Source organism: Homo sapiens, chromosome 3, assembly GCF_000001405.40.
Source record: "Homo sapiens chromosome 3, GRCh38.p14 Primary Assembly".
Lineage (NCBI taxonomy): Eukaryota > Metazoa > Chordata > Mammalia > Primates > Hominidae > Homo > Homo sapiens.
Window position 1 is genome coordinate 88,038,869 of NC_000003.12, and position 221,085 is coordinate 88,259,953.

Consider the following 221,085-nt stretch of genomic DNA (forward strand, 5'->3'; position numbering starts at 1 on the left):
CTCGTGGTGGAAGCATTCCTTTCTTTGGAACTAAGACTTCTAGACCAGCAGAAGATAAGGCTGAGGAATCAGGAAGCAAAAATTTTGCTAGTGGGTCATTAGGGGTACCAGTGAATGGTGCTTCTCCCATTTTCAGCCCTTGATTCTGGGACTCATGAATCCTGGCCATGGGAGAAACAGCACCATGTATTGAATGCTGATCCAAAGCATACAAAGCCTTCTGAAGAGCCTTGTCCTAGCCTTGAAAGATAATGCCACCTAGCTGGTTCTGGAACTCTGTCTTTAGAAGGTCATTTCACCACTCTGTTAAGACAGCTTCTTGCAGATGATGAAAAATATGGTAATACTAGGGAATGCATGAGCATGCGCCAATTGCCGTACTTTATTTGCTGTAAGTTGAGTTCTTTGATGAAAACAAATGCTGTATAGAATACTATTATGGTGTATAAGACATGCTGTAAGTTCACAGATGATAGATTGGGTAGAAACAGTGTGTGCAGGGAAGGCAAATCCATATCAAGAGTGTCTATTCTGGTAAGAACAAGATGTTGCCCCTTCTATGATGGAAGAGGTCCAATGTAACCTGCCACTAGACAGCTGGGTGACCACCCCAGGCAATTGTGCCTGTTAGTGTTAGTCTCTGCCACTGGCAGACTGCGAACTCAGTGGTGGCTATAGCCACGTTGGCCTTGGTTGGTGGGATTTTATGCTACTGAACCCATACATAACCTCCATCCTGCTGAAACAGGAGAGTTCCCTGAACCCCTCATGGGACGTGCGACCAAGGTGTGGTTCATTTGTTCGGCCACCATGCACTCAAACCCCTTATGGGAGGAGGAGCATGCAGGTGAGCAGGTGCAGAGGCCAGGGCAAGTGTTTTTGGGATCCAGCCTCACAGCAGTGTTTAGGGGTGTTACAGTGGTCTTTTAGCCCTGCCATTGGGGACAGTTTAAGTGTTAAACAGCTCAGTAAAAAGGCAGTGTGACAGCCTTTTTGGGTTCCCACACCCAATACATCCCAAATTCTTGTCTTGCATCCAGAAAGAATCAGATCACTTGGACTTGAAGGATGGTAAATGTGGGGATTTTATTGAGTGATGGAGGTGGGGAACTGGAGAGGGAATGGAGTGGGAAGATGATCTTCCCTTGGAGTTTGGCCGTCCCCTGGCCAATCCCCTCTCCAACTGCCCCCAGCCGAACTCCTCTTGATGTTCAGATGCTTTCTCTCTTCTCTACTTCTCTGCCACACCACTCTGCTGCTTTCTGCTCATGGATCCTGGGGTTTGGGGTTTATATGGACAGAGGATAGGGGGCTGTGGTGGGCCAAAGGCAATGTCTGGGGCAAAAACAGGAATGCCTGTTCTTATTTAGGGCCACAGGTCTAGGCTTGAGGGTGGGGCCCTTGCCAGGGACCCTGCCCTCCTCCCACCTGCCTGTATCACTGCCACCATGGCCGCTTTTTTCATGAGCCCACTGGACAATGACAGGGATGGTTGGGGAGAGGCTGATTAGTATCCACAGAACAGGCCATCCTGTCTACTTAACTCCTAAAATCCTCCTCTGCTGAGGTCGCATGTTGGTGAACATTCCCATGGGATACAAATATCTCCACGTTTTTTGCCTATTTAAAGTGGTCTATCCACATATCCTTTCCTCAGATTTCCTTGTCACCAATTTTCGAATCATGTTCCTTCCAAGTCCCTCACCATTTAGCCAAATCACAGGCCGTAGCCCATGAATCAGCATATAATTGCATGTCTGGCCATTCAAAGTGAAAAACCAGGTGCACTGCTCAACATTCTGCACATTAAGATTTCCCTTCATCTTGGTCCTTCATAGCCTCCAGGAAAGGGCTGTATTGCTGCAGCTGTTCACTTTGGGCTAGTGCCTGCATATTATGCGAAACTATCTGTAAACCATACCTGAATCTTATCTTCCTCCACCAAGTGAATGTAGAGAACTTCCAGTGAGGCCATAGGTGCAGGCTGGGAGAGAGAAGGTAATGTAGCAGGTAGGGAGACCGTGAGCATTTTGACCACTTATTCATGTAAGATACTTATACCTGATTTAAATATTTATCACTTCTATTGGATGATGGAGTGCTACTGTTCACACCTAACTTTATGGCTAAGTAGATCAGATATCACTCCATTCATGATGGGCCACTCAGCTCATACGGTAACTTAGTGGTTGCCCATGGCTAAACAGTCAGCCTCTGCTAAGACTTAATAGCAAGCCAAGAGCTATTTCTCAAAAACAGAGTAGTTACCTGCAAAGGATAGCAGTGCTTTGCTCTAAATCCTAAGGGCCTACACTGTGACTCACCTCTAGGGGCCTGCCAAGGGCTCCAAATGGCTTCCCTATCTGCTGCAGACACTTCCAACACCACTGGATTGCAGGATCATATGGCCCTGGCAAAGAAGTTGCAAGGCAGCCTGGATCTGTGGCAGAACCTCCTTTTGTTCTGAGTCTCAGACAAAACTGGCTGTTTTTCCGATCATTCACTAGATGGGCTGGAGTAACATATCGAAATAAGGAATGTATTGCTTTCAAAATCCAAAGAGGCCCACGAAGCACTGTGGCTTTTTTTTTTTTTTTTTTTGTAGGAGGGGCCATAAGCAACAACTTATCCTCCATCTTAGAAGGAATATCTTGGCATATTCCACACCAATAGACCCTGAGGAATGTCATTGAGGTGGAAGATCACTATTTTTCCCCTATTTTGTTTGTCTTTTGTTTTCTTGACTTTATGGGCCTTCAATTTGTGTCCGATTTATTTCTCTGACATACAAATGTCTTACCAATACATCTAGGGTGGTGGCTACTTCTTGGCCACTAGGTCCAATTAACATACTATCATGGACCAGTGTGATCCCTTATAAAAGGGCAAGACAATAAAATGTCTGTGAACAAAATTATGACATATGGCTGGAGAGCTGAGAGACCCGAGAGGTAGGATCATGAAGATATATTTCTGGCTTTGGCAGCTAAAAGCAAACTGCTTCAAATGGTCTTTATTGACAGGTATGAAGGAAAAAGCACTTTTCAGATCAAGTACCAGGGGATGTGTTCATTTGCTCAAGAAATTAAACCACATCTGGTATAGCAGTTGCAATTGGAGTAACCACCTGGTGAGGCTTACAATAATCCACTGTCATTTTGAAAGGTCCATCTGTCCTCTGCACAGGCCAAATAGATAAGTTGAATGGTGATGTGGTGGGAATCACCACCTCTACGTCTTTCAAGTCCTTGAATGGGGGCACTGATCTCTGCAATCCCTTTAGGAATGTGCTCTGGCTTTTGTTTTATTGTATCCCTAGGTAGACGTAATTCTACTTGGCCTTTGCCACCGGAATAGCCCACACTCCACAGGTCAGGGCACCAATGTGGGGATTCTGTCAGCTGTTGAGTATATTTATGCCAATGATGCTTTCTGGAACTGAAGGAACAACCATGGGCTAGGCTTAGGGACTCACTGGACTCACTGTGAGATGGACCTCAACTAAAACTCCATTGATTACCTGAACTCCATAGGCCTGATTCTAAGCTGCAACATTAAATGCAGAATCTCTGCTTAGTGGGCTCATATTAATAAATTTGGCCTTACCCAACTTTATATTTCTTCCACTGTTATCCCACACCTTTAGTAACTATTCCCACATATGTTGCCCCTGGATTTCTTCTTGTGTAAATTAAAAACTCAAGTAATTCTTTTGGAGTGTAGCACTCCAACTTATGGACCACACTTTGTACCTCACCTCTAGGAACTTCTAGGGTCTTAAGTCTATTTAAGGGTCAAGAAGCAAGGAAAGGTGGTGGGAGTGAATCCTGAGAAGACTCATGGTTGTCTTGCATGGCAATTGCAACTGCTTTAGTGGAGGCCACTGCAATTTCCTCAGCTAATGCAGTGAATCTCCTCAGATGGGAATGGAGAGGCAGCTCTCAGTCAAGGTGGAGTGGCTTCTCCTACTGGGGTTCACGAGGGACCCCATTGACATTTAGGGGTTCAATGGCACTGAGGTTCATCAGGGCCTTCCCACACGGGCCCATGCCAACTTTCAGGATACCATTCCTTCCCAATCAATATCCTCACTTTAACAGTTCATACTTAACAAGGCTGGGAGTTCAACTTGCATTGTAATTCAGCAAGTCACAGAATGAGAATCTGGATTTGATTCTCAGCAATCTCAGCCCTGCAGCTACCAGAGCTAAGGGTCTTTTTCAGGGCACACATAGAAGCTTTTAGGTCATTTATGCAGCACTTGAGTTGGAAACTCAAATGCCTGAGCTCGTCGTTTTCTTTTCTTTTCTTTCTCCACTATGTTCAGTGACATTAGAAGCAACCAGCCCATCTCATTATACTCATTAGTTTGCCAAAAATATTTCAAAGTATCTTATACATAGTTAAACAGATTCTTGCTTCTTGTAAGTAGTTGAGTATCCAATGGTGATATTTTGTGTTTCTCCATTGTTACATCATGCCATGAACTATTAGTGCTCTTTTTACTACTGAAAATAAAATCATTAGTGTTTATAAATTTAATCAGCTTAGAGATCCAATTCCAGATATCCCAGAACTAATTCCTAAAACTCATCCTTAAAATTCTGTTCTTCTGGAATCACTCTTAGTGCCAAAATTTGTATTAGTTACCATCCTATATAAACAAATAGAACCAATAGGATGTATATATTCACAGAGAAAAAGATCTATTTATCTGGGTGAGAGAGAGATTTATTATAAAGAATTACCTCACACGATTATACAGAATGACAAGTCCCGAGAGGTGCAGTCAGCAAGCTGGAGACACAGAAGAGTTGGTGGTATCATTTCAGTGAGTCTGAAGGCCTGAAAACCAGGCAAACCAATCACGTGGCTTCATTCCAATTACTGATAGGCTCAAGACCCAGGAAGAGCCAATGTTTCAGCTTGATTTTGAAGGCAGAAAGAAACCAATGTCCCAGCACAAGGCAGTCAGGCGGTAGAAGACTGTCCCTTACTTTTGGAAGGGTCAGCCTTTTTATTCTATTCAAGTCTTCATCTGATTGGATGGGCCCCCCACACCCCACATTAGGGAGGGCAATCTGCTTTACTCAGTCTTCTGATTCAAGTGTTAATCTCATCCAAAACACGCTCATAGACATACTCCTAAATAATGTTTGACCAATATCCAGACACCCATGGCAAGCTGACACATAAAATTAACCATCAGAGATAGTAAAGAAGTTTGCTGCACTTAGGAGCTGGGCAGATAATTTCCTCCTTTCTTTCATTGACAGTAGTCTAAACATCACAAATTCCTCTTTGGAATAATGTTTTCTAGGCCTTTCTATGTTATAACACAAGCCATACTAGTGATAATAAGCAGTTCATTTTATTATAATGTTGTTTATAGGTTTTATATTCTACTCTTAAACCATTAAACAGTGCTACCTTGTGTTTAGCATATGTAAGAATTATAGTAAGAAACTGTATAATCATTTACCCTGATGATTATTTAGAGACAACATCTCCCCCTCTTCATTTTTGTTCACTTTCACTTGCCATTTTTCTGAATCTGCTCTGAATTCAGAAGTGGTTTTTTTCAGAAAGTGTTTTTCTTTGAAGCATTTTGAGCTTTGGATTTTCTCTGTTCTCTTGCTTCTCAATCAATTTAATACAATCTACTTTTCATCATTCATAAATCAACCTGTCCCTTGTCCGGAAATTCCTCAAGATATCTTATCTGCTCATAGTTTCCTTTCTTTCCTTTTAAGGCTACTATGAATTTCTTCTCAGTTATTAAGGTATTTGGTACACAGAAAAAGTTGTAATGAGGAGGTGTGTGGAAAATATGTTTCTAATAGGAAAGAGACAGACTAAACAAGCAGTCAGAAATAGAGGAAACAGAGATGATGCAGAAATAGAAGAAAGCTTTAACAAATTATAATAGTTGGCTGGGCACAGTGGCTCATGCCTGTAATCCCAGCACTTTGGGAGGCTGAAGTGGGCAGATCATGAGGTCAGGAGTTGTAGACCAGCCTGGCCAACATGGTGAAACCCCATCTCTACTAAAAATACAAAAGTTAGCCAGGTGTGGTGGTAGGCGCCTGTAATCCCAGCTACTTGGGAGGCTGAGGCAAGAGAATCACTTAAAACCCAAGGCGGAGTTTGCAGTGAGCCGAGATCATGCCACTGCACTCCAGCCTGGGTGGAAGGGTGAAACTCTGTCTCAAAAAAAAAAAATTATAATAGTCACAGAGAGATAACAGAATATATTGTAATCATAGACCTCAAATGGGATCCTATTAAAAGTAAATGTTCTGAAAAGAATAAAGGTGTCTTAGAAATTCAAAGCAGGATAAAGTTAGTGTAGGAGAGTATATTATCAAAGCAATAATACAATATAACATAATATATATTACATTTATTTTTCTGAAGGTCTCTCTTCTCCGGCCTCTTTTCTCTTTCTCCAATCTGAACTTATATTTCTTCAGGTCTAATACAGCAGTCATCCTGTGATATCTCTTTGCTTTGCTCTTTCTGAGGTGGTTAATATTTATATTATAAATGTAATATAAAATAATATAAAATCACATTTTATATTTAAAATCAATATTGAGAAAAGCACTATACTTCTTAATAAAACTCTAGATACCAAAACACCAAATAGTGCACTGTGATTTATATTTATGGAGCAATGCCTTCATATTATTAAAGAAAATTATTTTCAGTCTACTTAGCCAAACTTTTAATTAATCACGAGGGAATAATGAAGTTATTTTCAGTCACACAAGATATTGAGAAATATCCCTTCAACACCATCTGCCTCAGGAAGCTTTTGGAGGATATGCTTATGCCAAGCAATGGATTAAGCAAAGCATAGGATCCGGGATACAGAAAAGGAAGGATCTAGCCAGTAAAGCAGTAAAGCAAAAGACATCCCAGGATAACCACTGTATTGGACCTAGAGAAAGATAAGTTCAGATTTAAGCAGAAGGAAAGAAGGCTGGGACAGGGGGCCTCAGGAAAAACAAAAACAAAAACAAAAAACAAAAATGAATTTATAGTTTATTTGACATATATTAGCATTTGGAAAGATTATTTATAGGTATTTGCCATATCTGTTGGTGTATTTGGAAAAAAATAGAATGCAAAGCAAAGACAAAAGATAAAATTATTAGCTTTAAGAAAAATTATATAAGAAGGGAAAGAATCACAGTCAACTACTTGGTTTGACGGTGAACAATCATTTACATGGCCAAAAAAACTGAAATACTGTCTATTGATTTTAACTACATAAAAATCCCATAGTGAGGAAAATGTGGGATGATAATAGAAAAAGAACAAAATCTTCATTTTAAGCATCATGTGTAAAACTGACTATTCAAAAATGGTAGTATAAAATTATTATTTAAAACTATGAAAGTAAGTCCAGGTGCAGTGGCCCATGCCTGTAATCCCAGCACTTTTGGAGACAGAGGCAGAAGGACAGCTTGAAGCCAGGAGTTTGAGACAAGCCCGGGCAACAAACCAAGACCTCCCGCCCCAATACCCTGCCTATATCTACACGAAATTTTAAAAATTAGCTGAGCATGGTGGCATCCAACTGTAGCCCCAGCTACTTCAGAGGCTGAGACGGGAGGATCCCTTGAGCCCAGGAGCTCAAGGCTACAGTGAGCTATCATTGCGCCACTGTATTCCAGCTTGGGTGACAGAGCACAAGGACCCATCTCTAAAAAGAAGGAAATAAAAAGTGAAAGTAAGTATCAGAAGAAATAGGAAAATGAGTTTAAAATAGGTGAATGGTGAGGCAGGGATTACTGATTATAAGTCATTTAGCATTATCTGATTTTTTAAACTGTGTGCATGTATTGTTTTAGCAAAAAGATCAAATCTAAAAAGAATACAGATGCAAATAAAATGATACCAAAATATAATGAATATAATTTTAAAACATATTTGTAAATGTTAGTTCTTTCCTAAATGTGGCATTGATATGGTTTGGCTCTGCGTTCCCACCCAAATCTCATGTCAAATTATAATCCCCACATGTCAAAGGAGGGATTTGTAATCCCCACATGTTGAGGGAGGGAGGTGCTTGGATCATGGGAGTGGTTTTCCCCATGCTGTTCTCGTGACAATGAGTGAGTTCTCACAAGATCTGATGGTTTGACAGTTCCTCCTTCATATGCTCTCTCTTGCCTGCTGCCATGTAAGATGTACCTGCTTCCTCTTCTGCCATAATTGTACGTTTCTTGAGGCCTCCCCAGCCATGCCGAACTCTGAGTCGATTAAACCTCTTTTCTTTATAAATTACCCAGTCTCGGGCAGTTCTTTATAGCAGTGTAAAAACAGACTAAAACAAGCTAATGCTAATACATTGATACTTTATATAGCCTTAAGGAAACAAATAAATTGATCACATATATATACATATATATGTGTAGCATTAGCTTCATGGTTAATAGCAGTTAACAGACACAAAAGTCAAGGTGACAGACATTACTATTCACCTCATGAGTTTAAGGTTAATTGACTAACAATAGTGGCAAAAAATTTTATTGTAAAATCTATTTCTATAGACATGTAGAATCCAGAGACATGAGCATGTATGTCTTGATGAAGATACTAGATGCAGCATTCTGGCAGTATTTGAAGACTGAATTATAAAAATCTGCTTCATTTCATGGATGTACCTAAAACTTCAGGCCAAAGGTGCAGCATTTAGAATCTGCAAGGGAGAGGAGGAGACATTAGGAGAGAAAGAAGAAAGTAATATAGGAAAGAAAGATTAAGAACAGATGGCCATTACTATAAGGAAAGAAGGCACCTTGACTGTGTTATATTACTACTACTACACTGAGTAGTAAAGGAACTAGTATTTTTTCATTAAGCAAGGAGATGCTAGGTGATCCCTAGGCAGGAAACAACACTCAAAGGACTGTAAATTCTGAATTAGCAAACTTCTTGGAGAGGAAGATGACAAATGATTACCAGGCACGAAGTTCCAATCCTTATCTAATACCGGTTTTCTGAAAAAGGAAATTAAGGTGGCATATAGAAATTGTCATAAGTTGTAAAGAATTACCTGATGATATGTATGCCACTGATCTTATTCCCATTAACTAGCAGATTTTGAAACCTGTCTACGGGGTTTTAGTAGTGATTAAATTTATGTTTGTTATAGGCATTATTAAAGCACAGTGGAGTAATTGATACAATTACTGTAAACATCTAGAAGGCATAAGCTATTTTTAGAGTAAAAATGCAGGGATAATAAAGTCACAACTTTGAAACTGACCCCCCTCCCCAATTACCTGCTTGGTAATGAATGACTTGGAAAACACAATGATGACTTAACTTTATAAATGTGCGACTTAATTTTATAAAATAATTCAAAAAAGATATTAAAAATATTTGCTAGGCCGGGCGCAGTGGCTCACGCCTGTAATCCCAGCACTTTGGGAGGCCAAGGTGGGCGGATCATGAGGTCAGATCGAGACCATCCTGGCCAACATGGTGAAACCCCGTCTCTACTAAAAATACAAAAATTAGCTGGACATGGTGGTGCGTGCCTGTAATCCCAGCTACTCAGGAGGCTGAGGCAAGAGAATTGCTTGAACCCGGGAGGAGGAGGTTGCAGTGAGCCGAGGTCACACCACTGCACTCCAGCCTGGCAACAGTGAGACTCCGTCTCAAAAAAATAATAATAATTAGAAAAAAAATAAAAATTTGCTCATCAATTAAAATTCTTAAATGAAAATTAAAGAATTAAAATGATTTAATATTTTCACTAATAAGGTAGATGAATTATGTCATATTGCTATTCTTTACAGTTTGGATATAACTATTGTGTGAACAGGTTTCAATAAAAGTCTACCTTATATTTTGTGTGTGACAAAAATAATATATAATTGGTTTAAATAAGTCAACCATACAAGAATGTATAAAAAGGCAGATAAATATTCTCCCCCTTGCCCCATTCAATGTCACAACTTGTCTGTGATTTTAACATTAGGCGTGTGTCTGCTCATCCGGTACAAATATATTGCACTTATATAGCATTATTCTGTTTTTTTCAAAAGTGAGAAAATACACTGTAATTTTTTAAACTAGCAATTACTGTAGACATCTCTTCTGATCCATACTTTTAGGTCACTTAAACAGCTCATAACATAGATGTGTTATAATGTTTTGACCATTGCCCTACTGAGGGACATTCAGAATATTTGTAGTTGTTTACTACTATATTAAAATGAACCTCCTTTTACATATATCTTTATATATTGCTATTTCATTTCTGTAGGATATATTCATAAAAGTAGAATTTGCACTTTGGGAGACCGAGGTGGGCAGATCATGAGGTCAGGAGATGGAGACTATCCTGGCTAACACAGTGAGACCTCATCTCTACTAAAAATACAAAAAATTAGCCGGGCGTGGTGGCACAGCCTGTAGTCCCAGCTACTCAGGAGGCATAGGCAGAAGTTGCAGTGAGCCGAGATCGCGCCACTGCACTCCAGCCTGTGCGACAGAGACTTCGTCTCAAAAAAAAAAAATCTTTTTGCTAGATGAAAAATACATAAAATCGTCATTATTATCATCATTATTAGTATTGAATAGGTACTACATAAGCACGGTAAACAGAAAAACATTCAAAAAGGAAAAAGGGATATAAAAACAAAGTCTATTACACACTGATTCCTGTTATGTTTAAAAAGTTTGGAGAGGCAGGGCGCGGTGGCTCACGCCTGTAATCCCAGCACTTTGGGAGGCCGAGGCGGGCGGATCACGAGGTCAGGAGATCGAGACCATCCTGGCTAACACGGTGAAACCCCGTCTCTACTAAAAATACAAAAAATTAGCCGGGCGTGGTGGCGGGCGCCTGTAGTCCCAGCTACTTGGGAGGCTGAGGCAGGAGAATGGCGTGAACCCGGGAGGCAGAACTTGCAGTGAGCCGAGATCGCGCCATTGCACTCCAGCCTGGGCGAGAGAGCGAGACTTCGTCTCAAAAAAAAGTTTGGAGAATATATCATCTAATATACATACTAACCCAGAAGACTGAATTATGATAATCATTAATGTGTGAATAGATACACTAGTGACTATCTTGATATCAAATATTCAATGAAGTTCCTGTCTTTTCAGTAAAATGTCTGTGGCAGGTTCTTACTTTACAGGCATTTAAATTGGTCAGCTCCATCACCTAATAGATTCTGAAATTGATATTTTATGGATTATATAGACTACCAGACTTTCAAAGGATAGGCAGACCTTTTAAAAAATCTGCAAATTTTGAACTTTTATTGCTCTTCCTATACAAAACGAGAATCCAGATGAACCAGTGATTAACTATTTACTGGCAACAAGTCTGATGAATACTTAAAGGAGTTGCCTAGAAAAAACAAAGACCTCCCCCTAATCACACCCAACCCCCAGGGTCACTATAAGATAACAATGACTCTTAACTAGAATGCATGCTCACTGAGGGCTGGGATATTTTTTTTTTTTTTTTTTTTTTTTTTGAGACGGAGTCTCGCTCTGTCGCCCAGGCTGGAGTGCAGTGGCGGGATCTCGGCTCACTGCAAGCTCCGCCTCCCGGGTTCACGCCATTCTCCTGCCTCAGCCTCCCAAGTAGCTAGGACTACAGGCGCCCGCCACTACGCCCGGCTATTTTTTGTAGTTTTAGTAGAGACGGGGTTTCACCGTTTTAGCCGGGATGGTCTCGATCTCCTGACCTCGTGATCCGCCCGCCTCGGCCTCCCAAAGTGCTGGGATCACAGGCGTGAGACACCGCCCCCGGCCGGGATTTTTATTTTTTCTGCTGTATCCCCCAGTGGCTAGTGTCAGAGATAGAGATTCAATAAATACTAGTTGATTGCATAGTATTCAAATTTGGCCAAGAACTTGAGGACATGGGCTTTCAAATTATCTGATTCCAACATTTAAGCCAGGAAGAGCTAAGAAGCATTCACTCTAAATAGTATACATAAAAACAATTGAAAGCAAGTAACATATGGGAAGGGTAATTCCTTAGAAGTGATGTTATACATATGATGCAAATCACACATCACATCAAAGTCTTGTTCTACTTCCTAGTTTTAGCTTTTTAGCTTTCACAGTGCTAGGTTGGCTCGTCTGATCCCAGAAGTATCCTTGCATCATGACATATCACAGGTACATAATTCAACTCAATTCACACATAAATGGGAAAAAAAAAAAGAGAAACTTACGAGACTCAGAGGCACATTCAATAGGTTTACATTTAATAAAGGCTGTGGCGAGACACTTCAGGAAAACTGAAGACAGAACTCTCTTGGTTTGGCAATATTAAACTGGAAGCAGGGCTGGGTGCAGTGGCTCCCACTTGCAATCCCAGCACTTTGGGAGGCCGAGGTGGGCGGATCATCTGAGGTCAGGAGTTCGAGACCAGCCTGGCCTACATGGTGAAACCCGTCTCTACTAAAAATACAAAAATTAGCTGGGCATTGTGGCACACGCCTGTAATCAATCCCAGCTACTTGGGAGGCTGCGGCAGGAGAATCACTTGAACCCGGGAGGCGGAGGTTGCGGTGAGCTGAGATCGTGCCATTGCACTCCAGCCTGGGGGACAAGAGCGAGACTTCGTCTCATAAATAAATAAATAAATAAATAAACTGGAAGCAGAAGTATTGACTTAAGGCCCTTTCTGCCATTTTGATTCTAGAAAAAATAAAAACTGCTTGATGATTAATTAATTTTTTGCCAAACAGAAGGGATTAGTAGCAGGATTATTTTCCCTCAAAATTATGTAAAATTGAAATATTTTTGATTTGTATGCATTTTTTGTTACAAGTGGTAATGAGAATATAGCAGAGAAACTTATAAATTAGGTCCTTTAATAACTAATACTTCCAAAAGTAAAAAAAACTAAAATATTTCCAATTAGAAGCAATGATTAAACTTAAATACTATCTATCTATACAACTTGGGAGCAAAAGGGATATCTGTAGCTATGATGTGAATCTGATTTGACAGATTATATACTTTTACGTTGAGTATAATGACTAGTATTATAAAAGGGAGCTATAACTAGTAGAAAAATAACTCAGTAAGATTCTGCTGTTTTGTAATCAGGAAATATATTTGTCATTGACTCACAAAACAAAATGTGCTTTCAAAATCTTTTGAAACAATTTTTCTGAAATTTATTTCTAAAAGTCAGAGACAAAACTTTAGAAGTGACACATTTATACTAAGCATACATGCGTGAGCAAAAAAAATAAGCACAGAATACAAAAATGAAATAGTAAAATTTTAATACAGTATTCTGAATACAAGTAGAATACCACTAGATAAGAATTGTATTTACCTAAGAAATCTATGATAGTGTGGGTGGAGATAAACCAGTTTAGGATAGCCACTTCACTATTCACATTTTAATCAGTGCTGACCAGAAGCTAAAGCAATTTCTTTTAGGCTAAGATTGGCAAAAAATCATAGACCCAATTTTCCTTGTTATGAATCAAATGAACATGTTTTAAGGTGATTTGTCCTCATTTAACGGTAGCTGGGGTAAGTCAAACCACAGAGAGCCCTTACAAAGACTAAGCACCAAATGATGAACTGTTTGTGGCTTTTGTTTTGGGCCATCTTAAGTTTTGTGTTTTCCATTAACATTCATGTGCAAATTCTTACAGGCAAAAGTTTTAACGTGGAAGTTTCAGCTTGGAGATCTTGCCAACTGTACTTACAACAGTTTTAAAGCAATTGATACTTTCAGAACAATCTCAAGCTTAATTGGTTACCATTATAAGATGCAGAACTTTTTAATGTTTTCTGGTCCCTGAAAATTCAATAGGGCCAAATGCATTAACTGGAAATAGCATTTTTTTAAAGTCTTAATCAAAGATGATAATGGATAAAACAACTATATAGGCTCTCATACACAATCTTTCTTAATTTTCACCTTGTAAGAAATGATTACAATGTCCTTCAGGCTTGTTATACACCCCCACAGAATCAAGAAGAAAGCCAACAAAGAATTGAACATTTCAACAAGCTAGGAAATATTTACTGTAAGCATATTGTGAAATTCTGGAAGACATACTATCAATACTTTGAGAAAACACTATTAACATGTGTTGAAGAAGGCAGTTTATAAATGAAACATTACAAATCTTATGTTTATGCATACAACTTATAAAATAGAAAAAAGCTGCTATTTTTCCAATAGTATAGCATCACACTAACACTATATAGTTAAGATTGAAAACTTCTGTACACACGTTCACTACACCTCCAAAGCAGCATATGCCTCTTAGACATCCTCATTTGTTATCTAACATATGCCAATCATGGTTTCAGGGATTTGTATCAGTTCGAGCAGGCTAAAACAATCATTCTGCTGTATTTATTTAACTTTAGACACAGTTAACTAGCTTCAGGGAACAAAAGTTCCATAATCAATGAAGAAACATTAATACCAAATCCCCACAACAGGATGGAAAACATTTCTAAGGAGAGGATATAATCCTAACAGAATGGACTATGCCCCTAGTTACAGTGAATGTGGGAATTAATTAGGAGTCTGAAAAAATACATTAAGATATATAAAATTTAAGTGATTATCAAATCAGTAGTAACTACTAAAACTTAAATATGAATTATTGATGTTTTTCTAATGCAACATCATCCAGTTTACTGCTTAGGACCACTCTCAAAGCTGATCTGCCATTACATTTTGCTATTAGTGCAAATTAATACCCAAATAATAGGGAGCAGTTTGAATCACATGGAATTTCAAAAAACAGAATGATTGTGTATCTTTTCGTATTCTGAAAATAGTGCTATAAAACTCAATTATTCCTAGCTTCTAAAATCTACCATCTTAGATAGTTCAAATTAAACATGGTTGCCTGCAAATTCTTTTCTAGAGGAAGTAAACGCAAAACACATATGGTTATGTTTTGCTGCTGGTCTCCTCATACATGTGCTTCATCAACGAGAGCACTACTCTAGGCATGCATTTATCATACTACTTTAACATAACTGAACATGAGGAAAACAGTTCACATTTTGATAAGTGATTTATTTTGGCGGCAGGCTTATTTTTTAATGAAAACAAATCTCTGAAGTCAAATGGCCAGTTTGACAACCTGAATTAGAAACTTAAGTCTGTAAAAAAATCTTAAGACATGGAAAGCTGTTACTGAAAAATACACAATCTAACTTTTTTTCACTTTGGCTTTTTCTTTTATAAATGAAGATTTGTGGTAAAAGTCAAAGATAACTCCAAGTCACACAGGGCATCATTTGTCACTGCTTTGTAATAGAAATATATAAGTATTTTTAACTTGAATTTCAAAGAATTTAAGATTTTTTATTAAAGCTCTAGTCCAAGTTTCCAGCTGTTAAATTTTTAAAAAATATAATTTGGGTCTCTGATAGAACTTAGCTGGGCTAAGCTACTTGGATAACCTTACAGGATAGTGAGGTTCAAACAGAGATCATTTCCTGAACATGGCTGATCTTTAAGAGAACAATTTCCTCACCCAAAGTTATGCAGGATACTGCCAGATCTCCAATACAAAAAACCTGCCAGAATTTCTAGACAATTGTTTACCATCCATGTTAAAAACCTTGTACCACCAGAGGCAAAGCAGATAAAGTAAACTTGTTTCTAGTCTAGACTATTCACCTAAATAAACTCATAAAGTTGTAGAGAAAAATTAATGAATAGAAAGTAATTTTATCTGATCTGTCAGCCAAAAAAAAATTACTAATTCTCTATAATAAAGAGAAAACTCAACCATAAAATGTCTGTTTAAGTAAAAATGCCAATCTTGAAATCTTTTAACACCAAGACATAGAAAAAAGTTTAGAAATTCAAGATGATGCTTAAAATGAAAGCTATGGTTCGAAATTAGTATTCATAGTAAGAGACTAAAATCCTGTCACTGCAAAATTCCCCTTGGCTTTTGGCATTGACGTTGAAAGATTTTAGTCTTTTGGTCACTTGAAGCTGCTACAAAATACAACAATAAGCCTTTAAAATGGGGGCGGGGGAAGTATGGAATTGAAAGATAGTTAAGGTGACTACATCATATACAAGTAAAACATAGTTTGAAATAAACAGTCATTTCTGCTAGGGATCTGAAGATATAAGAACAGTTTTCCACTATCTCCCTTCCTTTTTGAAGAGGATCCTCTAAAGAAAATAATTCCTTTAAGTTACTGTTAAGTGGTGTTGCCTGGCAGCAGCTTCAATAGGCTAGTCTTCAATCCAAGTAATTAAGTAATCTCACAAGGAATAATCATACATGGCAACAGGGTAAAAAAGCAGGGCAGTTCTTCCATGCACAAACATTTCAGGAGAAAAACCATTAATTTTAAAGATAACCATCAGGTTTCAGGTATCCTAGCACACTCTAAACCTAGGTTTTGCTTTATACCATTGGTGACTAAAATTAACAATAAGTTTTGCAGTGAGGTGGTTTTTTTTTTGCCTGCAACTATATACACATTGCAAAACTATTCTGCGTCACATGATTTTAAATGAAATAAATACAAAAATGAACCACACAATCAACACATAACTTTAATACTCCACATTTATCTTGATCACAATGGTGGTAACCTCCTAGTCAACAATCTTGTGAGTTGAGGAGTTGATTCTCATTCTCATATCCATCAGGAAGATATGCCCTCCGTAGCTGGTCTGACTTAGGTATGGAGCCTCCATTCTTCACATGGCGAGATAGGAAAGCACGGACTGCTGGGTGATCAGCCTTCTCAAGTGGGATGTTGGCTTCCAGGCACATTTTCACAAAGTCCTGGATAACACTGACTTTCTCTGTTTGCGCAGTACTGTTGCACTGAAGAGATGCAGTTAGGGGCCTCTGCTTCTTTCTCACATTCTGCTCTTCAAATTCTGCCTTCCTCTTGGTATGAGTCTTTGACTTGAGGTGGTCACTAATGGCAGACTTGCGAACATGATTCAGAACCACATTGCAAGAAGTGCAGAAGAGTTTTCCTCCATCTTCATGCAGCTCACCTCCAAACTCAGTGACTCGATCCAGGGGAGTCACATACAAAGCAGTCTTAGAACGGTTTCGAGCAGGTGGTGCTGTTACTACAAATCGCTCCATTCTGACTCTAAATAAATATGGTTCTTTCAAGACAAAAGAAACAAAGATGAGTATTATAACAACAGTTCATTCTGGAAGTAATGAACAATAAAAGGCAGTATATAAACACTTCAAATACTTCAAAAAACTTAATTCAAATTAGTAGACTGTGTGTCTATTAATCTTAACTTACCTGAAATATATAAGGGAAGGCAAAACTAGAACAAGTTACTAACCAGTCGCAATCAGGTCCATTCCTTGATTTTTACGAAATTCAAGTAAATTAGACTATAAAGAAAGAACTCAAACTATCCCAGATGTCACCATTATTTAGGGAAACCTAATCACAGTTCAACATTTAGGATATAAATTACATTCAGGATATAAATTGTATTAATCTCATCTAACTTAGATATGCATTCAAGTTCAAAAGAGCTTCTTTCCTGTCACAATTCTGGGACAACTGATTTTAGGAACACAACTGTGGATAAAGTTTTTTCAAACAGGTGGGCCTATAAACTGCCATAATTCTATATGAAGATGAATATAGTTTCCAAAATTGTTCTGAGGAAAAACCACAAAAAAAAACCAGACCAAATACAACTAAAAGCAACAATGACATTAAATTGTAAAGCCAAAATATACAGTTCAAAGTTATTTTGTAATGCATGTATACCTCCGTTTTCCAAAAGGTGTTAAGATATGCAAAGTCTTACTTCTCTAATACTTGTTTCCTTTTCCCATTAAAATTAATAATTACATTTGTTAATACTTACTTCACTTAACTAGTAAGAACAAAATCAAGAACATAGAGTCTAGTATACAGCAGAACCTCAATTAAAATTTGATGGAAAAAGTACGTATCTTCAATATTTGTCCAAATATTTATATTTATTTAATCTAGAAGCAGCTTAATTAATTTCTCAATTTATCCTAATAACACACTTTTATGAGCACTGCACTAAATACCAAATGACAGCCTTATGGGCATTGAAACCTTTACATAATGAACATATTTTGGTAGGTGACAAATCATCAAGTCTTAATTGTTCCCTGGGGCCATACCTTTGGGCTCTTACAATAACCAAGACTTAAGAAGTTAAAGTGAATTTGATAAAATTCAAGATGGAATTCTGTCTGCATAAATATGTTAGAGAAATAATTCTAAGTGTGCTCTGAAGAATTATGTCTCATAAGTGTAATCAGAAACGATGGAGTATTCCATGAATACATACTAGAGAATAGCTGGGTAACATGAACTCTCTTTCAAAAGGACTTTAAATTGCCAACGTATCAGACAGTCATGGATCCAGAAGATTAAACATTCCACAGAAATTCTGAAAAGTACGATAAAGTCTAGGTTTTAATAAATTTTATTTTTTCCACTTTTTTTTTTTTTTTAAGTGCACAGCTCTCATTTGCCAAATATTGTGTTAGGCTACAGGTTTGCAACGGCAGAGAAGACAGTTATGATTCCTATCTAGTACTTACCATTACACGTTTATACTTTAAGTAAATGGTATGTGTTTTACACTCCCTCACAAATCAGTACCAATTATGATTAATGGTTCTAACCTAGTTGTGGTAAATATACCAAATATAACCTAGTTGTGGTAAATATGAGGTAACTATACCAAATATGGTTAATGGTTCTAACCTAGTTGTGGTAGATATTAAATATTTGTGCCCCGTAATGCGTTAAGTCTTACTTTCTATGTAAAAAGTCTTGTATCTTTAAATATTTGGATTTCAAAAACAATAAGCATGTAATTCTTTATAGCATAAAATGCTCAATCATTTGTGCTAATGTGAAAGGCCTATACTTTCCAATGTTTTCGTAATTTCAAGAAGTCTGTTTGTGTTACTGCAGAGGCAAATTTCCACCCAGTAGAGGATGCTCGAGTTTACATACCCGAAGAACAAAAGTGTTTTCAATAGAAGAAAACATTTTCAACAAATGAAGAAATTAAAAAGTGCAGGAATTAGCCAACAAAAGAGAAAAAGCATATCGTTTGCTAGATCAAAAGAAAACTCATCATAAGTTTTCAAGTTTAAATGTTTACCGGATTAGTTTCCAGTTTTTTTCGTCTTGATACTTAGCAGGGAATGGTCTCCAGAGCGAAACCAGAGACGCATCAAATCCTGGCACTTTCCGTTTGTTCAACCCCGGAGATGCCTTCAAATCAGTTTTTCAACAAGTGGTGGTGGGGAAATAGTTTCTGGGCTTGCACCCGATTTTCCCTGTGGTGCCAGGAAGTCATGCCTTTACTGTAAAACACGAAAAACAAATGGAAGGAAAAAATGGGGGACGGAAGGAGGGTGACTGAAAAGATGAACAAGAACGTCAACAACTGCCACCACGCAGGTGTTTCTAAAATCACTTTATAGGTAACTACAAACCCGATCCCAACGTTTACCCTAACACTTCCCCTCCCAGGTCCTCCTCGGTGGTCCGCCCGCTTGGCACCTCCTCCAGCTCCCCAGGCCCGGGGGTTCGGGCGGGGGCGGGGGAGAGGCGGGGCCCGGGACGTTCCCGGCGTCTGGGCTCTCTCCTCCGGCGCCAAGCCCAGCACGCCGGCGCCCAGCCGTCCCGACCCCGCTAGCTGGGCAAGGCCGAGTCCCAGGTGCCAGCTGTGGGCCCGGGAACTCGACAGCCGACTTGGCGGCAGTCTCAAGGGAGGCGGCGGCAGGCGCCTGGCGGAGGCGGCCGCTGTCAAGCTTCCCGTCTCCTCCCTCTTCCTCCCTCCGACAACTGTGCCCCAGCCCCGCCCCCGGTTCCAGCTTCTGGACGGAAGGCCCCGGGCCCAGAGCCCGCACCAACGGTCGGGCCCACCCTCGGCCTCCCTAGCTCCTTGGTACCGTAGGATCGAGGCCGCCGTTAGGGAAAGTGGACGAGGCCCGGCCGGAAAGGAAAAGAAAAGGAAGAAAGAGGAGCAAGGGAATAAGGGAGGAGGAGGATCCGTCGCTGCCGCCGTCGCCGCCGTTGCCCGATCGAGCCCCGCGGCGGCCGCCGTGTCCCCCGCCGCGCCCCGTCCGCCTGCACCGCCTATGGCAGAGCCCGTAGGCGGTCCCCAGCAACCGCCGAGCAGCATTGACCAACAGACGGCCGGTTTATCAAACAGACTGTCGATTTCACCAATAGTAGTGGAAAGGCGGGCATGAACATGATTGGCAGCTTGCGTCTTCCAATAAAAACTGGGGGCGTGGGTGGGCGGAGCCGGAAGTAGAGCCCAGCCGAGAGGCCCCTGTCCGGCTAGGGAGGAGGGAAGGGGGAGGGAACTAGAGAGGAGGAGGAGGTTAGCCTAGGCATCTACGGCGGCGGCGGCGGCGCAGGGGCTGGTACGCGCTGGGCGGCGAGAGCCTCATGGCGGAGGAAGAGAGCGACCAAGAGGCCGAACGCCTCGGAGAAGAGCTTGTGGCCATTGTGGAGTCCCCGCTGGGCCCTGTGGGGCTTAGAGCTGCGGGCGACGGCAGAGGCGGCGCTGGCAGCGGCAACTGCGGCGGCGGCGTCGGAATCAGCAGTCGGGATTACTGCCGACGCTTCTGTCAGGTGAGGCGTCCGTTGGCCGCCCCGACTTGTCACCCGGGTCCTGGGCCTCTCTGCGTCTCCTGGTCTTCTCGTCCATGAATCTGGTCTATGTCCAGTGCCCGCTCCTCCCCAACAAGGAGGGTGAGGCTGAAGCTCCCTCCTCCACTTATCCGGCTTGGGGTGGGGGGCGGGGAGCAAGGCGAGGGTGACCCACGGGCTTAGGGTTGCTGAGAAAGTGAGTTTGTCGGGGATGGAGGGGCTGGAAAGAAGGAAGGTCGGCTGTCCGGAAAGCTCTGTCCTGACATGCCTTCCCTACCCCAAACAGACCTTCCTGCCCGAGAGTCCCGCCTTTCTTATGTTTCCTACCCTGGTCTTTCTCACCTCATTTGGCACCTCTGGTAACATTTTCTGCCTTCCCCTCTCCGCCGATTGCCCCCCGTGTTCTCCCCTTTTTTTCCGGGATGGGAGACATGCCATCTTTCCTGTCACTGCCACTGTTCCCCCTCTTCTAGGGTCTCCTGTCATCCCCTCACAAGATCCCGCTGGGCCGGTTCTCCAGTTGGCGTAGACGCTGACCCACGGTGATTTAGTTACTTTTTTCGGACAGAGAGTGCGTTAAGGCAATGTGATTGTCTTTTTTTTTAACCTCCTTCGGTTGACACACGCACTCTTTTCTAATTAACTGCTCATAATGAAAGTAATTTTCCTTAAACTCTTGCTCCGGTTAACATCACCAACCCCCCTCATCCTTCAATATATAATGTATTTTATTTAGCCTGTAAAATACAGTGTCTGAACGGTGACATTAAATTATTTACTCAGTCGACCGTCACAGGGGTTTGATGTTGTTCAAAGTGTTTGTAATCAAATATAACAAATATACCCCTACTTTTTTAGGGGTAAAGTTTGTGTACTCTGCATTCTCATCTACCTGCATTTGTAATTTAAACGGTTTGTTCCCATTCACAACAATCTTTTTTTGCAAGCTATTTTGGGGAAAAAAATTAACTGCTCCTTTTCCATCCCATCCCTTTTAAAATGCGTCCATTAATTTGGGTGTATAGGGTTCAGATTCTGGCTCCACCATCTCCTGGCAGAAATTATTACCTTGGACAAGTTACTCTGTGTCTCAGTTTCCCCTTCTGTCAAAGAGGAGTAATAGTTAAATAAATATGTGAAGGGTTTGAATCAGGTAGCTATTAATTTCGTTCTGATAACAAGTAGGAAATAAAGTTAATGAGAAATGGACATCATGTTTGCTGACATTTCTTTCAATGCTTGTAAGGGATTTTTTCAATGCTTGTAAGGAATTTCTTTCAATGCTTGTAAGGGAAAGCTTGTAAGAATTCCCTTACAAGCATTGAAAGAAAAAGGATGGAGTTGACATTTTTCAGGTAAGTTTTTAATGCTTTAATTTAAATTGCCTTTTGATTTAATGTTTTCCCCCAGTGTCATAAAGAAGTTGGTTTGAAGAGTATGTCAGTTTCTTTGGCATTGCTATTTAATGACTTTCTTGAAAATGTATTTTTATTTTGATAATTGGCATTCACTTTTATTTTGATAATTGGCATTCACTGAATTTAGAGGTTCAGTGTCTTGTTTTCAGAGCACTTGTTTTGTAACTATACCTTTTACATCTAGAAACCACGCTATTGGTAGATTTTGTATCTATAGGAATTGTAAACTTCTGAAAATTAGGATACAATTTATATTTTTAATATATTCAGGGGCTGAAAATCTATTTAATTTGTTTGTTTTGCTTTTTATATCAACAACCAGCTACTAAAATTTTAGAACAAATGACAAATTTAGCCTGCAAAACACAGTGTCTTAATAGTGACAGTACAATATTTTAACAACAAATGAAGTTGACTACTTTATGACTTCGCTACCTCCTGTATATCCAAGGAAATAAAACAGGAAGAACTTAATGAACGTTTATTTTCTATTGCTAAATTATGTTAGACTGACATACTTTCATGTTACCAACTTTTACCTGAAACATAGTTTATTACCTGAAACTTTACATATTTTATAATACTCTAGGTTACTGAGAGATCTGCTCTGAGGTTTTGTCCTGGTTTTACTTTGCAGGTGAGCTTTGTGAAGTCCTTTTTTATATTAAAGCTTTTAGATGGAATAAAATATTCCTTTATTAAGTTGAATTTTATCTACTGAGAAATAAAATTCTACCATAGTAATTGCTTCATTCGTCAGTAAGGGAAGCAGGGGGATTATTTAATCTAATTCCTAGTCGAAGATTTCTTTTTAAAAATTTGGTTTTCTGACACTGAGGCTAATATTAAGTATAATAATTTGTTTTTATTAGTGAATGACTTAATCGTGAGTAATGCAATGGATATTGTGCAGTTGGGGTATGTGACAGTTAACTAAGTACATGAATTATACAGACAGGCTAGTGGTGTTTCAAAGAAAGGCTCTGGTTTATCTTCCTCTTTTTAGAGGGAAATATGAATCAAAATTTCTTGGCAGTTAGTTGTGTGGGCAAAGGGAGAGAGGAAGGAACACTTCTTTTCCAGAGGGGTTTTTGTGTCTTTTACCATAAGGAAAAGTAAAACAGAAGATACAGTGTTAATAATATTGGACTGGCCCTATCACATCCTCCCTTGGCTCTTGTTAGCTGACTCAATAAATGCTTAAATAAAACTGGCTCTTAACTGATACTTAATTTGCTTTGAGGATGAAAGGTAGGGGAAAGTAACTTTTATGGAAGGCCTACTAACTCTTAAGCTTCAGACAGCAAGTAGCATAGTTGAAATTGAGGCATGAACAAGTTAAGGTGTCTTAGTTTCCATTATGTAGACATGCTGGGATTTGAACTCAGTCTTCAGTTTCTGCTGAAAAGCAGTAAGTAAATCCTCAATTATAGAGGGGAGTTTTTTGTTGTTGTTGCAAGTGATGTGAAAGGAAAAAGAAGTTACTGGAAATAACTTGGTATTATGGATGAAAAGTTTAGAAAGTACTCTTTCATTATGACACAGTAGTAAGAAATACTTCAAGAAGCAGACTGTTATTGTCTGACTTGTTAAGTGCTGTAAACACTTTTCTAATTCCTGAAAGTTTTAATAATTCAATTTGTCACCAAATACACTGAATTTTTTGTCATAAATTGATTGTAAACTAAGGAAGTTAAGATACTTTCTTCTTAGTTCAGTGCCAGAATGAATATAATGAGTAATAAAAAAGGATTTCTGGAACCACTTTGATATGTTGATTGAAATATAATTTAAAATTATTTCATACTACAGTGGGGTTAATAGTCATGCCACGAGGATGTCATGAATATAAAAAGAGAGAAGAATATAATGTACTTAGTATTGTACGTAGCACACAGATAGACTTAAATAGGTAGATGCTATTAATATTTCTCTCGTAAAATCCTCTGAGGATTTATGAGGGACATTAGAGATAATCTGTAGGTAGCTTATAATTTGTGTTTCGCAGTAAACTTGAGAGAAAATTTAGAAATGTTACAATTCTTAAATTCTGTTATTTAATTAGAAAAGCGGAATGCTCCTGGTGAAACACAATGATTTGTAAAACAACTGTGGCGGGGTTCTCAGAGATTTTGTTTCCCTTAGGAGACATTTGGCAATGTCAGGAGATAGTTTTGATTGTCATGATTGAGGTTTGCTGCTGACATCTAGTGCATGGAGGCTAGAGATGCTACTGAACATCCTGCAGTGCACAGGATGGCTCTAACAACAAAGAATTATCTGGTCCGGAATATCAGTAATGCCGAGGTTGAGAAACTTGGCTGTACCCTTACTTTGGGACTCTTAGTGGGTACCTTTTATGCGTAATGCCGATATAAATGGCAGTAAAGTTTTTAATGATCCTCAAATAGTTTTTAAGTAACGACTGTGGGCCAGGCACTGTAATAGGTGCCTTAAGAGATGGTATTCACAGAAAAGAGAGTTTGTCCCATGGTATTATAAAATACATTCTAATGTCTCTTAATTTAGAGAAATTAAAATTTGTCTCAGGAAGAAACAATCCTTATTTCTTGGTCTTGATATAGGATTTACATAATACTTATTATAGCTCTATGAATAGTTTTCTAGGGTATAATACATTTTTACTAATTCTTGCTATTAATTGGGATTATTTTTAATTTATCTTTAATTTTTATTAATGTACTTAGTTTTAAGAAGTCATATAAGGCCTAAGTATCAGGAATTGCATTTTGGTGCTAATGGAGACCTGACTTAAGTGGTTCAAACAAGGTGGGCATTTATTATGTAAAAAAATCTTGAATAGATAGTGTAGGGATGGTACAGTGGCCATACTATCATTTGCTCTTTCTTACTAGTCATCCTTGTCTTAGCATCCCGAGTTTGTGTCATGATCCAGGGTAGTTGCTTGAGTCCCAACTATCACGTCTGACTTCCCAGTGGCAGGAGCTGGTTGTCTCTGTGGTGTAAACCAAAACAACTTGTCCTAAATCCTACTTAATGACCCACTTTCATCTTGTGAGTTATCCCCATCTGAAAAGAATGTTAGGAAATTTTTCTAGATTTTTGTTTCTTTGATCAACACATGCCTATGATTCTGTCAGTATGGAAGAAAACAAGAATGGATATTATTGAATAACGAGCTTCTTCTTTTTTTTTTTTTTGCCACAGCTTATAACAAAAAATAGCAGTCATGCCCTGTCCTCTTCCTTTCCTACTTCTTATTCTCCAGAGGCTATCACTGGCAACTCTTTCAGTTTTGATATTTACCTCTATATTTATAAGTAATTTTTTCCCTAGTTGTTTTAGATGGAATCAGTTGGCCTAGTACAGGAAGGAGATAGGGACTATCTTACTGTCTCACTATTGATCTCACTATTGAGCATGTTCACTATGTACACTTTGATTATACCCCGTTTTTGTTTATCCCTTTCCTTCCTGCTACCCTCTTTGTGTCCAAATGTTCAGTGTCTTCAGAGAATTAGGAGTTAGTTGCCATTGTTTTGTTAGGGGAGGGATCTGGGGGAGATTTTGAACTGATCTTTTTGTTTCTGACTCTGTTTTCACATCTTTTGGAGGTATGTGGTACCTCAAATTCCTGAGATGTTCTGGGGTTCTGGGGTTGATTCAAGCACACATGAGCTTGTTCCCAAACTCCCTCTACTGATGGCTTGGCTTTCAGTTTCTTGGGTCTGTTAAGCCAGTTACCACCCATCCATCTAATTTCCAACTACCCATCTGTAGATATCTCTCCTTTTTCATTGCTTTGTCCAGTGGGTTTAGCTCTTTTAAAACACAAATATTTTTACTGTTATTTTAGTGGAGTTTTCAAGTAGGATCAGACGTAAATGTGGTTCAATCTGTCACATTTAACTAGAAGTCTCAAATTAGTTTTCTAGCTCAGTAAATAATAATATGAAAGATGAAAAGGAAAGTATTGAGGATAATTTGCAGTCACTTATTTACTTTTGAAAGAGTATCCTATTTTCTGATCTATTCTGTGGTGAATATCCAGAGCTAGAAATAATTTAATTGCACTGATAATTTTTTAATTGCATTGATAATAATTTTTAATTGCATCGATAATTGCATTGATAAATTTAATTGCATTGATGCAAAATTATTTTTATTTCTCAATTGCAAATGAAAATTTTAGCTTTTTAAAAAGTTTTCAAATTTTGGCACATTTGGGATATTTCAAGTCTTCATAAAAGGTGAATTCCCTGGAAAGACATCAACTCGTTTATTATAATTAGGAAAAAACAAAACAAATGAACCTTAGATGTTGACGGCTGTATTTGGGGAGCTAAATCCTTTTTTTTTTGTTATTGTTGCTCCTTAATGCCTTTATAGGTTGACTTTCAGAGTTGAGTTGAACTGATTGTTCATAATGACGTTGTTTGTAATAGTAAATCATTGAAAACTACCTAAATGACTATTATTAGGGGAGTTAGTACATATAATGTAATCCTATGTCCCTTTTCCCTAAACAATCATGTATTTAAAGAATATTTATTCATACGAGAAACTGTTTATAGTGTAACTACTGAAAAGACACAGGACACAGGTGATTTCACCTTTGTAAATAAAAAGACTGAAATATACCAAAGTGTTGTTAACTTTGTGGTGGTATGCTTATGGCTGAATTTTATTTTTTACATTTTTTTTTTAGTTTTTTAAAAATTAAACCTACTTTATAATCAAAGAAAAAATAAAGTATATAAAATAAATTTCATTTTCTTTTCCTACCTCACAGATTGTTTATTATTATTATTTTTTTGAGACAGGGTCTGGCTGGCTGTGTCGCTCAGGCTGGAGTGCAGTGTTTGCCATCTAGGCTCACTGCAACCTCCCTGTCCGGGGCTAAAGCGCTTCTCAGCACCCATCAGCCCCCACCCCCAGTAGCTGGGACTTCAGGTGTGCACCACCATGCCCGGCTAAATTTTTGTAGTTTTAGTAGAGACGAGGTTTTACCATGATCTGCAGGCTGGTCTTAACTCCTGAGGTCAAGCGAGTCACCCACTGTGGCCTCCCATGATGCTAGGATTACAGGCATGAGCTACCGCGCCTAGCCCTAGATTGGTTATTTTGTACAAATAGATACAAGATTATTTTGAGTATGATGAAATTTTAATTCTTTGTTTCCCCAAAGCATGTGAGATGCTTTTTTAAAAAAATGAATTGGTTAAATAAACTTATGAAAATCATTTTAGAATGACCAATGAGGTTCTAAACTTCAGTGACTTTTTTATACACAGTCTTTCATTAGATACATGACTATTATTGCTTTCCAAATAACCACTCACTACATTGCTTCAGAAAATCTATCCGTGCCAGGGTGTGGTGGCTCACACCTGTAATTCCAGCACTTTGGGAGTCCAAGGCAGGCAAATTGCTTGAGCTCAGGAGTTCGATACCAGCCTGGGCAACATGGTGAAACCCTATCTCTACAAAAAAACAAAAATTTAGCTGGGTGTGGTGGCACACACCTGTAGTCCCAGCTACTTGGGAGGCTGAGGTGGGAGGATGGCTTAAGCCCAGGAGGCGGAGTTTGCAGTCAGCTGAGATCTCCAGCCTGGCTGACAGAGCGAGACTGTGTAAAACAAACAAACAAACAAACAAAAAAAACAAAAAAACCTCAATTTTAATTTTGTAGATAAAATGGCAGGAGGAAATATATTTAAATGGAGTCATTGCTTTTAAGTTTTTTAGTTATATCATCTTTTCACAGTTCTGCCAAACACAAGTAAGGCACCATTTGTACTGTTGTTACTGGCACTGAATTTTCTTGCTTTCCTGCCAAAATGTGCTAAACTACACCTTAAAAATTACAAACAAAAACAAAAACAAGAACTTTACGAAACCTGTAGTAAAATATGTGTCTGGTAAGATATGTGAAGAAATAAAATAAGATCAATTAAATCTGGCCCATTGAATGACACATTAATTGTATATTAATATGTAATGTTAAAGATATTAGGAGATGGTGGGACATTATGGCAAACTAAATTTGGGAGGAGGTTGAATTGTATAATTTATGAAATCCTAAAGTCTAGTACATTAACACTCTCTACTGTCAACTTTTCAAAGCAGTGGTGAATACAAAAACTGAAAGACTCCATCTAAACAGTAAAAAAGTCACTAATGTGAAGGTTGAAGCTTGTCAATTATATAAGGCACTGGGGATACAGTGGTAAGCAAACAGACATTGCCCAATTTTGTGTGCAGTTATAACTTTGGTAAGTGCTATGAAGAAAAGATACGCAATACTATAAATGGGAACTAATAGCTTGACTATGTATATTTGGATACCTGGGCAAGTTCTGCTCTACTGAGATCCTTTCGTTTGGTTTGATATGTTGAATTTAAGGTGCTTTTGCCTCATCCAAGGAGAGATCTTAGAGATAGCTGGACTTAACAGAAGCCAGAGCTCAAAAGGGAGGTCCGGTTATCATAGCCGTGTGGATGGTATTCGAAGTCATATGTGTGAATGAGCTCACATAGGGAGAGAAAGTAGACTAGGAAAAGGAGGACCTTAAAACTAAAGCTTGAGGAGCCTCAAAATTAAATGTCTCAGTAGGAAAGGATGAGTCTTCAAATAAAGTTTGAGAAGGATTAAAGAGGTTTCAGAAACCCAGAGAACTGTGGTGTCACAAAAGGCAAGGAAAGAGAATGTTTTAGGATGGGGTGAATGGTAACTGGCATTGCAAACTGTTGAGATCCAATCGTTGAATTAACATGGAGTCTTGGGTGACTCTAAACAGAGCTGTTTTGGTGTAGTGATGGGATCAGTAGTCAGGTTGGAGTAGTTCCAAGAGTGGGAGGTGAAGGAATAGACAGTAAGTACAAATAACCTATAAAGGAGAAGGAAAGATATGGTGGTAACTGGAGGCATTGTGGATTGAAGGTAAAATTTTCTTTTCTTTCTTTTTTTTTTTTTAGTAAATTGGTGTGAACTGTGTACACTTAAAATCTGGTGAGAATGATCCATTTGAAAGGAAGATACAAATCTACAAAAGAAGGGATTATCTATATTATAAGACCCCTGAAGGGGAGTAAGGACAACACTCAAAGCACAAGTGGAGGGGTGTTGCTTTATATAGGAGTTTTGTGGTAGGAGTAAAGTTCATCTATTAAGAGTACATGGAGGTGGTTGGTAGCTGATTAGAGAGGTATGTTGAATTGACCCACAGAACCATTTGAATTTGATCATTGTGAATGCAGAGTGACCATTAGTATGTACCTTTGTTCATCAGTGCTTATTTGTCTCGGTGAAGGTGTGAAAAATGAGTTACATTCATTCAGGATTAGGTGTAGACTATGATAAATCAGTTAATTAACTTTGAGACAGAAAGGGACAGGTTCATTTTCGGGCTCCACTTGTGGCAAAACATAGCACAGAGAAGTGAAGGGAGAAGAAAAGTGGTTGTATCAGTACATATTAATAGACAGGTGCACAAAATTGTTCTGTGTACTGTGAAAATAAGTGTGCATATATAATGTCATAACAAAACATGTACAGGTTGTTAATATGTATTTCTACAACTAGAGTTTATTGACATCAACCAGTATGTTTTGGTTACTCTAAAGTTGAAATATTATAAATACTCTTCCCAGTGATTTGATGTGTGTATGTTAATGTTTTTAATATCTGGAAGCTATTATTGGAATGCTTTATATATGTATATGCTGTATATATGTATATAACTCATTTTGAATGCTTTCCATGAATCAGGGATTGTGATAAGTTGTTTACCTGTTTTAGCTCATTTAATCCACTACCCTACAAGCTATGTGCCATTATTCTCATTTTTATAGGTCAGGAAACTAAGACCAGAAGAGATGGCTTGACCAAGTCCTGTACCTAGTATGTGATAATCAGACTGTAACCTAGCCAGTTTGACAGCCAAAAGCCAGCCCGTGCACTTAGCCTCTGCAGTGCAATACAATACATTGTATTGTATCTAGGAATAAGCATTTGGTATCTATTGTACCATCTATGCATATATATTTGATATATACTGTAGCTTACTAAAGCAGTTTTGATTGAGTGGAAGCAGTGGAATGGACACTGTTAAAAAGACTCAAGGCAGCAGAAACTAAAGATGTTCATAAATGTGAAACAGAAGAAAAAAATCAAATTCAATCTAGCAGAAGTTCCCCATCAGAAGTGATTCTCAGGCCAGGCGCCGTGGCTTACACCTGTAATCCCAGTACTTTGGGAGGCCGAGGCAGGTAGATTACCTGAGTCCAGGAGCTCAAGACCAGCCTGGCCAACATGGTGAAACCCCATCTCTACTAAAAATACAAAAATTAGTCGGGCATGGTGGTGCATGCCTGTATTCCCAGTTACTTGGGAGGCTGAGGCAGGAGAATCACTTGAACTCTGGAGGCGGAGGTTGCAGTGAGTCTAGATGGCGCCGCTGCACTTCAGCCTGGGTGACAAAGTGAGACTCTGTTTCAAAAAAAAAGAAAGTGATTCTCAACTCTTAGTCCACCCCCCAACCCACTTGAATGGGATATGCTTAGATGAGATAGTAACAATGGCTCAGTTATAACTTTTCTTCATAGCACTTATCGAAGTTATAACTACACAAAACAGGACAATGTTTGCTTACCACACTATATCCCCAGTGCCTTATATAATTGGCAAGCTTCAACATTCACATCAGGACTTTTCTGCTACTTAGATGGAGAGTCTTTCAGTTATTTTTGTATTCACCACTGCTTTGGAAAGTTGACATTATAGAGTGTTAATGTACTGGACTTCAGTATCTCGTGTAATATATTACACAAATTATAGCAGTTCTCAAAATACCAAAGTTATGGTGACTGCAAACCAGTAGAAGTTATTTTATGTTTATTATCTTGTGTTTTGAAAGCAGGAGAGTATGGGATGTGTTTTAAATGTTTATCCTAAATGATTAAAGTTTGTCAGTCTCTCCATATTTAGATTTAACCTTGAATATCTGGAAATCCTACCAGTCCCAAATACAATGGATGTGTTTTTTTGGCCTTTATCTGTCGTACTGTCATTTGACAAATCTCTCAAATTATAGAATTTATTTTTAAAGTCTAAAATTTACATATATTCCATGCTCATGAGAGTATGAAGATCTCTTTTTCAGCTGATGGGAGTACAGATCACCACGACTTTTCTGGACTACAATTTACCAAGATATTAGAAACCTTAAAATAATTTGTACCTTTTGACTTAGTCATTTTTCTTATAGCATTCACTTCTGAGGAATTATAAATTTGGACACAATACTATTCTTCATAACATTAATTATAATTAATGTAATGAATGAAAATAGGAAACCAACCAGAACTTCTAAAATAGGTGAATATCTTTTCATCTCCCATAAATTAAAATTTTATGCAGCCATAAAAAATGATCTTTTCAGTGTCCACGTAATGATTGAGGTAAAGTTTTATTTGCATTTTCTTGGTGAGCAGATCCAAATTTCTTTTTTTTTTTAATCAGATTCTTTTAAGAATTTCAAAACTTGCCAAACAAATACAACCCAACAATAATTCAGACATACCAAAAAAAGTTATGAACCTTTGCTATACGCCACTGTGGCAAAGGCAACACTGCCTGTTTTTTTTTTTTTTTTTTTTTTTTTTGCAGATCATATTGGTGTTTGCCCATTTAATTTTATATACTCTGTGATTGCTTTCATGATACAACAGCAGGGCTGAATAATTGGGTTGGAGAAAGTATGGCCCATAAGCTACTTTTTGGCCCCTTAAGAAAAAAAGTATGTCAGTTCCTGTCCTAGATTCTCGTTTATCCTTTGCAAAAACTCTGTGAAATAAGTACTGTTTTTATCGTCATTTTATGAATGATGCAGCTGAGACTCAGAGAGATTAAGCAACTACCTTAAGACACACAGCTAGAAAAGGGATCAAGATGTTAATAGTGGTTATCTGTGGGCAGTGCAATGATGGATACTTTTTTTCTCATATATTATCCAAATTTAATATAGTGAGTGTACATAACATAAAACATAATCAAGCTGAGGGAAAGATATAAAACGTAGGTAGAGAGTTGTGAGAATGTTAAAACTCATTCATCGGTTCTCAATTTATTACTTTGATTTCCTGCATATCATCCTGTCATCCTGTGTTTATAAACTTAGAGTAGATATTCAATTTTTGCTTTCCTTCCTGGCATCTAAAACTATATTATGCAGTTCCCCAATTCTTGATTTTATTTAAAAAGTAAGAAATTATTATCTCGTTTCTTAAAAACTTCTGTATTGGGCCAGTAGTGGTGGCTCGCGGCTGTAATCCCAGCACTTTGGGAGGCCAAGGTGGGCGGATCACCTGAGGTCAGGAGTTTGAGACCAGCCTGGCCAACATGGTGAAACCCTGTCCCTACTAAAGACACAAAAATTGGCCGGGTGCAGTGGCTCACTCCTGTAATCCCAGCACTTTGGGAGGCTGAGGCGGGCGGATCACAAAGTTAGGAGATCGAGACCGTCCTGGCTAACACGGTGAAACCCCATCTCTACTAAAAATACAAAAAAATTTGGCTGGGCGCGGTAGCGGGCGCCTGTAGTCCCAGCTACTTGGCAGGAGAATGGCGTGAACCTGGGAGGCGGAGCTTGCAGTGAGCTGAGATCGCGCCACTGCACTCCAGCCTGGGTGACAGAGCGAGACTCCATCTCAAAAACAAACAAACAAAAATTAGCCGGGCGTGGTGGCGGGTGCCTTTAATCTCAGCTATTCAGGAGGATGAGGCAAGAGAATCACTTGAACCCGGGAGGCAGAGGTTGCAGTGAGCTGAGATCGTACCATTGCACTCCAGCCTGGGCGACAAGAGTGAGACTCCGTCTCAAAAAAAAAATCAAAAACACTTCCGTATCAAACTTCACTTTTGAAGCCATTTTGTACTGTACTTTTAAGACTTTTTATCTTCTCTCTTATATTTTGAAGTTAACTTCAACAACTATTAAATGCTCATAACTTGTAAGTGCTCATAAAATGCTGTATTTTTCTTGTCAAACAGTACATACTTTTTCTTACTATCAATCAGTTGAATATCCTTAGATATCTTAGGCATAAATCTACATATATAAAGTACAATAATTGAGTATTGTAGAGGGTATTCCTTTAAGAAAATAATAGGTACTGTGTGAAAAGCTTCATTTTAGTGATTATAGGGAATTTAAAGGAAAAACCATCCTTGCTCTAAAGGAACTGAATTATCTAGTAAGGGAGAAAAGGCATATCTAACTATTATTTCTGTCTATTATGACCCTGATCCAAACTATAGGTATCTTTCTCCTGGATTATTTTATTTCCCTGTTGCCACCTTTCCTCACTTTCAGTTTATTTTTTACACAGCAGTCAATGTGATCCTTTTAAAGGTATGAGTGAGGCCTCTTCCAAACCTTCCATACTTCTGTATCTCAGAGTCAAAGCCAAAATCCTTATAGTGTACTGCAGGGCTCCATAATCCTGCCCCATCTAGCTCTGTGACTTTTTCTTTTATTACTATACACTCACCAACACTAGTGTCTTTGCCACTCCTTGTACATATCTGCTTCTTGGCTTTTGTTTTGTCTGCCAGAAACATGTTTCATTTGGATATTATATAGTTTGCTGTGGGATCCTCCACAGATAGACTCTTATTAGAGAGATAGAGGCCTTCCCTGAACACCCCATGTAAAGCAGCATCCCATCTCTAGTATTCTTTTTCCCCCTTACCTGTGTTTTATTAATATTATATTTAAAGGTACTTAACACCATCTAATATATATTCATTTACCTCTTATCCCTCCACAAAAAAATGAAAGCATCAGTGAACTTGGTACACAGTAGGCACTCTAAGGTTTGAATAAATTAATGAATAAATATAAATAAACCCTAAAATAGGGAAAGTGTGATTAGTGCCACTATTTGAATTCCTATGCACGTTCACATGGAGAGACCATTTCTGATAGAGATAATTTGGAAAATTTTAATGGATGAAATAGGATTTGACTTGACTCTTAAAAAAATTGTTAGTTTTAAAATGTAGGCATGAAGAAAGGAAATAGTATGGGGTAGGTGGACATTTTAAGTAGAGGAGATAACTTGTGAAAAGATGGATGGCATGGCACATTTATGAATGGCAGTAGTTAATTGATTAGAAATATGGTTCCTAATGTGTGGATCTCCAGACCAACAGTATGAGCATCACCTGCAAACTATTAGCAGTACAAATTATTGGCTCCACCCAGACGTACAGAATCCGGAACTGTGGGACTAGGGTCCAGCAATCTGATTGTCACATTTTCCCAATGAGTCTAATGCATGCTAAAGTTTGAGAGCCACTGGACTAGAACATAAACTCAAAAAAGAATTGGTAGATAATAAGATTGGAAAAATAGATTGAGGCTTGGCTTAGGGGTTTGAATTCTGTGGGATAATACAGCATTAAAGGCAAAGTCATGCCATTATTAATCTTAAAATACTGTTTTAAGATACCACAGGAGGTAAAGAATGAAAGTCTACATAAAAAAAGTAAGCTATCGAAGTATCCCAGAAAAGGAATTGAGGGCCTGGCTGAATAAGTGGCTGGAACAATTTCAAGGAATATTATGTATACTAAAGTACTTAGCATTTTGCTAAAAGTGGAGACAAGGCACCAAAGAATTCTATGAAATTATACTGGGTTTCTAATCTAAATATCTGAGAGTATAGTGATGGTATTAACAATAAATGGTGGGAGGAATAATTAAGGTATCTAAATGAACAGTATAGTTTTGGTTCTATTGGGTTTGAAGAGTTAGTGCATTCTTCTTAAAAAAAGGAAGAGTAAAAATTGTTAATCAGTAGCTACAATGTACATTTTTATTAATCTTGAGTATATTTATCCCTATTTAATAAGAGAGCAGTGGATTTTCTAGTACCTTATGGTAAATATAAAACTCATAATTTATTTTCTCCTTTTAGTAATGTCTCAGTACTTAAGAGTATACGGCTTTTTAAGAGAGGCAGTTTCTGTGTTTGAGAAAGCTAATTAACCTGTGATAGTGTTTTAGTTTAAAATTTCCTTTCCAGTTTTAATTTGAGGTTTTAATTTGAGCTTTGGTACAGGGGATCAAATGTCCACAAAAATAAGAATCTACCAGATTTGATCATTTGTCTCCCATTTTTGAGTTCACAAAGAAAAATTAAAGTCTAGAGTCTAAAGACATTAAGATCCCAAATTCTTCCCCTTCTAGAGTATTACTTAATCAGAGCCAGTGGGTTTCTCATGTGCCCCTATGATTTAGAGATGGGTATTTTTCAGGAGCTGCAGCTTGGGTTTTCTTCCTCTGATTGGGAGTGGCTTCTTTTAGCCCTCTAAAGGAGAATTCTTTAACTTCCAGGCTCTTTTTATATCTTACTTTTTTTTTTTTTTTGAGACTGAGTCTTGCTTTATCGCCCAGGCTGGAGTGCAGTGGCTTGATCTCAGCTCACTGCAATCTCTGCCTCCTGGGTTGAAGCAGCTCTCCTGCCTCAGCCTCCCAAGTAGCTGGGATTACAGGCATCTGCCTCCATGCCTGGCTAATTTTTATATTTTTAGTAGAGACAGGATTTCACCATGTTGGCCAGGCTGGCCTTGAACTCCTGACCTCAAGTGATCCGCCTGCCTCGGCCTTCCAAAGTGCTGGATTATAAGCGTGAGCCACTGCGCCCGGCCTGTGTCTTACTTTCTTAAGAGTCTTGAAGATCAGTAGGGCAAACGTTTATTACTGCACCCAACCCAATACCCATTAAATTTAGAAATATACTAATATTTCTGTCAACTATACTATGTACTAAATTCAGGGAATTACTTTTGCCAGTAAAAATTAGTGATATCAGAAGGACGATGGATGCACAGAAAACAGGATACCAAGTGAATTTTGGTTTAAACCTCACCAGGCTCACCAGTGTGCCAGTTAGTTGTGCCAACTGCCAGTGTCCATAACTTGTGCTTATATTTTACTAGGAAAACTCATCAAGTGTTTAATTGTGCTACTGTCTGTTTGCCATATTTTGTGGAGGGTGCTCTTACCCTGACCATTTCCTCCTTCCTGAAAGTAGTATCCTAATTTCTGTCTTTTTGCAAAGTTTACAAATTTCCATGGACGGTAGCCCCAGGTACCTCATCTTAATTGATGTTTCCTACTTTATATTTCCATCATATTAAAAGCTTTTAATTTCTGTTTCTTCTGTGTTTTCCTGGCACTCCTTGTGCTGAACTAAGTGTGGAATCTGTTGAGTGGCACCACTTCTACTAGCTGTTATAAAGAGCATATCACTTACTTGTAGTTTGTAACGCTTCAAGCATAGTCATTTCCTTGCAGCCTCCACAACCTGTGTTCTGCTCTTGCATCTGTATTTCTCTAGACCCAAACATGTGCCAAGGCATTTTTAGTCTTGTGCTACCTGGGCTGTTGCCATGCCCCTTGAAAGTTCTAGGCCTATCATAAAAACACTCTTTTTGTGCCCTCATATTTGTATTATTTGGATAATAACCATGGAACAGGTACCTAAAGTGGAACTACTTTTGTTGTTTCTGAAGTCTGTGCTTTTAGGAGCCCAGTAAAGACAATATCTCTTCTGCTGCTTGCTCTTTTAGACCTTTTCTTTGCTCTGCTTTTAATTATTCCAGGCCTTGCATAATTTGTTCTACTTTATTGGCAGAATAAACATTCCTTTTTGTCACATTTCTTTCAGCAATAGTAGGATATGTCATTTCAGATAAGCAGCTGGTTTTTGTGTTTGTTTACATTTGAGCCTGTTATTAAATTTGCCTCGCCTATCTTCCTTTTTTTTTCTCTTGGTTTTTTTGTTCCTTCAGTTATCTCTTGTAGTGTCTTCCGTAATGTTAGAGAAGGAAAGTCAAGGAGTTCCAAGTGCATCAAAAAGCATTCAATATCAAGCAAATTTTGCTCACTCTTGTATCTGACTTAAGAAAAAAATCTTACCAGCACAACATCAAACCCAAGACTGACCTCTTAACTTTGTTTCTCTTCAGCATAGCTCTTCCCATTTACTTCCCTGAGACCTAACTTTGACTTTCTGGAGCACTTTTCTTTATGGCACAATGCCATACTGTATGTTGTCGTTTGTGGTAACTATTCATCTGAAATGCACCTGAAATGCTTCAGATATTTTAAGGTAATCTCCCTGCTTTTTAATTTATCAAATCTGTACAGATTTTATATTACTTGTATAGTAGTCTCAGTCTTCAAGGTGTGGTTTTTCAGTTGCTTTTATTATAGACTTTCTGCCTTTTAAAAAGCAAGCTTTTGCCATATTGCCATAGTTGGATCTCCGGTCTGGTTCACTCTTGACATTTCCATCCCATAGTTACCTTCTGTCCCTCAGTTAGGTACTTTTGTAACCAGTCACCCTTCCTTTATTATGAGTAACATCTATAATTTTTTTTCCCCATTTTCATCTTTAAGTACAGTTACTTCTGATATATATCTCCTTTTTCTTTTTTGATATCTGTCTAGTCTAGCCTCTAAGAGTGAACTTTTATTCCTAAGGAAGTCCCTCTTTTCTTTTATCTTAATCAGTATGCCCTCCTTTTATTTTTCTTTAATTTTTCCACTGTTAATTGTGAGTGCATCATCTGTTTTGTTTTGTTTTGTTTTGTTTTAAACAAATTTAGTTCTTGAAACCGAGCATACCTCATCCTAGAGTTGGTGTTTGTTCATCTGTTATTTTAATTTGATCTTCATGTACTTCTTGTGCGTATATTTTGGGGTTCCCTTGTCCATGCACCAATTTTAATATTTATGACGGAAGCATTTAATATATTACTCTCAGCTCTGATTTTGGAATCAAATGAAAAATTGGCAGGGATCTAAATTCATCTAAAGCCTTTAAAATGACCTGCTATTCATAAGAGGAAAGTTGGATCTTTAGGCAGATACCTAAGCTGCCACATGGAGGACTCTGACCTGCCTCAAAGGTGGTGCAAGTAGCTAACTCAAGAGGGATATGAGAACCAGACCAATACATTAACCTTGGCCAGGAGCTGAGAGACTCTTATTAGTATTGTTGATTTTACTTCCCTGGAGTAAAAGAATTTTAGGGAAGGAGGAAAATCATCCTCTCACTGGTATTTTTTGAGATAGAGTAAGTTCTTATTTTATAAACAGGAATGTAGAGGAAAAGAGAAAATGTTTGCCCCAAACTTACCATGTCCAGAATTTGGGAAGAAGATAAAAATATAAGAATCAGAATAGGGGAGGAGGATTGTGAATGAATTTTTGTTGTTTAGCCTTCTCAACTCATCTCTGTTTCACTCACCAATATAGGCAGTGTGCTTTCCATTTCTTTGCCCTGGCTTATGTTGGTAGTTACAAAAAAGAGAAAAAGTTGCAGACTTAAATTGTTTTTTTTTTTTTTTTTGAGACGGAGTCTCGCTCTGTTGCCCAGGCTGGAGTACAGTGGCGCGATCTCGGCTCACTGCAAGCTCCGCCGCCGGGTTCACTCCACTCTCCTGCCTCAGCCTCCCGAGGAGGTGGGACTACAGACGCCTGCCACCACGCCCGGCTAATTTTTTGTGATTTTTTTAGTAGAGACGGGGTTTCCCTGTGTATGGGGAATCATTGTTCTTCATTTAATTTATGAAATATACCCATGAAAAACTTGCATTTGTGGGAATGTCAGAAAAATTATACTGCTTCTGAGATAGGGAAACCTTTTCAAAATAACACATAGGAAAGATAAATGAAACATGCTGTAATACTTACTATTTTTATGTAAACTGACAGAATGCAATTTAACAGAATATTTTAAAAACTGAAGAAGTCACAACTGATTTTAAATATTAATGTCAAATATCTTGGTTCAAAGAGTTATTTACTGTGTGTTTAATGGAAATCATTTCTCAAAACCAAGGTTGTTTTTTAGTGTAGAAGTAATTCTGTATACTCTGTGTTGTAGCTTCACTGTATTTCATGAGTCACCAAAGCCCCTTGTTTTGTATATATGTTGAATTTTAGGTGACTATTATGAATGTAAATAAAACTACTTCATAGGTTGAATTCCTTTGTGAAATGTTGTGAAATTTCTTTGTATTTAATATAAAACATGCTTAATATGCTAATTCTGGAATCCCTATATTAGCAAGTATAATACTCTTTACATTTCAAACTATTGTGAATATCGGACTGATTTCTTTGTTAAACTAGTTAGTAGGGTTTTGATATATATTCTTTCCTCTTGGATGGAATTAATTCCTATAACATTATTTAATTTCATTCCTTCTTGTGCATGTTCATTATCTTCTATTAAATCAACTGGTATGAATGAAGGGGGTAGACCCTCTGCTTTGCATAGAAAAATAAAACTACTTCATTTTATTTTTGGAACTTCTAACAAGGTGAATGATTTTCAAATTGGTAACTAAATGTGGTTAAACGTATTAAAGCCCAAAACAGGTAGGGAAAGCTGGTAGGGTATTTTTAAATAAGTTTAAATCTCATCCCAGGATACTGGGGTAGGGGGTGGGACAGGAAGCACTTTAAGATTTGAAGATACAAATAACTGAAGAGATGCTGTTAGTTTAGATAGGGGCAAATATTCTGTTTTCCAAAAAGGTAGGTTATGGGAACAGATGGCCACTAAAAGTAGTATAATGTTGAGCAAAATTATTGAATGGTTAGAAAAGGAGCTCTTCATCTCTAGCCATCACTATGGGTTCATTAAATCAGGTCATTCCAAATTTTTGTTTCTACTTTAAAAAAATGGATTACTGGTAATGGATATGAGAGATATGACAGACTCATCATATATGGATTTCAGCATGGTTTTGTATACAGAATTTCTCATGGTATTCTTAGGGAGATGGGGGATGGATTAGTATTATTAACTGACTTAACACTGTTGACTAAAGAATACTGATTAATGGTTCTAAGGATAGCTAAGGAACTGAACTTGGTTCTATTATAAATTCTCTGTGAATTTTTTTTTGTATACAACTTTGATGATAAAAAACTAACTTTTCAGATTTATAGGTGACACAAACTGGGAGGAAAAGCTAATGTATTGGCTAAAAAGTCAGTGTTGAAGGTTTGGGCTGAAACTAAGAATGGGAAAAGTGAGAGGATTAACGTACAGTTATACCGTAAAAAATCAACTATAAAAAGTTATTGGATCTATATGAAAAAGAGCATTTTTGCTGACTCAACCTAAAGTAACTTCAGGCTACATTAATATTATCATCGAGTCAAAAACAGGGAGATGATAGTCCAACTAATTCTGACTAGAGTTGACTGAAGTCTTATGTTCCATATTGGGAGCTGTGTTTTGTTGAAGAGGAACATCCACATTTTGGAGCACAAACAGATATGCTAATGAGAACTGAAAATTTTGTAGACTATGGAGAAATAGTTAAAATGGATGAAAGGATAGCAGATATTTAATCTAGGAAGAGACTATAATAAAGATGTATGTGATAGCTGCCTTATAATATTTGATGGGACATTGCATGTTTTGTTTATATAATTTTAAAACTTCAAACTGGAACTGATAGATGGATGTCACATCTATCTATTTTTGTTTCATAATGAAGAATTTTCTAATAAAGTTATCTGTAAAGTTAAGTAAATTGTCATTTGAGATTGTGAATTACCCATCAGTAACAGTATTCATGTTGGTTAACTCTCTGGGAGTGATACTGTAATGGGTATTTTTGCTCTGGTTGGTAGGTTGGACTAGATAATCTTCAAGATTCCTTTTAACAGTATGATTGTATGGAATATTAATATTTAGAGATGCTTACTCCATTTTCCATTTTGAAAAGATTCTGTCTTATTACATTTACAGAACCTATCAAATACATTAATGTTGTATAAATATCAACTTTTAAGGAGTAGTGAGTTGAACAGTATGCTTTACTAAGCCCCCAGAAATACCAGGTTTTAGGTTGCTTGCTACTGTAGATTATGTTCTTTGCAGATTTCACACAAGTTTTAACTTAGAATGTATTTCTAAACCATTTTGGTGTTTTTTTTTAAAACATGACTTTTAGATTTCCATTACATGATTATACTGATAGAAAAGGTCAAATTGACAAGTGACTCTTTTTTTTTCCAAACAATTTATCTTTTTCATTCTCCAGGGAGAATTGTAAAAACAGTGAATCTTCAGGTATCTGTTCAGGCATGTAGCATTTTATTTATATTGCTGTATGTAGGATATGCATTGTTTGTCAGATGAGCATCGAACTAAATAGCTGAAACTCAGCAGTCGTTTTCAGATTTTATTTAGGAGTGAACTGTTTGCTTGCTAAAAGTGAGTAAAATTTGTTGTAATTAATCATACTTGGAAACATAATGAACCAGTTCATACTGATGTAATGAAATTGTCACTAAAGCAAGCTTAATTTTGTTGTTTTCTTTTCTTAAAACAAGGTGCACTAGTAATGGTGCACTTTATATCTGTACTGTCTTTATATCTGATAGCTCTTGTTTGTTACATGCCAGGAATTATCCTATATTTTAATATATGTCTTATTTAAATTTTCAATAGGCCTGTGATTAAAGTGATATTAAATTCATTTTATAGGTAATTTAGAATAGAAGTTTAATGATTTTGCTAAGGTTACCAGCTAATAAGTGACAGAGCTGGAATTCAAACCTAGGTCTGTCTGCTTCCAAAGCCTATACTCTTTCCATTCTGCTGCCAATTTACCTGCTTTATTTTTCCATCTGACTCTTAACCATAATACCTACAGGCAAGGGCAAATCTTGAGGTGCAAATAGGTAATAAAGTAGAAAAAGTAAATGTAGAAATCTGCTTATGTTATCAAATAACATCCAGAAAATCTATAACAACATTGAAATTTGAGGGAAAAGGTTGGAACAGACAGATTTGTTTTTAAATTTTTTAAAACTGAACTAATTTTAGACTTACAGAATGCAGTACAGCTATCAAGAACAGGAAAGTAACATTGGTACAATAGTCACAAAATTGTAGACCTTTTCAAATTTTTCCATTGATGTTCTTTTCCCATTCCAGGATGTTATCCGTGATCTCACGTTGTATTTAGTTGTTTCTCCTTAGTCTCTTCCAGCCTGTAACAGTTCCTCAGCCTTTCCTTGTCTTTGCTTGCCATTTTTGAAGAGCACTGATCAGTTATTAATATTTTGTAGAATATCCCTCAGTTTGGGTTTGTCTGATGTTTGTTTTCTCGTGATGGGAATCAATCTATGCATTTTTGGCAGAAGTGCCACAAAAATGGCATTGTGTCTTTCTCAATGTATTGTTATGAAGAGATTCATGATGATAATGTATTTTATTATATAGTTCACAGGTGATATTTACCTTGATGGCTTTAAGTTTATGTGGGGGTTTTCCACTGTAATGTTACTGTCTTTATATCTGTACTGTCTTTATATCTGTTGATAAATGTCTTGGGGGAGATACCTTGAGACTGCAAATCCTGCTTCTCCTCAAATTTTCACTCACTATTAGCATCGATGCATGGATGTTGTCTGCAACATTTGTCATTGTGGTGTCTGCCTAATGGTGCTTCTCTGTTTGTCTTTTTCCTTCTTTCACTGTAAGAAACAGCTGTCTCATTGCTAACATTTATTTAATTATTTGTATCAGTATGGACTTACATATATTTAATTTATTGTATGGATTAAAGTCCAATGCTATCATTATTTTGTTGTTCAAGTTGTGCCAGCTTTAGCCTTTAGGAGCTCCTTCAGGTTGGCTTCCATATTCTCATATCCTGTTGTTTTTCACAGCATTTCTCTACTTTCTGGCACCACAACAAGTTCCAGGCTCATCTTGTGTTTTCCCTGTTCCACCTCTGGAATCAGCTGCTTTGTTCCTTTTATTGGAGAATGGTATTTAGAGGCCAAGATTTGGGCACTAAGTGTGTTTACTGTTGCTGTAGAGTCATTGCTTCTAGGATCTCTCAATGGATAGCTAGGAAATACTTTTATATATACAACTACGTTACAAATGAATAACATAAGCATACTGAAGGGGGTAAGACTAACCTAATGTGTTTTAAAACATTTTAGGTATTTAGAAAATTAGCAAACTTATCAATGCACAGATTGTATTAGTCTGCGTTCAACAAATTCATACAGGAGTGTATCACAGCCATTCTTTGACGCCCCTAAAATGGAGGGTAATTGTGACACGTCTTCTGGTTTGTTAATCAATTTTTTTTTTTTTTTTGAGATGGAGTCTCGCTTTGTTGCCAGGCTGGAGTGCAGTGGTGCAATCTTGGCTCACTGCAACCTCTGCCTCCCGGGTTCAAGTGATTCTCCTGCCTCAGCCTCCCAAGTAGCTAGGACTACAGGCGCGTGCCACCACGCCCAGCTAATTTTTATATTTTTAGTAGTGACAGGGTTTCACCATGTTGGCTAGGATGGTCTCGATCTCTTGACCTTGTGATCTGCCCGCCTTGGCCTCCCAAAGTGTTGGGATTACAGGCGTGAGCCACCACACCTGGCCTGTGAATCAGTTTTTAAAAGTGGCTGGATTCGCTGTAAACAAATGATGAACTTAATATTAGTGAACAGCTTGAATGACACCTATGAACTGTGAGGTGTTTGAGGTAATGAAAGTTGATGACAATGGGAGTCTTCAAGGAGGAAAGAATAATACGGACGTGAATAGCCAACTAATAGAAATAAAGACATGCTTGATGCTGTGTTATTGATCTAGTCTGTTAATAGGGGTTTAGATATGAAGATCATTGTTTGCTCAGTGACAAACTAATGTTTGGTAGTTTTCTTTGTTACATTACAAAAAAGGAGAGCTCAATTAAGAAACAGATACTCATATTTTAGTTGATCACTTTATATGTTTAAATAGTTGTGTATTACTTAGGCTGCCATAGGAAAATGCTTGGTGGCTTAAACAACAGAAATTTATTTTCTCACAGTTCTGGAGGCTGGAAGTCCCAGATCAGGATGCCAGCGTGGTCATGTTCTGGTGAGGGCTCTTTTCATGGCTTGCAGATGACCTGTGTGCTCACATGGCCATTCTTTGGTGCATGTGCATAGAGAAAGAGAGAGGTCTTTCTGCCTCCTTCTCCTTTTCCTCCCTCCCCCTCCTCACTCCTCCTCACTCCTCCTCCCTCTTCCTCCCTCTTCTTCCTCACTCTTCCTCCTCCTCACCACCAATCCTACTGGAATAGGACTTCACCTTTATGACCTCATTTAAACTTAATTACTTCCTCAAAGCCCTGTCTTCAAATACAGTCCCATCGGGGGGTTAGGGCTTCAACAAATGAACTTTAGGAAGACAAAATTCAGTCCTTAACAATTTAGATGATATATTTTAGTGTTCCTAAATGATTTAATGTAATTTTAACTTAATAGTTTTATGTTGTTTACATTTTGACAGTTTTGACTGATGAGTCTTTTCTCATTCTCACATTAATTTACCTTGGTTAATTAAGATATGACATTTTATAGTATATACTATATCCCATTTAGAGCAGAGTATATGCTCTTGAAAGTGCTGCTGGATTATTAGCATAGTCTAACATCTTTCTTTGGCATCAGCTTTGTCCTCTTCAATTCCCTTTATATCATAGCGTGCTTCTGGCCTTGGCTATTGCTTCTGTCATCAGTGTTCCTATAATTTCTGTAAATATTCACTACAGTAATGTTTGTTATGCTCTTCAAAATGAGAAAAGGGTTTCCACGATCCATAAAAGATTGCTAGCCTTAATCTTCTGCTTCTTAGACCATTTTCTTTAAAAGTTTAGAACTGTAGTAAGAGTGGGTTTTTAAGATCCAGGAAAACACTATTCTTATTTGTTTTAGCAGCTTCAGCGTTATCCTGGCCACCATTATGTTAATGGCAACCTACTAGAATACCAAAAAAGAAAAAAAGTGAAAGATGTGGTGCTTACTGCCTTGTGGCCTTGTAGAACACACAGATTAGCTGAGTGCGTATGACAGCACTCACAGCATAGGAGAAAAATTTCATTTTAATAGGACAATGTAATGTACTTATTTTATATATATATATATATATATATATAGAAAATATTTCAAAGAGAAATAGTGTTGAAATAGTGTTATAATGAATTACAGTGCCTGACACGACATTAAACAATGTAAAACGGTATCTAAATTTCAGTTGATTTTGTTTATGTCCCTTTCAGGGTATTGTAGCAAACCTAATGGAGGTGTTGCCCACAAGGACTTTTATTGTGTTAGGTTTGGCCTCAGCTAGACTAGGCAAATACATTGGTAGCCAAACCTGGATGAATGAAGGAAGCTATAATGAGAACAGAACCTGAGAAAGTAGAAAGCTTCTCTTCTAAGGAGATAAACCCAACCCATAAATAGGGAGCAGATAAGGTTGCAAGTAAACATGGACTGGGAACAAGAAAAATGTGAGGCTGTCAGGTACCTATTTTTTATGTGGCACCGGAGTAGGGGTTTGGTAACCAGAGAAAGGCAATAAAGCTGGTCAAAGACTTCAGGGAAGAGAAAATTTAGAGCCAGGGAACCAGTGTTTTTTCTAACATTCCTCTTTTTTAGTCTGTAGTGATGACCGCATAGTTAGTAGTAGTTTTTACTTTCCAGCTAGTGAGAACTGCAAGAGCCAGACGAGATACAAGTTCAGAGACAATCTCCTTTAGCTTTTCTTTTTTATCTGTATGTGTTCCCAGAAACATTGGAAAGATGTGTGAGTACCTGGTACTGCCATTTGGAATTGTCAAGAACTGTGAAGAGTGAGATTTTATCCAAGTTTGCCTGCCACAGTTTTACAGGTGCTGGCAATTACACGAAACTCTTGAGTCAGAGATAATGGACTTTATTAATCATGGCACAGCAAGCAGCGTGAGTTTCGTGTTTATGATGATGCCCCTTGCTACCTCAAGTCTCATACAGTTGACATGGTAGCCCAAGTGGATGCTACACTTAGTAGGTTTTCATCACAGTTGAGGAACCTCAAGTTTAAGGAACGCTAATCTTTTATAATGGTCTACAAGCACATCTGCCTGACCTCTGCCCTAGAGGGAGAAAATATCTTCATTATACTGGCTATAAACAGGTTCTCTGCTCTGGAGGGAGACAGCATCTCTGTTTTTCAAGGCTGCTTCCTATAAATATCTTTGAAAAGATAAAGTCAGCTAGGACTTTTTGAAAAATTGTAGAAATGTGAGAGACCCATGGAAAATTGTCTCCCAGTAGGAAGTGATTAGTGTGAAAAGTCTTTTGGGCTCTGAGTGTTCTTGGCTTTTCTATTCTAGTTTTCTTAGCTTATGTATCAGGAGTCAGCAAACTTTTTTCTGTAAAAGGACAGACATTAAATATTTAAGGCTTTGTAAGCCATATTCTTTCTGTCACAACTACTGAACTCAGTTGTTGTAGCAGGAAAGCAGCCACAGACAATACATAAATGGATGAACCTGGTTGTGTTCCAATAAAACCTTATTTATAGATATTGAAATTTGAATTTCATGTAATTTTCACATATCACAAAGTGATTTTTTTTCCAACCACTTAAAAATGTAAAATCACTTTTACCTCGTGGATGTACAAAAACAAGTGGCAGGACAAATCAGGCAGGCAGGCAGTAGTTTTAGATGATGGATTTTGTTAATATAATATATTGTTTTAATACAGCATTCTTGCAACATAGCAATTGATGTTTCTAAAATGTTTTCTCATAAATTACCCCAATTTGGCTTCAGAGAGCATTGTCATCTCCATTTTATGGTAAGGAAACTAATGCATTGAGAAGGAAGATGACCTGTTGACCTACCCAGATTCATAAAACTAGTTAAGTGACAGAGCCAAGACTGACTGTATTCTGGACTCTTTTCCCCATAGTATGTACAGGTTAAATATTCATAATCAGTATCATGTCATATATCTTTTGTTGTCAGAATATTCATTTATTGCCAGAATGCTTAGAGTCTTATAAATAATAATGATAATAATAATGCATGATCGTTTCTAATTTTCTTTATTACTATATTCTACTCTCCAGCTATTTTAATATTGAATAATTGTTATTTTCACAAAAGCTGGATATAGGAGGTAAAGGGCATTAGTTAACAAAATTTGGTAAAACATTGGTAGTTGAATAGTACAGACATTCATACACTATATTTTCCATCTTTTCAAAGATAATAATTGATTTTATTTTCAGATATATATCGTCAAAATAAACAGTATAGAAGATCCCTCCCTCCAGTCACCTGTGTTCATGCCGATCTAATATTTTAATTTATCCAGTAACTTTTATGCAAATTTTTAAACTCGAGATGTTGAGAACTTTTTCTATAGTAATGTCTGGATTGCTTCTCTGTCAGGTGGTTGAAGATTATGCTGGAAGATGGCAGGTCCCTTTGCCACAGCTTCAGGTTCTTCAGACTGCCCTTTGTTGTTTTACAACAGCCAGTGCATCATTCCCAGATGAATGTGAGCATGTACAATATGTTTTGAGTAGCCTTGCTGTGTAAGTACTTTTTACTTCTTATAAATGCATTATTTTTCTTGATGTGTTTGAGAATTTGTTTTTGATAATTTCTTCTGAAGAAGAAACCTTTCCTAAAGTATTCCCTCAAAAAGAAATGTTTATTTTTTTCACTGAAGTATTCAGGTTTAATTTTGAACATGTAACCATAATTTTACTTTAAGTTTTAATAGTTAAATGGAATTTTGATATACAGATTCTTCTAGTTACTACAAGCACTTTACTTTCCTTTTTAATTCTCCAGATTGCCTTGGGAAGCTCTAATGGTAAGTCCCAGAATACAGCAGTTTAGGCTATGATAGTTACCAGAGAGACCTTAAATCAGGTCAGAAAGAGGTTAGGAAAATCCTGTTTGTTTGTTTTGTTGTTTTGTTCTTTTTGAGAAGGAGTCTCGCTCTGTCGCCCAGGCTGGAGTGCAGTGGTGCCATCTCGGCTCACTGCAAGCTCCCCCTCCCGGGTTCACGCCATTCTCCTGCCTCAGCCTCCCAAGTAGCTGGGACTACAGGCGCCCGCCACCACGCCTGGCTAATTTTTTGTATTTTTAGTAGAGATGGGGTTTCACCATGTTAGCCAGGATGGTCTTGATCTCCTGACCTCGTGATCTGCCTACCTTGGCCTCCCAAAGTGCTGGGATTACAGGCTTGAGCCACCGTGCCCAGCCCATTGTTTTGTTTTTTTGAGACAGAGTCTCTCTGTCACCCAGGCCGGAGTGCAGTGGTGTGATCTTGGTTCACCGCAACCTCTACCTCCCAGGTTCAAGTGATTCTCATGCCTCAGCCCCAGAGTACTTGGGACCACAGGTGTGCACCACCATGCCTGGATAATTTTTGTATTTTTAGTAGAGACAGGGTTTCACCGTGTTGGCCAGGCTGGTCTTGAACTCCTGACAGGTGATCTGCCCACCTTGGCCTTCCAAAGTGCTGGGATTACAGGCGTGAGCTACCACACCTGGCTGAAAATCCTGGTTTTTAAAAAATGCTTATAGAGAACTTCAAATTAAAGATTAAAAACTGAACATTTGTGATTATGCCTTCTGCCCTCCTAAGAACCCACTAAAATTATAGTAAAGAAGTAAAAGAGAGAAGAGAATGAAAATAAATAGAGAAAGATTATCAGTGAATGAACGATTTCTACAGTTTTCTGGGGGACAGAAAGCAGATAGAGGAATGGTCATTGCAACACAGCGGAGCAAGTCACAGCTTCATCTGTTATTTATTTATACCTCAAATTGTACTCACACCACAACAGTGGCTTATAAAAACACTTATTACAAATTGCAATAGAAAATATCAGAGTATGTCTCATAGGATAAGTATTATTATGTGAAACATTTATTTAGGGGAGAATGCAGATAAATTAATTACAATTTTTTAATGTAGTTCAATCACCAGGCCTTACGGACAGGTTGGGGTGGGGAAACAGCATTAGAGGTTGAGTATCCCTAATCTGATAATCCAAAATCTGACATCTGAAATGCTCCAAAATTCGAAACTCTTTGAGTGCTAACGTGATACTCAAAGGAAACGCTCATTGGAACGTTACAGATTTCAGATTTCTGGATTAGGGATGCTCAATCAGTAAGTATAAATACAAATACTACAAAATCCAAAACCTGAAACATTTCTAATTCTGAGCATTTCAGATAAGGGACACTCAACCTATACTACTTTTTTATTTCCTCTATATAAATTAAATAACCTTGGAGCAATGACCTTTGCATTCTGGCATTTACAGATTTCTCAGTGAGACTACTAGCTAATTACTTAATTACGCTAAAGAAAAATTCATCAGTCAAGAAACTCCAGACTCATGCTCATAGGGCTCCCAATTATTTACATATGGCCTGGTTTTTACATATTAATGAATATCTAAGAATCATCAGATATTTAAAAATGCCTTCAATATGAAAAAATGCAATGAAAAAGTGAAAAATAATTTTGAAAGAAAGTGTTAATGTTGAAAATAAAAATGAAATATAAAATCTATAATTAGCATTTTTAGAGAGAATTGAGAAGTTACGTACAACATTAAAAACATCAGTATCACGCTGTGTGAAAGGAATAATGAGATATGAAAAATGAATTTGAAATTAAGAAAATATGATGGTTAAAATTTAAAGTTCTGTAGGAAGGTTGGAAGATGTAAAGCTGAAGAAGAAATCCAGAATGTAAAACAAAACCAAAGAGAAATTTAAATGTGTGTGTGTACACTGTGCGTCTTTAAAAATTGATTTGTATATATTTGAAATTGTAGGAGGGAAAGAGAGTTTAGAATATATTATTTAGATTTGTAAGAGTGAGGCAGTTTAAAAAAAAACCTTTATTTATGTATGTATGTATGTATGGATGGATGGATGGATGGATGGATGGATGGATGGAGTCTGGCTCTGTCGCCTAGGTTGGAGTACAGTGGCATGATCTCGGCTCACTGCAACCTACATCTCCTGGGTTCAAGCAATTCTCCTGCCTCAGCCTCCCGAGTAGCTGGGATGACAGGCACCCGCCACCATGCCTGGCTAATTTTTGTATTTTTAGTAGAGATGGGATTTCACCATGTTGGCCAGGCTGGTTTTGAACTCCTGACCTCAGATGATCTACCCACCTCAGGCTCCCAAAGTGCTGGGATTACAGGCATGAGCTACCACGCCTGACCTAAAAAAAACTGTATTAAAAAAATTATATTTATTTTGTGATGCCGGAAGGAATATGTGAATTTATTTGTATTTGAACTTTTTGATTATACCTGGCAAGTCTTACTCAAGCTTACGTATTAAAAAAAAAAAAAAAAAAGCCCGGGTGCGGTGGCTCACGCCTGTAATCCCAGCACTTTGGGAGGCCGAGGCGGGTGGATCACAAGGTCAAGAGATCGAGACCATCCTAGCCAACATGGTGAAACCCTGTCTCTACTAAAAATACAAAAAATTAGCCAGGCGTGGTGGCAAGCGCCTGTAATCCCAGCTACTTGGGAGGCTGAGGCAGGAGAATCACTTGAACCCAGGAGGCGGAGGTTGCAGTGAGCCAAGATCATGCCATTGCACTCTAGCCTGGGCAAAAAGAGCAAAACTCTGTTTAAAAAAAAAAAAATGTTTTATTAGATAACTAAGCCATAGAAAAGCAAGAACTGGGACTAGTTTCAGGATTTTCTGAATCTAGAGAATAAAATAAACAGTTGCTAGATGAGCTAATGTCATCTAGAAACTGTTTCTTTCCATCTTTCCTCTTTGGGCTTTATTCTTTCAGGGCTGTTGACAGTTCTAGGATTAAGCTCAGTTTATTAACCAAGGAGGAAGAAACCCCTTCTGCCTACTACAGATCCCAAAAATATCTTGAGAAGAACTCTGGTCAGACCTGAGTTATGTTCCTACTGCTTAGATTAATCACTGTGTTGAGAATGTCATAAGATTTTGGGCTAGTCCATGGCTAGGGAAAAGGAGAATAAGTCATGCGCTGCATAAAGATGTTTCATATGAGATGGTGGTACCATGAGATTATAATGGAGCTGAAAAATTCCTATTGCCTAGTGAAGTCATAGCTGCCATAATGTAGTGCAACACATTATTCATGCTTGTGGTGATGCTGGTGTAAACAAACCTACGGCTCTGCCAGTTAGATAAAAGTATAGCATATAGAATTATACATATAATACATAATACTTGACAGTGATAATTATATTATTGATTTATGTACATGCTCTACTTTTTATTGTTATTTTAGAGTGTACCTCTTCTACCTATTAAAAAAAGGTTAACTGTAAAACAGCCACAGGCAGGTTCTTCTGAAGGCATTCCAGAAAAAGACATTGTTATCATATAAGGTAACAGCTTCATGCATGTTATTGCCCCTGAAGAACTTCCATTGTGACAAGATTTGGAGGTGAAAGAAAATTATATTGATGACCCTGATTCTATGTAGAACTAGGCTGATCAGTATGTGACTTAGTTTTTAACAACAGCAAGAAAAATGTAAAATACAAAAATGAAAAAATTTTTAAAAATGGAAAAAATTTAAAGAATAAGGATATAAAGAGAAAATATTTTTATACAGCTGTACAAATGTGTTTGTGTTTTGAGCTAAATGTTACAAAATAGTCAAAAAGTTAAAAGTAAAAAGTTTATAAAGGTTATAATAAGGCTAATTTATTATTAAAGAAAAAAATTTTTATAAGTGCGGTATAGCCTACATATACAGTGTTTATATTTCTACATGAGTGTGTAGTCATGTCATAGGTCTTTACATTCATTCACCATTCACTCACTGACACACCTATAACAACATCATTCTTGCAAGCTCCATTCATGGTAAGTGCCCTGTACACATAAACAGCTTTTATCTTTTACACCAGGGGTGTCCAATCTTATGGCTTCCCTGGCCACATTGGAAGAATAGGGATTGTCTTGGCCCATACATAAAATACAGTAACACTGACGACATCTGATAAGCTAAGAAAAAAAAATTGCAAAAAGATTACGTAATGTTTTAAGAAAGTTTACGAATTTGTGTTGGGCCTCATTCAAAGCCATCTTGGGCTGCATGCAGGCTGCGAGTTGGACAAGCTTGTTTTATGCTATATTTTTACTTACTTTTGTCTGTTTAGATACACAAATACTATTGTTACAGTTGCCTATGGTATTCAGTACAGTAGCATGCTATACAGGTTTGTAGCCCAGGTGTGTAGTAGACTATACCATTTAGCTTTGTGTATGTACATTAAGTGATGTTCACACAAGGACAAAATCACCTAATGATGCATTTCTCAGAACATATCCCTGTCGTTAAGCAACATAATGACTGTACTATGTTAGCTGCCCCATCAGAACCACAGAAGTGTTGGAGAGAGGAGCAATTTCCTTAAAGAACTGGCTACGTAGACAAAAATAATAAAAAATAATAAATAATCACACTACAAGGAAAATGTTTACATTATTTTGCAGATTACCAAAACTGTTTCAGTTATTCTCTACTGATTTTTGAGGAAAATATGTATTAAAATAAATTATTCGTAAGGAAGAAGTATTGCTGTTTCAGTGCCTATTGGAATTTTTTCCCTCTTTCATCTATATAATCTTTGTTAACTTTAGTGTTATGTGAAAATTCTTATACAACTTTCAAAAGTTCTTTGGTTTAAAATGTCATTTATTGACTTCTCTTGCATTGCCTGCTAGCTGATATGGTTTCACTGTGTCCCCACCCAAATCTCATCTTGAATTGTAGCTTCCATAATCTCCACGTGTCATGGAAGGGACCCAATGGGAGGTAATTGAATCATGGGGTCGGGTTTTTCCTGTGCTGTTCTCATGATAGTGAATAAGTCTCATGAGATCTGATGGTTTTATAAAGGGCAGTTCCCCTGCACATGCTCTCTTGCCTGCCGCCATGTAAGACATGCCTTTGTTCCTCCTTCGCCTTCTGCTGTGATTGTGAGGCCTCCTCAGCCATGTAGAACTGTGAGTCCATTAAACCTCTTTTTCTTCATAAATGACCCAGTCTCGGGTATTTCTTCATAGCAGTATGAAAATGGACTAAAACACTAGCTTTTCTACTACTGCCCATGTAAAAAATAATGTGTTAAGCAGAAGCAAATCTTATCTAAGATGTTCAATGTAAGGCAAAAGAAATATGTTATCTTGATGACTTACTAAATAGTAAGATTTCTTAGAAGGAAAACTTTTTGCATTATTTGTATTTACTTTACAGAGAAGTTAATTATATTTTCCATACCAGAAGAAAAATGGGGAAATAGCAACATGTTGGTCCTACTAAAAGAGTAGTAAATCTACAATAGTATGTTATTTTATTTAAATATTTAATCAAAAAATTTTTCTAACAATTACTGCATAATTATTTGGTCATTTATTCTGTAAAGCTCTGCTTGCTTCTAGGGATAAAATAGAATATAAGATAGATAAATTCTTGTTCTCCAAGATGTTACAGAGCTAAGAGATATTATATTAAACAAGCAGTTATACTTTTATATAATTGTAGTTAGGAGAGAATTACAGAATGCAATGAGAGGGCATAACAGGGACTTGACCTGTCTTGGAGGTCAGCAAAAATGTGCTGGGTGAGCTAACTTGCTGTACTCTGAAGGAATGACAGGAATAACTTAGATGAAGGAGCAGAAGAGCCTCTTAGGGATGGCAAACAGAATGTTTAAGGCACCTGGATATTAACAGATTTCAATATATTTATTATCTGTTTTTACAGTTCTTTTGATTTACATCATGACTTTAAATTTTTTATTTGCTTGACATATGAAGTTTATTAAATAATGTTATAAAATAATTTAAGGAGATTATGTCTTTTATATATGTATAACATTTACAAATAAAATATGTTATATGGAAAAATTGTAAGTTACTATATTCTCTGGCAGTATTGTCTGGTATATATGTCCACCTTAATAAAAGCCTTTATCTACTTTGTAATTATACATATGTATTGATCTGCCTTCTATCAGCTGGGACACTTGAAAATTAGAGTTTTGCTAGTGTTGTCTACAGGGAAGGAAAGTGGATTCTGCTTTTATTTATACTTGAGTGTTATTTCAGATGTTACAGAAATAAAAAGTCATGTAGTGAATTGTCTTAAATCAGCTAATTATAATTCTGTCTAACTTTACCTGGGTTGACTATCCTTATAAGATGTATTTTCTGAAGAAACAGAGATTTTGCTTTGTGCATATGGACCTCAAATTCATTCTTTGTAGATAAGAAAACTGAAGCCTGAAAAGTTGGGGGACTTTTGCAAATTGAGTTAATTAAGTTCTTACTGGTTTTTTCCTTTTGCCTTGTTTTAGATTGGTTAAATACTGATTCCTAAGTTAAGTTTCACAGGTGAAACAAAGCCAAACACCCTGAAACTAAGTGGACTTTCAGGCAGAAAATATAGACTTTATAAGTTTTACATAAAAGAAAAGCAAATTGTAATGCTGCCTTCACAGCCTCCTTTTACCCAACAGAAAGTAAATGTTCATAGATTTCAGCATTCCAGGTAGAGGTGAGTTATGGGACAGCAGGTATTTGCCTGACGGCCACTAGGTCCACAAGAATCACTGGAGGAGGAACTAGTTCAGCTAGTTGTATTTGGTGTGTGCACTGGCAAAGACTAAATGGTGTATTGGCAAGCTGTCTAAGAGAAAAGACCAAAGGGTCTTGTCTTCATGGAGCTAAGTGGGTATAATCAGTCTCTTATTTTGAGTGGCTAGATATTCTTGGACTAGACTACACATGTAATGTTAGATCACTGATCCTTTCTGATTATGTTGCTAAATTGTACTGTATTTCATACAGCATTTATGCCTAGCCTAACTTCAGTCTCTACTCTATAATCAAGTTTTACTTGATTGCATTTATAATTTAAGTCTAGGCTTTCAACTAATTTAGGAAATGACTTGGAAATAAAGGAAGAAAGGCTAATTATAAAGGTACATTTGTTTTTTGCGGGGGCTGGGCCCCACAAAAGGTGTTTGTATTGTAGGTCCCAATGAGTATTGCCCATCTCCACAGCATCTAGTACTCTTACTCCTGACTCTTTATATTGACGAACAATTATTCAACACCTTAACCAATTTTGTATCTATTGTCTTTACTAATCATTTGTGACATGTGAACTTAGTCATTTGAGAGAAAAATCTAGGTCGTCTAGCGTTCTATTTCTTTGTCTTCTCTGAGGAAGAGATAATATTCTTTTTTTTTTTTGAGGCAGTTGGTGGTCTTAATTCTTTTCTCTTACTAAACTTCATGAGATGGTTTTGTTCTTCCCTATTACACTAGAGTATTTTGTTTATAGGATTTGTTGTAGCTAAAGTCAATATTAAAAAACTCTTAGTGCATTTGTTTGTATTGGCCATCGTTAGAAACTTAGTATTGCATTTGGTCTTAGTTGTGACTAGCATCTTTTCCCCGGTAATTTTGGTCTTTATTGCTCCTTTTATTGATTTTGGAGTAAAGTGGTTGGGACTATAGTTGTTTTATGAGCAAAGAGATAGATTACTAATTGGTATATTTCTGTTGGTAGGGATGGAAAGTGATCAGGGGAAAAGAAATACCCTGTTCCCACCTACATTAGTATTTATATCAGAATCTAGAGGGCTGTAGATGTGTAGTTTTGGAAAATGGTATTTATTGTTTTTCTATTCTAAAGGAAGGAAAGCTTGATAGTTCTCTTGGTCAGTGTGGATATACAAAAATTAGAGCAAAACAGCAGTTGACTACAAGCTACTATTAGGAAGATCTTTATTCTTTAAAAGTTATTCTTTAAAAGATGTATATAGTCATTATGAATGGTGTAAGTACATTTGAATTTTTTTATTTTGAATGGCTTAATCTTGTGCTAAGTCAGATCATTAAAAAACTACAGAGCTGAACTTTTTTTTCTTTTTAACTTCCTTCCCACTAATATTTTTGATTTATAGAACTAGACTACAATATTATACTGGCAGCTTTTACTGTGGAATGAAGAAAAAAGAAAAAAAATTACATGAAATGCTTCTGTAATGATAAAATTGACAAAATTTTGCTCACTGCTTCTTACAAAGAAAACTTATGAGAAATTATCCCAGGATTAAGGCACTGGAAGAATTTCTTCCAAGTTTGCTGTATAAGAAGCAATGAACAGAATTATAGAATTCAAAATATTTAAGCAAATCATATATTTTTAGTAATTTATTGGTTGAAGCTTATTAGCTATAGTTTTCTTAAGCTTTGGTATCTTGAAAAGGTTTTCCCTTTATAAGAAAAAATTTGCTCCTTGTTTTGTAGGGAATAATTTTCAATGAATTCACTTTTGTTTCCTTTTTTATTTTTTCCCCCTATGAATAGGACTATCAGTTATGTTAAAGAGAACCAATACCATCTTTTCTCCTGTGGAGCACAGTGATAAGCATATTTTATCAAGGATATGTTTAGGATAGAAAGGGGTGGGGAGAAAGGAAGAGACAGGAATGTGAATGTATTATGTACTAAGAGAAGTGACAGGGATCACCCCCTTTTAGCCCTTTGCTGTTTTTTCCTCTTTGGTTTCTGTATCCTCAAGGTACGCATGCAACATCAGTCTCTCTTCATAAAATGCTGTCATAATTTGTAGACAGTTCACATTAGCTTCTTTTGCAAGAACCAGGTCTGCTTCATCTGTCTTTCCATTTCATTAAAAACATAAATTGCCACAGGAATCTGTTGCCCCAATGATCTTTTCTGGTTCTAGTCTTATCTCGAAGCCCCAAGCAATATCATCACTCTGTTCTCTTTTTTGGACTTGATACTGTCAGCACAGTTTGAGAAATTGGATTTCTTTGCTACTTTTTGACTTCTCCCCAGGCTTGTTATTTTAACCCTCCTTCATCATCTTAAACTTTTTTGTAAACTAAGAAATGAGCTAAAGGCAATCCAAGTTTTTCTCAGATTCCCAAGTATTGTGCTCCTCAGAAAAGCCTTTCCACTTCAGCAGATACTCCACTTGCCACTTAACCACATGCCTGTCTAGCACCTTCTCCACAGTCTACTCCTCTTCATTCTCTGATGAAATGTTAGCTGTGTGCTTGGTTTTCTTTCCCGTGTTGCACTGTTCTACCTGAAGGACTAAGGCCACTGCATCCCAGATACCCCCAGTTTGTTCTTTCCCTCTGGGCTATCAGTAGTGGCCTCCCCTCCTGGGTCTAGGGCTTGGCAGACTGACCTTCATTTTCTTTTTGATTAAGATCTGTTTCAGTCAAGATTCAATTAGGTAAATGTCAACCATCCTAGATAATTAAGTAGAAGGAACTTATTCATAGAATCACTTTTAAAGGTGTTAGATGATCTGAGAGAATAGACAGGAGATGGTGAACCTGAACATTGGCAATTGTGGCAAGTTGCTGTTAGCTCTAGAAATGGAGGGACAAAGGAAGAAGAAAGTATTACTAGAGCCCACAGACAAGAGATGGTTGATGAGAGGAAGCAGCACCGATTTGTGTGAGAGGGTACCTCTGAAGAGATATAACTACTGCTATAGAGGATCTTGAAGCAGAGGGGTAAGGGGAGAAAGACCCTCATTTCTCCTTCCTCCTGACTTCTGACTTCTGCCATTGACTCCCTTTAGCCAAAACTAACCAGAACCCAAAGACCTTTGTTTTGGAAGACATTTCCACTGATTATTGAATTTTAGATTGGCAATTTTTTTCTTCCCATACTTTAAAGAAGTCCATCCAGTGTCTTCTGGCCACATTTTCTTCTGATGAAAAATCTGCTTTTTATCTGGTTCCATGTATATAATGTACCCTTTTAGCGGCTTGCTTTTAAGATTTCATCTTTATCACTTTTAATTTTTGAGTAGGTAATACATGTTCATGGTTCAAAATTCGAAAAGTGTGGCGTATACAATGAGATACCCTTGCCATTTACATTTACCTGTCCCCTAGTTTCCTAGTTTCTGTATCTGTAGCCATCCAGTGTACTTATTTTCATGAGTTTTCCTTTCAGATATATAATGCATATATAAGAAAAAAACCTCATATTATCATTTTAGACAAATGCTAGTATACTATACACACTGTTTTGTATCTCTGTTTTTCACTTAGATACCTTTCCCCATCAGCATAGAAAGAACACTGGTCATCACATTGGCTGTAGAGTATTTCACTCTTATGTGTATATCAAAATGTAATTAACCAGCCCCTTACTAATGGATAGTTCTTGTTTCAATCTTTTGCTGTTATCAACAACCCTTTAATGAATTACCATGTATGACCGGAATATGTACAAGGGTATTTGTATATCTTAGATGTATCCTAGGAGTAGATTAATTGCTAGATCAAAGAGTGTAATTTATCACTTATCACACATTTATACAAGGAATGTAATTTTTCATTTTGGTAGATGCTGCCAAATTTCCTCTGTAAAGGTTGAACCAATTTACATTCTTGCCAGCAAGGTAAGAGAGAACCAGTTTTCTCACACCTTTGTCAACAGTTTTTTTTTTTTTAAATAATGGGAGACTTTAACACCCACTGTCAATATTAGACAGATCAATGAGACAGAAGGTTAACAAGGATATCTGGGACTTGAACTCAGCTCTGCACCAAGCAGACCTAACAGACATCTACTGAACTCTCCACCCCAAATCGACAGAATATACATTCTTCTCAACACCACATCACACTTATTCCAAAATTGACCACATAATTGGAAGTAAAACACTCCTCAGCAAATGTAAAAGAACAGAAATCACAAGATACTGTCTCTCAGACCACAGTGCAATCAAATTAGAACTCAGGATTAAGAAACTCACTCAAAACCGCTCAACTACATGGGAACTGAACAACCGGCTCCTGAATGACTACTGGGTACATAACAAAATGAATGCAGAAATAAAGATGTTCTTTGAAACCAATGAGAACAAAGACACAACATAACAGAATATCTGCGACACATTTAAAGCAGTGTGTAGAGGGAAATTTATAGCACTAAATGCCCACAAGAGAAAGCAGGAAAGATCTAAAATTGACACCCTAATATCACAATTAAAAGTACTAGAGAAGCAAGAGCAAACAAATTCAAAAGCTAGCAGAAGACAAGAAATAACTAAGATCAGAGCAGAACTGAAGGAGATAGAGACATAAAAAACCCTTCAAAAACAATCAATCCAGGAGCTGGGTTTTTGAAACGATCAACAAAATTGACAGACTGCTAGCAAGACTAATAAAGAAGAAAAGAGAGAAGAATCAAATAGATGCAATAAAAAATGATAAAGGGGATATCACCACCGATCCCACAAAAATACAAACTGCCATCAGAGAATACTATAAACACCTCTACACAAATAAACTAGAAAATCTAGAAGAAATGGATAAATTCCTGCACACATACACCCTCCAAAGACTAAACCAGGAAGAAGTTGAATCTCTGAATACACCAATAACAGGCTCTGAAATTGAGGCAATAATTAATAGCTTACCAACCAAAAAGGGTCCAGGACCAGATGGATTCACAGCCAAATTCTACCAGAGGTACAAAGAGGAGCTGGTATCATTCGTTCTCAAACTATTCCAATCAATAGAAAAAGAGGGAATCCTCCCTAACTCTTTTTATGAGGCCAGCATCATCCTGATACTAAAGCCTGGCAGAGACACAACAAAAAATGAGAATTTTAGACCAATACCCTTGATGAACATTGATGCAAAAATCCTCAGTAAAATACTGGCAAACTGAATCCAGCAGCACAGCAAAAAGCTTATCCACCATGATCAAGTGGGCTTCATCCCTGGGATGCAAGGCTGGTTCAACATACGAAAATCAATAAACGTAATCCAGCATATAAACAGAACCAAAGACAAAAACCACATGATTATCTCAATAGATGCAGAAAAGGCCTTTGACAAAATTCAACAACACTTCATGCTAAATAAAAACTCTCAATAAATTAGGTATTGATGGGACCTATCTCAAAATAATAAGAGCTATCTATGACAAACCCACAGCCAGTATCATACTGAATGGGCAAAAACTGGAAGTATTCCCTTTGAAAGCTGGCACAAGCAGGGATGCCCTCTGTCACTACTTCTATTCATCATAATGTTGGAAGTTCTGGCCGGGGCAATCAGGCGAGAGAAAGAAATAAAGGGTATTCAGTTAGGAAAAGAGGAAGTCAAATTGTCCCTGTTTGCAGATGACATGATTGTATATTTAGAAAACCCCATTGTCTCAGCCCAAAATCTCCTTAAGCTGATAGGCAACTTCAGCAAAGTCTCAGGATACAAAATCAATGTGCAAAAATCACAAGCATTCCTCTACACCAATAACAGACAGAGAGCCAAATCATGAGTGAACTCCCATTCACAATTGCTACAAAGAGAATAAAATACCTAGGAATCCAACTTACAAGGGATGTGAAGGACCTCTTCAAGGAGAACTGCAAATCACTGCTCAACAAAAGAGGTCACAAACAAATGGAAGAATATTCCATGCTCATGGATAGGAAGAATCAATATTGTGAAAACGGCCATACTGCCCAAGGTAATTTATAGATTCAATGCCATTCCCATCAAGCTACCAATGCCTTTCTTCACAGAATTGGAAAAAACTACTTTAAAGCTCATACGGAACCAAAAAAGAGCCCGCATTGCCAAGACAATCCTAAGCCAAAGAACAAAGCTGGAGGCATCACACTACCTACTTCAAACTATACTACAAGGCTACAGTAACCAAAACAGCATGGTACTGGTACCAAAACAGAGATACAGACCAATGGAACAGGACAGAGCCCTCAGAAATAATACCACACATCTACAACCATCTGATTTTGACAATCCTGACAAAAACAAGAAATGGAGAAAGGATTCCCTATTTAATAAATGGTGCCAGGAAAACTGGCTAGCCATATGTAGAAAGCTGAAAATGGGTCCCTTCCTTACACCTTATACAAAAATTAATTCAAGATGGATTAAAGACTTAAATGTTAGACCTAAAACCATAAAAACCCTAGAAGAAAACGTAGGCAATACCATTGAGGACATAGGCATGGGCAAGGACTTCATGACTAAAACACCAAAGGCAATGGCAACAAAAGCCAAAATTGACAAATAGGATCTAATTTAACTAAAGAGCTTCTGCACAGCAAAAGAAACTACCATCACAGTGAACAGGCAACCTGCAGAATGGGAGAAAATTTTTACAATCTACCCATCTGACAAAGGGCTAATATCCAGAATCTACAAAGAACTTAAACAAATTTACAAGAAAAAATCAAACAACCCCATCAGAAAGTGGGTGCCGGATATGAACAGACACTTCTCAAAAGAAGACATTTATGCAGCCAACAGACATGAAAAAATGCTCATCATCACTGGCTATCAGAGAAATGCAAATCAAAACCACAATGAGATACCATCTCACACCAGTTAGAATGACAATCATTAAAAAGTCAGGAAACAACAGGTGCTGGAGAGGATGTGGAGAAATAGGAACACTTTTACACTGTTGGTGGGACTGTAAACTAGTTCAACCATTGTGGAAGTCAGTGTGGCAATTCCTCAGGGATGTAGAACTAGAAATACCATTTGACCCAGCCATCCCATTACTGGGTATATACCCAGAGGATTATAAATCATGCTGCGCACATGTATGTTTATTGCAGCACTATTCACAATAGCAGAGACTTTGAACCAACTCAAATGTCCATCAATGATAGACTGGATTAAGAAAATGTGGCACATATACACCATGGAATACGATGCAGCCATAAAAAGGATGAGTTCATGTCCTTTGTAGGGACATGGATGAAGCTGGAAACCATCATTCTCAGCAAACTATCACAAGGAAAGAAAACCAAACACCGCCATGTTCTCACTCATAGGTGGGAATTGAACAATGAGAACACTTGGACACAGGAAGGGGAACATCACACAGCGGGGCCTGTCATGGGGTGGGGAAAGCGGGGAGGGATAGCATCAGGAGATATACCTAATGTAAATGACAAGTTAATGTGTGCAGCACACCAACATGGCACCTGTATACATATGTAACAAACCTGCACGTTGTGCACATGTACCCTAAAACTTAAAGTATAATAAAAGAAAACTTTATTATGACAATTTTCAAGTATACTTGAAAGTAAAAGTAGTAGAAGCAACTATCACCTAGCTTCAACAGTTATCAGTATATTGTCAATCTTGTTTCAGCTGTATTTCCCCACTCCTTACCCATTGCTAGTTATCTTTTTTTATGTAAAGCTTTATTAAAAAGTATAAAATCCATATAATTCACCCATTGTCAGTTTATAATTCAGTGATTTTTTGGTAAGTTTTATAGAGTTGTGCAACCATTACCACAATCCAGTTTTTCATTTTCATTACCCCAGAAAGCTCCCTCATGCTCATTTGCATTCAGTCCCCAGTGCCTACCCAGCTCAAGGCAACTACTGCTCTGCTTTCTATCTCTATAGAGTTGCTATTTCTAGACATTTCATATAAATGATATCATAGAATATGTAGTATTTTGGATACTTTCACTTAGAGCAAGTGAAAATATTTAAAAATAGTCTTGCGAAATAGTCATGTAAAATATTCTTTTAAATGACTATTTTTCACTTAGAATAATGTTCTTGAGGTTTACCTATGTTAGCATTTATCAGTAGCTCATTTCTTTTTGTGCTTCATAGATTTCAGTATATGGATATATTATATTTTATTTATGCATTCAGCAATTGATGGCTATTCAGATTACTTCCAGTTTTGGGCTATAAACATTTCTGTATGTGTCTTATGTGGCCACATCTTTTCATTTCTCCTAGGTAGATACCTAGGCATAGAATTGTTAGATGTATGATTAGTTTATGTTTAGCGTTTTGTAAAACTGCTAACCAAAGTGACTGTACGATTAAAATTCTAACCAATTTCTTATGGGGGTAGCAGTTTCTTTACATCTTCACTAATACTTTTTATCTTTTTCATAATAGCCATTTTAATGGTTATACAGTAGTATGTCATTTTGTTTTTAATTTGCATTTCCTCAGTCCTGTCGTTGGTAAGCATCTTTTTGTATGCTTTGCTATTTTATATTTTCTTTGGCAAAATCTATCAAATTTTTTTGCCCATTTTTAAATTGTATTATTTGTCATCTTACTGAGTTCTAAGAATTCTTTATGTATTCTGGATATACACTCTTTATCAGATATGTGATTTGTGATTTATCCCATGCTATATCTTGTCTTTTCATTTTCTCATTGGTGTCTTTTGAAGTTTATTGCTGGTTTAAAGAAATTTGGTTGTAATGTGTTTTGTGTAGTTTTCTTCGTGTTTCTTGATTTTAAGCTTCTTGGATCTGTGGGCTTACAATTTTTGTCAGCTTTTGGAAATGTCCTCAAAAAACTTTTTAGAAACCACTATTGTGTTTTCTTCAGGGATGCTACCTGAAGGGGAACAACAGCTGTCTTGCAGCTCATTAATAGCTCTAGTCGTTTTTTGTCTTTCTCTTTTATTTTAAATAGTTTTCTATTGCTGTACCTTTATTTTCCCATTATACTGTTATCTTCTATAATGTCAAATTTGCTGTTAATCCCATACAGTGTATTTTTCATTTCAGACATTTTATTTTTTATGTGCAAAAGCGTGATGAAGGTCTTTTTGTGTCTTCCATTTCTTTACTTAACATGGTTAATCTTTTCTCTATCACTGGGATTCACAAACTATGGCCCATGGGCCAAATCCTAAAATAGTATCTGGCAATTCAGCCTCTCCTGTAAATCCAATAGAATAGTGCAAGAATTTGAAGCCAGTGGTGCACAGAAGGTCATGATACCAACAACAAAACCCATATTCAGTTTAACTTCTAACCGGTTTTACTCATATGCTCCACAATAAAGCCCTAGCAGAAGAAAAGACATGCCTCTTTCTAGGCATAAATGCTGTTTACCTCAACCTCTACTGTCTTTTTTTTTTTTTTTTTTTTTAATAATTTCAACTTGTAGTTTAGATTCTGAGAGTATGTATGCCAGTTTGTTGCATGGATATATTGCTGAGGTTTGGGATATGAATGGTCCCATAACCCAGGTGGTAAGCATACTAACCACTAGATAGTTTTTAAATCCTACCCTCTGCCCCACTAGTAGTCTCCAGTGTCTGTTGTGCCATCTTTATGTCCATGAGTATGAAATGTTTAGCTCCCCCTTATAAGTGAGCACATGTGTTATTTGGTTTTCTGTTCATGCGTTAATTCACTTAGGATAATGGCCTTATATAATGAAGCCCAGCTTTCAAAAACCAGAAATTACAGACACATTTTTTTTTAAAAAAGAGACCCCCTATTAAGAGATAAAGCAATCAGTAGAACTAGATCCCGATATAAAGGCTATAGTGGAAAAGACAGATAATACGTTTGAGCAGATTGGAAATTTCGGCACAGAAACGTTAAGAAAGATTCAAATGGAAATTCTGGAAATAGACACATTAACAGATGAAGAATGGCTAAGACCTTCAGATTCTTTAGTAGACTTAATGCAGCTAAAGAAAGAATGAATGAACCTTGAATGTAGATTCATAGAAATACCCAAACTAAAAGGCAAGGAGAAACAGAACAGAGTGTCTAAGAATTTAGGAAAATCTAAAACTGTATAACATGTCTACTAGAATTTCAGAAGAAGATAAAATGAGGCAGAATAAATATTGACAAAATAATGGCCATGAATTTTCTTAAAATAATGTAAAGGATCCAGCTACAGAAACTAGAACACAAGTAGGTGAAAGTAACAAGAGAAAAAAAGACATGATCCAAAGAAGAATGAAGATAATGTGTAGCGGACATCTCTTCAGAAATTGCAAGTTAAAACACAATGAAGTGACAACTTTAAAGTGATGAAAGAAAGAGATGTATTAACTTTTTTTTTTTTTTTTTTTTTTGAGATGGAGTCTTGCTCTGTCTCCCAGGGTAGAGTGCATTGGCGCCATCTTGGCTCACTGCAACCTCTGCCTCTCGGGGTCAAGCGATTCTTCTGCCTCAGTCTCCCAAGTAGCTGGGATTACAGGTGCCCGCCCCTATGCCTGGCTGATTTTTTTATTTTTAGACGGGGTTTTGTCATGTTGGCCCGGCTGGTCTCGAACTCCTTACCTCAGGCGATCCACCTGCCTCGGCCTCTGCTGGGATTACAGGCCATGAGCCACCACACCTGGTCAAACTTTCAGTTCGAGAAAATATATTTCTAAAGTAAAAGAGAGAGATGTATGTAATCAAAAACTGAGGTAATTCATTTCTGGCAGGCCTGAACTACAGAAAAATGTTAAAGGGAGTTCCATAAGCAGCACCAGATGCTGGACAGAAATTTGGATGTATCTAAGGAAATAGAGTGGAAAATGGTAAATAAAAACTGAAGATAAATATCAAATTAAATTTTTCTTATTTTTAAACACTGTAAAACATAACTGATCATCTAAAGCAGGGGTTGACAAAACAGTTTTTAAAAGGGCTAGATATTTTAGACTCATGGACCGTAGTGTCTCTGTAACTACTCAGCTTTGCTCTTGTAGCAAGAAAGCAGCCATAAACACTACATAAATTAATGGATAGCGTTGTGTTTCAACACAATTTTTATACAAACTGGCAGGCAGCCTATGGGCCATATATTCCAGATGCCAGGAATAAAGCAAAAATTGTAGTGAAATATTATTGGTTTGTAGCATGTTTAAAACCAAATGAATGACAAAAATAGTACATAGGTTATTATACCTAAAGCACCATAATATTATTTGAGATTAGGCGGGATTTTTAAAGATATGTATATTTGTAAACTCTAGAGTAACCGCTAAAAACAGGTGAATGTGTTAAGCCAAAGTGGACACTAAATGGAATCTTAAAATTGCTCAGTCCCAAAGAAGGAGGAAGAAGAGGTCAAACAGAACAATGAATAGACAGAACAAACAAAACTATTAAGATGATAGGGTTTAATCTAAGCATATTAAAAATTACATAAAATTCATCCAGGCACAGTGGCTTACGCCTGTAATCCCAGCACTTTGGAAGGCCAAGGTGGGCAGATTACTTCAGGCCGGAAGTTTGAGACCAGCCTGGCCAACATAGTGAAACCCTGTCTCTACTAAAAATACCAAAAATTAGTCAGGTGTGGTGGCGCGCGCCTGTAATCCCAGCTACTCGGGAGACTGAGGCAGAAGAATCACTTGAACCCAGGAGGTGGAGGTAGCAGTGAGCTGAGTTGCACCACTGCACTCCAGCCTGAGCAAGAGAGCAAGACTCCATCTCAGAAAACAAACATAAATTACATAAAATTCAAATGGTCTATGCCTATTAAAGACAGGAATTCGGTTGATAGAAAAGCAAGGTCCAACTAACAAATAACATATCCATGCCCTTTTTTAGATAAACAGATACATACATTTTTCCACCCTGCTTTTTTTTACTTAGTATTATATCTTGGAGATCATTCCACAGTGATACAGACTATTCCAAATTCATTTTTTACAATTTATGGTATTCTGTGAATTCTATGAATTTTGTTGTGTTGATGTAGCATAGTCAGTCAATTTGTCCTCTACTGGTATGCATTTGGGTTGTTTCCATTCTTTTCCTGTTATAAATAGTGCTATGATTAATATCCTTTTGGATACCTCTTTTTGAATTTTTGCCAGATTTTGGGGGTAGGTTCCTAGAATCTGGGTCAAAGGATGAACACATTGTAATGTTGCTAAATATGCCCAGTGTTCCTTCCATAGAGCTTGTACCATTTTGTATAACCTACCCACAAAATCTGGCCTTGTATATCTCTGACCTCATCACAATTTATTCTGTCAATCTTCTGATTTTTTTTGACTAAACTAATAAATGAGAAATGGCATCTTGGTATATTTTTAATTTGTATTTTTCTTCTTGTGACTGAAGTTTGAATATCTTTTTTTCATATCCTTTGGTATGCTTTATCCCCCCAAAACTCATATTGCAATTTAATTGGAATTGTAACAGTATTAAGAGGTGGGACCTTTGAGAGGTGATTAGGCCATGAGGGCCTGCCCTCACAGGTGGGATTAATGCTGTTATAAAAGGGTGAATTTGGCCTCTTTTTGCTGCTTGGCCCTTTTACCTTCTGCCATGTAATGATCTAGCCTTCTTCCTCTCCAGAGGATGTGGCATTCACCGTGCCATCTTCTCAGAAGAGAAGGGCCTCACCAGACACCAAACCTGTTGGCGCTCTGATGAGCTGCCAGAACTGGGAGCCAAATAAGTTTCTCTTCATTATAAATTACTCAGTCTCAGGTACTCTGTTACAGCTGTACAATGGACTAAGATGTTCTTGAAGCCCATCTGTGTTTGATTTTTCCTGAGCTGTCTGATGATATGTCAATCCTACTTTCTATAAATTAGTTGGACTTTTTCTTTTCATTATTGTTATAGGGATGTTAAGCCCTTCCTGTGCTGTAAGTTGAAAATGTATATTTTTTTCATTTATCTTTTTGTTTTTTTGGAAGACAGAGTCTCACTCTGTCACCCAGGCTGGATTGCAGTGGTGTGATCTCGGCTCACTGCAGCCTCTCCCTCCTGGGTTCAAGCAGTTCTCCTGCCTCAGCCTCAGGAGTAGCTGAGATTACACATGTGTGCAGCCACCCCCAGCTAATTGTTTGTATTTTTTGTAGAGACAAGGTTTCGTTCGCCATGTTGGCCAGGCTGGTCTCAAACTCCTGACCTCAATTGATCCACCCACCTCGGCCTCCCAGAGTGCTGGGATTACAGGTGTGAGCCACTGGCCTCGGCCCTTTTTTTCATTTATCTTTTGCTTTGCATGTGGTGTTAATTTGTTTAATGCTTTTTTAAGCTGTGTAGATTTTTAAAATGTAATTAAAATATGTTAATGTTCCCCTATTGCTTCTGAGTTTCTTATCATAGTTAAACATTTCTCAGTAACCAAGTTATATGAGGATTTTTTTTTCTGATATTTGTCCTGTATAATTTTTAACATTTGGCTGTCCAGTATGAAGAAGTGAATTTTTCCCTGATTTGAGATGCTGTTTTTATCGTATACTAAATTTTCACATACTATTGTGGTCTCTTTTTGGATTTTCTATTGTTTCATTAGCCTATTTGTCTGTTCGTGTGCCAACACAATGTTGATTTAATTATAGAGGCTTTACAAAATTGGCTGGTCCCTTTTCATTTCTCTTGTTTCATGTTTGCCAGATACACAATTTTGTAATGAAATTGTCTACCCCCAGAAAAACTTGAAGATACTTTTACTGTATGTAAATGTGTAAATTAGTTAAGGGGAATTTAGCTCTTAACTTATTGAGGTATACACTTTATATACTTTATCTTCCTCCAGTAAAATGGCATTGGAACACTAACGCTGAATGAATGCTCATGTTATTGATGTCATGTGTTTTTGCTGTATTTTTAAAGCCTAGATGAGATTATTTTTATTAGTACTTCAAATTGTCAAAATTCGTTAGCCTATATATTTACTGATTTGCATCTTAGACCTTTCTTTCCAATTTAATTTCCCATGTTTTTGTAAACAATCTATATCTTTCTCTGTTTATCCACTGCTCTTTATTGGTATTTTATAGTTTATTATGATTAGCTAGATGTATAATTGTTTTATTTATCTCTATTGGCATTTTCTGGGCTCTCCTGAATTTATGGATTTGGATTTTTCGTCAGTTGCGAAAAATTCTCGTCCAGTTAATGTCTTTGCCACATTTCTTATTTCCCTTTTAGAACTATGATTAAACATGTATACTCCACCTCTGTGTTCCTTAACTCTTGCTTCTTGTGTTTTCCATTTCTTTGTCTTTCTGTAGGTACTCTGGATAATTTTTCAGATTTTTTCAGTGTACCAATTTTTTCTTCAGGTGTATCTAATCATCCATAAGATCTGCCTGTTGACTTTTAATTTCAGTGATTTTATTATTTCTGGAAGCATTTTGACTACTGATAATTTTATCTTGTTCTTTATATTTTCAATGTCATCATTTCTTAAACTATATAATACCCATATTTTATATTCTGTATGATTTTAATAAAGTCTCTGTGACTAACGTTCTTTTGGCCTTGTTCATAGTGCTGTGTTTCCTTGTATGTTGTGGTTTTTATTGTTCTTATCATTTTTTTTTGTTTATATTGTGTTTGTATTTTCTAGAATAAATTTATTTGTGGTAATTGAAGCCTGGATTGAAAGAATTTGCATTTGTTTTTGTCAGGTGCCTGGAGATATTACTAGCTTGGGACCAATATTAGTTAAATTCTTGGCTTGAGAATTTTTTGACCATGTAGGTATATGAATTCAGGTCACGACCTACATGAGAAGATTTTCAAAGTAGTTTTTTTTTTTTCCTATTTCTACTTAGCTCCAAGTTCACACTGGCAGTTTTCCTTCCAGTCTAGAAATGTGGGGAAGAATATACTGGTGTAGCTATTTGAATTTTTAGTCAAGGCAAGCTATTTTATCTAGCATTTTAATTGTTTTCAGAGGGAGAATCATTAAAGGTACCTAGTGACTCATACTATGGAAAATACAGTGTACAGTTTTCTTTAGTTTTGTCTGTACAATAGTCTCCCCTCATCTGTGGATTCACTTTCTGCGGTTTGTTACCCATAGTCAACCATGGTCCAAAAATGTTAAATAGAATATTCCAGAAATAATACATTTTAAAATTGCAAGCTATTCTGAGTAGCATGATGAAATCTCACACCATCCCAACTAGGATGTGCATTATCCCTTTGTTCAGTGTATCTACACTGTATACGCTACCTGCCCATTAGTCATTTCGTAGCCCTCTAGGTTATCAGATCAACTATCATGAGTATCACAGTGCTTGTGTTCAGGTAACCCTTATTTTACTTAATAATGGCCCCAAAGCCAAGAGTAGTGATGCCAGTAATTCATATATGCCAAAGAAAAGCTGTAAAGTGCTTCAGTTGAAAAGGTTAAAGTTCTCAACTTCAGAAAAAAAAAAAATTGTATGCTGAGGTTGCTAAAATCTCACAGTGAGAACAAATTTCCTATCTCTGAAATTGTGAGGGACAAAGAAATTCATGCTAGTTTTACTGTCACACCTCAAACCGCAAAATTTAAAGCCACATGGTGCATGTTAAGGTGCTTAGTTAAGATGGAAAAGGCGTTACATTTGTGAGTGGGAGACATGAACAGAAACATGTTCAAATTGATGAAAATTGGGTTAGGTGCTATCCGTGGTTTCAAGCATCCAGTGGGAGGGAAGGGGTCTGGTAATGTATCCCCTGTGGATAAGTGGGCACTAGTGTGTGTGTGTGTGTGTGTGTGTGTGTGTGTGTGTGTATGAAGAAAACCGTTAACTTTTTCCTCCCTCAGTAAAGATGTTACTGAAGAAAATATTTTGAAGATTAAGTGCATTAGAATAGTTGAGTATGTCAACGTTACCCACAATCAAATGCTCTTTGTTACTAAGTAGGACTGAATAGAAATTTCTGTAAGATACCAAACCTTCAGTTAGTATATATAGAAAGAGTTCTTAAAAGTTGAGTGTTTTAAATAAAATGTGGGTAAGAGTTTATTATATTATTGTTTGACTCACATAGAGTAGACCTAATTTTCCTTTACTTAAATTGGTAAGTGGATTTCTTTTATTTGGACAATTAAGTATCATATTTAGTGGAATTTTCCTATGGCAGATAAATGCACAAATCTTTCTTGTATTTTAGTGTAAAAATTACTAATATGCTACAGAAATCCAAAAAAGAGTAAGGGTTAGCAGAAGTCTAAGAGTTTGTTTATAAGTAGACCTGCACAGTTTAAATCTGCGTTATTCAAGGGGGAACTGTAAATCATTTTGTTTGGGAATATCCCGGATAATTATTTCAATTTAGGTAAGTGAACTGTACATAACTTACAATTTGGACTAAAATTTTTTTATAAATGTATAAACTGAACATATTAAACATGGTAAAAAATAATATATTAAACACATTTATTGTAGAAACATATTAAACATGTTCAACAGGAAAAACTGCTAAATATTATGATACAATAATACATTTTTGGAAAGAAATCTTTTGATGAGTTTAATCAGATTTTTAAAAAAATCTTCATAATTTAAGAATAATTAGCCTGTTACATTTCAACAAAATTGACATATGCATAGCTGAGCAGAACAAACCTCTGAAGATCTTGTGTTTCCTTATAGATTGTTGAAGAAAATCTGGATGGTGACATGTTAATAAATAATGGTTGTACTATGTTATTAATCAGCAAATACCTATGCACTAAGTGCCAGGAATTGTGCCAAGTGCTTTTCAAGAGGTAGTTACTATTATTGTGTTTTATAAATAAACTGAAGCATTGAGATATTAAGTAACTTGCTCAGGGTTACTCATCAATTAAGTAGTGGAGCTGAGATTCAAACCCAAACAGCTAGACCATGGGTCTGTAAAGGACCAGATACTAAATATTATAGGCTGTCTGCCTATAATAGGTCTGTGTTGTCACTGGTCAACTCTACCACTGTGGTATGAAAGCAGCTGTAGTCAATATGTAAATAAATGCATATGACTCTGTTCCAGTAATACCTTATATATTGGCACTGATCATTGAATTTCATGTAATTTTCACCCACCATGAAATACTGTTCTTTTGACTTAAAAAAATTTAAATATGGCTAACCATTCATTTCTCATGTACTATACAAAAACTGGCCTTGCTCGGGCCAGATTTGGCCTGTGAGCAGTAGTTTACCAGCCTTGCTGTAGACTGTTACTCATATTTTGGGCTTCTACTTTATACTATTTTGGACTCATTCATTCTGCACCCTACAGAGTTTTCTTCCGTAAGGAGAGCTATACAAGTTGATCTGTAAACATTTAGTTGACTATTTATACAGTCAATAGGAAATACAACAGGTTGGAAACAAGAGGTTTCTAATTCTACGTGTATTTCAGATTCTTATAGTAATTTCAGACTTTTCTTCATAAATACTTGCTGACTTCCTTAAAACTTCCTCTAAGGAAAAGGTTTGATGTGTTTTGCCTTTATTTGCTGTTACTTTGCATGTGGTTTTTCTCTTTTTAATATCATTATCATGGAGTTGGACCATGTTATTTAGGTAACTGGTAGTGGGGCATGCACACTACCATCTGTGCTTTAGATAGTACAGTCCAAACAGCAGTTTGTAAAGTTGGTAAGTAGTGGGTTCATTTCTGTGTTTTAGGAAGATAATAACTGCTGTGTTGAACATGGATTTTGAGTAAGTATGGAATGTCAAGAGTGGAGGTCCATTAGATGTTTAAAGATGAGATAGATGTGAATTAGTGCTTTGTTACTAGGAATAGAGAAGATTCCAGAGATGCTTTTTGTTGGGCTTGTTTTATACTTATTAATAGTAAAAATGAAAAATTACAAAACGATTAATAACGAAAAATAATTCTCCCTTTCATTTCTGACCCCTAGTTCTTATTTACCCTTTGCAGAGTCAGTTGCTTTGTTGGATATCCTGCTAGATAGTCTGACAATGTATAAACTTTATGTATTGGTATATATGTTCCCCCACCCCCTGACCCCTCACCTCCATTCCCATTTACACAAAGATAATGTAATGAATATATATCTCTGGGTCTTTGCTTAACAATATATCTTGGAATTTTTTAATTCATATAGATGTAGCTATATTCTCACTAATGTTCCGTTAATATTTGTATTATATTTCATTGTATGGATATATTTAATTTACCTAGTACCCTATGGTAGACATTCTGAATATTTCCAGTTTTTTGCTTCTATAAACCATTTGTAATGTATATTGTTGTTTCTGTCTTTGAGCTTATATATGTATATTTCGAGGATGAAATTTCTATAAGTAGAACTGCTAGGTCAAATGGTATGTGTACATTTTAAATTGTGATGAGTATAGGAACATTTACATTCCCTCCAACAAGATTATCAGGTCCTGTTTCTATACACCAAAGCCATCATAGAATACATCATCTCTTTTATTTTCATAAATATGAGAGGAGAAATGGCATTTAATCTTTATAATTTTGGCCTAATAATGAATAAGAGCATGTTTTTCTATTGGAAAACAAATCCACTTGCATTTACTTTCTGCGAAATATTCTCTTGCAGTTTTCTACTAGGTTATTGACTTTTTTAACCTAACTTCTAGAAGCATTTAAATTAAGGAAATCATCAAAGAATATTTTTCAGTGTATCAGTTTGCTTTTGATTGGTTTTACGTTTTTTGGTCTGTTGATATTTTAAAATTTGTAGTAGTCAAATTTATAAAAACGTCAGGTTATGGAGTATGGTGATTGTGCTATAAATGTGTAATTTTGTAATATTTAGGTCTTATATAATTTTAAAAGCATATATATTCTCATGTTTACATTTTATAATTTTAGTCTATTAGTGATTTGTTTTGATTAAAAGCAAAAACTATTAAAAAAACAACTTTAGGTAGTTACACTTGAGGATCTGCTAGATGAATTAAGATCTAAGATTTAGAGGGATTTGTCACTTGTACTACTTTAGGATTGCTAAATAATAAATAATTTTATAATTTTCCATGCTCATGATTAGGAAATCATTCATGTTCCTTTCTTTATGAATCATAAATTATTAAGAGCACATAAAGTATTTAGTAACAGTATTTCCAAATAATTTATTTAAAAAGGAGGAACTACAGAATTTGAGCCATCCTGTTATGAGTGGGATAATCAAGGTAAGCTTAGTGTGAGGAACCATGTGTCATTTATTAGATATGGTTGTTAGTATATGCTATAATATAAATGTTGGCCGAGAGTTTTATGGTGATTTTCTAACTTATGTTTTTGTGTTAATTTTATTCAACTCTTGTATCACCCTGAAAAAAATGAGATTTTGGATTTTCTCTGGAGTCCCATTATATTAGGGTGAAGCTGGACTTTGGGTTCATTTTAGATGATCCTTGTGTATATAGCTATCATTGTTGTGACCTTGTATGCCATTAAATTGTATTGCATTGTGGTCATTAGTAGGCATGAGTAGTATAATTGTTTCATTCTATAGTTCTAAAACTTAAGTATATTTCTTTGTATTTTCCTTGAAGGCACTTCTTTTAAAATCTTACAGAAAACATAATATGAATTCTAGTGTTCAGTACAATTTTTTAAACCAAAATATTTTAAGTCAAATATTGATATTAGATAGCTGATACTGTTTGATAATCTTTTAATTGGAGCAAAACTCAAAGAAGCAATGAAAGTTATTCACTTATTCTTTCTAGGAGTTTCTTTGAGTTGCTGCTGTTCTTTGGAAGAGATGAGTTTTATGAAGAGCCCTTAAAGGATATTCTTGGATCATTCCAGGTAAAAAACAGTTTACTACTTCACACTTTGTCTACACTTAAAATAGACCATTATGCTCCCCCTAAATATAGCTTATTGGTTATTATTGCTTATAAGTTTTTAATGATTGCTAAGGTGACAGTGTTTAAGATCCTATTATTACTGGCTGATAAAGAAAATTCATACAATTAATTTTTAACTGTATTTCCAAGCAGTTCATAGCTGGAATTCCTATTCTACATTTGTTAGAAAAGAGCCTGCTACCACCCTTGTGGATTCCTAGAACTTAGTCCTGGTGAAAAACGATTCTTCTTTGCCAGACTTGAAGTAAGCTGTCTATCCCATGCCACTTTTTCCCTTGGCTGTACCTTGATTTTCTCTCTCATAATAGCTTTCCGAAGCTAGGAGACAGAAGATTTTTTTTTATTTTTGGGCACCTGGTATAGGAGAGAAGAGAGTAAATTCAGATGGGAATGACAAAAGAGTCAAGACCTCTCCTGTAGATGAAAGACATTTGATCTTTTTACTACTTACTGGGAAGCAACCCTGACCCACTCGGTGAAGTAAAGGAAGATGTACTTTGAGCTCCCCCTAGGGGTGAAGTGTCCCTGATCACCCATTTAGAACTGAAATATACAGACAACATATCTTATATTTGTTAACCATGGTGTTAAAGGCTTATAGACAACCAGTACTGCTGTATTAGGTACGTTATATTGAACATTCTACTTTAACCATTCTTACCTTCAGCAAAAGAGGTAAAAATACCTGTTTTCATGGAACTTATGTTCCAATTAGAGTATATATTCAAGTATTTAAAACTTACTAATTTTCCATTCTCCGTAATCCATTCTTAAACTTTTACTTGGCAAATGTTTATTGAGTCCCCACAGTGTGCTAATGCACTAAGGTCTAAGAAAAACAGTAGTAAGCAAAACAGAAAAAATCTTCCTATTGTGGAGTTATTAATGATTCTGGCATAGGGACAGAAAGACAATCAAACCTTTATAAATGAAAAATTGACAGATTCCTTAGAGAAAAATAAAGGAGGATGGGGATAGTGCTGGCATGGTGATATTGGGGAAGGATATTTCAGTATTAAATGGGGAGGTAAAGAAATACCTCATAGAGATGTTGGCTGACCACTGATAATGGGAACCACTGAAATGTTTGGAGTAGATGAGGGACAATATTTAACTTCCACTTTAAATGTATGAAAAACATAACATTTGTGAAGGGATATATCCTTTATTTTTTCCCTTGTAAGCAGGGTGCCCATTCAGTTATCAAAATAATAAATTTCTCAAGGAAAAGTTAGCGGTTTTGCATACTTTTCTATCTCCTGCTCTGATCCTTTGACACTCTCTAATCCTGGCTGATTCTAATTTCCATATACTACCTGCCTCCCCCAGCCTTTTAAAAATCTCTGCCATTTCTGCCACTTTTGTTACTGTGGCTTCTTCCTACTCTGAATTTCCTTGAGCCTCTAACTCCTATCTTCTAGGATAGGTTTCACCTTTTGCTGTCATGTTATCTTTACCTAGAGAAACATCCTTCATTTGCTGACCTGAGCTTATGCTGTGGGTGCTTCCCAGGCCTGTGCCCTTAGGAACTCAGGAAGGGCCAACATGTAGTCCATCATGTATACCTCCCTAAAACCTTGTATTTTCCAAGCTTATGAATTCTCCAGGCTTTTGACTGACACTGATAATAGTGACCAATAGTGATAAGTGACTAATTCAGTGACAACCCCAAATGTAACTTTTTGAAATATTTTTCATAAATTATACTGTGCAAGTTAAGTGCAAACCCTAGCTCCGCAGTGGTTCTTCTCCATACATCTTTCATACAGATTCATACCAGCATAAGATGGTGTTCTTTCTCGTCTCCCATAAGTAGGACAAACACAGTCCTACTCATATTTTAATGTACATAAAGATCACCTGGGGATCTTGTTAAAATTTAGATTATGAATCAGTAGTTGTGGGAGGGGACCTGATAGTCTGCATTTCTGATAAGCTCCAAGGTGATATTAATGCTGCTAGTCCCTGAACCACACTTTGAATACCAAGGTATTCTTTGTTGGATTTGAGTTAACTTCTCTTTCCCCCCGCTGTATTTCAACTGTGAGTTTACCAGCTTTGCTGCTTACACTGTGTCATCCTGGGCAAGTTTCATAATTTCTGTACCAGTTTCTTTATTTGTAAAATGGAGGCAATAACTATACTTGCTGCATAGTCACTTTATGGGTTAAATGAGTAAAGTGCTTGGCATAATTCCTGGCAAAATGATCATGTCACTGTTTTTAAGGTAGGCAGTAGAGCCTGTCTGGTGAAGGGTATGGGTTCTCAAGTCTTACTACTTGGATTTTTATTTTTACAATAATACCAAAACCAAGCTATTAGATTTATTATTTTCTTCCATGAATTTCTGATCTCCTAAAATCTGAGTTGTTCAAGTAGAAATTTTTAACTCTTCTTACCTATAATTTTTCCTCTCCGTTATTTCTAGAAGAAACTTCATTCTTAGAGCCAAATGTTCCATTTACTGGCTTCCGAAAGTTTTCTTCTTAGCCTTTTACTTCCAGTAGTTTTTGTTTGCATTTCTCATATGATGCATCTGCCTCATCATCATCATTATATCTAGCAGTTTTCGAGATTCCCAATGAAGTGACAAAAATAATGTAAAATGAGGGAAAATAATAATGATAAATGCTGGAAATTAGGATGGGAACTTTATGTCAGTTGCTCAGGGATGAAGCCAGATTGACAGATGGGCCAAACAATACTTGATTGACTGAATGCGATGAAACAGGGAAATGTGTGAGAGAGGAAAAGATAATATAGAGAGAAAGAGAGAACTTCCACTGGTATCCAGTCATGTCCCCCTCTATCCCCTGCTTGTAACAACAAGGGCTGGAGGAAATAGCAGGTGGTAGGGATTTGGGGTGTGGTCAATCTCATTCTTGTTGCTGCTTCTCAGAAGTGCATCAGGCATGCAGCAGAGCCTAAAGGACAGAAATCCTGAGTGACTTTTATACCCACATTAAAAATAAGATATATGGGCCAGGCATAGTGGTTCACCCCTGTAATCCCAGCACTTTGGGAGGCCGAGGCGGGCAGATCACCTGAGGGTGGGAACTCGAGACCAGCCTGACCAACATGGAGAAAACTCGTCCCTACTAAAAATACAAAATTAGCAGGTCGTGGCGGCTCATGCCTGTAATCCCAGCTACTTGGGAGGCTGAGGCAGGAGAATCGCTTGAACCTGAGAGGCAGAGGTTGCAGTGAGCCGAGATCACACCATCGCACTCCATCCAGCCAGGGCAACAAGAGCGAAACTCTGTCTCAAAAGAAAAAAAAATACATACATACATACATATATATACACACACACACACACATGCACATATATTATATATATGTGTGTATATATGTTGTGTGTGTGTGTGTATATATATGTATATATATGGCTTTTCATGAGAGCATTCTTCCCACTGAGAGAATGAGGGTATGATCCAAACTAAATGCAGCCAGCCCCATTACCCAGAGGTAAGAAAGTCTTATAAGAGAGGTGTGGTTGTCTTTCACTGAAGCATCCTCTTTACTCTCTCATAGGCCATGATCTACTAAATTAAACTGTAGTACATGTAAACTTTCTTCTTCTCTCTTTGTTTGGGCATGAAGGATTTGACAGAGACTTATTCACCTGCTAGTAAAACAGTTCTCTGTTCTAGATGTTCTAGGTAAAGATGACTAAAGAGGATAAATACCTCAGTTATCATCAGTTAACTGGAAAGATAAGACAGTTTAAAAAAATTTTTTCTTAAAGGATCTGTTACGTTTTTGCTGAGGTTGAGTTTATAATATCTTCCATGAATATAAGTGAAATTGCAAAGAAGGGACAACCCGAAAGAACATACAGAGGTAAAATATTATATAGAGATGGAACTATCAAATTGAAAGTACAGTGAAGGCAATTAGCAGATTAACTCCAGTAAAAACCAAATTAATGAAGGAAATAATATCTAAAATGTAATTTAATTTTCAACTCATAATTACTTACAGACATAACTTGATTCTACTTTTTAATTTTGGGGATAAAGGAAAGTTCCTGAAAATGTAGGACTCATGTAGAACAAACAGGATTCCCACAAAGGAAAAAATCAAATCAGGCTGGCAATAAAATTCTCTATAGTAACAAATGCCAGCATAAATAATGTCTGGATTTTTTTAAGAGGAAAAATATGATTTAATAATATAGTTGTCAAGCCCTATAGTTTATAAGATAGAGCAACAGAAATAAATAGTCTAAATACTTGGAAACAAACTGATGACAGGTCTTTTATCAGGACAACAAAGTAGTATGCCAGGTGATCAAAATAAAGAATTTACAAATGGGGTCATTACAGAATAAAAGAAATAGGACTGACCTGAGGAAAAAATAAGGCATTTTTATTATGGTTATCATGAAGAATCCATTAATGTCTAATGATTCCAGAAAAGGAAAATACAAATTGTAAAAAGCACACACAATAATCTGGAACTAGGATCTCAGATTATGGTATTGATTGGATGGAGATAAGGAAGATAGAATCAAATGTATTTTTGGGCATCTATGCGGAAATAACTACAGGGTGGTGACATTTGTTAAGGGAGCAGTGATTATATAAGGGGAAGTGCAGCATAGAGAAAGTTGTTAAGTTTCATTCTAGACACACTGAGTTTTAAATGTCTGGAACTTACCAGTACTATTGCCCAATAGATGATTAAAAAAAAAAAACAACCAAGAACATTTACTACTTTTATAAATTAAGAGAAACATAGATGTTTTAGTTGTTGTTGTTGTTTTAATAATAAGGGAAAAAAGCAACTGTGGGGTAGTAACTGAAATGCCAACTAAACCAGTAATCTAAAAGTCTTACTACCAAAGCTCTGCAAGTGGTTTAATGAGCCTGCCCTGACGTTAGAGAAAAGTCTATCCTTATCCGGTGAAGCCAGTATATAAGTCGCAAAGATCTTTTTTGTTCAGGCTAGAAGTAGGCCTTAATAAAGCCTTCTTTCCCTGAGACACAACCTGTTTTTTATTTGCTTGTCCTTTGGGTCAGTCAGGAAAGGGAGTTAGGAGGTGGTATGGGATATCATGTCCCAAGCAGGAGGCTCAACGCTATCTCACTGCGTAATATACCATAGGAGAAGTGGAAAAAATCATCAAAGGTAAAAGAGCCAGCCACATGAAAGGAGTTGAAAAGCCCACCCTCCTTTGTGGGGCAAGTGTTGATCTCCCCTAAGAAATGAGTGTATAGTCATCATAAACCAGCAAACCTCCCAGATTTTATTATTTTTAGCTAAGATGAAGACGTTTAGAACTACTGACTTTCCACTAAAACCTCAAAACCTGGACCATGGCCCTTCTCTAGAGTACTTGGAATAAGTTTCCCAAAGACTTAATTTGGGAAGGTCCTAATCTTGGTAGTCACAACAACCTTTGTAGTGCTAGCTAAAAGGCTTTAAAAGAAAACAACCATATCAGCTTAATAGCAAAGCATTTTTTGAGGCGAATTTTCAAAACTGTGCTACCATATTTTCTGCTCAAATAATTCTCTCTTGGGTCTACTCAACTGCACTTTGACTGTGTGACAAATCAAAACCACAATGAGATACCATCTCACACCAGTTAGAATGGCAATCATTAAAAAGTCAGGAAACAACAGGTGCTGGAGAGGATGTGGAGAAATAGGAACACTTTTACACTGTTGGTGGGACTGTAAACTAGTTCAACCATTGTGGAAGTCAGTGTGGCGATTCCTCAGGGATCTAGAACTGGAAATACCATTTGACCCAGCCATCCCATTACTGGGTATATACCCAAAGGACTATAAATCATGCTGCTATAAAGACACATGCACACGTATGTTTACTGCGGCATTATTCACAATAGCAAAGACTTGGAACCAACCCAAATGTCCAACAATGATAGACTGGATTAAGAAAATGTGGCACATACACACCATGGAATACTATGCAGCCATAAAAAATGATGAGTTCATGTCCTTTGTAGGGACATGGATGAAATTGGAAATCATCATTCTCAGTAAACTATCGCAAGAACAAAAAACCAAACACTGCATATTCTCACTCATAGGTGGGAATTGAACAATGAGAACACATGGACATAGGAAGGGGAACATCACACTCTGGGGACTGTTGTGGGGTGGGGGGAGGGGGGAGGGGGGAGGGATAGCATTGGGAGATATACCTAATGCTAGATGACGAGTTAGTGGGTGTGCGCACCAGCATGGCACATGTATACATATGTAACTAACCTGCACAATGTGCACGTGTACCCTAAAACTTAAAGTATAATAATAAATTAAAAAAAAAAAAACAATAATTATTGGAGACTAACTAGCCCACTTTGTAGCTTAGGCAGCACTGTGACCTGTTGCCTTGACTGACTCCAGTGTTCTTTCTGCTAAATCAAATTTTATATTTATTTCTTTGTATGCAAACCTGTGCTCAAAAAATCTTGCATGCACCTTAATTCTGCTTCAAGGCCTGTGTTAGGATGATGACAGTTGTTAGAACAGCGACAATTAATATGATAGCCATATTAATTCATTACTTATTTTAAAATGCTAATGATAGGGTTGTACTTCCATTAGCATGGCAACTACCAACTAATTTTGAAATATGACTATGCTGTTAGTTGATGGTTTTACCGTAGTTATGATTGGCTTCCTCTTCAGATAAAACTCTGCTAATTAAAAGTAGCATGTACATTTATTACTTTTTACTTATTAAACAAGGAATAATTATTCATATTTTAAATATTCTTTTTTTCAAGTCCCAAAAAGGATATCCTTAAATAGCTCAATAAATACATAATTCTACTTATTTAAAAAAAAATCAAATAATGTAACTTATAGGCATTCATATATTTTTATAATTTTGAGACTGAGAGTCATCTTAAAAATTATTAATCCAATTCCCTTATTTTACATATCTGAAAATTAAGTTGCAACAGAGTTGAGGTTTATAGAAGCAGAATGAGGGCCTAAGTCTTACTCTTAACCCAGCATTCTAATTCTTTCTATGCCATATTCCCTAATCCATTATAAAAATATGCTTATATGTTTACAGTAATGTATATGGCAAAAGAACAGGTTTAAATGTTTTATTTATACTGCTATCTTGAGAGCTTTATTGTCTAAGCTTTTAAAACCTTCTAAAGACTGCCTTATTAGGAATGGGGAGGGATGAAGAAACTTTAGTTTGGTGATCTGAGTGGTAGTCGATAGAGGCCTAGACTAGAATGGTAATTGTAGAAATGGCAAGGAAGAAGCAAATCAGGAGATGGTGAAGAAAATTGACATGATAATCAATAGAAGACAAACATGAGTTTTACATTCAGCCCCAAACACAAATATAAAAACAAATAATACCTAAGACCAGGGTCTCCAGACTTCTGCTTTACTATACAGTTTTTAAAATACAGTTTGAGCACATATCCTCTTTATGCGTATATTACTTACGCACATGTACTCATACTATATACATTATAAAACAAAAGTACATTTAAAAAGGATGAAACTAAAATAATGTTTTAAATTCAACAGTATAAAGTCAGTGACATTAGTGTGATTATAGCGTATTTTTGAAAAATTTTCAAAATTACTGTATCACAGTGATATAGTAATTCAAAGTCTGATTTTAGGTTCAGTTTACTTTGATGTTTGGTCATAAGTTGAAAGGATACTTTTGATAGAAAATTTTCTTGTCTGAGCATTAGGACAAGTACCTAATGCATGTGGTGCTTAAAAGCTAGGTGATGGGTTGATAGGTGCAGAAAACCACCATGGTACGTGTATACCTATGTAACAAACCTGTATATTCAGCACATGTATCCCAGAACTTAAAGTAAAATAAATAATAAATCCAAACAAAGATGAGCAAAATAAAAAAAAAGAAAATTTTCCTTTCTGAATCATGATGCTCAGTTTAAAATGCCTTCCGTGAATTATGCAAAATTTGACTACCAAATTTGTATTCCTAAAGTCAATCTATGTTTTCTTTAATACTAACCACTTTTAACAATGAATTAAAAACTCATTAAAATGTTCCAGTTGAAAATTTTTTCAACAGAAAATTCTTAAGTTTTTTAATGGCATAATAGAAGCATTATACATGACATACTGATTTTTGGCAACAGCAATCATGTAATAAATGCAGATACTTCCAAATGTTCATTTTAAATCATTTTCTTTGTAAAAACTTTCTATTGAAAAACAGTAACTTCTTTCATTGTTATAACTGTCCCCTTTATTTTATATGGGCAAGCTCAGAATGATTAATTTTTGAAAATACCAGGTAAATATTCCTCAGGAACCTATCATAAAAAAAGAATGGCAAATTAAACATGATTGCCTTTTTGTAAAGGAAAAATGCATAACATCCTTAAATTTTATAACTTTATGAAGTGCTTTGCTATGAGATAACCAATCAATGTGTAATAAGATTTATGATTATTCTCATCTCATTTCAAAGTATTATAAAGACTACTGTATTTCAAAGATTACGTTTTTATAATATTAACCATATTGAAGACCTTTTACATTTTTGTCTTAATTTGCTGCAGTAACTTGCTTATGAGTGAATTGGATAGGTGGTGTTCTGTAGCTTTATTCTGGAATCTTCATTTCGTTCAGACTCCATAGTGCTTCCATTTACACAGATTTCCATAAAACCCTATTTTGATTAAAAAGTTACTTATTATTGAGAATGTATCTTCTCTGGCACACCTTTCCCTTCCTGTCTGTTTGAAAAAACTTTTAACCACCTAAGAAGATGTCAACACTTAAGATAGTAATGCAAGGCCTTCCTCTTACATAATAATGTAGCACAAATGTTCAATATGGCAGGAGAAGAAATTAAGTTTATTATGGATTAAGGTAGCTAGTAGAAGCTTCTTGGGGAAAGTGGGATTGTGTAAAGATAGGATTTAGATACGTTCATGGAAGTTGTAGGAGAATGACATGAGAAATGGCATAGGTAAGAAAAGACAAGGTGAATTTTGGGAGATGTGGAAGAGACCAGGCTGAAGAAAAGAATACATGATGTGCAATAGGTGAATGAGTAGGCAGGTAAGTCCAGAAGTCCTTAAATTTGAGATTAAAGTGGTAAGACTTTCATCCTATGATAAACTGCTGACGGATCCAGACCAATTATGTAGAATGGCCAGAACACTGATCCATAGCTTCACAGACACATGTTGTAGGTGCCTTCTCTAAAATGGCAACCAGTTCAGGGAAAAGAATCTTCCTTTTGGGGTAAAATATTAAGAAATGTATTCTGAAAGAAGTGAGGGAGTTGTATTTTCGCTCTACCTTTGGCCAAGACACAAAGTTGAATGGAAGTAATTAAGGGGATTATATTTAGCACAGTGTAATGTGGGTATCAATAATAGTAGACTGATGACTTAATAAAGGATTAAGTTGATATAGAGGCACAATTTATTATTTAAGTAAATATTCTAGAAAAATACAATATGTATGGCTGGGTACGGTGGCTCATACCTGTAATCCCAGCACTTTGGGAAACCGAGGTGGGCAGATCACCTGAGGTGAGGAGTTCGATACCAGCCTGGCCAGCATGGTGAAACCCTGTCTCTACTAATAATACAAAAATTAGCTAGGCATGGTGGTGGGCGCCTGTAATCTCAGCTACTCAGGAGGGTGAGGCAGGAGAAACACTTGAACCTGGGAGGCCGAGGTTGCAGTGAGCCAAGGTTGCACCATTGCACTCCTGCCTGGGCGACAGAGTGAGGCTCTGAGTCTCAAAAAAAAAAAAAAAGTAAAAAGAAAAAAAGAAAAATACAATGTGTATATATACCCTAGGAGAGAATAAGTTGTGCATTCTACAGTAATTTAAGTGCTTCCTTATTCACTTCGAGGTTTTAAATTGAATATCATCCAAAAAAGCCACTATTCTATTTAAGGAACGAGGAGCCAAAAAATACTTGTAAGCTTATTGTTCTTTCTTCCTTTGTCTTTTTAAATAGACCAAAATGAAATCTTTATTTCATCTGTTTCCTATCCTGAGCTGTTTTCCATAAGAGTGGTCTCCAAAATATGGTATTTTTGACCCACGAAGTGTACATACACAAAAACACCATTTATAATTAATTTTTATCTTAGAAAAATGAATGGAAGCTAGTTTACTAATTTTTAACAAAGATTGGCAAGAGTCAAGTATATAATTCATAATGTAATCATTTATGGGAGTAGACACTAAGTGTGGGAGGTGTAATATTAAAAGTGTCCCATAGTTGCCTGTGGGTGGGAGTTGTTAAATATTCAAATTATCAGGGCTTTCCCCTAGAAATTCTGATTCAGTAGGTCTAAATTAGGTCCTAGGAATCTGTTTTTTAAAAAGAGCTCTAAGTGTTTCTTATTTTCAGCCAACTTCAGGAAGTTGGAAATACATCTTGACTTAGTCCTAAGTCCAGTTCTAAGTCCCATAGTACTGACTGATGCCTCACCTATCCTTAGACAACTAGAAAGATGGATTGTCCCAGGACTGAGCAGCAGAACTAAGCTCACCAATGACTCAGGGACTAGTGTCCAACTTACCTTATTTCTCATGCTTTGATTGGACCAAAAGCTAGCTTAGAGTAGTTGAATTTTCGGGGCAGTCATCTGTATGTCTAGAGTAATTTGGGAGCTTGCTACCTTGCTTACCTTGGGAGGTTTCAGTTGATCATTGTTTTAACCCATGAAGCTGTTCCCAAGAATCATTACAGTGTTCCATGTATGTTAAATTCATGGCTGATCAATACCTTTATATTTACCCCATATTTAATGAATGCTTTAACATGGTGACATGTGGAAATGCAGAAATTTCATGCCAAGGAAACTAGATGCCCTAAAATAAGATATTTATTCGAACTGTTAAAATACTAGAAGAAATAATAGCTAATGTCTTTTGAGCGCTTACTAGGTGCTAGGCACTGTTCCAAGCACTTTCTAGTACTGTATATTATTACTTCATCCTCACAACAATCCTATGAAGTAGGTGTTTTAGTATCCATTTTACAGAGGAATTGACTGATAGAGCAGAGAGGTTAAGTAACTTGCCCATTGTTGGTAGGATTTTTGTTTGCTTGATTGCTTAATTTGGGACCAACCTTAAATAACTTAGAAGATATTTATTTTCATAATGTTTGACTATAAGTGATGTTTTGACTGGACTGAATGATTATTTTAAAACTTGGTTTCTTCTACTACTTTCTTCTCTCATAAAACAAGTAAAACCTCTTTTGTATATTTTAACCAGGAATGCAACGTGGCATATATAAATCACTTTATAATCTCAGCAAATTATGAAAGAATATGACAGTTTAATAAAAGCAAAGTGTTTGTAGCCACTTTGAATATGTAGCCTTGATTCATCTAATAAGTAACATTTCTGAAAATATGTTTTTTTAAATTCTGAAGCTTTGCTTTATAACTGCTACTACGTTTTTAATATCAGAGATTTTGTGAGCACAGAATTAAATTCTGGCAATTGCTTGTGTTTTGATTGATGTACAATACTCAGTTTTTTTTTTTTCAACATTGCCAGTTTCTACATCTAGTTTTTTCTTAACGCTTTAAGCTCTATTTATGCATTTTTGAAAATAATACTTTTACTAGATATTCAGTTAATCTTTCTAAATTGTCAAATTCGATTCTCTGAACCATTTTAAAAAACAATACCTTGGCCAGACACGGTGGCTCACGCCTGTAATCCCAGCACTTTGGGAGGCCGAGGCAGGCGGATCATGAGGTCAAGAGATTGAGACTATCCTGGCTAACACGGTGAAACTCTGTCTCTACTAAAAATACAAAAAATTAGCTGGGCATGGTGACACGCGCCTGTAGTCCCAGCTACTTGGGAGGCTGAGGCAGGAGAATCGCTTGAACCTGGGAGGCAGAGGTTGCAGTGAGCCAAGATCGTGCCACTGCACTCCAGCCTGGGCATCAAAGTTAAGACTCCATCTCAAAAAAAAAAACAAAAAAACAAAAAAAAACCAATATCTAATAAAGTATGTAATGAGCCAAAAAGCATAATCAAACTATACAGATCTTATAAATCTAGATCTAATAAATGAGATTTATATATTCAGTAAACTAAGACTCATTGCATACAAACTTGTTACAAATTTCATGTTATAATGACAAGTCCAAGCAGATTCTCTGAAAAACATTTCAAATATCTTTTTTTAAAAACCTAGAAAATGTATGGACAAATTCACAACTATTGCCCAACTTAACAATACATCTTTATCTTAAATCTAAAGCAAAGTAGAGGTTGGATTTACTTATTTATAGATTTATTTCTTTAACCTGTCATTTTTTTAATCCCAGAACTGCAAATCTAATTATCCAACAAAGGGAAACAGAATCTCCATCTTCCAGCCTTCTACCACGATTTAGATTATATATTTGGGATCAGGACAGGAGACTTTTGTCTACCTGCCAGCCAGAGAGAGACTTTACATTTAGCAGACACCCCACGCCCCCTGCCCTACCACGCTCTCTTTTTCTTATCAGGCTCTTGCCTGCCATTGTTAAGAGAAATTTTATGAACCTTTATATAAATTTAACTGAACATTTAAGTTTCAGTTTTTTGCAACCTGGTTCTTTTCCTAGAAATGATGTGTCCTTTAGGTTACACGTCATCCCTATTTGGGATTTTCTAAGTCCAGTTATACAGATACTGCTGTATAACCTTTGGCATTAAAGCCTATTTGTGTTCATGGGGTTTCGACACCCTACTTAGGTTACAATAGTAACCCTTTCTCTTTTATAATTTAATAGCTGCCTCACTGGCCATCAGTCATTTTATTGACAATGATGATCAAGTTTAGTTTTTAACCCCTTTAAATTCACAGAGCCAAAATGATTTTTCTCTCCTAGGAATGCCAGAATCACCTCCGCAGATATGGAAATGTGAATCTGGAACTGGTGACTCGAATCATTAGAGATGGTGGCCCATGGGAAGATCCAGTGTTGCAAGCTGTCCTTAAAGCTCAGCCAGCATCTCAGGAGATAGGTACTTCAGGAGATTCAAAATCAAACCAACATTTGTGAGAAGCAAATACACTTTCATTTACTAACTAGAGCAGTAATAGTAATTTTTCTTCATTTTATAATACTGAATAATGGGAGTGATGTATTTTCACATGAAAAGTGTTTGTTTTTCTAAACTGGCCCAAAGTGACTTCTGACACCTGGATCGGTACATTTATTTCTTGTAATGGAAATTCTCAGTGGTAACACATCTACTAGATGTTATTTATTTACAGAGAGTGTATTTTTGTCACTTCAGTTATATTATTAAAATTTGTTTAAGTAGAAACATCTTTTTTTTTTTTTTTTTTTTTTTTTAAGAAACAAAAAGTCTGCTTTTCATGAAAGCACATGGAATCTCACTTCCCTTACACAGGAAACTTAATGAGGGCTGGAACTCTGAATTTTTGTCACTACTACTGCATATCCTATAGCTAGCCCAGTGCTTGGTACAGAGTAGATGCTTAATATAAGTATTTGTTGATTGAATGAATGACCACATGATGAATGTGTGAGTGAATAAGTGACTAACTGAATGAATAAATTTGAATTCTAGAGCAGTATTTCCCAAACTTCATGCATTAGAAGTTTTGTCTTATACCCTTACTACCTGCATATTTCTTTGATATCACCTCCTGTCCAATCTGATTTAACAGCGGTCCTTTGTAGGCCAAAATTTCCTTTCAAGGCAGGAGGCTTTGTCAACTGCTGTTAATTCTTTTTTAAAATGTTCCCCATATCATTCCTGAACCCCAGAACATTTTGGATCACCAAAACTGTAGAATGTAAGCTCAGTAACAGTGAATAAGCACTAAAGTGTAGAAAACATTTAAAAGTGTGGAGAGAGCCAATGGAGTTTAGTTATGAGACAGCCAAGGGGAAAAAAACAAGACCTCCCAACCCTGGAACCAGTTAGACCTTGGTTTTGTGAAAAAGACATTTCATACCACAAATTTTGTTGAGCAGGTTATTTCTGTTAGTCACAGGCTAAGGGGTTAGGGTGGGTTGTGAATGCAGTTAAGTGGAGGAGGAGCTGTGAAGGGATGGGAGGTGGGACAAGACTAGGAGGATAGGGCTAAGGTATACGTGACAGTGTTATGAAGAACCCAAGGGGTAAAAAGGACACTGGTGTTTGATGTGTGGATCTTGGAAAGGGAGTTAAAAAAAAAACTAAAAGGGAGAGAGTTGTTGCTGAGGAGGAAGAGTTGGATTACTGAAGAAGTATGAAGAGTCAAATATAGGGAAGGCAAGGGTGACAGACTAGAGGAAATTATGAGGAGACTGCATGTGCCCAGAGGGGAAGAAGCTAGACAAAGACAGAGTTTCAAGAGAAGTGAGGACAGGGGAGAAGAAAGTTTGAGCTTTTAAGGGATAGATTTAGGCTTCACTCGTAGGATCTAGAATAAACCTGTTGTTCGTTCGTCTGAGGGCTGATGGCCTTTTAGGCTGGGAATTACATTAAAATAATAAATACTCCTTTGATACCTATACTAGCATACCTCACACTTTGGGAAAAGCTGCTCTAGAGCCTCATTGATATGGATGACTTTTCTCTAGTTGGTGATCATTAGGGGAAAGACCAGAGTGAAGTTATCTTTGCATTAACAATACAAATCAGTGTTTGCATATCATATATTGTAAACAGAATTGCAAGACAAATTTTTAAGTCAAAATAAAACATTTGTAAGCACTTTAGAAGCTACTGATTAAATATAAGTAATTAAAATACTTCTGGATTCAAAATCATAAAAATACGGGTTCCAGTTCCTGCTCTGCCACTTAATTATTTGTCCTTGGGCAAGTCATTTGACCTCTCTGAGACTCAGTTTTGCAATCTATAAAGCTAGTATCATAATACCCATCATAAGGTTGTTGTTAGGTCTAAATAAATTTATTTAGCTAATGGTGTTTATATATTTTAAAATTGTGTAAAGTATTAATTAGTAATTATCCTTAGTAATACATAAATGTATATTAATAAGCAGTCCTATTTGGCACTACTTTTGGATTAATTTTATCTTTAAATAAAATATATTTTTCTTGTGATTCAACTTTTTCATTAATTCAGATTACATCTCTATAATTAATGTGAACTAACATGGTTTTAATGTGACAGATTAGGATTCAGCCTTTTAATCTTAAAGAAAATATTGAGCAGTAAGAAGATAAAGTATGTAATCTTAGACTAAAAAGACATAGACCCATGTTACTTGGAACATATTTTAACATATTAATGAACTGAAAGAAGAAAAAAAATTTTTTTTTAAATTTTGTTTCTGTTATTTACTTTTTAGACTAAGAAATCAACAAATATTTCTTGAGCACTGTTTTGGTGTCACTCTTCTTTTCCTTTTTCCAACCATATAACTGAATATTTTCACAAATAAACTCCTACTAAGGAAAATGCTATTTAAGTAGTTAAATCTAATTAGAAACCATATTTTAGTGGTAAAGTTTCAAAGAACAAAGTTTGAGAGAATCTTTTCTTGAGAGTAATAGAGTCTGTTTTCTTTTTAATATAGTGAACAAATATTTAAGTTCTGAAAATCCACTGTTCTTTGAACTACGTGCCAGATACCTAATTGCTTGTGAACGCATACCCGAAGCAATGGCTCTTATTAAATCTTGTATAAATCACCCAGAAATCAGTAAAGACTTATACTTCCATCAAGCACTCTTCACATGTCTGTTTATGTCACCTGTAGAAGATCAGCTATTCCGGGAGGTATTGTTTGAGACTATTTTTGCCTATTACCATTTTAACCCTACCAAAAAAAAACCAAAAAAAAAAAGTAGCCCACTGTTGTTGTTAAATTCCTTTTACAGTAATGCCAAAGATTTAAGGATTACATTATCTGGATGTGTTTTCTTTTGGCACCATAACTTAAGGTCATGTTGAATTAGTCAAAATCTGATATTAACAAATGATGAAATCAATAAAATATACTCATTAATAAGTATTATTCACATTGCACTTTTGATGTGATGGAGAAGAGGTCAAATAAAAGTCAACAAGCTCACAGCTTGCCAGGAGTAAAAAAAAAAAAAAAAAAAAAAAACCCAAGAAGCATTATGATCTTGCCTTGAAAATAAAGTACTAGAGGTAAAATGCTCATGTTTATTTTGTTTCTTAAGGTGAAGGAATTAATCTTTTCCTAATATGGATCGTATGTACCTATAGGTTGTGGACATTAATGAGATTAAAAGTAGTCATTGTAAAATGTAGGTGCTGTACAGTGAAACTATGAAACCATGAAAATATTTCTGTACAAGTCATCATTGTCTTTGTAGAAGAAAACTAGAAATCTAAGCAATTTCTCTTGAATGTTTAAACATTTATTGCAACTAGCTTCTTAGATATTTTTAATTATATGAACTGATTTCTCTTTTCCTCTTACAGCATTTATTGAAAACTGATTGTAAGAGTGGAATTGATATCATCTGTAATGCTGAAAAAGAAGGCAAAACTATGTTAGCCTTGCAACTCTGTGAATCCTTTCTTATTCCACAGCTCCAGAATGGGGATATGTACTGTATCTGGTAAGTGTTTGTAAATAAAGAAATTGAAATGGTAAGATGGGCAACAGAAAGGAAATTGCAGTTTGAACTTTGTTTTTTACATTGTATGAAAATGTCAAGCTACTTTTAAAAAAAAATTGATTGTGCAAGGAACAATAGTAGATTCTAAGAACTAGAGACTTTAAAAAGAAATGATAATGTGCCACTAAACTGATAGTGTAAATGTTTAAGGGATGTGCTATAATGAAACAGTGGTTTGAAATTAAATTTTAATTTGGAGTCTGAGTTTTTAAAACATTTAAAAGTTGCTAGTAGAATATATGAAGCAGCAGGTTTACCTAGCAATCATGTAATTTAAAATGTAATATGAGTGTTTTTAGGTAGCTAAAATAAAAACACTCTTCAGGGGCTATTAAGAATTTCTGTTTCCTCAGCTCCAGTACACCCATATACACACATACACACACAAAACTCTTACCACTTTGCTGTTTCATTAATTCTTAACAGAAAACTAGGTTTTATTTGCTAAACATAATCTGAAATGATCATGGGCTATAAACATTTTTTTAAATTCTCAATTAAATTAATAGCTTGAAGGCATATAGCTGCAAATCATAATACTTCAATATTCTTGGTTATTTTTTGTTTTTGTTTTTGTTTTTTGGAGACAGGGTTTCACTGTGTCTCTCAGGCTAGAATACAGTGGTGCGATCATGGCTCACTGCAGCCTCAACTTCTGGGCTCAAGTGATTTTCCCGCCTCAGCCTCCTCAGTAGCTGGGACTACAGATGTGTGCAACCATGCCCAGCTAATTTTTTTTTTTTTTTTTTGGTAGAGATGGGGATTCATTGTTTTGCCCAGGCCGGTTTGGAACTCCTTGGGCTCAAGTAAATCTGCCCTCCTCAGCCTCCCAAAGTGCTGGGATTATAGGCATGAGCCACTGTGCCTGGCCCTATTCTTGTTTTATAGATTAAAATCTTCAAACTCAGAGATAAGAGTCAAATAGCTAGTTAGGAGGAGACCTGGATCTGGAAACAGGTAAATTTGTTTTCTAGGGGTTACAGTATACCTTTAGTTAGATTATGCTAATTTTTATTTAAAATTATACCATGTAAATTGGAATTTCAAATAGAGAAAGGGATTAGGAGGTAGTGGTAAGACATACACACACCTTTATATACAGTTATGCAGCACTTAATGATGGGGATATATTCTAAGTAATATGTCAATAGGCAGTTTCCTTGTGTGAATATTGTAGAGATACAAACCTAGATGGTATATCCTACTGCACATCTGGGCTATATGATGTAGCCTGTTGCTCCTAGGCTACAAACCTGTATGGCAGTGTTACTGTACTGAATGCTGTAGGCAATTATAACACAATGGTAAGTATTTGTCTATGCAGACATATCTAAATATAGAAAAAGTACAGTAAAAATGATATTATAATCTTGTGTGACCACTGTTGTATACGCAGTCTTCTGTTCACTGAAATGTTGTTACACTGCGTATAACTGTAGTTTTTGAAGTATTATCATTTTTTGACATGTGGTTATTTGGAAACTGAAAATAGTCATGACAGTTATAATAGATCTTTTCCTATGGGAATAGAAATGTTCTCTGCCCTGAGCTATATCACACTATTTAAACAGGGTATCTTTAGTTCTTTCATTGTAATATACTCATAAATAAACTAGAAACAAGTATACACAAACACACACACAAACCCAGAAAAACACATTTTATTTTCTTATTCTCTTGGTAACCCATTTCTACTCTTTAGGGAAGGACCTAAATATTATAATGCCTGTCTTCTGGCTCCTGGCCACAGAAACCTTCTAAGAATAGAGGCTCAGTGTCTCCAGCTGCCTAACCAAAAAGGAGTCTTTAGCCTTCTTTTTGTCCCTTCCTTCTAAATAGCGTGGGTTATGATGGCCTACCCTCTTATTTCTTCTACCTCTTTTCTATATTTCTGAATGTTAAGGTCCCTTTTCTTCCTATTAAAAGTTAATTTTTACTGTAATTTGATGAGCAGGATTTTTTTTCAGCCTCCAAAGTCTGTGCTGTCTGTTTCATCCTGGCCTAGCCTATGAGTCAGCTTGTCATTTATCTCCCCTCTGTGTGAATAGAACCAGATCCACAGTTTTGCTGTATCCCAAACCAATGGGGCAAGTTGCTAAGCCCCTTTCTCCTTCACAATCATTAATAATAATAATAGCTGCAAATGTTTGCTGAGTGCTTCCTATATTCTTTGCTTTATATATGCACATGTCATTTAACCCAACAAGCTTATGGAAATAATACTGTGTTCAAGCCATTCAATATTGTGTTCAAGCCATTCAGCTAGTAAGTAGTGAAGCCAGGATTCAAACTTAGGCAGTCTTCCAGCCTCTGCTATATTAAAATTACTTAAAATAAATGGGTCAAGTTTGAAAAAAAAAATTCTGTATTGTAAGGGTGACTGACGTCATTATATAGGCTTTTTCCAGAAAGTAGATGACTTAATGGTAATATTAGTAGTTAATAGGGTCTTTTATTAGCTAGTTACCTGGGAAATGCGTTTGTACACTGAATGAGTGCTGTGTTTTCTAATGCACACATTGAATAAAGGAAAACGTGTATAAGCTTCATTAAACCTGCCCTTTTGGTCTTCTAAAAGAAGACTGTCAATGGTTTTCAGGATTTTTTTGTTGTTGGTTTTTGTTTTCCTTCAGAATCCACTGTACAACTAAAACCTCAGATCCCATGTTTTAAATCCAATCAAAATGGAGCTTCATAACACTATCCTAAGATTTCTGCTTTGCCTGCTTTAAAGCAAAAATCCATAGTGGTAGTCTTCTCTTGGCAAACTTATTAGGATATTGCAGTGTACCTATTACAGGCTTTCAACATTTAGGGGAAGTATATGCCAGACACTTCACCTAGGTGTTTCAATTATCTCTCTTAATTCTTTTAATAAAGATGCTGAATAGGAATAATCCCAACCTTTATGTGTAAGAAAACTGTATATAAAATAGATAACAGTCATACAGCTAGTAAGAAATGGAGTTGGAATTTGTACTAGTTAGTTTGCAAGTGATAGCATCTGTGCCTAAATAGGAAAACATTTAGGGTGCAGTATGAGCTACATGAAAGCTACATGGAAGGCCACAGGTAGTTCTCAAAGATAACTGCTACCAGGGACACTGATACTGCTAATGTTTTTCAAAATCTGTTTCTTTTCTGTCATTTGGCTTCAGCCTCTCTTGCTGTAGACCAGCAGGAACATCAACAAACCCCAAGCTTAATAGTTTAGAGTTGAGAACATTCCAGAGATTCTGACTAGCCTGACTGGGATCACTTTCCCGCCCCTGAATTAATATCTGAAGGGGAATGCAGAGGAGGGTCACATAGGAGACATGGCCACTGGTTTTCTACCTTTGTGTTTTAGGGCTTTTCCTAGAAAAGCATGGCTCATTGAATTGGGTGTGCCACTCCAATCACTGTATAATGCTGTATTGAGATTTAGGTCTCTCTTATTTCCAATTCCATGTTCTTGCCACTGCATCCACTAAACAATGTGTCATTGTGTATACTTACAGTATATTAATGGTTGGGGAAATAGGTAGGATCGATAAAATATAACAAGGAAGCATATGATAGGCATGAAATCAGTAAGAGGGATCTTTTCTGAAGTGTAGGTATCACTTTAGTTTGGGGTATTCATGAAGGCTTTCCTGAAGAGATACTTGATAGGGCCTTTGAAAGATAAGTTCATCTTAGGAATGAAGTACTTTCCAAATATAGCAGTCAGCATAAACAAAAGTGAGAATAAATGAAGCAGTTTAGCTGAGAGTTAGGAGTTCCTGAGATTCAAATCCTGAAACTCCTAACTCTACAACCCACATTTCTATTGCTGTTAACTTTATAGCATAAGCACTAAATGAAATATGATCACGGAGGCTGAAAACAGATCAGGTTAGAAACCACTGTAGAAATACATGTGTAAAATTAAAGGGCCTAAAAGGGTAACATTGAGAAAGAATGATAAAGCTGAGAGCAAAAGTATACTTGAAATGTAAAGACACTGCAAGATAAACAGATTAGAACCAGACCAGAATAGAGGAATGTTTAGTGTCACTGCCTGATCTAGGAAAAGATTATCAGTTTTGCAGGAATATGATTAGTTCTGAGTGGGTTCAGGTGATGGAAAGCAATATAAATTGAAACACCCAGGCATGAAAACTGGAAAGCAGTAAAAGCTAGAGATGTGGTAGGAAGGTATGAAACCTTGTGAGAGTTCTAAAAGAGTGTGAGTTAAAAAAAAAAAAGGTGGGGGGTAGTGGACTGAAACTTAATAAATAGCTAGTATGAAATGGAATTGGAATTTTGGTTTTACTACTCATATGTTGCTTGCTGTCATTTTCTGTTTTTGTCTGAGTACACTATGTGCACCCTCATGATGGTAATCAAGCTGTCCTTAGATTTAATACCTGTATGTGCTGAGTTCAAAGTATATGCTCATCACTTTTAAAAAATATTTTCATTAATTATTTTAATACTTTTAGATTATGATGCTTTGTACACTTTTATGACATGTTTTAAAGAATTCTAATTTGCTAAAATGTGACATCCAAATATATCAGCTCTATCATATGATTTGCCTTTGCCTAAAAACCCACCGCTCCTAGCCTTGTGCATCAAATAACAGTGGTCATATTTGAGAAAAGAATCTACCTATGAAATAGTTCAAATGGTCCATAACCTGTCTGTTTTAAAAGTACGATATCTGAAACATACTATTTCAGAATCAATACTATACTTACAGTTTTAATCGTTAGTACTTTTGATATCTTAATAAATTGAAAATGAAAAATATGAACCATTTCTTTATAGAGAGTCTACAACATTGTTTTCTAAATTTACAAGTAAAATATTAATTAAAGGCCAAAGTTTATTATTTTTAAGTAATATCAGTATTGGCACATTAGGATTAGAATTTCTGTTTTGATCTGATACTGGAGACATCTTAGGTATGCCAACATATTGTTGGAATTCATTCCTTACTACTGTATATTTGTGATTTCTGATATTTCTTCCTCTCCCAACTTGTTTTAGTCTCATATAGGTAGAAGAAGTAGTTTGGGGGTGAACGTAATACATATTTACACTCATATACATCCCAGCCAGGGCACTATAGAATCAGGGAAAGATAGCTAATGTCTGTATTTGAATAAACTGTATTTTTGATAATTCTCTTTTTTTCTCATTTACAGGGAGTTGATTTTCATATGGAGTAAACTACAGCTTAAATCTAATCCTTCAAAACAAGTTTTTGTAGATCAATGCTACCAGCTTTTAAGAACAGCAACTAATGTGAGAGTCATATTTCCTTTCATGAAAATCATCAAAGATGAGGTAAATAGGATATATTTGTCCCTTAAATTTAAAATTGAGTGACAGTTCACTGAAACTTGAATCTCTTTTGATAAAATTTATTTGATTTTAAAACTGAAGGAAAGGAGGATTTTAAGGCCACATTCTCCATACATTACATTCTCCTCTGCCCTAACTCCAAACTCTCAACATGGGAGGCTGATTTATTGTTACTTAAAATTTAACATGGAAGCAATTGCTTCCATTACAACCTTTTTTCTTATAATTAAATATTTGTTACTTTCAATATTATCCTAAATCCCATTTATAGAATCTTAACTAATTTGCAAATAAACTTGGTGTATCTATCAATAATACCACTTCACTGTCACAGAGAAACTTAGTTCCAGTTTTAGGTCTGCTGTTTACGTGTAAGGGAACAATGAATTCTGAGGTGTTTTTGAAACTTAAGGACAAAGTTTTTAAATTGTTTATTTGAAGTAATTGTAAAAATGTGTTACCTCTTTCTAAAAATAGTCCTGAGTCAAGTTTTACTTGGGCCACTTGCAAGTGAGTACAATCCTACATGAGTCTTACGTAGACATGAAAGTGGATCCTGCAGATCTTTTAGTTTTTCCCCCAAAATATCAATAAGACTTCGAGTATAAAGAGTAAAGCCACTTTACATTTTAGGTAGCACCATTAAACTGAATCTCTATGTTGGTTACTTTTAAATATATAAGGAGGTATCTATTAAATAATACATTTTAATTTTTTTATGTATTTATGCATTTATTACATTCATTATCACATCACTCATTAGATGTATGATCATGTAGTGATCATATTCCCATGATAATTTCGCTAACTGCATTTATGGTATGCTTATTAAATAGTGAAATATCATTCAAATGCATTCTCAAAGTAAACTCCTTCCAGCAAAAGAGGAAAACTATGTTACAGAACACGTCTTAACATTTGATGTGCATCAGAATCACCTGTAAAACTTAATTTTAAACAATAAAGATGTATCCATATTTTTGTACATATGAATCTTATTGGTACCAAAAATTGAGATATATTATTATAGAAAGTTTACAGTGTGAGGTTTTGCCAGTCATCACAGAGCTTTCTTATTTTCATATGTGGGGTAAACCTGCAAATATATTATAAAAGGAAAATTCAAAGATGAAATAAGAATTAAAAATATGATGCTTAATAGTTTATACTCTACTAAAAAGACTTTTATTTGTTGGAATAAATCATTCAATTGCCTCAGTACTGTGAAGAGTCATAAATACTGTGTGAGTTCAGGAGACATAGATGGCATATCTAAAAAGGGTTCACAGAGGAAATAATTTCAGCTGAGTTTTCAATGACATGAGGGTAGTACTAACATTTGTAGAGAATTTTGTAGTTTACAGAGCACTTTTTCCTCATTTTATTATTTGTTTTTCACAACCATCTGGTGACATTAAAGGGTAGCAGAGAAATATGGGGAAGTGGGTGGGGGATGAGACTAATGGCAGAGACTGTGTGTGTTAGGAGGAGTGGTTGTCGGAGATACTTAAAGGGATTTGAATGCAACAGTTCATTCATTTCATTGAACAAATTGAAAATTCATAAATATCCTGGAACCATCAAAAGATTTCAGGTAAGGAAGCAGCCTGTTCTCTTTTTGGATGATCTTAACATTTTTAAACTTGAGCATCTGTATACATGATAATTTTATGAGCCAAGATAGAGGATGTAGGCTGGGCGCGATGGCTTACACCAGTAATCCCAGTACTTTGGGATGCCGAGGTGGGCAGATCACTTGAGGCCAGAAGTTCAAGACCAGTCTGGCCAACATGGTGAAACCCCATCTCTACTAAAAATACAAAAATTAGCCAAGTGTGGTGGCTCACGCCTGTAGTCCCAGCTACTGGGGAGGCTGAGGCAGGAGAATTGCTTGAACCCGGGAGGCAGAGGTTGCAGTGAGCTGAGATCATGCCATTCTACTCCAGCCTGGGTGACAGTGCGAGACTCTGTCTCAAAAAAAAAAAAAAAAAAAAAAAAGGATGTAGATAGAAGTATGGAGAAAGAAAACGAATTCTGTTTTGAATGAATGGATTTTGATTTGCTGTATCTGAAAAATCTAGGTAGTAAAGTCTAATTATAATTGACATTTAGAAATCAGTAGTTGGAATTCAGAAAGGATTCCAAGTTGTAAATGATGGATTTATAGGAGCAAACTAAGTAAATGGAATAGGTCTGATTTTCACTCATTCTGCAAACATTTATTCAGAGGTTACTATGTACCAACTTTTATGCTAACCATAGGGAGACATAAAAAATGAGACACTGTCACCTGTAATTTAGGAATTCACAGTTGGGGGGTGAGGACATACACATACACAGATATTTATAAAACAAAATTGAAATGTTTTTAAAGATAAGTTATTCTTGGTGGAAAGAATGGGGAATTTTAACTGTACCTCAGGGCAGAGACCAGGATAAGTGGGGAGAAAAACCTTCAGATTAGAACTGATTCTCAAAGAATGAATAGGAGGATCAGTAGGAATTTACTAGCTGGATAAAGTGAAAATCGGATGTGCCAAGTTAAAGTCTGCCTGTGGGAACTGTAAGTAGTTCTTCAGGGTTACACAGCATGTAAAGGACTAAGAAAACGTGAGGCTGGCAAGGTAGTATTCCTCCCTGTAATCTATACTATACCATATGTAGGCAGTATGATATATATACATATATATGATGTTAAAGACATTATTATGGTGTCTCCTCCAATCAAAATAAGCCTTTAGATTATTCCAAACCACTAGAGACACTATTATAACTAAGATGGGTCGACAATAGATTCCCAAGTAAAAGCTGATGCAATTATCCTTGAGTCATCAGTGAATGTTTCAAAGCTTGAGTACTGTTCAGATAACTTCCAGGGGGCTCATTATTCTGAGGCTTATATACCTTATTAGATTTGGAAAGATTATAACTGCCTTCTTTATGTGTGCCACATTTCCCCCCTTATTTGGATAAATAACATTACTTAATAAGCAAAATAAGTAATATTTTTTCATATAGCACTATAATAAAAGTTCCCATAAGCAGTTTTTTTAAGCCTAGTTTATTTCTTGATGTGGAAAATTGATAAATCTGTTAAAATACACATAATTTTGACCCTTCTCTCAAAGAATATGAGATTTGTACCTACAATAATAAATGGGGGTCTAGAAGAAATCTTAATCACCATAAGTTTATGAATCACCATAAGTCCATTTTGTATTATGGATAGTGGGCTTGTCAAATGTGAAAATTAAATAAATTAGAAGCTAAAATGCTATCTATTCCAGATTATTTTCAAGTTTAAGAAAAAGAGAAAGGTATATATTTAAAAGAGTTAAACAAGGCTACTAAATATGGAAAATTGGACATTGGAATACTATGTTTATTCAGCTTTCATTTTAAGAGTTGTGTTTTTTAAAGATAGACTAGTATAACCATTTTTTTGGAAAAAAAGTATTTAGCACTAATATTTTTCTTTTTACAGGTTGAAGAAGAAGGCTTGCAAATTTGTGTTGAAATATGTGGTTGTGCTCTACAACTCGACCTTCATGATGATCCCAAAACTAAATGTCTAATTTATAAAACAATTGCACATTTTTTGCCAAATGATTTGGAGATCCTCAGGATTTGTGCACTCTCAATATTTTTTCTGGAGCGCTCCTTAGAAGCGTATCGTACTGTTGAAGAGCTTTACAAACGTCCAGATGAAGAATATAATGAAGGCACAAGTAGTGTTCAAAATCGTGTTCGTTTTGAATTGCTTCCAATTTTGAAAAAGGGATTGTTTTTTGACCCTGAATTTTGGAACTTCGTAATGATTAAGAAAAACTGTGTAGCATTATTGAGTGATAAATCAGCAGTTAGATTTCTAAATGAAAGCACACTGGAAAATAATGCAGGTAATCTAAAAAGGACGGAGGAACAGCAAGGTTTGGATGAAGGGTTTGACTCTCTTACAGATCAGAGCACTGGAGAGACTGATCCTGATGATGTATCTGGAGTGCAGCCTAAAGGTCATATTAATACGAAGAAAAATCTTACAGCTCTCAGTACTTCCAAAGTAGATCACAATGTCCCAAGGCATCGTTGTATGTTATGTAACAAGGAATTTTTAGGTGGTCACATTGTAAGGCATGCCCAGGCTCATCAGAAAAAAGGCAGTTTTGCATGTGTAATATGTGGTAGGAAATTTAGAAACAGAGGACTTATGCAGAAGCATTTGAAGAATCATGTTAAGAAGATACAGAGGCAGCAAATTGCTGCAGCTCAACAGGATGATCAGGAAGTCACTGCTTTGGAAGAAATAAATTGTTCTAGTTCTTCCATTTCATTTGAAAATGGGAATTCTGATAGTAAGGATTTGGAAGTGGAGACACTTACTGCTTCTAGTGAAGGAAACAAAGAAGTCATCCCTGAGCATGTGGCTGAATTCATTGAAATTCCCATAAGTGTACCAGAAGATGTTATTGAAAATGTTATTGAAAATGGCAGTCCTAATAATTCTTTAAATAATGTTTTCAAGCCTTTAACTGAATGTGGGGATGATTATGAGGAGGAAGAGGATGAAGAAGGTGATTATGAAGAAGATGATTATGACCTGAATCAAGAAACTTCAGTAATTCATAAAATCAATGGAACTGTGTGCCATCCAAAAGACATATATGCCACAGATCAAGAAGGAAACTTTAAGTGTCCTGCTCTTGGTTGTGTCCGGATATTTAAAAGAATTGGGTTTCTAAATAAACATGCAATGACCGTACATCCAACCGATTTAAATGTGCGACAAACAGTAATGAAGTGGAGCAAAGGAAAATGCAAATTTTGTCAAAGGCAATTTGAAGATTCTCAACATTTTATAGACCACCTTAATAGACATAGCTATCCAAATGTGTATTTTTGTTTGCATTTTAATTGCAACGAGTCGTTTAAGCTGCCGTTCCAGCTTGCCCAGCACACAAAAAGTCACAGGATATTTCAGGCTCAGTGTAGTTTTCCAGAATGCCATGAGCTTTTTGAAGATCTTCCTCTGCTGTATGAACATGAAGCTCAACACTATTTAAGTAAAACACCAGAGTCATCTGCACAACCAAGTGAAACAATTCTTTGGGATGTTCAGACAGACTCAAATCCTAATCAGGAAAAAGACTCATCTAGTAATGAGAAACAAACTATTAGTCTGCCAGTTTCTACTAGCAAATCAAGGAAAGAGTCTACAGAACCAAAGACATGTATAGAAAGTATGGAAAAGAAAACAGACAGTTTAGTTCAGAATGGAAACGAACGTTCTGATGACACTGTTTCAAATATAAGCTTGATAGACCAAAAGATGCCTGACATAGAGCCAAATTCTGAAAATAATTGTAGTAGTAGTGATATAGTCAATGGACACAGTGAAATAGAGCAAACACCTTTAGTTTCATCAGATCCTGCTTTGAAAATTGATACAAACAGAATCAGGACAGAAAATGGTTCCATTTTGCCCAGTGTTGTACCACAAGAACACAACACCTTGCCAGTATCTCAGGCACCTTCCAAACCAAATCTGACAAGTGAACATACTTCATATGGCTTAATTTTAACAAAACCATACGTCAGACCATTGCCTCCCAGTTACCTTGATGAACGGTATCTTAGTATGCCAAAACGCAGAAAATTTCTGACTGATAGAGTAGATGCCTGTTCTGATCAAGATAACGTGTATAAAAAATCAGTGAAAAGATTAAGATGTGGCAAATGCCTGACCACCTACTGTAATGCAGAAGCACTTGAGGCTCATCTTGCACAAAAGAAATGTCAGACACTCTTTGGATTTGATTCAGATGATGAAAGTAAGTCTTCTGTCTTCTTAGTAGAGGTATCTGTAGAAAGAGAAAATGGCATAAATAAAACTATTATAGATCTTTGAGATTTAAAAAATTGATATTTGTGTAGCACAGGTAGTGAAGCATTACTCCATACATTATTTCCTTTAATACATACAACCACTATGAGGTGATACTAATATTCCTGTTTTATAGATCAAGCAACTGAAATTCACAAGTAATTTGCATAGGGCTTTGCCTATGAACTTGTGCAAGGCAGAACCTGAACACAGGTTTTTCATATTCTTTGATTATACTTCTTCACTGTATCAAAGGTTATTCTTCATTCCAAGTTTCATATAATAAAAGTTGTAATTTTGATGGGAATTATTTTTCATATGCATTCCAGAATATAAATCAAGTGAATCTGTGTCTCTGTTACAAAAATAGAAGGAGAAAAAGAACAGAAAATAATTGAGAAACAAAATCAGAAAAAGAGCTTGTCTGTCTACTAATATCAATATCCTTTAAAATGACAGGGTATAAATTAAACAGGAATCTGACTTGGAATTCCGGTCGAATGTCAATAAAACTTGCATTAACAGATGTGTTCTGTTTTACAGGTGCCTGATGAAAACGGTTCAGAAAGATCTGTCAATCAAGCAGTAGTGTGAAAAAAGCACTATAAGAAAATGCATCATCAGTTTGCTATTTCCCTGATGGCCTTAATTTTAGAGTGGTCTTGGATTACTAAAGATAAAGACAAAGCACATTTTCTAGAATGAACTCACAGAGATGTGCTGGCTTAGACTCCAAAAGGATTATAAAACTCCCAAAGTACCAGTTTTCCAGAAAACCACATTTTACAGTTTATGATGATTAATAGCAGCAGCATGTTCAGTTTCGCTTATATGAGAAACATGTTTAGGCAACTAGTCAGAAAACCAGCTATGGCCTTACAGAAAGGGAAAAATTAACCCATTATTAAAAAGTGTGTGTGGGGAGGGGGGCTGGTTTACAATATTAAACCATTTAAAGTATTTTATTCTACAAATGGGGTTTGTTTTCTTGTCATGCATAATCAGATTATGTCCCCTCCCTTCTGGTTAAACATGGTTTAAGGAACCGCTGCTGTTTGGTTTGTGATTGATTTAGAAACTTATACATTAACTTACCACAGTGCTATCAATTAAAGATTGTAACAGGTTTCCAGATGATTAATTAGGTCAAAGTTCAATGAATGGCACGCCAGCATTGAAAATTAAAAAACAAAACAAAAAAAACCACAGTGCTTTGCTAATAAGCTCTTGATAGAACCTCCCACTAACCACTTTTGTGGTACAAATTAGTTAACATTTAAAGGGCAGCAGTGTCAATAAAATAGAAAAAAACCGATCAGTACTCTGGGGAGAGATGAAAGGAATCTAAGACTTTACAGGCTTTGTAGTTGAAGGAAAACACTGAATTGCAAATTATTCAATGTGAATAATGGTAAAAGCACACTGGGATACTTCTGTTTGTGTATATGTTGGGACATTGCTTGATGATTCATAGTAAGGTCCTTTAGACATTAATGTGAGTTATCTAAGTACAGTCCTATTAAAATAACTGGCTCAAAAAATCAGCTAAGAATCAGGTTGAGAAATCATTCATTTTATTCTATTAGGAGAGGTAATTCCAAAATAAGCCATACTATTCCTGTTTTTTTAATTCATTAGTGATGACTCTGGTCTGAACAGTAATTTTTATATGTAAAAGGAAGTATTTACACAAAACATTTGCACAAGAACACAGTAAGAGATACATTCAAGCATTGTTTTCCTTAGTGATGTTATTTTCCTAAGAAGATTTTAACTTAATAAAGTGTTAAAACAATAAATATTTTTAAAAATACCCTCTCAGATGTTTTCCATTTGTCCATTATTGAAAGGAAGATGCTTAAAGACTTCCTTTTACTAATAGTGTGTAAATCTAAAACAGGGATTAAAATAACAAAAAGGCAGTGTTTCAAAACAGATCTCCTAATGTCCCAATGTCAAATATTCCAGTTATTCTAAATAATAAAATCTTTGTTCAAGGCAGATAATCTCATCAGACCCTATTAGAGCTTCTTGAATGAGGCTATTACGGAAGTGGGGAATTTCTTCCAGGTAGCATCCATATTTTATTAAATTAGGATTTCCAGATCATGATAGATCAGATGATTTTTTTTTAATTTCCCGGTTTTATTGGTTTATCATCAGCATTCACTACTATGCAATGATGGTCATAAGTCCATTCCAAATTTAAATTTGTTTCTGTTATGTAGCCTATATTAGGCTGTGGAATTTACATTTAGGTAACTAAACACAGCTCATAATTAAAATCTTTTCTTTAAGGTCAGCTAAAAAAAATGTTTCCTGTATTTCTTGATACTAAAAATGTAATGATTTTTATTTTAGTTCATTCTAAAAGTATGTCTTGTAATAAAAAGTCTGTTTGGAAACTGGTTCATTTGGACAGTGAAGTCTTTTGAAATATTTCTGCTTTGTACATTTTCCAGAAGTTTAATATTTTATCACATTTTCCACAAGTTGTAACAATTGATATAAATCCATGCCCACAAAGTATTCCATTTTCATTACTTTTACTGTTCATGCCAAGATGTTTCAAATATATTCCATTTGTAATCTGTCTTTAACTTGAGGTTTATTTCTACTTTTGTGTTGCTAAAATTATTTCTGCAAGACTGAGATCAAACTGGTTTATATATAACTAAATCAAGGAATGTTTTATAAAATTCTATTTGACCACACTGTCTTAACCTCGGTTTATATACTTCTCAAATAGCTATTGAAAGAATGTGTTCATTTTATTACATCTGTCTTTTAAAACATAAACCTACATCATTTTGCTTTTATAGGGTGCATAAACTTCCAACAGTTCTAATTTGAGCGCTTCAGAAGAAAAGGAAGCTTGCTTCTTATTCCTCAGATTCTTCTTTTTTTCTGTTTTGAGGATGTATTCATCCTACATGGACCAAGTTTCAAATCTTTGTTTTTAAATAAAAATTTCCTTCAAAAAATTAAATGTTAAATTTCTGCTGTGTGTCAGTAAGGTGAAGAAAATAGCAAATCTGAATTTTTGCTGCTCAGATATTATGGAGGAGGTAAAAAGGGGAATCTCCGTGGACAAGGACACTGGTACTTTGGGCTTTAGCCATATTCATTTTTTTGAAACCACCAATTATATAATACTTAAATAATTTATATCATTGAACTTGTGATTCTTTTCAAATCACACTGAAGGTTCAGCCGTACTCCTTTCATGTTTGGTTTAATACTGTTGTATGGATGAAAAACCTAAAAGGGATGATAGTGTTTATTTTTTAATTTATTTGGTACTGTAAAACACCTTTTCAGAATGAGTAAATGCTGCATATGCATTTTGGAGTTGTTAATATGTGAAAGATATTACAGATTCAGCAAGAAAGGAAATTTGTGCTTCCTTGTTGAATGTTAAATTATTTTACTTTGCATTTTATAAGAGTACAAATTAAAACTGAGCCATTGAACTGCAATAAATCAACAATAGTGTCTCATTTCAAGAAATTTTTTGTACTGTACATAGATTTGTTCAATAAAACGTCCTTGTTGGTAATCAAGTGTTCAATTTTATGTAGTATATTGCTTTCAAAAGGAATTAGACATATAAGGTATATATTAAATGAAAATGTCTATTATGTCTCATAAAGGAATGGCATATTTCAGTTAGTATATTACCATATTTGGATTGAGTGATTTTTTTAAACATAATATAGAAAATAGAAGTATCTAAAATTTTACACAAAATAGGCATTTTTGGACATTTTAACGAATGCCTATATGGAGGAATAAAAGTTGACAGAATTCTGTTTTTACTAAAGTCACTTCAGGTAAGTGGGTTCAGTGTGATATAGTACGTTCTGCAAACTTAGTAGGTGTCGGAACTCTCCGAAGTCAAGACAGTAGATAAATTTGTCTACACTGGTAATTCTTCAAAAATGAAGAGCTTCTGGTGGAACTTAAAAAAACAAAGACTGAAATCATTTTGAAATATTACAATATAAATGATGATGAAAATTACTTCCTAGGAAAGAATTTCACTGGGGAAATGAAGTCAGTAAGCTGTAACCCAAAATGATGTCTTTGAGCATGAAGGCTCCTACTTTTTTCGTTCACTAACAAAGGAAAACCGTCCAAACTATTAGCTATAACTTGCAATTGGAAAAAATGGGGCTTTAAGTAGGAAAAAAACTTTTGATGTGATGAGACCACACTGCAAATAGATAAATGGGATAAAATGATTTGTGCATGTTACAAGCATTATGCCTTGAAACACTATGAGAGTGTTATTGAAACATTCTAGAGCTGAGATCTAAAATGATCAGTCTGATTTATGGTCATATGATCTTAGACTCAATATATTCCATATTCAAAATAATGAATGTAGTGAGGTATTTGGACAAAGTTATTGGGGTTTAGATAACTTTTCATTTTCCTTTTCTGAAATTTGAAGAATTCTGGGAAGCAACTACTACTAAATAGGCTTCCAAGATAACCAAATTAAGCTGATTTTCATAGCATAATATCTGTACTGATACCAAGAATCAATTGATAAAACAGGGACAGATGTTTTAACTACATCAAGATTTGAAATAGAGTCAATCCACTAATACTTGGAATAAAAATTGTAAATGATAGAAAGTTTCATGCCTTATTGATGGGTACTGCACATTGGGGGGAAGAAATGGCTTGTTTATGTGTGCTGCCTCTAATTGTCACAACTCAAGGGTAAATATGAACACTGCTCTTTAGACACCAAAGCTCAGAAAGGTTAACCTGATTAAAATCATACAGCTAATAAATGCAGAGGGTGACTGAAAAATCAGATGTGTCCTAAAACCATGTTTCCATTGTGCCACACACTTTTCCCTACAAATGTAGACCATGAGTGGATCTAATAATCCACATGGGGTCAGATTTGCCTGAGGATCAGTGATTTCAAAGTCAAAGGATGAAGGCTGGTAGAGATATCTGGTTGATGTAGTGGTATCTTCTAGCAGTGATTCTTAAAGCGTGGTTTATAGAGCAGCAGAATCAGCATCACCTGGAAATTTGTTAGAAATGCTAAATTGTGGTCAGGTTGGAGGCCATCTGGCTTAACAAATCCTCCAGGTGATTCTGATACAAGCTAAGGTTTGAAAATCACAGAACTAAAGCAATAAAGTTCTTTGTATTTCCCTGGAAGATAAACAGTTCCCCCTTAAATTTATAGAACCCTCTCAAAAATTAGTTGCCAAGACATTTAAACAAGTCCCCTATTAATAGCTCCTTAAATGGTTGGGTGAATGGATACTTTAGTAGTAAGATCTAATATCCCAAACCGCTCTAATTGGGAGGGTTTTTTGTTGTTTTTTGCTCAAGTTGTATTCAGTAAATGAAACTACCAGAACAGAATTTGATGGAAACAGTGCAAAAAGGTGTGGGGATCAGTTATACTCAAATTCTAGCATGCTAGTTTTATCGTTGTGGAGAGTTATACATCCCATTGATACAGAATTTTGCTAAATTTCTCTTCATATTAGGTATGGCTCCCATACCCTGTCTTTGGCTCCAGTCATATTTAAACCCCGCACCTACCCTCATCATGTAATTTTAGTTCATGCATTTGTCACTACTATTCCCGTTTTACTGGTTGTTCACCTTTTTGCCTGTCCCATCTCATTCTTTGATTTAATCCTTCCTAAGCATAACCACTTTGTCAGAAAGCCAGATCTCTTGATTACTCCCCCAGCATTCCTCCTCTCAATAAATGGCAACTAGTTGCCCAAACCAAAACCTTGTAATCATCCCTGACTCTATCATGCCCTTCAAGCCACCATTTTCTCTAACCTGGACTATTTTAATAGTCTCCTAACTGGGTTCCCTGCTTCTACCCTTACCCTCCCCTTCAATCTTCACACCAGCAACGAAAGTAATCCTGTTCTGAGACAAGTCAGATAATGCCATTCCTGTTTAAAACCTGCCAGTGCCTTCAAAGCTCATTTATTCAACAAATATTCATTGGATACCTACCATGTGCGGGCCTCTGTAACAGGCAATGAAAGACAAAAATCCTGGCATCACAGAGCTCATATTCTACTGGGGGACAACAAACATACAGTATGTTTTTTGAGTATGAGTGCTATGCAGAAAAATAAAGTGGGTAGCAAATGCATAAATAAGCATGGTGTTGGTGGTGATTTTAAGCAAGATGATGAGGTAAGGCCTCTCTGATAAGGTGACTTTTGAGCAGGAACCTGACTAAAGTATGGGAAACAGCCATTCAGATATCCAAGGGAAGAATATGCCAGGGGCAAGAGCAAAGGCTTTGAGGCAAGAACCTATGGCAAGTTGAAGGAGCAGATGATAAGGGAACCACTGACTAGTCTGGAGAGATTGACAGAATAATAAGGAAGTCAGAGATAAAAAATGAAAGCTAAAGTCCATATAATGGTCTACAAGGTTGTATATCTACACTATCCAAGACAGTAGTCACTAGCCATGTGTGGCTATTAAAATTTAAATTCAAATAAAACATAAAATTCAGTTCCTTAGTTGCACTAAACAGTACAAGAAGCTCAAGAACCACATGTGTCTGATAGTTACTGTATTGGACAGCAAAAAACATTTTCACCATCTCGAAAAGCATCTTGACAGGTTTTACATCCATGGCTCTTAATTGTGGGTGATTTTGCCCTGCAGGGGACATGTAACAATGTCTGGAGGTAATTTTGGTTGGCACAGTGAGGGAAGGAGGTGCTACTGGCACCCAGTGGGTAGAGGATGGGGATGCGTTAAGCATCCCACAATGCACAGGACAATCCCCTCGACAAAAGATTATCCTGCCCAAAATGTCAACAGTTCTATGATTAAGAAACCCTGCGTTAGATCAGTCTTGACTGCAACTCTAACACATTGCTCATTGCCTCCTCCTTGCTCAAACGGGCTCCAGTCTCCTGGACTCCTTCCTCAAAATCTCTACTGTTGCTTCTTCCTACCATGCTTCTCCTGCGGCTCACTCACTTTCTTCTGATCTTCAGTCACTTAAAGAAGCTTTCCTTTCAACCTGTATAAAGTACTAACATCCTCTCCCATCCTTGTCTTCTGGATTTATTTTTTTCCATAGCATCTCCTGGCCGACTATATAGTTTCTTACATGTTTACTGTCTATTTCCTCCCAACAAAATGCAAGCATTGTTTTTTGTCCCCAGTACAAAGAACAATAACTGGCAAGTAGGTGCTCAATTATAATACATTTTTAATGAACGAATGAAATAAGTTGGACATGCCCTCCACGTGGTCCCATACCAACATATTTTAGCACTTATCTTGTCATCTCTTTACTAACAACACTCCCAAAAGCTCCTTGAAGAAAGGTCAGGGTCATGTCGCTGAACCTTCAATAGCTAACATAGCAGGCATTCATTAATACTTAATTTAAAATACGAAGAATTCCTGTGTTGAGTAAATGGTACCCCAATAACATCCACTGACAATTTCACCATATTTTGAATGCTTTAAGGACTACATGTACAATATATGACTGATATTTAGCTATTATTTATTTTTGAGACAGGGTCTCGCTCTGTCACCCAGGTTGGGGTGCAGTGAGTGTGGCGCGATCTCGGCTAACTATAACCTCTGCCTCCAGAGTTCAAGCGATTCTCCTGCCTCAGCCTCCGAGTAGCTGGGATTACAGGCGTCCGCCACCATGCCAGGCTAATTTTTTGTATTTTTAGTGGAGACGGGGCTTCTTTATGTTGGCCGGGCTGGTCTCGAACTCCTGGCCTCTTGTGATCTGCCCGCCTCAGCATCCCGAAGTGCTGAGATTACAGGCGTGAGCCACCGCGCCCGGCCAAGCTATATTTTAAACAAAGTTAAATTTGCTCACCAGGATCTGCAGATGTGTACATTTCAGCTACTAAATGGCAATACCCCAATTAAATGTCAACTGATCAAAAATAGGACTTAAAAATGGAAAAAGGCAAGTGACAATGCATTTAGTCTGATTCCTGTTTAACAGAGCATGACTATTTCTCTCGTAAATGTGTGTTGCTACCATGCCAATAGTAATAACAGCTAAAGTTTAGTAAGAGCTCTTTAGTAAGAGCCCCATGCACTGTTCACCCCGCCCCCACAGCCCCAAGAGGTAGGCATCTCCACTAGATCCACTTCCATTGGAAACTGAAGGGGAAAAGGCTAAGGAGCTTGCTTACAGTCAGGGTAAATGGCGGAGTAAAACCCTGGCAATCTGGCGTCCAGAACCCCCAACCTTAAATTGCGCGCGACATCGCCTCTTCTAAGGCCGAGCCGGCAACGAGGGAAATGGAGGCAAGAGACGGTCCCGGCGTGTTTGAGAGGAAAGTCCGCTGGAAGGCGGCCAGGCACAGTGGATTATCTATTTTTAACTTTTCATACTATAATGTTAAACAAAACTAAATTATTTTAATTTACTTAATTTAAGGAACCAAACTACCGGCTCACCCAACTCAGAAGTGGCCGCAGAAGACATTCAAGCGCTCCCGGGGGCCCGGCCAGCGGGCGGGGAGGAGCCGCCTCCATTGGCCGGCCCCGCGGCATCACGGGAGCTCGCGGTGCGCCCGGGTGGCGGGCTGCTTTCCACGCACCTGCACCTGCGCAGCCCTCCAAGGCGCTCTTTTGGAGGAGGGACTTCTCTTTCGGTAACCAGCTCCCTTGCGGATAGTCTATGTTCTCCATATAAACCCAGCACTTCCCTTAATTGAGATACGTGGGACTTCACTCCGTCCCCAGCCCGGAACCACAAGTGAGGGCACTGCGTTTCCTGATTGACCTCTTTGGCGATTACTTCCGCCCAGGGGCCTGGAATACTGGAGGCCCTTCGACGGAGAACAACAAGAAAGGCACTTCCGGTGTCTGTTGCCAGGCGCGGGCCCAGTGGGCCGTAGGGGCGACATTGTTGCCGTTGTCTTTCCCCCCCAGTCCCGGGGATGGAGATGTCGGGACTCAGCTTTTCAGAGATGGAGGGCTGCCGTAACCTACTTGGCCTACTGGACAACGACGAGATCATGGCCCTATGCGACACTGTCACCAACCGCCTGGTGCAGCCTCAGGACCGCCAAGGTAAGGGCGGACCCTTCACCTAGAAGGCTGCCGCCCCTTCCCCGGCCTCACGCCTACCCCGCTTAGGCAGAATCCTCGGGAATGTTGGCCGCAGCCGCAGATCCACAGCTCTGGAACCACTACGCCGACTTGGGCTGCCGGGTCAAGGCGGGGAGGTGGTGGCGGTGATAATGGCACGGCTTCCAGGTTTTATCCATTGAATATTATGGGCAGCGCTTGTTGATTCAAGGATTCGGAATAAGTCATTTAAATTTTTAAAAATTTTAAAAAATTTTCTGGGGAGCCAGAATGTTTTGCATTTTCAGTTTCGATCAGCTGAAGAGTCAGCTGCTGCTCGGGCTTTTTTCTTCAAGTTTGAGTGGGAGGAGGATGGCAAACATTTTGTATGTCTCTGGTAAAAAGCAACTACTGTAATTAAATGGCAGGCACCTTGAATCCATGTCTCCTTTTGGAGGCAAAATTTTTCTGAGATGATTTTCGTACTAGGAATACACACAAGCGAGCTAAATACATATACCGGTGGATTTTTAAGGGGTATTAGTGCTAAGTCTGATTGTGACTAGTCCATATAAAAATGTAAAGCGTTTGTTCATTTTGTGTGTCGGGTAGCTAGTTTTATTTTAAATTTGCTGAATTTTACTTCAAAACGTGAAAAATTCCAGATTCCCATATTAGTATATGATTATCTTTAAAAGATTCTGCCCTTATAAAACTGGGTTTTTCTGCTTAAGTCGGATTTCATTTTTGGCATTGAAGAAAGTCATTTGTCACTCCGAACCATGGACACTAAAAGAGGAAGTTCCAAAGAATTAAGACCGAAAATAGCTTTAGACTTATATGGTTCTTCAGCGTTTATTTTACATGGCTTTCACCTTCTTATAATCATGGTGAGTGTGAATTTAAAATTATAATGGATAAAATGCTGCATTTAATTATAGGGTATCTAAAAGCAAATAAGAAAAAAATTCCCAGTTCAAAAACGTTTAAATGACTTGAAGAAACATTCCTGGGGCAGGGGGTGGGGAATCACCCTTAAGCATATGAAAGTATACTCAGCATCTTTGGAAACTAATGAAATGAAAACCAGAAACAGAAGTTGTCTTTTCTGTGTACCAGATTGGAAAAAATATATATATATATATAAACTATAAACTTCAAGTGTTCATGATCAGGTGAAGCAACTCGTTGACAACTAGTGAAGGAGTTTAAGTTAAAACTGCCACTTTGAAAAAACAAATTTGACATCTCCTAAAATGGCAGATTAGACACATACTCGAGACCTAGTCTTCTCAAACTTGAATATGCTTTTGAATCTCTCAGGGATCTTGTTAAAATGCAGGTTCTGACTCATTAGTTTTAGGGGAGGCCCAGAAATTCTGCTTCTAACAAGCTCCAGGTTGATGCTCATACTGCTTGCCCCTTTTTGAGCACTGGGAGATGTGTATGAGAATGTTCAAAGTAACAGCGTTTGTAATTGGACGCAGAATAGAAGTCTGTAAACAGAAGAATAGTTGGATACCTTGTGTGCAGTCATATAACTAATTATGATATAGCAGTGAAAATGAGTTAGCTATGTATATCAAATTAATCCAGAAAATATTGAATGAAAAGCTGATTACAGAAAACTATATACTGTATATGGATGGATTGAATTTATAGCACAATTTAAAACATACCAAACTAAATATAGTTCAGGGATACATACTTATGCTGTACAACTATAAAAGAAGGGAAATTTTAAAGCAACATTTAGGATAGTAGCTACTCTGAGGTGGATGCGAATAAAGAGGAATAGCATTAGGGAAGAGACGAAATGGGGGCCTCAAAGATAGTAATTTCTTATGTCCTAAGCTAGGGGGTATGCATATGGGAGTTCGTTTTATTGCCATTCTGTATGACTCACACATGTCAGAAATATTCTTTGGTCTTGTATTTTAAAATACAAGTGGGCCAGGTGTGGTGGCTCACGCCTGTAATCCCAGCACTTTGGGAGGCCGAGGCAAGCGGATCATCTGAGGTCAGGAGTTCAAGACCAGCCTGGCCAACATGGTGAAACCCCGTCTCTACTAAAAATAGAAAAATTAGCTGGGTGTGGTGGCACACACCTGTAACCCCTTGGGAGACTGAGGGAGGAGAATCCCTTGAACCCAGGAGGTGGAGGTTGCAGTCAGCTGAGATCGCGCCACTGCACTCCAGCCTGGGTGACAGAGTGAGACTCTGTCTCAAAAGAATAAAAATTAAAATATATAAAGATACAAGCCCTGGTTCTGCCACTTTCTAGAAATACAATAGTTGGGCCGGGCTTGGTGACTCACACCTGTAATCCCAGCACTTTGGGAGGCCGAGGCGGGCGGATCATGAGGTCAGGAGATCGAGACCATCCTGGCTAACACGGTGAAACCCTGTCTGTACTAAAAAAATTAGCTGGGCGTCGTGGCAGGCGCCTGTAGTCCCAGCTACCTGGGAGGCTGAGGCAGGAGAATGGCGTGAACCTGGGAGGCGGAGCTTGCAGTAATCCCAGATCGCACCCCTGTGCTCCAGCCTGGGCGACAGAGCAAGACTCCGTCTCAAAAAAAAAAAAAAAAAAGAAATACAATCATTGATACCTAATATGGCCTCAACTTTCATTATCTGTAGAGTGAGGAGATATGACTAAAATTCCTTGACATCTAAAATATTGTTGTAATTGTCCCTATTTTTAGAGGTTGTGCATGAATTTAGGACTGTTGGCCTTATTAGAAAAAATATTTTTTCTCACTTAAATGTTTTCTTAAAATGTAATTCTTTAAGAGGAAATGCTAAACTTTCACTATCACTTATGGGAAGTGAACAGAAGAGATTTTAGGTAAGGGAAGTTTAAGGCATAAAGATGTTAAAAGAAAACTGACAACGGACTTCCTATTTTTTAAAAATGATGACTATCATGTAACAGCAATAATGCTGTGACGAGAGTTTATAAACATATTTGATAGAGTTTCTGCCCACCTGGCACAAATTTGTAAGTGCCTCATGATTTTTTATTAATCTTTGCAATTTCTTTCTAGATGCTGTTCATGCAATATTAGCATACAGTCAAAGTGCAGAAGAACTTCTGAGGCGTAGAAAAGTCCACCGAGAAGTTATATTTAAGTACTTGGCAACACAGGGGATTGTTATACCTCCAGCTACTGAAAAACACAATCTTATTCAGCATGCAAAAGATTACTGGCAAAAGCAACCACAACTGAAATTGAAGGAAACGCCAGAGCCAGTTACAAAGACAGAGGACATCCACCTATTTCAACAGGTAAAATAAATCTTATGGTTGTATTCTGAACCTTTGTTCTGTCTGAAACTTTGTTGATAATCCTAGATTGTGGGGAACATGGTTAATAATGTTTGTGGGGTTTTTTTATTTTTATTTTTTAAGAGATTCTTGCTCTGTTGCCCAGGCTGGAGTGCAGTGGTGTAATCATAGCTCACTGCAGCCTTGAACTTCTGGACTCAAGTGTTCTGCCCACCTCTGTCTCCTGAGTAGCTAGGGCTACAGGCATGCACCACCATGCCTGGCTAATTTTTAAAATTTTTTGGTAGGGATAGGGTCCCAACTATGTTGCCCAGGCTGGTCTTGAACTCCTGACCTCAAGTGGTCCTCCCGCCTCAGCTGGAATTACAGGCATGAGCCACCATGCCCAGCCTATTTTTTTTATATTTTATAATTTTAACTTTATTTCATATCCTATCAATCCTGAAGGAAGGAAGAGACCAGTAAAGCAACTAAGAGCAAAAATATTTCTGACATATAGTGATGCATATATAATCATCTATTGATATGTGAGAAAGTATTTTTCAATATCAGCATCATCAAATGAGGACTATTGGATTTTTAGAGAGTAAACTGCAAGGTTAATTTTAACTTTAGCTCCGTGTAATTTTTTTTCACTTTAGAAGAATTTTATTGCAAATTCTTTCTCACTTTTAAGACGTTTTTGGTATTGCAAAAATGTCATGAAAGGAACTTAAAATTTTACTTTAAAAAAAATTTTCTTTTAAGTTCCAGGGTACGTGTGCAGGTTTGTTAGATAGGTAAACATGTGCCATGGTGGTTTGCTGCGCCTATCAACCTATCACCTAGGTATGAAGCCCAGCATGCGTTAGCTATTTTTCTTGATGCCCCCGCCCCCACATTGGAACCTAAATATTTTTTATACTTTTTTTTTTTTAACTAGAAAAAGTCCTATTGTAGAAATATTCTCCAGCGGACATTGGCTGTTTCTGTTCTTTATATTATCTCCACTGTACATTTTAGATACTGCACAAATATTTAAGTGTTGCTTGAATTAACCTCTATGTAATTTGCAGATTTTTAAACTACATACCACATTTTTTGAATTAATGAGGTTTCACAGTGAGAAAGCTTTGCCTTCACACTAGGAAAGAATCTTTAAGAGCTTTCTTACTTTATGTACTGATAAGAGCATTGACTTTGAAATCATACAAATACGACTTCAAATTAGGGTCTGCAATATACTAGGTGTGTTAAATTAGGCAAATAACCAGTGCCACGCACAGTGCCCAGTGTATTAAATAGCAGGTGCTCAGTAAACCTAAGATCTCATACATCTCAGTAAAGTACTGTGTTGTGGAACACATGGATGAATGAGATCTAGTGTATCAGGTAGATTTTTACAGTAACTTTTTTTTTTTTTTTTTGAGACAAAGTCTGCCCTGTCACCCAGGCTGGAGTACAGTTGGCATGATCTCAGCTCACTGCAGCCTCCACCCTCTGGGTTCAAGCACTTCTCCTGCCTCAGCCTCCCAAGTAGCTGGAATTACAGGCATGCGCCACTACACTCAGCTAATTTTTGTGTTTTTAGTAGAGACGGGGTTTCACCATGTTGTCAAGACTGGTCTTGAACTCCTAACCTCAAGTGATCTGCCTGCCTCAGCCTCCCAAAGTGCCGGGATTACAGGCATGAACCACCACGCCCAGCTTACAGTAACATTTTCTGTGAAAAAAGAGAAATAATAGAATAAAATTAATCCCAGTTATAGAAAATAACCTGTTTCAATCACCGTAAGAGTATCTATTTAAAGACAATGAAAATGCTTGCTTATATTAACTTTATGTCATTTATATGCAAAATGCATCCATTTAAAGTGAACGTTTTGAAGGTTTTCACATATATACCTGTGATATACATATATACCTGTGAAAACACTGCCACAATCTGAGGAAACACTTACATAAATCATCATATAATTTATATATTTTTATATATGACTGTTCATACTGATTTTTTTTTTTTTTTCACACGGAGTCTCGCTCTGTTGCGCGGGCTGGAGTGCAGTGATGCTATCTTGGCTCACTGCAACCTCCACCTCCCAAGTTCAAGTGATTCTCCTGCCTCAGCCTCCTGAGTAGCTGGGAATACAGGTACACGCCACCATGCCCGGCTAATTTTTGTATTTTTAGTAGAGACGGGGTTTCACTATATTGGCCAGGCTGGTCTCAAACTCCTGACCTCACCATCCGCCTGCCTCCTCCTCCCAAAGTGCTGGGATTACAGGCGTGAGCCACCACGCCCGCCAAGTTCATACTGATTTTTAAATTGGCCTTACTAAACCTTACTCTCTTAGCTGAATTTTCAGCAATTTAAGCTGGAAATTTCTAAAATGATTTTTCTCCTCTTGAAAAAAGATTTTTACTATGCATAATGGGTTCAGCAAGTTCACATATGGTTCATTTCTCTCTGGTGTAATGGGTTCATTCAAACTTAATAGGCTAGATAGAAAAATAGATATGAAAGTTAAACCTTAGTGTTATTTTGTATTTATTTTATTTGTTTCAATCAGCAGGTGAAAGAAGATAAAAAAGCTGAAAAAGTTGATTTTCGTCGCCTAGGAGAAGAATTCTGTCATTGGTTCTTTGGACTTCTTAATTCTCAGAATCCTTTTCTAGGACCACCTCAAGATGAATGGGGACCACAGCACTTCTGGCATGATGTGAAGCTTAGGTTTTATTACAACACATCAGAACAAAATGTTATGGACTACCATGGAGCAGAAATCGTGAGCCTTCGTTTGCTGTCACTAGTAAAAGAAGAATTTCTTTTTCTCAGCCCCAACCTAGATTCACATGGACTGAAATGTGCATCTTCTCCTCATGGGCTGGTTATGGTTGGAGTTGCTGGGACTGTCCATCGAGGAAACACTTGTTTGGGCATTTTTGAACAAATTTTTGGACTCATCCGCTGCCCTTTTGTGGAGAATACTTGGAAAATCAAATTTATCAACCTGAAAATTATGGGAGAGAGTTCCCTTGCTCCTGGAACATTACCGAAACCATCTGTTAAATTTGAACAAAGTGATCTAGAGGCCTTTTATAATGTAATCACTGTATGTGGTACCAATGAAGTACGACATAATGTAAAGCAGGCTTCGGATAGTGGAACTGGGGACCAAGTTTGAGGTAGTGGAAATGAGACATTGCTGAACAAAAGAGAACTGGGTTTACCTGACCCTCTAAAGCGCTAAGTACTGTCAGCCTGAAAAAAATCTTCTATACAGAAACTCTTCCAAATACTATATCAGTAATGTCTGAATGATTTCAGATGTGAAAATTGACATATTTTAGTTGAAATACCTTTCTGGACTACAGACTTACATATCATGTGAATACTTACCTATTTCTACCCGAGTTGCAGCAAGTATTCTGAAAGCTTAATGCAAATAAATCCCACTTTAGATCTTACAGCTAACTGTGTGCCTTAGAAACCAGGTAATATTTTCCTTTTACTTAGTGAATATTCTGCTAATATCTGCACTTTTCATGTGGGAAAGGATTAATAATGGTCCAGGCTTCCCCTCTTTAAGTTTCATGTTTACTTTTGTCTAACTCTGGATAATTGTATTTTACAAATGCATCTCACTGTAGTATATTTTTAAAACTATTAAATATTTTAGAGATGTTTAACGTAAACTCAAAGTTCTCATTTTAGAAAATTTAAATAACATTCTTTTTGCAAAAAAGTCCAATAATTTAACAGTTGAAGAAAAACTTACTACCTCTTTAAAGATTTGAGAAACATTTTTCAAAGTTATCAGCTGTAGTCCAAGCTAAATATCTTTTGTAATCTGCAACATTTTCCTTACTGTTTTTGGGCAGTGATAAATGCTGTTCTCGAAATAGACTTTATTCTTACCTAGGCTTCAGACAACAGTTTTATAGAGCAGTTACTGTAATACAATATAAAGGAAATATGCTGTTGAAATTTTAAAGGTATGCCCAGTTCCTAACTTTTAAACGAATTACCGTTCTTCCTCTTGGCTGATCTTGGCAGAGATGACAAAAAAAACCCCAAAACAACCCATGCATGTATAATGTGTGTATACACATATACATAAGTATACATATACTCCCACATTATAACTTAGAATATTTAGTTTTTTACCTGTTACTAGGTTTGAGTTACATGGTTGAGTTGCCAAATTATTTACATGCTTTGTTTAAATTCTTCATCACCTAGCAACTGTTTGCTGATCATGGATTTACTTAGTTACTTTAATTTATAAAATTACCATTTGGAAAAGAACTCAATTGGGAAATGTGATGACGTATTGTACATGTTACTTTTTCCTTTGCTATAATCATCTAGGGAGACTGATAAGAATTTTGGAAATGGGAGCCTGGAAACTCATCTTTGTTTTTTTAATGCTATGCCTCTTACGAGGAATACGAATTGGTATGTCCTAAAATAAGAACTTAATAAAGGAGGGAAATCCCTTTTGTCTGCTATAAGAATAGTGTATCGTTCAGATTTAATTTATAGTTGTGTTGCTCTTAGAGTTTTAGGCATTTAACGAGAACAAAGAAAATTTTATAACTGCTAGTTACACTGTTATTGTAATATAATTAAGTATAAAGAAAATAGTGTGCAAAATAATTTCCTCTCATATTTTTATAAAGGTACACAATCAGGTCACAAGTCCATCTTTATCCATCCTATACCTCTGCTTGAGTTTTGAAAACTGGGTTACCTTTTATTTCTTAGTTTGAAGTTTGAAATATCATTATAAAGTGTAATAGGTAAACATCCTAAGTAAAGGATAAAATTAAAAACCATTCTTGTTACTAGAGATACTCAAAAAGGGCAGGGATTTCCTCTAGGTACCTTTAGTATTAAACTTTTGAGTTCGTGTAAAGCACAAATAAGGCTGCAATTTCTGCACATAGTTTTGAATCAACCTTAAAAATGTAAAATCTTTTTGATAGTCTTGAGATTCTTGAGGATTAATGCTATTTTATTTCATGTTTATTTCATGAATCCCTAGATATGGGCACACTACAGCCTAATATTGGAGTGAATGCATTAACGAATGAGCAAAAACAACTTATATACTGTGTACAAAAGGCTTTTCCGCTTCTAGAGTTTATCTTTGGTTCTTCTCATCAGTGTTACTTTTTCAGTCACATAGTTTCTTTGAATTTCATACTTGAATACGCAGAAACTTTTAGGCCCCCAAAATAACTCAGATTTGTGAGGAGAAAGATACTGACTTTAAAAGCCCAGGATCAGTAAGAGACCCTGAGATTCCTGAGGCTACCTGGAAAACATTACAGGGGAAGTGTATGAAGAAACAGTATTTGGAGGAGAAAGACCTAGAGGAACTGAAGTCTGTTAGTGAAGCTTGAAGCTTGATCAGCCTTTTGTGAGAACAGCCAAAAAGCACAGTGCCAGGATTGAACTCTACTTGTGCAGGATTGAACCCCATTAGTCTTTTTATGCCAGGGAATGGTGGAGAAAGAAACCAGCTGTAGTTCTCTGTTTTGATATACCCAACCGGTATTTGGAAAGTCTGGAGTCAGTTGTAAAGAAGAATACATTACAGATAATTCATCATAATTGGGTGGTCAAACTGGGGAGACCATCTGGACCTTTACTTTCTGTAGGCTAATTTGCCATAGCCTAATAACAGGGCATACATAGTAAATATCCTTTTTTGTTAAAATTTTTTAAAAATTGTAATAGTTATGTTAGGATACTTTGTTAGAATCTAGAATGTGAAATAACGTACTTCATGTGTCTTCTTACCAAAAATACCAACGATAAGGGGAAAAGCCATCTTTAATTTATTAAATCAACTTGAAAATGGCAAACAAGATAGCAGATCAGGAAATGTTCCTGGGTTTTCAGAAAGGTAACATACTAAAAGAAGGTTAGTTACCTAGTACCAACAAGAAATTGTAATAGTGGGCTGGGCGCGGTGGCTCACGCCTGTAATCCCAGCACTTTGGGAGGCCGAGGCGGCGGATCACCAGTTCAGGAGATCAAGACCATCCTGGCTAACACGGTGAAACCCTGTCTCTACTAAAAATACAAAAAATTAGCCAGGCGTGGTGGTGGGCACCTGTAGCTGTGGCAGGCGCCTGTAGTCCCAGCTACTCGGAGGCTGAGGCAGGAGAATGGCGTGAACCTGGGAGGTGGAGATTGCAGTGAGCTGAGATTGCACCACTGCACTGCAGCCTGGGTGACGGAGCGAGACTCTGTCTCAAAAAAAAAAAAAAAAAAAAAAAAGAAATGGTAATAGTGTCTGAAAAAAGATTTAAAAAACAGTGGCTTAGAAAAAAGTAAAAAACTGCGTTTTAACAAAATAGGTTATACGGCTAAGTAGATCATAAAAATGAATGCACATCCCACTGTAATGTTATCCTTAGGATATCTCTGTTTTTACAAACTTAGATGACCTTTTCTTCACTGCTTCATTTGGGTTGTGGAAGTTGGTCATACAAGTTGAGTGTTGTGTTCTTACTCATGAAAAATGTTTGCATGAATTTTTAGAGTTTTTACATATTTCATTGAGTCAGTGGGTTTCACTAAAACAGCTGTGTGTCTTATTCTCCATGTCTGGAAAATCCTGCCGTAATAATTACATTTACCCCAGACGACTACTCTACTGTGTTAAAAAGTGAAAATATTTATAAAAGATTTTGTGGTATTTTTAAGTCCTTAAGTTAGAGGACTAAACCTTTTTTATGAATGAAAGGATAATCTCTAGGAAATGTTAGTTTATGATAGTTTGTAACTTGTGAATTTTGGTTTCCAGACATGGAGACAAAACCAACCAAAATACTGTCAAGTGGAACGTAAAAATATTAATTCAGAATTCATTTTATTTTGGCAAGATAAATTTAATGAAGAATAATTAACATGCTTTGGAGAAAGTGATAAAAACATGAAAAAAAAATTTAGAAATGATTCTCCAGACCTTTACAAAAACTTTTCCTAAGAAATTATTTAGAAATAATTGTATATTGCTAATTCTGATGAAAGATTTTGAAAACAGGAACATTTCTTCTTTACAAAACTTTTCCTAAGAAAAGACTTTTACAAAAACTTTTCCTAAGAAATTATTTAGAAATAATTTTATATTGCTAATTCTGATGAAGGATTTTGAAAACAGGAACATTTCTTCTTCCGGGCCTATCTATGTATGTGATCTCACCTTATACCTCTTCTTCCTGCCTCTCCTCTCACCCCCAAAATCCTATTCATAACCTTTGTTATTTACCCAGTTTTGATGCAGATAGCACAGCGTCCATGCTAGGAAACAACACTTTCTGGATTGGGATTCTCTTCAAGTTTATTTGGCATATATTTATTGGGCATCTGTTGGTAAGTCACTGAATCAAGTGCAAGACAAAATACATCAGTAGATTATTTACATAAACTTACATTGGATTCAGATCTCAGTCTCTGGGTTTAAGTTTTCTTAAGGTGGAAACTTCTTTAGGCCCTTTGTCAAAGGATTCAGATCCTTTTATATGGTCTGGAAAAATTTTTAATTGAAATTTTAAATAACCATATGACTCTAGCTAAGACATATAGATTTTTTTTTTTTTTTTTTTTTGAGACGGAGTCTTGCTCTGTCACCCAGGCTGGAGTGCAGTGGCGCGATCTCTGCTCACTGCAAGCTCCGCCTCCCGGGTTCACGCCATTCTCCTGCCTCAGCCTGCTGAGTAGCTGGGACTACAGGCGCCCGCCACCACGCCTGGCTAATTTTTTGTATTTTTTTAAGTAGAGACGGGGTTTCACCGTGCTAGCCAGGATGGTCTCGACCTCCTGACCTCGTGATCCGCCCGCCTCGGACTCCCAAAGTGCTGGGATTACAGGCGTGAGCCACCACGCCCTGCCTTTTTTTTTTTTTTTTTTTTTTGAGACGGAGTCTCGCTCTGTCACCCAGGCTGGAGTGCAGTGGCACAATCTCGGCTCACTACAACCTCTGTCTCCCGGGTTCAAGTGATTCTTCTGCCTCAGGCTCCCGAGTAGCTGGGTCTACAGGTGCGTGCCGCCATGCCTGGCTAATTTTTTTTGTATTTTTAATAGAGACGGGGTTTCACCGTGTTAGCCAGGATGGTCTCGATTTCCTGACCTCGTGTTCTGCCCGCCTTGGCCTCCCAAATTTCTGGGATTACAGGTGTGAGCCACCATGCCTGGCGCCATATAGATTTTATCAATACAAAATACAGGATATTTTGACAGGCCACTTTATTTAGAATTGGAAACAAAAGTTTCCAAATTGTTTGAATGTGCTAAATGCTTTTAGCTTTATTTTTCTAGTCTGAACCTTTCCAGTAGCCTTTCAGTAAGATGTAAATATTGAAATTAAATGTAATATTTACTGTGGTATATAAAACCAGAAACTCCAGAACTACTTGTGTTAGTCATGAAATCACTGGCCTAGAGTTTGGTAGCTTCTAACTTCTATTGCCAGTACTGCTAAATCTTCTTTTTTTTTCTTTTTCTTTTTTTTTTGTGAGTCATTTGGTGAGGCTCTTGATCAGTAATTTTCATCTTCAGTTTGTAGATATCTTAAGTCTCAGGTGTGCAATTAGTTATACTTGAATTAATAAATTTAAGGATTGAAGGAAAAATCACCCACTGCCAGCTGTTACTTGTCTGATTCAGTGTTTTCTGAAAAAAAAAAAAAAAAAAAAAAAAAACCAGGAAAGCCTTTTCCTTAAAACATTTAGTTTATAAGTTTGCATCTTTTCCATGTCTCATCTTTTACTATACTAATTAGTATCACACTTAATTCTCAAATTGTTACATGTAAGTTACCTTTGCCTCCCTAAATTGTAAATTATTAGAACCGGTGATTCTTACTTATTTTGCAGTCTTCTTTTTCCCAGTGCCTTGCACAGGATAAGTCAAATTTGGGGTGCTTATTACATGCCAGTTACTATTCCATATACATTGCATGTATTTACTCATTCAATCTTGTGAGCAGCTACATGAGATAGATGCGATTATCCCTCTTTTACCTGAAAACAGGATTGAATAACTTCCTAGGCTATCAAAGTATGCGATAAATACTGTGACTACACTATATTTCCTCATATGTAGTAGGGTTTTGAGGAATACTTTTTGACTGATTATCTTCAATGTGAAGGTTTTCATTTGCTGGCATTTATTTCCAAAACAAAGATTCCTTTAATCTATATTGCTTGTCTAAATGCAGAGTAGGAGTATTATTTCATATTGTATTCTACTTGTAATTATATCTCGAATTGCTTATTTAGTGATTTATAACATCTTGGAGAAAAATACAGAATATTCATGTAAAACAATATTTCATAAAGATAATTGGGTAACATATGTAACAATTTATATCAAATCTCTTGAACTCACCACAATCTCTAGTCTTTTTCCCCTCCTGTTTATGACACCATTGTGCTTTTAGTGTCAGAGACAGTCTTTGTTTCATATGTTCAATTTCTTGCCACATCTGGATGTAGCGTATCTGTAGTGTTTTCTGTTTCTGCTGCTGCTGTTAGGTTCTCTTTACCTAACCTTTCACTAATTTTAATCTTATTTCTCTGCTTTAATATTTGTTGCCTATTTATGACATTAAAATTTTCTTAAAGTACAACTTTCATGTGCAGAACTTTCAGTGGTGTTGCATTACCTCCAAAATAAAATCCAGATTTCATAATCTGCCATTCATCGCCACCTAGTTTGATCCACTCACTTTCACACATTGTTTGGTACAATCATCTACTAAGTAGGCTTTCTCTTTATCCTGTACTTACTTAGACCTCTGTTTTATGCCCACGTATCCAAACTTAATTTTTGGCCAGGCGCAGTGGCTATCTCCTATAATCCCAGCACTTTGGGAGGCCGAGGCGGGCGGATCACAAGGTCAGGAGTTCAAGACCAGCCTGGCCAACATGGTGAAACCCCGTCTCTACAAAAACAAAAATTAACTGGGCGTGGTGGCATGTTCCTGAAGTCCCAGCTACTCTGTAGGCTGAGGCAGGAGAATTGCTTGAACTGGCACCCAGGAGGCAGAGGTTGCAGTGAGCTGAGATCGTGCCATTGCACTCCAGCCGGGGCTACAGAGTGAGACTCAGTCTCAAAAAAAAAAAAAAAAATATTTATTTTTATTTTTTATTACAGGCAGTTGGATAATATATTGTAGAAAGAAAAGAACTATGATTCAAACAGTTTAATAATGAAATTTCTTCAATAAATCAAGCATTATTCCTCTGCAGGAGTTTTGTGTACATTGTCTAGAATAATCTTTCCCAAGCTTTTTGCATGGCTGCTTCATTTTCACCTTTGAGGCTGCCTGCCTTTTATCTTGGATTAAATGTATTCTCTTATCTAAATTCTCAGTATTTATCAGAGCACCTTGTTTGTTTGAGTCTAGCACTTTAGATATTATTTGGTAATTTACTAATTTATTATGTATCTCCCCCAGTAAATTTTAAGCTGAGAACAGGGACTGTAACTGTTTTACTCACATTATATTTGTATTGCTTTGCACAGAGACTAGATATTAAATATTTATTAAAGATAGAAATAAGGAAGTGATGCTACTTTGTATTCAAAGCTTTATATATTCCTAGACCTTTGCTTATCTGTTAAAAACAAGACCTAGCATATAACATATATTAGATGCTCAGTAAATATGTTTAATGAATAAAACCAAAGTTATCTTCTGGAATCATAATACATGAGTTCTAATACACCCTGGTAGATAGAATTATCTAGTTCTTATACTTTTATTTGTTGTTGAGATGGAGTTTCACTCTTGTTGCCCAGGCTGGAGTGCAGTGACACGACCTCAGCTCACTCCTGGGTTCAAGTGATTCTCCTGCCTCAGCCTCCCGAGTAGCTGGGATTACAGGCGCCCACCACAACGCCCGGCTAATTTTTTGTATTTTTAGTAGAGATGGGGTTTCAACATATTGGCCAGGCTGGTCTTGAACTCCTGATCTCAGGTGTTTCACCCGCCTCGGCCTCCCAAAGTGCTGGGATCACAGGCGTGAGCCACCACGCCTGTCCTAGTTCTTATACTTTTTTTTTTTTTTTTTGAGACCAAGTCACGCTCTGTCACCCAGGCTGGAGTGCAGTAGTGTGATCTCGGCTCACTGCAAGCTCTGCCTCCCAGGTCCGCGCCATTCTCCTGCCTCAGCCTTCCGAGTAGCTGGGACTACAGGCGCCTGCCACCATGCCCGGCTAATTTTTTCTATTTTTTAGTAGAGATGGGGTTTCGCCATCTTAGCCAGGATGGTCTCGATCTCCTGACCTCGTGATCTGCCCGCTCAGCTTCCCAAAGTGCTAGGATCACAGGCCTGAGCCACCACGCCTGGCCCCTAGTTCTTATACTTTTATGAAAGACAAAGAAGGTGAAGTGCTCCCCTGACCCCCCAACCCCGAAAAAAGCTTAGTAACATGCTGAAGGTCACATAGTTTTGTTGTGGTGACCTGGCCTGTTTTGTTTTTAACAGCAAAGCCCATGTGTTTTTCTTGCACTTTGTTTACCGTCTGACTACTGCCATTTCCTTAATTTCAAAGATTTTCAACTTGAATCCTCAATTTCTTCACATGAAAAAATGGACCATCTAGATTAGATGGTTTCTAAGGTCTGCTGTGATTTTAAAGTTATGTAGCATTGTGGCTGTATGTCTTCACAGCAGTTCAAGAATATTGCTTTTAAAGGAATTTGTAGTTCTTTGTTGGGAAAATTTTCTATTATTTTGCTTCCTCATAAGTGATGCTCATCTTTTCAAAGAAATACATATACATTTTTAAGTGTATGTATGAGTAGTATGTGTATTTCTGTCTACAAAATTATAAAATGATGAAACTATTCTGTCATACCTAGAATATAAAAGGGAAAAAAGTGTGAATTCTTTAAATATTTTTCTATGTCCTAATCACTGGAAGTCCTATAGTTGTTTCAAACTGTTCTGTAAAATTTGTCTTGTTGCTTATGTTCAAAATATATTTCCATGTTTTAGTGAAGAAAAGTACAAAGTGGCTTGACAGAAAGTGAAATTAAGACTGCTGGTAATCCTTTGAAGAGACTTAGTAATAGGAGTTGGCAAATATTTAAGAGTGGCATTGGAGACAAATGGCAGATTCAGGATAGGCTGTTTCTGTAGGAAGCATGGTTCTGGATGAGTGCTGCTCATAAAGTCATTGAAAGTTATTCCAGATAGTTTAATAGAAGTGTTTGTTTAGCAAAGACAACAGATTTTGCTATTTTGACTGCATTGATTGTATTAGTTCAGATTTATGAAAGAAAGAGCCCGGAATACAGAAATAAGATAACAATAGAAAATTTAAGCATGTCAAGAACTCTAATGCTGGAATTGTCACAGCAACCACAAAATTACTGGGCATCAATAGACTCCTAAGAATTAAGAGAAATTGCAGAATGTAAGCCATAATTGTCATTTTAGGAACATTATGCTAGAGCACAAGTTTAGGATTGGGCAAAAGAGTTGATTTTTAAGATTGCATTGGTGTTCTCTCTCTCTCTTTTTTTTTTTTTTTTGGAGACGGATTCTTGTTCCGTCACCCAGGCTGGAGTGCAGTGGCACAAGCTCGGCTCACTGCAACCTCCGCCTCCCAGGATCAAGCGATTCTCCTGCCTCAGCCTCCTGAGTAGCTGGGATTACAGGCATGCTCCACCATGCCCGGCTAATTTTTGTATTTTTAGTAGAGACAGGGTTTCACCATGTTGGCCAGGCTGGTCTCAAACTCCTGACCTTGTGATCCACCCGCCTTGGCCTCCCAGAGTGCTGTGATTACAGCTGTGAGCCTCCGTGCCCAGGCCAGTGTTCTCTCTTAAATGTGTTTCAATATGGTGGACATTTATTGAGCACTTGTGTTGGGCGTTTCAACAGGAGGCACTGGTACGAAAAGTAGCTTGTTCTAGTTCATATATCATTTGCACTTTGCTTAACTTGTATAAGTACTTTTTACTGTTTAATAAATATTTTATTAGAAAATACTTCTCTGATCTCTCATTGATGCCCTTCTTACTATTTTAACCATTGTCATCTTTGGACATCTGTCTGAATTGTGGGTAAGACCTTAACCTTTGGAGTAGAGAGCAATGCTGCTTACAAAATAATGATTGTTGGTAGTCTGTTCAACAGATTTGCAATTTCAAAAAGAAAAAAATGCAACTTTTTCCCACATCTTTCACATATATTTTGCAAATCTTATGCACATAATTCACATATTTTGCACATTTTAAATGTAAGATGATTTGCATGACAATCCCCTTAAGTTTTTAAGTGTTAGTTTATTGTAGATGCTTATGTACACAGTGAAGACTGTAGGTCAGTTTTAACCTCAGCCAACATGAGGTTAACCGGATGTTCACCTTACTAATGTTCTTTCGTATTAATTTTAATGCTTGTTAAATTTACATTTTATATTTGATACTCATTTTCCCAATTCACAAAATTGGCTTATTGAAAAATGATGAAAATAGTAACAAATATCATTCGTAAAAATGCTCCAATGGAAATAACTTCAGTGTGAATACAGAATGAGAAAATGTATGTGCTTTTGGCCGGGCACGTGGCTCACACCTGTAATCCCAGCACTTGGGGAGGCCTAGGTGAGTGGATCACCTAAGGTCAGGAGTTCAAGATCAGCCTGGCCAATATGGTGAAAACCCATCTCTACTAAAAATACGAAAATTAGTCAGGCATGGTGGCAGTCTCCTGTAGTCCCAGCTATTGGGGAGGCTGAGGCAGGAGAATCTCTTGAACCCGGAGGGCGGAGATTGCAGTGAGCAGAGATTGCGCCACTGCACTCCAGCGTGAGCAACAGAGTGAGACTCTGTCTCGCAAAAAAAAAAAAAAAAAGTATGTGCTTTAGAAGAGATTCTGTGTGTATGATGTTTTCAGACATCAGCTGATACAGATAAGGAAGGATAATGACTATCTGAACTTATTTTTTTTTGGCCTGCATTCCATTCACCATTGGTCAGTACATTGCCTGTCAAATATCTACATGTCACCATCAAAGTTATCACATCATTTTTAAAGTACATTAATTTCTCTGGTAATGCATTTAGTTAGGTAATTACTTCACGTCTCAGTTTAAAATTTGTCATGCAATATTATGGATGAATCCAAAATTACAGAAACATCACCCAGAGTTGTATTCCTTTAAACAAAGTACAAAATAAGACATTGTTGCTGAGAAGCTTGTAAAAAGTGTTAGCAGTAATAACAAATATAATCAGGGGGAACAAATGCTATTGGAAAAGTATTGTTGATAAATTACATAATTCAGTGACAATGTGGAAGAACAATTCCTATGATTTGCCTTCTAGATGGTATTATTCAGACAAAACCACTGCTGTACAGTGTATGAATCATATGATGTGTGTTACATATATCAGTGAGAAGTCCGTAAAAACTTACTCTGTTTATCCCTGGAAACCTTTGAATATAGACAATGAGGCTATGCTGGGAAGTAAGTTTTGATGTGGACTAGAAAGGGTGAATCATGACTTTTAATGCTGGAGCACCAGCTATTTGAGCAGTAGCGAAGGTGATTGTAAATGAAAGGACTATACAAGAAAGCCAATCAACACATCCCTTTCTTAAAACACAGCAGTTAATTATCAACCGTAAACCATTCTAATGGTGATTTAGTGTTGAAGGGGCTAGAAAACACAAATTTTGATCTCTTGAGTCCAGTTTTATAATGCCATATGAAAAACTGGACAGGAAGTTACAAAACTTCTTCCTACAATACTGCCTATATAGAGGAAAAGTATTCACGTGAAATTTTTGAGATAAGGACATAAATTTAAAACATTTCCTTGAGATGGTGTTAATGTTAGTAAAGGGCTTTTCCTTGATTGTAGATACCTTGCGCAAGTGGCCTATCAGCTAATCCAGTGTCTTGAAGAGCCATCACTCCAAGTCTTACGTGAATTTTAGTGGCAAAGAGATCTGATTATTTTAAGATTACACAACTCTCGTGCAAAGGCTCAGTCTTATAGAGCTTCATTTTTTCCCCCATCGTCTCATTATTTTTGCTTACCACAGAAACATAAGGTATGTGGGGGCTTATTTAAAACTGTATCTAAATACAGCATAAAAACAATATAATAACATGAAAGAATGCTTCCCTGAGTTGAATGCAAAGGACAGATTGGGAACCCATTTAACATCATCTACAGGTAGATTTTTTGGTGACCTGAGTGAAAAGTTTATTTTGAGAGAAAGTATGTAACCAAAAAAAAAAAAAAGGTACATGTGGATCAGTGAAAACAAGAATGTAAACCACATGTTTATTCTTAGAATAGCAGAAGAGTGGCAAGCTTCCTTTTTTGTTTTTTTGTTTGTTGTTGTTGTTTTGAGACGGAGTCTCACTCTTCTGCCCAGGCTGGAGTGAAGGGGCACGATCTCGTCTCACTGCAACCTCCACCCACTGGGTTCAAGTGATTCTCCTGCCTCAGCCTCCCAAGTAGCTGGGATTACAGGCGCCTGCCACCATGCCCAGCTAATTTTTTTTTTTTTTTTTTTGTATTTTTAGTAGAAATTGGGTTTTGCCATGTTGGCCAGGCTGGTCTCAAACTCCTGACCTCAGGTGATCCACTCGCCTCAGCCTCCCAAAGTGCTAGGATTACAGGCATGAGCCACTGCGCCTGGTGCAAACTTCCTTTCTTTATGAATATATTACTGTAATATAGAACAACATTGTAGGAAAAGTAAAGCTGCTCGTTTACCATTTTTATAAAGGTTCAAGCAAGTTGTACACTAAAAGCTTAATGCTGACCTGACTTTATATTTTATATGACTTCTTTAAAAAACAAACAAACAATAATCACCTTTTTACACAAGCAATTGAACTGGAATTGTGTACTTCTGCTTTTTAGAAACCATTCGGCCGGGCGAGGTGGCTCACGCCTGTAATCCCAACACTTTGGGAGGCCGAGGCTGGTGGATCACAAGGTCAGGAGATCTAGACCATCCTGGCTAACATGGTGACACCCTGTTTGTACTAAAAATACAAAAAAAATTAGCCGGGCGTGGTGGCGGGCGCCTGTAGTCCCAGCTACTCGGGAGGCTGAGGCAGGAGAATGGCGTGAACCTGGGAGGCGGAGCTTGCAGTAAGCCAAGATCGCGCCACTGCACTCCAGCCTGGGTGACGGAATGAGACTCCATCTCAAAAAAAAAAAAAAAGAAACCATTCAGTGCCCCATATTTTGTGTCTTTTCATCACTACTGTGCTATGGCAATTTAGTCAGTGATCACTGTCTCCTTTTACTTTCCACCCAAACAAGAATCCGTTTGAAACATTTTCAGTACTGGAATAAAAAAAATTTTTTTAAATATTTTATTTTGTTTACTTTCTATGAATTACAATTGCTAACATTTTTTAAATGCCATGTCATCTGTCAGTGGTCAGTCTTCTAGAAGTGTGTAAAGACATGTTTTTGCACAATATATTTTGGGAGAAGGGGAGATTTTCATCAAATAATGTTTGTATTTTTTGTATTCACTATCATAATTAGTAAATGTATAAATATGTTATATTTCTTCTATACCTAAATTGAGATGGCTTGCTGCAATGTCTTTCTTCATTTTATAGGTTAGTCTTTCTGAGGCTGACACTTTTGAAGCTCTTGGACTTGCACATTAGGGAAAGTCCCAAGAGATGTACACAAATACCTTTAAAATAGCCTTCTGGACTCGATTGTTAGATTTCGCAGAGTAATGGTGAAGTTAAAGAGATTAACATGTTTTTCCATTAAATGTATTTTTCTTTTTATAAGTTCATATTTAAGAGCATTCAGAGTGTTTTCAGAAAATTCTGTATAGTGCAAATTTTAATAATAACTATGACTGTTTAAAAAATTACTATTTGTAGCTGGGTGTGGTGGCTCACACCTGTAATCCCAGCACTTTGGGAGGCTGGGGGGTGGGGGGGGGGTGGATCATGAGGTCAGGAGTTCGAGACCAGCCTGGCCAACATGGTGAAACCCCGTCTCTACTAAAGATACAAAAAATTATCTGGCATGGTGGCAGGCGCCTGTAATCCCAGCTACTCGGGAGGCTGAGGCAGGAGAATTGCTTGAACCCGGGAGGTGGAGGTTGCAATGAGCTGAGATCGCGCCAGTGAACTCCAGCCTGGGTGACTGGGCGAGACTCAGTCTCAAAAAAAAAAAAAAAATTACTATTTGCAGATGTGAGAATGTACGTATATATATACACATGTACACACGCATACACACACACATATATATTTTGAATTTTGTGCTATGTGCATATATTATCTGGTCAGAACAGATACAGGTATAAACAAATAATGAAGGCAGTTGTTAGTGTATAATCAACCTTACCCAATGAGAGGTCTGACCTTTGCCCCTAGCTCTAGGCTCTTGTAATGTTCTGCAACATAAGAGTGTCACTCCTCAGGGCTTTGGCTGTGGGACAGTCTAACAATGTGATTTATGATAGGTTTTGGGCTGTGCCATATCAATTTTTACCTACCTCCAGAGGAACTTGAGTTCAAAGCTATTAGCCCAACTTCTGGGAGGAACTGTAGACTAAAGTTCAGCCACACAAACAATAAATAGGTGATCAAGCCCTAATAAAAACTCTGAACACCAAAGGCTGGGATAAGTATTGTCCCACATTGTGACTGGAAAGAGATAAAGCCATCTATGACTCCATGGGAGAGGGACTGGAAGCTCCACATTGGACCCCTGCTAGACTCTGTCCTATATTCCTGTGATGCTTAATTTTAGGAGTCAACTTGACTGGATTCAGGGATACCCAGATAGCTGGTGAAGCATTATTTCTCGGTATGTTTGTAAGGGTGTTTCCAGAAGAGACTGGCATTTGAATCAGTGGACTGAGTATGGAAGATCTACCCTGATGTAATGTGGGCAGGCACCATCCAATTGTCTGAGGGCCTGGATAGATCAAAAAGGCAGAAGAAAGGCAATTTGCTCACTTTGTCTCATCTGGAGTTGAGACACCCAGCTTCTCTTGCTCTTGGACATCAGAACTCCAAGTTCTCCAGCCTTTTGGCATCAGGATGTGCACTAGTGCCCCTTGGTTCTCAGGCTTTTTGGATTTGAACCAAGCCATGCTACCAACTTCCCTCATTCTCCAGGTTGGGACTTCTCAGCCTCCATAATCATGTAAGCTAATTCCTCTAACAAATCCTCTGCCATATTTATCTATCATTTATCTATCCTATTGGTGGTCCTGTTTCTCTGAAGAATCCTAATACCAGGAGTGATTCTAGAGGAACAGAACTGTAAGGATGAGCTTCCTAAATTGGTTTTGGGACTTCTGGAATTGGCTCTCTAGTGTGATTATATTTAAAAATGCTAAGGACTCTGTTTCCAATAGTACAGAGAGCACTGGTTGTCCATGGCATGAACTGTTATACAGATATCAAAATATCTGCATTAGATACTCCTAATCAACCACTTATAAGAGGCAGGAAATCAATGACTCTGTATATAATACTTTTGAATGTTTATGAAAAACTGAGTGTATTAGTCTGTGTTGTGTTACTATAAAGGAATACCGGAGGCTGGGTAATTTATAAAGAAAAAGGATTTATTTGGCTTGCAGTTCTGGAGAGCTAGAAAGTTCAACTTTGAGCATCTGCATCTAAGGGCTTCAGGTTGCTTCCACTCAAGGCAGAAGGTGAAGAGGAGCCAGCATCTGTACCTCATATGACAAAAGAGAAAGGGGGGCAGTGCTGGGCTTTTTTTTAACCACAGCTATTTCTTGGGAACGAATAGAGTGAGAACTCACTTACCCTTTTCCACCCACAGGGAGGACATTAATCTATTCATGGGGGATCCACCCCAAGGACCCAAACACCTCCCATTGGGATCCACTTCCAACATTGGGGGTCAAACTTCAACATGAGGTTCGGAGGAGACAAATATTTACCATAGTGCTAAGGAATATAATGATATTTATTGGTTGTTCCTAATGTTACTGCACAAAGTAATGAAAGAAAAGAATGAGTTAAGGGATTCAAATTCCCAGCTCAAGCAATGCATACATGACCTCAGAGCTTCTAGATGTACCCTGTGGAAATTTTCTCTACTGGAGCCATAGGGCTAAAATTGCTAAAAATCAAACACAAGTCCTCATCATGCGATTGGCTGAATTAAATGAAAGTTGAATCCCTAGCCTCATAGGGCATCTACTGTTAAAGTGAGGGCATTGATTGGGAAAGAATGGGATCCTGTAAGTTGACTTGAAGACATGTGGGGAGACATGATGAAGCTGGGGACATTGAGCACTTAAATTTTGGTGAGTCTTTTTTGTGAGCAGAAGTTGCCTTCCCACCCCCAGAAGCAGTGGCATTCTTACCCACAGTGGTAGTGGCCTTTCTACACTTAACCCTGCATTGTCTAAGGAAATAATAATGGCCCCCTGAGGCATTTGCCGAGAAAGACAATGCTGATTCTCCCCATACCCACTTCTATCACCTTTTTGCTTTTAGGCTTATAACTAGACTCAAATCCCAGCAGGCTCCTAAAGGTGAGGTACAAAGTCTGACCAATGAGGAGGTATGCTACACTCCAAAAGGACTATTTGAATTTTCTAGTTCGCACAAGCAGAAATCCAGGGAACATGTGTGGGAATGAATATTAAGTGTATGGGATAATGGTGGAAGGAACATAAAGTTTGATAAGGCCAAATTTATTAATATGGGCCCACTAAATAGTAATTCTGAATTTAATGTTGCAGCTTAGAGAGTTAGAAAGCATACAAACTGGTTGGTTGATTGGCTGAAATATTAATCAAAAGGTGGCTCACCATGAGCAAGTTGAAGATGCCTGATCTCCCTTGGCTTAATGTGGAGGAGGGAATTCAAAGTCTTAGGGAGATTGGAATGCTAGAGTGGATTGGTCACCTAAGACCTACTTACCCACACTGGGAGGGTCTGGAAAACATACCTTACCAATACACTGAGAAATAGACTTGTGAGGGGAGTGCCAGCATCCTTGAAGAGCTCTGTGATTGTTCTTCTCTGCAGGCCAGTCTTTACAATGGGAGTCACAGCCACTCAATTAGAAAACCTAAATGCAATGGAAGTCATTGGATCCCAGATGGCAAGGGCCAAATGCTGACACTCAACTGTGAAAAGCAAGATGGGTGTGGTACTGTTACGTACAGTAGCATCAAAGTAGCAATCAGGATAACCTGATTTATGCAACCTATGAAAGTGGTTGTTTGATCATGATGTTCCTAGAAGTGATATAGATAAGAAGCCTACTAAATTTTTACTTGATCTGTATGAGGAGAAAAATTATAGGTCAAATGAACAAACAAACATTTAACCTGAATCATAAAAACATCATCATAACCCCTCAATCAGTTCCCAGTCTTGAGCAGATTTACAGACCCGGAACTCCTTGAATGAGGGAAAGCCAGGTCCCATTAAGGAAGGACCCTAGTACAATACCAAAAATTTATAATTTTAATCTTTCTTTCACCCTTCCCCAAAGAGACCTATGGTCTTTTATCAAGGTAACTGTGCATTGGTAAAAAGGAAATAATCAGACCTTTCAGGAACTACTGGCCAGTGTTCCAGTAGTCCCTGAAAGGTCTGATTATTTCCTTTTTCCATGAGACCAAAAGCATCACTGTGGCTCTCCAGTCAGAGTAGGGTCTTATGGAGGTCAGGTGATCAGTGGAGTTTTAGCTCAGGTCCAACTCACAGTGGATCCACTGGGTCCCCATCCATCCTATGTTATTTCCCTGTTGTGGAATGCATAATTGGAATAGACGTACTTAGCGACTGGCAGAATCTTCTCATTGGTTTTCTATCCTGTGGAGGGAGGGCTACTATGATGGGAGAGGCCAAATGGAAGCCATTAGAGCTGTCTCTACCTAGGAAAATAGAAAATCAAAGGCAATACTGCATTCCCAGAGGGATTGCAGAAATTGGTGTTATCATCAAGAACTTGAAGGAGGCAGGGTTGGTGATTTTCATTACATCAACATTCAATTCTCTTATTCTGTGCAGAAGACAGAGAATGACAGTGGATTATTGGAAGCTTAACCAAGTGGTGACTCCAATTGCAGCTGCTATACTAGATGTGGTTTCATTCCTTAAGCAAATTAACATAGCTCCTGGTAACTGGGAGGCAGCTTTTCATCATGAGCAATTCTAGGCCTCCAGACAAATATTTAAGAATGTGTCAAAATTATTTCAGTCCTATGGCGTAGTGTGGAGCAAAAACTATCAATGATAAACTTCATGCCAAACCTCTGCAGTATATATCTTACATGAATGCATAAGACTGAGCCCTGTCAATCGAAATCTAAATCTAAAAGTGCATTCCTTCCAGCACTGCTCACAATAGCAAAGACTTGGAACCAACCCAAATGCCCATCAATGATAGACTGGATAAAGAAAATGTGGCACATATACACCATGGAATACTATGCAGCCATAAAAAAGGATGACTTCATGTCCTTTGCAGGGACATGGATGAAGCTGGAAACCATCATTCTCAGCAAACTAACGCAAGAACAGAAAACCAAACACTGCATTTCTCACTCATAAGTGGGAGTTGAACAATGAGAACACATGGACACAGGGAGGGAACATCACACACCAGGGCTGGTTGGGGAGTGCAGGGCTAGAGGAGGGATAGCATTAGGAGAAATATCTAATGTAAATGCCGGGTTCCTGGGTGCAGCAAACCACCATGGCACGTGTATACCTATGTAACAAACCTGCACATTCTGCATATGTATCCCAGAACTTAAACTATAATTAAAAAACTTTTAAAATAAATAAATAAAAGTGCATTCCACTATGCCTCTTAGTAAAACTCATTGAAGAACATAAAAAGCAGATGTTGAGACATAGTTTTTGAAATGTGGCTCAATTATTTAAAATCTAGTATACTTTGACATACTGCTATATAAATGATAATAGCTAAGATCGATGTAAGATAATATGTGCAAGGCTTTTGGCTTAAGTACTTTTTAGGTACTAACTCATTTACTCTTTATAACAACAGTATGAGGTAGGTACTCTTATTTTACTGATTTTATAGATAAAGAAACTCAGGCATAGAGATGTCAAGTGACATACTCAAAGTCACAGAGCAGGCAAGTGGCATAGCTTTGGTTTATACCCAGGTGGCTTAGCTCTGGAATCTGTACCCCCATATTAGTTTGCTAAGGCTCCCATAATAAAGTACCACAAACTGGGTGGCTTAAATAGCAGACATTTATTTCTCACAGTTCTGAAGGGTAGATGTTCAAGATCAACGTGTTAGCCAGGCATGGTAACGCCTGTAGTCCCAGCTACTCAGAAGGTTGAGGCGGGAGTGTTGCTTGAGCTGAGGAGGTTTTGTGTTTTTGTTGTTGTGTGTGTGTGTGTTTTTTTTTTTTTTTTTTTTGAGATGGAGTCTCACTTCTTTGTCCAGGCTGGAGTGCAATGGCATGATCTCAGCTCACTGCAACCTCTGCTTCCTGGGTTCAAGCAATTCTCCTGCCTCAGCCTCCCAAGTAACTGGGATTACAGGCACGTGCCAGCACACCTGGCTAATTTCTGTATATTTAGTAGAGACGGGGTTTCACCATAATGGCCAGGCTGGTCTCGAACTCCTGACCTCAAGTGATCTGCCCACGTTGGCCTCCCAAACTGCTGGGATTACAGGCGTGAGCCACCATGCCTGGCCAAGCCCAGGAATTTGAGGTTGTAGTGAGCTTTGATGTGGCCTGGCCTACAGAGTGAGACCATCTCTAAAAACTAGCAAACAAAAACAAGATCAAAGTGTTGACAGGGTTGGTTTCATTCAGCTTGTCTCCTCAGCTTGCAGAAGGCTGTGTCTTCATTTTGTCCTAACATGGTTTTTCCTCTGTGCACACACATGTGTCCTAAGCTCCTCTTCCTATAAGGACACTAGTCACATTGGATTGGAGCTCACCCCAATGACCGAATGTCACCTTAGTTATCACTTAAAGACCTCACTTTAAATACCATAGCATTCTGAGTGGTATAATACATAAAGTTTGGAGAGGCATAATTCAGGTCATAAAAGTCCCTAACCTAACCTCAAGTGATCCACGCGCCTCAGCCTTCCAAAGTGCTGGGATTACAGGCATGAGCCACCATCCTGGCCAACATGGTAAAACTCCATCTCTACTAAAAATACAAAGATTAGCCAGGTGTGGTGGCTCACACCGGTAATCCCAGGTAGTTCAGGAGGCTGAGAGGCAGGAGAATCGCATGAATCCAGGAGGCATAGATTGCAGTGAACTGCGATCGCACCACCTCACTCCAGCCTGGGCAACAGAGCAAGACGCCATCTCAAAAAAAAAAAAGTCCCTAACCATTAAAATAGTGAATATTTTACCTATTATGTTTGTAATTATACATGTATGCACACACACCACACATTTGTGTTGAAGATAGTTGAAAATTGCTTAAAAAGTGGAAAGATTTTCTCCCTGGCATATGTTATTTTATATATATATAAATATGTAATTTTTATATAAATATATAAAATATATTATATATATATATAAATATGTAATTTTTATATAAATATATAAAATATATTTTATATATATAATATATATTATATATATTTTATATATAATATATATTATATATATATTATATATATAATATATATTATATATATATATGTAAAATAGAATCTCTTCATGGCACTTGGTTGGATCTAGCTATTGTGCCATAGGGTGTTAAATTAGATTTTGTTATGCCTAAATTTATTCAAGTCAAAATAGTCTGTACCATAACGATCATCAATAACTCCCAAGGATTCAATGCAAAACACCCGTCTGTAAACAAAAAAAAAGACTTGATTTTTGACATTTTGGAAAACTTCCCCCTTTGTTTAGATAGACTGCTGTGGTCATATCCTTGAGTCAAGTTGAATGAAACTGCTACAAATTAGGATCCAGATGCAAATGTGGGCTTTATAGCCAGCTGACACAATGTACGACCTTGAAAATAAAACCAAGAACACCATGCAGGAAGGTTTAAAGCAAGTGGAAGAGTAAAGATAAAGGAATTTGGCTGGGAGCATAAAGTAGGAATCTGAATAAAGGATTTTGGTCTGCACTTAAACTGTGTGCAAGCCTCATTTCATTTAAATGAGGTAAAAAGGCAAATAGATATGGCTATAAAGTGGGAAGCCTGAGCCGATGTTGCAGTGTTTAGCCTAAAATATTCTAGCTAGACACCCTAAGCATATTGCTTATATTTTATAAAATGAATTTGGTACAAATTCTTAAATATCTAAATTAAATATCTCAAAGTAAAATTTTGGGGATTATTTAGACAATCCTCTGGCTAATTTCAAGTGCTTTTATGTTGTTGATAAGAACAAAAAGCTTCCTTTTCTCTATGTCCCAAATTAAGACTGAAATTCATAAGCCCCCAAAAGCAATTTGTTGTCATTTTTCATAAGACTTACATAATATTAAAATATGCACCTATCTTCAGTAGCTATTATCCAAAAAGTATATAAATAAAGACAAAGTTAGAGGCAAAAGTTACTATCAAGCTGTAGTAATCCAGACAGTGTGGTAAAAATAAGGATCCACAGATGAATGGAATAGAATAAAGAACGTAGATATACACTTGCACTTACATAGACATTTGCTTTTTAACAAAGCCAATGAGGAAAGAAAAGTCCCTTGGAATACTAAATATCCATATTTTAACAAAACCCCTTGACTCACACCTCATACTATACAGAAAAATCAATTTTGGATCATAGACCTAAACATAAAAGCTAAAACCATAAAACCTTTAAAGGGAAATAGAATATTTTTATGACTTGGGGATAAGCAAAGGTACCATCAGGTACAGAAAGTAAAATCATTTAAGAAAAAATTGATAAATTATATTTCTTCAAAATTAAAAGTTTCTGCTAATTAAAATGAACATTAAGAAATAAGCTAAGACTGGAAGAAATATTCACAAAGAAATATTCACAAATAAAGCTAAGACTGGAAGAAATATTCACACCTGACAAAGGACGGGTATGCAGAATACATAGAGTACTCCTACAACTCAGCAATAGAAAGTCAAATAACCTAATTAAAACTGGGCAAAGTATTTGAATAGACAATTTATAAAAAAAGAAGTACAAATTGCCAATAAAATCATTAAAGAGTATACGATGTCAACTGTCACTATGGAAATACATATTAAAACCAGGAGACAAGACACTACCACCAGAATGACTATAATTTAGAAAGATAAACATTACCAAATGCTAGTGATGTTATAGAAAAACTGGACCTCTCATACATTTTTTGTAAGGATTGTATAATGCCACAACTAAATGCTAAATGCTAAAACTAAAGATATCCCTACACTATGGCCCAGCATTTTCACTAATAAGCATCTACTAAAGGGAAATAAAAGCATATATTCACAAAAAGACATATCCAAGAATATTCATAGCAGCTTTGTTCAGAAAAGCCTCAAAAAGGAAATAGCTCACATGTTCAGTTAGAGATTGGATAAACAAACTATGGCATATATAGTGAAATACTCCTCTATAATACAAATAAATGAATTATACATTGCATTCAACATGAAGGCTTAGTGAAAGAAGATTTAAACAAAAGGGTACATACTTTGTGACTCCACTTATAAGAAAGCCTAGAACAAACAAAACCAATCTGCAGTGGAAAAAAAAATAACATTGGTTGCCTCTGGAGAGTTGTTGGGGTAGGAATTTACTGTGAAGGTTATGAGAACTTTCTTACAGGAAGGTCACGTTCTATATCGTGATATGGGTTTGACTGTGTACAGATGTATGTATTTGTCAAAACTCAGTGAATATACACTTAAGAGTTGTACATTGTAGTATATGTACATTTCACATAAACACACACAAATATTGAACTCTAAAGTGCTTACATAAATAAAAGAGATTTAATGGATGGGGGATGGATTGATGGATGGATATGATAAAGCAAGTATACTAAACTGTTAATAGTAGGACCTTGTGGAAGATATACAGGTACTCATTTAAAATTCTTTCAATTTTGCTTTATGTTTGAAAATTTTTATAATGTTCAAAGAAAAATATCAAAAACAACAACAGAAATTAGTTTGTTCATGTTTCAGATAAAATGACATTTTACTGACAGAGACTGCCAGAATATTATTTTGGTTTGACATTACTAAGTAGTTTGTCTACTTATGCCAGAGTTGGAATGATTAATTAAAATACCCTTAACATACATAATAATGTGGTTTGAAACATTTATGAAACAATAATCTCAAAACTGAGGAATATGCTAATATTCACACTGAAAACTGAGGAATATGCTAATACTCACAACTTGACATGTAATTTGAATGTCTATATGTTTTAAAAATCTAGAATTTTGAGAAATTTGGATTTTTAATCCATATTAATCTGTATGAAGTTAACTCCCAACTATAACAAATTTAGCATATCAATAATTAACTTCTCAACATACATACAGTACAATAAATACTATAAATATATAACAGTCTTGAATAACTAAGCAATAGGTAACATTTTCAACACTAAGTAAACTTGAATAATAAAATGTTTTAGGGGCTGCATAGAGCTATGTATATGGATAAACAGATGCCTTTTATTCTAACACAAATTTGCTCTGAGGGATAGGCTTATTTTTATTGACAAGTTATCAATTTTCTCAGGATTTTAATAAAATCTTCATTTTTACAATATTTTTTCATTTTATTTACTTTTTATTTAAAACAAAATAGATTCCTAAGCAAATTAACACAAGATTTTTTTCCACTTTAGAGTACCTACTTTAAATTGTTTAATTTTAATTTTATTTAAATGTGTTCATTGGATCACATTTTACTAGAAACTAATTTGTTAAGGCCCAGATAACATGTGATAATACTGCAAAACTAATTTATTTTTCTTCATCCTCCCTTCTTACCCATTGATTTTTTTTTTCTTTTAAAATTAAGAAAGAATCAGAGTACTTTATCTGTCCTCTTCTTGTTCAAAACCCAAATGCTGCTGCGGATCATTTTGAAGGAAGGAAGCTTATAATAGCACCTTAAAGTAGAAAGTGGAAATTTGGTGACATCTTGTGGCCAAGGCTTTTCTCAGAGTGTTTCATGTCTATGTCTTAGAATTGGCTTTGTAGTAATGCAATTCCAACTGGTAAACTTACGCTTCTGAGGGTACTTGGAGACTTTCTGGAAAATTTGGCTGATCTAAAGAGTGTTAAGGCAATCAGTTTTCTGATCCTCAATGTCCTTTGCATTTTCCCCAACGAACTTGGTTTACGTGCTATACCATGTTTCCAGCCTTATTTCTTTTTTCTTTTCTCTTTTTTCTTTTCTTTTCTCTTCTCTTCTCTTCTCTCTTTCTTTTTTCTTTCTTTCTTTCTTTCCTTTCTTTTTTTTTCACAATTGCTGTTCTTCCATTTTACAAAATAAACACCTACTTCTCATCCCTTCTGAGTCTCACTATAGTGCATTGCCCTGTGGTATTAAAAACCTCTGGATGCTAGTCAAAGAGAATTTTCAATTATTAGTGTTTGTAAAGAGAAAGGAAATCACTATAATGATTGTTCAACAAAAGTTTTGTTAAGTCAAGTGGTTGCTAAACTATCTTTTAAATTATTTGATTCTAACAAAATTAAAGAAAAACTATGCTTTGGGAGGTCAAGGTGGGAGGATATCTCGAGCCCAGGAGTTCAGGACGAGCCTAGGTAACATAGCAAGATCCCATCTCTTAAAAAAAAAAAAAAAAAAAAAAAAGGAAAAAAAAGAAAAAAGAAAAAAATTAGCAAGGCCCGGAACACCTGACTGTAGTCCCAGGTACCTGGAGAGCTGAGGTGAGAGGATGACTTGAGCCTAGAGGCCAAGGCTGCAATGAGCTGTGATTATACCACTCTACTCCAGGATGAGCAACAGAAGCTGTGTCTCAAAACAAACAAACAAACAAATTGAAATAAGTTTTCATCTGATGCTCTGCTTACTAAAAGTAAATCTTGACAATAAATTACTATCTGATTATTTTCCTTTTGATCTAAAATTTGCATACATTAAAATGGACAAGTAAATTAGGAATGCATTTAAATTTGGATGATATTGTAATTTTGTCTCTACTTATAACCATAATTTGGGTATAAATCATGCTTACACCCAAAACCAACAACAACAAAAAATTGGAATGGAATTGATAACAAACCCTGACTTAGTCAAGCAGTAAGAATATTAATTCATCTCAGTAAATTATGGATTTCCAGTAAAATATGTGAACTAGTTAGGTTGTTTTGATCAATTATATGACAGTAACAATTGTAATAATTCAATCTGGAAGACATTTTTTACCACAAAATATTGTGGGGAAGTTTCTAAAACTTATGATCACATTGTTGTTGCTTAGAAATATTGTACAATGATCAATAAGTCTTTTAAAAGCACAAAATGGTGAGGTCACTTCCAAGATGGCCAAATAGGAACAGCTCCAGTCTGTAGCTCCCGGTGAGATCAACACAGAAGATGGGTGATTTCTGCATTTCCAACTGAGGTACCTGGTTCATCTCATTGGGACTGGTTGGACAGTGGGTGCAGCCCACGGAAGGTGAGCCGAAGCAGAGCGGGGCATCGTCTCACCTGGGAAGCGCAGAGGGTCAGGGAATTTTCCTTTCCTAGCCAAGGGAAGCCATGACAGACTGTACCTGGAGGAAAGGTACACTCTTGCCCAAATACTGCACTTTTCCCAGTCTTAGCAACCAGCAGGCCAGGAGATTTCCTCCCATGCCTGGTTCGGCAGGTCCCACGCCCAAAGAGCCTTGCTTACTGATAGCACAGCAGTCTGAGATTGGCCAGCAAGGCTGCAGGCTGGAGTGGGGAGGGGCATCTGCCATTGCTGAGGCTTGAGTAGGTAAACAAAGTGGCCGGGAAGCTCAAACTGGGCAGAGCCCACCACAGCTTAGCAAGGCCTACTGCCTCTCTAGACTCCACCTCTGTGGGCAGGGCATAGCTGAACAAAAGGCAGCAGACAACTTCTGCAAACTTAAATGTCCCTGTCTGATAGCTCTGAAGAGAGCAGTGGTTCTCCCAGCATGGCGTTCGAGCTCTGAGAATGGACAGACTGCCTCCTCAAGTGGGTTCCTGACCCCAGTGTAGCCGGACTGGGAGACACCTCCCAGTAGGGGCCGACAGACACCTCATACAGGCAGGTGCCCCTCTGGAACGAAGCTTCCAGAGGAAGGATCAGGCAGCAATATTTGCTGTTCTGCAATATTTGCTGTTCTGCTGCCTCCACTGGTAATACCCAGGCAAACAGCGTCTGGAGTGGACCTCCAGCAAATTTCAACAGAACTGCAGCTGAGGAGCCTGTTAGAAGGAAAACTAAAAAACAAAGGAATAGCATCAACATCAACAAAAAGGACAACCACATCAAAACCCCATATGTAGGTCACCAACATCAAAGATCAAAGGTAGATAAAACCACAAAGATGGGGGAAACCAGAGCAGAAAAGCTGAAAATTCCAAAAACCAGAGCACCTCTTCTCCTCCAAAGGATTGCAGCTCCTTGCCAGCAATGGAACAAAACTGGATGGAGAATGAGTTTCACAATTTGACAGAAGTAGGCTTCAGAAGGTTGGTAATAACAAAGTTCTCCGAGCTAAAGGAGCATGTTCTGACCCATCACAAGGAAGCTAAAAACCTTGAAAAAAAAGGTTAGACAAATGGCTAACTAGAATAACCAGTGTAGAGAAGACCTTAAATGACCTGACAGAGCTGAAAACCACAGCACAAGAACTTCGTGATGCATGCACAAGCTTCAATAGCCAATTTGATCAAGTGGAACAAAAGATATCAGTGATTGAAGATCAAATTAATGAAATAAAGCAAGAAGACAAGATTAGAGAAAAAAGAGTGAAAAGAAACAAACGAAGCCTCCAAGAAATATGGGACTATGTGAAAAGATCAAATCTACGTTTGATTGGTGTATCTGAAAGTGATGGGGAGAATGGAACCAAGTTAGAAAACGCTCTTCAGGATATTATCCAGGAGAACTTCCCCAACCTAGCAAAGCAGGCCAACATTCAAATTCAGGGAATACAGCGAACACCACAAAGATACTCCTTGAGAAGAGCAACCCCAAGACACATAGTTGTCAGATGCACCAAGGTTGAAATGAAGGAAAAAATGTTAAGGGCAGCCAGAGAGAAAGGTCAGGTTACCTACAAAGGGAAGCCCATCAGACTAATAGCGGATCTCTCAGCAGAAACCCATCAAGCGAGAAGAGAGTGGGAGCCAATATTCAACATTCTTAAAGGAAAGACTTTTCAACCCAGAATTTCATATCCAGCCAAACTAAGCTTCATAAGTGAAGGAGAAATAAAATACTTTACAGACAAGCAAATGCTGAGAGATTTCTGTCACCACCAAGCCTGCCTTACAAGAGCTCCTGAAGGAAGCACTAAACATGGAAAGAAACAACTGGTACCAGCCACTGCAAAAACATGCCAAATTGTAAAGACCATCGATGCTAGGAAGAAAGTGCATCAACTAACGAGCAAAATAACCAGCTAACATCATAATGACAGGATCAAATTCACACATAACAATATGAATCTTAAAGTAAATGGGCTAAATACCCCAATTAAAAGACACAGACTGGCAAATTGGATAAAGAGTCAAGACCCATCAGTGTGCTGTGTTCAGGAGACCCCTCTCACATGCAGAGACACACATAGGCTCAAAATAAAAGGATGGAGGAAGATCTACCAGGCAAATGGAAAGCAAAAAAAAAAGCAGGGGTTGCAATCCTAGTCTCTGATCAAACAGACTTTAAGCCAACAAAGATCAAAAGAGACAAAGAAGGCCATTACATAATGGTAAAGGGATCAATTCAACAACAAAAGCTAACTATCCTAAATATATATGCACCCAATACAGGAGCACCCAGATTCATAAAGCAAGTCCTTAGAGACCTACAAAAAGACTTAGACTCCCACACAATAATAATGGGAGACTTTAACACCCCACTGTCAGACAGATCAATGAGACAGAAGGTTAACAAGGATATTCAGCACTTGAACTCAGCTCTGTACCAAGCAGACCTAATAGACATCTATAGAACTCTCCACCCCAAATCCACAGAATATACATTCTTCTCAGCACCACATCGCACTTATTCTAAAATTGACCACATAATTGGAAGTAAAACACTCCTCAGCAAATGTAAAAGAACAGAAATCACAACAAACTGTCTCTCAGACCACAGTGCAATCAAATTAGAATTTAAGATTAAGAAACTCACACAAAACCGTTCAACTACATGGAAACTGAACAACCTGCTCCCGAATGACTACCAGGTAAATAATGAAATGAAGGCAGAAATAAAGATGTTCTTTGAAACCAATGAGAACAAGGACACAACGTACCAGAATCTCTGGGACACATTTAAAGCAGTGTGTAGAGGGAAATTTATAGCACTAAATTCCCACAAGAGAAAGCAGGAAAGATCTAAAATTGACACCTTAACATCACAATTAAAAGAACTAGAGAAGCAAGAGCAAACAAATTCAAAAGCTAGCAGAAGGCAGGAAATAACTAAAATCAGAGCACAACTGAAGAAGATAGAGACACAAAAAACCCTTCAAAAAAAATCAATGAATGCAGGAGCTGACTTTTTGAAAAGATCAACAAAATAGAAGACTGCTAGCAAGACTAATAAAGAAGAAAAGAGAGAAGAATCAAATAGACACAATAAAAAATGATAAGGGGGATATCACCACTGATCCCACAGAAATACAAACTACCATCAGAGAATACTATAAACACCTCTACACAAATAAACGAGAAAATCTAGAAGAAATGGATAAATTCCTGGACACATACACCCTGCAAACACTAAACCAGGATGAATTTGAATCTCTGAATAGACCAATAACAGGTTCTAAAATTGAGGCAATAATTAATAGCTTACCAACCAAAAAAAGTCCAGGACCAGATGGATTCACAGCTGAATTCTACCAGAGGTACAAGGAGGAGCTGGTACCATTCCTTCTGAAACTATTCCAATCTATAGAAAAAGAGGGAATCTTCCCTAACTCATTTTATGAGGCCACCATCATCCTGATACCAAAGCCTGGAAGAGACACAACAAAAAAAAGAGAATTTTAGACCAATATCCCTGATGAACATGGATGCAAAAATCATCAATAAAATACTGGCAAAACGAATCCAGCAGCACATCAAAAAGCTTATCCACCACGATCAAGTCAGTTTCATTCCTGGGATGCAAGGCTGGCTCAACATATGCAAATCAATAAACGTAATCCGTCACATAAACAGAACTAACAACAAAAAGCACATGGTTATCTCAATAGATGCAGAAAAGGCCTTTGAAAAAATTCAACAGCCCTTCATGCTAAAAACTCTCAATAAACTAGGTATTGATGGAACCTATCTCAAAATAATAAGAGCTATTTATGACAAACCCATAGCCAATATCATACCGAATGGGCAAAAACTGGAAGCATTCCCTTTGAAACTGGCACAAGACAAGGATGCCCTCTCTCACCACACCTAGTCAACATAGTGTTGGAAGTTCTGGCCAGGGCAATCAGGGAACAGAAAGAAATAAAGGGTGTTCAATTAGGAAAAGAGGAAGTCAAACTCTTCCTATTTGAAGATGACATGATTGTATATCTAGAAAACCCTGTCGTCTCATCCCAAAAATCCTTAACCTGATAAGCAACTTCAACAAAGTCTCAGGATACAAAATCAATGTGCAAAAATCATAAGCATTCCTATACACCAATAACAGAGAGCCAAATCATGAGTGAACTCCCATTCACAATTGCTACAAAGAGAATAAAATACCTAGGAATCCAACTTACAAGGGATGTGAAGGACCTCTTCAAGGAAAACTACAAACCACTGCTCAACGAAGTAAGAGAGGACACAAACAAATGGAAGAATATTCCATGCTTATGGATAGGAAGAATCAATATCATGAAAATGGCCATACTGCCCAAAGTAATTTATAGATTCAATGCCATCCCCATCAAGCTACCAATGACTTTCTTCACAGAATTGGAAAAAACTACTTTAAAGTTCATATGGAACCAAAAAAGAGTCTGCATTGCCAAGACAATCCTAAGCAAAAAGAACAAAGCTGGAGGCATCATGCTACCTGACTTCAAACTATACTACAAGGCTACAGTAACAAAAACAGCATGGGACTGATACCAAAACAGAGATATTGACCAATGGAACAGAACAGAGGCCTCAGAAATAACACCACACATCTACAACCATCTGATCTTTGACAAACCTGACAAAAACAAGAAATGGGGAAAGGATTCCCTATTTAATAAATGGTGCTGAGAAAACTGGCTATATGTAGAAAGCTGAAACTGGATCTCTTCCTTACACCTTATACAAAAATTAACTCAAGATGGATTAAAGACTTAAATGTAAGACCTAAAACCATAAAAACCCTAGAAGAAAACCTAGGCAATACCATTCAGGACATAGGCATGGGTAAAGACTTCATGATTAAAACACCAAAAGCAATGGCAACAAAAGCCAAAACTGACAAATGGGATGTAATTAAACTAAAAAGCTTCTGCACAGCAAAAGAAACTACCATCAGAGTGAACAGGCAACCTACAGAATGGGAGAAAATTTTTGCCATCTACCCATCTGACAAAGGGCTAATATCCAAAATCTACAAAGAACTTAAAGAAATTTACAAGAAAAAAACAAACAACACCATCAAAAAGTGGGCAATGGATATGAACAGCCACTTCTCAAAAAAAGACATTTATGCCGGCCTCAGACACATGAGAAAATGCTCATCGTCACTGGTCATCAGTGAAATGCAAATCAAAACCACAATGAGATACCATCTCACACCAGTTAGAATGGCAATCATTAAAAAGTCAGGAAACAACAGGTGCTGGAGAGGATGTGGAGAAATAGGAATGCTTTTACACTGTTGGTGGGAGTGTAAATTAGTTCAACCATTGTGGAAGACAGTGTGGCGATTCTTCAAGCATCTAGAACTAGAAATACCATTTGACCCAGCAATCCCATTACTGGGTATATACCCAAAGGATTATAAATCCTGCTACTATAAAGACACATGCACGTGTATGTTTATTGCAGTACTATTCACAATAGCAAAGACTTGGAACCAACCCAAATGTCCATAAATGATAGACTGGATTAAGAAAATGTGGCACATATACACCATGGAATACTATGCAGCCATAAAAAATGATGAGTTCATGTCCTTTGTAGGGACATGGATGAAGCTGGAAACCATCATTGTCAGCAAACTGTCACAAGGACAGAAAACCAAACACCGCATGTTCTCACTCATAGGTGGGAGTTGAACAATGAGAACACATGGACACAGGGAGGGGAGCATCACACACTGGGGCCTTTTGGGGGTGGGTGGAGGGCTGCGGGAGGGATAGCATTAGGAGAAATAACTAATGTAAATGATGAGTTGATGGGTGCAGCAAACCAACATGGCACATGTATACCTATGTAACAAACCTGCACGTTGTGCACATGTACCCTAGAACTTACAGTATAATAATTAAAAAAGAGCACAAAATGTGTCACACTGGGATAATATTATATGAGGCACTTGGAATAAAAGCACGTATTGAAGGAGTACAAATAAAATTTCTAATCGTGAAAAAGGAACTTATATGTAAATATGTAAATAGATACTGATGAGTAGAAAATTCAACATTAGTTATATTTTATCTATTATTTTTATTTATTTATTGTATATACTGAAGATGTGCAACATGATGCTTTTATACATACATACATATATATATATATATATATATATATATATATATATATATATATACACATAACATTAATACAGTCAAGCAAACTACCTGGGAATTGTGTATATTTGGAATCTGGTAAATAAAAAGATGTTTAGTGCAATAGAGGAATCTAAGAAGCACCAGGCTAAATCTTTCTGTGAAGTTCCTTTTGTTCCTGAATCACGCTTCTCATGTTCTCTTTTGACTGACAGATCCACCACAAGAGACATCTATGACTGGGATGAAAGGAATCATCTTTGCCAGGAGGGGCTGGCTCTGGGAGGACTCGAGGGAAAGCCTTGGGGCAGACGCCAGCCGTCAGAGTTCACAGCTGTGGTGATGGCTGCAGCAAGGGGAATTTTACTCATGACTCAGGAGGAGTCAAGGGACAGTACTGGACGCAGACACAAGGAGGGACACTGAATTCGCAATTTTTTTTTCTCCCTGTTGTTATCTAAATCCTGGTTTCTCTTTTCCAAATTGATGTTCTTTGGATTGGCCTCTCAGTTCTTCTTCATTAATAGTATACCAATGATGGATGATGGCTATGAAGCTCTAGAATGCCACTCTGTCTGTTGCAAATCTAAAAGAAAGTTATTTTACTCACCAAATATAACCATTACTTTGCTGGAAGAGGGTATTCTGGAGGAACTGTGAAAAATTAAATGTGAATGAGGAAAGCTTTTATAGCTAGACAAGGTGGTGGAAGTGGAGAGGGAAAGGTTTGTAGAATGTAAATGTTTAGTGGTCTACAGTAAGGTTGGCAAAGACTTGATTCCAAAACTCCTCCTCCCTCCTTCACCTTCAACCCATAAAGGACACCAGTAATCAATGTTCTCATTCTTTTCCACTGAACTCAAAGGAGGTCACACATTCTTGAATACATTTTTCCAGGCATCATTCCGAATCAACTGGTATTAGATAAAGAGGTAAAATCCAATCGTCATCTTGAGACAAGAAGTCTTCTCACGATCAAAGGTTTTTCTTGATCCAAGGATTCGGGGTCTCACGGGCTTCAAGGAATGAAGTTGTGACCGCAGTGGCGAGTGTTACAGCTCCATTAGAGAAACGCGCGGACCCAAAGAGTGTGAGGGGGCAAGATTTATTAAAGCAAAAGTGAAAGTAAAGCTTCCACGCGGTGGAAGGAGACCTGGAAGGTTTGCCGTTTCTGGCTTGGGTGTTTTAGGCTTCTATCCGCTTATGACCCCTCCCCTCTTCCTTTTTCTGTCCTGTAGAATTAGCTTATTTTCTATCCCCTTGTGGGTTGGCGTGCCTGATTGGTTAAAAACATCAGCCTGCAGCTAGAGCTTAAACTCCCTATATGATTGGTTGAAGTTTCAATCCCTCAGTTTGCAGCTGTGACTCATTTAGGCTTAGGGGAGAGTCCCCTTAGGGAAGTACCTGTTGACCCAGGAAGTCCCGGCAACTTAGCCACTTAGTCCCTCAATCTGAGGTCTAGATGTCTTCTGTGTTTCATGGAAAATAATGTTCTTGTTATGTTCTTCAAAAAGACATGTCCTTTGAAGCCACAATGTTGGCTTTTGTTAATATGATACTGATACAGGAGGTAGAAAGAAACCAGGCAGATAGTGAGTGTAAAAGAGTCCTCTAAAGAGCTTCCCTTTTAACAAAAAGCAGACCTAGAAATTATTTTTGTTTCTAACAAAGAGCAGCCTGAAAACTCGAGCTGCAAACATGGAGAAGCAAACTGGAAGCTTGCATGGGTGAATGCTGGCAGCTGTGTCAATAAAAAAGGGCTACTTGGGGGTTAGGCATATCCATTATGGAGGCTCCATCTTCCTTTTTTTTTGTTGTTAACATGTGCACAGTAAAGGAATAGGCAACATGGCTCAGGCCAAGCACAGGACCAGCTTGCATAATAAAAGATTAGGGTGAGGGTGGTCAGAAATGCGTGCTTTGCACACTTGGTCCTAACCAGTTTTTCAGGCCCTATGCAAATGGCACACCTGGTTCAACCAATCTTTTGCACCCTATGTAAATCAGACATTGCCACCTCACCAGGTATCTATAAAACCCCCTGCATTTCACCACGGATCCAGCAACCCATTTCTCTGGGACCCCTCTCTCCAGCAGAGAGCTAGTCTCTTTTTTTTTTTTTACCTGTTAAACTTCCGCTTTTAACCTCACTCCTTGTGTGTCTGTGTCCTTGATTTCCTAGACTATGAGACAGTGAACCTCAGGTATCACCCCAGATAATGAGGCTGTTGCAATAAATTACTCAATAACATTTATTTTGTATTCTGATTATAAATTTTATTGTGTTCCATGAGTATGGGATGTAGCCTTCAATAGTTTGTAATGTAGATATATTTATATAGTGCCTCTGGTATTGGAGATGATTAGTAGTGCAGCAAATGCTCCACAGTAATTATAGTGATTCTATTTGAAATTTGGTTTTGTGGGCCAGGGGCAGTGGCTCATGCCTGTAACCCCAGCACTTTGGGAGGCCTTAGCGGGTGGATCACCTGAGGTCAGGAGTTCGAGACCAGCCTGCCAACATGGTGAAACCCCATCTCTACTAAAAATACCAAAATTAGCTGGGTGTGGTGGTGGCTGCTTGTAATCCCAGCTACTCGGTAGGCTGAGGCAGGAGAATCGCTTGAACCCAGGAGGCAGAGCTTGCAGTGAGCTGAAATTGCACCATTGCACTCCAGCTTGGGTGACAAGAACAAGAAAAAAAGAAAGAAAAACAAAATTGGTTTTGTGAACCCCAAATATCTGAGACAGTCTCAGTTAATTTAGAAAGTTTATTTTGCCAAGGTTGAGGATGCGCGCCCATGACACAGCCTCAGGAGGTCCTGGCGACATGTGCCCAAGGTGGTCAGAGCACAGTTTAGTTTTATACATTTTAGGGGGACATGAGACATCAATCAATATACGTAAGATGTACACTGGTTTTGTCCGGAAAAGTGGGACAAGTCAAGCAGTGTCGGGGGCTTCCAGATCACAGGTAGGTGAGAGACAAACAAATACATCCTTTTGAGTTTCTGATTAGCCTCTCCAAAGGAGGCAGTCAGATATGCATTTATCACAGGGAGCAGAGGGATGACTGAATAGAATGGGAGGCCGGTTTGCCCTAAGCAGTTCCCAGCTTGACTTTTCCCTTTAGCTTAGTGATTTTGGGGCCTCAAGATTTATTTTCCTTTCACAGTTTAATAATGTGAAACTTGTATTTCTAATATAATTATGATATATAGATATACCTTTTTAGTTAATGACATGATGTCTAACATTTACACACAAATATATATTTGAAATTTCAGTGAGAAAACTATCTTGGTCACTTAAATATTTTAAATTAAAAAGTTTACTTAATATAAATAATGCATTTCATCATGTAATTATAGTTTAGAGAGATTTCAGAGATTCTCAATTCCTCCCTAAAAAGTAATGCAGAAATTCCTTGTACAGCATTTCTTATAGATAGTCATTGAATTCACGGTTCTCCAGAGAAACAGAACCAATAGAATATTTATAATATAGATATTTACATATGTATATAAAAGTGTTACCAGGAAGGAGTCCTGATCCGGACCCCAAGGGAGGGTTCTTTTTCTTGAATCTTACACAAGAAATAATTAGAGATGAATCCGTAAAGTGAAAGCAAGTTTATTAAGAAAATAAAGGAATAAAAGCATGGCTACTCCATAGGCAGAGCAGAGGCAGAGCATACTCCATAGGCAGCAGCCCTCAGGGCTGCTGGTTGACTATTTTATGGTTATTTCTTAGTTATATGCTAAACAAGGGGTGGATTATTCATGAGTTTTCCGGGAAAGAGATGAGCAATTCCAGGAACTGAAGGTTCCTCACCTTTTAGACCATATAAGGTAACTTCCTGATGTTGCCATGGCATTTGTAAACTGTCATGGCACTGGAGGGAGTGTCTTTTTGCATGCTAATGTATTATAATTAGTGCATATTGAGCAGTAGGATGACCAGAGGTCATTCTCATGGCCATTTTGGTTTTGGTGGGATTTGGCCAGCTTCTTTACTGCAAGGTGTTTTATCAGCAAGGTCTTCGTGACCTGTATCTTGTGCTGACCTCCTATTCCATCCTGTGACTAAGGATGCCTAACCTCATGGGAATGCAGCCCAGTAGGTCTCAGACTCATTTTACCCAGCCCCTATTCAAGATGGAGTTGCTCTGCTTTAAACACCTCTGACAAAAGGAGATTTATTATGGGGAATTGGCCCATGAAGGTTGAGAAGTCCCATGACCTGCCATCTGCAACCTGGAAGCAGAAAAGCTGGTGGTGTAATTCAGTTCCAGGGCAGGGTAAGATGAAATGAAATGCGTCAGTTCAAATAGTGAGGTAGAAAAAAAAGTGTGAAAGGGTGAAATTTCTCCATCCTCTGCCTTTTGTTGTATTCAGCCTCTTAACAGACAGAATGATGCTCAGCTACATTGCGGAGGGTCATCTGCTTTACTGAGTTCACTCATTCAAATGCTAATCTCAACGGGAAACACCCTCCCAGGAATATCCAGAAACCATGTTTAATCTGGGCACCCTGTAGCCCATTCAAATTGACTTACAAAATTTACCACATTTTTTAGAAAATATAGGGTAAGAGTTTCACTATCTCTCTAAGTAGTTCATTTAATTTGGGAGCAAGTATAATTATTAAAAGTTCTTTATTTTTAAAACAAATCTCTGATAGAGTTTATTGGACCCTTAAGTACTTTAAAAGTATATATATATATATTTTATTTTTAATAGAGAAGGGATTTGCTAGCAAAACAATTATACTTTTGTTACATCTAACACAATTAAAAAGGGAGACATAGATTAAGTAATTGTTGAGAAAATTATGGTTGTTTTGGTTGGATGAATGGTAAATGGGGAACATTATATTCTTTATTTTTTAATTTGTTTGGAAAGTTTCCCAATAAAATGATGTTTTATTACCAGTGTGAAAGGAAAATAAAGTATTACCAGTGTAAAAGGAAAATAAATCTTGGCACCCCCAAATCACTAAGCCAAAGTGAAAAATTCTGGAAACTGTGCTGTCGGGCAAACCAGCCTCCCATTCTGTTCCTAAATATAATAGCTACAAAGATTTTTTAAGAAAGCTACATACCTCCCTCGCAATTTATCCACAAGGAATTTCCTTGTGGACAAAGGACAGACAGAACTCAAAAGTCATCCCTCTGCTCACTGAGATAAATGCATATTTTCCTGTGAAAGGAAAATAAATCTAGGGACCCCAAAATCACTAAGTCAAGGGAAAAGTCAAGCTGGGACCTGCATCGGGCAAACCTGGTTCCCATTTTATTCCTAAACAAGATAGCTACAGAGGTAAGAAGCTACATAATCCTTCACAATTTGCTCACAAGAAAATTCCTTGTGGACAAAGGACAGACAGAACTCAGAGTCATCCCTCTGAGGCTCACCTAAGACAGGAGCATTTCTGATTGCTTCCTCTGCCCTATTGCTTATGTAAAACTATAGATTCACTGAGCCAGACTAAGTCATGTATTCAGTGGAAGGCTGATCAAAGACTCAAAAGAATGCAACCTTTCCTCTCTTACCTACTTCTGACCCAGAAGCCCCCACTTCAAGTTGTCTGGTCTCACCAGCCTAAACCAATGTTCATCTTACACATATCGATTGATATCTCATGTCTCCCTAAAAATGTATAAAAGCAAGCTGTACCATGACCACCTTGAGGACATGTCAAGACCTTCTGAGGCTGTATCATGGGCACGTCCTTAACCTTGGCAAAATACACTTGCTAAATTGAGACCTGTCTCAGATATTTTGAGTTCATACTTTCTTTGCCTTATTGCTGCATTAAGCCAGACTAAGGCATAAGTGACTATTCTTGTAAATTGTGTATTCAGTAAAGGCCAATCAGAAATTCAAAAGAATGCAACCATTTGTTTCTTACCTACCTATGACTTGGAAGCCCCCTCCCCGCTTCAAGTTGTCCCACTTTTCTGGACTAAACTAATGTATATCTTACATATATTAATCGATGTCTCATGTCTCCTAAAAATGTATAAAACCAAGCTATGCCCCGACCACCTTCAGCACATGTCATCAGGACCTCCTGAGGCTGTGTCATGGGCATGCATCCTTAACTTTGACAAAGTAAACTTCCTAAATTGACTGACACCTGTCTCAGATATTTTGAGTTTACACTAGAAATAGCCATAAGAAAGTGTATATATTTCATATAAAACAATCTTTTGTTGAGTGAAAATCTGCCATTTTGTAATTCAAACACATTCCATCCACTCGGAAAGTGGTTCTCAAGCTTAATGTGCATTGAGGTCACCCGGAGGGCTTATTGTAACAGATTGCTGACTGCCCCCACCTCCCAGGAAATTTGCATTTCTTAGTTCCAGCATTAATATAATGCTACTGTCTAGGAACTCACTTTGAGAACCACTGGCTCATGTCGCTCTATGGACAAAAACACTGTGCAAACCCAAGTACCTGAAAAAAAATTACTGAGTGCCATCAGGGGTAGGTAATGACAAGGCTTGCGGTGATCAAACAAGAAATGAGCAACAAGTCAGGTCTTATTCCATCCGCTCATGCATCCCTTTACATTTCCAAATACAGATACACAGGAACTTTACACCACCTGCCCACCTGATGTGAGCTTTTGACTAGGTGTAAGTACAGATTTCATACATGAACTAGTGACTTCTACCATAGGAAATGGGAATTGAAAATACTTTTATTGGTATAGTAAAACCCAATTATTCTGGTATCTGAATTCAGCAGGGATAGATACCATAATTGTGGTAGGATGGTAACTCTTCCTGGATTGACAAGGTTGACATCTCTCTAGGCCCAGTAATATTTTAGCACCTATATTTGCTATGCACTTTTACTCCTAGAAACTCATTTACTAGCCTGGAAGATGTAGATAATAATAAAATTTAGAAATAACATGTACATTTTTAACTTTTCAATTGCTCAAAGATTTGAAGGGCATTTTCTCTTTATGGTAGCCTCAAATCAAAATCCAGAAAGAATTGACTTTACTAATATTTGGCAAAGTATGTAAAACACTGATCTTAGGAATCATTTGGGTTAAGGACATCTTGAAGAGAATTTGGTTCCCTCATCAAATATGTATTGAGCTCTTTTTTTTTTTTTTCTTTTTTTTTTGAGACAGAGTCTTATTCTGTGGCCAGGATGGAGTGCTATGGTGCGATCGCGGCTCACTGCAACCTCTGCCTCCCGGGTTCAAGTGATTCTCTTGCCTCAGCCCCCCAAGTAGCTGGGATTACAGGCATGCAACACCACACCTGGCTAATTTTGCATTTTTTGTAGAGACGGGGTTTCTCCATGTTGGTCAGGCTGGTCTCAAACTCCCTACCTCAGGTGATCCGCCTGCCTCGGCCTCCCAAAGTGCTGGGATTACAGGCGAGAGCCACCGCGCCCAGCCTGAGCTCTTTTTATGTGTAAGATACTGTGTTAGGCATATGTGTTACCGGAAAGGGGTCCGATCCAGACCCCAAAAGAGGGTTCTTGGATTTCATCCAAAAAGTATTTAGGACGAGTCTGTAAAGCGAAAGCAAGTTGATTAAGAAAGTAAAAGAATAAAAGAATGGCTACTCCACAGGCAGAGTAGCCCCAAGGACTGCTGGTTGCCCATTTTTGTGGTAATTTCTTGATTATATGCTAAACAAGGGGTGGATGATTCATAAGTGTTCCAGGAAAGGGGTGGGCAGTTCCCAGAACTGAGGGTTCCTCCCCTTGTTAGACCATATAGGGTGATTTCCTGATGTTGCTATGGCATCTGTAAACTGCCATGGTGCTGGTAGGAGTGTAGCAGTGAGGACGGCCTAAGGTCACTCTTGCCACCATCTTGGTTTTGGTGGGTTTAGCTGGCTTCTTTACTACAACCTGTTTTTATCAGCGAGGTCTTTATGAACTATATCTTGTACCAACCTTCTGTCTCATCCTGTGACTTAGAATGTCTAACCTCCTGGGAATGCAGCCCAGTAGGTCTCAGCCTTATTTTACCCAGCCCCTGCTCAAAAGGGAGCTGCTCTGGTTCAAATGCCTCTGACATATGCAGTATGTATGCAAACACAAAGAGATATGGTGCTTTTCACCTGGTACCAGTTAGTAAGCAAGACATAATATGTATATAAGTAGCTTCAGATTACTTTCCATACCCAGAGAGTTCCGTAAAAGATTCTGGTTACTGAATTTAAAAGTACTCAACATCTGAAAATAAAGCTTTTGGATATTCTCAAATCTACATCCTCATTTCTTTCCTGTCACACCTAAGCTTCTGGAAGGTGTACTCAGTATTTGTTTCCTTTTCTTCCTTATCTCCTGTTTACTTCTCAACTTACTGCAATTTGGCTTCTGTTCCAACACCTCAGCTGAAAATTCTTCCCAACAAGGTTATTAGTGAACATTTTAACTGAAAATTAAAAAAATAAACTTTAGAGAATTTTATATTTCTAAATTTTTGCTAACTTGGTAGGGTTGGCAGATTTTCTCAAAAGTTTTCATTTCTTTGAAGTCAATGGCACCCTACTCTCCTACTTCCTTCATTCTAAAGTAACTATGGTGAGTAATGGCAGTAACCTAATCTGTTGAACCTATTTTATTTTTATATCACTGAAAGTTTAGTACAGTACAGGTTTGATGTCCTCCAGGAGAAATTAGGACAGTCGGCAATGAGACTTAAAGAGAAAATGAATTCTGGTTGTTTTCTTTATGTACATATTTTAAAAAGACATTCCGGGAAAGAAAAAATGAGGAGAATGTAGGAGGATTTACATGCTAAAGGAGCTTACAGTCTTTTGGATAATATGTAATCAAATAACCATACGATTAGGAAATTTAAAGTACATTCTGTAAAAGAAGTAGCAATACTCTGGGGATGCTAAGGTGGGGAGATTGTTTGAGCCCAGGAGTTCAAGACCAGCGTGGGCAATATGGTGAAACCCTGTCTCTACAAAAATAAAAAAATTAACTGGATGTACCTGTAGTCTCAGCTACTCAAAAGGTTGAGGTGGGAGGATCACTTGAGTCCAGGAGGTTGAGGCTGCAGTGAGCTATGATGGTAATGCTGCAGTCCAGCCTGGGCGACAGAGCAAAACCCTGTCTCTATTACAAAAAAAAAAAAAAAAAAAAAAAAAAAAAAAAAAAAAAAAGTCAAGTGCTATTTAGGTTTTCTTTTCTGCAAATATGACCAACAAGACATTTAAAATCCTTTACTCTTTCAAGAGTATTGATTTATCTTTATGCATGTTATAATTTAAGAATGGTCTCAAAAATAAATGGAACTTAAAATTTCTAGAACATAAAAGAAAAGAGGAAATATGAAATTAACAGAAAATGGGGTTAAAATTCATGAAGGAAGTGGGAAGTAAATTGTCAGAAAGCACAAAGTAAATTGTTAGCAATAAGTTTAAATATATTGTTAGTTATGATAAGATAAATAGACTGAATTTCAAGTTAACATAAAGAGATTGTCAGACTTAATAGAAAAAATTTTAGCTGTTAGTACCACTCATGATCCGTATGAAAAAAAAAAACATCTCAACTCCTATAGCAAACACTTCAATATATATGGTTTAACAAACTAAATGTGAAAAATAAAATTTTTAGTCTCTTAGAAGAAAATAAAGGAGTAAATAAAAGACAAGAAATATAAGTATTTTTAAAATTAGGCAAAACAGCATAATCACAAGAAAAATCAGCATTTTAAAAATTAGACAAAGAAGCATAAATCAAAAGGGAAATATTGTTAAATTTACAACACATGTGTAAAATGATTCAATTTGTATGAAGGATAATTAGACACTCAATAAATATTAACTATCTTAAAGTAAATTAAAACAAAGACCAGGTCCAAAGAATCCCTGAACAAATAAAGCCCAAGTTCTCATAATTGACCTGAACTTTGCCTGCTTTGCAAATGTAAGAGAAACTTAACTTGGGCTATTTATTGTAATTGCTTTTATTAGGAAAAACAAAACTTAAGCTTAACCAACCAGAAGCAGCCAACTAGCTTATGTTACTAGGGACTTTCCAACGGGATAGAACAAATAAGGAAACTTTGTAACTGTAACTCATCAAAAGTTTCTTTAAGTCTATATTCTTTATAAACTTAATAAATCCTTTAAAATCCTTAATAAAGACTTTAAAATCTTGTCTTGAACACTTCTTCAACAGAGCACAACACTTCTTTCAGTTTGGAGCTGCCTGATTCATAAATAACTGTTTGCCAAAATAGACTCTTAATTTTTTTTTTTTTTTTTTTTTTTTGAGACAGATTCTCGCTCTGTCGCCCAGGCTGGAGTGCAGTGGCGCGATCTCGGCTCACTGCAACCTCTGCCTCCCGGATTCAAGTGATTCTCCTGCCTCAGTCTCCCGAGCAGCTGGGACTACAGGCACGCGCCACCACGCCCAGTTAATTTTTGTATTTTTAGTAGAAACCGGGTTTCACCATACTGACCAGGCTGGTCTCGAGCTCCTGACCTCGTGATCCACCCGCCTCGGCCTCCCGAAGTGCTGGGATTACAGGGTTGAGCAACCCCGCCCGCCCGATTCTTTAACATTATTGCACTTCAGTTTACCTTTTAACAGCAATAATAGTATTATTTTAAAAAATTGTATGTATCTGAAGAAAACATAATAAAATAATTACAAAGATAAGCCAAGATTAAATGAAGATATTTGAAAGTATAAAAGTGATAGCATCCAGAACTTTAAAAACCTCTTAAAATATATGTAAGAAAAAGACAACACAATGGAAAAGTTGGTAAAATATAAGAACAAGAGTATATAGAAGAAGAAAGAAGTGACTAATAAGCTCCTTTGACTATATATATAATCTGTAAAGTATAAATTAAAACTACAGTGAGAAACAAGTTGTATCACTCAGATAAACAAAAATTCAGAAGCCAGGAAAATACCAAGTTTTGGTGAAAAAGGGAAGCAATGGGAACAGTTTTCTGATGTTAGAAATGAATACTGAAAGACATCTTACAACTCAGTAATTTATCATCTAGTTATATAAACTCAGAAAAAACTCTGAAATGATGCACAAAGAAATAATTTTAGTGATATTGTTTGTAATAGAAAAAAGCGGAAGTAATTGAAATATCCATCAACAAAGTTTCTCTGTGTAGTTGTGTATAAGAAGTATGAAGAGGAATTTGTGTAGCAAATAAAGAATTTAAATTGTATACTATGACAGTGGAATACTCTCTATTAGTAAAAATAAAAGAGTTAGGATTACATGTATCAGCAAGGTTTAATGTTGAGTTAATCATCTCCCTGCCCCATCCCTCCTAAAATCCTCCTAAGCTGTAAGGTAACATAGATAACATGACATCATTTCAACAAGTTAAAAAAATTATATTTATAATTTTTATTATTTATAAATTTTATTTTTTAAATTTATAAATTAAAAATAATATATTAAAATATATTATTTAGGGTATATATGTAAACAGCAAAATTATAAAGAATTCACATGAATGGAAAATATCAAAATTATGGTCATGTTTACCTCTATGAAAGAGGGAGAGAAATTATTTTGGGGAAGGGTACACTGAGATCCCCAACTATGTTTTAAATTCTTTATTTGTTAGTTATATTCCACTCTGTAAAATATTTCAAAATATGTTTTATTAGTGACTATTAGAGTTGGGTGGTGGATAGGGAGGCCAACTTTGGCTGGAGGGAATCAAGGAAGACAACAGGCTGGTCAAGGAAGCAAAGAGATGAAGCTGCCTTCACGCAGAGATGGGCGTGAAGAGGCACGACATGGTAAAGAGGCACCATGAGCTTCTGCCTTTGAGTAAACTCAAAGAATGTGAGAATGGCCCAGTTCCACTGGAACATGGAGACTGGTAGAGAATAAGCTTTCAGAAAAGCCTTTAAGTATTAGGGTTTTCTGTTTTGTTCATATACAATGGGAAGACATTTAGGGATTTTTAGCATAGAATTACATGAATTGGTTTGTGATTTAAAAATACTTAAATGATATCAAGTAAGTCAAGCCTTGAGATATAACAATGCTGAGTCTGGTATGATGCACACTTAGGGAACTACTACAATATTCCAGGCAAGAGACAATGGAGAGGTAACCATGGCTAGAATGATGGCACCAAAAAGCGGGAAAGAAAAGATGGGAGTGAGAAATAGAAATAGTATTGAGATAAGAACAAGAAAGATCAGGGTGTGGGAAAGACATGAGTGTTAGTCTGTTTTGCAGTGCCATGCAGGAATACCCGAGGCTGGGTACTCTATATATTAAAAAAAGAGTTCTTTGGCTCATAGTTCTACAGCCTATACAGGAAACATAGTGCTGGCATCTGTTTCTGGTGACAGCCTCAGGAAGTTTCCAGTCATAGCTGAAGTCAAAGGGGCAGCGAGTGTATTACTTGGCAAGAGAGAACACAAGAGAGAAAGGAGGGAGGTCCCAGTCTCAAAACAATCAGCTCTCTTGTGAACTAACAGAGTGAGAACTCGTTCATTACCATGGGAAGGCACCAAGCCATTCATGAACAATCCAGTCCCATAACCCAAATATCTCCCACCAGGCCCCACTTTCAACACTGGGGATCTCATTTCAATATGAGATTTGGAGGGGACATACATCCAAACTATAACAGCATATAAGATTCTTAGATAACTCTAAGCTTTTGAGGTGAAATGGTGGAATAGTTACAGTGTTAATAGAAACAAATATCTGGATACACTGGTTTTGAAAAGAAAGATAATGAGTTAAGCTTTAAACATGAGTTTGGTACAATCCCAACAGAGATACTGAGAAAGTAACTGAGAACCATGTATCTGCTCAATGGTGATATTAGAAGTTATATAGTTATAATTCCATCCAAAGGAAAAATGAAGAAAATACTGGTGGGAATAGAACCTTCTGGAATGATTATCTTTAATGATTTGTAGGTCGCTGGTACTTATTGAGAGAGTGGTTTTAACAGAATGTGGTGTGCCGTTAAAAAGTACTCGAGTTCTAGGTATAACTTAGTTTCGAAACAGTATTTCTAAGGCTATTTTAATTAATTGTGACATTTGGTTCCAATTTTTGATTGTTTTTTACTTCCCTTCCTATTTATCACTCTTTCAGAGATTTTTCTCACCTCCTGGGCATTTACCAAACAATTGTTTCCAGAAATAGTCACAGGATGAATGAACTGTATTCAAACAGTCTAGTTTCATTTTTTCCATTGACAGAGGCATCTTCCAAAGTTTCTGGGTTTTAGATACGACTTTGCTACAGTGATTTTAGTGATAATGCCTAATATGTTTATTTATTTTAGCTACGTCCGTTGAATTAATGGAATTAGTTTACTTTTTTCTTTTTAACTAGTCATCAGTCTTTCAAGCACATAATGTAGCTAGTCCCGCAGATACAACAATATCACTTGGTATTTCATGTACTGAAGTCCTTTATCTGGAACATTTATATGATCTAATTCATGTCTTTACAGACATGCTTTCTCCTTAAAGTAGTGCTCTAAAATTGTCGTAATGAATCCTAAATATTTGGCATTTAGTTTAAACATTTTTATTTGCTCAGTTATAGGCCAGGTGCAGTAGCTGACCCCTGTAATCCCAGCACTTAGGGAGGCTGAGGCAGGAGGATCACTTGAGCCCAAGAGTTTGAGACCAGCTTTGTCAACATAGCAAGAACTAGTCTCTACAAAATATTAAAATATTAGCTGGGTGTGGTGGTGTGCATCTGTAGTCCCAGCTACTCAGGAGGCTGAGGTGGGAGGATCGCTTGAGCCTGGGAGGTCAAGGCTGCAGTGAGCTATGATGGCACGACTTTGCCCCAGCTTGGATGACAAAGTGAGACCCTGTCTCAAATAAATAAATAAAATAAAAGATGAAAATATATATTTGCTCAATTACGATGTTCACATGCAGAATAATCATAAAATCTTAAATCTAGAAGAGGCTTTGGAGAAAATTAATGCACATCATTTGACACAGGAGGAATAAGAATCTCAGAAACATTAGGAGACTAGGTAAAAGTCACATGGCATGTTAACACATGGTACATGATTGAATGTTATATAGTTACAAGGACAAACACATAAGTTACTTGCCTATTTCAGTCATTCTAAATACTAGATTTTCATTATGGACATCATATTAGGAACTGATGAGAAATCATCAAGCGATAACATTGTTCTTGTCCTCTAGAACACACATACCTGGGGAAAATCTTTGCTGTGCCATCTGTAGAATCTAACATAGAGACTGGGCATGGTGGCTCACACCTGTAATCCCAGCACTTTGGGAGGCTGAGATGGGTGGATCTCTTGAGGCCAGGAGTTTGAGACCAGTCTGGCCAACATGGTGAAACCATGTCTCTACTAAAAATACAAAAATTAGCCAGGCGTGGTGGAGCACACCTGTAACTCCAGCTACTTGAGACACTGAGGCAGGAGAATTGCTTGAACCCAGGAGGCAGAGGCTGCAGTGAGCCGAGATGGCACCACTATACTCCAGCATGGGTGACAGAGAGACTTTGTCTCAACAACAACAACAACAAGAAAAAGAATCTAACATAGAAAGTTGTCAGTGCTGGATGAAGGAAAAATGATTAAATGATTTTCATCAATGAAATGCCTTTTCTTCATTACATGATAAGATTAGCAACAGAAAAGCCAATCAAGGGATTTTATAGATTAATATATTTGAAATAAAGCAGTTAAACCCATCATCAAGTGCCAGTTGCTGTGAGAGTTCACTTCAAACAAAATAAATTGCTGCCATTTTATTGTCAAAAAGGCATGATAGGAGGATTGGAAAATTCAGCTGTTTTCCCCCCTTTTTTCTTCATTTAGGAAATGACTATACTTCTCACTCAATGCCAGAAAAAGAGGGTTATCTACAAAGGCACCTTGAAGCTAGTATATATGAAAACAGTAAATCTTAGATATTCAATCTAATGGCACAAGGTTTTGAAAAATACTGCATACGATTTAAACTTAACTCAGATTAGCATCTTAGGTTATTGAAGATCAGATAAATTTGGGGGGAAGTAAGTAATGGTTAATAAAGGAACTTAGTGCTAGAATAGCGGAAGAGAGATGTAGTATCGTTTCCCGTTGTACAGTGTAGTTTTCATTTTTTTTCCTTCTAAATAATTTATTTTAATTGAAAAATTGCTTTTGGTTATGTGTGGGATAAAAGGTATGGACCATTAGAAAAGAAACCACAGTAAACTGTGCCAACATTATATTAAGCCACCATGATTGAGGGACACGAATACAGTTTTGGACTAAGATTAATTTTCAGGGGACTATTTAAATTAGTTCTGTTTAGTGTTGAGTAAATGCTTGGACATTTACCCTTACGGCCTGAAAACCATGTATTCCCACAGAGTAGTAAACGATTCTGGATCTGGCCACAGTGTGGCGATGTTGCAGCACAGATTCACCTTGCCCTGCTGAAGGACTGCTGAGTTCTCACACTTGAAACATGAATTTCCACTGCCTGCGCTGACTTTCCTTTCCATTTAATAATACCTTATGATAAACTAGGGTTTTTATTTTCTAGCATAATTTCATAAGTGTGTGTGGCACACTTCTGTTGTTGTTGGTAGAGAACTTTAGAATTTGTATGCATCTGGCACCTCTAAATGTTCACATGTAACATGATACTTTTAACTGTTGTATCCTCCATACTCTAACAGGGAATCCATGTACCATCGCAGTTTCTCACTCATTTGTGGGATCTAAAATTCAAAACAATTAAACTTATGGACATAGAGAGTAGAAGGATGGTTACCAGAGACTGGGAAGGGTAGTGGGGGGCTGAGAGGGTGGTGGGGATGATTAATGGGTACAAAAAATAGTTAAAAAGAATGAATAAGCCCTACCATTTGATAGCACAACAGGGTGACTGTAGTCATTAATAGTTTAATGGTACATTTAAAAATAACTAAAAGAGCATAATTGGAGTGTTTGTAACACACAAGATAAATGCTTGAGAGGATGGATACCCCATTCTCCATGGTGTGCTTATTTCACATCGCATGCCTGTATCAAAACATTGTATGTACCCCATAAATATATACATCTACTATGTAATCACAAAAATTAAAAATAAAAAAGTTTGAAAAACAAACAAGGAATTTATGTAATGCTAAATAAACCAATTTCAATATATAATGCTTTTGAAGGATCCACTTGGACATATGGAATAATAGCAAATACCACCACAGTTCGTGAGTTTCATCCAAGAATGAAATGACACTTGTTGTAAACAGCATTCATGAATTCATGTGCAAAGCTAGCTGTTCATTCACTCCACAAATGTGAAGTGCCTACTCTGTGCCAGACACTCTTTCTGGATATGCAGAGATAGACAAAATATACTTGATACTTGCGTAGTGGAGCAGAGTGACATTAAAAAGCTATAATAACAAATCCATAATTACTACCTGTGGTTAACTTAATGAAGATACATTGAAATAGTATAAGCTGATTCAGATGGGAAGAGAGGAGAGAGGGAGATGAAAAGAAGGCTAACCAGGTAAAGAACGTTTCCAGGCAGAAAGAACAGCATTTGAGTAGGTTCTGAGGGGAGTTTGGCCAAATCAAGAAACTGAAACAATGTTACCAAGTTAATAGGGCTTAAACGTTTCTGAGAAGGGTGGAAGGAGAGTAGCAGACGACTTGCTGGATTAGCAGGGGCCAAAACAACCAGGCCCATCCATGAGTGAAATGACAAGGATCATAGATTTTATTCCTAGTCCTGTGGGAAGCTGTTGGAAGGTTTATGAGAAGGAGAGCAAGAAGATCAGGTTTTTTTGTCATACTATAAACTATGTAAATTCCAATCCTAACATTAAAATCTTTAAGGATTTTTTATGAGCTTTATTTTTTCTTTGGTTTTATATTTTTTTCCCAAGAAAACCTTGGACATGGGATGCTTGAAGTGTAAGGTATAGAGCTTTTCAGTTAAAGCGTGCACACACACACATACAAACACACACACACTCACTCCCTTGAAAATGTATTTGATTCTGGTGATAATGTTCTACTTTTATATTGCAACATCACTCGCCATTCACCATTGAGTTTGTGTAATTTGATAGTTGAAAAGAATTTACCTTTATCTAAAAAAGAATTAGTATAGTATTAAACTGTATTTTTTCAATGTTTATTATATTTACCATTCAGGAGGAAAAAAGAACCAAAAACCCCTCAAACATTGTGTTCAATATATAATTGGAAGGAATATAGGTCCTTTAAGCTCAACGGAATATCTTTTGGCACAGTGAGGAAGCCTAGGCCCCTCCCTTATCGAATGAATTTGCTACATCACTGCGCAGACTATTTTCCAGGCTTACGCAGTGTCCGAGAATTCCAGTACATTTCTTACCACACAGTGTGTCTTGTAGAGTGATGGTTACGTGTTGAAGTGACTGAGGGTTCATCAGAATTGGTTACATGTCTTTTTGGTGAGCTAAATACCATCTACACTAATCTGCTGCAGAGCTAGAACTTAAATGAACAACAAAGAGAATAATGTATAGTAGATATTAATGATAAGAATAAAATGACTCCACTTGCAATCTACCATCAGGAGAGAAAGTAGATCATTTACAGAAATAGATGCGTGAGAAATTTGTTTAAAATAAACAGGTCTGACTGGATGGGTAGGTCATGCTTGTAATCACAGCACTTTGGGAGGCCAAGGCCATGGATCACTTGAGAACATGAGTTCGAGACCAGCCTTGGCAACAGGGCAAAACCCTGTCTGCAAAAATATTAGCCGGGGGTGGTGGCCGTAATCCCAGCTACTTGTGAGGCTGAGGGAGAATCATTTGAGCCCAGGAAGCAGAGGTTACTGTGAGCTGAGATTGGGCCACTGCACTCCAGCCTGCCTGACAGAGCCAGACCTTGTCTCAAAAACAAACAAACAAACAGGTTTAGGGTGATTAATTGATTAACGTTTTTTAAAACTATATTTTAAAGAAATTAAATTTGAGATAAAGGTCTTTTGTATTTACCCACATATTTACTGTCTTAGCCCGTTTAGTATTTCTATTAAGGTATCTCTAAGCCTGGGTCATTGTTACAAAGAAAATAAGTTTATTTGGCTCATGGTTCTTCAGGCTTGTACAAGAAGCATGGCGCCAGCATCAGCATGTGGTGAGGACCTCAGGCTGCTTCCACTCATGGTGGAAAGAGAAGGGAAGCTGGTGTGTGCAGATCGTATGGTGAGAGAGGAAGCAGGAGAGAGGGGAGGAAGGCACGAGGCTCTTTTTTTTTTTTTTTTTTTTTTTTTTTTTTTTTTTTGAGACGGCGTTTCGCTCCGAGGCTGGAGTGCAATGGAGCGATATCGGCTCAGTGCAACCTCCGCCTCCCGAGTTCCTGCCATTCTCCGCCTAGCCTCCGGAGTAGCTGGGGTTACAGGCATGAGCCACCACGCCCGGCTAATTTTTGTATTTTTAGTAGAGACGGGGTTTCTCCATTTTGGTCAGGCTGGTCTTGAATTCGCGACCTCAGGTGATCCACCAGCCTCATGGATCCCTCAGGTGATCCACCCGCCTTGTGTAATCCCTCCCAAAGTGCTGGGATTACAGACGTGAGCCACCGCGCCCAACCTAGGAGGCTCTTTTTAACAACGAGCTCTTTAGGAACTAATAGAGCCAGAACTCACTCATTCCTTTCTCCCCAGCAGGGAGGGGACTTAATTTATTCATGAAGAAATCATCCCATTCCCTAAACACCTCTCCTTAGGCCCCACCTCCGGCATTGGGGATCAGATTTCAACATGAGATGTGGAGGGGACAAACATCCAAACTGTTGCACTAATCACTTTCGATGCTCTTCTTGCCTTAGCGTAGATTCACGTTTTCATCTAGTATAATTTTTTTTTCTGTCTGTAGAGCTTCCTTTATCGTTTTTTCCTACTTCATGTCTGTTCGCTATGAATTTTCTCAGCTATTCTTTAAAAGAAGTTCTTCATTTCACTTTTAATTTTGAAAGATATTTATTGTAAGTATAGAATTCTACGTTGATTGTTTTTTCTTTTGGCATTTTAAAGATGTAGCATCATTCTCTTATTTCTGATAATTCTTATCTTCCCCCTGCCATCATGTCTTTTCCCCATCTTTGGCTGCTTTTAAGGTTTTCCCTTTATCACTTGTTTTCAGCAATTTAATTATAATAATCTCAGAGTAGTTTTCTTCAAAAAATTTTTTTTTGCTTGGGATTTGTTAAGCCTTTTTTTTTTTTTTTTTTTTTTGAGGCGCAGTTTCACTCTTGTTGCCCAGCCTGGCGTGCAATGGCAAGAACTTGGCTCACTGCAACCTCCACCTCCCAGGTTCAAGCAATTCTTCTGCCTCAGCCTCCCGAGTAGCTGGGATTACAGGCATGCACCACCAGGTCTGGCTAATTTTGTATTTTTAGTAGAGATTGGGGTCACACCATGCTGGCCAGGCTGGTTTTGAACTCCTGACTTCAGGTGATCCACCTGCCTTGGCCTCCCAAATTGCTAGGATTACAGGTGTGAGCCACTGTGTTGGGCCTAAGCTTTTTGAATCTCTGGGTTTATAGTTTTTTTTGAATCAAATTTGAGAAAAATTCTCCAATTATTTCTTCAAATATTATTTTCATTCCACACCTCTTTCCACACTTCCTTTTTTTGAGACTCCAGTAACATGTAGCTTCGACTGCTTGATATTGTACCACAGGAAAGTGACGCTCTATTCATTGTTTTTTTCCAGTTTAATCTGCTGTCAACCCTACCAGTGAAATTTTTATTACAAATAATGTACTTTTCATTTCCATCTCATTTGATTACTTTTTACATCTCCCTTTTCTTTCCTTATTATAGTTATGTTCTTTTAAACTCTGAGCATTTTTTTTTTTGAGACAGAGTCTCTCTCTGTTGCCCAGGCTGGGGTGCAGTGGCACGATATGGGCTCACTGCAAGCTCGGCCTCCCGGGTTCAGGCCATTCTCCTGCCTCAGCCTCCTGAGCAGCTGGGACCACAGGCGCCCGCCACCACGCCCGGCTAATTTTTGTATTTTTAGTAGAGACGGGGTTTCACCGTGTTAGCCAGGATGGTCTCCATCTCCTGACCTCGTGATCCACCCGCCTTGGCCTCCCAAAGTGCTGAGATTACAGGCGTGAGCCACTGTGCCCAGCCAATTCTGAGCATATTTATAATATTCATTATAGCTGTTTTAAAGTTTTTGTCTAGTAATTTAATCATCTCTGTAATTCCTTGGTCACTTTATATTGATTATTTTTTCTGGGTTAAGGTTTATATTTTTCGCATGTTTAGTAATTTTTTATTAGATGCTAGATATTGTAAATTTCTCATTGCTGAGTGCTGAATTTTGTTGTATTCCTTAAATAGGTTCTGTGCTTTGTTCTGGCAGGCAGTTACATTACTTACAAATAAGTGTGGTCCTTTAAAGGCTTGTTTTTAAGCCAAATTGTGGTGGGTAAATGTAGCTATTCTCTAGGACTAGTTTATCCCCATTATAAAGAACAGTCTTTTCTGGGGATGCTAAAGAATGCCTAGTATATTAGTCTATTCAAGCTGCCATTAAAAAATACCATAGACTAGATGGCTTAGGCAACAAAGATTTATTTTCTTGTAGTTCTGGAGTCTGGAAGAACAAGGTGCTGGCAAGGTTGGTTTCTGATGAAGCCTTTCGCTATGTCCTCACACAGCCTTCTCTCTGTGCACTCTGAGGGAGAGAGAAAGATGAAGAGAAAGAGAGAAAAAACTCTACAGTGTCTCATCTTTTTCTTGTAAGGAAACCAATCCCATTCAATTATGGATTATCACAGATTAAAAAGAATACTTCCTTACTTAAAATCTTTTAAAGGATCCGGAGTGACTTATGAGGTGAAGTTCCGTTTCTTTCTTTCTTCTTTTTTTTTTAGTGTGGCATTCAGGTCCTTTTAGGATGACCCTCTCCCTGTCCAGTCTCTCTAATCAGTTTTGTCTCCCAAACCCAATTCATCTGCTGTCCTATTAATGCTACAGGACTATTGTGAGAATCAAATAAAATAATAAGGCAAATTTTCTATAGCTGTTAGTATTACATTCCTCTATCATTTAAGACTCAGCTTAAAATCCTCCACTGTGAGACTTTCTCAGATATGTTATCTATAATGTCTTCTTCTGAACATCACAGCATGCTTACTATGTCTCTTACACAGTATTTAAGCAGCAAATGAATGATCTGTTTCAGGGGAATGCAAACTATTGCTCAGAGGCCAAATCCCACCAGCTACCAGTTTTTTTATTGGAACACATTTGTTTTCTATTGTCTGTGACTTCTCTTGTACTTTAATAGCAGAGTTGAACTGTTGGACAGAGATATTATGGTCTACAAAGCCTAAAATATTGACTATATTATTCTTTATGGAGAACATTTACCAACCCTTGAATCAGGTACAAATGTTTTAGTGAAGAATGTAGATATTATGCATTCTGTTTCCAATATTTATTACATCTTTGAATTATTCATCCTACAATGCACAGTTTCTCCCCCTCAGTATTATTTACATTTATGGTTGAAAAATTTTTTGTTGTGGGGGGATTTTTCTGGATATTGTAGGATGTTTAGCCATATCCCTAAGTCTTTTTCCCGCTATATGCCAGTAGTAGCACTCCTCCTCTAGTTGTGAATAACACAAATGATTTCAGACATTGCCACATATCCCCTGAGTGGTAAACTCATCCCCCTATAGAGAAACAATGCTATAATGCATCATTAGATTGATCAAGCATGAAGTTTTTTTGTTAAACAACTGAACTTCACTGATCTTGTGAGTATTCTACAGTAATGCCACTTAACCTTTTGTGCAAGTGAGAATTACATAAATGCAAGGGGGGGAAGTGCGTTTGAGTTTAAAAAGTTGTACAGTTGATACTGATGCACATCAAATGTTGAGAATTACTTTTCTAGAGCTCAGGTGTGCGTCAGAGTCAGCTGGAGGCTGTGTTGAAGTACAGATTGCCAAGGCCCACTCCTTGAGACTTTGATTCATTAAGTCTGTCTGGGCTTTAAAAATGTGCATTTCTAAAACTTCCCAGGTGATACTGCTGCAGCTAGTGCTGGAAGAATAACTTGAGAATCACTGTATGTAGCATAGTTATTTGTGTTGTCTAATTCGGCAATAGTCTTCTTGCAAACAAGGTATTGTATTGATAGCGTGAAAACTATGAGATGACCATGTTGCATAATCAAAGAAGTATGAAAACGAATTAAAATGAAAACAAAACAAAAAGTCCCACCTTGGTTCCAGCCTTGCTCAGCCCTTACTGGAAAGTCATTTTGCATCTCCGATCTCTGATTCATTATCTGAATTATAATATGTAATTAGCTATCTTGCCTAGATAACATTAAATTAATTGATATTCAATAATAAACACCACTTTTACTCCACAGTTTTCCTCATATGCACTTCACAAAAAAGAAATCATATTGACTATAGTGTATGGACTCCTTTTGTCTAAAAAGGCTCTACACAAGTAAAGCAAAAGTCACTGGAGGACCGTTTATCAGGGGAATTGAAACTTAATAATCACACTGATCTTCTTGGTCAATTCTAAAATAGGCTGTGAGAAGTACAGTGGGCCTTGAGTTCTTATTGGATAGATTATATCTTAGATCGGTTTAACCCCTTCTTGAAATACACAAATTCAGGATTTACTTTTTAATTAACCAAAACTTTTGAGATTCTAATACTCTGAGGCAGAATTATGAATATATCCATTGTGATTATTTCAGACCACACTGAAAACATTTATGTCTACCTTATTGGACTTTCTGGTTTATTTTGTGGTCATTTATGAGAAATGAACGTGACTTCACTTAAGAATTCAGTTGAAAGCTTTTGCCAGTAAGACACGTCAGTTATTAGGAGGTTGCTTCTCAAGACAGATGAGTCCCACAGTGTTCTCTACCATGTTTTCCTGCTGGAAGGTTCTGTAATGTATCTTACCACTTCTGTCATTAAGGGTATGGATCTTGCTTAGCATGACATTTTGTGGGATCCTAGTTGTGTGGTATTTATAGGCATCTAACTGGATGAATAACATCTGATGAATTCAAAGCACACACATTAATGGTAATGTGGACATCTTTTTGAATAAACTACAAAAACAAATCCAAATTCTGTGGTAATGCTTCCATCTGTCCTATGATATTCATTATTGTAGAATATCATACAGTGGTGGTGTCACAAATGTTATGTCTCTGGAGCATCATGTAACCTTGAGAGCAGAAATATCTAAAGAACCAAAGGAGAATAAAGGCTATAATTAAAAATAAGTCCCAATAAATAGTTTCCATGTGGTTGTGAAAAGCCCTTGAGCACAGCTGGAAAATTTCAGGCTGAAATATGTTGGAACAATAGTTTACAGAGGAAAGTAGCTGGGTTTGTGGTTACACTTGGAAGTGAAATTTTCTTGCTTGGTCATAACAGCAAACTATAAAGTTTAGTAAGAATATTCCCTAAAGAAGATTTTACTCCCTGAATTACAAAGAGAAACATAATAGATGATTTCTTAAGTGACAGTATGGGCTAATTGATACTTTAGAAAAAGTTGTATTATATACAAATGAAAGTAAGTTGCAAGGTGTAAAGAAAAATATAGACTTATTTAACAACAAAGGTTGAAGAATCCAAAATGCAGGAGAGGAGATGAAGAGTCAGTATAAAGTTGTAAAACAAGGTTACACTTGAAATCTTGTGATACACATCTTTCTTTTTACTATTTGAATAAACATCTCAATGTACACAAAACCAACTCATCATTTCCTTCCAGATTTGACTTCTTCTTCTACATATTTTGTTGTTGTTACATGCTTCTTTCTTCAAGGCACCTAATCTTGAAATTTTAGCATTATTTTAAAATTTTCCCTCTACTCACCTTCCATATGAAATCAATTGTTAATTTCTTTTAATTCTACTGCTAATGAGCCATTCACATCCATTTTTATTTAATAAATTATATTAACACACTGGATTCATTGAAAATAGTTTTCAAAGAAATACCAGGCAAGCAGAAAAGTTCTGTGAAACTGTAATGTCTTCGGGTATAGATAATCACTTGGAAATGGGAGGAGGGGATAGTAGGCTAGTTAATTTGTGGTTGATGAAATTTTAAAAGATCAATGCCTTGAAAGTTAGAGTGGAATCCAGGGGTAAGGAGAGAGAGCTAAAAACCTATGTGTGGCAGGCAGATGTGGGTAATCAGGTAATCATGAATAGTACATTGGATGGAAGGGGTGCATTTTAAAACAAGAATGTATGCTGCTGCTGACAAGTAGTATTATCAAACTATAAAATATGATTCCAAATATGGGTCTGGGGTGGAAATGAATTCCCCTTTTAGGAAAGTAGTTTCAATCAACGCTTCTTCAATCTTCAGACATATTTTTAGTAAATTGTTTAGTTGTGAAAATAATGTTGAAATTTTGTTCAAATTTTTTTTTCTCACATAATGGTAAAAATGTTTATTTTTATCAAAAGGGAAGTTTAAAAGACTAATGTAATTTATAGTGCATGCTGGGTCAGTGGTTTGGATATCAACAGGTGATACATTTATATACTTTGTTGAGACCTAAGTCACAACTGTAAGTTCAGTGACTTGATGGCTGCTAGGGTTGTATTAGTTTTCTGTTGCTGTGTAAAAAATTACCACAAACTTAGCAGCTTAAAACAAAACCCATTTTTTATTTCATAGATCCCTAAGTGATAAATACGGCATGGTGTGACTGGGTTCACAAGGCTGAATGAAAGGTATCAGCTAGTTGTGTTTTCATAAAAAATGGGCATATCCTCATATTTTCGATTACTGGCAGAATTTAATCCCTGGCTGTTGTCAGAGAGAGGTACCCATTTCCCAGCTGGGCATCAGTGGGCCACTGCTCCTCTCTCCTGAAGGCCATCTGTAGTTTTCTTAAGGGGCTCCCTCTGTTCTCAGAGTAGCCATGGAATGTCATGAAGTCCTTCTCATGCTTCAGCCCTCTCTGACTTCATCTTTTGCCATGAGCTGGAGAAAACTCTCCGCTTTTCAGGGCTCATGTCATCGATCAGATTAGGCCCACCTAGATATTCTCCCTATCTTAAGGTAAACATAATCACGGGAATAATACTATATGCACAAGCTCTGGGAGTTGGAGGAGATATCTTTAGTGAGAGGATTTTAGAAATTTTGTCTACCATACCTGTGTGATATCAGCAACTGGACAGTGTGGTTGTGGTTCACAACATGACCTAGGAAAAAAAGCGAAAATGGAATTGTTCTTCTTATTGGGATTGTGGGTACCATCATATCTCATTTTAAGTTGACTTAGATAAAAAAACAAATTGCTGCTAAAAAACAAAATAAATTCTATTTCCAAGACCAGAATGCTCTGATTAAATGAGTTAATAACGCAGGAATTAATATCTTTCAAAGATTTACAGTAAAATTTACCTAAGGTGATGTTTAAAAAATGAATATGGAGACATTTTTGGTAAATTTGAAGACAATGAAGTTACCCATATTTTATACAACTATTTTCATGATGCCAATAAATTGCACACATGTTGGCCAAAAGACTGTAGTGAAATAAAATATCAATTCTTAGATATTGTCAAGGGGAAACATAAGAATAACATCTTGAATTGCCATGATTTTCCATGGTTTAAAAGAAAACAGTAAATTGGAAAATACTGCTTTCTTAAGAAAACATTTCCTAATAAAATTACCAGGTCTTCTCTAAGATTTCCTTGCTTCCTCGGATTCCCACCCCATCCAACATGCACATCATGTTCTTACGAGTGTTATTAAAAAACTCCCATAGGAATTTTTTTTTTACAAAAAAACACTGGAGCAGATTTAAGTTAATTATATAAACCATTATAATTTAACAAAATTCCATATAAGACCCATTCAAATGGACACACAATGACTTGATTCTATGATTATGTTCTTTGGGAATTGAATGGACGTTCCATTCTGAGAGAAAATATGAAATTTAATTACTAAAAGAAAGTAAATCTATTTCTGGATTCAACCTAAACACAAACATTATTTGTTCCTGCTTAGCAAAAGAATTTTGAATATACTGAGCGAAACCTGAGTGAGTTTCCATTTCTGTTTTCTCATAAGAATTTGTTGGTCAGATAATAAAAGGGAAAGCTTGGAAATTATAAATTTTTGGAAGAGCCGTATATGTGTCATATGTGATTGTAATTTAAAAACAAACTAATTTTAATGACATTTGATTTATTATTTTTAAGAAATATTCTATAAGCATTGGTAATTTTTGTTTTTCAAAATTTAATAGTGTTATTATATTGGTTACTACAAATTCAGTCTTATTTTTATTCGTGACTCTTTTCCTATATAATATTAAAGCTAAATTATATTATAGATTGGCAAAAGTAGTTATGTCAGGAGGAACTTTTCCTTCTTTTCCCCTTTTATCCTTAAAAAGACAACTTTTTTCTTTTAATTTCACAGTTAAAATATAATACCATAAACATACTCTTATTCAGGAGAAATTTTATTCAATTATCTCATTTAAAAATGCTTATATGAGTCAAATTTAATGATTTATCAGCATGTATAATTTACTTCTAGTTTAGAATAAGCTGAGTACAAAAAAACTCATTAATCAGAGTGTCATTAGTTCATAATTTATAAATATTCAACTTAACTAACTGGAATTAACTGGAGTTGTGGAGAAATAATGGAGATTTCACATTAAAAAATAATAGGCATTGAGGCAAGGAAAATATTTAGTTTAATATAAAAGTAATAATTTTTCCTTAGTTCTTTCATTTACTACTAGCTTATCTTTTAAAATATATCTAGCATGTATGTTTATAAAATATAGAACATCACATAGAAATATATCACCTTTCTCTAAAGCAATGTTAAGCTTTCATCATTCATTTGTTCAATCACTAAATACTTATTGAGCATCAACTATGTACCAGGCACTGTGCAGGAGATGATAATAATAGATGGTGGTGGTGATGAGGAAGAGGCACACAGGTAGAAGAAAGCAAGGAAGTAAAGAAAACCAAAAGAAACAGCCAGAGAGACCAGGGAATTGGAGTATGTTGTCAAAAAGCCCTAAGAGAGGGAGTTCTTTTTTTTTTTTTTTTTTAGAAGGAGTGTCACTCCATCGCTGGAGTGCAGTGGCGCTATCTTGGCTCACTGCAACCCCCACCTAATTTTTGTATTTTTAGTAGAGACAGGGTTTCACCATGTTGCCCAAGCTGGTCTCAAACTCCTGACCTCAGGTGGGCGTCAGGTGGGATTACAGGTGTGAGCCACTGCGCCTGGTCTGAGAGTATTTTTAAAAAGTGTTTAACTGTGTCGAAAACTCTGAAGGAATTAAGAAAAAGGATACTGAACATTTTTCATTATATTTGCTAATGTGGAGGTCATTAGTGGCTTTGCAAGAATAGTTTTAATGGAATAATAAGAGCTAAAGCCAGATTAAAGGCCATTAAGAAGTGAGTGGAGACAGCCTGTGTAAACAATTCTTTCGAGAAACTTGACTCTCAAGGGCAGTACCTCAGAAGGAATATATAGTCAATGATTTTAGAAGTACATTAAAGGACCCAAATTATTTGCTTTTTCTCCCTTTGAGAAGAATTCTTTTAGTTATCCTCCCCTAGATTTTGGGCTGGCCTTAGTGACTTGCTGACCAATAGAATGTGGCAAAATGATGTTTCTTGGCTTCAGAGGATAAGTCATTAAAAACTTTGCAGCATCCACCTGGACTTCTTGGAGTTTTTGCTCTTGGAGCCATGAACCACCATGTAAAAAGTCTGAGAACTGAGATTATGTTCTGAGGAAGCCTGGGCTAGACACATGAAGAGGCTACATAGAGAGAGGTACCTGGATAGCTCCATCTGTTCCAGCCATCCTAGTGCAGGCAACAGGTCTTGAATGGAGAAGTCATTGTGATCGCAGCCTCAGCAGAAGTGATGTGAAGAACTGACAAACTCAGCTCACCAGGCCAAATGAGGCTCCAGACATATGGCCCCAGTTGAGCTATACCAACCATCTTGACTCTGCTGAAACATCCATTATTATGGAGCAGAGAAAAATCATTACCACTGTGCTCTGCTCAAATTCCTGATCTACAGTATGATGAACATAATAAAATAGTTGTTGTTTTATGTCATTAAATGTTGAGGAGGGTTTTTTCCACAATGATAAATAACTGGAAAAACCTTACACATAGTAGCTGTTCAACAAATATTTATTTAATTTAATAGTATGATTCACAAAAATTCAATTTATTTGATTTATTAAATGGAGCACATGCTTAAATTGGACATATATATAAAATGAAATTTTCTTAAGATGAATGTGTAATTCAGCATTCCAATCATTTAATTGGTCATTTGTCCTACTAGTCAAAATTGGTGAAAATTTTTATATTCTTAAATTATTTACACTCAAATTATTGAAAGTTTCTGTATTTTTAAAGCAACTTCTATATACCCAAATTTTGCAAAACGTTTGATATTGACTTGATCTATACTTACTTTGTTCCAAGAATTATTCTAAAGGCTTGATGTGTATCAAATCATTTAACCTAAGAACAACCATACCAGGAAGGTATTATTTTAATCCAGATTTTACAGAAGAATAAATGGAAGAACTAAGAAGTTAAATAATATTGTCAAAGTTGTACAGCTAATGCCTGATCAAACAGGGATTTGAATCCAGGTACTTGGGCTCCGCAGCTTCTGGTCTTGCTAGATGACAGTCCTAGCACCCGCTCCTTCCCCAACACATGCATGTTGTTTGAGTCCTTTTTTCTCAGCATCTGGATGAGAAAAAGTATAGTTGATGGAAGTCCTTGAGTAGCAAGATTGAAGGAAAGTGAAGGAAAACTTTGGAACTGGGGGCACTTCCCAGGCTAAGTGTAACAGTGATAGGTTAAGGAAAAGGAGATGGTTGCTCAGAAAGACGAAGTCAAAGAAGCTTCCTCTTTTGTATCTCAGCCCAGGTCTTATCTGTACTCCCTCCTGTGCTGAAATGATTGATCAACTGAGCCTAAGTCAGTTCCAAAATGTATTTAAGATATGCTCCAACATAAAATCTTTTAGTCTCCAACATAAAATCTCCTCCAACGTAAAATCTTTTAGTCTCATTTTACTTAGAGCTTCCTATACATTTTGGCTATGCTACATAAGGCCTGAATGTTAGGTCACACGTCCAAATACAATTTAATTGTTAAGCTTCGCAGTCTTACATACATACAACTCAATATTCACAGTCAAATTTGTGATAAGTACAACCTCCCCTTTCTCCCAAAGTGGCATAATCACTGAAATACAGGCACTATACTGTTCTTCAGGAAGTTCTTGGCAGCTTTCAAATACTCCTCAGCAACATTATCCCACATCAACCTTCAAGGAAATGACACTGGACTGCTACCAAAGCTTTGTTATGTGTTACCCAGAAATATGACTCTCAGTGGTGAATTCTTGTAACTTTCTCTAAATGGATTATTCCCATCTGGAGAAGCATTATGTGTTAAAGGTGACTACTGATAGAGGTGGCAAGAGATAATTCCATAGCAGGAAAAGCAACTTGCAGTATTTTTTATGTCAAATTGACTTTATCCTAGTGAAAGGATAGTATGTGAAATAAAAATATCTTAAAAATGGAATTGTATAAAGAATAAAATGTCTCTTTTTCTACACATTTATTGATATGATTTGGTGGTGTCCCCAACCCAATCTCATCGTGAATTCTGGTTCCCATAATCCTCACGTGTCATGGGAGGGACCCAGTAGGAGGTAATTGAATCATGGGGGTGGTTACCCTCATACTGTTCTTGTGATAATGAGTGAGTTCTCCTGAGATCTGATGGTTTTATAAGGGGTTTTCCCTCCTTTTGTTCTGCACTTCTCCTTGCTGTTACCATGTGAAGAAGGACGTGTTTTCTTCCCCTTCCGCCATGATTGTAAGTTTCCTGAGATTTCCCCAGCCATGCTGAACTGTGAGTCAATTAAACCTCTTTTCTCTAGAAATTACCAAGTCTGTGGTATGTCTTTATTATCAGCGTGAGAATGGACTAATACGTTCATTAGATTACATTTTGGATAAAGCAGGTGTGATCAGCAACACTCTCACCATCAAGCATATCTTTGCTGTAACTCCCTTTGAATAGGAAAGAAAGTATCATTGTATATGTGTATGTAGGCACATGTGAATTTATCATGTGGAGGAAGCAGGACAAAGAAGGGGAAGATGAGGCCATAAAAGACAGGCATATAGGCGTCTGTGCTGGGGGAGTAAGCGTAGAGGTGCAAAAGAAGAGGGAGATTAGTAAATAATAAAAGGAAAAGTCAGGTTGTAACAAGGGACTAGGATGGTGATCCTAGTTAGCGGACAAAATAGTTTCTGAAGGCTTCTGTAAGTGAGGATTAGACATTTTTATTGATGGGTACTTGAATTTTTCTCCTACTCTATTTTCAAATGAAGCAGATTAATATTCTTGCTTCTTATAAGAAAACTTTAGTTTCCAGACAGTGATAATTTTCACAGCATGAAAATGTTACATAGTCTTCTGACTAACCTCAGTTACTTAAGTATTGTAAGGTTCTATTTTCAGGTATCATCTGTTTTCAGATACTTTTGCTATAGTGATGCTTCAGGCATCATTTTCTTATTTTTAGGATACAATGGCCTCTGGGTTTCTGCCATTCATTTTCTGACTGTGGTATCCAAAACCATTCGAACAGAAGGTGCATGGTGGCACACACTCTCAGCTGTGGACCCGTGTCGTTCTCAGGCTTCCTCCTAAGGACAGAGCCCTGAATGTCATCGTGGGCCATGTGCTTCTGAAAGAGAGCTCCTCCTTTTCAGCCCTGGGGGATGTGTCTTAAGTAATGGTGATTCAGTTCACCCAGTTATTGGTTTAAGCATGTGCATGTCATGTGTTCTGGCCAATGAGATAGAAGGAAAAGTCATCTGGGGATGTGTCAGCTCTTAATTTATTGCCTCAGCTCTGAATGCATCCTTCGATACATGCTCTATGATCAATAACAGAATTCCTTTAAGATTTTCTCTTTAAAGTAAGTATGACACTAAGCATTCTCAGTAGAGGGCGCTGGAGAAACATCGTAGGAGGCAGAGGCTTCATGCAATTGCAGCCTGAGCTGAGGAGCGACTGTGTGGTTGTGGGTACTTGGAGTGGAACCTGCCTGAGCCACAGGTTCAGAACACGATTTCTCTGTGACCTTGTCGTCTTGGCCTGGAGATGAGCTGGCTGGTCTGCATGCAGCTGCCTGGGACCCAAGGGGTAGCCCCCTGTGCAAGCCCATTCCCACCAGCCCACAAGCTCTGAAGGTCTTTGCCCTCCACTGGGTGGGTGGGGGTGGGGTTGGGGCTGCTGAAGGTCTTTGCCCTCCACTGGGTGGGTGGGGGTGGGGTTGGGGCTGCCTGTTTGCCTAGCAACTCTAGATCAGTGCAGGTCTGGCTAAACTAGCTAACTTTCTTGCTATCCAGTGGCTGAAGCACACCTTTTCCAACAAGGCCTGGATTCCTCAGATTGTCCATGTCTTAAAGTCACTTTTATTATAGCTAATAATTTTTATTTTAAACTTTCTATATTTAACCTACTGTGTGATTTCTATCTCCTGATTAGATTCAGATTGCTACAGGGGGTTCCTGGGAAACAGCTCTTTAGTCATAAAAAGCAGTGAATGAATGAGTCTTCCCTTTTCTGACTCTGAATGTTAATACCATACATGTAACCCCCAGAACTACAGGGTTCATTTTTAGCCAATGGGAAAAGCCAAGGAAAGAACCTGGATTTCTTTTTTTAATTTTAAGTAGATATGAGGGTCTTGCTATGTTGCCTAGGCTGGTCTCAAACGTCTGGGCTCAAGTGATCCGCCCATTTTGGCCACCCAAAGTGCTGGGATTATGGGTGTGAGCCACTGCGCTCGGTCAGAAACTGGATTTTTGATGACATCATCATGCCCTTGATTTGACCAACCCTGCTGTGGTCCTCAAATGAGGTTGTGAGGGGTGAGGGTGGGGAGAAGCACATACCCTTATATTTAGGCTACTTGGGGTTGTGATTTCACTTACTTGCAGGACAAAGCACTCCAACAAAAATGTAAAATATTCCCTTGTTTAAAGTCATCATTAGTCTTACTTTCTTTTTTTTGAGATGGAGTCTCGCTCTGTCACCCAGGCTGGAGTGCAGTGGTGCAGTCTCAGCTCATTGTAACCTCCACCTCCCAGGTTCAAGTGATTCTCCTGCTGCAGCCTCCTGAGTAGCTGGGAGTACGGGTGACTGCCACCATGCTCAGCTAATTTTTGTATTTTTAGTAGAGACAGGGTTTCATCATCTTGGCCAGGGTGGTCTTGAACCCCTGACTTCGTGATCCTCCCGCCTCGGCCTCCCAAAGTGCTGGGATTACAGGCGTGAGCCACTGTGCCTGGCCCAATCTTACTTTCTTTAAAGCAGTCACATTGTCTCTTGGCAAGCCTGGTGAGAACATCAGTTGTTACCCTTTTCATTCATTAGATTATATTACCCATCTTGCTTAACAAATTCCAGAAGAGCTCTAGTTTCCTTTCATTGTCACAAATATTCAAGTTCCTCATATCACAAAGTTACATCAGCATTTCTTTTATTCTTTCAGGTTAGTTTTCTTTTTCTTTTCTTTTTTTTTTTGTGTGTGTGACAGAGTTTTGCTCTGTCACCCAGGCTGGAGTGAATTGGCGCCATCTTGGCTCACTGAAACCTCCACCCCCCAGGTTCAAGCGATTCTCCTGCCTCACTCTCCCAAGTAGCTGGGATTATGGGTGCCACCACCATGCCCTGCTAATTATTTAATTTTTGAACTTTTAATAGAGACAGGATTTTGCCACGTTGGCCAGGTTGGTCTCAAACTCCTGACCTCAGGTGATCCACCCGCATCAGCCTCTTGAAGTTCTAGGATTACAGATGTGAGCCACTGTGCCCAGCCTCCTTTCTGATTATGTTGAATTTCTACTAGTTTTTATGGCCAAAAAAAAAAAAAGCCATTGACAGGAAAGCCCTGTGAGTTATTTCTTTGGAGGATAAAACATGTTACATGTCAATTCTTCCTCAGAAACCTGGAATGGCCTCTCTTCCAGGAAACAGACACTTCCCTCACTTTCTAACTTCTCTACTTTCACACAACTGGGTATAATGCTTCAATATAAGGCTCTGCTTAGAATGAATACTATACACACACAAGTTAATAAAAAGAGAAATACAGCACTCCAAGGCCTATTGTCTCACACCACCTGTGTCCCATGATGAGTACTTATAATTTACATCCTTGATTAAAATAAAATCTTTCCACAGTGGAGTGGGCTACAGAGAAGAAATCTGCCATATGGCTTTTACAGGTGTCGTCTGCTCATCATATTGTCATGGCATGGCTACTTTGCTCCTTGTTTACAGTATGTAGTTACTGCAGTTTCCTTTGCTTTCTGTGACTTCCTGAGGCTTCCTCCAGAAACATTTCCAGCACTCTAAGTATCACCAGTCCCTCCCTGTTGGAGCTGGTGACTGCAAATTCTTTGTTGGAAGAACAAAGGTCTTAAAATAATTCTTCCCATTTCACTCTACTCAGTCATCCTCCTTAAGCCCCCTCCCCTGCTTAGGATAGTGCATCTGATTATTGCTTCTCCTGTCTCTTAATGCCAGAATCTTATCCATGAGCCCCTCCCTCCCTCCCTCCCTCCCTCCCTCCCTCCCTTCCTTCCTTCCTTCCTTCCTTCCTTCCTTCCTTCCTTCCTTCCTTCCTTCCTTCCTTCCTTCCTCTTCTTCACAGAGCAGCTCACTCCACACTCCTTAAAGTGAAACCCCGTCTCTACTGAAAATACAAAAATTAGCGGGGGCATGGTGGCACGTGCCTGTAATCCCAGCTACTCAGGAGGCTGAGGCAGGAGAATCGCTCGAACCCAGGAGGCGGAGCTTGCAGTGAGCTGAGATCGCGCCACTGCACTCCAGCCTGGGTGACAGAGCAAGACTCCGTCTCAAAACAAAAACAAAAACAAAAACAAAAACAAAAACAAAAACCACTGCTTTTATTCTGGGCACTAAGGGAACAGATGTCCCTGAATCCCTTCCCAGACAGACCTGGTGGCCTGCATAAATATACTTCCATCTTGCATACATATTCTAGAGAATGATGACATGCATGCTTTCTATGGAGCTACCTAGGCAGTTAGGCTGCTCTTAAAGTTCATCAATGCCTTACTCACAGGAAAGGGAGGTTCAGACTCCTTGAATGTAGAAAGTTAACTGGTGTTTGCCTCGAAAAAAATAAAATTCAGGACTTAGTTAGAGGAGCAGGAGAAAAGGAGAAAAAAATAGGGCTGCTTTTTTTTTTTCACCTGCAGTGCTCCTCCCTTGCAATGCTTAAGGACACCTGCTAGTCTAAGAAAATGAAGGGTAAGATCCTGAGTATTTAGTGGACTGTGAGAGGAAGAAGCCATCAAGATGGGATTGCGAATCCCAGAATCTGAAACTCTTCAAGAAGCCACCCCAGGGGAGTGTCCTCAACATTTGTGTGCCCAAAAATGTAGTGCAAAATCATCATAACAGATGACCTTCTGATCAGAAAAGTCTTGATATTTCACTTTTAATAATCAGAAAAATAAAGTCTGTGAATGTACTTCTTTGAAACTCATAGAAGCCTTCAAAGATGAAACACTGAACTCAAGAGGTGGCTTGGATAAGTTATTTATTTTACAATTGGGGCAAAGAGGCTGAAAATTAAAAATCGAGAGTGTAGCTTTCTTTTGTGAATTTATTGAAAGGCCTGTCTACGCTCTTGCAGAGTTCTTGCTTCTGTTATCTTTTTTGCTTTCTTCTTTGGACGGAAATGAAGAACTCCTGAAAGCAATATTGAAGATTGGCCTCTGATGTGCTCCTTCTCCTGCCTCCCTTCCATCCAGAACTGAATGGTGATGAATTAAATGAGGACAGCTTCTGTCACCTTATATCAGGACACTTCACAAATAATCCTGACTTCTCACATCTCAGCAGGACCAACCTGAATCTCTCTTCAGGAGACAGAATTCTAATTGTGAAACCATGAAGGTCAAGATAGGACAAGAGGCTTCCTCACTTCTGCCTTCCCTTTGTATTAGCGACAACATAACTTTATCCTAATTGTGGCTCAGGTCTTTAACAAAGTATTAATTTATTCTTGACTTGTCAATTGTGAGCAGAAGTCATAAACTGTTGCATAGCATTCCCGTATGATTTTTTGTGTATAGGAATTTAACCTAAAATTATGGATGCATATAAACATTTAGCTTTAGGATATTTACTATACAATTTAAAAAAATCGATAAATATGTATCTAGATATACACATATATAGAATACATATATCTATAGCATATATAGAACTTTTATGTATAGCCGTCCTTAATCATGATGCTTCTAAAAAATTTAACCTTAGAAAATATTTATTTTTAAGTACTAAATAAAGTTAAAAAATGAGAATAATATGCTGTATCTATACCATCTTACATCATTTACATCTATATATACAGTATATACAGCCGCATCTCTGCTGGCTGTATTGTTTATTAGCTTCATCACCCACTCTGTCTGTCTCTTCTCTCCACCATCTTCTCAAGCACTCTTCTACCTCCTCGTTCTTTTACTCACTAAAATCTTAAGAATATTGACATTTGGAAGCTAAGATTATGGATGGTTTATATTTTCCTCTTTCTCTTGCCTGTGTTTTGTATTTTTTAAACAATAATTGTATGTAATTTGGCTTGCTCTGTGACTCCTACATCACTACCTATAATGACTCGTGATTAGAATTTCAGAAGCCTCAGAAATATTCTTAGCTATGTAGATTTACAATAAAAAAGGCCATTCTGCCTGAATTATTAGTGGTTTCATATGGCTCGACTGGTTCTCAGTTTACACAGACCCTGAGAGCTGGAAAAACCTTAGAGGTTATCCAAACCAGTCCTCATCTTAAGGGGAGTAAACTGAAACCCAGAGAGGCTGGACACTCAATCATGTCAGCATAAGAAGTCACAGAGTTGGTGGCGAATCCAGGATTCTCACTATACAATGACATTTATGACTACAATAGAAACTTGTTCGAAATTCCATTGTTTTATTTCAGTGGCTGTTGGAAAACAAGCATACCTCACATATACATGCTTCATGACAATAGGGCTGGCATCTTTAAATCAGAATATTTAAAGTAGAATGAAAAGTTATTATTCTAATATAAGCATAAGAAACATAGACATGCGGTACTCAAAATAGCTTCAAATTATGAGTTTTATGTTCCTTCATTTTGAAAGAAGAACTCATCAAAAAATGTCCTTTATTCAGAGTGTCATCCTGAAGACAGCATGCTAACAAAAGTCAAGCTGCAGACTTTACACCTTAAGAACGGAATGTCAATATACCAAGACATTCTTCTCAGCAGTTGTTATATTTTATTTATTTTTACTTATTTATTTATTTTTGAGACAGAGTCTCTCTTTGTTGCCCAGGCTGGCGTGCAGTGGTGTGAACTTAGCTCACTGCAATCTCCACCTTCCTGGTTCAAGGGATTCTAGTGCCTCATCCTCCTGTGTAAGCTGGGATTACAGGCACGTGCCACCACACCGGGCTAATTTTTGTATTTTTAGTAGAGACGGGGTTTCACCATGTTGGCCAGGCTGGTCTTGAACTCCTAGACTCAAGTGATCTGCCCACCTCGGCCTCCCAAAGTGCTGGGATTACAGGCATGAGCCAACGCGCCCTGCCAGCAGTTGTTATATTTTAGATAAAAATTTATTGTGAAAAATCACATACAAGGTTAAAATAATTCTTATGCTTATTATACGTGTGTATGGGTGACAATAATTGCTGCCGTGTTTGAAATGCGGTAGTAGCTTTATCTTGTTCAGCTACGTTTTTAGGCATCGAAAAGGGAAGTTCTGGGCAGCGCATCTCCTACTACTCAACACACACACAAATTGACACTCTCGATCAGACCATGCGCAGTAAAACTGCACCAGAAAAATTTTACAAAGGCCCCCCGTTTGAGGTCCTTGTTCCTTGCTTCCCTGTTATTTGACCTGGTTCAGTCTGGCGTGTTGTTTGTATTTATACAATGTTATACGACATCTGCTGTTCCGCAAAACTCATCATGATGTGTGGCACTTTGCAGCTGACTGCCATCCTATTCATAGTAATTGAATGCAGTGTATTCTGCATACACTGCTGATTACCCTCATTCATTTCAGTTCCTAAAGACCTAGGATTTCTCTGAGTGCCCTTACAACATTGTTCTACTCATTTGGCTCCAATTAGCTTCAGCTAACGAAAATACATTACAACAAACCTCTGGTTAGCCATTGCTGTTTCTAATGACATAATTTGTGAGTTTTTAGCCCCTGAAAGTAAAGACATTGGGAATTAAGTTATGATATCTTCTGCAGGGCTGAGAAATATTAATTGCAGGCATCTGGGCTCACTTCCTTAAAGAAGATTTGTGATTTCTATGTAACTAATAAATGTTGACATAATTGAAGAGCTATAAACTCCATATGTTGGACTTCCTGAGGAATTTCTGATCATACCCTTGTTCAGCTGAGTAAGAGAATGTTTTGGCATTAACATTATTTCATGGTTTACTTGCGCTTACCATTTTGTGATCATATTGAATGGTTAAAGCATTCATGCAAGAGAGTTTCTTTAGGAATTTTTTTTTATTGATACATAATACTGTACATATTTATGGGGTACATGTGATATTTTGTTACATGCATACAATGTGTAATGATCAAGTCAGAATATTTGAAGTATCCACCACTTTGAGTATTTATCATTTCTATGTGTTATATACAGTTCAAATCCTCTCTTCTAGCTACTTTGAAATATACAATACATTGTTGTTAACTAAAGTCAGTCTGCTCTGCTGAACAATAGGACTTACACCTTTTATCTAACTGTGTGTTCTTACCAGTTAACCTACCTCTCTTCATCCCCCTCTCCCACCCACCCATCCTTCTCAGCCTCTAGTATCAATTAAAAGATGTATATTTATCCCAAAACTAAAAAAGTGTCACTAGTTTAGAAAAGAGGTATATACTTTTAACTTAATTTTTTCTTCTCAGCGGACGCTTTTTCCATTCTAGTCCTATTATAGCACTAGAATATGAAATAAGACTCTACGAGTCTATTCATACTTTAAAGACAATAGTCTTTGCAATCATGTTTTGAATAATGATGATAACTTCAAAGGATCTTTTTAGATGTAATCTAGACACTTGAACAAAATTAAGAATGGGTCATAATATATTCTATAACAAATTAAATTACCTTATTCCTTATTAGTGAGGTTATAACCATGAAATTCAGCAATTTCCCTGTCTTTTAGACTAGGTGTTTGCATAGTGCACAACTGTCCTTCATGGTATAAAATCTGGATTTTGATCTGTTTTGCAATATAATCAATTATCATATATTAGTCTAAGGGAATTTCATTGCTAAATCACAACCCCAAGCAAAAAGTCTTTTTACTTATCCTTCCTTTGAAAGTTTTAGCTTTTAAATGATATTCTCATTGCATTTTATGTTTTCTTCGCCTTCCATCCCAAACTTGAAAAGACAAGGCCAATCATAGTCAAATACCGTAAAAGCTGTGCTCCCATGGTTTTTATGTAAAGTTAATAAAATAAATAAGAGGCAGCTGTGCATTTCAGGAAATCACTCCATTGAGGGGTTCTGGGAATACTATAACCACAAGTACGAAGCTGGAGTCACCAGAAACCCTCAATGGAATTACAGCTCAATAAATCAAAATTTGCTCCTTTTTACCTTTACAGTATAACTCTGCATTCTATTTGGTGCCTATGCTTTATAACATTCCCATTGCTATCTTTTTAATTATTGTGACATTTCTTGCTTCCTGTTCCAGCAGGTTGGGATTTTTGGGGATGACTATATGTTTGGTTGCTGTGGGTCTCAAACATTTTGGGCCTAGGGATAGTTGCATGGTAATAAATCCCTCTCACTTGCTTCCACCAAATAAGAAAGAAAGAAAGAGGAAATATAACGAACTAGGAGGTATTTTGATAACATTTCATGGAGGTATATCATAAGTACATCCATGCCAGATTGTAATATCATACATGATAATAGTTCCATGGATGGGCAAGTGGACCACCTAGAAGCCCCTAAAGACTACTGAATCTTGTAGTTGATGGATGGGCTGTGAGTTACTGGTTTTGACAATCACTGCAATACAGTTGTCATTCTTCTCTTTAACTTATATATTCCTTGGTGACAACCTAGTGAGATATTTTTTTCCCAGGATTTCTTATTCTTGTATGTCTTCCCTACTCCCATTTTCTTTTACAGTAATAGCAGAATCTTAGTTTCCTTAATTGAGAAAACACTACACACATTCTTCTAGCTAAGCAGACCAAACACTAAAAATTATGCATTAATCTGGAGCCTGGGTTCAAATCCTGAGTTTAAATCATTCATTAGCTCGATAACCATGGGCAAGTTACTTTAACTTTGCATGCCTCAACTTTTCCCTAAAATAGCATTAATAATGTTACAATACCCATACCCTTGAATTCCAGTGAGGCTAATTGGTAATCTTCTGCACTATAACAAACTAACCCAAACTTAATGTCTTAATAAACATTTATTATTTCTCATAACTCTATGCTTTGGCTAGGAGCTTCTTCTGCTCTGGAGATATTTGACTTAGATGGATGATTTAGGATGGTTTCATTTATAGTCTGGTGGTTGGTAAGCCGTGGTCTAGGGACCCCTCACTCTCGTGTCTGCCGAGTGGCCAGATGTAATCTGTGGTGATGGCATATGCCTCTCACCATCCAACAGGTTAGCCCAGGCTTCTTCACATGGTGATATCAGGCAGCAAAAGAGGGCAAGTCCATTTTCAACCTTCTGCTCGTCTCATGTTTGCTGTGTCCTCGACTAAAACAAAGTCCATGATCAAACCCAGAGTGAATGCGTGGAGAGATAGACTCCACCCCGATAGGAGGAGTGGAAATTCACATTGCCAAGGAGCATACATTCCAGGATGGGTGGAATTTATGGGCTTTTTGAAATCTGCCATATAAGGTGTGAGATGAATTGGGAGTGCTGAGAGTAACAAAGTAGTAAATTCTAAGTAAGACTTAGAATTAATGACTAGCATATAGTAAGAGTTCCAAATAAATGTTATCTGTTATCATCTTCATCTGTTATCATCTTCATCATCTTCTTGATTAGCACCACCCTTACACTTAGCTCTTGGCATTAGATCTGGTTTTGTGCAGTGACCTCTTTCATATGTAAATGAGAAATTATATCTATTTAGATGCTGTTGAAATTCTGATGCATCTGCTGTAAGATTCTTTATGTGGACTCTCTTTAGGAAGGTGAGTAACATGGTCATTACAGAAAAAATTTGTTTTTCTACAATCCACTCTTTACACTCTTGCCAGAGTAATACTTTTTTTTTTTTAAGTCTTGACTTTTTTTTAATTTCTAAGTTTCCAGCCCCATTTTCCACAATACTCTCAGCCCGCGCAGAATAGTCCCTCACAACAAAGAGTTGTCTGGCCCCAAATGTCAATAGTAGCACTGTTGAGAAATCCCACTTTAGGGTATATTTAATATTGGCTTGGCTCAGATTTTGGGTTTCCATTCCTTTATAGGATTCTGCCTAAAGAATGCAATATAATTTTTAAATATTTTAGAATGACAATAATTTTATTAAATATAGCACTGATAATTTTATTTCTTGAAAGTAAAATCTTTAAAGATTTAAAGTTAAATGTTTTTGAAGAAATTTATTTTAAATGAAGTAGAAACTGACCAAGTGAAATTGAAATGGCTTTGAAATAGACTAAACTGACTTCCTTGAACCTGAATTTCTGACTGATAGTAACTGGGTCTCAGCTAAAAGCAGTATTCACAACGTGGACCTTCAGATATGAAACGAAGCCCTTGAGGCTGGTATAGTAGATGAACTCATATTGCTTTGGATTTCATTATCCTTAATAACTATGATAAATGCCAGTCATGGATTCTCACAGATTGATTCTATCTTGGGAAAGTTTCCATAAAGATGTGACTCAGGTAAGACAAATGTGTTTTAAGTATCTAATCTATAGTGAAAAATTTGTCCTATCCCTGAGGAATGAAATGATAATTTCAAACACATGTTTGGATAACTGGACAGTAGAGACAATGTGAGGATTGCCATGGTAGCTTATTTAAGAAAACAGTATCCATTTGTAGTTAAACCAGAAAGATTCTACTCAGATAAAAATGATAAGGGGCATCCGTTAGATCTTAGGCTGTCCTCTCCTCCTCCCCTTCCTGACATTACCATCAGCCAAACTGGGAACCAGCAGTGCTCTGAATCTATCTCACAGAGCTCCAGAGGGACCATGTGAACCTTCTTGCTGCACTAGAGAAACTGATGCTGTAGTCAACTCTTTCTTCTTTCTGTTTATCGAGGGATGGAGGATCTCCTCCTTTCTTCCCCTGAAGTGTTTATGAGGAGATCTTAGTGGCTTTGCCATTCAAACCACAGAACAGTTTTTGCCTGTTTGTTGAAAACTGGTAGAAGGAAAACAGCACAGCCTGACCCAGTAATTGCAGGAAGATTGAAGAAAAATCTTCATCAATGCCAGGAGACATAAAACTATTTCCCCTCCGAATAGCTCAATGATTTAGATACAGAACATTTCTCTTGTATTTAGACTTAGAATAACAACAGCTGAAAACTTCAGGTTCTTTCCTTTGACTATATAAGGCTTCTCTATTGGGGAACAAGACAGGGAGGGGGCCTCATGACTGAGGGTGGACTTAGCGGGTGAGGATGATATCCCCAATCCTGATTAGGAGGCTCTGTGCACCTCCTTGGGGCACAGTCTGATGGTACCATTTCTGTTCAATCCAAACAGATAAGACAAAAGAAAATAATTTTTTTTAAATGATAGCACCAAGCTCCTTAGCGGCATGGGTTTTGAGCAACCACAAGCGATAGTTGCTATGAGTATTAATTAACCACCTATATCCTTGAAATAACATTGGAATCCAGGGCAGGGACTGGTGCATAAGGATGAGTCCCAGCCAGCAGAAGAGAGTTAAGGCTTGTGCCACAAAAGGTTGTCCTTAGACACTAGGCAGTCCTGACAGGATTCCCCACTCTCATCAGTTGGATTGGGAGGGCTGGCCAGTAGGTCCCCCCTTTCTGCCTTCCTTAACGTGCAGTCCCATTTTTCACGCCATTTCCTCCAGCTCATTCCTCTCTCACCAGCCGTAACTGTGGAGGAACAGATGTTGAGGAAAGGATTGGCCTCTTTTCATCTCCCAGAGGGTGCTGGCTACAGGTGAGATCTGGGACTTGGCCTGGAAACCACCACTCAGGCCCAAAGTCGGAAAGCCTGGGAAAGCCAGCGCTGAGACCTGCTCCACTGGATTTCTCTGAGACGCTCTACTTACATCATGCCCCCTTCTCAGTCTACAGGGGGCGGTGACCATAGAAGAAGAGGTAGAGCAGGATTTGCCCTGAGACAGTCAAGGGCCTGGTCCCCTAGATTCACTCGGGCTGTCCTAGTAGCTGGGGCATTCCCCAGCTCCTCCCCACCCGCTAATGGACTTCCTATTAGGAGTCCATTTCTACTTTTGTTTTTTCACCTCTTAGCAAAACTATAGAGATAAATTGGGCAATGGCAACTCCATTTGCTTAGGTTAGGTGGCAAAATGTATTTCTTTTTCCAAAAGAAAAGAAAATTACCTTAAAAATACATGAAACAAATTAAAAAAGAAAGGGAGGCTGGATTGTTTTAATTGCCCAAGCCTTGGTCTTTTTCTGTTCATAAATTAAGTTTCACACTTTGGTGATTTTCTTTTCTTGTTTAGGATAACATGCTGACTGTTCTAGCAGGTAAAGTTTTCAGAGTGTGTACCTTGGTCCGCCTTGCCTCAGCCCTTTTCCTGCAGTGAGTTCTACTTGTGCTTCTCACCATTTCACCCTCCTAGCCAGGTGACTTCACTCATTCCCACCAAGAACAAAGGGTTTTTTATGTGTGTTGAGAGTGCTTAAGTCTTGACTCACCATTTCCTCGGGTGGGGGTTGCGAGGCCACTTGTGACATTTCTGTGCAAATTTTACCTAACCCATAGCTACATGAAGGAGTTTAAAATGAATTTCAGCAGGTAGCGAGTTAGCATATAAACAAACATCCCTTAAAACCATAGAGATTTTCCCCTTTCTCTAGAATCTTGACTCTGGTCCCAGAAACCTGAATGAATAAAAAGAGTCCCCTTTGCTGTGGTAAAATAGATTGGTACCCAGTCCTGATACATCACTTACTGAGGAGAGAGAAAAATGTATTTTTATGAACGCAAATCAGGGTGAGGGCTGGAGGGGAAACTCCTGCTTGTGATTGCTTTAAAGTTGAGTACTATTCTACTCCATAATTGCAGCAACTTTGAACATTGTACTTTACTGGAAATCTGCCAGCCTCCACCACCTCTGTTCTGATTGTGCCCTTCCTCTTCCCCTTTAATCTGTTCTTTACTTTGTCTAGGGGGAGATGGGGCTCAGACATTGGAGTTTGTTTTTTGATAGATGAGCACTCCAGTGTTCTTCCCAGGAAGGTTGTTTCAGCCACAAACCACTTCATTCTGCTGTTTCTATTTGAATATAAAAGGAAATATATTAAAAAAGAGATATTGTTTCAATAAGTTTGCTAATAAATACAAAAAAAGAAGATATTAATGAAAATTGTTGTAACAGACTGGCACTAATCTATCAATCTGATAAGCGATGGATGGTAGAATGAGAAATATGGAGTTACAGTGGGATCCTGTTACTTAGGAGACTGAGGTTAGGAGAAATAGGACTTCTTAAGATCTGAGGTAAAAATTTGTTTGTCCAGTTGTTCATTCATTTGTGGCAGTCATCCTATGCATCAGTTAATAAATACATGCAAAATATTTAATATGAATATGGTACTATTATTAATCTCTATAATGAAAAATTAGTAAACTCAATGTCTACAGAATTAGTGAACAGGTTAGTGAAGCTGACAAAGTATTATGCCATAGAGAATAGTGGGGAATTGGTCAGGTGGAGAGCACATGTCCCACCTAAATGGAGCAACCACTACCCAGCTCATGTTAAGCCCAGTATTTTCCAGATTTCCTGTTTTTTCAAAATAATATACTCAGGCTATTTTTGTGTGTGTGTGAAATTTCTTGATTTTAAAATACTATGCCATTTTAGTCAATATTGTGCTGGCGGTTCCAGCCAGGGCAATTAGGCAAGAAAAGAGATGAAAGGTAGCCAGATTAGAAAGAAAGGAGTAAAATCATCCCTAGTTGCAGATGACATCATCTTTTATACAAAAATTCCCAAGAAAACCACTAAAAATAAAACTACTAGGACTCATAGATGAGTCCAGCAAAGTTGCAGAATGCTAGTTCAACATACAAAAATCAGTTGTATTTATATACATTTGTAATGGATAATCTGAAGTTAAAATTAAGAAAGTGATTCTATTTATAATAACATCAAAAAGAATAAAATACGAATACATTTAACAAAGGGAGTACAAGACTTGTACTCTGAGAACTGAAACACGTAATTGAAAGAAATTAAATAACTCAATAATGGAAAATATCAAATATTAATATATTAGATGACTTAATATTCTTAAGATGGTAATATTCCATAAATTGTTTTGTAAACTCAACACAATCCTTTATCAAAATTCTAGCTGACTTCTTTGCAAAATTGACAAGCAAATCCTAAAATTACCATGGAAATAGAAGAGACTCAAAATAGCCCAAAAAATCTTGAAAAAGAATAGCAAAGTTTAAGAACTCACACTTCTGATTTCAAAACTTACCACAAAGCTGCAGTACTCAAGACAGTGGTGGTACTCGCATAGGATAGACATAAATCAGTGGAATAGAATTAAGAGTGCAGAAATAAACCCACATTTTGGCCAATTGATTTTTGGCTAGGGTGCCAAAACAATTCAGTGTGGAAAACAATAGTCTTTCAACAAATGGTGCTGGAACAATTGGGTATTTACATGCAAAAATACTTCCTGTCTCACATTGTACACAAAAATCAACTTGAAATGGATTATAGATTAATCTTTGTATCTTTAGTCAATACATTCTTACATATGACACCAGAAGCATAAGTGACAAAAGAAAACAAATAGATACATTGGACTTCATCAAAAAATTTTAAAGAAGTGTTGTAAACAATACCATCAAGAAAGTGAAAGGACAAACGGCAAAATGGGAAGATACACTTGTAAATCATATAGCTGATAAGAGACCTGAATACAGAATACATGATGCGTGCTTACAACTCAATTTTTTTTTTTTTTGGATAGAGACTGGGTCTTGCTCTGTCACCTAGGCTGGACTGCAGTGGTGCAATCCCAGCTCACTGCAACCTCAAACTTCTGGGGTCAAGCAAGTGATCCTCTTGCCTTGGCCTCCTGAGTGGCTGGGACTTCAGGTGCATGCTACCCACCCGGCTATTACATTTTTGTTTTTTTGTGGAGACCTGGTCTCACTATGTTACCCAGTATGGTCTCCAACTCTAGGCCTTAAGCAGTCCTTTTGCCACGGCCTCCCAAAGTGCTGGGATTACAGGTGTAAGCCACCACTCCTGGCCCTGCAACTCAATATTAAAAAGACAAACAATCTGACCAGGCGAGGTGGCTCATACTTGTAATCCCAGCACTTTGGGAAGCTGAAGTGGGGGCAGATTACTTAAAGTCAGGAGTTTGAGACCAGCTTGGCCAACATGGTGAAACCTGTCTCTACTAAAAATGCAAAAATTAGCTGGGCGTGGTGGCACACACCTGTAATCCCAGCTATTCGGGAGGCTGAGGCACAAGAATCACTTGAACCCTGGAGGCAGAGGTTGCAGTGAGTGGAGATCGCACCACTGCACCCCAGCCTAGGCAACAGAGGGAGAGTCCATCTCAAAAAACGGAAAACCAAAAAACCAAAAGCCAACAACCAAAAACCAAACCAAAACAAAAGACAAACAGTCCAATTAAAAATTGGACAAACAACCCAATTAAAAATTAGACATTTTCCTAAAGAAGATAAACACCCAATAAACACAGGAAAAGATGCTTAACATGCTTAATAAACATCTTAATAATAAGGCCTATTATTAATCATTAGGGAGATGAAAATCAAAACCACAATGGGATACCATTCATACCACCAGGATGCCTAAAATAAATAACTCAGATAATAAATATTGGTCAGGATTCTGAGAAATTGTAACACTTATACACTGCTCCTGGGGATATAAAATGATAAGGTCATTTTGTAAAACAGTCTAGCACTTTCTGAAAAAGTTAAACATAGTCTTACCATATAACCCAGCTGGTCCACCGTTAGGTATATACCTAAGAGAAATGAAAACATATGTCCACACAAGAATTTGTACAAAGATGTTCATAGCAGCATTGTTTATTATAGCCAAAAAATAGAAATAAATGTCCATTAACTGATGAAATGGTAAGTCAAATGCGGTCTATCAATAAGTGAAATATTATTTTGCAATATAAAGGAATGAAGTACTAATCTATGGTCCACCATGGGTGGACCTTGGAAACATTTAGCTAAGTGACAAAAGTCGGTAACAGATTAATCTATATGGTGGGATTCCATTATATTAAATGGTCATCTCTATAGATGCGGAAAGCAGATTAATGGTTGCCTAGGGCTATGGGAGAGGAGTAAGGAATGTTAATGGATATGGGTTTTTTGGGGGGATGATGAAATTATTCTAAAATTAGATTGTGGTGATAGTTGTACAATTATGTGAATATACTTAAAAGACAATTGCATAGGAAACATACATATACACACAGGCACAGACACACAAACACAAATCAACCAAACCAAACGTATTTACAGATTGAATTTGCCATACAGGTCACTGATTCATGACTGCTATTAGTGGTGGAAAAAAGACAAGACCAAATATTCTTGCTATGACTCACCTTCAGATTAGTAGGAAAGATGAGAAACATACATAAATTATTACAACAAAAGGAAGAATTCTGAAAGTGGGAAGTGCTGGCCCACTTCACAGAGAAAGTGTGTGAATGTGGTGGCCTCGAGTAGTTATTTGGTTTTAAGAAGAGAGGAGGGCATTTATACTTATGTAAAGTATGAAAACATCCTAGTCAAACTCTATTGATGTGATTTTTAGAGATGTACCCTAATGTGATTTTGTACCAAATGCCAAATTATGGAGTCATTAAGATCAATATTACTTTTATCTCAAAACCAAAGCCAAATCCAAATATCACCACAATACAATGAACTTGTGAAATACTAGCATAGATCTAAGGTTTTATTTAAACATTGTTTAATTTATGATTATTCAAATTTTGAGGAGTAAAATTTGAGAAGTTTGACCTTGTAGATCCAGAATAATAATTTCTCCAACCTCCCCACTACTGGATGGCTCATTGTCACTCTGGCCACATGTTTAAGGTACTAAATGCATGTTCTCTTTCATCTAGTATATTTAGTAATGCCATTAATCTTTTTATATCCACCAGAATATAATTCAGGAAAATGTCTTTTAGTTACATGTTTTATAAAATGAACTTAAGGCAAGTCATAAAAGAGTCATTGTCCTCAATATTTGTATAGCAGTCATTTAAATTGTTTTTTTTTTTTCTTAAGACAGAGTCTCACTCTGTTGCCCATCTAGGCTCACTGCAACCTCCACCTCCTGGGTTCAAGCAATTCTTGTGGTTCAGCCTTCTGAGTAGCTGGGATTACACGCATGCACCACAACATGTACTGGCTAATTTTTGTATTTTTAGTAGAGATGGGGTTTCACCATGTTGGCCAGGCTGGTCTCTAACTCCTGACCTATGGTGATCCAGAAACCTTGGCCAAAGTGCTGGGATTACAGGCATGAGCCACCATGCCTGGCCAGATTAATTTTTGTTTAACTTTTGAGCCCATAGATGCAAATCTGCTTAAAGCAGTTTTATGAAATTATTATTTTGAAGTTTAGTTAGTGAGAACAAAATGTAATTTGGGAAACCTATTTTTCTTTAACGCTTTTACTTTCTTCTTTTGTTTATACTCATATTCTTAATTATGTGTAGCTTGAAGATGGTTTATTATGAAAGTCGTAATACAGGATTTCTGATTTTTTCTTCTTCAAGAAATGTTGATGTGGCAAAATTGATATTTGATTTTAATTTATCATCATAAACTATAAAAATTCCTCAGGAGAATAATTTTCATGAAAGTTTTAAGGCTTCCGTGGAATTAGGTAACTGCTAATTAAATACAATTCTTAACGATTTTTTTCTCTCATATTTTAATTTCTAGCTCAATAAACAATTCTACTTGATTAGAGTTATGATACTGGTGGGTTGTCTATGAACCAGACAACAGCATTTCTTAGGAGAACTGCCTTTCTCCTAAGGCGGAGAACCGTGCTTCTCAGAATCCCCTTGGCTGTATGGTTCTGGTTAGAGTTTCCTATTGAGAGTAATTTACATGGGATTTGGAAAATGGAAGCCATGTTCTCAAGAAATCGTGGTGGTCAGACATGGTAGCTTTGCAGACCGCTTCATGAACTCTCACTCACAGTTGTGGTTACTCCACCCTCCCTACAAGCTGTAGATGCTTCATCCTCCAGTACTTCACGTTGAGGTCAATAGTTAACCGTTTCCTGATTTCCTGGCTTTATCTTTTGAGACCTTTACTCATCCCATCTCCTGTCACAATAATGTAAGCCCTAATTCCATATTACATTCCTTGTTTTCATAATTCTTATAGTGATTCTCTCTTTGTGATCAAACCTAGACTGATTCAGCTTTATTCTAATCTCTGTTAATAAACCTTGTATTATTATTTACATTTTTATACTCATCTCTTGTCTCCAAAGTAATGTGGTCTCCCTAAGGTTATTTGGTTCTTGTACTCTCTCCTAATATTAATTTAACTGTCAATGTATTTTCTATTTAACCTTTGGAAATTTCTCAATATTTTTGACCAGTTTGGCGGCTTTTACTGTCATTGATTGTTTCTGTAATTAATTCAGAGAATAATGATGTATCACACATCAGCTGACTGACAGAATTTCAACATATAAAACACATAAGATTTTTCTGTTCAGGTTATATATAGAATGCTTTTATCTATATTTGAATGTAAATTTCCAGAGCTTGGCAATAAATCTGAATGACACATCTTATTTATATTACATTGTTATGCTGATTAGATATGTTGGTAACTTATCAACACTTGTCATTAATTACACACAGCATCAGCGTGCCAATAGTTCTTTAGCTGTATGATGGTCCATTGCAAGGCTGAAGCTAAAGTTAAAGAGAAGATTTTGGCAGAAAGCTGGGCAGAATCTGAATGTCAGTGCATTGTGAGAGTGCTGTGTGCAGATAACTCAAGAAATACTTTCCAACTAATTGAGGATATTAATTATGCTTTACAAAAAACGTGCAGTGTCAAAGATACAGAACATGTATCAGAAAATATAAAATTAAAAAAAATTACCTGGCTTTTTAAATCCCAGTCTTGTTTAGAGAAGGCTTGTTTTAGTTTCCCTCTGAAGTTCACTGAAAGGAGCTGCTTGAGAACTTTCATAATTGGCTCAGCATTTTGCACCAATTAGAATACTAAGGAAGCACCAGTTATTTCATATGGAAAACAAAAAGGTATATTTGAAAAAATAAAATGTCTTCTCATAGTTTAGAGGACACGCCATGGTAAGTAGAAGTTGGCATTAGTTAAATACATTTTCATTTGTAAGAAGCCAGAAATGATTTGTTCTTATTTTCTGTTTCTGAATCATCTCTATGTAACTGTCCTGTACATATCAAAGGAAATGAATTACAATCTTTTGGCAATGTAGCTATGGTCTAGCATACTCATCATATTGTTGTGAAACTTGAGAAATAAAAGTTGTCTAAGTTAGAAATGCATAAAAATTGTAGAGGGTTTTTTGTAGCTCCTAAGAGAAAAATCTATTAATCTGTGGCTTTCCAGGATGTATTCAAGATAACAAGAATAACATTCTTTGACTTTGGTCTGCTGCAAATGGGGCTAATAGGTGACAACTGATGTGTTCAGCAACAGAACAGAAAACAATTTATGGAAATATTCACCCACAGGCATCCTGGGGCCAGCATGGCCCTCCTGCCAAGATTGTTTTCCTCAAGGACCTAAGTACTAATAAAAAGTGGTGCAGACGCATTAATCAAAAAGAAAAGTTTTAAGGAGTTTATTTTTGAGGGTTATTGTCACTGTTCTTAGTGAACTGATAATCTTAATTGGGTATAATTGGAATTGATCCAAATTCTTATTTGGGAATTGAATTGCTTTAGTGATTAAACAAAGTAACTGAGGTCACTACCCTATTCAATGAGATAGTTTTGGCATGTAATTAATTATAATCTCATTGTAAATCCTTTTGATTTAAAGATTAATGCTGATTATTTCAATTATGCTATTCATTTTTTTAAATTAAAATTAAGACAAGCAACAGATCACTGTAGAATTTCAAGATGTTGATATTTATTTAAAAAGCCAATTTTAGGCCAGGTGCGGTGGCTTACGCCTGTAATCCCAGCACTTTTGGAGGCTGAGGCGGGTGGATCACCTGAGGTCAGGAGTTTGAGACCAGCTGACCAACATGAAGAAACCCCGTCTCTAGTAAAAATACAAACTTAGCCGGGCATAGTAGCGCGTGCCTGTAATCCCAGCTATTCAGGAGGCTGAGGCAGGGGAATCTCTTGAATCCGGGTGGTGGAGGTTGCGGTGAGCTGAGATCATGCATTGCACTCCAGCCTGGGCAACAAGAGTGAAACTCCATCTCAAAAAAAAAAAAAAAAAGGCAGTTTTATTCTTTGATCAAAAGCAATGGATTTAGTATAACTACCTTTATTCTGTTATATTGGATAGGGAAGAGGCATAGGGGTTACATATTTTGTCACAATTATTGTATCAATTTTTCTTGGGTTATTCATTTTATATATATATATATATATATATATATGCATTCACACACAGAGAGATTAACAATAAACTATTTTAATAAGGATGATTGACTTTACTATTCCTCAGGCTCAGATTAAGTAGTTACGGCAAGCTTTTTCATGACATTTCAAACCAACTGAAATGAATGATTTTAAATATTTTCTCACAGTCAGAGCTACTATTCTATTTAGCATTTTACAACTCATATTCAATATGTTTTTTTCCCTAAATATTAAGAAGGATAATGTTAGAGGTTAGCATTATATGTCAGTATGTTATTTGCTATATATGGGTATTATAGATTTTTATGTTTGTTTATTTTTTAAATATCAAAATCTTATAAAACCTATTACTAGTTTAACATTTTCATGTATAGAATGTATTTACAAAGTGACATATAAGAAAATTATGTATTTATTTCTTAGGAACAGAAATAACACCAGTACAATACCAAAAGAGATTTAATTTTCTGAAGCATATCATATGCTAATAATCAATTTGAATAAATGAATTACATGAATAAATATCATGTAATCATAAGAGTGGTTTAGTTCCTTGGTCTGCTTCCTACAAAATGAATCGAGTGGAGTTCCAGTTATGCTGATGATGAACTTCAAGGCATTGGTAGTTAACAGGCAATAAAACTCATTTGCCCTTTGCCCTCTGGAATGGGCTGTTTGATTTCCGCCAATAAAGAGTAACGGGGAAGACACTGAAATGAATGCCAGAGACAAAGTTAGGTAAAATAACTAAGGTGAAAGTGGGCATCCTTGTCTTATTCCAGATCTTAGCGGAAAGGTTTTCAGCTTTTCCCAGTTCAGGATGATACTTACTGTGGACTATTATGTATCCATAATAATTAAACATACAAAAAACTAGGAAGAGGTGTCAAACTACAGGGTAAGAAAATGAAAGACAAACTTGGCCATTGTTTGAGCTTCAGAGTCTATAGCACTAGCACTGAGTTTTAGGATGAAGCAGAGTGAGGACAAAAGGACTCTGATGCCCAGAAGCTAGCGGGGCTTCTGACCTCGACCTTCCTATTCTCAGCTAACACTGCCCCGCCCCTGAAGGTCAAAACAAAAGTGTAGGAATTTCCCTTGTTTCCATCCCAGACAGAGCTCTACACTGTTTTCTCTTTCTTATGGGGGGACTGGATCAAGCCTAAAGGTATAAATTAAGTTAACAAAATGTAAACTGTTCAGAGATAATAGCATTTTGTTAGTTGATTCACGAAGATGAATCTTAAATGCAAATGGTTTGTCAAGGAGGAAGATAGAATAATTTCAGGACTGTTGTAAATTATTTTGTCAGCTACCTATTTAAACCCTATTGCCGTGAGGCCTAAGAAGAATTTTCTCACCTAAAGAGGATCTTTGGGGTCTTGTAAATCTCTTCTGTAACCTCTTTGTCTACCTTAAGGCTCTCAGGGTCACACAATTTCTACAAATGTTGATTATGTGAAATAAATCCACATTCTGAACCTGTGAGAGCACCAAAATAGTTAAAAATGGATGTAAAATCCCCACATTCACATCGCAGTGTTTATTCCATTTGCTGTACACAGAGAAATTTTCCAAACCAGTGCCTCAGGTGGGAACTAGATCTTAAACCTACTCTTAATATTAGAGCTCAGAACTAACCATATAGTTTATTCATCCTAATCTTAAATCTTCTGTTTCAATGGAATATCAAAGATAAAGCTAAAAAGAAAATATTTTAATATTTGGAAATATACTTTTTAATGTGTATGGTTTCTCTAGAAAACAAATGTCCTATCAGCTTATGTCTAATACAGTGAGATTAGAAGGAATGCTTACTATGTCTGTTTTACATTGGGTTAAATTCTACAGCTGTTGCTATCCAGGCAAGGTCCTGAAATCTTAACTAATATATTAAAACTAATAGCTTGACATCTTGTTTCTATACCAGTTATCTACTTATCTAATGCTGTGGCTGTGAAGGTTAGCACACCATTCACAAGGGTCTCAGTTTTAGTGAGAATTTAAGGAGAAAATAGCATCATATGACAAAGGTGTGTTTCGTCTGCTTATCCAGTGTTCTAAAATTATGGGAGGACAATTGGGGTCTTGAATGGGGCCCAAAGAAGTCTGTTTTGTCAATTACCTAGTTATCTAACTGAAGTTTGCTCTCTAATGAAAACTAAATTGCCTACTTCTATATTGCATAATCTTTAACAGTTGAAACCAAACAGAATACATCATCAATCTTCCTCAGATAGGACCCGTACATTTTCACAAAGGCAGGATATTTTCTGTTGATAGTACTCACATAGGAAACTGCTTAATGCACCACAACATTTTTTAAGGTATGGTTCATGTCTCTTGTTTAGTGAAGCATTTGAATGATAATCAATTTGACTGATAATCCATCAATGAGGTAAGGTGTAAATGGGAGCATGCACTCTGACCTCAGATAATGTTAACCTATATAAGCCATTGAGCTGGGACATTAAGTATAACTTTAGTTATGCCTAAATTTACTTGTGGAAAATACATCATTTTGATTATTGTTTACTAGCAATTTATTAGCATTTCATAACACTTAATTATGAAAACAAAACATAATTTATCAAGTCTTTTAATTCTCAGGTTTCTGAAAAGCATTTTGGCCAGACATGGAAATGATTAACCCCATCATTTCATTATCCATCTACTCATCCATACACACTTACATACTTACATAATGTAAAACATTATGACACGCCTGCAGTGTTACGTGCTCTGCTTTATGATCTGAAAATATGATAGTGAATAAGACAGGTACCTACTCTCAAGATGCTTATAGTCTATATTTAGGAAATGTTTGGGTAGCAGACATTATTTGATTGCCTTCCTGGCATCTAGTTGTTACTTCCTTTTTCTCAACACGGGTTTGGAAAACTATGACATTTGGTGAAGCTGTTGTTAAACTAACCACCACATTTTGTCTCTCTGGTTCAGTTGTGAGCATGGGAGCTACACTGGTTCAACTAGAGTAAATATGTGGACTTTTGCTTAGAATTAAATTAATGGTGCTATTTGTCCTATTATAATCGTCCATGAAAGAGAATTCACATTATAGAAAAACAGATGAGACTCAGGTGACTTTTAGCCAATAAATGGACCAGCTCTCTTAGTGTATTTAGTCATAACAAATGTGTGTCATGATGTCATCCCATAAAATGCACATTAGAAATTCTAGAATTACTTTAATTTGTTAAAACACTAAGTGATGGAATTTGCTTTATTTATCGGATTTGGAAAGAACTATGAATTAAAAAAATAACATAAAACTAAATTTCCATATACATTCTTGTTAAGAAAATCTGGGGCAACAATTTGATGTGACATTGTTACCTAAAGCAGCTCAGGAATTCATAACTTTAAGAATTAGTTAAATAAAAATTCCTTTAAATCCAGCTGAGAGGTTTAACCACTTGAGAACAAGGCCAGAAATGGGAGAGGTAGAGGCAAAACACCCAAGAACCTAGTAAGTATGAAATAGGTAGTTGAGTGGGTAAGTGAGAACTTTAAGACTCAGCAGTCATTTAGAATTAAAATACCTTTCACTGATTTTTTAATATCTTTTAAAGAATAGTTCCCCTAATCCTATTATTCCTGATCATGACTATTGCTTTTCAGGGCTAGAGTTACAACTTCATTTTACCAAATTGTTCCTTTTGTTAGAATCTTGCACTTGGAATGTAATATCATTCCTCTTGGTGGAAACTGACGCACTTTACCATGTGTTTGGAAAGCCCTTCCATAGCTGGGGGGCAACCTGAGCAATGTTTATCACCCATTCCAAAGGGGGTTATGGGTGGAAACCAAGACTAGATTCTAATAACTCAAAGCATGTAAGAAGACTGGATTCTGGTAACTCAAAGCACCTTGAACTGTGTTTGTGTAAACTCTGGGCCATATGGGATACCACCCACCTATGGGAGACATCATAATGGAGAAGTTTACCAGTAGATTGAAACAAATGCAGATGATATTGAATAGACACAAAGCCAGACTGCAGGTGTTTGGTGTGTTGACAGAGTTAAAAAAATATGCTAGAACTGAGCTTCTCAAATGATCTGTGGTAAAAGTCCAGGTTTTTGTGATATGGTTTGGCTGTGTCACCACCCAAATCTCATCTTGAACTGTAACTCCCACAATTCCCACATGTTATGAGATGGACCCAGAGGGTAATTGAATAATGGCGGCGGGTCTTTCCCATGCTGTTCTCCTGATAGTAAATAAGTCTTATGAGATCTGTTGGTTTTAAAAGAATGGGAGTTTCCCTGCACAAGCGCTCTCTCTCTTTGCCTGCCATCATCCACTTAAGATATGATTTGCTCCTCCGCCTTCTGCCATGATTGTGAGGCCTCCCCAGCCATGTGGAGCTGTAAGTTCATTAAACTTCTTTTTCTTTGTTTTTTTTTTGTAATTGCCCAGTCTTGGGTATATCTTTATCAGGAATGTGAAAACAGACTAATACAGTAAATTAATACCAGTATAGTGGGATGTTGCTGAAAAATACCTGAAAATGTGGAAGTGACTTTGGAACTGGTTAACAGGCAGAGGTTGAAACAGTTTGGAGGGCTCAGACTAAGACAGGAAAATGTGGGAAAGTTTGGAACTTCCTAGAGACTTGTTGAATGGCTTTGAGAAAAATACTGATAATGATATGAACAATAAGTTCCCGGCTTAGGTCGTCTCAGATGGAGGCGAGAAACTTGTTGGGAACTGTAGCAAAGGTGACCCTTGTTATGTTTTAGCAAAGAGACTGGTGGCATTTTGCCCCTGTCCTAGAGACTTGCAGAACTTTGAACTTGAGAGAGATGGTTTAGGGTATCTGGGGGAAGAAATTTCTAAGCAGCAAAGAATTCAAGAGGTGACTTGGGTGCTGCTAAAAGCATTCAGTTTTATAAGAGAAGCAGAACATAAAAGTTTGAAAAGCTTGCAGCCTGACAATGTGATAGAAAAGAAAATCTCATTTTCTGAGGAGAAATTCAAGCAAGCTACGGAAATTTGCATAAGTAATGAGGAGCTGAATGTTAATACCCAAGACAATGGGGAAAATGTCTTCAGGGCGTGTCAGAGGTCTTCATGGTAGCCCCTCCCATCACAGGCTTGGAGGCCTAGAAAGAAAAAATGGTTTCATGGGCTGGGCCCAGGGTCCCTGTGCTGTGTACAGCCTAGGGACTTGGTGCCCTGCGTCCCAGCTGCTCCAGCCAAGGCTAAAAGGGGCCAAGGTGCAGCTTGGGCTGTTGCTTCAGAGGGTGGAAGCCCCAAGCCTTGGCAGCCTCCACATGGTGTTGAGCCTGCGGGTGCACAGAAGTCAAGACTTGAGGTTTGGAAACATCCACCTAGATTTCAGAGGATGTATGGAAATGCTTGTATGTCCAGGTGGAAGTTTGCTGCAGGGTCAGGGTTCTCATGGATAACCTCTGGTAGGGCAGCGTAGAAGGGAAATGTGGGGTCAAAGCCCCCACACAGAGTCCTTGCTGGGGCACCACCTGGTGGAGCTGTGAGAAGAGGGTGACTGTCCTCCAGACCCCAGAATGGTAGATCCACTGACCGCTTGCACTGTGTGCCTGGAAAAACCACAGACACTCAACACCAGCATGTCAAAGCAGCCAGGAGGGAGGCTGTACCCTGCAAAGCCACAGGGTCAAAGCTGCCCAATATCATGGGAACCTACCTCTTGCATCAGCATGACCTGGGTGTAAGACATGGAGTCAAAGGAGATCATTTTAAAGCTTTAAGATTTGACTACCCCGCTGGATTTAGGACTTGCATGGGGCTATAGTTCCTTTGTTTTGGACAGTTTTTCCCATTTGAAACAGCTGTATTTACCCAAAGCCTGTACCCTCAAAAGGTTTTACAGGCTTATAGGTGGAAGGGACATGCCTTGTCTTTGATGAGACTTTGGACTGTGGACTTTTGAGTTAATGCTGAAATGAGTTAAGACTTTGGGGGACTGTTTGGAAGGCATGATTGGTTTTGAAACATGAGATTTGAGAGGGGCCAGGGGAGGAATGATATGGTTTGGCTGTGTCCCCACCCAAATCTCATCTTGAATTGTAATTCCCACAATCCCATGTGTCATGGGAGGGACCCAGTGGGAGGTAATTGAATCATGGGAATGAGTCTTTCCCCATGCTGTTCTTGTGATAGTGAATAAGTCTCATGAGATCTGATGGTTTTAAAAAATGGGAGTTTCCCTGAACAAGCTCCCTCTTTGCCTGCTGTCATCCACATAAGATGTGGCTTGCTCCTCCTTGCCTTCTGCCATAATTGTGAGGTGTCCCCAGCCATGTGAAACTGTAAGTCCATTAAACCTCTTTTTTTTAATTGCCCAGTCTCAGGTATGTATCTATCAGCAGTGTGAAGACAGACTAATACACTTTGCTTTCAGAAAAGTTTTATGTCCATATATCTCTTCTGCCTTGGATGGACACTTTCGTAATATAAATGAAGTACTAGAAAACTTAAATACAAAGCTCCATTTTTTATGGATTCAATAGACATCAAATATTCTGTCAATTTCCTATAGAAGTTTCCAGATGCCCACAATTTGGAGAGCACTTTAGTAGAGTTCATCTTGTAATTCTCAAGTGCAAATTAAATGTTTTTCTTATCAAGATAAAATAATCCAAAGAGGTAGCACCACCCTGAGAAAGCCTTAGAGAAATTTCTTTTTCACATCTTAGTTCTGGGGTCATATACTTGCTTAAGAGAACTGGGGTACTACATGGAGAAAAGAACATTAATTCAGATTTTTTGGGGGTCAATTAGAAGAAGAATATCCATTTATTTCTCTTTTAAGAGAATACAAGAGGGGGTGATAGCTTCAATTTTTGACTTTTGAAATAATTTAAGGAAAAGAGATTACTATATATAAATAGACTAAGAACATAGTAATATAAAACTTGAATCTTACTTAAGGCTATATTCAATAGAAAGTAAAAGGGGCCCAGTTGGTGATATGGTGTGGATATTTGTCCTCTCCCAATTTCATGTTGAAATGTGATACCCAGTGTTGGAGATGAGAATAGGTGGGAGGTATTTGGATCAAAGCAGTGGATTTTTCATGAATGGTTTGGTGCCCTCCACATGGTAATGAGTGTGTTCTTGCTCTGCTAGTTCATGTGAGAGCCGGTTGTTTAAAGGAGCTTGGCATCTCCTCTTCTTTCTCTTGCTCTTTTTTGCTATGTGACTCACCTGCTCCCCTTCCCTTCTGTCATGACTAAAAGCTTCCCAAAGCCTCACCAGAAGCTGAGCAGATGCTGGTGCCATGCTTGTACAGCCTGCAGAACCAGCAGCCGAATAAACCTGTCTTCTTTATAAATTACCAAGCTTTAGGTATTCTTTTATAGCAATGACAAAAGGGCTAACCTAGTTGGCAAAATTTTTTATTGATATACACATTTAAAATGTTTTGCCTATTAAAGGGGTCAGATGATTATTTTAGATCCTAAAAAATTAAAGGGGTTACCTGTCGTCTTTGGTCACAGATTTCCCTTTCATTAGTGGATTAAGAATAGTGGACTAATGGCCGGGCTTGGTGGCTCACGCCTGTAATCCCAGCACTTTGGGAGGCCGAGGTGGGTGGATCATGAGGTCAAGATCTCGAGGCCATGCTGGCCAACATGGTGAAACCCCATCTTTACTAAAAATACAAAAATTAGCTGGATGTGGTGGCACACACCTGTAGTCCCAGATACTCAGGAGGCTGAGGAAAGAGAAGTACTTGAACCTGAGAGATGGAGATTGCAGTGAGCTGAGATCGTGTCACTGCACTCCACCCTAGTGATAGAGTGAGAGTCTATCTCAAAACATAAAATAAAATAAAATAAAATAAAATAATAAAATAAAATAAAAGTGGACTAACAATGAATATTGAGTCTAAAGATGTTGCAGGGGAAAGTTATGAGGAAGTTTCTATGCTGTGGAACTTGGATTGATCCTGTGGAAAATGGAGAACAATTCAAGAATTTTAAACAGAATGGCATGATCTGACTACTTTTCTATTTTTTGAAAAATTTTCTTCGTTATTGAATGGAGAATGTATTGGGGGTGCAATGGGAGATGTACATGAGTATTAGAGATGAGGAGGCCAGGTAGCTGGTGTTAAAATACAGTTGAAAGGTAATGGATACCTGAATTAAGACAGTAAAGGGGGGCGGTGGGGGGGGGGAAGAGAGAAAGAGAGAGAGAGAGAAGAACAGATTTAGACTCTTCAAGTACTTATGTACAGGTGAGTGATTGAATACGGTGTTTAGGAAGAAGCAGAATTCAGGGCAATTTTTAGTTTTCTGTCTTGGTCAAAGGCACGTGGTCATGAACTTCATAGAAATGGGTACACAGAAAGAAGGAAAAGGAGTTAGAATAAGGAGGGGTGGGACTGATTCAAATTCAGCCATGTTGAATTTGGGATTATTGTGAATTCTGGAGCTAATTATGAGTAATTGGAAAAGGGATGCTTCTTTTGACTTTTGGGGCATAGTAACTAGAAAAATCATAATTACATAAACAGTTTTAAACAAACTTCTTTGAGACATTTGGTCTATAAAAACTGCAAAGATTTAAAACAGATTCAATATTTTTCTGCCAAGTCCCTGTATGTAATAAACATGTTTCAAAATCAGAAAGAATTGGGAGGCCAGCTAGGACAATACTGATGTCAGACTGAACCAAAATCTAAAATGTAGAAGAAGCAAGAAATAAACCGATTATATTAACCAAACCTTAGTTTTCTGTACAACTTCTATATCAGAAACTTTATGAAATATGATGTTTTGCCTATTTTAAATTTGCACTCTGTGTTTAAAGAAGAATGTGCAAAGTGAACATTCTTAAATAACAAAAACAACTATAAAGAAGTGTAGAGGGGATCTGTAATGACTTCTGAAGAACTTGGAATCATCTGAGATAGGTAAGATAATATAAAGGAAAGAATTCTGAACTAAGCTTGAGTCATCACTTAACTGGCTCTGAGATTCTGATTATTTATGCCTGCTTTTATTCAATCATCCATCAAGCATGTATCAAGTACTTGTTAAATGCCAGGTTCTGAGAATACCAAAAATAAATAAATAAATAAATAAGGCATTCTGGGTTAAGTGAGGAGGGGAAGACCCACATACCATTACAATTCAATATGATAAATGTGATCAGAGCAGTCACTTAAACAGCTGTGGAGAGACAGCCTAACTCCTCCAGGGCCAGGAGTGAGCTTGGAAGAATTTTCTGCTCTGGGCAGAAACAGAAAGGAAACACTGAGAGTCATGTTTTGTTCTTAGAATAAAATTAGAAAAAGTATGGGGTAGTTTTATGTTTTTATTCTGGTCATGATAAGTGGTTCCTTATTGAGGTTATATGGTGGTTAATTTTTTGTGTCAACTTGACTGGGCCACAGGGTGCCCAACTATTTAGTTAAACATTATTCTGAGTGTGTCTGTGAGGGTGTTTTCTGATGAGATTAACATTTGAGTCAGTAGAGTAAGGAAAGCAGATGGTCCTCCTTACTGTGGTTGGTCCTCATCCAAACAGGTAGAGGCCTGAATAGAACAAAAAATGGATCCTCCCACAAGTAAGAGATCATTTTTCCTGTTGCAGGGCCTTCAAATTGGGACATCAACTTTTTTTTTACCCATCTTTGGACTTGAACTGAACATCTGCTCTTGGATCTGGAACTACACCATTGGCTTTTTAGGTTCTCAGGCCTTAGAACTCAGTCTGAAACTAAACTATGGGTTCTGCTGGATGTCCAGCTTGCCAACTCTACCTGCAGGTCTTGGGACTTTCCAGCCTGCACAAATGTGTAAGCCAACTCCTTGTAATCTCTCTCTTTCTCTCTCTGTCTCTTGCCTTCCCTCTCTCTCTTGTTCTTTCCCTGTATAGACAAACATACATACATACAAACATCATACAGGTTCTTTTCTCTGGAAAACTTTGACTAATACAAGTCATTTAGTTGAAGTGCTGGCGTTGCTCCTGAAAGTTCTGTGTTTTTGAAAAAAACTAAAGAGAAGTTTGCAACTTAGACCTTGGAAAACCCAAGCAATTGGATTAAACAGCAATTGATAGTGGTTGAAATTTAAGATCAGTTTACCATTCTGAGAAGAAGGGGTCTGTTTGTTTCATTTAAAAAATTTAAAGGTAAATAGTGAATTTTTTTTTTTTCTTTTTGGAGACGGAGTCTAACTGTCGTCCAGGCTGGAGTGCAGGGGCGGGATCTCGGCTCACTGCAACCTCCGCCTCCCAGGTTCAAGCAATTCTCCTGTTTCAGCCTCCTGAGTGGCTGGGACTACAGGCACATGCCACCACGCCTGGCTAATTTTTGTATTTTTGGTAGAGGCGGGGTTTTACTATATTGGTCAGGTTGGTTTTGAACTCCTGACTTCAGGGGATCTACCTGCCTTGGCCTCCCAAAGTGCTGGGATTACAGGCATGAGCCACTGTGCCTGGCCAATATTGAAATTTTTGTTATTATTGAAGTTTCATTATTTGAAAAATGAATTGAGCAATAATAAAAATATGAATCACCAATGTTTCAATAGAAATATTGGTAGGTTACAATCCTGATGTTTGCATCCTAATTTCACCCCAGCCAGTTGGCCTGGCTTTGGGGTTAACAAAAATATTTAAATATGGACAGAAGAGAGAAGTATACATTTTTTTCTATTTTTTAATAATCAGTATTGCCCAGGTTTATTCCCCAATAAATCCTCCCCCTTCTTACCTGCTGAAGGTGTACATTTTTAAATCAGGTACACAGGTAACTGATTAAATAAACAATTTGAATAAACAAAGCTCTACTTACTCTAGGACAGAAATTTATGAAGTAAGAATTTTAATCTGCTTTTCAAATAATCTAATAAAATATTTGCAATATTTGTGTAAATATGTTAATAAAAGTAGGGATAGATTGAAGGGACCTAAATAGCTATAAAATAGTTGGTTAAATAAATAATTATGAAATACTATGCAGCCGTCAGAAATGGTGTTGTTAAACTCTAATTATGACATGAGAGGATGCTAAACCTGTCTACATATGAAATTAACATGTAATAAATTGTACCAGTATTCCTGTTTAGAAAGGAACTGTCTTTGTGAAAACACTTAGGATGAGAGAGAACCTGCTTGCGTGAATGAAGGCAAATGAAGAATCAAAGGAACTATTCTGTCTGCTCTGCATGACGACCTAGGAGCAGAGGAGAATGACGGGACAGAGGACAGAAGGTCCAGCGAGATGTTGTGAGAAAGGGATTGTTTATAATTCAGGGCTAGTGCAAATTTCCTAGTAGGCGGCTTACCAAAGGACCCTTTAGAACCGTAGATGTGTGATGTTTGATTTAAATGTTGGTACTGCTATGATGTAATCTTTTTTGTCTTCCCACTAAATCTTCAGTAAAGTCTGCTCCCAGGTGCTATGTATAAAGTGGGACTTTCTGCATAAATCAAAGAGGAGGCTGAATTTGATATCAAATGTGGAAGGAATGTAAGAAGCCTGGAGCCTGAAGCAGAGGAGTTCAGGAGAACAACTGTGAATTTTGAGGCTTCATCCACAGAATGTGGATTGAGGGTTTGAGCTAATGTTATTTAGATCTGATGGGGTAAGGAGGAGGCATTAGCTGACACTGATATGTGATATGTAGATGATCTTAAATCATACTTTTTGTGCAAGTTTGAGGCTACACTCAAATGTGCACACACATTTACATGAACGAACAAAGATGAAAACATTGTACAGCAATAAGTAAACTGTGCTTCTGGGAGGTTGGATTTAATTTCTTCTTTATATATTTTTTCTCTTGAATTTTTAAAATAAGCACTTTTTGCTTTCCAGATCAGAAAACAAAAATATTTGCTTTGAAAAACACTATTTTGCTTTGCTTCTAGAACAAAATTTAATCAAGCAGACGCTGAGCTTTGCAAGAACAGGGAAATATCATGGACCCACCTTATGCATTCTTTGTAAATTCTGTGTGATATTTGATATGTATTAGAAATGGTACGTACGTTGCAAGCTTTTTTTCCTTTTCTCTTGTTGCTTTGCCTTAGATAGGTAAATCATAGCTTTGGAAGGTTTTATGAGGTAGACTGTATCATGCTTTTTAAAGCTGTGCTTCTGCTTGTGGTATTTGTCCCCTTTTTCCTCATCCTCGCAAATACACTTTGAATGTCACTTCCTTCTTGGAAAGCTGTATCCAGCTCCAAGAGTGCTTGTTTGTTTTGTCTCTGCGCCTATGGTGCCTTGGGTATACCTGAAACAAGGTTCTTATTACAATATTGTGTGCTTTTTCCTATTTACAGCTGTTTTCTCCACTAGATTATTAATTCCACAAATTTCCATATCACAATTTTTGGAAAGACTATTGGTGTGCCCAAGATTTCTGTGAATTCTCAAGTTCACTTCTGGCCTGAATTTCCTGCCCATACAGAATTTGATGAGAAGTCACCTTGACCCCTCATGTGTGCACTCCTGAGTTAGACAGGACACAGAACCATCTCTTTGTATGCCCTCTGCTTAGCCCAGATCCTGGCATAGGGAAGTTTCTCAGTTTGTGTTGCATGGATAAATACTGAAGTCAAGTGCTTACAATATGGAGCCTACCATTACTCAATTCAGTCATAGCTACAAGGCTGCTCCACTGCATAAACCCATAAAACAGATTTAGAGTAGGCTTTTAACTATACATAGTATAACCACATCAAAAAAATTTTTAAGTACAGATACATTATTGATGCTTTAAATAATTCAAACCTATTAAGAATGAGTATACATGTTATACCATCCCTCCAACACTGATATTTGCAAAAAATCAACACTATCTCTTAACTTCCTAGTGTGATATTTACTTTGCAACACATTTAGAATTGTCCCATCTGTATTAGGTTTAACTTCAAAAATATCTGGGGTCTGTTTTGTATCCAACTTGAAGAGAAAACTGCTCTGTCTTTCCACTATCATCTATTATTATTATGTTTTCTGTAATGCATTATACCATGTGTAACTAATATGTTAGCATTACAGAAAAGCATCTGCTTCTGTTTTAATGTCTTGATAAAAGTGTTGTAAATATTGTAGCTGTATAAGATTCCTTTCCTTAAAGGATCTGTTTCATTTCACCTGGAAACTATCCTAATTCTTAAATCTTTCAGCCAGATGCTGTATCTAGTAGATGAAATGTATGCTTTTAATCAACTTTTTTGTTAATTAGTCATAGAAAATATGCAGCTTTATATTTTTAAAAAGTGGTGTTAACATTCCAAGGTAAACAAAGAACCAATGATATAACATTCATTCCCATACCATACAATTAACATAGTGTTCATATTTATTTAATTACTCAAAACTTGGAAAGTATACTTACAATGTAGAAATAAAGCATTAGGGGCAGCAGAGACCACTGTTCACACGGCCATGTGACTTTATTCAAGGAGCCCTATCTTTTGGAGAGCCACTGTGCATGAGATTTCCTCCTGATGCCCTTTTCACTCAGTGGTAATCACTTTAAACAAGCTTTTGGGGGCAGCTGGAGGGTTGCCCTTTCTCCATTAGGACACATATCCCAGTGGGAACAGAGAGCAGTTAAGGATGAAGCAATAAACTCAAGTTGGGTTATATTCAGTTTGTCGCTTTTAGGTTGGGAAGGAGGGGTCAGAGGTTAATTTCCTGTGCTTTTTTTCTTGGGAAACCTTAGTTTTGCAGAATGTTACAGCTGAAAGTGGATGTAGATATCATCTAGTTCAATAACATTCATTTTGTGCATAAATAGAATCTTATAAATGTTAAACATGTAACCGCAGGGAAAAATAATGTCAATCTGGTATTAAGATCTACATAAGATTATCACAAACTGTCATTTCACTCTTGTAGAAAGACCATTGGTATGCTCATGGTTTTTGTACCTTATCAAGTTACTTCTGGCCCCAACTTCCTGCCAGTACTGAATTGGACGAGAGATCACTTTGACATCTCACATGTGTGCTCCTGAATCACATAGGACTTAATGATTTTTTTCTTAATTTTCCCACAAAACTGTACTCCTGCCATTCAGTGCAGCCCTGCTGTTTCCTTTGTTCCAAAATTCCTACTTGATTTAAAAGCAGAGATTTTATTTCTTGTACTTGTCTTTTTCCTCAAATGGCATTTTTTTTAGTTTACTCTTACAACAGAAGGTGCCAACTCTATCTATTGTCTGTCTACCTGTATCATCTATCTATCACCTGTCTGTCTATATTATGTATCTATTGATGTGAATTAATATAATCTATGAAAGTTGTCAGAACCAAAGTGGAGTCACTTGTCTCAAACCTTAACAAGAGGGAGCTGAGGAAGGCCATGAAGGTGGGGCTATCATGTGTGATTTACCTGATTAACAGGACTTATCATAATAAGTTTTTCCAAACTGCAGCTTGCTCCAGGAGCCACAGAACAGGTAGCATCACAAGGACAGATAGCTGCTTGTACAGAAACAGTTGCTTGAAACGTTGTCTCCACTCATGAACTGACCTGAATTCCTGGATAAACTCCTGGAACCAATGTTCTCTTTGTTTCAAAACAACTTAGATGTACTCCTCTTTTTGTCTTTAAAAACTTCCTCTTGCTTCAACCTCCTTAGATATGCCCGTGGTCCACCATGGCACACATATTCTGATTATAATTCTTGTTATTCCCAAATAGATTTTCATTAGAGAACCTCTCTCTGTTGACAAAAACAGACTTCATTTCCCCATTATTCACTCTCCCACAGAGATAACTATTTCACATCTTCTCCCCTCTCCTCGAACCTCCAGTACTTTGTTCCTTCTCATCCTCTCAAGCTAATGATTCCACTTCTTATTCCACTAAGGAAGTAGAGAGACGCTAAAGAGAACTTTCTCATCTCTATATCACCCGATCAACTAACCTACGTGCATCTGATCCACAAACTCTGCCATCCCTCTTGTTAATATGGATGAATGCACTGTGCTCACACCTAAGGCCAGCCTTTCCGCTTGTACACAATTGTATCTCCAGCACTTAGTGCTATGCTTGGTGCATAACAGATATGAAGAGATGCAATACTTACAAATGACTGACAACACTACTCTTGTCCTAGTTGACATAGATTCAAAGGCTGTCCAGTGAGTAAAATGCTAAGCCTTAAGAGTGTGACTTGTGTTATTTCCATTTCACATCACTAAAAGAGAAAGCTTTTATACTTTCTCTCTGGGTTCAGATTGGATGTGGTTGCCATATATCTGAATTCTCTTTGTTTAATTATTTTATATATATGTATATTTGTGTGTGTGTGTGTGTGTGTGTGATGGAGTCCACTCTTTCACCCAGGCTCCAAGAGCACAGTGGCACGATCTCGACTCACTGCAACCTCCACCCCCCAGGTTCAAGTGATTTTCCTGTCTCAGCCTCCCAAGTAGCTGGGATTATAGGTGCGTGCCACCATGTCCAGCAATTTTTTGTAGTTTTAGTAGAGACGGGCTTCACCATGATGGCCATGCTTGTCTGCTTGTCTCGAACTTCTGACCTCAGGTGATCGACCCACTTCAGCCTCCCAAAGTGCTGGGATTACAGGCATGAGCCACTATGCCGAGCCAGTTTTTAAAAGATTTTTAGGGGTACATTGTAGGTACATATATTTATGGGGGAACATAAGATAATTTGATACAGGCATATAATACATAATCACATGAGGGCAAGTGGTGTTTCTATTATTTCAAGCATTTATCATTTCTTTGTGTGACAAACATTCCACTTATAGTCTTTTAGTTATTTTAAAATGTATAATGAATTTTTGTTGACTATAATTACCCTATTGTGCTATCAAATATAGATCTTATTATATTAACTATATTTTTGTGCCCATTTACTATCCTCACTCCTCCTGTACCCCCCACTACCCTTCCCAGCCTCTAGTAACCATCATTCTACTCTCTATCTCCATGAGTTCAATTGTTTTAACTTTTAGCTCACACAAATGAGTGAGAACATGAAAAGTTTGTCTTTCGGTGCCTGAATGAATTCTCTTTGGTTGAAACAAAAGTTCCAAGGGTTGTACTAGGGGATGAGGATAGGACAGGTAACATGATAGTATCCCTGTTGTCACAAAGTTTGCATTATAGTGAAGTGAACAATTACTTTAATTTAAAATTTAGTTAGAATTTGAGGTACTTTGGACCTAAGTTGGTTAATTAATTAAAATACCAAATTAAACAAACACAAGTGGATAATTTTCTTTTCTACTTGTCTGACTGCATTTTCTTATAGTATATTTATTTGGTTTGATGAGTATTTTTTCTTGTTTTACAATGTCTTTATTACCTGAATTCCAACCACTGCAGCTGCCTTCTCACTATACTTTATCCCATGATGTGTAATTAAGCTGTCCCTTTTCCTGTAATTTAAAAGGTTAAAGAATTGATTATAATCATCACTGTGAGGAAAACCAGCAGGAATAAAATTACAGATAATATTTTTCTTTAATCCAAATGTGTTTAATATATGTTTATTTCAAGCTGATCTCAGGACTTACAGAATAGGCTATGTTACCCATATCTAGCCTTTTAGGCAGAACCACAAACTATCTGTTGAGATAGATTATTATTCTTTTCAATAGTTTTAAAAAAGAGGAACGCTTATCTCTTTCTCTTTTGACCCCATGTTTTATAAATTTAAACCTTTATAAAATTCTTTCTTACATCTTACCTGGCTGTTTTCTGGGGAAATTTAAGCTCAAGTCTTCATAAAATACAAGTTTAACTTTATTGATTTCATTCATCTGACTTTCTTTCTTCAGCCCAAATAATTTAATTTCTCTGAAACTTTCTAAAAAGAAAGATTTGAGAAAAAAGTACTTTCTCTCTCAACTTCATTTTTCTCATTACTTTGTTGTAAACATAACTATGAAATAGCAAAATATCACACAGTATATATTATAAAACAGAATTTTCATTTGCGCCAGATGCAGGAAGTAAATTATCTGCTCCTCATTTTTTTTTAAGTAAAGCTTACTTAAATAACCTGGGGGAAGTACTATAATGAGTGAAACATTTCACCTGTATTAAAAATTTTTACAACTACATGAGAAATACAGTTTTAAATATGTAAGTGTAATCAAGAAAATGGGCTTTGCAGTGAATATTTTGTTTATTTGTGAAGTAATGATTCTCTTCTTAAACTTTCAGTCTTAGAGAAAAATATCTGCACATGAAAAATTATAAACTCTCAGTATTTGACTGCCTGCTGAGTTATGTGTTATGGTATATTAGAAATCTTCAAGGAAGAAAGGATTAGAGTGGGCTTGAGTAACTGGGAAAGCAATCATACTGCAGGTGGAAGTTTAGATTTGAAAGAAATACTAGGATTTGCCTGAGAAGAGAGGAAGATATCACAGAGAGAAAAATTCCGAGTGAAGACACTGGATTCTGGCATGAATAACCCATATGAAGAAACATGGAATTTTGGCTAATAACTCCTGAGAAGAACAGGGTTACATTTAGAAAAAAAAGTTTAGATGGTGCCTTCAAAAAAATGACCTTTCTGATTATCATAGAAAAATATTGATATTTTCTGAGAGCAAAACACCTGACTAATTCTTTTTGTTTCATGCATTTATGACTCCTTTCTATCCATCTGTCTGATCCATTCTGAAATAGGTATATTTTAATATGTATTTTCTTCTGAATATAGTAACACATATAATAATAAAAATAATAGCATCTAGTATTATTCTGTCACTTACTATATGCTAGGAACTGTTTTAGGTGCCTTACAGTATTTACTCAATCTCTTAGAGCAAGCATATAAATACTGCCATTACCTCAATTTTACACATGAGGCAAGTAAGGCACAAAGAGGACAGAAGAGGCTACACATTATAGAGTCACAATGGGCAGAGCCAAGATATGATCCAGAGCTTGTGCTCTTATCGTTATCCAGAGCCTGTGCCCTGGACTTAATCATGTAGGCACTTTTGTTGAGCATCTGCTGAGTGCTTGACATTGTGGGGTATACAAATATTGGACATGGCTCTGCCCTTGAAGAGCTTACAACCTGTTGCTAAATTGTGAGAGAAAGATTTAATAAACTTCAATTAAGAGACGGTTAATGAGATCAGGGAGAGTCAGAGAGATTTGCGTTGAGAGGAGTTGGAGGAATTCACTGGGCTAGAAGACAGGGTTTAGGAGGGCACCAATGGGAGTGAGTATACAGAGGTGGTGTAAGTTTCCTATGGCAGCTGTAACAAATACCACCAACTTGGTTGCTTAAAACAACAGAAATGTATTGTCTCATAGTTGTGGAGGAGAGAAGTCTGAAATCAAGATGCACTCCCTCTGTGGCGTCTAGGGAAGAGCCCTTCCTTGCCCCTTTCTGGCTTCTGGTGGCCTCGGCTATCCTCGGTGCTCCTCGGCTTGGAGCTGCGTCTTTCCAATCTGTCTCTGTCTTCACATGTCCTTCTTTCCTGTGCCTCTGTGTGTCCTCTCCTCTTTTTAGAATGACACCAGTCATTGGATTTAGAGTCCATCCTAATCCAGTATGGCCTCATCTTAATTTAACTAATTATATCTACAAAGACCCTATTTCCAAGTAAGGTCATATTGTGAGATGGGCATTAATTTTAAGGGGTGCTATTCAACCTGGTACAATTGCAACAAGCCCAGGGTTTTGTGGAATGGTGCAGCTACCATGCTTTTTTTTATTTTTTATTTTTTGAGACAGGGTCTTGCTCTGTCACTCAAGCTGGAGTGTAGTGGCATGATCACCGATCACTGCAGCCTGACCTCCCAGGCTCAATCGATCCTCCCACCTCAGCCTCCTGAGTAGCTGGGACTACAGGCTTATGCCACGTCAGGCTAGCTTTTTTGTATTTTTTGTAAAGACAGGGTTTCACCATACTGCCCAGGCTGGTTCTGAACTCCTGGGCTCAAGTGGTCCACTAGCCTCAGCCTCCCATCCATGTTCTTTTTTAAAAAAATTTAATTTTTAATTTTTGGGGCTACATAGTAGGTGTATATATTTCTGGAGTGTATGAGATATTTTGATACAGGCATTCCCACGCTTATTAGAGAAGACAGTAAGTGAGAGATCTTTGGGTTGGGTGAAATGTGACTCGTGTTTTAAGCCACAGGAGTTGGAATGACATTTCTGCATATGTTTCAGTGACAATATGAAACGATTTTATTTCCTGGAAAGTATTATCCATTTCTGGGTCTCATAAAGCCCTTGGTGATTGCCGTGCAAGAAATTAAGCAGATTATTTTTCTGTTGAAATATGCTTCTTTATCTTTCATAAGTTTACATCTTGCTACTGTTTTCCGTGCTTGTCGGTATCCACCTCCTCTTTCTCATATTTTGCAGTGTCATAAAACAGCAATCATTTCTTCAGTGCCTGTTATGTACCCAGCACAGATCTCAGTCTCTATATTTAATCTTCACAAGAAATTTATAAAAACCGTCCTATAATCTTTTTATAGGTGAGAAAACTGAGGCTATTTTTGTTTCATTGCTGCATTTTAATGAAAATGAAATATTCTAGAGATTATTTTACCTCATAATTAGTCATGCAAATTTTAGTTAAAATGTAACCATGTGTTGTGCTACTACCATAATAATCAGATGAATTAGACGCCTTTTATATTTCTTAAGTTCTCAAATGCTTAGGAAATGCTCTGCCTGGAAATGAGAAGCTTTCTTTGATTGCAAGACCAAATTCAATTTCAAAAAATGCTGGAGCTTAAAAATAGATATTGTAGAATCAAGGATATCTGACAGATCTAGTTTTTTAATTCATGCATTTCTCTTGGTAACATAAAGTTACTGGGAACTTGAACTGCTGGCTCTTACATGTACATATTCAGAAAGTGTTATCTTTCCAACAGCTATTTAAAGCTTCTATTTCTCAAAATCCTATGTGAGGAATTCTAGCGGCGTGACTAAGAACATAAATGCTGGAGTTAGCCACCTGACTTGCCACTTTAGTTTGCTACATGAACGTGGAAAAGTTACTTAAACTTTTTGAGCCTCAGTATTCTCCTCTGCAAAGGAAATACAAGGGTAATTAACATATAGGACTACTTTAAAAACTGTATAAAATTGCATGTATTTGCCTGTAACAGAGTAAGTGCTAAATTTATTCACCAACATTTAGTAAAGAACACACATTTACTTCATTATTTATGAAATTTACTTCATGACATTTTTAATGCTTGAGTTTGTGCTTTCAATTTCATTAGTTGGTAGATACATTTTAGTTTACTCTCTTTCAAGTCACAAAATCAAATGTAAAACCCAAGTTTCAAACATAGACAATCCAGTGTAAGGAAATATGGAAGATTTTATTGATAGCCTTGTTAAATGTCATGTAATACATGGATAATTGCTTTTATGGGTTGCTACATAGGCTTTTATAATAGCACATATTAGAGTTTGATGTACTTAGGTGGTTTGGCATCTCTCAGCTTCTTTTTTTTTGTCAAACCTTTACTTTTATTTTATTTTATTTCTTAAATTATACTTTAAGTTCTAGGGTACAT

The 221,085-nt window shown here is 37.2% G+C and overlaps 4 protein-coding genes and 1 pseudogene across 18 annotated transcripts, besides 17 other annotated features; 2 read left to right on the plus strand and 3 right to left on the minus strand.

Moving 5' to 3' along the window:
- Nucleotides 6,813-8,012: an enhancer, noted in NCBI's record as "MED14-independent group 3 enhancer chr3:88094831-88096030 (GRCh37/hg19 assembly coordinates)". NCBI's record gives its function as "activates an origin of replication core promoter dependent on BRD2, BRD4, P300/CBP and CDK7 cofactors, and independent of MED14, by STARR-seq in HCT116 cells {active_cell/tissue: HCT116}" and the evidence as "EXISTENCE:reporter gene assay evidence [ECO:0000049][PMID:35650434]".
- On the minus strand, nucleotides 13,082-111,002 carry CGGBP1 (CGG triplet repeat binding protein 1). Of its 3 annotated transcripts, none has more exons than NM_001195308.2 (4): nucleotides 110,843-111,002; nucleotides 102,102-102,210; nucleotides 19,151-19,355; nucleotides 13,082-17,131 (listed from the first exon to the last, which is right to left on the minus strand). In NM_001195308.2, the coding sequence occupies exon 4, from the start codon at nucleotides 17,106-17,108 to the stop codon at nucleotides 16,605-16,607; it is 504 nt and encodes a 167-aa protein (NP_001182237.1). In that variant the 5' UTR covers nucleotides 17,109-17,131; nucleotides 19,151-19,355; nucleotides 102,102-102,210; nucleotides 110,843-111,002; the 3' UTR covers nucleotides 13,082-16,604. The 3 variants fall into 3 exon arrangements, with proteins under 3 accessions (NP_001182237.1, NP_001008391.1, NP_003654.3); NM_001008390.2 differs by lacking the exons at nucleotides 102,102-102,210; nucleotides 110,843-111,002 and adding exons at nucleotides 18,323-18,424; nucleotides 19,947-20,137; NM_003663.4 differs by lacking the exons at nucleotides 102,102-102,210; nucleotides 110,843-111,002 and adding an exon at nucleotides 19,947-20,137.
- LOC128031834 (uncharacterized) lies at nucleotides 19,271-19,348 on the minus strand. The gene has a single exon (NM_001414731.1). It carries the CDS (start codon nucleotides 19,346-19,348, stop codon nucleotides 19,271-19,273), a length of 78 nt encoding a protein of 25 aa, NP_001401660.1.
- Nucleotides 19,472-19,881: a silencer, noted in NCBI's record as "silent region_14547". NCBI's record gives its function as "represses an Ori minimal core promoter by ATAC-STARR-seq in GM12878 lymphoblastoid cells {active_cell/tissue: GM12878}" and the evidence as "EXISTENCE:reporter gene assay evidence [ECO:0000049][PMID:35858748]".
- Nucleotides 20,232-20,721: an enhancer, noted in NCBI's record as "active region_20115". NCBI's record gives its function as "activates an Ori minimal core promoter by ATAC-STARR-seq in GM12878 lymphoblastoid cells {active_cell/tissue: GM12878}" and the evidence as "EXISTENCE:reporter gene assay evidence [ECO:0000049][PMID:35858748]".
- Nucleotides 20,232-21,096: a biological region, named in NCBI's record as "H3K27ac hESC enhancer GRCh37_chr3:88108555-88109114".
- ZNF654 (zinc finger protein 654) lies at nucleotides 20,387-105,792 on the plus strand. Of its 12 annotated transcripts, NM_001350134.2 has the most exons (9): nucleotides 20,387-20,637; nucleotides 47,389-47,534; nucleotides 74,247-74,328; nucleotides 87,266-87,401; nucleotides 89,941-90,143; nucleotides 90,819-90,958; nucleotides 96,193-96,334; nucleotides 99,837-102,180; nucleotides 102,777-105,792. In NM_001350134.2, the coding sequence occupies exons 1-9, from the start codon at nucleotides 20,452-20,454 to the stop codon at nucleotides 102,782-102,784; spliced, it is 3,387 nt and encodes a 1,128-aa protein (NP_001337063.1). In that variant the 5' UTR covers nucleotides 20,387-20,451; the 3' UTR covers nucleotides 102,785-105,792. The 12 variants fall into 12 exon arrangements, with proteins under 12 accessions (NP_001337063.1, NP_001353026.1, XP_016862278.1 ...); NM_001366097.1 differs by lacking the exon at nucleotides 89,941-90,143 and having other exon boundaries at nucleotides 87,266-87,435; XM_017006789.3 differs by having other exon boundaries at nucleotides 99,837-105,792.
- Nucleotides 20,537-21,096: an enhancer, noted in NCBI's record as "H3K27ac hESC enhancer chr3:88108555-88109114 (GRCh37/hg19 assembly coordinates)". NCBI's record gives its function as "activates a minimal SCP1, AML or CMV promoter by ChIP-STARR-seq in naive and primed H9 embryonic stem cells {active_cell/tissue: H9 hESC(naive and primed)}" and the evidence as "EXISTENCE:reporter gene assay evidence [ECO:0000049][PMID:30033119]".
- CBX5P1 (chromobox 5 pseudogene 1) lies at nucleotides 56,363-57,221 on the minus strand (annotated as a pseudogene).
- Nucleotides 110,023-110,600: an enhancer, noted in NCBI's record as "H3K27ac-H3K4me1 hESC enhancer chr3:88198041-88198618 (GRCh37/hg19 assembly coordinates)". NCBI's record gives its function as "activates a minimal SCP1, AML or CMV promoter by ChIP-STARR-seq in naive H9 embryonic stem cells {active_cell/tissue: H9 hESC(naive)}" and the evidence as "EXISTENCE:reporter gene assay evidence [ECO:0000049][PMID:30033119]".
- Nucleotides 110,023-110,686: a biological region, named in NCBI's record as "H3K27ac-H3K4me1 hESC enhancer GRCh37_chr3:88198041-88198618".
- Nucleotides 110,497-110,686: an enhancer, noted in NCBI's record as "active region_20116". NCBI's record gives its function as "activates an Ori minimal core promoter by ATAC-STARR-seq in GM12878 lymphoblastoid cells {active_cell/tissue: GM12878}" and the evidence as "EXISTENCE:reporter gene assay evidence [ECO:0000049][PMID:35858748]".
- Nucleotides 110,687-110,786: a silencer, noted in NCBI's record as "silent region_14548". NCBI's record gives its function as "represses an Ori minimal core promoter by ATAC-STARR-seq in GM12878 lymphoblastoid cells {active_cell/tissue: GM12878}" and the evidence as "EXISTENCE:reporter gene assay evidence [ECO:0000049][PMID:35858748]".
- Nucleotides 110,897-110,946: an enhancer, noted in NCBI's record as "active region_20117". NCBI's record gives its function as "activates an Ori minimal core promoter by ATAC-STARR-seq in GM12878 lymphoblastoid cells {active_cell/tissue: GM12878}" and the evidence as "EXISTENCE:reporter gene assay evidence [ECO:0000049][PMID:35858748]".
- C3orf38 (chromosome 3 open reading frame 38) lies at nucleotides 111,091-119,097 on the plus strand. Of its 2 annotated transcripts, none has more exons than NM_173824.4 (3): nucleotides 111,091-111,317; nucleotides 114,362-114,603; nucleotides 117,153-119,097. In NM_173824.4, the coding sequence occupies exons 1-3, from the start codon at nucleotides 111,185-111,187 to the stop codon at nucleotides 117,765-117,767; spliced, it is 990 nt and encodes a 329-aa protein (NP_776185.2). In that variant the 5' UTR covers nucleotides 111,091-111,184; the 3' UTR covers nucleotides 117,768-119,097. The 2 variants fall into 2 exon arrangements, with proteins under 2 accessions (NP_776185.2, XP_005264802.1); XM_005264745.6 differs by having other exon boundaries at nucleotides 117,156-119,097.
- Nucleotides 150,788-150,837: an enhancer, noted in NCBI's record as "active region_20118". NCBI's record gives its function as "activates an Ori minimal core promoter by ATAC-STARR-seq in GM12878 lymphoblastoid cells {active_cell/tissue: GM12878}" and the evidence as "EXISTENCE:reporter gene assay evidence [ECO:0000049][PMID:35858748]".
- Nucleotides 150,868-151,007: an enhancer, noted in NCBI's record as "active region_20119". NCBI's record gives its function as "activates an Ori minimal core promoter by ATAC-STARR-seq in GM12878 lymphoblastoid cells {active_cell/tissue: GM12878}" and the evidence as "EXISTENCE:reporter gene assay evidence [ECO:0000049][PMID:35858748]".
- Nucleotides 180,496-180,665: an enhancer, noted in NCBI's record as "active region_20120". NCBI's record gives its function as "activates an Ori minimal core promoter by ATAC-STARR-seq in GM12878 lymphoblastoid cells {active_cell/tissue: GM12878}" and the evidence as "EXISTENCE:reporter gene assay evidence [ECO:0000049][PMID:35858748]".
- Nucleotides 191,449-191,950: an enhancer, noted in NCBI's record as "H3K27ac hESC enhancer chr3:88279467-88279968 (GRCh37/hg19 assembly coordinates)". NCBI's record gives its function as "activates a minimal SCP1, AML or CMV promoter by ChIP-STARR-seq in primed H9 embryonic stem cells {active_cell/tissue: H9 hESC(primed)}" and the evidence as "EXISTENCE:reporter gene assay evidence [ECO:0000049][PMID:30033119]".
- Nucleotides 191,449-192,759: a biological region, named in NCBI's record as "MED14-independent group 3 enhancer GRCh37_chr3:88279578-88280777".
- Nucleotides 191,560-192,759: an enhancer, noted in NCBI's record as "MED14-independent group 3 enhancer chr3:88279578-88280777 (GRCh37/hg19 assembly coordinates)". NCBI's record gives its function as "activates an origin of replication core promoter dependent on BRD2, BRD4, P300/CBP and CDK7 cofactors, and independent of MED14, by STARR-seq in HCT116 cells {active_cell/tissue: HCT116}" and the evidence as "EXISTENCE:reporter gene assay evidence [ECO:0000049][PMID:35650434]".
- Nucleotides 191,951-192,450: an enhancer, noted in NCBI's record as "H3K27ac hESC enhancer chr3:88279969-88280468 (GRCh37/hg19 assembly coordinates)". NCBI's record gives its function as "activates a minimal SCP1, AML or CMV promoter by ChIP-STARR-seq in primed H9 embryonic stem cells {active_cell/tissue: H9 hESC(primed)}" and the evidence as "EXISTENCE:reporter gene assay evidence [ECO:0000049][PMID:30033119]".

What these genes read in the sequence shown, in the direction of transcription:
- CGGBP1 (NM_001195308.2), bottom strand. Translation starts at nt 17,108, where the DNA reads ATGGAGCGATTTGTAGTAACAGCACCACCTGCTCGAAACCGTTCTAAG.
- LOC128031834 (NM_001414731.1), bottom strand. Translation starts at nt 19,348, where the DNA reads ATGACTTCCTGGCACCACAGGGAAAATCGGGTGCAAGCCCAGAAACTA.
- ZNF654 (XM_017006789.3), top strand. Translation starts at nt 20,452, where the DNA reads ATGGCGGAGGAAGAGAGCGACCAAGAGGCCGAACGCCTCGGAGAAGAG. An exon ending in GTTTTGAGTAGCCTTGCTGT is followed by an intron (nt 47,535 to 74,246) that starts GTAAGTACTTTT and finishes TATTCTTTCTAG; the next exon opens with GAGTTTCTTTGAGTTGCTGC. An exon ending in TGAAAATCATCAAAGATGAG is followed by an intron (nt 96,335 to 99,836) that starts GTAAATAGGATA and finishes TTCTTTTTACAG; the next exon opens with GTTGAAGAAGAAGGCTTGCA.
- C3orf38 (NM_173824.4), top strand. Translation starts at nt 111,185, where the DNA reads ATGGAGATGTCGGGACTCAGCTTTTCAGAGATGGAGGGCTGCCGTAAC. An exon ending in GCAGCCTCAGGACCGCCAAG is followed by an intron (nt 111,318 to 114,361) that starts GTAAGGGCGGAC and finishes ATTTCTTTCTAG; the next exon opens with ATGCTGTTCATGCAATATTA. An exon ending in ACATCCACCTATTTCAACAG is followed by an intron (nt 114,604 to 117,152) that starts GTAAAATAAATC and finishes TGTTTCAATCAG; the next exon opens with CAGGTGAAAGAAGATAAAAA.